At 39.4% G+C, this 288358-nt stretch overlaps 2 protein-coding genes, 3 long non-coding RNA genes, 1 other non-coding gene and 1 pseudogene across 19 annotated transcripts, besides 18 other annotated features; 4 read left to right on the forward strand and 3 right to left on the reverse strand.

Annotated features, from left to right (window-relative positions):
• On the forward strand, positions 1233–3673 carry ZNF969P (zinc finger protein 969, pseudogene; annotated as a pseudogene).
• Positions 3674–18080: 14407 nt separating this feature from the next.
• LOC124900892 (small nucleolar RNA U2-19) lies at positions 18081–18160 on the reverse strand. The gene has a single exon (XR_007058530.1). It is a non-coding gene; the product is annotated as a small nucleolar RNA U2-19 (small nucleolar RNA).
• Positions 57721–58423: an enhancer, noted in NCBI's record as "OCT4-NANOG-H3K27ac hESC enhancer chr4:111393905-111394607 (GRCh37/hg19 assembly coordinates)". NCBI's record gives its function as "activates a minimal SCP1, AML or CMV promoter by ChIP-STARR-seq in naive H9 embryonic stem cells {active_cell/tissue: H9 hESC(naive)}" and the evidence as "EXISTENCE:reporter gene assay evidence [ECO:0000049][PMID:30033119]".
• Positions 61127–150257, forward strand: ENPEP (glutamyl aminopeptidase). Of its 7 annotated transcripts, NR_166842.1 has the most exons (21): positions 61127–62030; positions 73513–73654; positions 76005–76136; positions 85001–85135; positions 91609–91729; positions 94625–94779; positions 95217–95330; positions 98387–98521; positions 100349–100414; positions 104980–105045; positions 105187–105338; positions 116170–116249; positions 127723–127859; positions 127987–128042; positions 133148–133298; positions 134318–134391; positions 134500–134604; positions 134688–134858; positions 138287–138427; positions 144619–144697; positions 146378–150257. NR_166842.1 is itself a non-coding variant. In NM_001977.4 (20 exons), the coding sequence occupies exons 1-20, from the start codon at positions 61387–61389 to the stop codon at positions 146528–146530; spliced, it is 2874 nt and encodes a 957-aa protein (NP_001968.3). In that variant the 5' UTR covers positions 61127–61386; the 3' UTR covers positions 146531–150257. The 7 variants fall into 7 exon arrangements, 5 of the variants coding, with proteins under 5 accessions (NP_001968.3, NP_001366540.1, NP_001366541.1 ...); NR_166844.1 differs by lacking the exons at positions 85001–85135; positions 91609–91729 and adding an exon at positions 130268–130313; NM_001977.4 differs by lacking the exon at positions 85001–85135.
• Positions 69373–69422: an enhancer, noted in NCBI's record as "active region_21817". NCBI's record gives its function as "activates an Ori minimal core promoter by ATAC-STARR-seq in GM12878 lymphoblastoid cells {active_cell/tissue: GM12878}" and the evidence as "EXISTENCE:reporter gene assay evidence [ECO:0000049][PMID:35858748]".
• Positions 92483–92652: an enhancer, noted in NCBI's record as "experimental_72001 CRE fragment used in MPRA reporter constructs". NCBI's record gives its function as "activates a minimal promoter by MPRAs in K562 erythroleukemia cells, with activity observed for both the introgressed and non-introgressed 4:111428752 variant alleles {active_cell/tissue: K562}" and the evidence as "EXISTENCE:reporter gene assay evidence [ECO:0000049][PMID:34662402]".
• Positions 99905–100074: an enhancer, noted in NCBI's record as "experimental_72004 CRE fragment used in MPRA reporter constructs". NCBI's record gives its function as "activates a minimal promoter by MPRAs in K562 erythroleukemia cells, with activity observed for both the introgressed and non-introgressed 4:111436174 variant alleles {active_cell/tissue: K562}" and the evidence as "EXISTENCE:reporter gene assay evidence [ECO:0000049][PMID:34662402]".
• Positions 172885–173179: a silencer, noted in NCBI's record as "tiled region #9284; HepG2 Repressive non-DNase unmatched - State 21:Repr". NCBI's record gives its function as "represses a minimal TATA promoter and a strong SV40 promoter by Sharpr-MPRA in HepG2 cells {active_cell/tissue: HepG2}" and the evidence as "EXISTENCE:reporter gene assay evidence [ECO:0000049][PMID:27701403]".
• Positions 180485–200430, reverse strand: PANCR (PITX2 adjacent non-coding RNA). 2 transcript variants are annotated; one of them, NR_147204.1, is made up of 4 exons: positions 200279–200430; positions 191182–191270; positions 189023–189245; positions 188333–188404 (listed from the first exon to the last, which is right to left on the reverse strand). It is a non-coding gene; the product is annotated as a PITX2 adjacent non-coding RNA (long non-coding RNA). The 2 variants fall into 2 exon arrangements; NR_147203.1 differs by lacking the exons at positions 188333–188404; positions 189023–189245; positions 191182–191270 and adding an exon at positions 180485–180780.
• On the forward strand, positions 196315–198475 carry LOC105377363 (uncharacterized). Its single transcript, XR_939071.3, has 2 exons — positions 196315–196365; positions 197285–198475. It is a non-coding gene; the product is annotated as an uncharacterized LOC105377363 (long non-coding RNA).
• Positions 201033–201691: an enhancer, noted in NCBI's record as "OCT4-NANOG-H3K27ac hESC enhancer chr4:111537217-111537875 (GRCh37/hg19 assembly coordinates)". NCBI's record gives its function as "activates a minimal SCP1, AML or CMV promoter by ChIP-STARR-seq in naive H9 embryonic stem cells {active_cell/tissue: H9 hESC(naive)}" and the evidence as "EXISTENCE:reporter gene assay evidence [ECO:0000049][PMID:30033119]".
• Positions 202395–227095, reverse strand: PITX2 (paired like homeodomain 2). 7 transcript variants are annotated; one of them, NM_001204397.2, is made up of 6 exons: positions 221753–221983; positions 219130–219363; positions 217925–217980; positions 217315–217452; positions 206136–206341; positions 202395–203660 (listed from the first exon to the last, which is right to left on the reverse strand). In NM_001204397.2, the coding sequence occupies exons 3-6, from the start codon at positions 217968–217970 to the stop codon at positions 203097–203099; spliced, it is 954 nt and encodes a 317-aa protein (NP_001191326.1). In that variant the 5' UTR covers positions 217971–217980; positions 219130–219363; positions 221753–221983; the 3' UTR covers positions 202395–203096. The 7 variants fall into 7 exon arrangements, with proteins under 7 accessions (NP_001191326.1, NP_001191327.1, NP_700475.1 ...); NM_001204398.1 differs by lacking the exons at positions 219130–219363; positions 221753–221983 and adding an exon at positions 226891–227095; NM_153426.3 differs by lacking the exon at positions 219130–219363.
• Positions 204045–204698: an enhancer, noted in NCBI's record as "NANOG-H3K27ac-H3K4me1 hESC enhancer chr4:111540229-111540882 (GRCh37/hg19 assembly coordinates)". NCBI's record gives its function as "activates a minimal SCP1, AML or CMV promoter by ChIP-STARR-seq in naive and primed H9 embryonic stem cells {active_cell/tissue: H9 hESC(naive and primed)}" and the evidence as "EXISTENCE:reporter gene assay evidence [ECO:0000049][PMID:30033119]".
• Positions 204699–205350: an enhancer, noted in NCBI's record as "NANOG-H3K27ac-H3K4me1 hESC enhancer chr4:111540883-111541534 (GRCh37/hg19 assembly coordinates)". NCBI's record gives its function as "activates a minimal SCP1, AML or CMV promoter by ChIP-STARR-seq in primed H9 embryonic stem cells {active_cell/tissue: H9 hESC(primed)}" and the evidence as "EXISTENCE:reporter gene assay evidence [ECO:0000049][PMID:30033119]".
• Positions 206005–206657: an enhancer, noted in NCBI's record as "H3K27ac-H3K4me1 hESC enhancer chr4:111542189-111542841 (GRCh37/hg19 assembly coordinates)". NCBI's record gives its function as "activates a minimal SCP1, AML or CMV promoter by ChIP-STARR-seq in naive H9 embryonic stem cells {active_cell/tissue: H9 hESC(naive)}" and the evidence as "EXISTENCE:reporter gene assay evidence [ECO:0000049][PMID:30033119]".
• Positions 208020–208109: a silencer, noted in NCBI's record as "silent region_15630". NCBI's record gives its function as "represses an Ori minimal core promoter by ATAC-STARR-seq in GM12878 lymphoblastoid cells {active_cell/tissue: GM12878}" and the evidence as "EXISTENCE:reporter gene assay evidence [ECO:0000049][PMID:35858748]".
• Positions 211421–211922: an enhancer, noted in NCBI's record as "H3K4me1 hESC enhancer chr4:111547605-111548106 (GRCh37/hg19 assembly coordinates)". NCBI's record gives its function as "activates a minimal SCP1, AML or CMV promoter by ChIP-STARR-seq in naive and primed H9 embryonic stem cells {active_cell/tissue: H9 hESC(naive and primed)}" and the evidence as "EXISTENCE:reporter gene assay evidence [ECO:0000049][PMID:30033119]".
• Positions 211923–212422: an enhancer, noted in NCBI's record as "H3K4me1 hESC enhancer chr4:111548107-111548606 (GRCh37/hg19 assembly coordinates)". NCBI's record gives its function as "activates a minimal SCP1, AML or CMV promoter by ChIP-STARR-seq in naive H9 embryonic stem cells {active_cell/tissue: H9 hESC(naive)}" and the evidence as "EXISTENCE:reporter gene assay evidence [ECO:0000049][PMID:30033119]".
• Positions 213320–214171: an enhancer, noted in NCBI's record as "NANOG-H3K4me1 hESC enhancer chr4:111549504-111550355 (GRCh37/hg19 assembly coordinates)". NCBI's record gives its function as "activates a minimal SCP1, AML or CMV promoter by ChIP-STARR-seq in naive and primed H9 embryonic stem cells {active_cell/tissue: H9 hESC(naive and primed)}" and the evidence as "EXISTENCE:reporter gene assay evidence [ECO:0000049][PMID:30033119]".
• Positions 217289–217801: an enhancer, noted in NCBI's record as "H3K4me1 hESC enhancer chr4:111553473-111553985 (GRCh37/hg19 assembly coordinates)". NCBI's record gives its function as "activates a minimal SCP1, AML or CMV promoter by ChIP-STARR-seq in naive H9 embryonic stem cells {active_cell/tissue: H9 hESC(naive)}" and the evidence as "EXISTENCE:reporter gene assay evidence [ECO:0000049][PMID:30033119]".
• Positions 222833–223333: an enhancer, noted in NCBI's record as "H3K4me1 hESC enhancer chr4:111559017-111559517 (GRCh37/hg19 assembly coordinates)". NCBI's record gives its function as "activates a minimal SCP1, AML or CMV promoter by ChIP-STARR-seq in primed H9 embryonic stem cells {active_cell/tissue: H9 hESC(primed)}" and the evidence as "EXISTENCE:reporter gene assay evidence [ECO:0000049][PMID:30033119]".
• Positions 224069–224664: an enhancer, noted in NCBI's record as "H3K4me1 hESC enhancer chr4:111560253-111560848 (GRCh37/hg19 assembly coordinates)". NCBI's record gives its function as "activates a minimal SCP1, AML or CMV promoter by ChIP-STARR-seq in naive H9 embryonic stem cells {active_cell/tissue: H9 hESC(naive)}" and the evidence as "EXISTENCE:reporter gene assay evidence [ECO:0000049][PMID:30033119]".
• Positions 225959–226462: an enhancer, noted in NCBI's record as "NANOG-H3K4me1 hESC enhancer chr4:111562143-111562646 (GRCh37/hg19 assembly coordinates)". NCBI's record gives its function as "activates a minimal SCP1, AML or CMV promoter by ChIP-STARR-seq in naive H9 embryonic stem cells {active_cell/tissue: H9 hESC(naive)}" and the evidence as "EXISTENCE:reporter gene assay evidence [ECO:0000049][PMID:30033119]".
• On the forward strand, positions 232045–233698 carry LOC124900857 (uncharacterized). The gene is made up of 2 exons (XR_007058474.1): positions 232045–232102; positions 233551–233698. It is a non-coding gene; the product is annotated as an uncharacterized LOC124900857 (long non-coding RNA).
• Positions 277827–278382: an enhancer, noted in NCBI's record as "NANOG-H3K27ac-H3K4me1 hESC enhancer chr4:111614011-111614566 (GRCh37/hg19 assembly coordinates)". NCBI's record gives its function as "activates a minimal SCP1, AML or CMV promoter by ChIP-STARR-seq in naive H9 embryonic stem cells {active_cell/tissue: H9 hESC(naive)}" and the evidence as "EXISTENCE:reporter gene assay evidence [ECO:0000049][PMID:30033119]".

Genomic DNA, 288358 nt, shown 5'->3' on the forward strand with positions numbered 1-288358 from the left:
TAAAAATAAAATCTATCTTTTCTTTGTAAATTTGCTTTTTAGTTTAATGCTTAATGTTTTGGTCAGTTGAATGAACTCTTTCAGCATCCTAAAATTATGTTAATATTGAGGAAAATATTGCTTACTAAATTTTTTGGATTAGAAAATAGTGCATGAATGCAGTAAATTCTCTGGATTCAGAGTCCCGAGTGCTCACCATTACGCCAGAGAGCCCCATGATAAAATGCAGTAAATTCTCTTGCCAGGATTGCAAGCTGACTCAATTGAAAGAATACCGTTTTATTTTTCTTATTTATTTATTTAGACAGAGCCTCTGTAGCCCAGGCTGGAGTGCAGTGGTGTGATCATAACTCACTGTAGCCCTGAATATCAGGGTTCAAGTGATCCTCCCATCTCAGCCTCCCAAGTAGCTGGAACTACAGATGGGCACTACCATGTCTGGCTAATTTTAAATTTTTTGTAGAGATGGTGTCTTGCTATGTTGCCCAGGTTGGTCTCAAACTCCTGAACTCAAGTGATCCCCCTGCCTTCACCTCCCAAAGTGTTGGGATTACAGGCATGAGCCACCACATCTAGCCAGGGAAAAGAATACTAAGTGTGAACATCAAGAACCTTGATGTTACGTAACAACCTTGTCACCAGCCAGTGATATATCCTCCAGTGCCTTAAATATTGGCTTCCTTGTTCATCAGATTTAGTAACTAATGAGGCATAACTGAGTAAGCAATAAAGGACTCATAAAAGAAGGGTCTCAAGTTCTCTGGTGCTGCTATATCAGGGGCGTGGGGTCCCCACAGACCTGGAAATTCCGGCCCTTCTTTCTCAACTCAGAGAAAATTGAGACATCCGGGATTGATTTCCAAAGACTCATGTTATGTAAAGAAGCCACCAAGAAGAGCAAAGAAAAGGAGCCAGGGATAGCAGCTCTTCCTCAGGGACACTTGACTTTCAGGGATGTGGCTATATAATTCTCAGTGGAGTTGGGAGGCCGAGGCGGGCGGATCATGAGGTCAGGAGAGATTGAGCCCACAGTGAAACCCCATCTCTACTAAACATACAAAAAATTAGCCGGGCCTGGTGGCAGGCGCCTGTAGTCCCAGCTACTTGGGAGGCTGAGACAGGAGAATGGCTTGAACCTGGGAGGCGGAGCTTGCAGTGAGCCGAGATCGCGCCACTACACTCCAGCCTGGGTGACACAGCAAGACTCCATCTCAAAAAAAAAAAAAAAAAAAAATTCTCAGTGGAGGAGTGGAAATGCCTGTACCCTGTGCAGAGGCCTTTATACAGGGACGTGATGTTGGAGAACTACAGGAACCTAGAGTCTGTGGATAGCTCTTTAAAATCCATGATGGAGTTCTCATCAACAGGGCAAGGCAATGGGGAAGTGTTCCACATAGGGATTTTGGAAAGACATGAAAATCATCACACTGGAGATTTTTGCTTCCCAGAAACCGAGAAAGATATTCATGACTTTGAGTTTCAGTGGCAAGAAATGGAAAGAAATGGCCATGAAGCACCCATGACAGAAACCAAAGAGTTAACTGGTAGTACAGACTGACATGATCAACGGCATGCTGGAAACAAGCCTATTAAAGGTCAGCTTGGATTAAGCTTTCATTTGCATCTGCCTGAACTGCACATATTTCAGACTGAACAGAAAATTGGTAATCAAGTGGACCAGTCTATCAATGATGCTTCCTCAGCTTCAACATCCCAAATAATTTCTTGTAGGCTCAAAACCCATCTTTCTAATAAGTATGGGAAGAATTTCCTCCATTCTTCATTATTCCCACAAATACAGGAAGTACACAAGAGAGAAAAACCTTTCCAATGTAATGAGTATGGCAAAGCCTTTAATTATAGCTCACACTTAAGGAGACATCACATAACCCATTCAGGAGAGAAATAATGTAAATGTGATGTATGTGGCAAAGTCTTTCATGAGAAGTAATACCTTGCATGCCACCATAGAGTTCATACTGGAGAGAAACCTTACAAGTGTAATGAGTGTAGCAAGACCTTCAATCAGAAGTCATCCCTTCAATGCTGTCATAGACTTCATACTGGACAGAAACCTTACAAATGAGAAGAATGTGACAAAGTTTACAGTTGCAGATCACAACTTGAAACACATAGGAGAATTCATACTGGAGAAAAACCATACAAATGTAAGGTTTGTCACAAGGCTTTCTGGGATAATTCATGCCTTTCACACCTGAAGAGTTCATACTGGAGGGAAACCTTATGAGTGTAAGGTTTGTGACAAGGTTTTCTGGCATGATTCATGCCTTGCACAACATCAGAGAGTTCATACTGGGGAGAAACCTTACAAGTGTAATAAGTGTGGCAAGACCTTTGCTCAAAATTCAGGTCTTGTAATGCATAAGGCATTTCATAATGGAAAGAAACCTTACACATGTAATGAATGTGGCAAGGTTTTTAGTCAAAAAGCAAATCTTGTATGTCATTATAGATGTCATACTGGAGAGAAACCATAGAAGTGTAATGAGTGTGGCAAGACCTTCACTTGAAATTCAGCCCTTGTAATTCATAAAGCAATTCATACTGGAGACAAATCTTACAAGTATAATGACTGTGGCAAGGTTTCTTTTTTTTTTCTTTTTCTTTTTTTTTTTTTTGAGACAGAGTCTCACTCTGTTGCCCAGGCTGGAGTGCAGTGACGCGATCTTGGCTCACTGCAACCTCCACCTCCCAGGTTCATGCCATTTTCCTGCCTCAGCCTCCTGAGTAGCTGGGACTACAGGTGCCCACCAACACGCCTGGCTAATTTTTTGTATTTTTGGTAGAGACGGGGTTTCACCATGTTGTCCAGGATGGTCTCGATCTCCTGACCTCGTGATCCGCCTGCCTCGGCCTCCCAAGGTGCTGGGATTACAGGCGTGAGCCACCACACCCAGCCGAATGTGGCAAGGTGTCTAATCAACAATCAAACCTTGCACAACATCAGAGAGTTCATACTGGAGGGAAACCTTACAAGTGTAATGAGTATGGCAAAGCCTTTAGTGGGCAGTCAACACTTATTCATCATCAAGCAATCCATGGTATAGGGAAACTTTACAAATGTAATGATTCTTACAAAGTCTTCAGTAACGCTACAACCTTTGCAAAACATTAGAGAATCCATAATGAAGAGAGATCTTACAAGTGTAGTAAATGTGGCAAATTTTTCAGATATCGATCATACCTTGCAGTTGATTGGCGAACTCATACTGGAGAGAAACCTTACAAATGTGATGATTGCGGCAAGGTCTTCAGTCAAGCTTCATCTTATGCAAAACATAGGAGAATTCATACAGGAGAGAAACCTCAAGTGTGATGATTGTGGCAGTCTTGACTTCACTTTCACACAGGATTAAACATCAGAGAATCTATACTGGACAGAATCTTAAAAATGTCGTAAGTGTGGCAAGGTCTTCAGTCCGAGGTCAATCCTTGCAGAACATCAGAAAATTCATTTTTGAGATAATTTTTCCAAATACAATGACTATAGAAAATCATAAAGCTTTAATTGACATTAGAGCCAATTCAGCATTGACTTGAGATTGAGTTGACAACATTGAGTTCAAGCATTATTGACATTAAAGTGTTTATGTTAAGAAGATTAGGCCGGGTGGGGTGGCTCACGCCTGTGGTCCCAGCACTTTGGGAGGCCAAGGCTGACAGATCACAGCCACACCTGGCTACGAGGGGGTGGAGGCCGCTGTGGGGCAGGGGCCTGGCTAGAATGGACGGGACCTCGAACAGGATCTGGGCGCGGCAAGAATGGGGAGGCTGCTTGGGGGCCGGGCAAGCAGAGGGAAGGGGCGGGGCCAGAGGGTGATCGTCATCTTGGGGGCGAGGTCTGGAAGGGGTGTCTGAAGGGCAGGGCCTGGAGGGGGCGGGTCCTGGCTTTCTCCTCAGTTGGGCCCCAGATGTCGCCTGCTGTCATCCTCTTGCCCTGCAGGACTGGATCCTCCGGATACTGATTGGTGGACTGTTACTGATGTGCTGTGATATTACCCCTAATATCACAGGGATGCTTCATCCGTTTTAAGTTAATATTTCAAACAATCGAAGGTAAAACAACATATTTATTGGGCAACCTGTAATGAACGCTGAATCGTTTTTCCTCTTAAGTTGAAAATGGTTTTAATGCAAAGTGCCTTTTCTGAGCAGGTAGAGTCACGCATCCTGCAGGCAGTGCAAGCTCCCCTCCGTCTGGGGCAGGGCGGGGCGGAGGGGCAGGGACCTCGGTAAAGGGGTGGAGTGGGGCACTGGTTGCAGCAGGGACTGACAATTAGAACGGCTTATTAAGCAAGGTCCTGGGTTGTTTGAGTGGATAATGGAAACTGAACGGTGACATGCAAAACTGCCTACTACACAAAGGAAGTGAAGGACAATTTTATATTTCATGGAAATAAAGTCAGGGCCCGGAGCAGTGGCTCGCGCCTGTGATCCCAGCACTTTGAGAGGCTGAGGCAGGAGGATGGCTTAAGCCTAGGTGTTTGAGATCAGCTTGGGCAGCGTGGTGAGACCTCATCTATACTAAAAAAATAAAATAAAAAAAAAAATAAGCCAGGTGTGGTGGTGCACACCTGTGGTCCCAGCTGCTCGGGGCACTGAGGTCGGAGGATCGCTTAAGCCAGAAAGTTGGAGGCTGCAGTGAGCTCTGATCTCGCCACCACACTCCAGACTGGATGACAAAGCTAGACCCTGTCTCAAACAAACAAGCAAATAAATGAGAGGTTTATTTAAAATAAACCTTTAAAAATAAAGGAAGAGATTTTCTTTCCTTTTGTCTCTTTTCTTAGCACACTCAGAAAATTTGTAAATGCATTTTCTCTGACTTCTGAGGTGTGTGTGTGTGTATGTGTGTTTTTTTTTTTTTTTTTTTTTTTTTTTTTTTACGGAGTTTTTCTCTTGTTACCCAGGCTGGAGTGCAAGGCACGATCTTGCCTCACCACAACCTCCTACTCCTGGGTTCAGGCGATTCTCCTGCCTTGGCTTCCCAAGTAACTGGGATTACAGGCATGAGCCACTATGCCTGGCAAACTTTGGTTTTTTGAGAAACTAAATCTTTTTTCAGCTTAATGACCCAGGGAAGTATTTCTGAAAGACTTGGGAGCTCTCTTTGGAAGGCAAACAACAAAGGAGACAGTACCTTTATCTAGAAGAAATAGATAAATTCCTGGACACATACACCCTCCCAAGACTAAACCAGGAAGTAGTTGAATCCCTGAATAGACCAATAACAGGCTCTGAAATTGAGGAAATAATTAATAGCCTACCAACCAAAAAAAGTCCAGGACCAGAAGGATTCACAGCCGAATTCTACCAGAGGTACAAGGAAGAGCTGGTACCATTCATTCTGAAACTATTCCAATCAACAGAAAAAGAGGGAATCCTCCCTAACTCATTTTATGAGGCCAGCATCATCCTGATAACAAAGGCTGGCAGAGACACAATAAAAAAAGAGAATTTTAGACCAATATTCCTGATTAACATCGATGAGAAAATGCTAAGTAAAATACTGGCAAACCGAATCCAGCAGCACATCAAAAAGCTTATCTACCAAGATCAAGTTGGCTTCATCCCTGGGATGCAAGGCTGGTTCAACATACGCAAATTAATAAATGCAATCCGTCACATAAACAGAACCAAAGACAAAAACCACATTGATTATCTCAATAGAAGCAGGAAAGGCCATTGACAAAATTCAACAGCACTTCATGCTAAAAACTCAATAAACTAGGTATTCATGGAATGTATCTCAAAATAATAAGAGCTATTTATGACAAACCCACAGCCAATATAATACTGAATGAGCAAAAACCGGAAGCATTCCCTTTGAAAACTGGCACAAGACAGGGATGCCCTCTCTCACCATTCCTATTCAATATAGTGTTGGAAGTTCTGGCCAGGGCAATCAGGCAAGAGAAAGAAATAAAGGGTATTCAATTAGGAAAAGAGGAAGTCAAATTGTCCCTGTTTGCAGATGACATGATTGTATATCTAGAAAACCCCATCATCTCAGCCCCAAATCTCCTTAAGCTGATAAGCAACTACAGCAAAGTCTCAGGATACAAAATCAATGTGCAAAAATCACAAGCATTCCTATACACCAATGATAGACAAACAGAGAGCCAAATAATGAGTGAACTCCCATTCACAATTGCTACAAAGAGAATAAAATACCTAGGAATTCAACTTACAAGGGATGTGAAGGACCTCTTCAAGGAGAACTACATGCTCAATGAAATAAAAGAGGACACAAACAAATGGAAAAACACTCCATGCTTATGGATAGGAAGAATCAATATCATGAAAATGGCCATACTGCCCAAGGTAATTTATAGATTCAGTGCCATCCCCATCAAGCTACCAATGACTTTCTTCACAGAACTGGAAAAAACTACTTTAAAGTTCATATGGAACTGAAAAAGAGCCCACATTGCCAAGACAATCCTAAGCCAAAAGAACAAAGCTGGAGGCATCACACTACCTGACTTCAAACTATACTACAAGGCTACAGTAACCAAACAGCATGGTACAGGTACCAAAACAGAGATATAGACCAGTGGAACAGAACAGAGACCTCAGAAATAACACCACACATCTACAATCATCTGATCTTTGACAAACCTAACAAAAACAAGAAATGGGGAAAGGATTCCCTACTTAATAAATGGTGCTGGGGAAACTAGCCATATGTAGAAAGCTGAAACTAGATCCCTTCCTTACACCTTATACAAAAATTAATTCAAGATGGATTAAAGACTTAAATGTTAGACCTAAAACCATAAAAGCCCTAGAAGAAAACCTAGTAAATACCATTCAGGACATAGGCACGGGCAAATGCTTCATGACTAAAACACCAAAAGTAATGGCAACAAAAGCCAGAATTGACAAATGGGATCTAATTAAACTCAAGAGCTTATGTACAGCAAAAGAAACTACCATCAGAGTGAACAGGCAACCTACAGAAAGGGAGAAAATTTTTGCAATCTACTCATCTGTCAAAGGGTTGATATCCAGAATCTACAAATAACTTAAACAAATTTACAAGAAAAAATCAAACCACCCCATTCAAAAGTGAGCAAAGGATATGAACAGACACTTCTCAAAAGAAGACATTTATGCAGCCAACAGACACATGAAAAAATGCTCATCATTTGATGACCATCAAATAGTCATCAGAGAAATGCAAATCAAAACCACAATGAGATACCATCTCACACCAGTTAGAATGGCGATCATTAAAAAGTCAGGAAACAACACATGCTGGAGAGGATGTGGAGAAATAGGAACACTTTAACACTGTTGGTGAGACTGTAAACTAGTTCAACCATTGTTGAAGACAGTGTGGCTATTCCTCAAGGATCTAGAACTAGAAATACCATTTGACCCAGTGATCCCATTACTGGGTATATACCCAAAGGATTATAAATCATGCTGCTATAAAGACACATGCACACGTATATATTGCGGCACTATTCACAATAACAAAGGCTTGGAACCAGCTCAAATGTCCATCAATGATAGACTGGATTAAGAAAATGTGGCACATATACACCATGGAATACTATGCAGCTAGAAAAAAGGATGAGTTCATGTCCTTTGTAGGGACATGGACGAAGCTGGAAACCATCATTCTGAACAAACTGTCACAAGGGCAAAAAACCAACCACCACATGTTCTCACTCATAGGTGAGAATTGAACAATGAGAACACTTGGACACACCAGGGCCTGGCATGGATCGGGGATGGAGGAGGGATAACATTAGGAGAAATACCTAATGTAAATGATGAGTTAATGAGTGCAGCAAACCAGCATGGCACATGTATACATATGTAACAAATCTTGTGCACATGTACCCTACAACTTAATGTATATATATACACAAAGAATGAGTTTAAGAATAGAAATTTCTAGAAATTAGTTGGCAATCTGCAACTGGGATTTCAGCAGTAAAGACTGAAAATGTCAAAGTTAGGATAATCAATTGGACAGAATATTTGATGTTATTAGAGTGAATGATAAGTTTGATGATAAATTTATAGATATGAAAAGAGCTAGATGGCCATAAATTATCTTTGGGAAGAAGAGTTGGAACTAGAGGAAGAGAGGTCAAGGAAGATTCACAATAGTCTATGCATCATTATAAATGTGCACATGTCCTCATAATCAGGCAGTAATGTTTGAAGATACAGGTGAGTGCCTGAAATGAAGAAATACAACTTTTGCTAAAACATGCTGACCAAAAATAAAAATAAAAAGAAGAAGGCTGGTTGCGGTGGCTCACGTCTGTAATCCCAGCACTTTGGGAGGCTGAGGCAGGTGATCATCTGAGGTCAGGAGTTCAAGACCAGCCTGGCCAACATGGTGAAACCCTGTCTCTACTAAAAATAAAAAAATTAGCTAGGCATAGTGGCACATGCCTGTAATCCCAGCTAGTAGTGGGGCTGAGGCAGAAGGATCGCTTCAACCTGGGAGATGGAGTTTGCAGTGAGCCGAGATCATGCCACTGCCCTCCAGCCTGGCCACAGAGTGAGACTCTGTCTCAAAAAATAAATAACTAAATAAATAATAAAATAAAATAAAAGGAAAAGAAGAAGAAGAAAAAGAAAAGAAAGACAAGAGGAAAAAGTCTTTGGTCCTAACAAAGCACTGAGTAGGCATGAGGTTTGATAGTCGATATCCATTGAATTTAACCCTTAAGAAAATTTTTTGTGGCTTTCAACACTGCTGGTTCATCAGAGGAGTAGATGGGTTACAAACCATCTTGCTGGGAATCAATAGGAAAGTGAATGATGCGAAAGTAGAGAGAAATCCTGTGAGTTTAGGAGTGAAAAGAAGGAAAGACTCCATATGGTAGCCAAAAGGGATGAGAAGGGGAAGGGAAAAGAAATATGCAATCTATGGAGATAGAGAGATGGAAGCATATTATCAGGGAACAGTTGAGGTAAGATCACAGGGCATTCACATAATCAAGTGGAGTTAACCTTTGAAATGTTAGCCTAAAATAGTAATAATCTTTAAATATTTACTTATTTGGCAGAATGATTAGCTTAGAAGAAAACTCTTTGTTAAAAAGCAACTTCTCTGTTTCTGGAATTCATCATTATTTTAAATAAAGGTAGACTGTAACTAGACCAAGTTATAAATGTGTTGGTGTTAAAAGGTGTGATATTACCTTATTAATTTGAATGACTGGCGCTGATTTCCTCCAATTTAAAAATTTTATTTAGCTAGTTCTAACAATCCCCAGGGAGTCTTGTTTTGCTTGACAGCTGCCTCTGATGCTGGCACACAGTGACCTCTTTCCAACCTTCTGCATCCAGCCTTTACGAGAAGGGGAGCTAACAAACTAATTAGACTGGTAGCTTAAAAAAATATCAATCTTGGTACACACCCAGGCCAAAAAGTCTTACATGTACAAAAACAGAACATTTGTGTCTGCCCAACTGTCCAATACTGCTAGCCTCAGGCTTTTATCTTACACTTAAAAACTGGTTTTATTTTGCACTTTGGCATACTGTATAGAAGTTTGACACATTTGTAGGATAAAAACTGCATTTGAAATGATGAGATCTACATTGGGAAAATTATGTGTGAACAAATTTGGAGATATAACCGAATAATTTGTCATTGATGGAAATGTGCAAGCTCTGCCTCCCGAGTTCAAGTGATTCTCCTGCCTCAGCCTCCCGAGTAGCTGGGACTACAGGTGCACACCACCATGCCTGGCTAATTCTTGTATTTTCAGTAGAGATGGGGTTTCACCATGTTGGCCAGGCTGGTCTCCAACTCCTGGCCTCATGCAATCCACCCGCCTTGGCCTCCCAGAGTGTTGGGATTACAGCCATGAGCCACTGCACCCACCCAAAAATGGGTTAATTTCTTGTACCACATAAAGAAAAAAAAAAACATGTATTAATAGTTGGCTTGTGAAAGATGGTATTTTCTGCCCAGCTCCTGGTAGAATTTTTTTTGCTGAACATGACTATCATGTCAGTGGGGTTTTAGTTATCAGTGCCAGAAGGGAAGTCAAAGATAAGGCACAATATTTCTCAATCCACTGGTCACCTGCATCAGAATTACTCAAGATGTTGTTTAAAAAAATACAGCTTCCTGCTGGGCTCATGCTTGTAATCCCAGCACTTTGGGAGGCTGAGGTGGGTGGATCACGAGGTCAGGAGTTCGAGACCAGCCTGGCCAGTATGGTGAAACCCTGTCTCTACTAAAAATACAAAAATTAGCTGGGTTTGTTGGCATGCGCCTGTAGTCCCAGCTGCTTGGGAGGCTGAGGCAGGAGAATCGCTTGAACCCGGGAGGCGGAGGTTGCAGTGAGCAGAGACAGTGCCACTGCACTCCAGGCTGGGCAACAGAGCAAGGCTCTGTCTAAAAAAAAAGCAGATTCCAAGTTTTCATACTGGCTGTACTGAATCTCTGCAGGAGGTTCCTGATAATTTACTATTTTAATAAGCACTTAGGTGTTTCTTATGAAAACCAAAGTTTGAGAACTAGATTTTGAAACATACAACTATACTTAGCCTCAGTACTGTTTAGAGGGAATAAAAATTGGCGTATCCTTTATAATGTGCCCACTTTTCATGCAATCTCTTTACCAGAATTTAAAATGTACGCATCCTTTGACACAGCCATTCCATTTCTAGGAATTTATCTAACAGAATAATTGAGTAAGTGTGCAAGGACATATGTTAAAAAAACTATCCATTACAAAATTGGCTATTGTAGGAGAAAAGTGGTAATAACTTAAATGCCTACCAAGGAATGTTGTGTATCAAATACTGTTCTAAGCACTTCAAAAGCAGTTAAGTCATTTAATCCTCATAACATTATATAGTAATAGAATATAAAACATATATTAAAATATAATCTTAATAATATTATTATCCCTCAATTTACAGATGACAAAGCTGAGGCACGGAACAATTAAGTACTCATCCAAAATCACACTGCTGTACGTGGCACAGCCAGGACACAAAGCCAGGTAGTCTGGCTCTAGAGTCTGTGGGCTTAATCCTGCACTATTTGCCTCTCTCAACATTCTGCTGCCTTCACATAATCATTAAATGTATTTTTAACTTACAAAAATTAAATTTAAAACATGAATGAGCTAGTATAGGTGGCTTTCTTTTTCTTTTTCTTTATTTATTTTATTATACTTTATGTTCTGGGATACATGTGCAGAACATACAGGTTTGTTACACAGGTATACAAATGCCATGGTGGTTTGCTGCACCCATCAAACCATCATCTACATTAGGTATTTATCCTAATGCTATCCCTTCCCTAGCCCTCCACCATGTGAAAGGCCCCGGTGTGTGATGTTCCACTCCCTGTGTCCATGTGTTCTCATTGTTCAACTCCCACTTATGAGTGAGAACATGTGGTGTTTGATTTTCTGTTCCTGTGTTAGTTTGCTGAGAATGATGGTTTCCAGCTTCATCCACGTCCCTGCAAAGGACATGAACTCATACTTTTTATGGCTGTGTAGTATTCCATGGTGTATATGTGCCACATTTTCTTTACCCAGTCTATCATTGATGTGCATTTGGATTGGTTCCAAGTCTTTGCTATTGTGAACAGTGCTTCAGTAAACATACATGTGCATGTGTCTTTATAGTAGAATGATTTGTAATCCTTTGGGTGTATACCCAGAAATGGGATTCGTGGGTCAAATGGTATTTCTGGTTCTAGATCCTTGAGGAATCGCCACACTGTCTTCCACAATGGTTGAACTAGTTTACACTCCCAACAGTGTAAAAGTGTTCCTATTTCTCCACATCCTCTCCAGCATCTGTTATTTCCTGACTTTTAAATGATCACCATTCTAACTGGCATGAGATGGTATCTCATTGTGGTTTTGATTTGTATTTCTCTGATGACCAGTGATGATGAGCTTTTTTTCATATGTTTGTTGGCCACATAAATGTCTTTTTTTGAGAAGTGTCTGTTCATATCCTTCGCCCACTTTTGAATGGGTATTTTTTTCTTGTAAATTTGTTTAAGCTCTTTGTAGATTGTGGATATTAGCCCTTTGTCAGATGGATAGATTGCAAAAACTTTCTCCCATTCTGTAGGTTTCCTGTTCACCCTGATGATAGTTTCTTTTGCTGTGCAGAAGCTCTTGAGTTTAATTAGATCTAATTTGTCAATTTTGGCTTTTGTTGCCATTGCTTTTGGTGTTTTAGTCATGAAGTCTTTGCCTATGCCTATGTCCTGAATGGTATTGCCTAGGTGTTCTTCTAGGGTTTGTATGGTTTTAGGTCTTACGTTTAAGTCTTTAATGCATCTTGAGTTAATTTTTGTATAAGGTGTAAGGAAAGGTTCCAATTTCAATTTTATGCATATGGCTAGCCAATTTTCCCAGCATTATTTATTAAATAGGGAATCCTTTCCCTATTTCTTGTTTTTGTCAGGTTTGTCAAAGATCTGATGGTTGTAGATGTGTGGTGTTATTTCTGAGGTCTCTATTTTGTTCCATTGGTCTATGTATCTGTTTTGGTACCAGCATCATGCCGTTTTGGTTACTATAGCCTTGTAGTATAGTTTGACGTCAGGTAGGGTGATGACTCCAGCTTTGTTTTTTTTGCTTAGGATTGTCTTGGTTATATGGGCTCTTTTTTGGTTCCATATAAAATTTAAAATAGTTTTTTCTAATTCTGTAATGAAAGTCAATGGTAGCTTGATGGGGATAGCATTGAGTCTATAAATTACTTTGGGCAGTATGGCCATTTTCACGATATTGATTCTTCCTATCCATGAGCATGGGATGTTTTTCCATTTGTTTGTGTCCTTTTTTATTTTCTTGAGCAGTGGTTTGTAGTTCTCCTTGAAGAGGTCCTTCACATCCCTTGTAAGTTGGATTCCTAGGTATTTTATTCTCTTTGTAGCAATTGTGAATGGGAGTTCACTTATGATTTGGCTCTCTGTTTGTCTATTATTGGTGTATAGGAATGCTTGTGATTTTCGTACATTGATTTTGAATCTTGAGATTTTGCTGAAGTTGCTTATCAGCTTAAGGAGATTTTGGGCTCAGATGATGGGGTTTTCTAAATATACAATCATGTCATCTGCAAACAGGGACAATTTGACTTCTTTTGTTCCTATTTGAATACCTTTATTTCTTTCTCTTGCCTGATTGCCCTGGTCAGAAATTCCCATACTATGTTGAATAGGAGTGGTGAGAGAGGGCCTCTTTATCTTGTGCCAGTTTTCAAAGGGAATGCTTCCAGCTTTTGCCCATTCAGTATGATACTGACTATGGGTTTGTCATAAATAGCTCTTATTATTTTGAGATACATTCCATCAATACCTAGTTTATTGACAGTTTTTAGCATGAAGGGGTGTTGAATTTTATTGAAGGCTTTTTCTTCATCTATTGAGATAATCATGTGGTTCTAGTCATTGATTCTGTTTATATGATGGATTATGTTTATTGATTTGCATATGTTGAACCAGACTTGCCTCCCAGGGATGAAGCCGACTTGATGGTGATGAATAAGCTTTTTGATGTGCTGCTGGATTCAGTTTGCAAGTATTTTATTGAGGATTTTCACATCGATGTTTATCAGGGATATTGGCCTGAAATTTTCTTTTTTTGTTGTGTCTCTGTCAGGTTTTGGTATCAGGATGATGCTGCCTTATAAAATGAATTAGGGAGGATTCCCTCTTTTTCTATTGATTGGAATAGTTTCAGAAGGAATGGTACCAGCAACTCTTTGTACCTCTGGTAGAATTCAGCTCTGAATCCATCTGGTCCTGGGCTTTTGTTGGTTGGTGGGCTATTAATTACTGCCTCAATTTCAGAACTTGTTATTGGTCTATTCAGGGATTTGACTTCTTCCTGGTTTAGTCTTGGGAGGGTGTATGTGTGCAGAAATTTGTCAATTTCTTCTAGATTTTCTAGTTTATTTGTGTGGAGGTGTTTATAGTATTCTCTGATGGTACTTTGTATTTCTGTGGGATCAGTGGTGATATCCCCTTTATAATTTTTTATTGTGTCTATTTGATTCTTCTCTCTATTCCTTCTTTATTAGTCTGGCTACCAGCCTATCTGTTTTGTTGATCTTTTCAAAAAACCAGCTCCTGGATTCGTTAATTCTTTTGAAGGGGTTTTGTGTCCGTATCTCCTTCAGTTCTGCTCTGATCTTGGTTATTTCTTGTCTTCTGCTAGCTTTTGAATTTGCTTACTTTTCCTTCTCTAATTCTTTTAGTTGATTTTAGATCTTTCTTTCTTTCTCTCATGGGCATTTAGTGCTAAAAATTTCCCTCTAAACGCTGCATTAGCTGTGTCCAAGAGATTCTGGCATGTTGTTTCTTTGTTCTCATTGGTTGCTAAGAGCTTATTTATTTCTGCCTTAATTTCATTATTTACCCAGTAGTCATTCAGGAGCAGGTTATTTACGTTTCCATGTAGTTGTGTGGTTTTGAGTGAGTTTTTTAATCCTGAGTTCTAATTTGATTGCACTGTGGTCTGAGAGACTGTTTGTTAGGATTTCCATTGTTTTGCATTTGCTGAGGAGTGTTTTACTTCCAATTATGTGGTCAATTTTAGAATAACTGTGATGTGGTGCTGAGAAGAATGTATATTCTGTTGATTTGGGGTGGACAGCTCATCTACGAGCTGCTTGGTCCAGAGCTGAGTTCAAGTCTTGAATATCCTTATAAATTTTCTGTCTCATTGATCTGTCTAATATTGACAGTGGTGTGTTAAAGTCTCCCATTATTATTGTGTGGGAGTCTAAGTCTTTTTGTAGTTCTCTAAGAACTTGCTTATGAATCTGGGTGCTTCTGTATTGGTTGCATATATATTTAGGATAGTTAGTTATTCTTGTTGCATTGATCCCTTTACTATTATGTAATGCCCTTCTTTGTCTTTTTTGATCTTTGTTGGTTTAAAGTCTATTTTATCAGAGACTAGGATTGCAACCCCTGCTTTTATTTTTTTGCTTTCCATTTTCTTGGTAAACCTTCCTCCATTACTTTATTTTCAGCCTATGTGTGTCTTCGCACATGAAATGGGTCTCCTGAATACAGCACACTGAGGGGTCTTGACTCTTTATCCAATTTGCCAATCTGTGTCTTTTAATTGGGGCATTTAGCCCATTTACATTTAAGGTTACTATTGTTATGTGTGAATTTGATCCTGTCATTATGATGCTAGTTGGTTGTTTTGCCCATTAATTGATGCAGCTTCTTCATATTGTTGATGGCCTTTACAATTTATGTTTTTGCAGTGGCTGGTATGGGTTTTTCCTTTCCATATTTAGTGCCTCCTTCAGGAGCTCTTGTAAGGCAGGCCTGGTGGTGACAAAGTCTCTCAGCATTTGCTTGCCTGTAAAGGTTTTTATTTCTCCTTCACTTATGAAGCTTAGTTTGGCTGCATATGAAATTCTGTGTTGAAAATTCTTTTCTTTAAGAATGTTGAATATTGGCCTTCACTCTCTTCTGGCTTGTAGGGTTTCTGCAGAGAGATCTGCTCTTAGTCTGATGGGCTTTCCTTTGTGGGTAACCTGATCTTTCTCTCTGGCTGCCCTTAACATTTTTTCCTTCATTTTAACCTTCATGAATCTGATGATTATGTGTCTTTGGGTTGCTCTTCTAGAGGAGTCTCCTTGTGGTGTTTTCTGTATTTTCTGAATTTGAATGTTGGCCTGTCTTGCTAGGTTGGGGAAGTTCTCCTGGATAATATCCTGCAGAGTGTTTTCCAACTTGGTTCCATTCTCCTCATCACTTTCAGGTACACCAATCAAATGTAGGTTTCATCTTTTCACATGGTCCCATATTTCTTGGAGGCTTTGTTCGTTCCTTTTCATTTTTTTTCCCTCTAATTTTGTCCTCACACTTTATTTCATTAAGTTGATCTTCAATCTCTGGTATCCTTTCTGCCACTTGATTGCCTTGGGTATTGATACTTGCGTATGCTTCATGAAGTTCTCGTGCTGTGTTTTTCAGCTCCATCAGGCTATTAATGTTCTTCTCTAAACTGGTTATTCCAGTTAGCAATTCCTCTAACATTTTTTCAAGGTTCTTAGCTTCCTTGCATTGGGTTAGAATATGCTCCTTTAACTCAGAGGAGTTTGTTATTACCCACCTCTGAAGCCTACTTCTGTCAATTCATCAAACTCATTCTCCGTCCAATTTTGTTCCCTTGCTGGTGAGGAGTTGTGATCCTTTGGAGGAGAAGAGGTATTCTGGTTTTTGGAATTGTCCACCTTTTTACACTGGTTTTTCCTCATCTTCATGGATTTATCTACCTTTGCTCTTTGATGTTGGTGACCTTTGGATGGGGTTTCTGTGTGGACGTTCTTTTTGTTGATGTTGATGCTATTACTTTCTGTGTGTTGTTTTCCTTCAGGCCCCTTTGCGGCAGGTCTGCTGGAGTTTGCCGGAGGTCCACTCCAGACCCTGTTTGCCTGGGTATCACCAGCAGAGGCTGCAGAACAGCAAAGATTGCTGCCTTTTCCTTCCTTTGAAAGCTTCATTTCAGAGGGGCACCTGCCAGATGCCAGCCAGAGCTCTCCTGTATGAGGTGTCTGTCAACCCCTGCTGGGAGGTGTCTCCCAGTAAGGAGCCACGGGGGTCAGGGACCCACTTGAGGAGGTAGTCTATCCCTTAGCAGAGCTTGAGCGCTGTGCTGGGAGATCTGCTGCTCTCTTCAGAGCTGGCAGGCAGGAATGTTTAAGTCTGCTGAAGCTGCGCCCATAGCTGCCCCTACCCCCAGCTGCTCTGTCCCAGGGAGATGAGAGTTTTATCTATAAACCCCTGACTGGGGCTGCTGCCTTTCTTTCAGAGATGCCCTGCCCTGAGAGGAGGAATCTAGAGAGGCAGTCTGGCTACAGTGGCTTTGCTGAGCTGCGGTGGGCTCTGCCCAGTTCAAGCTTCCTAGTGGCTTTGTTTACACTGTGAGGGGAAAACCCCCTACTGAAGCCTCAGTAATGGTAAACGCCCCTCCCCCCACCAAGCTTGAGCATCCTAGGTCAACTTCAGACTGCTGTGCTGGCAGTAAGAATTTCAAGCCAGTGGATCTTAGCTTGCTGGGCTCCATGGGGGTGGGATCCTCTGAGCTAGACCATTTGGCTCCCTGGCTTCAGCCCCCTTTCCATGGGAGTGAATGGTTCTGTCTCACTGGCATTCCAGGTGCCACTGGGGTATAAAAAAAAACTCCTGAGCTAGCTCGGTGTCTGCCCAAATGGACACCCAGTTTTGTGCTTGAAACCTAGGGCCCTGGTGGCATAGGCACCTGAGGGAATCTCCTGGTTTGTGGGTTGTGAAGACTGTGGGAAAACCATAGTATCTGGGCTGGAATGCACCGTTCCTCATGGCACAGTCCCTTACTGCTTCCCTTGGCTAGGGGAGGGAGTTCCCTGACCTCTTGTGCTTCCTGGGTGAGGCAATGCCCCACCATGCTTCGGCTCACCCTCCATGTGCTGCATCCACTGTATAACCAGTCCCAGTGAGATGAGCCGGGTACCTCAGTTGGAAATGCAGAAATCACCTGCCTTCTGCTTTGATCTTGCTGGGAGGTGCAGACTGGAGCTGTTCCTATTTGGCCATCTTGCCAGCCACCTAGACATCTTTTTCTTAATTAGAAATGTTATTTTCTATTCAATCTTTCTTTTACTCTACCACAAAGCAATAAGGTTTCTTTTTTGAAATAAATAATATTTGAAAAAAATATGTTTGATATGATCATGTTCATGTAGAAATGTGTATTTAAGTCTGCATTTTAAAATTAAATAATTTTTAAGAAAAGATTAGGCCTTAGAAGCGGGCACACAAAGTTGAAGATAGTGGTCTGTGAGTGAGGTTCTGAGTGTTTTCTATTTTCTGCCTTTTGCTTGTCTATGGTTCCTTTTTATTTTCCCACTAATGAACATATTTTGTTCCTGTAAAATGAAAAACACAACAGCAATATGTGAATGTGCCTACCATGCAAATATGTATAAAGTTTATGCTTTTGTAAGAGTTGCTTTTAAGGATAAATAGAGGAAATCACAAATAGAGGTCAGGGAAAATATATCTTCTTACACTGTTTTATAGTTTTGCTTCTTAAAACTGTAGAGCTCATGCATCAAGTAGACTGGAAGGTCTTCTGATACTCAAATTTGGGTATTTTCATCCTTGATCCACTTCAATAAGAGCAGATCTCAGAGAACAAATAAACTTTTCTATTCCAACATTCTCCTTCCTGCAATACTAGTCCACTGTGTTTCTTGCCTGCCAGTCTTCTCAGCTAGGTTTCTTTTTCATGAGCAAATGAGTATAGGTGGCTTTCCTTTTTCTTAATTAGCAATTTTATTTTGTATTCAATCTTTCTTTTACTCTACCACAAAAGAATAAGATTTCTCTTTTGAAATAAATAATGTTCTTTGCCTCATCTATTAACTGGATGTGATACATTTATTTCATGAAGTTATCTTGGGTCCTTCAGGGAAGCCACCTTTATTCAGAACAATCTGAATTATATGCATTGATAAACCAATCAGTTGTGATTCATCCAAGGCGATAGAATTTACAAGGGCTTCAAGGTGGCTGTCACACTAAACTCTGGGCAATGTTAATGTTGGGCTAACTGAAAATTATAACTAGGACATTTCTTGAACTTATTTTCCATTAGCACAGGCAGGTAAAATTGGTTCTCTTCATTTTATAAACGTCATTCTTCAAAAAGAATCTGGTAGTACAAGATGACTTGCTTGCTTTCTGAATATTTTAATTCTGGATTGTTATATGTTTTGCTGGTAAGTTATTTAAGTTATTTTAATTGATCATATTGTTTTTAAAAATGAGATTTTAAAAATATTTTTATTTTTTCTTAATTTGGGGGGAACATGCACAGGTTTGTTTCAAGGGTATATTGTGTGATGCTGAGGTTTGAGCTTCTATTTATCTGATCACCCAGATAGTGAACCAAGTGCCAAATAGAAAGTTTTTAAAGCCTTGCCCCTCTCCCTCTCTCCTTTTAGAGTTCCCAGTGTCTATTGTTCCCATTTTTATGCATGTGTATAACCAAGATTTAGCACTCACTTATAAGTGAGAACATGTGATATTTGATTTTCTATTTCTGTATTAATTCGCTTAGGATAATGGCTTGTAGGTGCATCTGTGTTGCTGCAAAGGACATAATCTCATTCTTTTTTTTTTTTTTTGAGATGGATTCTGACTCTGTCGCCCAGGCTGGAGTGCAGTGGCGCTATCTCAGCTCACTGCAGGCTCTGCCTCCCGGGTTCACACCATTCTCCTGCCTCAGCCTCCCGAGTAGCTGGGACTACAGGTGCCCACCACCACGCCTGGCTAATTTTTTGTATTTTTAGTAGAGACGGGGTTTCACCATGTTAGCCAGGATGGTCTCGATCTCCTGATCTTGTGATCCACCCACCTTGGCCTCCCAAAGTGCTGGGATTACAGGCGTGAGCCACCATGCCTGGCCGATCTCATTCCTTTTTTATGGCTGCATAGTATTCCATGGTGTATAAATACCACATTTTCTTTATCCAGTCCACTGTTGATGGGCACCTACGTTGATTCTCTGTCTTTGCTGTTGTGAACAGTGCTGTAACGAACATACAGTGCACGTGTCTTTTTGGTGGAATGATTTATATTCTGTTGGGTATGTAACTATAATGGGATTACTGGATTAAATGGTAGTTCTATTTTTAGTTCTTTGAGAAATCTTCAAACTGCCTTCCACAGTGGCTGAACTAATTTACACTCCCACCAGCAGTGTATAGGCATTCCCTTTTCTCCATAGCCTTGCCAACATCTGTTAGTTTTTGACTTTTTAGTAATAGCCATTCTGACTGATGTGAGATGGTATCTCATTGTGGTTTTAATTTGCACCTCTCTGCTAATTAGTGATGTTGAGCATTTTTTCATGTTAGTTGGCTGCTTATATGTCTTCTTTTAAGAAGTGTCTTTTCATGTCCTTTGCCCACTTTTTAAATGAGGTTCTTTGTTTTTTTCTCATTGAGTTTAAGTTCCTTGTAGATTCTGGATATTAGACCTTTGTTGTTTGCATAGTTTGCAAATATTTTCTCCCATTCTGTTGGTAGTCTGTTTACTCTGTTGATAGTTTCTTTTGCTGTGCAGAAGCTCTTTAGTTGAATTAGTTCCCGCTTGTCAAATTTTGTTTTTGTTGTAACTACTTTTGGAGACTTTGTCATGAAATCTTTGCTAAGGCCTATGTCTAGAAAGGTATTTCTTAGATTTTTTTTCCTAGGGTTTTTATAGTTTTAGGTCTTACATTTAAGTCTTTATTCCATTTTTGAGTTGATTTTTGTATATTATGAAAGAAGGGGTTCAGTTTCAATCTTCCGCCATCTTCTGTATATGGCTAGCCACTTATCCCAAAACCATTTATTGAATAGGGACTTCTTTCTCTATTGCATGTTATCTTTGACTTTGTTGAATGTCAGAGGGTTGTAGGTGTGCAGCTTTATTTCTGGGTTCTCTAGGTCTATGTGTCTGTTTTTGTACCAGTACCATGCTGTTTTGGCTACTGTAGCCTTGTAGTATAGTTTGAAATCAGGTAGTGTGATGCCTCTGTTCTTTTTGCTTAGGATTGCTTTGGCTATTTAGGCTCTTTTTTGGTTCCATTTGAATGTTAGAATAGTTTTTTTCTAATTCTGTGCAAAATGACAGTGGTAGTTTGATAGTAATAGCATTGAATCTGTAAATTGGTTTGGGCAGTATGGCCAATATAACAATATTGATTCTTCTTATCCATGAGCATGGAATTTTTTTATTTGTTTGTGTCATTTCTGATTTCTTTCAGCAGTGTTTTGTAATTCTTACTGCAGATAATTTACTTCCCCAGTTAGCTATATTCCTAGGTATTTTAATCTTTTTGTGGGATTACCAATTTTCTAGCAAAATGTTAAATATTAACTCATGAACATTAATCCTTTTGGAATGAGATTTTTTCTAAAATATATTACTAAATATTTTACATTTTCCTACCACTATATTTTTTGATAATTTTGTCTATTTCCTTTTTAAATCAAATATATAAATTAACTTTATTGTTAAATATAGAAAATAATTTATCAAATGACTATAATGTTTATAAGCACACAAGTAATTATGTTCTCTGAAACATTCTGCATACTTTGTAATGAACAATAACTCTTTAAAAAGTATTTCAGGTGATTGTATTTAGAATCAAAGTCTTCAGCATTTACATAAGGTCAAGGAGAAGTAGTTATTGGACATGTTCCAAAGGAGCTAAACAGATTTTAGTGGGTGACTAAACTATAACTGGTAATTTATATTGCTTGGTCTTTTATGATACAATGTCCTTTCCATTTTGAGTTCTTAAATCCACTTCACCCCAAATTTTAGATATTAAAAAAATTATTTCTACCATTGCCATTTCACCTGCCATAAAAAATGCTCATTCTTAGCAATAGTTAAGTATATAATATCTAAATAATTGAAAAAAAAGACTCAAATATTTTAATTGAATTCATTGGCTATAGGTAGTCCATTCAGTGGTATAATTGAGAGGAACTCAGGATTTATTGCTCTTGGTGGGTAGGAAAAACTGAAAAATGTGGCTAATATTGGGTTTCAAATGGCCCTTGAAATTTCTTGTGATTATCCACAAAAGCATACACTAAGTTGACGTACACTAAGGTAACATGGTAGAACGTTAAGGCAATGCTTTGTGAGTTGGTGTATCTGTTTGATTCTCATTTTTCCATATCCTCATGTATAAAATGAGACAATAATAGTGATCTATCAAGATTACTGGAAGGTGGTAAATAATGCATAGGAAACTGCCTGCCACATGACTCACAATTAGTATTAGCCCCTTCCCCTTGAATGATAAATATCAGTGGAATATCTACTGACTTTTTAATATGATGGAATTATTTTTCATTCATTCTCCAAATATTTATTGAACAAGTCAGTCAGGGATTAGGCATGAAAGCAGAAGCCTCTCAATATATTCCAAGTATGAATATTTTCAATGCAGGGAATTAGAGGCTTACCCAATGGTTAGAAGGCTGCAGAAACCAAGGTGAAGAAGGCTGTCAGCAACAATCTCAGCCTTTGCACTATGAGGTTCTCAAGAGTTTGCACAAAAGACACCTGAAATTAACCTCTGGGAGATTCCCTCTGACCTCTCAGTCTGCAGGAGTGATGCAGGTGATTTTCGGGAAGCTCACCTGGAAACTGCTTCAAACCTTCTATCTTGGTCATGTGCCTGCAGCCGCTTCCAGAAAATAATGACCCCTTTCTCTTCCAAATCTTGTGCACGTGCTTCCCATTGCAATGGGTTTCTGGGAAATGTCGTTCTCAGCTTCTCCTGCAGTGGAGACCTTAGAGAGGGGTAGCAGTGATGCCAAGTTGACCCTAGGTAATCCAGCACACCAACTATGCACAGCCCTGTGCTCAGTGTTGTGAGGAATACAATGGTAATGCACATGTGGATCTTGTTTCCGTCCTGCTCCCAGTGGGAAAGGGAGCATAAGACATGTAAATAAAACCAGTAGCCCAAGGCAGAAGACTCAGGTGGAGGCAGATGCAGGAACAATGCTGGGCAAATTGGTGAAAGAAAGATGTTTTTCAGTCAGGGAAGGGAGAATCAGGGAAGGCTTAATGGAATAGGTGGACTTTGGGTTCAACTTGGAAGAACCAGTAGGTTTGGAGTATAAGTAAATATGGAAAAGCAGGGAATTCCAGGAACATGAAAACATTACAAAGAGAAACACAGAAATAGAAAAGAGTGTAGTGGGTACTGAGAATATTATTAAACTGAAGAAAAGTATTACTGAAAAGGAATAAAACAGAGGGGAAATCCCAAAAAGTAGTTTTTATTTAATCATAGGATACTATTGCCAAATATGAGTTTGAAATCTCTTTAATAGGAAATGGGGAGGAATTTAAGGTTTTGAAAGTATCATGATTCAATTGCCCCATGAGGATGACTCTTTACCACAATTCTATTATGCCTGTATTACTCCTGCAATACCTCGGCTAAACGCTACTGCATGCCCTGGATGTGTGCGAATTCAGTACGCACAACTATACATAGGCACCCTCTTATTTTTCCATTTAATAGGTTGATAGAAGAAATTGAGGCTCAGAAAAATAACAGAACTGCCCACGACCACACAGTGATGGAAATGGAATTTGAGTCTTGTAGTTTTTGACTCCAAAGCTAAAATTATTTCCACTAAAATTTTCTATACCAAACCCTCCCCCATCCTACCACCGGCAGCCCCACCAAATTAAAAAAAAAAAAAATCCCCTCAGCTGCTTTTGGCTCCCTTTTTCTAACTGTATAGGTCTTATTCTGAATCCTGAGAAATAATCAGATGGTAGTAAGTTTGATCTCCAGTTGAAGATCAAACTTACAATCTTGGTTTTTCTTCATATACATGTCACAGTACAAATATTGTGCAGTTTTACATAATAAGAGAAGATTCTGAAAGTTATTTTTCATCCAATCTAATTTCAAGGAAACTCAGTCAGCAAATGTTCTGGTAATGCAAATACTCTCAACCCATGTCCTTTAGGCATGAAAATGGTTCTGGATTAAAGGTGACTATTCTGCTTAGTAGATCATTTAACAAATCTTAAAAAATCGCTTCATCTTTACTTATACATGCATTAAAATATAATCACCATGTTTAAGATGAACTAATCTCTTGTCAAAGTATACAGTCTCAAACTGTGACCCCAAACATAACCAGCCCATGTTTCTGACCTTTCTCATCAATATTTCCCTTCTCATTCTTGGCTGTTTCAACTCTGCGCCACGGGTTTCTGTGCCTAAATTGTTCATCTCCATATATCCAAATTCTACTCATTCTTTAAACCCCAATATAAATTCCATTTTCTGATGAAGTCTTTGTTCATCAATTGCCCATCATTACCCCACTAAATTTTCTTTCCTCTGACAATCCCATAACACTTTTTGTCTGAATCACTCCTAGTGATGTCGAGTCACATTTTAATTAGTTGTTTTCATTTTTTTATTTGTATACATTTAAGGAGTACAAGTGCAATTTTTTTACATGGTGTATTAGTCAGGGTTCTCTAGAAGGATAGAACTAATAGGACAGATGTATATATAAAGGGGAATTTATTAAGGAATATTGACTCACACGATCACAAAGTGAGGTCCCACAATAGACTGTCTGCAAGCTGAGGAGCAAGGAAGCCAGTCCAAGTCCCAAAGCTGAAGAACTTGGAGTCTGATGTTTGAGGGCGAGAAGCATCCAGAGTGGGAGAAAGATGTAGGCTGGGAAACTAAGCCAGTCTAGTCTTTTCACATTCTTCTGCCTGCTTGTATTCTGGTCACACTGGCAGCTGATTAGTTGGTGCCCATCCAGATTGAGGGTGGGTCAGCTTTTCCCAGTTCACTGACTCAAATGTTAATTTCCTTTGGCAACACCCTCACAGACACACCCAGGAAGAATACTTTGCACCCTTGAATCCAATCAAGTTGACAATATTAACCACCATGCATGGATATATTGCTCAGTGAAGTCTGGGTTTTTAGTGGGTCCATCACCTGAATAATGCACATTGTATCCAAAAGGTGATTTCTCATCTCCCACCCTCCCCGAACCTCCCATCCTTCGGAGTCGCCAATGCCTATCATTCCACACTCTATGTCCATGTGTATACATTATTTTACATTTCAATTATTAATGTATAGTCATCCACCACACAATGCTTCCATCAACAATGAATCTCATATACCATGGTCCTAATAGTCCTGAGGTACTGCACTGTCCCTTATCGGTCTTTTTACACACAGATCAGGGCTGTGGTGCAGGTATAAATAAGGGACTTAGTATGAAGGTGTTTATGGATAAGAGTTTGAAACAGAATTTGATAGAACAGAAATTGGTCAGAGCCTTTTATTTTTCATAACTAAGGATAAACTCCCTAGGGGAATTACCACATATGTCATAAAGCTTTAAATTTGCTGCCTAATATTAGCAGTATACCATGAGTTCTTGTAAAGAATAAAATTATGCTTGCTTGTTTAATTCCATTCTATAACTCAGACTCTTTCAGTCTACACATGCCTACAATTAGAATGAATAAATAATAAAAATAGTAAACATTCAACATAGCCCCGTATTATGCACCAGGCTCTCATCTTTTAGCATTTTACTAAACAATGCAATTAATACTAACAGCAACACTGAGAGGTAGGTACTATTTTTTCTTTTCTTTTTTTTTCTTTTTCTTTTTTTTTTTTTGAGACAGACTTTTGATCTTGTTGCCCAGGCTGGAGTGCAATGGCAACATCTCACCTCACCACAACCTCCGCTTCCCGGGTTCAAGGATTCTCCTGCCTCAGCTTCCCGAGTAGCTGGGATTACAGGCATGAGCCACCATGCCTGGCTAATTTTGTATTTTTAGTAGAGACGGGGTTTCTCCATGTTGTTCAGGCTGGTCTCCAACTCCCGATCTCAGGTGATCCACCTGCTTCGGCCTCCCAAAATGCTGGGATTACAGGCGTGAGCCACCATGCCCTGCCGAGGTAGGTACTATTATCACCATTTTACAAATGAGAACCTGAGGCCCAGAGAGGTTAAATAACTTGCCTAATATTACACAGTGAATACTTGTCAAAGCTAGAATTTAACGTAAGGTAGTCCTAGTTAATTCCCTAGTCAGCTTTTTCAATCATACTGGATTTGAAGTCCTTCAGAAACAAAGCAACTCAAAACAGGTAATCAAACAATTCCTACTTCGGCTGTAATCTTAAAGCAGAAAACTTTTGGCCAGACGCGGTGGCTCATGCCTGTAATCCCAGCACTTTGAGAGGCTGAGACAGGCGGATCTCTTGAGGTCAGGAGTTCGAGAGCAAACTGGCCACCATGGTGAAACCCCATCTCTACTAAAAATACAAAAATTAGCTAGGCGTGGTGGTGCACGCCTGTAGTCCCAGCTACTTGGGAGGCTGAGATGGGAGAATTGCTTCAACCCAGGAAGCAGAGCTTGCAGCAAGCCGAGATTGCCCCATTGCACACCAGCCTCGGTGACAGAGCGAGACTCCATCTCAAAAAACAAACAAACAAACAAAAAACCAGAAAACTTTCATCATATGAGGTTTTCTATTCATTGAGGCTTTATAAACTGAATCACTGATTTGTGCCAAAGAAACTGCCACTATTTAAAGTGAATTCTAATATAAAGTTGGACAATATGTTTTATTCTCATTTTACAATTTCAGTAATGTGACTTCTTCATCACAAGCATTGCTTTTTAGTTAATGGATATGAAAATGTGTGAAAAAAATCCCCGAACCTCTGAATCTGCAAAATGCAATGTGGAGCATATCATCATAATGAAATATGTCCATACAACTGAAGATAGTCCTCAACTTACGAGTTTTTTACTTTCCAGTGAGTTTATCAGGGTATTAAATGCATTTTCAACTTACGATAGTTTTTTATTTGCAATGGGTTTATTGGGATGTAACCCCACTGTAAGTCAAGGCACATCTGTATAATTATTTTGTTATAAATATATAAATACCAGAATGTGGATGACTATATAGCTAAATAATATTAATCTTTATTGAGTGTGTACCAGGGGCCACATTCTGTACTAAATGTTCTGATTGTGTCATATTGCCTGATTCTCATGATATCGTGATGAGATCAGTCTTGCTATTACCCTGATTTTAGAAATGAGGTAACAGACTTGAAGACATTAACTTGTATATATGAAGTTTCCCAGGAGATAAGCAGTGGGGCCAGGATCTGAGTATGTGTGGGCCACAGGTCAGCAACATAATGATGCAAAACCACGGCAAATAGTCCAATCCAAAATGAGAACATGAAACCATGTCCCTGGTGGTCCTCAATCTCTCCGTGTGTCAGAATTGCTTGTGGAGCAGTACAAACCAAACAAAAACTTCCATGCAGGAGATTCTTATTCTTTAGGACTGAGGTGATATCCAGGCTTCTAGAATTTCACATTTTAACAAAGGTGATTCTTATGCACAATCAGAATGAAGAACCACTACATTCTGTACATTCTGCATAGTGTCTGTAGAGATGTAGAAACATTTCTTTTTAATTACGTGAATGATACATGAAATTTTCATTGAAAGATTCAAACAATATAGAAGTATACAGAGCAAAACAAATATAGATGCATTTCCATTCTATCATATGCTTTGTTATTCTATTTCAGGTATTTCTAGCATGCATTATTACTAATGCACTGATTACCTCAGTTCTTTTGATGTAAGGGTCAGATTAAAATGTAAGATAAGATTTCTGCCAAAACAGATTGCACATTTCTATTGGTGGATTTTGTATTGTTGTGTATCTTGTCCTCCATAAATTGATGTCATTATCTACCATATTCAAAAGTTCCTGCTGATTATGCAGGTGCCCACACAAGGCTGTGGAGTCGGCAGTGTGACTCACAGTAGGTGCCTTCATAATTTGTTCCCTGCTTAGTCATTCTTGGGCAGGAGGTGTCACTGTTTGCAGCTCTGCCTCTTTTTCCCATGGACTACATGGCCATTTGGCTTAAAATAATTCACCTTTTATCTGACTGCTATAAGATATCTTGATCCATCTGCCCAGGCATCTGCCAGCCTTTCCTGCTGAGGAGCTCATTTTGATTTTTCTGGAACTTACGTTCTTTCCTAATCCTAGGACTGGGGATAAAGAGAATGGGGTTCATTGACAAAGACACCCACAAGGGGATCCTGACTGAACTGGAGCCTAATTCAGGCAACTGCCTGCCATACCATCTTCCTGGCAAGATTTCCCCAGCACTGTGGGGAAGGGAGTGAGCCAACTTAGAGAACGCAGCCAGCTTAGAGACTGATCCCGTAAGGGTTCAAGAACAGCCAGTTGATCACTACTGACCTACTGGTTCATCCTAGTTCAGTGGCTTTTGGTCTCTTATAATTATTTCATTCTACTCTGAAGAAGGTTCTTTGGAACAATTTTATAGTGCCTTTATAGAGGCACTATATGTTAATCAGTAAGATCTGGTCAACAAAACAAACCTTGTTAAGTCATTCCAAGAAGTCATGAAGATACTGAAAAGTGCTATTATCTCCAAAATAGGGTAGAAAAACAGAATAAGGGAGAATTTCCATACCTCATCCAGAGTCTCACAGTGTACAGATCTTTCAAGCGCCTCTCCAATCCAGTCTCTACCCTTCTTCACCTGCTCTGTGCCCTGGGAGGCTCATCTGTAGGGGCTATGTCATTGCTTCCAGATGGGCATAGTACAAGGGGACCACTGGCAGGAGATCAGCAGGAAGAAAGACAGTAAAGTTGTAGCACTTATTTCCTTGGGTCCCTCTTTTTGGAGTCACAGGGAAAAGCTGGACCCATAAACTAAAGATACAATGCCAGGTAGGTGGCTCTGTCTACACAGCCCTTTTTCCTTTAAAATTTCTCCAGCTGTTCCCTCTTCTCTCCCTTTCAGCCTTTGATGAATAGCAGAGTCCTGCTGCTACCAGCACTGTGGTGTTGCGCTGATGTGGTTTGTCTCTGTGTCCCCCCCCAACTCTCGTGTGGAATTGTGATCCCCATTATTGAAGGAGAGGTCTGGTGGGAGGTGATTGGATCATGGGGGTGGATTTCCCCCTTGCTATTCTTGTGACAGTGAGTAAGTTTGCATGAGATCTGGTTGTTTAAAAGTGTGTAGCGGGCCAGGCACGGTGGCTCACACCTGTAATCCCAGCACTTTGGGAGGCTGAGGCTGGTGGATCACGAGGTCAAGAGATCGAGACCATCCTGGCCAACATGGTGAAATCCTGTCTCTACTAAAAATACAAGAATTAGCTGAGTGTGGTGGTACATGCCTGTAGTCCCAGCTACTCGGGAGGCTGAGGCAGGAGAATCACTTGAACCCGGGAGGCAGAGGTTGCAGTGAGCCGAGATAGCACTAATGCACTCCAGCCTGGTGATAGAGCAAGACTCCATCTGAAAACAAACAAACAAACAAACAAACAAAAAAGCGTGTAGCATTTCCGCCTTTGCTTTCCCTTCCTCCTGCTCCAGCCATGCAGAACATGCTGGCTTCCCCTTTGCCTTCCACCGTGATTTTAAGTTTCCTGAGGCTTCCCTAGCCATGCTTCCTATACAGCCTGCAGAACTGTGAGCCAATTAAACTTCTTTTCTTTATAAATTACCTAGTCTCAGGTAGTTCTTTATAGCAGTGTGAGAATGGACTAATACATGTGCTCTTCCTAGTAATTTTTCCACATGCTGTCCATGCCTTTGTATATCATCCCTTTATTAACTACTTTTCTTAAATTGCCTTATTTCAATGTGACATCTTGTTTTGCTGGGACCCACATAAAGCAGATAGAGGACATCTCTGTAATTCTCCAAAATAGCACAATGCCTAGAAGCACACTAGCATTTTGGATTATATAAAGTAGGTAGCTCTGAAGGATGAGTGCAGCAATATTCTCTCTATATGATTTCCAGAAAGACATGTTAATGGGGCTTTCACATGCTCTAGATTTCCAACAACACCTGAAGGAACCTACGCCCTCATGGATACCAGCCCCATTCTCTTTATTGCCTCAACCAATCTCCTTGTACTTCTACCTCATTCATTTACACCAACTACCCAATTATCTTAGCTATGTATTCATCCTGAAACTTAGTCCAAAGATTTTAGTAACTATCCATTAGTCAATTGTCAACATAAAAAATAGAGAGATGAATCTTAAGGTAAAAAGGTTTTATTTGGGAATTATATATAAGAAGGATTGGCCGGGCATGGTTTCTCATTCCTGTAATCCCAGCACTTTGGGAGGCCAAGGCGGGCAGATCACCTGAGGTCAGGAGTTCAAGACCAGCCTGGCCAACATGATGTAACCCTGTCTCTACTAAAAATACAAAAATTAGTTGGGTGTGGTGGCGGGCACCTGTAATCCCAGCTACTTGGGAGGTTGAGGCAGGAGAATCTCTTGAACCTGGGAGGTGGAGGTTGCAGTGAGCTGAGATTAAAAAAAAAAGAAGAAGAAGGATTGCCATCTGGTACATACCTACAGACCAGGGTGGCCTTTGGTATGTCTGAAAAACAAGAAAAGATTAGAATTTATTGGGGAAAGAGAAGGTTACACAGTTGTTTTGAAAAAAGCTTATTGGCACTGGGCGTGTCTTACAAGAGTTGGCTGAGCATAACTATGTACCGAGCAATGTGCTATTCTAATATTGGATATTATTTTAACAAGACTATAAGGTAAATTTTCCTTTGCATTAAAAATATACAAAGCAAATTATTTGTATTGGTAGATACTGTATGCCTATATGTGTACTTAGATAAATTTATATTAATAAGCAAAATATAATATTAGGACCATTTTTAAACCATATTTTAAGAAGTGCATTTTTTGTCATTGAAAAATGTCAAAGAACAAAATAAGACATATTTCTATAACCTCACCTGGATTCATTAAGCAGTGACTTTTATGCCATACCTGATATCTCTTCCCCTATTTCCTCCAATCCCCTCGCTCGCTCTCCATATGCGCGCACACACACGCGCGCGCACACACACACACACACACACACACACACGGACATATACACAGAAATTCCCTTTTCTCAACCATCCAAAAATTAGGCTGCAGACATCAGGACACTTCATTCGTAAGTACTTCAGCTCTCAAGAACAGGACATTCTTCTACAGAACTACAATACCAGTACCACACCTTAGAAAATCATCATTATATAGCCGGGCATGGTGGCACATGCCTGTAATCCCAGCTACTCGGGAGGCTGAGGCAGGAGAATCAGTTGAACCCGGGAGGCAGAGGTTATGGTGAGCCGAGATTGCGCCATTGCACTCCAGCCGGGGCAACAAGAGTGAAACTCTGTCTCAAAAAAAAAAAAAAAAAAAAAACCATCATTACTTCAATAGCAACATCCAACACGCAGTCCATACCTAAATATCCTCGATTGTTCCATTATGTCCCTTATTGTTAGATTTATTTTTCAATCAAGGATCCAATCAAGGTTGATATATTGCACTTAGCTGCTGTATATGTTCAGGCTCCTCATATTTTGATTGGTGCAATTGCTTCCCCGGTTTATAATATTAAAGTATTTGAAGAGACCTGCAGAACACCCCATATTCAGAATTTTTTTCCTTGTGGTTAGGCTCAAGTTGAACATTTCTAGCAAGAACACCTTGTAGGTGATGCTATTTCCCTCCCACTGCAGAAGTTCAGGAGGCAGGACATCAGGCTATTCCACTAGCAGCAGCGTCAAGCTCAACCACTTGGATAATATGGCGAACTCTCTATTATAAAGATGTATTTCATCCTTTTGCAAGTAATAAGTTATCTGTGGGTTGATACCTTAAAACTGCAAGAGTATTCTGTTCCCCCAGAACTTTTAACCTAATGATTTAAGCATCTATCTGTCTATCTATCTATACATACATACATATATTTTTTGAGACAGTGTTTCACTCTGTTGCCCAGGCTGGAGTGCAGTGGCACATCATAGCTCTCTGCAGCCTCAAACTCCTGGGCTCAAGTGATCTTCTCTTTTTGGCTTGCCAAAGCATTGGGATTACAGGCGTGAGTCACTGCACGCAGCCCTAAGTATCTACTTTTAATGACTCAAATCAAGTTTTACATTGGAGGTTAAAAAATAATTTTCTCATTCTATCAGTCCTTCTACATTTATGAGTGGATGAAATAAATATGCTTTAATAAACACTGAATAACCAGCCAGGTGTGGTGACTCATGCCTGTAATCCCAGTACTTTGGGAGGCCAAGGCAGGAGGATCACTTGAGGCCAGGAATTTGAGACCAGCCTCTGGTCTCTCTCTCTCTCTCTCTCATCTCTATCTCTATCTCTCTCTCTATATATATAACTAAATTTAAAAATAAACACTGAATGAAATGACAAAATTTCATCAACTAAGCAAAGTGATACAAATTTTATCACCAGGCCTTAGTACGTAATGAAATTCTGATCTCCAGCTGTTCAACTAGTCTCTCCAAGTTCAAAGGTAGATAATGGCATCCAAAAGTGCCTGGGATACCTCAGGATTTCAGTTCATTTCCAACTACAACACACCCTGAGCCAATCACCTAAGCCAAGTACTTTCACACATCAGTTTGAGTGTTACCACCTCTAGGAAGCTGATTCTCATTAGCCCGAGGTAGAGACAATTGCTCTTATATATGCCCAAGCCATCCACAAAGCTCCGTCAGGGCACCTCTGACACTTCATTGCATGTAATTACTGTTGAGTTTACTTCCCTCCTCTGGAGAAGCCAAGGGAGAATAAGAATCTTTGCTTACTGGTTTTCTCACCCATAGCATCTAGGACAATGTTTAATTGACATTGAATTCACAGGCATAATCTATATCATCTAAAAAAAAACCCCTGAGAGTTAAGTGGGACATATATCATTTGTTTGTTTTATGCAGAGAAAAATTCAGAGAGGTTATTATTTCAGAGGTCTGATTTTGTATCTACCCAAGAATAAATTCCAATGATGCTCATTCAGTAGTTTTAGGGATTTCCAGGAATAGGAAAACATCCCAAATGTTCTGTCATAAAATACATTGCTCATTTCTCCAAACCTCCCCATCTTGAATGTTCTTTCCATTTTTCTGATTTTTTTTTTAGATGGAGTTTTGCTCTTGTCCCCGAGACTGGAATGCAATGGCGCGATCTCGGCTCACTGCAACCTCCACCTCCTGGGTTCAAACAATTCTCCTGCCTCAGCCTCCTGAGTAGCTGGGATTACAGGCACCTGTCACCATGCCCAGCTAATTTTTGTATTTTTAGTAGAGATGGGGTTTCACCATGTTGGCCAGGCTGGTCTCGAACTCCTGACCTCAGATGATCCGCCTGCCTTGGCCTCCCAACGTGCTGGGATTACAGGCGTGATCCACTGTGCCCGGCCATTTTTCTGATTATTAAAGCTATTATTTGGTAACAGAAACAGAGGCAAGGAAAGACTACGTAACTTGCCTCCATCATACTCTTAGAACACAAAGGGGTCAGGATTTCCCTGGACAGTCCACAGCATGGGCTTGAACCCTTTCATAATAGAGCCTTCATCTTGTTTTGGTGCAGACTGAGTATCAGGCCTGAGAAAGAGGAACCGCTTAAAGAGGAATTGTTAGTCTTCTCATTTACAGGAGGAAATCCATCTCAAAGGGGGATCAGGTAACTTCCCAAGTAGTGGCTAGTAACTAGTAAAATTAGGGTTCTGAACCCAGATGACCTGACTCCACAGGCGGAGGTCTTCATGGTTGATCCACTGCCTCTTTAAATTCCCCTTTCTGAGTCCAAGAGCACCTTCTTTCTTACAATTAGACTTTACAGAGGACGGGAAATCAGCAGTTGTGCCAAGTCTAACACCAGCCACCATTTGTTGAGCACGGACTGTGTTCCAGGAAGTGTTCTGAGTATTTTAAGCATGTTACCACATTTCATCCCCACTTCCAGCCTGTAAAGTAGATGTTGCTCTAAGCATAAAACATTCTCACTTAATTCTCACAACCAACATCTTTATGAAAATCATGGAGGTTTTAACTCAGAAGTATAACTCAGTTATGAAAATGTTCACAGAATAACCAATGTAGTACAGAACAACTCACAACTGTAACATTCCGGATAAGAAAGAGAATTCTGGATTTTTTTTTTTTTTTGACACAAGTCTTTCTCTGTTGCCCAAACTGGAATGCAGTGGCACGATCATGGTTCAGTGAGCCTTGACCTCCCTGGTCAAGCAATCCTCCCAACTCAGCCTTCCAAGTAGCTGGGACCACAGGTGCCATCCCCACGCCCAGCTAATTGTATTATTAGTAGAGATGGGGTTTCACCATGTTGCCCAGGCTAGTCTTAAACTCCTGGGCTCAAATGATCTCCTCGCCTCAGCCTCTGAAAGTGTTGGAATTACAGGTATGAGCCTCCATGCCTGGCCTGGGCATCTTTTTACTATGAAAACAGCAAAAAGATCAGTGGTTGCCAGGGGTTCGGAGGAGAGAGGAAGGGACGAACAGGTGGAGCACAAGTGATTCATAGGGCAGTGAAATCATTCTGTATAATACTGCCAGAGTGGATGCATGTCATTATACATTTGTCAAAACCCAGAGAAGGTACAATGCAAAGAGTGAACCCTAATGTAAACTGTGGACTTTAGTTAATAATAATATATTAATATTGGCTCATCAATTGTAACAGACATACCACACTGATGCAAGATGTTAATAATAGTGGAAAATGGGGGTGGGGATGTATATGGTAACTCTATGTACTTTCCACTCATTTTTCTGTAAATCTAAAACTGCACCAAAAATTGCCTATTAATTAAAAATATGTATCTAGGCTGGGCATGGTGGCTCACATCTGTAATCTCAGCACTTTGGGAGGCTGAGGCGGGTGGATCACCTGAGGTCAGGAGTCCGAGACCAGCCTGGCCAACATGGTGAAGCCCCTTCTCTAATAAAAATGCAAAAAAATTAGCTGGGTGTGGTGGCAGGCACCTATAATCCCAGCTACATGGGAGGCTGAGGCAGGAGAATCACTTGTACCCAGGAGGTGGAAGTTGCAGTGAGCTGAGATCACGCTACTGCATTCCAGCCTGGGCAACAAGAGTGAAACTCCATCTCAAAAAAAAAAAAAAAAATCTGTGTCTATAGGTATAGATATCTGCACAAGAATAGGGATGTGTGGCAAAGAAAGAACAGTATTTGCAAGGTGCTCAATGTATCATGTTGCAATGTTCTTAAAATTGGTTTGATTGGCTTCTCAGTTAGCTTCTCTTCAACTTGTTCCTAGTGAACCACACTGCTTCAACAGAGTTGACAACAGTAAAGACCACGTCCCATAGCAAAACTAAAGGGAGTTTCCTTTCAGTAAGGAAAAAGAGTTGCATTATTAACAGGCATCCCTATGGTCTGAGGAAAGTGGCTTCTAGTATTTCTGAACTTAAACTAGGCAAAGTTTATGCAATAGGAAAACCCAGGTCATTTTGCCCCCAGAAAGACTGACATGAGAAAATATTACCATTGGCACTGAGAGTGACAACAAACAAACAAACAAACAATCAAACCAAGTGTTCTCATGGTTTTTAAACTAGGTGTATTTACTCTTTAACCAAAGCAAGTTCTAGCGGCAGAGATGGTACAAGGTACACCACAAGGGCAGTCATAAAAATCCATATTGGCCTGGAGCCCAAGGCAGGAGTCATCAGGGACAGAATCATTGCCACAGGTCCTTAGTTCCCTCTGTGCTCCATGGAGTGTGGAGAAGAGTGTCTTCCAGGTCAGCTGGTTGGGGGTCGGGAGGAGGGGGGAAACATGCACACCTGGAAACTAGGGCGTCTTTATGGCGTGAGCTCATTTTACCTCTTTTCTTTTTAAAGTCTAGATGAGACATGAACATTATGAACTGGAAATTAGAAAGAGAGGAGAAGTCAAAGAAGGAGACTTTCAGTGTTAGTTGGGAAAAACTACACTCAACATGCACTCATACACACGCCAGTAAGATCTTGCCTAGGGCGTACTTCGAGAGCCTGGAAATTAGAGGGCACAAGCATGAGAAAGTGAAGGTGAAGGTCAGTGGCCCTAAACGAAGCACTAGAGAGAAATAGAAAGATCTTATTACCAAAGTTTTTAGGTTTCATTTTTTTCTTAGTGGGGTGGGGATGGGGGATTGTGATTTAAAAAAGAAAGTAACACAGGTGCTTTTTTTTTTTTTTTTTTTTTTTTGAGACAAAGTCTCTCTCTATCTGGAGTGCAGTGGCATGATCTCGGCCCACTGCAAGCTCCACTTCCAGGATTCACGCCATTCTCCTGCCTTAGCCTCCCGATTAGCTGGGACTACAGGCGCCCGCCACCATGCCCAGATAATTTTTTTTGTGTTTTCAGTAGAGACGGGGTTTCACTGTGTTAGCCAGGATGGTCTCCATCTACTGACCTCGTGATCTGCCCGCCTCGGCCTCCCAAAGTGCTGGGATTACAGGCGTGAGCCACCACGCCTGGCCTGCTCACCACTATTTCTAATGACAAGTCCATCGATAATATTAATGTGGTTCCCTTCCACATAATGAATTTTTTTTTCTTGCTACTTTTAAGATTTCCTCCTTGTCTTTGGCTTTCAACGATTTGATTCTGACATCTCTAAGTGCAGATCTCTTTCTGTCTATCCCACTTGGAATTCTTTGACCTTCTTGGGTGTATAGATTAATAATTTCCATCATGTCTGGGAAATTTTGGGCTATTACTTCTTCCAATACAGTTGACCTTTGAACAATGCAGAGGTTAGGGGCACCAACCCCACACACAATAAAAAATCTGCATATGCTGACTCCTTAAAAACTACTGTTGACCAGAAGCCTTACCTATAATATAAACTGTCAGTTAATACATATTTTGTATTTTATGTGTATTATATACTGCATTCTTATAATAAGGTAAGCTAGAGAAAAGATAAAATTATAAGGAAGAGAAATATATTTGTTATTCATCAAGTAAAAGTGGATTATCATAAAGGTCTTCATCCACATCATCTTCACATTGAGTAGGCTGAAGAGGAAGAGAAAGAGAAGGGGAAGGGTTGGTCTTGCTGTCTCAGGGGTGGCTGAGGCAGAAGAGGTGAAGGTGGGAGAAGGGGAGGCAGGGGAGGCAGGTGAGGCAGGCACACTTCATGTAAATTTATGGAAATACATTAGTAGTTTTTTGTTTGTTTGTTTTTGTTTTTTTAATAGCTGCTCTTCAAATTGCTGTGTGTCTGGTCAATTTCCAGTGTCTTGAAATGATTGTTTTGGAACATTTTTATCCAGTTTTATCATTGCATTTTGAGGCAAGTATGTGCTAAGTGTCCCTCTCAGCCATTTGGAAGTCCTGCTTCCTGCAAGACATTTTAAGACCCAACTTTTAAAGCCACACGTCACTTCTGCCTCATTCTATTAGTCAAAGCAAGTCACAAGGCCAGCCACATTAAGAGAATGGGAAAATAGATGCTACTTCTTGATGGGAAAAGTGGCAAAAAGTTACAATGTTAAGTGGCAAGTATACAAAGACAGGGGAATTTGTGCAATCAGGTTGCCAGCAATTTATTACAATGTGAACAGATAGAACTAGAGATAGAACTATGGACACGAATATGATTATGGACACAGATGTGGATCTGTGTATAGATGTATAGACAGAGGTATACATTTAGGTAATTATATATATAATTAGGTAATTAAAGCTTCCTTATCTCTATGACTGAGAAGCAAAAGACATGTTAAAGAAGAGACAGAAATAAAAGAAGCTATTGAAAATAAAGCTGCTATTTTAGACCTAGCATACAAAGTCTTTGCAATGCCCAAATTAAAGTAAATTTAAGTAAAACATAATGTAGTATACATTTGAAAATTTGTTAAGAGAGTAGGTCTCATGTTAAGTGTTCTAACACAGTATTTTTTAAAAACTCCAACCTTTTAAATAAAATAGCCTGAGAGAAAAAAATATGTATGCTTATGAAGGGATACTGATCACTACAATTTCCTATTCTAACTCACTAGCACAGCTGGCTATAGCACAGTCCTAATGAGGCCCTTTCAAAGTCCTCTAGTCATAGATAGAGACCTACAGGTGTGGGTCCCATGCACACAGTACTTTGAGCTGCTGTGTGGCTAACATCCCTGCTGTGTTCTGGTTCCTCAAGTTTACGGCCCCTGAGCCAGTCAAGCCTCATGAAGGCAAAGGCTGCTGTGCTGCTGTACTCCACTGCTGGCCCTGTCTTGTAATGGCCCTCCATGCATACTGTGGCTGCTAGCCCAGATGCAGTCCCCAACAACCAGCAGGTGCAGTGTTACCAGGGCTGGCCAGATCTTCTGTTGGTGCTGCCTGATGTCAGGAGCCAGGTCTCTCTGTCTCTCTTACACCGACAGGCACAGGCAAAAGTCAAAATGGGCAAGCTGAGCTAAGAGACAGACACTGCTGTCTTCAGAAGTCTTCTTCCTCCCATGCTGAGTACTGGTCTAGACGATACTTGAGGGCCTACTTTCTTCCCTTAGGATGAATGTTTCTTTAAGAGGCAATTCAGTCTTGATATAAACAGACTCTTGGAGGATCTGTACCACCTCTCCTCAATCTAGACATACTGAGACAAAGTTGAGAGTCTCTATTAAGTTCTATTAACTTTAAGCTGCGATCCCTACAATAATATCTTCAGATGCAGTGTTTGGCACTGCTCAATAGATATGTCTGTGTAGACTGGGCCAAGACATTGGCACTGAATTTCCATGTAACTAACATTATTATTCATATTGTACAAGTAGCAACAGATTGAAAAAGTATTTTTTCTGATGTCTTTTGTTCTGATAAATGTTTTCATACACAGGGGAAAGAATAACTTTCATGAAAAATATTAGACTGACTTTTTACCTTGATATGCTAAAAAATGTTTTTTGATAATAAAACTTGGATAATTCATTTTGGGAAACTACCTATTTAGTGTAATTTGCTGCATCTGTGTGATTTTCAATGTGTTATTTTGCCTGGAGATTAAGGCATAATCTCTTGGAACACTCTGTTTTAACATTAGAAAGGAAAGATGACTAACATGCATAATTTTGTTTCTTGTTTTTGTTTTCTTTTCTTGGTCATAATTATATGAGTGAATAAGCTATTTCTTGGGGCAAAGTTAGCTTTTTATTTTTCCTGATGTTACATTCACTTTTTGGGCAAAGAAAATTTTACTTAGTACATTAAGGTTGAATCTTAATTAGTGGCCTAAAGGAGTAAACATACCTCCTATCTTGATTTATTTCTTGCCCATTAAGTAATTTCTCTAATAGGTCTGGGATCTAGAGAAATTAGAATTTCTCTAATTCATGCAGAATTGAATATTTAGTTTTCCCTTAAATCTGAAATGCTATAATGCCTGATTTTTCAACATATGGAAATGCTAGCAATAAGTAAATGATATAATTACCTAGGAATTTTATTTTTTAGTTAAAATATTTTAAATATTACTCCAAATTCTGCAATGTTTTATGATTATAAAACTCATTTGATTTTTAAAGTATAATAATTCAAGAACACCCACTGAAAAGGTATTTCCTTTAAAAAAAAAACTCACAAAGAACTAGAACCTACTAGTTCCTAAACATGAGTATATTTACACATTCTAATGGTGGCTTTTAAAAGTTACTATGCTTTTAGTTCTCATGCTCTTGGGATTATTCACATAGAAATCTATTATTTGACTACAGTGGAAACACTGAGAATGATATTTCTTCAAAAATAGATAAAAGGAAAGTATGGTTGGCATTTTCACTTTGGAAATACAGGACTATCTATATTTGGTACAGTTGTATGAATCATAATTAGGAAGTATGGAAATTTTTTTAAAAAGTTACAAAGTAGTTGGGAATATTTCTTTTGTAATGAGGGAGAAGAGACTGTAAATCAGGAAAGAGATTTACTTGGATATAACAAACTGTTGGAATTCTTCCTGAGATTTGCATGCATGGACAACTCTGTTTAAATTCATGCCATCTCCTCCTACCACTGCTCCCTCTTAGTCTCGTTTCTTTCAAGTACACTTTAGAGGAAAACATTTTTATAGAAGTAATGTACACAGCTTCACATATGGTTACAACTATCTTTGTGTAACAGGCTGTAAATCACAGCATTTAAGTGTAAGCATGTCTGTGTGTCAGAATGATAAGGTTTTTGCAAAAGACAATCCAAATACAGTTTCATCATGTGAAATCTGGAAGTAAGTAATTTTAATTCCACATCAAGTTAAGTTTTGTACAAACACCATTTATTTCTAACTACGGGCCCCTGGATTGTCACCACAGAAAATGTTTCACATTCTAATGGTGGTTTTTTATGAACAGAGAGGGCTAGATTTGAGACTTCTTAAGTGAGCTGGATTTAATGAGTTACATCAATGTGTGGAATAGCACTTGGCACAAAATAAATTCATATTTGAATTAGCTTTCACCATGTAGAATAGTAGGAGTAGTAGATAAAAATCAATGGATAAGAGTAAGAGTAAGGGTAGAGTAAGAGTTACATATTCATCACAATAACTCCCTCCACAGCACAGCAAAATGCCAAGAGATGAAGTTTAGTAGAATCCAAAGGAGAAGGTTAAATTGGGAAGAATTTCCAAAAATCTTTATCTTGTAACTATTTGATTTATCTTGTTACTTACTTCTAGAAGCAGTTTAGCAGACAAAGAGATAAGAAACACACCTACAACTTCCCCTGTGTAACTGGAGTGTCTAAGCTTCAATTTGGCACACAATAGCTGTCCCCTGGGAACAATCCAAAGTATGACACTCATGCTTATATGAACAGGAAGATCAGATTATCTTCCTTTCTAGGTTTTCTTTGCTTTAGTATGCCCCAGAGTCCCACAGAATGCTTATTTGTTACACAGACCAGCCATGTTTTCTTTTGGCTTGGAAAACTGAGTTTTGGCTGGAACTCAGATTGCCCCCCTTTAAGAATGATGAACTCTACAAATGCTCTGAGAAGTTGGGGTCCAGAACATGTTTCACTGCTTCTACCTGTTATTGCAGTAGAAACCTAGGTACTGTGAGGAAATTCTCCATTCATCACAGCTGGCATACATCATGAATTAAAATTCTACCCACTCTCTCTCAACTCACCCCATGCAAAAGAGAATACCTGGTAGATTTATTTTTTTAAAATGGCATGTTCTTCTGTTCTGGAACTTTGTATAGTTTAGCTGCTTACTTATGGATGTGGGATGGAATACAAAAGGGAACCCAGTCTGGGATAGGACAGGAGAGGGATAAAGTCAACAATTACACCCCAAAGATGCTATGCTGACATTTGCCAGATTTAGTGCACTATCCACATATCAAGTGGATACAAAACACCCCAGCACATGCCTACATGAAACCTGAGTGATTCTCCAGAGTTATGGGGACCATTAGAGGAAGACAGAGAACTTACTCTCCTTTCTATGCATGAGAATGGACGGATCTAAGAAAACTCCTACTCCCTGTCTGAGTTTTTACAGAACATCTCCAAAGCAGAGATCATATTTTTAAAGAACCTACATTAGCTCACATGGAAATAAATTCATCTTTTAATTTTTAAAAATAATTTATTTTTCTTTATTTTAAAAGAAAATAGAGATAGGATCTCACCATGTTGTCCAGGCTGGTCTTGAACTCTTGGGCTCAAGAGATCCTCCCAGCCTCCCAAAGTGCTGGGATTACAGGCATGAGCCACTGTGCCCCACCCATCATTTAATTTTTAAAATAACTTTGCGAAAATGACAGCTTAAGATGCTGCAAGGAATATAGAAGAGTCTAAAATGGAAGTGCCTGTGATCTAACAGGGAAAATAAGTCACACATTTATCAAAAGTATCATAACAGAAGAGGTGAGGTAAATAATGTAAAGTGCCAATTGGAGAAATGTCATAGGGTAATCAAATAAATAGTAGAGAAAATTCATAATATTTTTAAGTTCAGAGGAATCAGAGGAATGTGATTCCTCTGTGAAAGCCACTAGGGTGGGATGGCTTAAAGAAAGACCCCATGGCCTCACGGAACTTGCGAACTTGCGCTGTACTTGATGGGATTTCAATGAGCAATTCTAAATTTTTTCACCCACAAGATTTGTTGTGACTTATTTCCATATAACTTTTGTTTCATAGCATCACCTTTAGAGAAAAAGGAAAGTTTCAAGAAAGGTAAATTGGCAATGAATATAAAATTTAGCATTCCCCACAGTAGAAACTCTAAAATATTACATCTTAGAGACAGTGGACTCCCAACTGCTCCTGGGCTCTCAGCTAGGATAGTGCTACAAAACTGCTTTTAAACTCTTACCTCACAAAGGTGTGGAGGGAGACACATTGTTCATAAGAAGGGCACCATGAGCACCAGTTCATTGAGTCCATAACAGTGTGAGAAATTGCCCATCATTCTGATCGTTACCTGATTCAGTGAACATGACTAATGGACAACAGTCAAGACCTCTGCAATACTGCTGTGTATGTCCATGCAAGATTGGTAGCATCATTTTTCTACTGCCCATAGAAGTATCTTATAGTCAGACGCTAAGAAAACTGCTGAATGTGGAAGTGCTTGCCGATGAAGCAGAGACAGTATGCTGTTGACCTCCCCAAAGGCACAGAAGAGCAATAATGTTCTGCATGTAGCAGAGAAATGTTAAAAAGAGGTAGTGAAAGGGAACACTCAGAATTGGACGAATGAAGATAATTAAACCCATGAGGAGGCTATGTGCCCTCCTTCAGAGCAAAGGTAAATCAAGGCAAGTTAGACAAAGGTGCCATACCCTCGGAGAGATAAGAGTATGGATAAATAGTCACTATAATTAGAACTTAATAGATGAGCCCTCCATTGCATGGCTTATAAGTGAAGGTAAAACATGCCCAAGGATTATGAGATTATTTTCCTAGCTTGACTTGATTGTGTCACTCAAAATATAAAGCATGAATTTCAAAATATCTCACATAAAGTTTGATATTTTATTGTATTAAAAAAAGTACATTTGCCATTATAATTACTTTTCAAAGGGTGAAATTTCAGAAAGTCTTCTTTAGTTTATTGTCCACTTCCTATTGCATCTGACTTGTAATGTTGCATTGAACTTTTCTCTCATGCTGTGAATTTACCATGTAAATTTTCAAGCACTATGATTGCTTGAAGAGAGGATGTCATGCAATTGTTATTGCAGAAAAATATATCTGAAAATTATACTTTTCAGATATAATGTCAAATCTTTGTTTTTATTATTCCAGTACTTATCAGAAATTTTAAAAGTATTTCAACCTGAAGAGTATGTATTGATAATTATATCCAGAAATTGTATCCTAATTTATTTTCCTTTTAAAAATAAGTACCAGCCGGCTGCAGTGGCTCACGCCTGCAATCCCAGCCAAGGCGGGTGGATCATGAGGTCAGGAATTTGAGACCATTCTGGCCAACATGGTGAAACCCCATCTCTATTAAAGATACAAAAATTAGCCAGGCCTGGTGGTGCATGCCTGTAATCCCAGCTACTTGGGAGGCTGAGGCAGGAGAATTGCTTGAACCCGGGAGTGAGCCGAGATCGTGCCATTGCACTCCAGCCTGGGTGATAGAGCAAGACTCCATCTCAAAAAAAAAAAAAAAAGTACCAATACTTAAATAAAATAACACTACTGCACTATTCACATCAGTAGTGGAATTATGTATATTGTGTTGTGAATACCAAGATGGATTCACATCCCAGGGCATGTTCGCCAAGCAGAGGTAACCATGGAATGAAGCATGTGAGAGACAGATAACCATGTAAATTAATACTGTTGAAGCTACTGTGTGTGATACTTATGCTTGAGTTTTACATCTTCAAAAGACAGAGATAAATGAAAAACACCACCTTATAATCACCATTCCAAATTGAAGCCAAATCCCTAAACTCAAAAATGTTTTTCAAAACTTTATGTTAATTGTTGATTTAGTTATTGCCAATTTTATTGTTAGCTTTCTATGTGGCAGGCACTGTGACAAAGAAATATTAATATTATAGAAATAGGTAAGCCCATAACTAATAAACATTCAATCTTATTAGATGTAGTGGAAAGAGCCCTGGACTGGGTGTCTAAAGTTGATTCTGCCTTTGCCTGTCTTAGTGACCTTTGGAAGGTTCCTTAGCCTCACCCTGGGTTTTAGTTGTCGTATCTGTTATCTGCAATTATATCTAAATTACATTGCAGCCTTAAATTTTCATGTTCTTATGAAAGATAAATTTGTCTTTATTTTTAAGTCAATTGCAGGTATAAGCAGTTATGGTTGAATACATTTTTAGGATGAATTAGAAAAATTGATTAGGTCATAATGCTAATGAAGCCATGTTCATAATTCCCATTTTGAACTAAGTTCTAAAACAGACACTCTCCAGCCTTGCAGATGAACATTCTGATTGCAGATTAGGGCACGGGTGTGGTTAGAAGGCATGATAAGAACTTGGCTAGATAAGAGACAATTCCACTAAAAGCACCTGCTTCTAATAGCACTACAGTTTCACCTTTGTAGATCAAAGGACAACATGAAATTTCATTGATTAGGCTGATTTTCCATTACTGGAACGAATGGGAATCTCTCCAGGAACTTGAATGTTGAAGGGTGGGGGTGAAATCAGACCATTGGCATTTTGGTGGTGGCCTGAAAAGGCTCTAACAGTTTGAGAATGGTGATGGAGAAACGGAAGGAACTAGGAGAAAGGACTCTCTCTACTCAGAGAGAGAGTAGGAGAAGAGAGAAGGAGAACGTGCTCCTTGTTTCCTGAACAGCAGACCATGTAGCCTTTTTTAGGAGTAAACAGGGTGCAGTACTGTGCACTACTCAAGTTAATTTTTATTCAATCCCAAAACAAAATATATTTATTATGTACCTGCTATCTATACCTAGAACATTTCTAGGCAATGAGGATACAAGAAAAAGTCCCTGCTTGGTAGAACTTACATTGTAGTTGGGGAGACAGAGAATGCACATTAACAAACAAGTAAAGTAACTTCAGATGGGGAAAAGGCTCTGAATGGAACAGAAAGGGTTGAGGAGGCAGTAGAAGGAGATGGTCCTGTCTGTGGAGATGACATTTGAGATGAGGCATGAATGGCAAGAAGACAGGCTTGTAAAGATGTTGAAGAAATGTGTTTTAAGCAAGCAGAATAGTTCAGAAATGAGGCTCCAGAGTATTCCCAGAACAGAAAGAAGGCTCAAGAGCATGGCACCTAGGGGAAAAGAAGAAAAGAGATCTTGTAGGTACTTGCAGGCCAAGAAAAGTGTTTCATTGTTGTTCCAATTGCACTGGGAAGCCATGGAGAGTTTTAAGCAGGAGGGTATTGCGATTTATGTTTTTAAAAGATTACTATGGCTGCTGTAGATACTGCACTTTTCTATATAAAGTTTACTTTTTTCTTTCTCATGAGAAAAAGTAAACTTTATATAGAAAAAGTTTCTAAAGCTTTTCATTAATAAAAAATAAAATCAGATTTAAAATATGAAACATATGCTTTATCTGCGTGTGTATCTGAATGTCAGATGTCTTCAATAAGGGCTTATTAAGGTATATTTGTTATTTGACCATCCTGTAATCCATGTTGTAAAAACAGTCTCCAAGGGAAGGAGTAATATGTAATAACACCCTAAAAAGAGACCCGGGGTGGGCAGGCTGTGTGGGAAGTGGGACAGATGACCAGAGGGGAGTGTATAACCCATGTAATGTAAATCTCAGCACAATAAGGAAGTCAACAATCAAAAACACAATGTATGGAAAATGCAAAACAGGGGAGCCCAGATAAGGAATTAAACCTACCCTAGTAAACTAGAGGTATGGAATGATGATGGGAATGGATTTACAAAATCCAAATGCAAAGGGATTTTGTGGTTTTGTAAATTCATTCCTATCATCATTCCATACTCTTTTCTTAGTTTAATAAACTGACTGAATCAAGATTTGGAGGAGTATTATTACAGTACAGGGAAGTAGCAGATGTGAATAAACATCTCTAGTTTTCTAGAAGGACTTTGGCCCGTATACTGATAATGTATGCGTATGTCTGTGTATGTTTATTTTTTTCATACTAAAGAAACATATCTTCAGAAAAATACTCCAAAATAAAATAAAAACAACATAAAACTGCAAAAGAGGCCTGGCGTGGTGGCTCATGCCTGTAATCCCATCACTTTGGGAGGCCGAGGTGGGCGGACCACGAGGTCAGGAGTTCAAGACTAGCCTGGCCAACATGGTGAAACCCTGTCTCTACTAAAAATACAAAAATTAGCTGGGCATGGTGGTGCATGCCTGTAATCCCAGCTACCTGGGAGGCTGAGGCTGGAGAATTGCTTGAACTGGGACCCGGGAGGCCGAGGTTGCAGTGAGCCGTGATCACACCACTGCATTCCCTGCACTCCAGCCTGGGCTACAGAGCGAGACTCTATCTCACAAAAAAAAAAAAAAAAAAAAAAAAAAAGCTGCAAAAGAGTTTTCCCATAGCTGTATATACTGCTCAAGAAAACCAATGTTTAATATTGTATTATTTCATTTCCTGTCTTTTTTCTATGTATATATTTTTGCAATAGCAGTTTTATATAGTTCATTTCATTTTGTTGCTTGCTTTTTTCACTTTATGTATATGTATATTAAATTATTTGCATGTTCTTCTTTTTCTACAATAAGGCTGTATTGGTTAGTAATTAAAACAGTTAAATACAGCATCATAATAAAAATCCATTTGTATCTTACAGAGAAAAGCTACCTAAATGCTGTTATATGAACATAGTTAAACTTTTACATTTATAATTAAAACAGGAAATAAACTTTTTTTCAACTTAAGTTTGATCTGGCCATTATTTTATCCACTTATTCCATCCAGATGATGTCTTCTATGAATTTGGTACCATGCAATGTAGTATGAATACAAAGGGATTAGAAAACATAATGAATGACTCTAATCTCAAAATATTGTGTGTGTGGGGGGGAAGGCACATATTATGTCAAGAAAGTACAAAATAACTTAAAATAGCAAATAAGATGGAATACAACATAAGTTCTGCAGTACCTTGGAACAAAGAGAAATCAATTCCATGAAAGCGAGGTTAGTTTCTTTGACCAAACACATTTTTGTGCTACACATTGTACAAAATGTCATGAACACAAGCAAGCATAAGATAGTCTTAAAGCTCTAGAGCCGTGCTGTTCACTAGGGCAGCGACTGGCCACATGTGCGTATTGAACACTTGAAATGGTTAGTCCTAAGTGAGATGTGGTATAAGCATAAAACATGCTAGGTTTTGATGTTATCCAACAAATGTAAAATACATTATTAACTTTTATATTAAGTACATATTTTTATTTTGAGCACACGAAACAATAATATTTCAGACAGATAAATTGGGTTAAATAAACCATAATATTAAAATTATTTTCACCTGGTTCTTTTTGAATTTTTAATGTGGCTACTAAGAAAGTTTATATTTACACATATGGCTATGGCTCACACTATCTCTTTTTTTTTTTTTTTTTTTTTTTTTTTTTGAGACGGAGTCTCACTCTGTCGCCCAGGCTGGAGTGCAGTGGCGGGATCTCGGCTCACTGCAAGCTCCGCCTCCCGGGTTCACGCCATTCTCCTGCCTCAGCCTCCCAAGTAGCTGGGACTACAGGCGCCCGCCACTACGCCCGGCTAATTTTTTTGTATTTTTAGTAGAGACGGGGTTTCACCGTTTTAGCCGGGATGGTCTCGATCTCCTGACCTCGTGATCCGCCCGCCTCGGCCTCCCAAAGTGCTGGGATTACAGGCGTGAGCCACCGCGCCCGGCCGACTCACACTATCTCTTATTAATCGGTGCTGCTCTGGATTTTTAAAATTCAAACAAGAAAATGGCAAATTAAAGCTATACAAAATAACCTATACAAAGTGCCAAGAGATGAGAAAGAGAAGCTACAAATTGACAAGCACCTATAATATATCTAGCCGTCTGTGAGAGAGAGGGAAGGTCTTGGTTGATACTGAGGAAAATGATTGTAATGCTGATGGAGAAATGAAACATGGTAAGGAGTGCAGAGCTACAGTGTTTCTGTGGGGAGTGATACTCTTTAGCTTTAGACCAACTGAATTGTTGGTGGAATATGCAAGTGGACACAGGTAGGCATAGTTTTGACCTTGACTCTCAGGAGAAAATTCATACTCGTGATGAAATCTGTGGGTTCTTTGAGTAGATGTGATGGTTGATGTCATAAGATTGAGTTATCCAAAGGTGTGAGAGGGAGAAGAGAAAATATCTGACTTGTGGAGGAAGTGCATTTAGAGGGAGGAGGCGAAGACTTTGGAGAAGACAGCAAGCATGGGTTGAGAAGAAGCTGAGCAATGTAGTGTCATCGAAGCCAAGGGAGAAGAAGATGAGGGCAGGAATGGTTCATTCATTTTTTTTCTCCATGTTTTTATTTATATTAGTTCAATTTCATGCAGTAACATTTATTACATACCTACTTTATGTCAGGTCTTGTGAGGATTTCTGGAGATTCAGCAATAAATATGTGGTGTAGAAAATAGTGTGGTGAAAGGGGAGACAAGCAAGGATGGCTATGGAAATGGAAAGAAAAATTTAGAGATCATTGAACTTTGCATTAATGACAACTGGTAACCAAAGCTACTGGGATCACACCACCACAACAAGAACCTAAACTAAGCAAACAGAATTGGAGGATTACTAAATAAGGTACATAATAAAGGTAACCAAATATTTATTTATTTATTTATTTTTGAGACAGTGTCTCTTTCTGTCGTCCAGGCTGGAGCGCAGTGATACAATCTCTGCTCACTGCAACCTCTGCCTCCTGGGTTCAGTTGATTCTCATGCCTCAGCCTCCCGAGTATCTGGGATTACAAGTGTGGGCCATCACGCCCGACTAAATTTTGTGTTTTTAGTAAAGATGGGGTTTCACGATGTTGGCAAGGCTGGTCTCAAACTGCTGACCGCAAGTGATCCACCTGCCTTGGCCTCCCAGTGTGTTGGGATTACAGACCTCAGCCACCACGCCTGGCCACTAAATATTTAATTATATGTACTTTTGCCGAATAGATATAGCTAAAGCAGTTTTTCAACCTCAGCCCCACTGACATTTGGATTAAACAATGCATAGGGAGGCTGTCCCATGCATTGTAGGATGTTCAGCAGCATCCAGGACCTCTACCCCAATCCACCTTCTTCCTCAGTTGTGACAATCAAAAATCTCCAGATACTGCCAAATGTCCTCTGGGAGGATAGCAAAATTACTCGTTTTTTTGTTGTTTTGTTTTGTTTGTTTGTTTTGAGATGGAGTTTTGCTCTTGTTGCCCAAGCTGGAGTGCAATGGCGTGATCTCGGCTCACTGAAACCTCTGCCGCCTAGGTTCAAGCAATTCTCCTGCCTCAGCCTCCTGAGTAACTGGGACTACAGGTGCACACCACCATGTCTGGCTAACTTTTGTATTTTTAGTAGATACGGGGTTTTACTCTGTTGGCCAGGCTGGTCTTGAACTCTTGACCTAGGGATCCACTTGCCTCGGCCTCCTAATTTTTTATATTTTTAGTAGAAACAGGTTTCACCATGTTAGCAAGGCTGGTCTCAAACTCCTGACCTCAGGTGATCCGCCCACCTCAGCCTCCCAAAGTGTTGGGATTACAGGCGTGAGCCACTGTGCTTGGCCCAAACTTACTCTTGATTGACAACCACTGACCTAAAATAACAATTGAGAGATGAAATAAAAAGAATACCTATGGTGAAGGGTATTCGTTAAAGTCATGCTTGCAGGTATTTCCTTCAGCTCTTGGCAGCTTAATACAACAGGCTTTTGTTAATTGCTCACATAAAGATCAGTTGGTGGTGTGGCGTTGGAAAGGAGGGTGTGTTCATTTGGAAGCTCAGGGTCCTTCCATCTTGTGATGCTTCCACCTTCCATATACGGCATTTGAGATCTCCCTGGATGGCAACATCATCTGGAGCCAAAGGAAGAGAGAGCACAGGATTACACAGGTGGTTTTTATACACCAAGTCTGGGAGAGAATATACCACTTCTCTCCAGATCCTATTAGCCAAAACAGAGTCACATTTCCACAGTAAAGATGGCTGAGAAATTCTGTTCAACTGTGAGTCCAGGAAGATGGGAAATATATTTCATGAACAATTAGCCAATCACTGCCAATAAGCCAAAAGCTACCTTGAACCTCAAATGTAATTTTGTCTTTGATTATCAAAGGTGAATGTCTACATGGGTCAAATTAATCAAATTGTTAGACAAATGTCCATGTATTTTACTGCCATGTATGGACATAGTTGTTTTAGAGTCAGCAGTATCGAGTTTCAGATGCTAAAGAAAAGCAACAAAGCAAATAATTCTATACTAAATGACACATAGTCATTATGCAAATTATTTTATAGGCAATTGGGGAAAATGAGCAATGCCATCCTTCAGAAAGACGCAGAATAGAAGGATCGAGTATTATGATGGAAATCACAGGAATGGTTCAGAACTTGAATCATAGCCAGAATCACCACAGGAAAATGATGTGGCCAACTTCCTGGATGTGGATGTGGGTAAAGTTACTTTATATCTATAATGCTATATTTGAAACACATAAAAAAAAATCATTGAGAAAGCAAAATAGACAATTAAAATAATCACATAATTAAAATCATCTAAAATTTGAGAAGACTTGATGACTTCTTAAATCTACGATTTGTTTAAAAAATAGAATTACAATCAGTTTGTATTAAACAACATTAGTGCATCACACTTGGCCACCTTATTTTTGTTGTTCTTTCCGTATTCTAACATTTGTCATCATTTAACATATAAGCTAGGCAGTATTTATACTACCTAAATTACAAGGCTACTTTCTGAACACGCCAAGCAGTTAGGGACACCCCCAGGACACTAGAGGACAAAAAGTAATGCAATGTCCACCTCAATTGGCACATGTTGGGGTGGGGATTCTCTCAGTGTATTGATAGGCTTGACACCCAGATAAATATATATGTTGGATCTTGTAGTACAGTTTTCTTTAGAAACTGTATTATAAATGTGATTTGTTGTCAATGCTACCTGCAAAGGTCTGGATAGCCCATAATGTAGCTAAAATACAAAATTATTCATGGGGAGGTCTGGACTAGGCCATAAACAGTACCAAATTCTTTCTATTAGATTTGGAGTCAGCCTATGGTAAGTGGCAGCTGGGACTCATAATAACAAACTCATAACTTTGCTGGATGCACTAAAAAGACAGCAAATAAAAGACATCTGGGACCAAGTATGTGCCATGAAGGTTGGTTCTATTTCATTCGGTTTCCTTCCTCTTTTCTTCCACCTAAATATAATTACCTTAACTCCCATCTGTTTCTATGATATTCTGAAGTACAAATAAAATTATCTTTTGGAAAATAAAATAAGGAGTTACAGTACCTGAGCCATCTCTAGAAGCAGTGTGGGGTCTAGGGCAAATCACTTAGCATGGGACCCCTCACAGTAAACCAAGTCTGCTCAGGAAAAAAACAGTTAAAATAAATACTCAGAACAGCCTTGACAAGAAATAAACATAAACTGTGAGCATGTAGCTGAATAGTTTTTCTACAAGTGTGAAGAGAGAAGAGATTTTGCTTCTGTACAAATTTTAGCAGCAACAGTGAAACATTTTTCTTCTTATGTCCTGTCCATCTGAGTCATTGCACTGTACCAACAAAGTAAGTCCTAAAATGAGGGGAGGCCAGTATGGGACAGAGCAGCTAGGTGATCACCAAAGACACCTGCTTCTCTCTCTAAGGGTAGCGTTGTTGATACCTATGTATACCAGCCCCCTCGATATTAAGAGTAGCCATATGGACAGGGTGCAGTGGCTCCTGCCTGTAATCCCAGCACTTTGAGAGGCCAAGGTGGGTGCATCACTTGAGGTCAGGAGTTCGAGACCAGCCTGGCCACCACGACGAAAACTCGTCTCTACTAAAAATATAAAAATTATCTGGGTGTGGTGGTGCACGCCTGTAATCCCAGCTCCTCAGGAGGCTGAGGTGGGAGGATCTCTTGAACCTGGGAAATGGAGGTTGCAGTCAACTGAGATCTTGCCACTACACTCCAGCCTGGGTGACACAGCGAGACTCCTTCTCAGAAAAAAAAAAATAAATAAAAAATAAGAGAAGTCATATGATTCCTTATATTAGATTAGAATAGATTAGAATGGCCAATGAGTATAAGTGAAAGTAATGTGCATGACTTCTCGGCTGAGGTGACTAGTCATCCAGTGGAAGCTCCTCACGTTATTTTCTGTGGCATCCTTGGAGGCGATATGAAGAGGGAGGCACCGCAAGATGAAAAGAGGCTAAATCCCTGAGTCACTGCTTGGAAAAATGTTTCCCAATAGAGTTCTCCAACAAAGAATATGCACCTTGGATGTGGCCAGAGTGAGAAATCAATTTTTACTGTGTTCTACCACAGATATATTGGTACTCTTTATCTTGACATTAGACTCATCTTATTAATACACAGCATAATTGGCCAGATTGGGGTTGGTCTGAAGATAGCTGGCAAGTGAATGATATCAAGTGTAAAATTTACAGGAGATTAGAGAAGGATTGATCATTGAGGTCTGTCCGGATCAATGAAGGTTTGCTTGGGAAGAGAGGTAAGTTGGGTCCTGAGAATGTATTAGAAAAGAGGGAGAGGAAAAGAAACCCAGGCAGGAGCACGGTGATGACAATGTGTAGTTTATAACTTTAAGACATAAATAGATCAGTTTGGCTTGGAGGTAAATTTGAAAAGGGATTTTGAGAGGCTAGGAACCCTTTGGAGAGAAAGGAAGTGGGGTTTTGAGTCCCATACCAAGAACCTATCTTATCAGTGAGTGGGACTCACTGAAGATGTTTGCATAGTGCAATGGCAATGTGAAAGATGATTCTAGGAAAAAGTGAAGAGATAGGAGAGAAAAAAGAAAAGAAAAACCCAGCCAGTTAAGGTGCAGGAGAGGAGACGGGTGGCAGGTAGTGAAGGACAGGAAGTGAGAACTTCCTGTTCTCCTCAGCCCTGTCTTTCACTCTGCCATGAGTATCTTGCACTCAGGCCATGTTTGTGCTCCTCGAATTGTGGCAGCAGTATTATCGTCCACCCAAAAGCCATTTTCCCCTTCTTATTTGCCAACAAATATTCCGACTTTGTGGCAGCAATGTGTCCTGTTCTGGAGATGAACTGGTGTTATTCAAGTCAGTCGCTTCTATTACATTCCTCTCAACAGAATATGGTTGAAATTACAGAAGGAACTCGTGATTCAGGCCTGGACAAGGCGATATCAGGGGAAGCCTGCTGAGGGCTTCTGGGAAAGATCTTCTTCACTGATAAAAGGAAAGAACTACCTAAGAGAAAATCTTTTACTCTTCCTCCCTCTCTCCACTTCTTGCTTTCAAATGATATTGTGATAGTTGAAGCTGTGGCAGTCAGCTTGAGTCCACACAGTAGAGATGGTGGAATGAAAAGATAGGCAGAGCTTAGTTTCTTGATAGCATCATTGAGTGCCAAGGCATGTTGATAGTCTCTACCTCCAGACTCTTTTTTTGAGATAAGATCTTACTCCGTTGCCCAGGCTGGAGTGCAGTGGTGTAATCACAGCTCACTGCAACCTCGACCTCCCAGGCTCAAGTGACTCTCCTGCCTCAGCCTCCCGAGTACCTGGGACTACAGGCATGCACCATCACACCCAGCTAATTTTTGTATTTTCTGTAGAGATAGAATCTAATTTTGTTGCCCAGGCTGATCTCAAACTCCAGGGCTCAAGTGATCTACTTGCCTCAGCCTCCGAAAGAGCTGGGATTACAGGCGTGAGCCACCACATCCGGCCCCAGACTTCTTATGATGAGAGATAATTAGATGTCTTTATAGATTAAGCCACAATTAGCTAAGTTTTCTGTTATTTGGAACTGGAAGAATTCCTGACTACTCCAAAATAAATTCCTTCTCAAAAGGTATTACTATCTAAAGTTTTTGTATGCTCCAACCCATGGTGGGCTGTAGCTGATGATTTCACACATGGAGACATATCTGAATCCAGAGTAAAGAGATTTAAACAGTGAAGCTAAGACCCTTACAATACATGCACATAAATATCTTAAGCCCAGGTACAAATGATAAACCAAGAATGAAAGAGTCACATGAAAACCCTTTAAAAGCTGAATGGAAAGCGAGATATCAAAGGAAATTATCTAAAATACAGAAGTCAAACAGTCCACCAGACTAGCCATCATTGAGGACAATAGAAATAAATGAGGCAAAGCATTCAGAAGATGGAAGGAAATTACTGTACCCCCAAGAAATAGTGTTATTTTGCCCTGGATTTGTATATCATTGACCTTAAAAAAGCATCTGTAATGAAAGCTTCAAAATCAGAGGTGGGTATAAGATTTCCCCAGATATAAATTTAATGAAAGATTCAAATAAAATCAGTGGGAGTCATATTGCTTATACAAAATGACATACAGCCTGTTAACTGAACAAATAATTTATTAACACTGTAAACAAATATTATGCCATGAAGACAACTGGAAAATAAACACACAAAAATCTTTGAAACCTTGAGCAAAATACCTCCCAAAGAACAAAAACCAAGTTGTCAAGTATATCTTTAGAAAATCGGAAGTGAATGAAAAAAGAGAGTGTGTTCTTATTCAAAAAGCTAATATTCTATCTCATTGTGATCCTCTTTCTACTTGAAAAACAACTATTCTGTCCTGAGGCTATGTTTTCATTTGTGTTTTTATTTAGTGCTTTTCCAACATTTGAAGTGCCTGGGACATTATGGTTTTCAATAAATGTTTGTTGAGTGAATATGTAAAATCTGCTGTACTCTTTTTCTGTGGCTGCTGTAACAAATTACTACAGACTTGGCTTAAAATAACAGAAATGTATTCTTTCACATTTTTGGAGGCCAGAAGTCCAAAATGAATATCACTAGGCCAAAATCAAGGACAGCAGGGTCATCTTGATCCAGAAGCTGTAGGGGAGAATCTGTTGCTTCCCTCTTCTGGTGACTGCCAGCATTCCTTGGCTTGTGGCTGCATCACTCCAATCTTAAAGACCAGCACCTTCAATAGCACCTTCAAATCTCTCTCTGCTCTGTCTTTACATCACCTCTGTCTGTGTGTAAAATCTCTCTGCCTCCCTTTTATAAGGACACATGAGATCATATATTAGGACCTATCCTAATAGTACAGGATAATCTTCCAACTCAAGATCTTAAACTTAATCATATCTGCAAAGACACTTTAAAAAAAACTATATTTTGTAACATGCACAGGTTCCAGGGATTATCAAGTGGATATCTTTTGGAGGGGGGCATGTTTTTTTTTTAGCTTAAGGCAAAAGCATTCTAAAAAAGTCATAAACTGAAAACAGAAGAGATGCTAAATAAAGAGAACAGCAACAGGAGAAATAATGTTTCTATTATCCATATGGATGACTTTGATCATCTTAATGCAGTTTAAGTCTTTACTTCCAAGGAAAACAAAAATTGAAGACAACTTTATTTGGTTAAAGTTAATGTGGCAATAAAGAAATTTTCAAACCAAACAGCTAGCACTAATAAATAAAAATTGTAAAATTATAGGCCTTTTCTTTGAAATAAATAATTAATATTACCTAAGGTAAAGAAAGGGTGTATTAGAATTTTTGTGGAGAACATAATCCAAAATAATCATTGCTAGTATAATTCACTTGGACTCTTTATGGAGTAAAAGAATATTGGATGAAATAGTTTCCCTATACCAACGTTATTTTTGCAGACTTCTGCAGATAGAAGAGAAGAAAATATTGCCAAGAATTCTGATACCATAAAGGCTGAAAGGAAATGTTGAGTAAATTAAACATTTCAGGAAGTTTTAAAACTCTTCAGAATACAGAACTATTATTTAGTGCACTGAAAAAATATATATAATTTCAAAATTCTTAGAACAACAGAAATCTAGACTATATTATCACTATTATTTTTCTCCTGCTGTTTTTATATCCAACCACTTTCTCCCAATGCATTATTGCACATTAGGGAACTCAATACAAATGCAGTTAAAAATTATAGGAATCATAAATTTTTTAGTTTTATTTTGTTTGCTTTTCCAAATATTTTCAAAATCTCTACCTGCTGAGAACAAGGCAGGGCTTTACATATATGCCTTTAAGAATATTAAGAATATTCACTATTATTTCTTTTAAGGCTTACATTTTGAAGTTTATCTTAGCATTCCTTACCTAATAAATATTTGTTGGAAAGTAAATATTTATTTAGTCAACAAATATTTGTTGAGTTATTGAATGAATGAATAAATGAATAAATAAATAGTGGCTAAGAAACACTTTTCTGGCAGCAGGGGGTTGGGGGGCAGGGGAAGAAAGTGAAGTGAACAGATTCTCTCTAGAGTGATCCAAATGGCTAACAGGAGCATAATTCTTGCTTGTGAAATGACATCTCCTGGCATTCAGGGATTAGTGGTGAGAGACATTATGAGCATCAGTCTGGGTATCCCAGAAAACTGCAGAGAATTCTCAAATCAGCCTGGAAACAACAAGGAATAGAGAAGATAGAAACTTATTGTTTCACTGATTTTTATTTTTATTTTTTATTTTTTTGAGACAGAGTCTTGCTCTGTTGCCCAGGCTGGAGTGCAGTGACGTGATCTCAGCTCACTGCAACCTCACCCTCTGGGTTCAAGCGATTCTCCTGCCTCAGCCTCCTAAGTAGCTGGAATTACAGGTGCCCACCACCACGCCCAGCTAATGTTTGTACTTTTAATTGAGACAGGGTTTGACCATGTTGGCCAGGCTGGTCTTGAACTCCTGGCCTCAAATGATCCACCTGCCATGGCCTCCCAAAGTGCTGGGATTACAGGCGTGAGCCACCTCACCTGGCCTGATTTTTATTTTTTATTAAATTATGTTTGGTGTGTTTTGGAGGTTTATTTTCCTTCTCATCTATTTTGAAAGTCCTCCTTTTTCCTCTCCCTTTCCTTTGCCTCTTGTCTCTTTCTTCTTCTCCTTTTCCTCATCTTTCCTCCCTCTCCCTTTATTGTGCCAGTCATTGGACAAATTCATCATTTTCCCACCAATAAAAATTAGATGTGGCATGCTGAACATTTTATGTCTTAAAACTACTCCTGACATCTGCATCAGTTTTCAGCTCTTGGAAAAAGTTAATCTAGTTCACTTAGTCTTAAAACCAACTGAACCTTTTAAAACAGTTGTTGACGCCAAATAAAAGATGACAAATAGGGCACAGGCATTGGAAATACAGGTGAATTTACCAGCATCAGAAAGAACATGGCCAATATGGCTTTAGACCTCACGGTTAGCCAAGTCAGTTGCAATGACTCTCTCCTTTTTCAACTCTCACAGCTCACTAAACCTTTAAAGTTTGGAAATGGCTGAATTGACCAAGGGTGTTTATAGAATTTATGAGTTTAATAATAGTGGCCCTGTGGCAAGATGGAAAGAAACTGGTTCGGGCCCTCCTTGTTCCCTATGTATACAGCCTAATTTGCAGATTCTATTTCCTCCATTGTGAATCTAACTTGCCACTTTTTTTTTTTTTGAGACTGAGTCTCGCTCTGTCGCCCAGGCTGGAGTGCAATGGCATGATCTCGGCTCACTGCAACCTCCGACTCCTGGGTTCAAGCAGGATTCTCCCACCTCAGCCTCCCGAGTAGCTGGGATTACAGGCACCCGCCATCATGCCCTGCTAAGTTTTGTATTTTTGTAGAGTCGGGGTTTCACTGTGTTGGCCAGGCTAGTCTTGAACTCCTGACCTCAGGTGATCAGCCTTGAACCATAGCATTCAGCTCAGATCACTGATTAAAGGGCCAGCCAAATAATCACACAGTAGTGTTAATTGCTGACTACATTTCCTGAGATGCTCCTAGTGCCCAGGTGAGCCAGCAGCACATGTTATGGTATGGCTATGGCTTGTTTGTTCCAACGGAAACGCATGTTGAAATCGGATCCCCAGTGGCAGTGTTGTGAGGTGGGGTCTAATGGGAGGTGTTTAGGTCATGACAACTCTACCCTCATGGGTGGCTTGGTGCCCTTCTGTATTCTACAACAGTAAATGAATTCTTGCTCTGGCAAGACTGAATTAGTTCTTGTGGGAATGAATTAGCTCCCGTGAGACTGCGCTGTCATAGAGCCAGGATGCACCTTGGGTTTTGCAACTTTACACGTGTCTGCTTCCCTTTTGACCTTCCCTAACGTTGTAATGGTGTGAAAGCCCTCGCCAGAAGCCAAGCAGGTGCTGGTGCCATGCTTCTTGTGCTTCCTAGCCTACAGAAATGTGAGCTAAGTAATCCTCTTTTCTCTATAAATTACCCAGCCTCAGGTATATGTTATAGCAACAAAAAACAGACTAAGACAGCACCGTGTATACACAGAAGGCCCAATAGCTCTGTAGGATGTGTAATTCCTGGTACCTAATAGAAAAGCTTTAAATGGAAGCTGTAAGTGAAAAAGAGAGGTGCATACTTGGCCTTTGATGTTACAGTGAGTCTCTTGCATCAGTCTACCGCCTATGGGAAGGAATTTGCCAAGAATTTCCTCACCTACTCAAGATCAGATGTGATTTCCAGGTCTTCACCCCAGGGAATGTCTTTCTAGTCTTTTCTGGAATTCGAACAGAGTTTCTCTCAACATTCCTGGCACAGTATGTCTGTTAACCCCTCCCATTCTGGATTATTGTTTTTCCTTCCTCTCCTTGTTCATTTATTTGTTCATTTGTTATTCACTAAGCAATCAATAAACATTTATTGAGTATTGAATAGGGAACAGATATCTATTGAATGTTAAATAAGGAACAGGAGCAGATACTGGAATTTTAGTACTCAAAGTAGATCACGATAATGTATGTATCAAAAGGGATGGAGATTGTCATATAGAACCTACAGTAAACTGTTGTTCTTTCACTCCACTGGCTTGGACCTGATAAGTGGAAATTGACCAGCAGTAGTCGTTTGAAATTATTTATATCCAATGTAGATTCATTCAACGTAAGATTACCCAATATGGTCTATTTAATCTAGGAGGGTGCCTGTGATGGTGCACATGCTGGCCCTTCTACCTCTGCTCATCTGGCTGTATTAGGTCACCCTAATATGCTGATCCTCACAAGATGTGGTGCCCTTCATTGGATGCAGTCAGCTCACACAGGTTGGTACTAATAAGATACTGTGGCTAGAACTGGGCTGTGGACTCAAAACCTACACACACACACACCCCATATGTGGACTTAGGGTATTTTATTTCTTCTGGCAAAAAAAAATGCATTTAAATAGTATATTCATTATGGTAGAATTTCAGGCAGAGTAGTAGAGCTTTTTCATAGCAGGTGGCCATTCTTAATCTTCCTTAAGTGTACCCAACCCAAAGGTCTATTATCTTCTCTGTACATAAGACCTGGTGATAAGATTGTTGTCTTTGTAAATAAGGGCAAGTTTAAGAGATTTCATATATGTTTGCCACAAGGTCAAGTTTAAGAGATTTCAAATGTTTGCCACATCTGAGATTTTAAAAAATACTTCCAGTTTAACATAATTTTATGTACATTCTTCCAAATACTTTTTGCTTTTCCTTTCACTATGTTTAGGTAAATTTGAGCCACATTTTTGCCTTTCATTCCTAAGAAACATATCAAAATATTTGACCCATCAAACATTTATTGAAATGTCAGATGATCTTTTCAATAAAAAGAGGGTTTCAAGGGCTAAAATTCAGGAAGTTAATGTGCCAAACTTAAACATACTGTGATCTCAAGAAGTTTAGGGTTGCTTCAGAATGTAAAATTAATCAATACAAGATGGGCCTACAATTTAGAAAAACATATCCCTTTTTCCTTTAATTCTTTTTCTGTTACTACTATTTTGTGAGAAAAACAGCAGAAATGTTACAGAGTAAAATGGACCCGTTTGCTTTTAAAGTTTTGTTTTTTGTTTGTTTGTTTAGTTTGTAATTTAGAACCGTTTGAAACAACGTTTCTCAGAGTGTGCTCTGTGGAACAGAGGGCCCTCAAAAGGTACCTCACCAGAAAAAGCTGTCTTGTCAACTAAATGGGGAAAGTACTCCGTCGTGTTTCCTCTCTGAGAGGCTCACAATGTGTGTCACCATCTGGAGGCTCTGCAAGAATGGAGAGTAGTAAAAGAAGATTTTTCACTTTAACCCAGCATTGTTTGCTTGGCAAGTAGATCTGTTAATATCCATGGATTGTATCTGGGGAAATACCAAGTTTTTCATAGTTACTTAACCCTTGAATATTTATCCTCCTCAGAGCATGGAAGCAAGCAGTAGAATGCGATCGTTGATATATGGACTTTAATTTTTTTAATTTTATTTATTTATTTATTTATTTTGAGATGGAGTCTTGCTCTGTCACACAGGCTGGAGTACAATGGCACGGTCTCTGCTCACTGCAACCTCCGCCTCCCAGCTTCAAGCAATTCTCCTGCCTCAGCCTCCTGAGTAGCTGGGATTACAGATGTGTTCCACCACGCCTGGCTAATTTTTGTATCTTTAGGAGAGACAGGGTTTCACCACGTTGGCCAGGCTGGTCTCAAACTCCCGACCGCAGGTGATCCACCTGCCTCAGCCTCCCAAAGTGTTGAGATTACAGGCGTGAGCCACCACACCTGGCCAGATATATGGACTTTAGACTCAGACAACGTGGGTTCAAACCCCAGTTCTGCTATTTGCCAGGTGTGTGACCTTGAGCAATAGCTTAACCTCTCTAAATGTCAGTCCATAGCTAAGCTGCCAGTAAATATGAAGTTCATTGAGATTTTTCTTCCTGAGCTTGTCATTCAGAAACAAAATGATAGATTTGCATGGATGATGGATTTCCCAACAGGTCAATTTTCACATCTGGAATCTACTTTAAACGTGCTCTACCACATCAAAGTCTAAGGAAGTCAATCTCACTTGGAGGCACACTGCAGAGACAAGTAGGCCTTCTTCCTTGTCCCTCTGTCCTTTCAGACTTCTCCCCCTCTTGTTCCCTCTCTCTTCTTAAGCTTTCCAGCTCCACTACTGCTTTGGCTAATTTCTTTGGGTTCCCCCTCTCTCATTCACCCAGCACCAGCTGAACTGATTTAGGTTTACCTGGCTATGCTTTCCAAATCTAATTCGACAAATATTTACTGAGTACCTAGGTGGTCCTTGAATCACCCTGAGCACCCAATTCCAGGATATGACTTCTTCAAAGGACAGAATTGGAATGTTTACATAATATGAGGGAAAAAAAATAAAAGAAAACACTTAGCTTCTTTAGCAAGCTATCTGATAAAATAGCTGAAATTCAAGAAGCCCTTTAGTTAGGAGGGAGAGATTGCGAACACAACAGGAAGAAGCCCCAGGCTGAGTGGCAAAGGTTGAGATTTTCTATCGTAAGCACACCTCACCCAAACGCTTGCTCCCTGAAAGCTGCTGACGGAGCTTTGGCGAGGGCTCATCCTCCCGTTGGCTGATAAGCGAAGCCCTGTTTTATATTTAACTCGCTGCAGTGCAGGAGGGGTAGGGGTGGAGATGCGTCGTTTATAAGGGGAGCTGTGACAATCTTCTTGCCAGCCCTCTTCCTCCCACTCGGCTCCTCTTACGGAGTCCTCATTCCACCCCCCTTGTTTCCGCATTCATCCTGAGTGGCTGGTGGGAACGTGAAAAGGGAGAGGAAAAGGCGCAAGAAGCCAGAGAGAGGGGTGTGGGAAAAGCGAAAACAGGCTGCCAAATCAGGGGATTCCTTCCAATTTAAAAAGGAAGTCTGCTGACGTTAGTTAGTTAAATTTAACATCTTTTTATGTGTAACACTTGACTTTGGAAGCAAAAATGAACTTTGCGGAGAGAGAGGGCTCTAAGAGATACTGCATTCAAACGAAACATGTGGCCATTCTCTGTGCGGTGGTGGTGGGTGTAGGATTAATAGTGGGACTTGCCGTGGGCTTGACCAGATCGTGTGACTCCAGCGGGGACGGCGGGCCGGGCACTGCGCCAGCTCCTTCCCACCTGCCTTCTTCCACGGCCAGCCCCTCAGGTCCTCCTGCCCAGGACCAGGACATCTGCCCGGCCAGTGAGGATGAGAGCGGACAGTGGAAAAACTTTCGACTGCCGGACTTCGTCAACCCAGTCCACTACGACCTGCACGTGAAGCCCCTGTTGGAGGAGGACACCTACACGGGCACCGTGAGCATCTCCATCAACCTGAGCGCTCCCACCCGGTACCTGTGGCTGCACCTCCGGGAGACCAGGATCACCCGGCTCCCGGAGCTGAAGAGGCCCTCTGGGGACCAGGTGCAAGTCCGGAGGTGTTTCGAGTACAAAAAGCAGGAGTACGTGGTGGTCGAGGCGGAGGAAGAGCTTACCCCCAGCAGTGGAGATGGCCTGTATCTCCTGACCATGGAGTTCGCCGGCTGGCTGAACGGCTCCCTCGTGGGATTTTATAGAACCACCTACACGGAGAACGGACAAGTCAAGTAAATATTAATTTTTGCTTTACCTCCCTTAAGCTCACATATCTGCTTTCCATTTCTTTTCCTTTCCTTTTCACTTTCCGCTTTTAATTATTTTGTTGGTCTGATATTGATCGGCTCTTGGTTTCAATTCTGGCTGTCCATCTGGGAAGCCAAAATTGTTGCCCTATTGTATTTCCAAACCCTGTCATAAAACTTGAAAGTAGTGAATGAGCTTCGTAGAGTCAAAAGTCAGTGTAAGTCTTTTATTCCATCAGGAGAAATCATAATATACTGCACCCTATCTTGAAGATTTCCATAAATTATCTCAGGTTTGAGAACTGCCTTTGGTAAATTTCACTAGTGATATTCCCAGGCTATGTAGCAATATATATACAGCAATATATATGAACTTTTAAAGTGGTATTACACTAAATTTACGTGAAACATCAGTAAATTTCAGTTATTATTTTGTCCATTTTTTTTTTGTCCAATGTCTCTTTTTTGGAGAAGAGAGACATTGAAAAATCACATGTGATCCACAGAATTGTCTTTGTGTCTTCATCTGGAAAGGAAGACAGGACTGTGTTTTTTTCTGTCTCCGATGGCCAGGACCATGCTTTACACATAGGCTTTCAGGAAATATTCATTGAGTCCACACATCAGTGGCATAGGTAAATTTGGAGGCTTGTTGCTCATGATACAATGTGCAAACATAATGCTAAGCCTTTTACAACATAAAAGATATATTAAGTAGTTAAATACATACAAATATTTGTATACAAATATCTATCTAGATAGATAGGTATTTATTCCACTTTCCCACCTATTTGTCTAGCCTTTGTATTGATCAGTGGCTACTACCAGAGCTATGTTAAAGGCATAAACTCTCTCATTGAACTCCAAAAACTTCCTTCACACTGTGGATGTAGCCCTTGCATCAGGGAGGAAGGCTACACTACACCTTGTGTTGTGTCTGGACTGCTTTGACCTTTGCTGGCTTAGATTCTGAAGAGGTAAATGATTAAGAAAGCTTCTTGTCACAGTTTAGAGATGTGAGTCTTGGGCCAGTCCACCCACAAATATCCCTTTTTTTCTGTTGTTTTAAGCATCTTACAGAGCAAGCAAATTTTTTGGTCAAAATTCTTTCTATTGTTTGTCAGACAGACCCACGGACTAAAACAAAACATTTAAATATTCCTATATTCCTGTGTGGTAAACTGATAAATTGAGTAGAAGTGATAGTTTGAAGAAAATATCTGTAGGGGTCATGCTTATATAGATCTTATATCTTAATACTGCTAGCAAAAAAACACTCTTACCATTTACGTATTTTTTCTGTTCATAAGAATTACATCATTGAAAGCATAAAAATTATCAAAAAGGATAATCAAAATAATCTGTAAAATAATTTCACTGCCCAGTGGTAATCCCTGCTAGCATATTAATGTATATTCTAATGTTTTTCTAGGCAATCAAACCTTTAATTGCATTATATCTGTCTATCTATATGCCTTTTTTACTTAATGTCTTGAGAAGTTCCCCTTATTCTTACATGTTTTCAAGAATCTGTTTTTTGTTCTTTATTGAGACAGGGTCTTGCTATGTTGCCCAGGCTGGTCTTGAACTCCTGGACTCAAGCAATCCTCCTGCCACCACTTCCCAAAGTGCTGGGATTATAGGCATGAGCCACTGCACACAGCCAAGAATCTGATTTTAAAGATGTGAAATATTCCATTGTTTGAATACATTGTAATTTTTTAAAACAAATTATATTGTTGAGCATTTGAGTTGTTTCTAGTATTTTATTATTATAAACAAATCATCAAATAACATACTTCTAAATACCTCTTTGTATGTGCATCTGTTTATTTCCTTAGGTTAGGATATAGTCCTAAAAATAGAATTGCTGGGTCAAAGTGTACAAATATACCAAGATATTGTAATAGTTACTTTGTTTATTGATAACATAAATAATACACGTTTATTGAAGGAAACTCAGAAAACAGAGAAAATTATAGGAAAACATAAATTCATCCATAAATTCTTTACCCAAGTATAGCCATTGTTAACATTTAGGCAGAGACTCTTTTAGTACTTTTCTGGACATAGATAGCTGTGGCATAATTATATTATACATAGTAATGTGTAACATGCTTTTCCAATATAGCATCAATGCTTTAAGATGTCATTTGATGTTCTTCCACAAATGATTCGATGGATACATGGTAGGCCATTGTATGACTACAATGTAGTTGATTCACTTTTCCATTAAATATGAGTATTTAAGTTGCTCCTATTTTTTCACCTATAAGGATCTAGAAGAAGGCGCATCCTTATATTGACTATCCTTGTAAATAACTATTTATGGACATTTTCTAATATTTAAGAAAATTCCTAGAAGATGGGCCAAAACTACCTGTGTATAAATGCATGTATGTCTGTGTATATATGTGTACATGCATATACATATATATGCATGAACATGTGTATGCATGTGTGTGTGTCTCCAAACTGACTTCCAAAAAATATGTCCCAAACTCCATTTCCACCAACAATGTATGAAAGCGACTATTCCTCTGAGCCTTACTAACAATACAATGATTTTTTAAAAGTGTTTGCCAATGGTCGAGGGAAGGGCAATATTCTGAAGAATATCCACCTTAAAGAGATTCTAAAAATTCATTGAAGTGAAAGCGAGTCAAGACTTTTTAAATATTATTGCTAAAACTTTAAAACTGCTTCTTAGATCATAAAGACAAGAGAAATTTTATCTGAATAAAACCATCAAAATATTTATAAAATAATAAAATAAAATTTTACACATATTAGGAAGGCCAAAAATTGGAACTATGTAGTCTCCATTAATAAGTTTCTATTATGTACTTTATAAGTCTAAAAAAAGCATTATATACACAAATACTCTCACTCTTTGAGTTATTTTAGTGTACCAGTTAATTTTGCCATAAAATATATACCAGAGAGCTGCCCTTCTGAAGCTCAGTTGACTTAACTTTTGATTGGAGATTACGAAATGATGGCAACATCGGTGAGGAAGGCTGATGCTCAGTTCAGTTCTCACTGAGGATTGGTGTTCCCAAGTTTGTATGTTTCATTGGGAGCAGTTGAAGCTCTCACATTACAAAAGATGCTGCCAGTTCTGTACTGCACACACATGGTTTTGGAACAGATCTGGCGTCAGCTCAATAACCTCATTTAGGCTAAATGGAATACTTTTTGTTATCCTTGTCTGAAATATTTCAAGCATATGAGAAAAGTGCATCATGCTTTTTTTTCTAGCCTGTGAGTAATATTTTGGCAATGCAGCCTCTAGGAGTTCTCATCCACAGGCTCCATATAAGGGCCACCAGAGGGAGTTCACTGGGGGCAGTGCCTTTCTTTCATACTATAGAGTGAGCTTCGTCATATGTGACGTTTGTATCATTTTAAACGTCATCATAGTAATACATTTGAAGTACGGAGTCAAAATTATATTTTCTGACCTTAACGTAAAATGTAACTCCAGGATTGAGTATTAGTAGTTAGGGATATTAATGTGACAACCACAATGCAAACTAAACAGGATTGCACTCAGTAGTAACCAAAATTACTTAATTTCTGCAAATACAATCAGGACTTTGAGCTTCACAAACTTCACAGCTACCCAAGTTGCTTTCTCTCAAGATTGAGACATGGGGAAGAAAGGGGACAAAATTTAGAATTCCACATTGTCTTTCTGGGGACAGAGTTGTAGTGGGGCGTGGAAGGAGAAAGTTTGAGAAACATCCAGTCGCTTTTCCTTTATCGATCTACCTCTTCCTACTCGCTAGTCTATTCTTCAGGGTCTGAGGAAAACCACTTGGAAGGATTGGAACCTTTGGAATGTTTCTCTGACCACACCCTCCTTCTTCCCATTTTCTCACCGTGTTACGTAGGATTTCCAGCTGTTCCCTTCCCTAAAAGAGTTTCCCTCTACTCAAACTCCAAAGTATATATTTTCTTCTCTCCAAGATTTGGCTTTTCCTTGTCAGCATTTGGATTATGCTTACTTAGCACTTCCCAAAGTATGTACTGCAGAATTCTAGTTGCATGGGGATCTTAGTAGATATTACCAGAAAAATAGCAGGGGAGAGATTCTGTGGCTAAATCAGTTTGTGCAATAATACTAAATACAAAATGATCTGTTTTGGATTTTGTTTTTAATTATGGAACTTTTCAGAGACTTTTTTTTTTTTAAAGAGATGAGATCCAGGCTGGGGTAGAACTCCTGGCTTGAACTCATGAGTTCATGAGTTCAAGTGATCCTCCCACCTCAGCTTTCCGAGTAGCTGGGATTACAGGGTTTTCAGAGGCTTTTATATGATAATGTCCTCTATGTAGTTTCCCAACTCTCTGTGACTATGGATTCTTCTGTGGGGTTCCTAAGAGTAGGGATATATGTCTTTCCTTTACTGTTTGGCACACAGTGAGCACTCAAATATTCTCAAATGGAATAAATGAAAATATTATCATATAAGCTCTCACATGACTAGTATCCTCTGGCAAATGCTGGGACACATTGCATTACCACAGCTTCTCTCCCATAAACGAGCCTAACTTCCACCAATAACATCTCTACATTCCCACTTAGGGTGAAAATTTTCCCTTGGTTCCTTTTCTGCCTACCCTGTGGAAGGGAAGAGTTTATATGTGTATGTATATATATTTGTACTTAGGAATGCAATCTCCGTAGTTTAAAGGCAGAGAAACAGTGGAATTGACAGGAAGTACAACCGGAATTTTAGAGATCATTTCTAGTTTGGGCTGCCAAGGTGTTCTTCGTAGCGCTAGTAGGATTTAAGCTGAATTTTGATGTTCTGGTGGGAGTTCAGCAGCAGAGACAAGTGAGAAACTAAAAGCAGGCAAAAAGGAAAGGCACCAAGTCAGAAAAGCAGAGTGGGGACAAGAAAATTAGTTTGTAGGGGAAGTTTATATGAACAGGCTAGCTAGATATCACTGAGGAAAACCCTTACGGAGGAAAAGGAAAAATAGCCATGATAGGCATTATGAAGGAGAAATTACCCCATGACTTTTTGGATACAGATGGCAAAAGAAAGAGTTAACTCAACCATCCACTTGGATATATGAAAGATATTGCAGCAATCCAGGAAAGAGAAGATAAGGATCAGATAGGAAACGTGATTTCAGGATAGAGAAGAGAGGGCACAGTAGAGAAAATAGTTTGGAGGTAAAGTAGTCAAGATTTGACGATTGCTTGACTATGAGGAAGGGTGAGTTAAAGTTATGGGTCTAGGATACCCCAGCTAGCCTTCACCTCAATTGATATTGGAAATAGGTGGGAAGTAGCCAGGTTAGAAGGGAAGGTCGTAAGTTCAGTGTCAGATGTGTTGATGGCTTGTCAGACATCTAGGAAGAGATGACTAGTAGGCACTTGCATAAGTATGTCTGAAGCACAAGGTTAGAGCTTGTAATAAAGATTTAGGAGTTGAGTGGAAACATCGGTGAGATAATCATCATTAAGTGTGTGTGTGTAATGTATTCTTACCTGCATGGATGTGTATGTATACTCAAGCACATGTAGTTTTGATCTTGAAATTTTTGTCGTATGTCAGTTTGTTCATTATATTCTTAGATTAGTATGCTGAGCTATTATCCCATTGTCAATAAAAATGTCAATAAAGAATAGATTTTAGGTTGGGCGAGGTGGCTCATGCCTGTAATCCCAGCATTTTGGAAGGCTGAGGTGGGCGGATCACCTGAGGTCAGGAGTTCGAGAGCAGCCTGGCTAACATGGTGAAACCCCGCCTCTACTAAAAATACAAAAATTAGCCGGGGGTAGTGGCACATGCCTGTAATCCCAGCTACTCTGGAGGCTGAGGCAGGAGAATTGCTTGAACCCAGGAGGCGGAGGTTGTAGTGAGTCAAGATCGCGCCACTGCACTCTAGCCTGGGTGACAGAGTGAGACTCCATCTCAAACAAACAAAAAAAGAATACATTTTCTTTTTGGTCTTGTTTACTTGTTGCAGGAGGCTAAGTAAATTTCTTTTATTTTGGAAGCAAGAAAACAAAAAGAAATTTTACTTGACCTTGAATATCTTCTACATAGAAAAAAAAAATTGGAAAATAAAGTTAAATAACTAACTGGTTCATTCAAACCACCATAAAAATACATAGAGGTCTGAACAATCTAGAGGGGTTGTTTTTCACCAAGCTGCTCCTCTATGTAATTCTGGAACCCTTTATTTAGTCTATATAGACCCCTAGCAATTGTGACTACCTGTCCCGAATCAGAAGCTCTGTGTTTAAGGATTTCACCCAAAACTTGCTGTTTATTTTGCTGGTTCAACTTATAAAATTGCTCAGCACAGCCAGAGAGTCTTCACTGGAAACAGCATGCCAGATGATTTATGAGATAATTAGGTACCTTTTTTGGTTTTTTTTTTAGAGTCAATTCAGAGTGATCCAAGCCATAACTTGTGCCATCGCCCCTTCTCCCTCAGTTTTCTTAAAGTCACCTTGATCTGATCCACTCAGAGATGCCAGAGAAATGCTCTTCCCTTTTGGAAACGACTAAATTGCATAGACTATCATTTTATTGTGCTAGGTCTAGTAAGTGACTTATTAATGTGGCATAGGGAGGCCCTTGTGGGAAGGTGGTTTACTCCAACACATTTGCCTGGCGCGATAATTATTCAGGACGTACCCACAAGTCACTCCTGAACATATTGTGCTATTAGTCAGCCTTTTTCTCTTAATTTGCAAGACAAGTCATCTGATTTTAATCACTGAATAAAATCTTCCCAAAGAAGTTGTGATCTAGAATTGTTTTGTATTGTTATCTCTTATTCCTTGTTTTCAACTTTGCACACACTTAGAAAAGTTTAGGGCCAACTGATGGAATTTAGGATATATAAAAAGGAGCTTTTGAGTTATTCTGAAGTTCATGAGAAAAAGAACAGGTTACCATTTTAAAAATGCTTACATTGCCTATAGTGTATATACACCAAGTAATTTTGTTCCAGTATATATTGCAGTCAAATGAAAGGATTTGAAATATTTCAGATTGTGAAAGTGCTATGTCAGAAAGCACTAGCATTCTAGATTTATAAGATGTAGAATGAGGTATATCCTAACCACATTATGTAAATTTTAAGGGAGTTTCAAATGTATTACTACATGTAATCTACGCCTTCTCACTTCCCCATAACGCTGTGAGGAGGCTATACATGCTCTGGTGACCAGGTTTTACAGATGAGGACACTAAAAGTCTGGGGTTTTGTGACTTGGTCAAGATCACACTTTAGTAGCTGAAGTGGATTAGAATGTAAGAATGTTTGCTCTTAGAAAAGGGTTTTCCCCATAAAATCATATTGGCTCTGAACTTTAAAAAAGAAAAAGAAAATAAACATTATATAGCTCTTCGGGTTGATGAATGTCACTGTATCTATATCTGGGTCACTGTGATTGAGTTAGACTTGCTGTGACTGACATTTGCTGAGAGGACCACTGAGCTGGGCCAAACACACCGCACAGAGAAATCTCCCACACTGTTCTGTTCCATGTCCGTTGGCAAGCTCAGGAATACGCTAGTTTAGGAAGGTAGTTTTTGCCTACAATCAAGCAGAATGTCTTTTAAAGAGAGAAGGTGAGAAAAGGATTGAAAATTATTTTCTTTCCTGGGATCTTAGGAATATATATTATATATATTATATTATATTTTATATATATATTATATTATATATATATATATTCATATTCTGGCATCCAGCCAAGAGTAAAATAGAGTATTTGAAAACATACCCCATGGCTATAGCTTAGGAAAGTGTAATTCCACTTCCTCCTTCCTCTCACCTCCCACACACGAAGATGTGTGTGGTGCGCGCATGCACGCACGCACACTCACACACACTCATCTTCTCAAATTAGTTAGCTGGCCTATTTCTGAGGTGTGACTCAGAGGAGACATTCTTGCAAGGAGTGACTTTTCCTTTTCCCCTGCCTCTGGAAGACATCAGAAGTCAGAAGAATTCAGAAGGAAAAGGCAGCTGACTAAACATGGGGTTGGAGCTTGGTGGATCTTATAAAACTTTCAAACTCTGGGAAAGTGTACAGGCTTTTTTAGAGTCTGATATACTTGCAATTAACTACAATCTGCAAGATGTTTAGAAACTTCAATTGACTAAACTGTTAATGTCACAAAACTAATCAATGATTGTTCTATTGCAGAATGAATTCTTAACTGAGGCTTTTCTTGGGTAACTTTATTGTGACATAATTTCAGACTCATAGGAAAGTTATAAGAACGGTACTAGGAATTCCTAGAAATACTTAACCTAGATTCACCAATTGTTTACGTTTTAGCCTGTACCCCTTCCCCTTCCTTTCCAGAGCACATGGAAACATCCTCTCCCTTTACCCCTTAACATCAGAGCATATTTCTTAAGCACGGGGGCATTCTCTAAAATAAACATAGTACAGTCATCAAAATCAAGAAATTTAACATTAATACAACTATCTAATTCACAGTCTGTAATAGAATTTTATCAACTAACCTAATGATGTCTTTTTGAATGTTTTTTCCCCCAGTGCAGTACCCAGTCTGGAATGCTGCATTGCACTTAGTGTCATGCCCTTTTAGACTCCTTTAAACTGAAACCAGTCCCTTAGTCCTTCTTTGTCTTTCTAAAGTTAATATTTTTGAAGAATACAGGCTGGCTATTTTGAGAATGTCCCTCAGTTGTAGTTTGTCTGATTTTCCTCATGATTTAAAAATGCAAGTTAAGTTTTTTGTTTTTTTTTTTCTGTCAGGACTATCACAGAAGTGATGTGTCTCTCTCAGGAAATCACATTAGAGACACATTGTGCTGGTTTGAACTATTATTACTGATGCTTCCTTTGATAGCTTGCTTAAGGTAGTGTCCACCAAGCGTCTCCATTGTAAAGTTACAAGGTTTCTCTTTAGGTAACTTTCAGGGAGTTTTTGAAACCTTGCAAATATCCCTTCCTCACCAAACTTTCACCCCCTGGATTTGGCATCCACTGATGATTTTTTAAAATAATTTTTTCCTTCAAATATTATTAGTAGGCAATCTACTGGAAGGAATAACTTTCCCTTCTCACCCATTTATTTATTCATTTTAAAAAATCAGAGTAAGGACTCAGAGATTGTTAATTTGTTCAATGAGTTATTATCCCGTTGTTTATTGTGATGTTCCAATACTCCCATAATTTGCCAAAGGCAGTCAAATCCTTGGCTGTAGTAAGTCCTTGAATCAAAATAAAATGCACGCTCTTCTCATGATCTCTGATATTTTCCTGATCTGGCCTCTGCTGACCTCATGTCAAACTTATCTCTGGCTCCAGTCCGTCTGGTTCAGTGTTCTTTAGCCACACTGGACACCTTTCAATTCTTCAACCACAGCAGGTTCTTTTTCATCTTAGGGACTTTGCACTTACGGTTCCTTCTACTTGAACATGTTTCCCTGAACCTCCACTTGCCTGGCTTTTTCTCATTATTCAGATCTCGGCAAACCAAGAGATTGTGACCACTCTACCTAATGTTGTTTACCACTTTTCCTAGTCATTCTCTGTCTCTTCCAGTGTTTTATTTTCTATGTAGCTGTCATCACTCTCCTAAGTTATTTATTTATTTGTGTGTCTCTTGTCTAACACTCTGTAAGCAGTCTGGAATCTTATCTATACATGTAACTGCCCAGTGGGTTCACCTTGCCCGCTGCCTAGACAGAGCCGATTTATCAAGATGGGGGGAATTGAAATGGAGAAAGAGTAATTCACACAGATCCGGCTGTGCAGGAGACTGGAATTTTATTATTACTCAACTTTGTCTCCCCGAACATTTGGGGATCAGAGTTTTTAAGATAATTTGGCGGGTAGGGGCTTGGGAAGTGGGGAGTGCTGATTGGTCAAGTTGGAGATGGAGTCATAGAGGGTCGAAGTGAGTTTTTCTTGCTGTTTTCTGTTCCTGGGTGGGATGGCAGAACTGGTTGAGCCAGATACTGGTCTGGGTGGTGTCAGCTGATCCATCAAGTACGGAGTCTGCAAAATATCTCAAGCATTAATCTTAGGTTTTACAGTAGTAATGTTATCCCCCATGAGGAATTTGTGGAGGTTGAGACTCTTGCAGCCAGAGGCTGCATGACCCCTAAACTGTAATTTCTAATCTTGTAGCTAATTTGTTAGTCCTGCAAAGGCAGACTGGTCCCCAGGGAAGAAGGAGGTCTTTTCAGGAAAGTGCTATTATCAATTTTGTTTCAGAGTCAAACCATAAACTGAATTCCTTCCCAAAATTAGTTCGGCCTATGCTCAGGAATGAACAAGTGCAGCTTAAAGGTTAAAAGCAAGATGGAGTCAGTTAGGTCTGACTTTTTTCACTGTCATAATTTCCTCTGTTATAATTTTGCAAAGGCGGTTTCATACAGCAGCTAGAAAAATGTCTGCAAATGTGTGCATGCATGCATAGGTGCTTGTGTGCGCACGTGTGTGTGTGTGGAAGGGACTCAATTAATGTTTCTTGGATGAATGGATGATATAATAATTTAGCCTGATATTCTTTATGATATGTCTTTCTTAGTTTCCAGAATCCTGAAGGACAAAATTTTTGTTTGTACAAATTATTAATGAATGGAAATTACCATTTCTTTACTTTTATACTTTTTACTTTGCTTCATTTTCTAATAAGCCAATATACAATATTCTTTTACTGTAATATGTTTACATGTAAAAAGTGTATGCTATTGATTTTTTTGAGCAATTACTCAGAAAATAATATTTTCACCTTGAAATTATGAAAATACTAAACATTAACATTTTAGTTTACACCAGCATATGCCTAGTTAGAGCCATAAAAAAAAATGCTGCTCTCTCTTTTTAAGAGTGAGCTTTAAACTAGGACAAAGGTTACTTCACCTAGGAGATTACTCAGCACTGCCTTTACATGAAAATGAAACTGGGGGTTTTGTCCCTGTTGTAACATAAATAACAAAGAATGTGCCATTAGGGACAGGGACTGGGGACTCTGGAATAACCTCCACTCTGTGACAGAAGACAGCTGTTCACTTCCCATAAGGGCAGTTAGACACAAGCTTTTAAGTTTGGCTTTGTGTTTATCTACTTGTTGCTCAATGGGCTTGGGGTGGAGAGAGTACTAGCTCATAATTGGATTTATTTTTGCTCCTCCACAGAGTTTTAGTTATGGCACCAAAATAGCTGTTAGGTTGATGCAAAAGTAACTGTGGTTTTTGACAAATAAATATGTGAATGAAATATCTGAAGCAATCTGACTCAGAATTTTTTAAAAATTTGTTAAGCTAAAAATTCCAGGAAAACCTTTGACAAATATTTGATAGTCTTCTAGATGGAACCTCATTTTTAGAAATGTAATAGTTATAATTGCATAGCTGATTTTTTTTTCCCCTAGGAATAGAGACATAGGGGTTGTCAGAAGAGGCAGCATGCATTTCGTTTGTTTGTTTGTTTGTTTCTAAGGAGCATAGTGGCCACCGATCATGAACCAACAGATGCCAGGAAATCTTTTCCTTGTTTTGATGAGCCCAACAAAAAGGCAACTTATACAATATCTATCACCCATCCCAAAGAATACGGAGCACTTTCAAATATGCCAGTGGCGGTAAGTATTTTTTAAATGTTTTGTTTATGCAGAGAGTCTGTTGACAACATTAGGCCAGTTACCTGATTTTCTGTGAAAGAGAACCCATTGAATTCTAAAACTAAATGTGCACTAATAGTTTATTTAGCTGAGTGAAATACATTTTGGCAATCTTTTTCTTTGAGTCCTAGAAGTCTGTAAGGTATCACAGTCCAGTAAGAAAGCCAGATTGGTGTTTCTGTGCAAGAGACAATGCCATAGACACACACATCAGCTTGGGCTCTGCTTAGCTGCCAGGATCCCTGAGTCGTGACAGATTACAGTAATGGCAAACTAATGGAATTACAGACTTGAAAATATTTGAGGGCTACTCACTATTTAGTTTTCAGGTGAATATAAATCCAGTTTTTGTTTTGTTTTTTTGAAAAAGATAAAGCTACTATTTAAAAAAATCATCACTTAAATAGTGGGTTGTGGAAGCAAACTCCAGGGAACACTTTGCCCATAGACTCCTTTGGTGAGTGGGAAGTGCTTGTTAAATGTCTGGAGAAAAAAAAAAAACAGGCTATAAAAAAGGATGAGTTCATGTCCTTTGCATGAACGTGGATGAAGCTGGAAACCATCATTCTCAGCAAACTAACACAGGAACAGAAAACCAAACACCGCATGTTCTCACTCGTAAGTGGAAATTGAACAACAAGAACACATGGACACAAGGAGGGGAACATCAACACCAAGGCCTGTCAAGGGGTGGGGGGCTAGGGGAGCGACAGCATTTGGAGAAATACCTAACGTAGATGACAGGTTGATGGGTGCAGCAAACCACAGTGGCACGTGTATACCTATGTAACAAACCTGCACATTCTGCACATGTATCCCAGAACTTAAAGTGTAATAAACAAATAAATAAATAAATAAAATTAAAAAAAGAAAAAAGAGAAAAAATTTTAAAAGGCTGATAATTTCTGCTGTATAAATTATTTGTTAACATAAAACACTTCTCTCTGTTATTTTGTCTCATCCCTATAATGGATAATGTTGTTACCTAGAGTTTCATTGCCTCAAAGTTGAGGTTTACATACTTTACACATTCGACATGTAAAAGGGTCAGCCTCATCTTTAGGTATAATAATCAGAAGGACACCAGCCCCAAATTATGTCTCCCATCTTTCTGATCCACTATTTGAAATATTGTCATTAAAATTCATCTTTTTAAATGATAAAATATTCCTTGAAAAAGCAACAACAAAATAAAGCAAATAAACACTTAAGAGGATTAAAATATACTCTTAGCAGCCATCCATGCCTCAGTGAGAATTAATTATCAATTTGTTTTCTTCTAAGGTTTGATTGGAGAAGAAAGAGGAAAGGATAAACTTAAAGTATGACACACCAATCTAGATGAAGGTGGGGGGAAAAAATGGCAAAGTCACCAACTTCTGCTTAAGAACTTCCCTTATGGCCTTTTCACTGTGCAGAGTTACACTTTACCTTCTACTAGATCCAGATAGTAGTCCTGGAAGAAGGAGAATATTCTGGGTTCTTAGGCCATCAAAACTAACACTACTAGGTTTTTATGGTAGAGTAATGTAGCCTGGAGCCCCACCACGATTATACAAGGGCATGCACACCCGTGCTTGAAGTGTCAGCCGCACCCATTCTAATCCAGCCTCCCTCGCTTAATCTCTTTTTAAACCATCCCAAATAGAGTGGCTGCAGGAGATGTGGAAATGTTTAATAATGGAAGCAGGAGTTGGGCAAGTATTCGTGGTTGAAGTGTTAGGATTGGTGATCGACAGTGAGGACAGCAGAGCTGGCATGGACAGAACAAGCCAGATAGGTCAGTAGTTGTGTCAAGCAATAGAATCCTCCTCTCTGTCCATGGAGACCGAGCCACTGACTTTGGTGACCATACCTTTGGTGTTTGATGTAGACAACCAAAGACGGAAAAGAGAAGCCAATGTTCCGCTACACCAGGTACAGCAATTGCCCTACTGCCAGTCGAATCAGCAAATATCTGAGCACGAGTCTGTTTTTCATTAGGAGATTGCAGTACTCTGAAATATTATGGTCAGCATGATGTGTTTAGTGTAGACAGATAAACTCCTATTTAACTGATAGTCCACTCAAAATTTTATTTCTCCCTGAAAAACCTGATACAGTGTGTAATTCAGTCAGTCTTTAACAGTTCTAAAAACAAAGTAAATTTTCCTGTAGTCTTTTCAACATCACCACAAACAATTTGACCTCTAAGCTTTGACAAAGGACTTCTGGCTAGAAAGCAAGGTTTGGGGCAACCGTTTATTTGTTTGTCTTGCATATATATGATTGATATTTTGATCGATAAAAGTTTATCTTTTCTTTTCAATAGAAAGAAGAGTCAGTGGATGATAAATGGACTCGAACAACTTTTGAGAAGTCTGTCCCCATGAGCACGTACCTGGTGTGCTTTGCTGTACATCAATTTGACTCTGTAAAGAGAATATCAAATAGTGGAAAACCTGTGAGTCTCATTATATTTTAAAAATTTACCACCTATGCATTTGTAATTAATTATCTACCTTTTTTGGGTAGTTTTTTTTTTTTTTTTTCAAACAACATGCCTGAAAAGCCCTTTAGTCCCCAGGGTCTGTGGACTTGATAATACATAGAAAAATGTAGGCTGAAAGGATACAGGTAAAAAATAAACCAACACAACAGACATAGATATTTATGGCCTTAAATTATTTCAAGGGAAACATGTGCTGTAAGTCAAAAGCTAGCTCCTAAGTATACCAGCACAAATATATTAAAATGTTTGGGTATGCCCAATGTAATAAAATGTTTGGGTATATGTGTACCTCTCCCAGATATAGACTAGAGAGAGAGGAGGAAACCTGAGGTAAAGGAACATCCTTCGAATGACAAGGCACTGAAAAGTTTATGGCTCCATTCCTATATGTAATCAAAATAGGTAGCAACAAAGTATCCAAAAGCATTTTTTAAAAGTATGATAAAATATAAATAAGCTTTTTTTAAAAATATCAAGACGACTAGTTCAATAGTTTTCTTTCTTTCTTTTTTTTTTTTTTTTTTTTGAGACGGAGTCTGGCTCTGTCACCCAGGCTAGGGTGCAGTGACACGATCTCAGCTCACTGCAACCTCCACCTCCCGGGTTCAAGTGATTCTCTTGCCTCAGCCTCCTGAGTAGCTGGGACTACAGGCACCCGCCACCACGCCTGGCTAATTTTTGTATTTTTAGTAGAGACGGGGTTTCACCATATTGGCCAGCCTTGTCTCTAACTCCTGACCTCAGGTGACCCACTGGCCTTGGCCCCCTGAAGTGCTGGGATTACAGGCATGAGCCACCGAGCCTGGCCCAATCGTTTTCTTTTGAAGAACCACATACTTTTACCTAATTAATTTTTTCATTTTGGAGGCCCCCATTTTGCTTATATCCTGAACATATGTTTAGGTTGTCTAGTAAGCCAGTTAATTCACCTCTGTGCCATATATGTCATATATATAAAGCCTCATCATCTTTGCAATATAATTTTATAAGGAGGAAATCATCACCCCCATTTTAGAGATGAGAAAAATTGAAGTTTAATAAATTTAGGCTATTTATTCAAGATTACCCAGCTGGCAAGTGGTAGAAACTTAAATTCCAAACTCCTTCCAGATACTGTATCTTGCTTAGCCTTCTGATGTGTGATATTCTGAAAATATCTTTACCTCTTCATCAGTCACTGGAGGAGAGGGGATGGGTTCCTCTATTTCTGTGAAATGAACAAAGGGAAAATTTGCCTTTGCTTTGGTGTGGTAGGAGTTGATATTCAGATGTCCTCAACCTGGGTTGCCAGCATGCTGCCTATACCGTATACAAATTATAGCGAGTGGGGGATGTCCACAGACCTTTTCAAAGGGGCTGCATATCATGAGGACTCATCCGTATTCTAACTTTTCCTTGACACATAGGTTGCTTTGATGCAACCTTCAGTCGTGGTAAAGGGAACTACTAGTGGCTGATAGATAATACTGGTATGAAAAGGAAATGGCATCAGAAATAGGAAGTTGTTTTTTCTAGATTGTGCTGAGTGCAGTCGATGGCATTCCTCTTGCTTAATATAGAGGTGAGAACATTAGTCAAGCTTGGTTTTTTCTTTCCGTCTCATAACAAACATGCAATTTTCATCTGAAGCTGCTTTCTTCATCATTGACAATTCAATTGCATGACTGTCTTTCATCATGTGCAGGTGTTTCCCATACCAAGTTTTAAAAATTATTATTACATTCTGAGCAAATTTTTCTATTTGAGGTAGAAATACCAAGAGGAAACAGAAAGGCTAAGCAATTGTACTAAAGATGACAAAGTCTCATAGGTAAGAACAATGCATTTAACCAATCAGCAGAGGACATAGTACTTGGAGTTATTTTCTAATAGTGACAGTGAGCTTGAATTTCCAATATGACTCTATCACCAGGTCCTCTGACCAAGGACATTTACTTGTAATATTATACTAACTAGGTAAATCACTAGAGCCTGTACCAGTTAGTTAGCTGGGTTCTTAGGATGGATTTTATATAAAGGATTTGAAGTGATATAATGAAAAAATACAGTTTTGCAAAAGATCCCAAAATGTCCTGTAGGTGGTAATTATTTCTTAAATGGTTCTTCTATGAAAACTAAGAGCATAACATTTTGTTTTAAATAAGTGATGCATTCCATCATTTGGGAGGGAAACAAACATAATATTGTTTTAATACATTACTGTCCAATCATCTATTTTATAAGAGATCAACAGAAGCCAAATTCCCTTTTGAAACTTCTCAGAGGCTCTGAGCCAGAAAAATTACAAGAAAATGAGATATGCCACTTTCCCCTTCCTCCAACCCTTCCATAGAAGACAGGCAGCCAGAGTTTCCCCTCCTGAAAAAACAGTGGGGCCGTTTCCTTTAAAAGTTGAACAGAACCTAATGGGAGAAATTTAAGGCATCTAGTGTGAATGCAAATGCTCCACAGTGAGTTCCTCCTCTTTGGCATTTGGGAGGTTCCCCTCCTGGCTCCCTACCCACTTACTGTAAGTTGAAATCTAATAGTTGACACCCACCCAAGTACAAACTGCTCCTGGTATGATTTCCCACTCCAGAGAGTTACAGAAAAACCAACCTACTTAAATCTATTGAAATGTAACATCAGAGGAAACTCACACCAGCCTCAGAGTCCTACATTCTTAGAACTTAACAGACAAGCTAAGAATAACCAGGTATATGAGGAAAACAAGTAACATAAAAGAAAAACATCCAAGACAAATAGAAACACCGTGGGAGTAAATAGTGATAACTGGAGAAACAAAAGAGAATCCCGAAAAAGTCATAACAAAATTAAACATGCACACACACAACCTTTAATTAATGTATTCAAAAATTCAAGAATATGATAGTCATAAAAGAAAAACCAAAAAGTGACGAGAAAACGATCAGAAATAGTAGTCAGAGTTTTAGAACGTGATTTCCAAAGCATGGCTTGGGTCTGATCCCCAGGAACCTGTTTCCGACCCATTCCTTCCAAAACTGGAGCTCAATATGCTTATAGCTTCCGATCCTTATGTCTTGTTCCCATTTTTATATTTTATCACTAATTTCTGAGTATTAGGATTAGTGGGGTGCATCAAAGCATCCCTTTACTGTACCACCTGTACCCAAAGTCCTTTATTACTTTTTTAGTAAAAAACAAAAATAAAAAATGAAGCCATGTATTTGTTATGTACACCATTAATAGGTGACTATTCTTATCCATTCTTCTTCTGACAGTATTATTCTGGTACATTAACCACCTGCTATTCATAATCAGATTATACTATGCAATCTAAGAATCTATAATGCCCTGATTCAACTTGCTTGGGTATATTCACCTCTCTGACAATAGTTCCTTTATATCAATAAACACAGAATCAATGCCTGCATTCTTAATAGTTTAGTTGGAGAGAGTACAGCAGACTTTAGAGTTGAGCCATTCATTATGTTTAAAATATCCTTGTCGCTCATGAGAAAAATTAAATTGGTTTTGGAGGTAGCTCAGAAGTCTTTTCACTCTTCATATTTTCTTTTTAAATTAATTGCATTGCATTTTGATTCAATGCTAAACAGAGTAACATGAAGAGTTACTTAGAATAGTTTAGCAACAATTGAAGCCAGCCACTGATGGAAGGAATTTTTTACAATTCTGCAAGAAATCTACTCCTGAGGTCTTCTTCAGGTTTAGTTGATTGATTAGGGTTTTAAAGTAAATGAAATCACTGAATTTCACCCCAGAAAAACAAACAAGTGGACACACCCTGAACTGTGCATAGTATAGAGAGATTATATGACTTTTTAGTTATGTGAACAAACTGTTGAGTTATTGTTTAAAAAAAATGTAATCCTATTGTTCCTGCAGGAGTCATCAGAGAGGAAACAATATCCCCAATAAGCATGTCATGAACATGAGAGTTCAGCACAAAGTTCCCCATTGGAATTTATTGCAATTCATTTTCAAACCAAGAACAATGTACATTATAAATATATTTTTGAGTTTTTAAAATTATAGGTTTAATTCATGTACATTATTGAAAATTTGGAAAACGCAAAGTAGGAAAAAGGAAAATCCCCCGTATTAGTATATATAAAATCATTTGAAGTTGTTAGGTTTGTGTTGCTTTCTGAGGTACAGTTGACCTACAGTAACTTTCCCAGAATGCTTTCGCTCTGCATGATTCTTTAAGGAATCAAATTCAGGACGAGTTAAATGGCAATGGTGGCCGGGCGCGGTGGCTCATGCCTATAATCCCAGCACTTTGGGAGGCTGAGGTGTGCAGATTACTTGAGGTCAGGAGTTTGAGAACAGCCTGGCCAAAATGGTGAAACCCTGTCTCTACTAAAAATACAAAAATCAGCCGGGCGTGATGGTGTGTGCCTGTAATCCCAGCTACTCGGGAGGCTCAGGCAGGAGAATCGCTTGAACCCAGGAGGCAGAGGTTGCGGTGAGCCGAGATGGTGCCACTGCACTCCAGCCTGGGTGACAGAGCAAGACTCGGTCTCAAAAGTATACATAAATAAATAAGTAAATAAATAATAAATGGCACGAGTGATTTCGTTCCTGAGAAACAAAAATCTCAGGAGCCCTTGAATTTCTTTGGGGGCATTTGGCATCTGTATTTTATAAAGAAGTATGTGCAAAAACAAGAAATTACCTTGTTGGAGATTATTTCAACTCTAGTCAAGTTTTCCTTGGCTTTCCTGAACAGAGGGGGAAGCTGGGAGGAATTATTCACTAAGGGAATGCTGGTGGAAGATATTATCCATTTAATTAGGTTTGTACTATGACCATATTAATTCTAATATATCAGTAGAAGGGATTATGTTGTACTTTCTTCCAAAAATCTTACAGGATGATCGCTGAATAATTGCATCTAGGATTCTCTCTGTGAATGGGTTCTTCCTACTGTCTGTGTCTTCTTACTTGCTTCCATCTTAGTCCGTTGTTTGCCTGGATTAGAAAGATAGGCTGAAGGCAGAGTATGTATGTATATATGCCATGGATTTTTAAAAACAGCCTATCTTTATAACAGTTTTAGGTTTTGTGCCATAGACTTTGATTTATGTATTTCTCTTCATAGAAATAATCTTATTTTTTAAGTTTCATTGCTTTAATGCTCAGAGATATATTTTTAAACTTCTTATTTTGAAATAATTTTAGATTTACAGAGAGTTGCAAAGACACAAGAGTCTCCATGTAACCTTCCCTTAATGTTAATATCTTATATAACCATTTATCAAACATTCGTCAAATCTAAGAAATCAATGTAATACAATACTATTAACTAAACAACAGTCTTTACTTGGATTTCACCAGTTTTTTCACTAATGTGCCTTTTCTATTCCAAAATCCAATAGATGATACATCTACATTATACTTAGCAATGCTGTCTCCTTAATTCATTCTGATATATGACATTTCTCAGTTTTTTTCTTTTTTATGATCCTGACACTTTTTAAGAGTACTGTTCAGGTATTTCGTAGAAAGTTTCTCAGTTTGGGTTTGTGTGATGTTTCCTCAAGATTAGACTGAGGCTTTGGATTTTGGAGAATACCACAGAGGTGAAGGGTCCTTTTCATCACATCCTATCAGGGGGTACATGACATCCTCATGACTTATTCCTGGTGATGCTAACTTTGATCACTTGGTTGAGATGGTGTCTGCTAGGTTTCTCTGCTTCAGTTTACTAGTTTTTTATTCCAATCTTCTGTTTTTTAGAAGCAATCGCTAAATGCAGTCCACACCCAAGGGGAAGAGAGTTAAGCTCTACTTCCTGGAGGGAGGAGTCACAAAGAATTTATGGATATACATTATGACCACCACAGTGATTAATAAATATTTAGGGAGTGATAATTAAAGGCTATGTGAATATCCTGTTAGTTCTTCAGGTTTTGACCACTTATTGTAGCATTCCCCAGTGGATGTCCACAACAACTGTTATTGTGGTGTTCTAAAGGTGATTTTTCTGTTTTCCTCAGAATTATTTTTGACATATGGTCATTTCATTATTTTAAAAACTTATTTTGGCTGTGGCTTTGCTAAGTTTTCAGAATGAATTTGATTTCTAGAACATTTTAATTAGTTTTTTTTAATTAATTTCTTTACTGGAAGGGTTATCTTTAAATGGAAGGTTATTAATCTCCCTTGAAGGAAACTGTTTAATTTAGTAAGCCACGGAGGATTGCTAATGATTCTTATTTTTTATTTAAATTTACAAAAATATAAACAAAATAATAAAAATAATGTAAGATTTTATGGGGTAATTTAGATTTTTTAATGTTCATTTTTTAATTTCTTAAAAATTATACTGCAGTAATAATCACTAAGCATCAGACAACTTAAATTTTAACTTAAATGGAAAGTAAGTGGCCAATAAATGCTTTGTGTAACCTAATGGCCGTGCTGAGTTTCTTCTTAAACAGCAATTCATAGCAGGTGAGTTCCGACTCAGAGTCCGAACATGTTTTGAACCAGCATAGCTACAGCGGAAAAAAAGGTGTTTTTTCACCTAAACTTCAAACCAAGGTTTTGCATATTCATACTAATTTATCTATGAGGAAGGAGCAAACTAAAATTTAGAAAGAATATATCACATTGATAAGGCAGAACTTAAAAAGAAAAAAACTGATGTATCACTATTCCTTTCAACTAAGTACCCTCCTCTGCTAACTTTCCACCTACTACTGGAAGAATATTTAAAAGAACATAAACTTTATAAAATTTAACACATTAATGGCATGTTCAGTAATACCAGCTATGTACCTTAAATATGCATTTATATATTTAAAAACAATATAGATTTATTTTCTCTTTCTCATCCTGGCTACCTCAGTATTGATAATGAAACAGTTTCTTCAAACTGATTATTGTGTACATTTTTATTGAGCATCTACTATGTGCACTGGAGGATGCTAAACCCTGAAGAGAGTGAAATATGCTGATATCTGTACTTCAATTAAGATGTGCACCAGATACAGTCACCACTGCCCTGTGCCACCCAAGTGTGTTTTCAGGTCTTTCTTGGTGTTACTAGCCCTGAGTGCCAAGGATCTCAGCTTGTTTTTGGGGGATCCTTTAAGCATGCTCGTCATTTAAAATGATGTGGCTCTTTGGAACAGCTCAGATGAGACCTTGCAAAAAAAACCTCAAGAGGTAAATGGTGCTACTTCTGCGGGATGATCAGCAGTGAAAAGTCAGGCTGCTGTCAATAAGTAGAGTGACCATATAATTTATCATCTATAAATATATATATAATAAATAATAGAGGAGGTGTTATTAATTAAGCTGGAACAAGACGTATAAACAGGTAAGCAACAGATTTACATTCCAGGGACATTCCTGGGCAAACCTGAATGTATGGTCACCTCTATCAATAGAAAACACTCAATAGACAAGGACAATAAGGATGTGGATCCAGGGCACAGCGGGGCTGCGGCACTTTCCAGGTGGAATCATGCAGGGCCCTGCCTGGCTTCTGACCCAGGTGACGGTGGCAGTGGTAACGGGCAGTCTGTTTAAGCTGATTCTTTTCTGTTCCATGGTCTTTCCAAGTTCAAGGTTCTCATCTCAGTCCCCTCACACTCTTTCAGGGTCTGTTTCAGGTCTTGTCCCTTCAACCTTCCCTCACCTTCCCTGGCCCAGGTAAATTTTGTCTAGTTTTTTGAGACAGAGTAGCCTGGACATCTCTTTATTCTCTTTTCAATTATTATTAGAGTTAAAAACCCTGTGGTTTGCTTTTTTCCTGGCCTTCTGTTTTTATTGCTAAAAGTCTTTTGAAACCAGGCCCTTACAATCCAAAAAGTTTGGGCTTTTAAATGTGTTGTGTGGGCATCAAGAGCCTATTTTGAAAGTCAAAACCATAACATTTATTTTTTTCCCCTGCATTTTTCAATGTTCTTACTGGCAATGTGGACACCATAGTGTAAGTATCAATCACATATAAGGAAGTACGCACACAGAAAATTACAGAGGTTAATAATTCAGTGTATTATCTCTAATGATACTAACACTTTTGATGGGACACATAGAACTATTACATGTCAAACATTGCTTATGTGTTATTTAATACTCGAAATAACCCTATGACATAAGTGCTGTTGTTATATCTATTTTACAGCTGGGGAGGTCAAGATTCAGTCTTATAAGTAGAGAAAATAGGCAGCATGATATGTGAAAACAAACTTTGTCCTGAACTCTAGCGTCGGTCCTGTCTTAGACTTCATTTTTCTCATGTATACAATGAGGAAGTTTATTTTCAAATCACCTTCAAACTCTAAAATTATAAATAGAGGTCTACAATCCTTGTCCCAAACCCTCATGGCCAGTTGTATGTTGGAATTCAGAAATTTTCAGATTTGTGAAAGGTAATGTAGTTTGAATACTATATGTTAATGATTAACTACAGTGGGATTTGGGGCAATGTCTTATAATCAGTGATACTTCTGCAGCAATTTTTTATAGTGAGAAAAATAAAGATTTTTGAAAAACTCTTAACAGTTCAGGTCATATGATATTGCCAAATTAGTTTGCTTAAACATATAAAAAGTTTTAGAACTCATTGGATTTATTAGTGTGGATTAGGGGTTGTGGGAACTGGACCAGTGAACGGATTGGGGTAATTATCAGTGATGCAAAATATTTTTTCTATTATTATTAATAATTCTGGATTCATAGAATTGACGTGTGGAGTAAAAGAAATGTTGCATGGAAAATGCTTATCACATTCCTTGAAAAAATTTAAGTTCTCAATAATAAGACTAATAAGTAATCATAATACTATCGCTGAGCTTTGTGCTTGGTTTTGGTTGCAGGGACATAAATAATCATTGAAGATAAAGATGGTGCACAGCCTCATTAAATTGTTCAAGGAAGATTGATCTAATGCATCTAGTCATGATTGTCAAGTGAAGTCAAGTGTGGCAAAGGGACACGTAAAGGAAGTAATGGTAATCAACCAGGAATCGATTCTCATGGACTTAAGTTCTATCTCTCAAATGGTTTGAGACACTTGAATGAAAGGGATAACATTAAGAACTCTAAGAGCCTACATTACAGCAGGCTCCAATATGATAAGGGAAAAGCAAAAGCTATGTTAAAGCAGATATGTCTTACCTCCCAAAAGAATATCAGCTGAATAAGGCTGTATAAAGCCCAAAGTTTTTCCACTGATACTAGCTCCATAGATTCAGTGCTTTGAAAGACGACTAATGGTATCCAACAGTAGTATACCAGGTAATTTAATTTGCCTAGGGAAGTTACTGTCTTCAAAAAGTAAATATATGCATGAAAGTTAGGTTCTTGAAGACTTATAAACTTCATATTTATGTTTATATATAATGTTTACATATAAAGTGATAAAGTAGACATACGAACTTTATATTTAAACGTTAATAGGGTTCTTACATTTAAAAAGTCATATATGACTCTTTTAAAAGATAAAGAAGAAAGAAAATACATGTATGCATCCCTCCTCACTCCATGTTATTTCAGTATGGGTTGTCACACGCTTAAAAAATCATCTCAGTAAAGCAAGCACATAAACTAGAAAAATGTCAATTATTAAATAATGATGACGAGTCAGGGGTAATTGCCTGAACTTTATCATGTACAGAAGTGCTGAGGCTTAGCAGATGATAGGGGAGAGTCAGTCACCTCTGCCAAAGCCCAGAGAGAGGAGAAGGAGATGCAGATGGAGCATACATTAAAGGTGGGGTCAGAGAGCGGGAAAAGTGTGGTGAGGATGAGTGAAGGCATCAGCACAAGGGAGGATGCTTTCAAAATCACCAAATCCAAGCATCACAGATGTTCTGTTGTTACACGGATTACAGAAACCATGTTGGAGCTTTAAACGACAGAAAATGTTGGCATGTTGGTAGAGTCTTTAATATAAAAATGTTTGTGATATATGGTAGTTAAGACACAGTTATGCTTTGGCTTAATATGTTACAAAATTAATGGGCTGTAGCTATATATTCTCTGATTGTTTGGCTCTGTTGATCAAAGTAGCAGTTATAGAATAAAATCTATGACCTGATTTTTTTATGGTAACTTCTGTAAAATATTTCTTTTTTAAGCTTTTATTTTAGGTTCAGGGGTATATGTACGGGTTTGCTATATAGTAAATTGCATGTCATAGGGGTTTGGTGTACAGATTGTTTCACTTCTCAGGTAATAAGCATAGTGCCCGATAGGTGGTTTTCTCATTCTCACCCTCCTCCCTCTCTACTTTCAAGTAGGCCTTGATGTCTATTGCTTCCTTCTTGGGGTCCATGAGTACTCAATGTTTAGGTCCCACTTATAAGTGAGAAGATGTGGTATTTGGTTCTCTGCTGCTATGCTAGTTCTCTTAGGATAAAAGACTCCAGCTTTATCCATGATGCTGCAAAGGACATGATCTCATTCTTTTTTATGGCTGTGAAGTAGTCCATGCTGTATATATACCACATTTTATTTATCCAGTCTACTGTTGATGAAAATAAGTTGATTCCATCCACGTCTTTGCTACTGTGAATAGTGCTGTGATGAACGTATGGAGGCCTGTGTCTTTACGGCAGAACAGTTTATATTTCCTTGGGTATATATATCCTGTAATAAGATGGCTGGATCATTTGGTAATTCTGCTTTAGTTCTTTGAGAAATTGCCAAACTGCTTTCCACAATGGATAAACTAATTTGCATTCCCACCAACAGTGTATAAGTGTTCCTTTTTCTCTACAAGTTTGCCAGCATGTTATTTTTTGACCTTTTAATAATAGCCATTCTGACTGGGTGAGATAGTATCTCATTGTGGTTTTGATTTGCAGTTCTCTAATGATTAGTCATGTTGAGCATTTTTTCATATGCTTGTGGGCCATATGTGAAAAGTGTCTTTTGAAAAGTGTCTGTTCACATCCTTTGCCCATTGTTTAATAGGGTTGTTTGTTTTTGCTTGCTGATTTAAGTTCTTTACAGATTCTGGATATTTTACCTTAGTTGGATGCATAGTTTGCAAATATTTTCTCTCATTCTGTATGTTGTCTGTTTACTCTATTGATAGTTCCTTTTGCTGTGCAGAAGCTCTTTAGTTTAAGTCCATTTGCCTACTTATGGTTTTGTTGCAGTTTCTTTTGGCATCTTTGTCATGAAATCTTTGCCAGGTCCTATGTCTGGAATGGTATTTCCTAGGTTATCTTCCAGGGTTTTTATAGTTTTAGGTTTTACACTTTTTAACCTGTCTTGAGTTGACTTTTGTATATGGTGTAAGGAAGGGGTCCAGTTTCAATCTTCTGCATACGGCTAGTCAGTTATCCCAGCATCATTTATTGAATAGAGAGTCTTATCCCTATTGCTTCTTTCTGTCAACTTTGTTGAAGATCAGATGGTTGCAGGTGTATGGCATTATTTCTGGGCTCTCTATTCTGTGTCATTGGTCTGTGTGTCTATTTTTGTCTTAGTACCATGCTGTTTTGGTTACTATAGGCTTGTAGTATAGTTTAAAGTCAGGTAATGTGATTCCTCCAGCTTTTTCTTTTTGCTTAAAATTACCTTGGCAATTATATTTTTGGTGCCATATAAATTTTAAAATAGTTTTTTTCTAATTCTGTCAAAACTATCACTGGTTGTTTGATAGGAACACCACTGAATCTGTGAATTGCTTTGGGCAGTATGGCCATTTTAACAATATTGATTCTTCTTATTCGATGTTTTCTTTTTTTTTAATTATTATACTTTAAGTTCTAGGGTGCATGTACACAACGTGCAGGTTTGTTACATATGTATACATGTGCCATGTTGGTGTGCTGCACCCATTAACTCGTCATTTACATTAGGTATATCTCCTAATGCTATCCCTCCCCGCTCCCCCCACCCCACGACAGGCCCTGGTGTGTGATGTTCTCCTTCCTGTGTCCAAGTGTTCTCATTGTTCAATTCCCACCTATGAGTGAGAATATGCAGTGTTTGGTTTTTTGTCCTTGTGACAGTTTGCTGAGAATGATGGTTTCCAGCTTCATCCATGTCCCTACAAAGGACATGAACTGGATGTTTTCTTTATTTTTGTCGGACTGAGTTAGTTTGGGGAGCCAGTTTTTGAGCTCTGAGATTCTTTCTTCAGCTTGGCCTATTCTGCTGTTAATAATTGTGATTTCATTATGAAATTCCTGTAGTGTGTTTTTTTTAGCTCTGTCAGGTCATTTTGGTTCTTTCTTATAACGGTTATTTTGTCTTTCAGTTCCTGTACTGTTATATTGTAATCCTTAGTTTCCTTGGATTGGTTTCAACTTTCTCAATGGTTCTCAATGGAATCTCAATGATCTTCCTTCCTATCCATATTCTGAATTCTATTGCTATCATTTCAGTCGTTTCAGTCTGGTTAAGAACCCTTGCTGTGGAACTAGTGTGGTTCTTTGGAGGAACCAAGGCAGTCTGGCTTTTTGAGCTGCCAGAGATCCTGCACTAGTTCTTTCTCATCTGTGTGGGCTGACTTTCCCTCAACTGTGGTGGCTGATGTTCCCTCAACTGTGCTGTAATTTGAGTACAGTCAGTTGATTTCTTTCCTGGATGTTTTCAGAGGACGAAGTGTTTGTGCTGGGTCATTATTTGCGCTGAATTCATGTCCTTTGTTTCTCAGGGGCGTTATGTTAGCAAAGTATTTTTGGTGCTGAAGTTTGGGCTATGATCCAGTAGATGGTGCTTAAGCATAATGGCCAGTAGTTAGGCTCTTGCTCAGCCACAAGGCTCCTCTGTGTTTCCTCCTAATTGCAGCTGTGCTCTCTCTCAGTGCTCTGAAACTGCCTGCTCCTCTCCAACTCAAGTACTGGCTGCAGATCTCAGCTTGGCACTCCTGGGCTGCTCACCACAGCCTTGGAGCAAGCTCAGGCTTTATGCTCCTTCTGCAGCCTGGAGGCAGCAGGGGAAGGGACCTTGGCAGTTGCTGTAGCAGAGGGCTTTTCACCGGTCTTTTGGAACTCCACCCCAGAGAAATGCAGAGCCACTACCAATTGGTGCAATCAGCCCGGGGTCAGGTGGTTGTATTGTGGGCCCAAGCCAAGGGCCTGCCTGGTGATGAGCAGGGGTAACAGGGGGTTGTGGCTGGGACAAACTGGCTTCTTTTCCTTAGGGTGGCTGCAGCTTACTGGAGATATGATTAAAGCACTCAGGGTCTTTGATCCATACCTAGTCCAAGGGCAGCAAGGGCAGTACCATTGCAGCAGCCATGGCAGAGGGGCTTTCAGTTGCCTCTGGGAGATCCACCTTAGAGAAATGCAGAGCTGCTGCTACTGGGAATGTTCAGCCAGGGGATGGGGCCACTGCACTGCTGGCCTGAGCTGAGGTCCCTGCTTGGTGAAGAGCTGACCCTGATTATGAAGGGTCATAGATCACAGATGATCTGCAGACTGACCAGGCTGCAAAGACAGAGCATATTTCTATGGACTTGAGTTTCTCAGAAACAAAAGAGGAAGGGACTGCTTTTATTTTGATTGAATTTACATTAACATCAATCTTCTTTAAACACTGCCTTCCACTGTCACCAACAGAAATACAAAAAAAGAAAAATGAATTACATTGTCTCAGAAGCATACTGCTTAAAGGGAGTTCATTTACTGACATGGGAAATGAGAAAATATTAGTGGAAAGAACACATTGAGTCTGTCTCCTTCCCATTGCTCCACCTACGGTGGGAGACCTCACCATGATCTTTCAACTTCTTTTACAATTCTCTTTCGCTCACCAAATGTTGTGTGCAGCACCAAAGCACTGAATATGTAGACAACAGTGGAGCGGGTCAAGAGGACTGCCCTTCCTGAAGTTTTTAATGCAGAGAACAGATGTGATAGAAAATCTGAGAGTTTTGACACACCAATTAGTTCACAGAAGAAAAATTCTGAGACTCTTGGTTTATGACATGGCAATCCTGTACGAACGTGATGACTTTTATTTTAGACGGTTAATTCCCTTTACTCTGTTCAATGGCCAAAAACTGGAGCCTTAGTTTCACTCAACTTCTTGGAAAAATACCTGTCATTGTTCACAAAGAGGACAGGAGGGTAATCCAAACAGTTTCACTTTTTGATTGCTTAACAACTATTAGAGAAAATGTATCATCACTTCTGTAAGAAAAAAAAAAAACTTCTAAGAGTATTGAGATGATTGAGTGAGTTGTGCCGTCTTCGGAGGTGAAGACGAACACATCTTTATTTATGCAAATAAAGCAAGAATGCCAGTTACCTAGTGGATGTGAGAATAGTGAGCCAGCACTGGTAATTTAAGGGATGCTCTTTCAGAATGTGTTCTTTATATTCGTGAATCATTCCAGTGTTCTTTGCTTCTAGGAAAAGGTGGTTCAAGATGTGTGCCTAAGTGAATACCAAAACTAGCAACGCATTGGGAATAATAAAGAGAGTGGGCAATATTTTCTTTTTTTCTTGTTTAAATCCTGAGTCAGCTGTTCTAATTAGGTAAATGGTCTTGAACTTACTAAATGATTACATCTTTTGCTTTCCTTGAGGGTTTTGAATCAGGTTGTAGGCTTAGCAGGTATATTTTATTTGAATTTCTCACAAACTTTTAGCAGACACTAGTTGTCTGAGGTACTGCTTCCTCTTTCAGATATTGAGAAATGCCTAAACACCTGTAATATTCTTTTCCAGAGACCACATCTACTTTCACGACACTATGTTGAAGAGGATTCTTGAAAATTTTTTATAAAGTCAGACATGCTTAGAATTGGGGACAAAAATCTGTACTTGGTTTGATTTATAAATTATGTCATAAGGACACAAAGTAGTGACTTAGAGAATTGATGTAGCTTACCAAGATGACTTTCTCTCAGGGAAAGTTTGGATCATTATATTTTAGGTTCTGGAGCTGAATAGTTGGAATATCAAAAGGGTTATTTCGAAATAACTAGATAGAAAAGCACAAGTAGATAACACGTATTCAGGGGCTCTTTGCATGAGAAAAATCCCATTAATTCAATTCCTCTAGGACAAATGACACAGAGAGAAAGAGACAGAGACAGAGAAAGAGAAAGAGAAAGAGCGCGCAAGAGAGAAATTGATAGGTGGGTATATGGATGGATGAATAGATAAATTCATAGATTTTAAGAAGATAATATATGTTCTAAGTAGAAAAAATTAATAACATTTTTCAAATGTCTGGGACATCATGCCAACCATTGTGTCTTACATTATTTCTAGTCATTAAAATCACTTAGTGAGTTGTGAAGTTTTATTAACATTTTACATAAAATTCCTCCAGAGTCTCAGAGATGTGAAGTGATTTATGAGACAACACGCTAGTATGAGGCAGAATTGGAATTCAAATTAGACATATCTGGCTCCAAAGCCCACTTTCTTTCAAGTATGTTATGCATCACAGTTTTTGTATTTTGTTGAATGAAGAATAATTTTCACTGAATTTTTTGTGTTTTGTTTAATAGCTTACAATTTATGTCCAGCCAGAGCAAAAGCACACAGCCGAATATGCTGCAAACATAACTAAAAGTGTGTTTGATTATTTTGAAGAATACTTTGCTATGAATTATTCTCTTCCTAAATTAGGTGAGGATCATTTTTTAATTTTCTTATTTTTAATATTGCCTTTGTTTTTATCTAAGTTAACTCATTTCTTCTAATTATGTCACCATCAGTTAACAGTTATCCTTAAGTCCTTTTATTCTATGCCGACAATATCTTGGGCTCAAGTAAGCCTCCTGCCTCGGCCTCCCAAAATGCTAGGATTACAGGCCTAATCAACCATGCCCAGCCTGTACTGTGTTCTTATCTGATGAATATATAATCTTGTGTTTCCAAATAAAGATGAAAGTATGTGCACAAAATGGCAGAGCTTGGTAGTGATGGAGCCACAAATAGCAACGTAGATCAGTTGATTTCAAAATCGGCATTCATCCCAATACTTGCTCTGCCTCCCTGTCATCAGCGAGTTAAAAAATAATAGGGATAAATGATGTTGTAAGAGCCCCATGTGCTTCCAGTCTTTCCATTGTTGTACAAGGCAAATTCTAGATTCCCCAGCAGTTTAATGAAATACTGGTGCTCCTTCCAGCAATAATTTTTTCTAATACAGAGGGAGACATGCATTCTTCATAAAGCAAAAGTGGGGCTACAACCAAAATGGTGTGCATATGACATTTCTATCAATAGTGGAAATGCTTTATTAATAAGCTCGAGAGCTATTAACAAAGACTTTAAATATAACACCCATATAGATGTTTGTAGGGATGAAATGAAGGCAGTAAGAAAACAAATTAGCCAACAGTTGGCCTCCCTGTATCTGTTTCTGCCTTTACTTTAATAACTTATCAATGCACACAAGGGGAATGCAAAATTCTCTGCATGGGAATGGCTGTGGCTCAGAGCAAGCTTGTAGATGCTGCATGTCTCTTCAATGGATACAATTCTATTTTTTGATTGCTTAACAAATGTTAGAGAAGGAGCTGGAAAAAGAAACAAGTTTTCATCAAAATCAGAATATTGGGCCAGGTGCAGTGGCTCACGCCTGTAATCCCAACATTTTGGGAGGCCCAGGCGGGCGGATCGCTTGAGCCCAGAGGTTCAAGACCAGCCTGGCAACATGGTGAAACCCCATCGCTACAAGAAATACAAAAATTAGCCAGGTGTTGTGGCACACACCTGTAGTCTCAGCTACTCAGGAGGCTGAGGTGGGAGGATCACTTGAGCCCAGGAGGTTGAGGCTGCAGTGAGCCATGATTGTGTCACTGCAGTCTAGGTGACAGAAGACCTCATCTCAATTTAAAAATATCAGAATAATATTTAATAAAATATTGTACACATGAATTTAAAGATCCTTTGCCTTTTATCTCAGTTGTAGCACCCAGGATAACCTGAGAAGTGGAAATCTCACAAATTTATTACTCTCTTCTCCTCTCTTTCTTTCTCCCTCTCCCCAACTCCTTTATTCTGTTTTATGTGCATTTTCAACCCTCTCAGAATTAATTATATCTTAGACTCCTTAGAGGTGACTTCTGCATTTATTAGACTCCAAAGAGTTAAATATACAAGAATTAGTTAGTTACAATGCCAGTACTGACCAAAAAAAAAAAAAAAAAAATGAGATTGCAAAAAATTCCTTTTGTTCAAGGATTAAGTGCAAACTGCACTCCACAACATTATGAAAAATATTGGCCCTTGGGGGAGATACTTCTCTACTTTTGAAATGACTGTCTTGTGATAAAATAACCAAACCTAAAAATGAGATAACATGAAAAGGAAACTACTATTGTAATCTTGACCTCTACTTAAGATACATCCCTCTTCATTCTTTTATAAAAAGCTCTAAGAATATTTATTTTGGCTGGGTGCGGTGGCTCACGCCTGTAATCCCAGCACTTTGGGAGGCCGAGGCGGGTGGATCACGAGGTCAGGAGATGGAGACCATCCTGGCTAACACGGTGAATCCCCGTCTCTACTAAAAATTCAAAAAATTAGCCAGGCGCGGTGGCGGGCGCCTGTAGTCCCAGCTACTCAGGAGGCCGAGGCTGGAGAATGGCGTGAACCCAGGAGGCAGAGCTTGCAGTGAGCCGAGATCGCACCACTGCCCTCCAGTTTGGGCAACAGAGCGAGACTCTGTCTCAAAAAAAAAGAAAGAATATTTATTTTAACCAGAAAGAAAGGGCCTTCTCTTATATGTTAAGTGAAAAATCAATTTGTTTTCATTTCTGTGCCTCATTTAAATTATACATAATAATAAAGAAATTACATTCTGTTTACAGTTCATTAACTGGGGAAGCTGTATTTTGGCCACTAATCATCTGAGCATTTTCTGTCTTGGGATTTAACATAGAACTGATCAACACTGCCTCCTCCTGTCAGATATTATGTGTAAGACTATAGAAACTCCTGTCCAACATTTTAGAACTGTAAGGGAATCTAGAGAGAATATAGTCAACTCCATGTTTCTCCAACCAATTTAATACATAAAAGCGGATGATAAGCTATTAGATTGGTATTTCTATCAATATTTTATAGAATTAGAGAAAAATGGAGTTTTATATTCTTGAATAATCTGTGTCTTTGGATGGAAAACTGTATCTATACACTTGGAAGCTCAGAACTTCTAAATACTAATTTGAAAACTTCTCTTTTTCCTCACGGCTTATCCCCTAAAACACATGTAGCTAATAAAAATGAAATACAGAGAGAAACAAAAGACATAAAATTATAGAGGCATTGCCATTAGTGTCCTTCTTTAAAACAAAAACAAAGCATTGATATCTGGAGCCAGCAGGGAATGCTCTATGGAAACTTTGAGTGCATTAGGACTGAAATGTTCGCACACATGATTACAGTTCTTTACTCTAAGAAATTATTTTTAGGCTTTTAAAAAACATTCATCCAAATAACTTAATTTGGTAAGAAAAGCTATGAACAAATGGAAAGAATGTATTTCTCACTGGACTCTTTCTTCTTCTATAGATAAAATCGCTATTCCAGATTTTGGCACTGGTGCCATGGAGAACTGGGGACTCATCACGTACAGAGAAACGAACCTGCTTTATGACCCTAAGGAATCAGCCTCATCAAACCAACAGAGGGTGGCCACTGTGGTTGCCCATGAACTTGTGCATCAGGTACAGAATCTTAGCACTGAATCAGCTTGTTTTTTTAAAGTGGCTTAAGACCACAGGAATAATTCAAATTATTTATGACTTAGCAAATAAAAAATAGCCAACTCAGAAAAACTTGCATGAAAATCTTTCTTGGTACTAATAAACATTTAGCCATAAAGAGACTTTGAACCACATTGTTTTGCCTTTAGGAAATATGCACGAGGCCTTCATATAAATTTATGTACCCCAGTAATAACTAAATAAAGGCAATAAACTAAAGACAATTTAATATCATTTAAATAATCAGAATAAAGCAGGAAATAAATGTTAAGTACAATGCCTGCCACTTCTGTCACAGTGACAACATTGGCACGGACAAATAAATGTTTTGACATTTTCTAGGCCTCTCTACCATACCCATAAGAATGTAATTATCTCTTTATTGCTTATAATTTCAGTGGTTTGGAAATATTGTGACCATGGACTGGTGGGAAGACTTGTGGCTAAATGAAGGATTTGCTTCTTTCTTTGAGTTTCTGGGAGTAAACCATGCAGAAACAGACTGGCAAATGGTGAGTCCTAAACACATAAACTTGAAATCTCTCTTTTCCTCATGCAAAGCAGATGGAAGCCTTTGGACTATGATAATGGTCCCGAGTCAGATGGCAAGTACAGTGGTGAGCGGGGAATTCCACTGTGAGGATAGGGTGGAGCCAGCTGACTTCCACTGACTACACCTTGCCCCAGTACCTAGAAGGGCAGCTGATCATCACAATCTGGGGATATCCTTGACAGAGTCACTCAAAACACATTATCAAGGCAGGAAAAAAAAAAAAAAAACAGGTGGCATAGAAAATGTTAACTCTGTGTTCCAGAAAGTATCTATAGCACTAACCCTTTGAAAAAATGTCGGAGTCTCATTTGTGAACGACTTACTTTATTTCAGACAGATTGCAGAAACAGTGTGATGAAGAGATAACATAAATTTAGTAGTTAGATTAGTTAGATTGAAGTTCAAATCCTGAACACATCATTTCTTAGATGCATGACAGGGAATATGACCTTGAGCAAGTTACATAATATCTGAGTCCATTTTCTCCTTTATGAAATAGAACATTATTTTCTATCTTGTAAGCTTAAAAGCTCCCAAATGTGCATGTAATGACTATTAACAGGTAGTGTGTCCCTCAGAGGCCTGGAATAGAAACTTTTATGAACCCTAAAATTTTTTTTCAGAAAAGCTAGGTATAGTTGTTATTTATATTTATATCATGGGAGTATTCTTGATTGCATATATGAATGTGCAAATAGGTGGATGTGTCTAATTACAAGAGGTTTTGTACTGTGTAAAATACTGCCCTCTACTGGACAGAACAAAAAAGTTAAATGCTTGAAGCCCTTACAGTTTCTGTAGCCTGCTTTACAAAGCGAAAAGCCTAATTTACAACAATTACTTCTTTAAAAATCTTATCTACATCTGGATTTTTTTCAACTATGGAACTATTGACATTTTGGAGTAGATAATTCTTTTTTTGTGCGGGACTTTCCTGTGCGTTATAGGATACTTAGCATCCCAGACTTCTATTAACTAAATGCCAGTAACCTGCCAGCCCCTGTTGTGACAACTAAAAATGTCTCCACATATTTCCAGCTGTCTCGTGGGGGACAAAAATCTCCTCCAGTTGAAAACTACTCATCTACATGGAAAATTGCTGATTTTATAATTTATTGAAAATAAACTGTATAAATGGAAAATTGTGTTGTCCTTTATTTTCTCCCATACAGTATACTGAGGCCCTTATAGCAAACTGTTATAAGAAATTATAACATTTTAATATTGTCTAATATTCCAAGTACTGTGTTTCAAAAGCAATGGCTAAATTCCAGAAGAATTTGCTGTGCACTTCTTAAGTGAAATTTAATCACATCGTTCAACACAACAATTAATTCATTCCTTCATCTATTCATTCATTCCTTTTTTTTTTTTTCCTTTTTGAGATGGAGTCTCACTCTGTCACCCAGACTGGAGTGCAGTGGAGCAATCTCGGGTCACTGCATCCTCCACCTCCTGGGTTCAAGCAATTCTCCTGCCTCAGCCTCCTGAGTAGCTGGGACTATAGGCCCTCGCCACCACTCCTGGCTAATTTTTATATTTTTAGTAGAGATGGGGTTTTGCCATGATGGCCAGGCTGATCTTGAACTCCTTACCTCAGGTGATCTGCCTGCCTTGGCCTCCCAAAATGCTGGGATTACAGGCGTGAGCCACCGAGCCCAGCCCATTCATTCATTCTTCATTCAGCAAATGGAGGACTCCAAAATGAATAATGAATAAAATACACTTCTTGCCCTTAAGGAGTTCTCAATTTAAGGTCTTGTGGATGGAAGGGTCAGATAGATAAAGATATTTTATAAGCGAGCTCAATAAATACCACAATCATGGAATACCTCGTTTCACTGGTGAAAAATCGGAAGGCCAGGAAAATGATAGAATTTTCCAACATCACAGAGATAGGTGGTAGCAAAATCCAAAATCACACACACAGCTGGTAGCAAAATCCAAAATCACACACACAGCTGGTATAGTCAATCTTCCTCACACTGAGAACAGGATCTTTCTACTCACCATACTTAAACTTCCTAGGTATACAAAAATCAAAATGCAAGTCAAAATTATCTTGATTGGCAGTCATCACTTGACAGCAGTACCTTTCCTGTTATAAATGAAACCCGCATAATTGGAAAATGTAAGCCAATACAACATACTCCTGTTTTGGAAATATTTTTAATTAAGTAGAGCCAATGAAATTTTTAAAGTTAGTAGTGATTTAGCAGAGTTAGATTTCAGAATCTTACTGCTTAAGAGTCAAAATAACTATAGCAGCTAATGGGTTAGGTTCTCATTCTGTGCCAGGTACTATGCCAAGTACTAACCATGAATTTTATCACTGAGTCCTGTGCACAGTTCCAAAAAGTACAGGCCATAATTACTTCTATTTAATGGGTGAGGAAACTTGCTTAAACTTATATATCTAGAAAGTAAAAAGACTGAGCTTTGAACCAAGGAAATCTGACAGTACTGCTAGGCCTGTCAACCAGTCTGTATTGCTGACAAGACCTAGGAGGGAAACGAGAGGTGATTAGAACTAAAGGATAAACTGCCAATATTTTCTTTCATTAATTATGAAGTATCCAAATTCCAATAACAAGTTAATATTAGAAAAACCTGAACATCAATATTTGGCAAATTGATATGCAACCTCTCTTAATTCTTAGACCAAATCTGTGGAGTGATGTCATCATTCTCATTGCACAGATATAGAAATAGGGCTTGAAAAGTTTGGCACATATCCAAAAGTCACACAGAAGTCGCAGAAGCAGAATTCACAGAAGTTGATGTCTTCTCGGCCTGTCATCTGGGGGAAAATTAAAAGGAATTAGAAGTAGAAGAAGGGCATGAAATCAATATAGCTCAATCAGTGCAAAGTATGATTAATTTGAAGACCTAATGTTTAAGTAACTTAAGTCATTTATATTTATTTTCCTCCAATTTTTCTTATATATGGTATTTTAGTTTATAAACTAGTATAAAGGAAATACTATATTCCTTTGGCTCATTCTTTCATTTCAGCGTGACCAAATGTTACTTGAAGATGTATTACCTGTTCAAGAGGATGATTCTTTGATGTCTTCGCATCCAATTATTGTGACTGTGACAACCCCTGATGAAATAACATCTGTTTTTGATGGAATATCCTATAGCAAGGTGGGAGAAATAGAACATTGTTTTGAACATCTTCCTGTTTAGTGACTTTTCTTTTAGTGGATACCTAAAAATGGTAAGAATGGTCACACTGTGCCAGTGAGCTTTGGAAAACAGTGTAGAAGTTATTCTGAGTGCTGAATATTCAATAGTTTGTACTTTTCAGTATAATTTAGTGCTGGTCATTGTCACAGAATTTTAAAAGAGATTTTTAAGAATTTCTCTTTACACATTTGTATATAATTATTTTCATTCTGATAATTTAATATTTAGACTTGAAGCATCACATTTCAAATTGTTTTATTTGATTTTTTAAAAGACAATAAATCTTTTTCTTCTATGTGGTCAACAAGAAATGCTGTATATGTGCACAGCTTTCCTAGTAGAACATTTTAATGCCTGCAATAAACATTTAAATCCAACTCAGAAGGAAATACTTTTATTCCTTTTTAGAAGATGTAAAGATGAATTTGTTAGCATATTGTAGGTGAGGATTTTTTCTTCACTAATATTTTATGAAAAGTTGCTGGAAATCTGTAACTCCAAGATTTATGTGACACATTCTGTCCCACAATATTTCATATAGTCTCTCCTTCAAACATATTCCACATCTGTATGTAACATAATTTAAATTTTATTTTAGTCATTTTCTACTTCAGCTTCTCATGGGTTTCCCACTACACTGAGATGCTTAGAAGCTACTGCATGCTAATACATTTTGTTATCCTGAGTAATACCTAAAGTCTTATTTGAGTCAAAAATATTATAATTATTAAAATGAATACTTGAGTGAAAAAGCTTCTATGTATTAGCATTTGAAATTCTTAGCATCATATTTTTGACTTTCCCTCTCATATGATTCCCATGGTGTATGTTCAGCCTTCTTGTATTCATTTTTCTTTGATATTATGAATGATTCCTTTTATCTTTATGTCGAAATGAAAATTTCGAATCCACTTATAGCCTATTCTAATTATTCACATGGGAGAAGTTTAAATTTATTCAATCATTTTTCCCCTTAGTCCTAGATACTCCTCAGGTTTAAGATATTATGTCCAAGATAAATAAATGTTTCTAGGCCTTTAGCTTTCTAAATAGGTATAAAATTAATTTAGAATGCTTAATAACTTACAATAAAAATTACTAATTTAAGTGGGGGCAGTGTTCTTTTTTCATTCAGTTACTTGAAAATTGATTTAAAATATTACAAATTGTGCATTTCAGTACTAACCTTATAACACATAAAAAGAAAGTACAGAGCCAAGATGTTCATCAGATTCTTCAGATGAAAGGAAAGCAAATGAGATAGACTACTGAGAAGAGAAAGATTATATGCCTAAATTATGTATCCATGTATATTAAGCTATTTGACCAGATAATTCCTTGACTATCTACTTCCCTCTGCTAAATATAATTCTTATTTTCAAATATGAAAATATATTTAATAAGTTGGCAGAATTTTACCCTGAAACTACTTTCCTCATTCATCAAAGAATGTGATTTTTTAGACTATTTCTCTTTCATTAAGAAAGCCCCATCTGCTGGTTTATTTGGGGAAGTGCAATAATTATTTGAATCTGAAGTCCCTGAAATGATGGCCATTTTAGCAATTTCTCTTTACCTTTTAGTTATTTTAGATGCATAGATACAGGGACTGTGCCAAGTGGTATTTTCATCCTAAAATCATAGAGCCATATAATTTAGCAGAATCATCTTGAGGAACTAATCTCACAAATATGATCATGAAATACTAGTTGCAAGAGTAATAACTGATCATTGTTCCTTACATAGCCTTTATTAGTTTCATTTGTCTTTTTATCCCCATTGTAGGGATCTTCTATTTTGAGAATGCTTGAAGACTGGATAAAACCAGAGAATTTTCAAAAAGGATGTCAGGTATGATTTATTACTTTTAGTGATATCAAAATTAAACTACATTGATATGTGGCTGGTGAATGTTAAGATATGTGATTAATCAAGGATAATTTCCTTTTTAATCTCTTTACTGAGGCATAGATAATATAGCAAAAGATAAAAACATGATTTTACATCCAATTGAGTACCTACATTGTATCTGTAATGATCATTTAGCAGAAGTCTCATGGAGAAGTTGAAACAGATTACTTAGTTATTTTTGAAACTCCTTACATGTGTCTTAGTCAGCTTGGGCTGCCATAAGGAAATACCATAGACTGGGTGGCTTAAACAATAGAAATGCATTTTTCTTGCAGTTATGGAGGCTGGAAAGTCCAAGATCAAAGTGCTGGCTGATTCCGTTTCTGGTGAAGCCTCTCTTCCGGGCTTGCAGATGGTAGACTTCCCACTGTGTCCTCATAGCAGAGAGAGAGAGAGGGAGAGAGAGAGAGCACTCTGGTGTCTCTTATAAGGATACTGGTTCCACCATAAGAGTCCCAGCCTCACGATATCATCTAAATGTGACAGCTCCCAAAGGCTTCGTTTCTAAATACTATCACACTGGGGGTTAGGGCTTATATGAATTTCAGGGAATACGATTCTTTCCATAGCAACATGATATAAACATCTAAATTTATCTATAAAGGTCATTCCTTATACTGAGTACAAGACTTTTCCCTTATTATTAGATTAGAAAAGATCAATATTAGTATGCTTATTACAATGGAGTCAGTGAATAAAGAGGCTTGCTTCCTTTTGGTAACAGAAATGACAATAAACTTTCTGAAACATTTCACACATCCCACTTAAGCGTATTATTCCAGGAGATGTTTCTGTTTCATTTTCGTTTTTCTAACAGACCCTAAGCCAATCGTCCCAGGTTTGTTTTTATTTTTAATTTTATCAAAGTAGCTACAATGTGTCCCTATAACTGCCGTCTCTGCAGGTTGGCCCCATTCCAGCCTAGAAATGAAGTTCTCTTCCTACTCTTTCCCTTCCACCTACATCCTGCCTGCTGCGATAACCCAGGTAGTCAGGAGTAGCAGTGCTGACGGTATTCATCCCAGAGAGCAGAAAACAGGTTGGAGAAATGCCCCCTGCTGGCTGCCACAGAAAGTACTTCTTCTGTATGTGATTCCCCAGGAGAAGGTCACCATTCACATAGATCTCACTCCCATCAAGCCTTCTTATGTGGCATTTAGCCCTCTCTACACTACTCTAAAAGAAAACGGCCCCCTTCTACCCAATAGTGAAACATCTAGGTGATTATTAAAGTAAGAAATAAAGTCAAGATTTCGGAAATATTTGGAAGTATATCAGTATATTTTAACCCTTTGTCTATTAGTAAAATATTTTGTAGAGACATTAGGTGCAAAGAGAGAAGCTATGTGCTTGTGCTTCTGCATCATGAGAACATCTTGTAACTTTTCCATAAGTTTCAAACTCAAATGTTATCATATATTCCCTCACTGTAAGCATTATTATTATTATTATTGTTATTGAGACAGAGTCTCGCTCTGTCGCCAAGGCTGGAGTGCAGTGGCGTGATCTTGGCTCATTGCAACCTCTGCCTCCCGGGTTCAAGCGATTCTCATGTCTCAGTCTCCCGAGTAGCTGGAATTACAGGCACCACCACACCCGGCTAATTTTTATATTTTTAGTAGAGACGGGGTGTCGCCACGTTGCCCAGGCTGGTCTTGAACTTGTGAGCTCAAGAGATCCGCCCGCCTCGGCCTCCCAAAGTGCTGGGATTACAGCCATGAACCACTGTGCCCTGCCCATTGTAAGCATCTTTAATCAGGGACTCTGTCTTCTATATCTTTACCCATACTGCAGGGCCTAGTTTAATTACACATGTTACGTCATCCTGAAAATGTTTGTTAAATGAATGAATGAGTGAATAGCCTATAATAAATTATACAGGACATAGAAATAAAGAAGATTCATTTTCAAAAATTAAGTTAAAATTCAGTTTGTATAGTTTTGATTCTAAATTAAATTGTAATTAATAAATAACAATTTTGGCATCTTCAGAGCTGGCTTCAAATTAAATAATCTTTCATATTGACTTTGATAGAGAAGTACTAAGATTCCTTGAAAATGAATAGCTATCCTAATAATTCCATAAAACTCTCATATTTCCTTTAACCTAGTATCTATGTTATAATTAATTTAAAAAACCGGTTTTGTCTAAAATTAATAATTCTTAAGTTAAAAGTCTTCCTTTAACTGTGATCACAGATGGTGCTAAAAACTGAACTATGAAGAATAGATATTAATATTTCATGCCATTATAGTGCTATGGAATGAATTTACACAAAACACCCAAACACCCTTTTCCTTCAATCTTCAAACACTAGCTAATATCTGAAAATAGTATATGATCGATATGGACCACATCCAATAAACCCTCAGACCAACTGGAACATAGTTCCATAGTTCACATAGTTTGAGCATCCCAACAATATCCTCCTTGAGTTGTCATCATCACTCTATGATTGTTGCCCTGAAATCCCACAGGCTATGAATGGGAGTTCAAGGTATTTCTGTTGCAAATACTAACTTTCTGCCCAAAGTGACTCTTTATTAGCTAACCTGGTGTGGAACTAAATCTGGGGCTGGCCATTTGTCTATTCTCTTTCATGCTCATCACCTTGCCCCAAACTCAACCTCAAACAGCAAAATAGGTGCAGGATGGGGGAAATAAGAGCAAAATTATCAACTGGAAAATCTTTAAGGCTATACATGTACATAAAAGATGTAATAGAGAAGGGGACATTCATAACAATATGTGGTCATGAAATAGAAACCGAGAATATATTCTTCCTTTCTTTTTCTTCTAGTATCAGTAGTACTGTCAATAAGACAGGAATGGGTCAGCTGGAAAATGTCTTTTCCCTTCTTGGGATACTAGTAACAGAAACATTGTTCGTTTCCTTTTGTGCTCACTGATTCCAACTAATAATGAACTGTGACCTAGGTCATCGTGTAATTTTGACTTGAATGATTACATGATTATTCAAGGTGAAGAGGGAAGTGTCTTAATATAGAATATTCAAAAGCACTAATCTAGACAATATAAAATTAGTACCTTTTAATATGCTGATTACATAAATTTCCATTCAGCCTGTGGTTCATGAGAAGCAAGAAACTGCAATTTTAAAAGCAGTAACAACAATAACAGTGATGAAAACCACACACACTGATCCAGGGTTCAGAATTCTCCTCATCATAATCTCAGGCAAATCTCTTCACCTCTGAAGGCACCCAGGTAGTTAGGGAGAGCAGTTTCCTTCACCTCAAAATGTGGGAGCTTTATTAAATAATATTTAAAGTCCCTTCCAGTTCCACGATTGCATGGTTCTAAGCTCAAGACCTTGTAGTAGTCAAACTCCTCTAAATTAATTTTAAAAGATATTCAATAGAAATTGTCATCAAAACACAGCTATGGTTATAACTATTACTATGCCAAGTATTCAATTATTATTATTTAAAAATATTAGACATTTGATTTACCAAATATTCAATTATTTTATTAAGATATGATGAATGATTTGTGCAACTTTCTGTAATGAATACCTAAAAGTGATTGCTGCTTCTCCCTTCCTTTGCCTGCCCTCTGGTGGTAGTGCCAAGAAGTGAATTAACCAAAAGAACAAATATGGAGGCAGCATTCCAAAGTGGCTTCATCCCTCTTCCAGGCTTCTTGGAGTCCTTCTAATACTGTTTTATCTCTATGTCTGAAAAGAAGAGGAATTTAGGAGGTAACGTGATTTAGGTACAGCACCTACTGAAAATTATAGCAACTTAGAGTGAAAATGATATGTGCAAAGTTAACATTAAGAACACTGAAGATGGTTCCATTTTCTATCAAAGACCTCCACTTTCAGTCAGGACAATTCTAGAAAGCAACAGAGGAGTGATACAGCAGGAACTTAGGAAAGTTTACTGGCAAACTCCAAGTGGCTCCCAGTTACGGGATTAGAAGACTGGGAATTTTTTCTGGGGATAAATCACACTATATTTGAAAACTCACATATAGAAAGAGGTTTTGTAAAGAAAATTGCCAAAAGAAGCTTAAATCTAAAAGACTTGTACTTTAAAATATTTGAAGAGTGAAGACTTATGCTTTACAGTGAATAATGTCCCCAATTCATCCACCACCACCACCACCACCACCATCATCATCATTATTATTCAAAAGGTTGTATATTTATTTCCTTAGAGCAGAGATCAGCAAGCTACTGTCTGCTGGCCAAATCTGGCCCACCATCCATGTATTTTTTTTAAGGCTCATAAACTAAATATGGTTTCCACATTATTAAATAGTTGAAAAAAATCAAAAGAAGAAGAATATTTTATGATACATGAACATTGTATGGAATTCAAATATCAATGCAACAGCCGTGCTCATTCATGTACATGTTATCTATGGCTGGTTTTGCGCAATGGAGGTAGAATTGAGTAGCAGGGGTTCAGTTCATCTTGTGAAAGTATGAGAAAAGCAAACATTGACTTCTAACATGCTGATTATTTTTTACACACAGATGTACTTGGAAAAATACCAATTCAAGAATGCAAAAACTTCTGATTTTTGGGCAGCACTGGAAGAGGTAAGGAAGAGTATATGTCCCCAAATATTTCTTTGTCTGATTTACAAATGGCTTACCAATCATTTTCTAATCTAACTATTCTATCCTTTTATTTTCTCATATTTGTTAATTAATTAATCTCCATTTTGTTTTCAATCTTAGGCAAGTAGGCTACCAGTGAAAGAAGTAATGGACACCTGGACCAGACAGATGGGTTATCCTGTGCTTAACGTGAACGGTGTCAAGAACATCACACAGAAACGCTTTTTGTTGGACCCAAGAGCTAACCCTTCTCAGCCCCCTTCAGATCTTGGGTAAGGCTCTATAATGCATTGAAAAAAACACAGAAATTTGGCAGAAATATTGGTAATTTGTTTATATCCTATTGTTGAGTACATGATGGATGAGTGATATACAAGTATAAAGCCACAGTGCCTTTAGGGGAACAAGGAATTCAAAAATAGCCAAGTGATTTCCAGGTTTGAAATGGTGGGCAGAGCACATCCATCCGCATCCTGTTCTTTACAGATATTGAAGAGAGGAATGGAATTACCTAAAGAAATAAACCTACAAGAATAAAGAAAATAAAGGGAGGGGCTGTAAGTGTCACAGAGTTCTGAAGAAGTAAAGCAGAAGGAGAAATACAGACTGAGGAAAATACAACCAGATAATAATAAGGGAACTTCCCTATCCCTAGACAGGTTCTAGGTACAGTGTTAGCATGAAGACTGAAGGGTAAGAGTGAGAAGTGAGGCTGGAAATAGGACAATGAATTGAAAGTCTAGTCTCAGGACAATTTGTGCCAGCTGGACCCACCCCTCACCCCTACTTTCTCTCCGCCACCTACCATTTCTTTCTCTGCACACAGCTCTCAGAAATCTGGCAATGGCTCCAGGAAAAAATACAGTGGGCTTGTTTCCTAAAGAAATTGACTAAAACAGTAGAGGAGAGCTAAGGATTTCCATTTGGTTGAGACTCTCAGAGTAAAGCCTCCCTCATTATGTTATTTGCAGGATGGGTGGGCTGGAGCTGACAGCACCCCTCATACACACAGGCAGAGCTCCCAGTCAGACCTTCTGCTCAGCAGAGAAACTTACTTCAAAAATACAACTCCCTTCAGCCTGGGCAACATAACAAGAGCCTGTCTCTACAAAAAATTTTTAAAAAGGCACTGGAGTATGGTAGTTCATGCTTGTAGTCCTAGCTAGTCAGGAGGCTGAGGCATGAAGACGACTTGAGTCATCTCAAGTCAGGAGTTTGAGGCTTCAGTGAGCCATGATCACAACACTGCACTCCAGCCTAGGTGACAGAGCAAGAGCTCATCCCTAAAAATAATAAAATAAAATAAAATAAATAATTATATATATACACATATATGTATGTATAAAATCCCTTCTCGATAATAGAGAGAGTACACGCCAGCTACTAGAATCAATTTAACTCTTTCTTAAATATGAATGACAAAGATCACAAGATACATGAAAAAATTTGGAAGGATAAAAGGTTAAAATTTCATGTGAACAAACAACTCCTGACTTTATAAGATGCATAATTAAGGAAACAAAATAAATGTATGAGATGCATTCAGAGATGAAGAACTATTACACCAATGAACCAGGAGCAGAATGTCTTAGAAAGGACAAATTGAGAACACAAAAGAACCTGAAAGATTAGATTTCTGATTCTCAAAAGAATTAATAGACCAACTAAAAATAAATTTGGCAAATCCTCCAAAAATACAGGGCAAACACACATAGAGCTAGCAAATATAAAAGAGAAGACAAATATGAACAGTCTAGCACCCAACAGATAGGTGTTTTTATTTTTTGGCTTTTTTTTTTTTCGAGACAGAGTCTCACTCTGTCACCCAGGTTGGAGTGCAGTGGCGCAATGTCAGCCCACTGCAACCTGTGCCTCCTGGGTTCAAGCAATTCTCCTGCCTCAACCTCCCAAGTAGCTGGGATTACAGGTGCATGCCACCACACCCGGCTAATTTTTGTATTTTTAGTGAAGGCGGAGTTTCACCGAGTTGACCAGGCTGGTCTTAAACTCTTGACCTCGGGTGATCCACCCACTCAGCCTCCCAAAGTGCTGGGATTACAGGCGTGAGCCACTGTGCCTGGACTAGATAGGATTCTTTTTTTTTTTGAGACAAACTCTCACTCTGTCGCCAGGCTGGAGTGCAATGGCAGGATGTTCGCTCACTGCAACCTCTGCTTCTCGGGTTCAAGCCGTTCTCCTCCCTCAGCCTCCTGAGTAACTGAAACTGTAGGTACACGCCACTACACCCAGCTAAGTTTTGTATTTTTTAGTAGAGATGGGGTTTCACCATGTTGGCCAGGATGGTCTTGATCTTCTGATCTCATGATCCATGCACATTGGCCTTCCAAACTCCTGGGATTACAGGTGTGAGCCACCGTGCTCAGCCAATAGGCGTTCTTTAAAAGGAAAACAGAGAAACTTGGAGGCAAATAATATCAAATACATAATAGAGGACACAAGGATTCTGATTAACAGACCCCACTTAGTAAACAGTACAAACAGGAAAAACCAAAACCCCAAAACATACGTAGATACACCCTCACAAAATTTCAGAAAACAGAGACATAAGTTAGTGTGGCATTAGACTTCTCCACATCAACCCTGAATGCAAGAAGCGAATGAGGCAATGCTTCCAAAACACTGAAGCAAAAAATATTTTCAGCCTCTAGTTCTATACCCAGTAAAATTAAACCAAGTGTGAAAGTACATTAAAGACGCTTTCAGAAATGCAGCCCCAGAAAATGATTTCCACATAACACTTTTTTGAAAGTTACTTAAGGCTGCACTTTAGAAAGGGTTTTGGGGGTTGGAGGAGAAAGAGAAAGAAAAGAAGGGAGGATATGAATAAATAAAAAAAAAGTGAAATACATGGGACACAGGATCCAGGAAACGGTACATCCAACCTAGGAAAACCACGAAAGGAAATGCTCAGGGTGCTGTGAGTGCCTGTAAGGGCAGGATGACTGGAGCTGAGGTAGGCGATCTCCAGGAAAAAGAGAAATTCTCTCCAGTGGGTAGTGCGGTTGGGAAGATGAAAAAAACTTGAGGATTTGGTGAAAGCCCATCCGTTTGGTCAACTATAAAAAAGAAAATTAGAAAAAACCCAAATCAAAGACTATATATAAAAATTATGATCCAAAAATATGAAGCGGAGTTCTCACAAGATCTGATGGTTTTATAAGGCCATTTTCCCTGCTCTTGCTTGCTCTCTCTCACCTGCCGCCATGTAAAATGTCCCTCTCCCCCTTCTGCCATGATTGTAAGTTTCCTGAGGCTGCCCCAGTCGTACAAAACTGTGAGTAAATTAAACCTCTCTTCTTTATTAAAAAATAACAAAAATATGAAGCAGATAGAATGATTTTATGCCATTGATACAGTATAAGAAAAGGCTCTGATATTAGAGAAATTTTACTTAAGTGGCTCAGGGGCCATGAAATTGGACCATGGTGTAAGAAATAGATCTCCCCACACTCCTTGACCAACACTATATACAATATACATGCTATAATTTCATAAATATTAGGTATTGACTTTTAACTTTATAATCAGCCAATGGAAAATGTAAACATTTTTGTTATGGTGGCAGAATAAATTGCAAATATAAAGTCTTGACATTGTAACAAGAAAAATCAACTGACAAAAAAAGGACATGGAAGAGGGAGAAAAGGTGGGAGAAAGTGTTGGGATACTACTTCAGTGGTGTGCAGGAACGGCTGTCTTCCCAACTTAGTAACATTTTCTTGTCAGTGACATGTTGGTAGCTTGAAAATGCTCCTGATGGGAGTATTACGTGGAAATGAGCAAATACTACGTTTTGCCCATATGAAAACTGGGTGTTAAACATTTACCAGTACTCCAGTGGATATCCTCATTTAAGTCAGGAGAGTAGTTAAGACTAAAATTTATGAAGCAAGAAATGGCAGTATGAGTATATTATTTAGAGGCACAATTACAAACTACAGAAAATCTAAAAATAATTTTATTTTATTAAATTTTATATTAAAAGAGAAATGGAAGAGAAAGTAATATATATATAAGCTCAATCACCCTCTTTTAATGGGTAAGTTAATAAATATTGTCTAAATAAAACAACAGAGGCATTTAAAGTCCAATTAGACTACAAAAGCACTAAAACCAGATCACTTAATAGGGGATGCTTCCGAGCAGGGCTGGCCTGTGGGAAGGGTGAGTAAGGAGATGGTGGTTTTTCAACACTAACTTTTTAAGTTTTTGAGTAGTGATGAATTTATCTACAAATTGCACACATTAAATTCTCCTGAGCATTTAAACAGCACTTACAAACTTAATCAAGTCCTCTTAAGGATATATCACTTACAAGAAACTTATAAATGTAACCAAATTCTTCTAAACAACACTAGCTAAAATTTTACCGAATTCATTTACAATTTCAAAATACAAACACCACCAAAGAAGCAGATTTATAAGTCTAATTAAAATTTTTTCTATATATTTTATGAATCCAACAAATTAAAACTCAAATATAGTGTATCAAATTTCTTGCACATTTTCATTATGTTAAAAATCAAACCCTTAACAGGATTTTTCTAGACATTTAAATATGGCTACTGAGTTAAGATTTTCTAAGTATTTCAATTAAAACAATTCCAGTATGTCATTTTCTCTACTTTGCCAAATGTATTTATTTATTTAATTTATTTTCTGAGACAGGGTCTTGCTGTATCACATAGGCTGGAGTGCATTGGTGAAATCATAGCTTACTGCAGCCTCAATCTCCTGAGCTCAAGTGATTTTCTCACCTCAGCCTCCCAAGTAACTGGGACTACAGGTGCTCACCAACATGCCCAGCTAATGTGTAAAAAAGTTTTTGTAGAGAAAAGGTTGTTCAGGCTGGTCTCAAACTCCTGAGCTCAAGCGATCCTCCTGCCTTGGCCTCTCAAAGTGTTAGGATTACAAGTGTGAGCCATCGCAGATGACCTCAAATTTTAAAAAATGTTTTATATATTGTAAAGGCTGATAAAGCATGCAAAGCACAGCTGAGGATTTCAAAACTTATCACACCTGCATGAATACAACTTGCACAAAAATCTTAATACTATAAACATTTCTGCATAACTAAATCGTTATTTTTGTATGTATTTCTTGGGTGCCAGCTGCTCCCATCTGAAGGAAACAAATTCAAAATCTCAGGAACTCCAGTCCCGGGCCTGGCCCCAGGAGCTGGGATGTACCACTCTGGGGACATCTTCCTAGCCCGGGTTACCCAGCTGAGCCCCTCCTAGAGTGGATACTGGCAGCGTAGCACATCACTAGTCCTCTGGACGTTGTTCCCATTTCACCCATGCCCAGTTTTTATTGCCCCCTCTTTCAACATTTGAATGCTTTGCTTGAGCAGAGAGAATCTTCACCCGTTCCCACCCACGTGTCCTCTAATCTCCACTGCCTGATTGTCACTGAAGAGACACTTTGTCTTCTTTTTCTCCTTAATGACTTCATTGACATTATTTTATAGTCACATATATAAATTATTGTAAGATCAATTATCTTGTAGCAATTAGAATAACACAAAAAGATGTTTTAGAAAGTCTTTAACTCTAAACTGGTTCCTTTATAGTTACTGGTCTATGTTCTAGCAAATTAGGTTGGCCAACTCTAATAACCACTGGAATATTTGGATATTAAATCTAAAAATATGTCTCTTGTCAAACAAGCTTCCATTTGGAAAGTTTCACAGTAATTATTCTCTCTTACTATATGAGTCCACTGATTTGCTGAGCCTCAATTAATTGGGAGAGGGAAGCAGGAGGTGGAGTAGGGCAGGGAGGGTCACAGAAGGCTTTCTTTTCCAGGGATGTGATATTTAAGGTGAGCAAATTGGTGTGGGGAAGTGACTTCTCTGGATGTTCAAAATAGAAACTATGGCCGGGCGTGGTGGTTCATGCCTGTAAGCCCAGCACTTTGGGAGGCCTAGGTGGGTGGATCACTTGAGGTCAGGAGTTTGAGACCAGCCTGGCCAACATGATGAAACCCCATCTCTACTGAAAATACAAAAATTAGCCGGGCATGGTAGCACACACCTGTAATCCCAGCTACTCGGGAGGCTGAGGCAGGAGACTCGCTTGAACCTGGGAGGCAGAGGCTGCAGTGAGCCAAGATCATGCTACTGCACTCCAGCCTGGGTGATAGAGTGAGACTCTGTCTGAAAAAAACAGAACAAACCCCCCGCCCCAAAACAGAAATTACAGCGTATATGAAAGCCCAAAGTCTTATACACATGATTTACAACACTTATTGAACATTGACCAAGTGGTTGGCACTATTTTAAGCACTTCAGATGCATTTTATTTTATAGTAAATGAGGAATTTGTGGTAAAAGTGATTAAGTAATTTCAAGGTCACACAGTGTAAATAATGGAGGCTTGATGTAAACCCAGGCAGTCTGGTTCCAAGAAACGGGATAGCAGAGAGTGACTGGGAAAAGTGGTGTGAGGTGAAGACGAAGAGGAAGGCAGGAACCAGGTATGCAGACCATGTTAAAGATTTTGAAAATAGTATGCAAATTTAAGGATTTTAAGGAGAGAATTGGCAGGGTCACATTTACATTTTTCAAAGCTCTCCTCTTGCTGCACTGTGGAGAACTGATCACAGATCCTGGGCAGTTGGGGAGGAGTGGAGGCAGGGAGACCAGTTAGGACAATATTGCAATGAGCAGCCCACGTGATAGTTGATGGAAACAATAAGCCTGGGCTAGGTAGGAGTGGCTGTGGGCTGGAGGGCATGGCAGATGTTCCAAAGATTTTATTGAGCTAAAATTCCTAATTAAAGAACAATGTGGAAGGAATTCAATCAGGTGAATTGGCGGAGAACAATCTCCTTTTAGAATATTGTTCTCATCTTGCACCACAGTGATCGTAGCCATATTTATTCAGAAGAGAAAGATCTTTATAGTCTCATTTCATGATGGGTACTCTATAAGGGGGGTAACAGAGCCTGTTTCCTGGATTACAATTCAGGGCTTGGGGAAATAAGTCACACTACAGCACACTCAGGTGTTTCCAAAAATTAAAATTGCCGAAGCACTTGACTTTCCAAGGCATCAGAGAATGATGAACTCTCAGAATTATTAAATTAGCTGCTTCCAAGATGCCAGTTGACACCTGAACTGGAGAAGCATTGAGAAAGCCGTTGTACTCAACTCGTTGAGGCTCATTTCCGGCCTCTCTTCCTGGAAACCTCAGACACCCAGCCTCCCACACTAAGTGACATTCAGAGAAACTGGGTATCCTGCTATAATGCGAGTTCTGAAAATCAATAGGTCACACCACAACAAAGGAAAATTTGACTACTTAGACCAATATGAGGTCCCTTCAGGGAGTGTCTGTATACTCCCTGAACTCTGCAGGTAAGTGTACTCCTTACCTTTATTTTAGAAAGGAAAGATTAGATGATGATGGAGAAAACATTTGTTTTTCACTTTTTCCTCTTCATGATACATGAATTGAAACATAGATCTGACTTGTTTTCAGGTGATAATTCAACTACGAAAATCATAGAATAATCTCTGTGGTAGTTCTGCTAACAACTATAAAGTGTTTCTTTTATAGTTACTGTTTTGTGTTCTAGCAAATTAGATTAACTATTTAATACTGCTGGAGCCTCTGGATATTAAAATTTAAAAAGTATTTCTCTCTTGAGAAATAAACTTACACTGGGAAAATTTCCCAGTAACTGTTACTTCCTCTCATATGTATCCATTAATTTGTTAAGCCAAAGACAGTCAACAATTTAAGCCAAAGACAGTCAACAATTTAAACTAAGGAGTTTTTTTAATTAATGGGGTTGGATTTTTACAAGCTGCTTGTTGGTTATGAATTTCTCTTCACACAAACCAAACAATTTTACTGCCAAGTGAACTAAATATATCATCACGGTATAAAATCAATTTTTGTAACAGTAAATTTTAAAATTTTATTCACCAAGACTTAGAACATAGAACTGTATTCACATTTATACTGTCTTTAATATTTGTCTTCAGTTTCCACCTTCAGATACTATTTTCATTTTATTTATATTCTTAGTTGCATGAATTTTTTTGTGATGGCTTATCATAAAGTTAATATGTTCATTCTATTTTTATTTTTTAAGAAGTCATATATGCATAGGAAAAGAGACTTAGAAAAGAGGTTCTTCTCTGTTGAGAAAGTTTGTTAAAAATCCGTAGTAGCTCCTGAACAAATAAGAAAGAACCATTATAGCAAAAGGATTCTTCTTTGTTTAAAAGAAGAATTTGATCATAATAAATGCCTTCATGCACCCATAAAGGAATTAGCTTTTTTTCCAATCCTAACTTCCATCTACTTTCTGTTCAGATGTGTTCCTGTTTGGTAGACAGTGTGGCCAGTTAAGTTGTACTGTGAGTTCAATGATCTTCTATAAATATTTTCTCACTGTTTAAATAATCCAAGATTAGGGAATTCTTACTGACTAGAACCTTTTTATAATTCAAATGGCTCACCCATGTATAAGTTATTGCTTTAACACCATGTCCTCAACCATCTCTTAGAAATGAGCCAGTTTCACATCTCCATCCCGGGATGTCTCTCTCAGGAAAGCATATGTGCCTTTGATAGTCCACTCCATGTAAACAGGCAGAGGGAATGGGAGTAAGTGTGTCAGCTTGGTGCAATCAAAGTCAGTTTCCTTAGAGAAAATTAGAGTGGCCATATTTCATACTGCTAGAACCTCTTACATGGTTAGATAGTGAAGAACTATGTCTATAAAAATGAATCCTGATACTCCTGAATGTTAGCCAATATGTAGAAAACTCAATCGTTTCATTTATGTAATTTCCATTTCTTCACATTTTATACTCTCAAGTCTGTGATTTTACTCAGCTTAGATTACATTAGATCATGTGATTCTAAAACTATAAAATTGTATAGCCTCAACTTTCTATCATTTTTATCTTATGATACTCTTAAAGACCTCAGAGCAGTATTTTTGTACATGAGATTAGGAGAACAGCTTCTGCCCTTTTGAGGCCTGGTGTAGTCCCAGAGGCCATGTTTTAGAGAGGATAGTCAAAATAGGAAACCTTAACTGTGGGCCTAGGTCATCCAGACGCTGCCTGCTCTGTTGTTTCAGTCAGATTGGCATTGGGGAAAGAAGAGGAAGCATAAAATGTGAGTTTACATGGCAGCACCAATTCAGCAGACCAGTGCAAGTGAGGTATATAGGTAAGATGTGGCATCTTAGGAATGTTCTTTGTCGGTCTTCTGAGAAGCTGCAAGGGCTCTTAGTTTGGTGTCCCTAGAAGCAGACCCCGAAATGATCATGTGTGTGAAAGTGACTTGTTAGAAAGTGTTTCCAGGAAAGATCAGTGGGGGAGCAGGCAGTGGGATAGAGAAGGAAAGGAAGCCCAGCAAAGGTGCTGTATGAAGCAGGTCCTGAAGAGAGTAACTTTGACTTAGTCCTGCAGGAAAGTCCTGGAGCCAGTGCAGATCATACTTCAGAGTGCTCCTGATGGATGGGGCAGGAAGCATTCTCACACCTGTCACTCACTGTTAAGGGCCACATCCAGAAGGACGTAAATTCCCAGGAACTTCTGGCTTTCCTTGCTCAGGTAGCTGGAAGGCAGTCCTCTGTCAGAGAGACCCAGGTATTGATTGTAGGCAGGGAAAGCACACTGGTATCCAAGGTGTACAAAAATGACAAAGGGGGCCGGGCACAGTGGCTTATGCCTGTAATCCCAGCACTTTGGGAGGCCGAGGCAGGTGGATCACCTGAGGTCAGGAGTTCGAGACCAACCTGGCCAACATAGTGAAACCCCGTCTCTACTAAAAATACAAAAAAATTGGTTGGGTGTGGTGGCAGGTGCCTGTAATCCCAGCTACTTGGGAGGCTTAGGCAGGAGAATCACTTGAACCTGGTAGGCGGAGGTTGCAGTGAGCCGAGTCCGTGCCATTGCACTCCAGCCTGGGCAACAAGAATGAAACTCCGTCTAAAAAGAAAAAAAAAGAGAGAAAGGGGTCTAAGGAGATAAGGAGGAAGCACTGACAGTGTCCACTATAAGGCCCAAGAAGCAATTTATGTGTTGGTTTTATGAAACGTATAGCCAAAAACATTCCACTGCAGTAAAATGCTCCAAAGGAGCTGATTTTAAAAAAACTCAATCCTGTAAAACACTTCAATAGTTATAAAACAAGGGATTACTTCTTTCAGGTATATAGCAAAAATATATTCTCCTTGAATGACATACATTTTGTTATATCTTGAAAAGGTGAAATGTTAACCCTAATTCTCTGTTAGGGAATTGAATGTTGACAGATAAACCAACTTTGAGTTGAAACCTAAACCAGCCAATGGTACGTAGATTCACCTTCTCTCCAGATCTGCATTTTCTGATATGAGATGATATAAGAACAAACCAAAAAAAATGAGATTTCAAGACAAAACTGTTAAGTGTATATATCAAAATACAAAGTTAACTCCCACCTACCCACTCTGCAGGAAAATACTAAGTAGCTAAAGAGAAGCACTGAAAACTCCTGAAACATGCTTACCTGATGATTCTTCCCTTGAGCACTTCAGTTCTAGTTCTAAATAGGGGATATTTAGGGGAGGGTATGAGAGGCTTTAGGGGATGATGGTGGTGGTAGACTTTCAGCATAATTTCTAAAATGTGTTATTTCCTTCACAGAGTTTACTATTTGTCTTCTAATTTCTAAAAATGTTTTGTGTTCCTTGATGGAAATGGTAGCATATTAGACTGTGTGCAAGTATGTGTGTGAATGTTCAATATTATAATAAGATGTATTATATTTGTGTAATTTATGCAATATCTTTATTCTAAAATGCCAAAGCATGTTATTGAAATAATCTTTTTCATGCTTAGCTAATTTTTGATGCAATTTCTAAATTTTATAGATTTATAGAAATTGAGAACAGTTACACAGCTTATCTTCATCACTAAAATGTTGTATTAACTACATTAATTGTGTAGTATGGACTAGATAATCATTTAAAAGAAAAATATACTTGTCTATTGCTTTTTAGTGATTTTTACTCTTGAAATTTTATCTTTTAGTAATAAAAGTTAAATTTTTCTTTTTAAAAAAATTTTAGTTATACATGGAATATCCCAGTTAAATGGACTGAAGATAATATAACAAGCAGTGTGTTATTTAATAGGTCAGAAAAAGAAGGTAAATATTATTAATTGATTTATTTCTTCTTTGAATTGATGTACCACATTAAACTAATATAAGTATAAAGATGCAACAGTAAAGCTGGAACTTATGTAAACTTCAGCTAAGTGATCTCTTAAATAATTTATTGATGATTCCAAATCTTCATCTACAATCAGAACTGTTATACCTTGAGATATTCTTTTCAATGATTTATCTTGACTGACTGATTTATCATAAATACCCATATCCAAAGGAGAAGGGTCGCATGCCCAACAATTGGAAGATCAATGTGTAAGTTTCCTTCCTTCCTTCCTTCCTTTTTGTTTTTTCTTTTATCAGATAAGCCATTGAATTTCTTTAACTGTTATATGACAAGCCTGAGGATTTTTTTAATGCTCCCATTAAATTAGACCATTTTTTGGAAATATATTTGTGTTCTATCTGCACTGATTTATTTTTTCCTTACTTGAAAAATGTTAGAGTTGTATAAAAACAAGTAAACCTTCTCACGAAATTCCAGATTGATGAAAAAAATAATAGATAAGGCAAGCTTTAGCTGCAATCTTGGAAAGAATCCTTCTTTTTATATTTTTTCCATTGTATTTGTTTTGGTGTTTCAAAACTATTTCTTTTCTAAGACAAACCAGACTCATCTTTGCCCCATTTCATGAGGACTTGATTTAGAATAGTATTTGGTATGGACTTTCACTTGTGTCTTCTTGAAGATAAAAGTAGATCACTCATTCTTTATTTACATATGCCTAGTTGCTCATGTAAAATATTTTAAAATATTAATGAGGTATGATTTCTCCTGGCCAATAAATTTTTACTCTGTTTCCAGTAGATTGCCTTTTAAGAACAGCTTTACTGAGATATAATTCACATACCATAAAATTCACCTATTTAAAGTGTACAATCCAGTGTTTTTTAGTGTATTCACAGATGTGTAATCATCACCACAGTCAGTTTTAGAAACCCCATACCCTTTAGCTGTCATGCCTGCAGCCTCCCATATGCCCAGCCCTAAGCAACCACTAATGTATTCCCTACCTCTATAGATTTGTCTCTTCTGGTCATTTCACATAAATAAAAGTGTATATGCAGTATTTTGTGACTTTTCAATTAGCATAACGATTTCAAGGCTCATCCATGATATAGCATGTAACTCTACTTCATTCCTTTTTATTGCCAAATCATATCCCATTATATGGATATACCACCATTTGTTTATCCATTTATCAGTTGATAGATATTTGGATCATTTCCACCTTTTGTCTGTTATGAATAATGCTGCTATAAACATTTGTGTATAAGTTTTTCTGTGGATCCAGCATGTTTTTTCCACCTTTGGGCCTTTTAAAAAAAAACGTTTATTGTTAACAGTTTTTGTGATTTTTTTTTACTATTACTACAAACTACCAGCTTTGTCATTATAGAGGTGAAATCCTTCTGAAGCCCTTCTGCACAGGGATTGCTATTACAACAAAACTCTCTCTTGCTTATTTATGTTAATAATTATTGTAATATCGTGATCAAAAAAAATTCTAAATTTTTGCAGAATTCCCAGATCAATGCCACTTTGTTTTAGTATTTTATGCTGTGTTTCAATGCGAGGCTCTATCTTTTGTGGTCTTCTGACCATTTTCTTATTCATAAGTACACTTGCCAGAGGAAAAGGGAGAAGACAGAAAAAAAAAAGACATTTTCAACAATGTGTAACAGCACTGGTAAAAGACATAATAAGAACGTTAGAATTCCACTGGAAGGTTTTCAGTGGATTTGGTTTAACTATTACTAAATATTTTCCCCATTGGTCACCATAGTTAATTGAGGATTGGAAGAATATCTCGGCAGCTGTTTGATTTACTGTTTACAAGTTTGAAAGCGTGAATAATTCATCTACCCTAGTACAATTCACCCAGCACTTTCATGGAATGAAGTTTCCATACAAGTGAATTTTCCAGATAACTAAAGCTTACTCAAGTGCTTTGTAAAATGCATTTCAAGAGTTCACAATAGACATTGTTCTAATATGTGTTATGTACTCCTTAGAATATTTGGAATAATAAATTTAATCCTTAATTACTAGATTAATTCTTTCAAGCACGTATTGCTTATGTGCAAAACACAGAGATAAGAATGGGGGCAGTGCTGGAGCAAAAAAAAAAAAAAAAAGCAATCCTAACCCTTGTGTAGATGGTTGTCTAGGGATGGGTTTGCAGGCAGACATAATGCTGTGTCCTAAGTGCCTCTGTGGCAATGCAGATCACCAAAAGCACTCATAGAAGCATCAGCCCAGGTTTGGGGGTTCAGGAAGCATTCCTAAAAAATATCTAGGCTGAGAGTTCAGAGGCTAAGGATAGAGTATAAATGGGTGATAAAAATTGAATGTAGAGGAGACGTGTGCTCTGGACAGAAGCATGACTGTGAAAGTGAAAGAGCAGGGAGTTCTCACACTCCTTCGTATCCCTTTGTCAATACATTTCACACATTTTTTTGTTCTAACTATTGACCTATCTATGTCTCCCCTCCCCACAGAATATTCTTAGAGGAAATGGAGCTTATTTGTTATTGTTGTTCTGGATCTACAGCAGGCATCTAATAATTGTTTATTGAATAAATGAATGAATAAACAAATAAATGAAGAGGCTGATAGTTACAGAGCTTTGATGACAAATCTGCCTTTATCTGAAACTTCAGAATCATGTCTGGTCACTGAGCCAGAAGCAAACTAGAGGTCTTTTTCTACTTCAAAGTGTCTGCTCCATTTTTAGGCTGTACAATAAGTTCCTGTTTCCTGTTTAAGGACATCTTCAGCTCTCAGCTTAGAGCACGGATGACGAACATGTCCTGAGTGTACTAAATGGGCAACCAGCTCATGTTACCAGTCCTACCTCCCTCCTCTTGGTTTCTTTGATGATTCATTAGTTAGAAATTCTTCAGGCAATAGTGGGACTCTCCCCAAGGTCTTTTATTTACATTTCTATTGTATGTGCTATTTTAGGCGTTAAAACAACAACTAAACTCATAATTTCTAATGAAAGAAGAGAACCTCTATTATAAAACATTTTCTGGCTACTCCAGTTACCCTGAATAATCTCTCCTGTCATCATCTCCTGTCATAAAATATAGTATATTTTATCCTGTCACTTTCATCAGCCCTTATTCCTAGTATTATTACTTTATATTTTAAACAAAATCATTGTTATTAAGCTTCATATGTTCTCTCTTTTCGTTGTTTCTTTTTTTTTTTTTTTTTTTTGGGACAGAGTTTTGTTCTTGTTGCCCAGGCCGGAGTGCAGTGGAGCGATCTCAGCTCATTGCAACGTCCGCCCCCTGGGTTCAAGTGATTCTCCTGCCTCAGCCTCCCATGTAGCTGGGATTACAGGTGCCTGCCACCTCAGCTGGATATTTTTTTGTATTTTTAGTAAGGATGGGGTTTCACAATGTTGGCCAGGCTGGTCTTGAACTCCAGACCTCAGGTGATCTACCTGCCTCAGCCTCCCAAAGTGCTGGGATTATAGGCATGAGCCACCGCGCCTGGCCTCTCTTTTTTTTTTCTCAACTAAATTATAAGCTTCTTGATGACACAAACTACACATATTTCTTGTCTCCTGTCCACCCTATTATCAACAAGGTGCTACGTACATTCTGAGTTCAGAAAGTCCTAGTTTAATGAAGGGTTGTTTGCCCCAGAATGCTGTACTTTTAGAGGTTAACTGCATATATTTTAGTTATGTCTCCATCTTTTAGTATCAGCTGCTATTTTGGCTATTGTTAATGCATCCACATTTAGTAGCATACCACCTGTTTGCATTTAATTTACTGCTTTCTAACATTTAGAAGGATTGAAGGTTGTTATATGGTGTCAGGTAACCAATCTTGCTAAAACATAATATTTTAAAAGAGACATTTCTAAGTGCATAGGATCTGGGCTGGGTCTAAGTTCTAGGAGGTGGTGCGGACTCTACAATAGCTGTTTTTGCAACTCTTACTTCCAGATTTGAGGGTGTCCTCTGGATGGTTTGGACTATCCAGACTGTCCAGTCAGTTTCTATAGAAATAGATTTACTAAACATCTGTGATAATTATACATAAATATTTAATACCAAAATAATGATGGGCATGTATTTTTGTATTTGATGACAAAGAGGGAAGCACTTTCTTCATTTTTTCAAGCTAAGCCTCATGGAATGTGCAAGCTTTGATTGGATGATTATGGGTTCAGTTTTGCTGGTTTAGAAACTCAATTTGTCAGTTCAGCCCTAGTCAACCAAGTCTTGGAAGATCTACTTATCTAAACCAAACATACAAGAGATTAACTAAGAATGCTAACTTGTTAATTTACACAGTTAAAATATACTAGTTAGTGAATCTGAATACTCATGTCACCTAATTAGGTATCTCTTTCCAGGAAGCAAGTTACTTAGTAAGAATTAAAGGGCTGGGCGCGGTGGCTCACGCCTGTAATCCCAACACTTTGGGAGGCCAAGGCAGGTGGATCGCCTGAGGTCGGGAGTTCGAGACCAGCCTGACCAACATAGAGAAACACCGTCTCTACTGAAAAAATACAAAGTTAGCCAGGCATAGCCATCAACACTGAGGCAAGACCCTCTATCAGTAAAAAAGATTACAACTGGCTGAAGGCTCAGATGATTGTTAGCATTTTTAGTAATAAATTATTTTAGTTAACATATATACTTTTTTATACATAGCTGCCTGTAATGCCAGCTACTCGGGAGGCTGAAGCAGGAGAATTGCTTGAACCCGGGAGGCGGAGGTTGTAGTGAGCCGAGATTGCACCATTGCACTCCAACTTGGGCAACAAGAGTGAAACTCTGTCTCAAAAAAAAAAAAAAAAAAAAAAAAAAGAATTAAGGAAGAGTTAAGGTAGATTAATTATTTTACAGATGTCTTTAAATTGTGATAGTGTGATATATTGCATTAGCCAGGTGAGTCTAATTATTGCACTTTAGAAACAATCAATAGTGGTTTGGTGCAATAAAAGTTTCTTGTTCATGCAACAGTCTAAAGGAGATATTCCTGACTGTCATCTTTCCTAGGTGGCTCTCCACCAAATAATGACTTGGAAATCCTGTCTTCTTCCTTCTTATGGCTTTACCATCCCCTGCATCTTGGAATCCCTCACTGGTTCTTTTGCATCTAGCTCAAAGACAGGGGAAGATAATGAAGGAATCAGGCCTAGAAGTGCATCTATTACTTCTGCCCACATTTTATAGCCAGTTCTCAAATCATGTCCTGCAAGGAAGGCTAACATAGTCCAATTCTGTACCCAGGAAGAAAAGGGAACTGTGTGGTAAACAACTAGTAGGTCTCTGTCACATACACTGTTTTCTGTAGGACCAGACCTGTCAAATAGCCTGAAACACATGTTCCAGCTCAATTTGGCACCTACTTCCATGGGCACACTGGAGACACATTGACAGATCTTCACTACCCAACTCTCCTTTGCAGTTATTTTTTTTCAACTACCAAAATTATTGCTAATTGTAATCTTTCCTCATGATAATTGGGTTGCATTTTTCCAGTTTCCTATTCATTGCATGTTACATATTAAAGCCACAGGCATACCTGAGAGATACTGCAGTTTTGGTGCCAAGCCACGCAATAAAGCAAATATCACAATTAAGTGAGTCCATGAGTTTTTTGGTTTCCCAGTGCATATACAAGTGATGTTTACACTATACTGCAGTCTACTAAGTGTGCAATTGCCTTATGTGTAAAAAAGTATATATGTTAACTAAAATAATTTATTGCTAAAAATGCTAACAATCATCTAAGTCTTCAGCGAGTTGTAATCTTTTTTACTGATAAAGGGTCTTGCCTCAGTGTTGATGGCTGCTAGCTAATTAGGGTGGTGGTTGCTAAAGACTTGGGTGGCTGTGGCAATTTCTTAAAATAAGACAACACTGAAGTTTGGTGCATTAATTGACCCTTCCTTTCACAAAAGGTTTCTTTGAAGCATGCGATGCTGTTTAATAGAATTTTACCCACAGTAGAACTTCTCCAAAACCCTGGTGCTGCTTTCTCAATTAAGTTTATGGAATATTTTTAATCCTTTTTTGTCATTTCAAGATGCTCACAGCATCTTCACCAGGAGTAGATTCCATCTCAAGAAACCGCTTTCTTTGCTCACCCATAAGAAGCAACTCCTCACCTATTCAAGTTTTATCATGAGATAGCAACAATTCAGATACATCTTCAGGGTTCACTTCTAATTCTAGCTCTCTTGCTATTTTCACCACTCTGCAGTTACATCCTCCATATAGGTCTTGAACACCTCAAAGTCATTCCTGACGGTTGCAATCAATTTCTTCCAAACTCCTGTTAATGTTGATATTTTGACCTCCTCTTATGAATCATGAATGTTCTTAATGGCTTCTAGAATGGTGAATGCTTTCCAGAAGGTTTCTAATGTACCTTGTCCAGATCCATCAAAGGAATCATTATCTATGACAGCTATCACCTTACAAAATGTATTTCTTAAATAACAAGACTTGAAAGTCATTCCTTGATCCATGGGCTTCAGAATAGATACTGTGTTAGCAGCTGTGAAAACATTAATCTGCTTGTACATTTCCATAAGAGCTCATGGATGACCAGGCACACTGTCAATAAGCAGTACTATTTTGAAAGGAATCTTTTTTGGTGAGCAGCAGGTCTCAACAATGGGCATAAAATATTCAGTAAACCATTCTATTAACAGACGTGCCGTCACCCAGGCTTTGTTGTTCCATTTATAGAGCACATGCAGAGTAGATTTAGCATAATTCTTAAGGGCCTTAGGATTTTTGGAATGGTAAATGAGTATTGGCTTTAATTTAAAGTTACCAGCTGCATCCACCCCTAATGAGAGAGTCAACCTGTCCTTTGAAGATTTAAAGCCAGGCATTGACTTCTCTCTAGCTGTGAAAGTCCTTGATGGCATCTTCTTCTAATATAAAGCTGTTTCATCTACACTGAAAATGTTTTTTAGTGTAGCTGCCTTCAAAAATGATCTTAGTTAGATCTTCTTATTAACTTGCTTTAACTTCTATATCAACACTTGCTGCTTCACCTTGAACTTTTATGTTTGGAGATGGCTTCTTTCCTTAAACCTCAAGAACCAACCTTTGCTAGCTTCCAGCTTTTCTTCTGTAGCTTCCTCACCTCTCTCAGGCTTCACAGAATTGAAGAGAGTTAGGGTCCTTCTCTGGATTAGGCTTTGGATTAAGGGAATGTTGTGGTTAGTTTGGCCATCTATCCGGAGAGCTAGAACTTTCTCCATATCAGCAATACAGATGTTTCTCTTTCTTATCATTCATGTGTTCACTGGAGTAGGACTTTTAATTTCCTTCAAGGACTTTTTCTTTATGTTTAGAACTTGGCTAACTGTGTGGTACAAGAGGCCTGGCTTTCAGCCTGTCTCAGCTTTTGACATACTTACCTTACTAAGCTTAATCATTTCTATATTTTAATTTAAAGTGAGAGATGTTTAACTCTTACTTTCATCTGAACACTTGAGGCCATTGAAGAATGATTGATTGGGCTAATATCGATATGGCTGTGTCTAAAAGAATAGGGAGTCCCAAGGGGAAGGAGAGAGAAAGAGAGAGAGAGAGAGAGAAAGAGAAAGATAAAAAGAGAGACAGGGGAATGGCCAGCTGGTGGAGCAGTCATAACACACACAACACTTACCGATTAAGTTCTCACCTATATGGGTGTGGTTCGTGGCTCCCCAAAACAATTGCAATAGTAAAATCAAAAATCTCTGATCACAGATCACCCTAACAGATATAATAATAATGAAAAAGTTTGAAATATTGCAAGAATGATCAAAATGTAACCTAGAGACATGAAGTGAGCACATGTTGTTCGAAAAATGGTGCTGATAGACTGGCTTTGCTACAAACCTTCAATTTGTAAAAAATGCAGTATCTGCAAAGTGCAATAAAGTGACTTCTCTCTAGCGCAATAAAGTAAGGTATGCTTGTACACCTTTCTTTACAGGCAGATTCTCTAGGCCACTTGCTGAGATTTAGAATGGACCCTGTAATTATTACTAAAACAATGACTAATACTTTCTTGAATGGGTAATTTGTTGAAAGCATTACCATAAATGGATAACCAATCCATTTTATTATGGATCATGTTAGCTTTAGTTTCAGAAATTAAAATTTTCTTCTATGACCCCAAAGTCTAATAATGCATTCTACTTGAAACTTTTAGCTCTTCAAATATATTTTGCATGTCATTAGTTAAAAAGCATTACTCGTGTCTTTCAGTTGTTTTTTTTGCTTTCTTAAATAAATTGAGATGGGGGTCTTGCTATGTTGACCAGGCTGGTCTCAAACTGGTCTCAAGCAGTCCTCCTATCTTGGCCTCCCAAAGTGCTGGGATTACAAGTGTGAGTCACCGTGCCCGGCCTCAGCTCTTTTACTATCAAATGATACACAAAATTTAATAAGAGGTAAACTCTGTAATTTTACATTGAAAAATAATTCACTTAAAGGATTAGTGCAACACAGCATTCATATCATCACCTAAGAAAAATGTTTTTTTCTCTAGGAATCTCAGGCTATCATAAGCTGTCTACTTGTCTAAAATTTTTTATAATTATTTATAATAGATAGTAACATTAAAGAACTGTTACCTGTGCTCTGTTACTGAAATCTATCAGGGTTGAAATTAAAGAGGCTCTCGATGAAATTTTGAAAAGGTAATTATCGCTTTTCTCTATCATCTAGGCAAATAATAAAAGAAAAAAGTAAGAATTTTCTAGAAAGAGCTCCTACTCAGAAATAACTCATTCAATACTTTTTGGCATAGATAGAACTAATAAGAAACAGAATAAAACAATTTTTAAGTTGATACAGCATGATATGTCCATTAAACTTAGATTTCCAAATATATAAAATGAAATTGCAAGGTGTTTAAAATATAATTTCAAATGAAAAAGGATTGCTAATCATAAAAACAGTAGGGTCCCATTATATTTGTTGTGTGTTTGTGCATGTGTGCATATAGAAGATACACACACACACACAACAGGTAAAAAACATGTTAACTGTGGTGGGTAATTTTTATATTCTTCTTTATACTTTTTTGCATTTTCCAAGTGCTCCATAAAGAATACATACTATTGTTATAATCAGAAAAAAAATAGTAAATGGAGTAACAGAAGGAAACATACAGTATATTAGTCCTGTATTTTAATCTTACTAGAGTATTTTAGTTCTACTCATTATGTAACTAAACAACTGAACAGTATTTTGCTATTGACAACTGTTCCAAAAGTAGCATGAACTTGGAAAGTCCTTAACTACTGACTTCCTGGATCTCAGCTTCCTCATCTATAAAGTGAGAAAAATCACAGTAACTCTAGACAGGCTTAACTAGGTACATATAAAGCACACTAAAATATGGCAGTATTTAGATGGATTGCCAGGAACTTCTCAACGTTATTTATATTTGCTTCGCTATTTATAGAACTGGCAGCATATCCCCTTTCATTATAATGGGGATAGCTACCATCTGTTGGATACGTAGCACATAACTATGTGACCAACACTTTACCTATGTTATCTTATTTAATCTTCACAACAGCCCTGTGAGGGATTTTTGTCCCTGTCTTCCTTGGGGTGAACTGGGACACAGAGGGGTCAAGTGATCTGGCCAAGGTCACACAGCTAGTAAGTCACAGAGCAAGGTTTTTATCCTAGGTCTGTGAGACTCAAAAGTTCATGCTCTTTCTCCTGTAACATATGGCTTTATGCTTAGCAAGAAACTCTCCTTCTGATACAAACATTCAAAATGTACAGATGCCAAAAGATTAGCTTCCTTTCAACAACTTGTCCATGGGAGGATGACAAAGAAAGAGAAATTCTACATGAGTGAGGTAAGGGTTTATAATTTATCAATTACCTACTCCGAAAGTTCCTAAAGAAACTTATTGTCTTGTTGGAGAGGTTACTCATATATTATGAAAAACTACTGTGTCCTGGATATCTTCCAGACCTTGCAAACACTTCCAAAATTTAAATCATATTTCCTCCCAAACTGACTCACCTTCCTCTATTCTCTACTGGCAGCACCATTATTCATCCAGTTGTGCAATCCATTTTCCCCTCCTCTGACTGTCCACATCAAGTCAGAAAAAGGATTTTATTGATTTTACCTGTGATAAGTCTCTTGAATGCATCAACTTCTTTCTAGTTTCATCATCTCCACATTAGTGTAAGCCCTCATCCTCTATTGCCCTACATGACTACAGTGGACTCTAAATTAGTCTTCTTGTCGCTAGAATCGCCTCCAAAATATCTCCCATACCACTATTGAAATCTTTCCAGAAAATAGACTTGAGCATGCTATTTTTCTGCTTAAAACTCTTTTCCCCTCTCATAAGATGGATTCTTAACATGGCATGTGGCTCTTCATACTGGAGGCCAGGCTTTTATTTCCAGCATCATCTCCTATTTTTCAATATCACAACCTACATTGTTGGTACCTTAAAATATTTGAAACTTCTCAACTATACTATGTTCCTATACCATTATTTAAATTGTATATTGTTCATGTAAACAAAAGAGTGTATGATGTATGAACTGAAAAATATAGGAGTAACGCTAACGAACATGGTTATATCAAAGCATAGCTATTATTTTAAGTACATATCTTTTACCTAAAACATAAGTCTCTGCTCCTTCAGCCTTGGGCTTCTAAAATCTATACAATAGAGCCTCACATATATATGGATGTTGTTTTAGAAAGAATGCTAATTTGATAAATCCATTGATGGAAAAGTATTGTTGTAACCAACTGAAATAGGAAGTAGACGGCTTTACAAAGATAAATAAATTGGAAGAACAAGTGTGAAGTCGATTACAAAATCAAGAACGTTTCATTCAGATCTCAATTCTATTGCAGGTCTTCTTGATACAGTAACATTTTAAAAGTGTTGCTGATTATCAATGTATTATCCTGCTTAGTGATAGCCATTTCCATCAACTTCAATGTTGATTTTAATAAACAAAGTATTATTTTGAGTATTTACATTTGTATCCCCTCCCCAGGCTGCCCTGGTGAATATTGTTTGTGTAATCAATCCATTATGATTAGGGATCTATGGACTACCCCTGAAGGCATGGACTTCTCTGTCTCGAGGCACTGTTTTCTTTTATTGATGGATTGACCAGCACGAAATTATTTCGCCCATTTGACAAGCTTCTGCCAGTAAAAACTATCCATCATAAATTACAGTATAATTATTTATATTACTTATTTCTTTTTTAGCTCACTCATTATAGTGGTATTCTAAAGTTAGACAACTAAGTAAAAATTAGGCTTTGGGTTTTGGATCCAAATCAAACCTGCCTCCTTGAGCTAATATTTCTTTTCTTTTATTTTCTTTTTGCCCTCTGGGTCTAATTTCTCTGTGTTGACAGTGCATGCAAACATGTTGCTCATTAGTGTTTATTTACTACTACAGGAATCACTTTGAACTCCTCTAATCCTAGTGGAAATGCTTTTCTCAAAATAAACCCAGATCATATTGGGTTTTATCGTGTAAATTATGAAGTAGCAACTTGGGACTCGATAGCTACAGCGCTCTCCTTGAACCACAAGGTAAGAGATAGCAATGGTTGGAAACTTTTATTTTTGTTCTAAGAACAGCATCTTAATGATATTAATTTTTTTCAACATGCTTTGCCTTAAGAATTGTGTTTTTATCTCTCTTTCTCCCTCTTCCCAGACATTTTCTTCAGCAGATCGTGCAAGTCTTATTGATGATGCTTTTGCCTTGGCAAGGTGCGTTTTAGAATGAGACTAAATTACTTAAAATACTGTGGGTTTTCTCATAAATCTTTTAAAAATGAATTAAACATTGCAGTATTAATCAATTTTAGCTTAAAATATCCAAAGCCACTATTTAAAACATTATTGTTTTCCTTAACTCTCTTTTCAAAAGTTCACATGAGCCTAATAGTCAAAATACTGACATTAGCCCTTAAGGTATACACAAAAACAAACCTAACTTATTGACTTTGAGTATGGTTTGTCTATATCAGGATCCTTGAGCTAATTAGAAGTGACATTTGCAAATGATCAAAAATGTACCTTCATAATTTGATTTAATATAAAGACAAACAATGTATTTTATTAATTCAGTTCTGTGAGCCCGAGCCCAGTGTAAGATTTTATGGCTAGAATTGTCAAATCTTGTTCAGGTCACTGGGGTAAGAAGAATGAGCTATGGTGCTTTAGAACTGATCAGAATTAGGGGACCATTTGGAAAATTTGACTCTTTTTCTCATAGTCTGAAGGTAACCTGCTCTTTAGAAAAAGTGTAGATTGGAAGAACTAAGTAGTATCCATGGTACCTCTATTTTTTTTTTAATTCACATAGTCTAACACCAGTAATTTAACAAGCATTTATTGAGTTCCTGGCACTTTGCAGAAGCTGAGGACACAGCCAATTTTATTTCTCTGGCTTTGTAGTCGCCTCATTCTAGATATGAGCAATGTGCTAAGAATGAGGAGCCACTTCCCTCAGTAGCCTCCCATGGCCTCTTTCTCTGGGTTGGGTATCCTTCTTATGGGACCCTATATTTCCTCATAATATTTTATTGTTATTGTTTATTAATTGTGCATTTCACCCATCAAACTGAAGGTTCATGAGGGTAGGCACCCAAACCCAGCTCCTGACTGTACGTTGCCAATAACAGTTGATAATAAATACTGACTAAATAGAGAGGTGGAAGAATAGTATAGTAGTACTAAAGGCATGGGGAAACTATTTTACACAGAGTTCCTAGATAGTATATTAAAAGTCAGAAAACCTTGACATATTTCAAGGAAGGAATTATGGGGTTCGAAAACAGGCTCTTGAACCCCATTAAAATCCTGGTTCCATATAGTCTTAAGTAAGTCTCTTAACTTCTCTCTGGCTCAATTTTCTTATCACCAAGGTAGAGATGACCTTATAAGACTTCTGTGAGGAATAAATGAGATAATGGACATAAAACACTTAAAAGATTATCTGGCATGTAGAAACTCAATACATTGTATTACATGACCAAAATGCATCCACCGTTAATTAGTAGTGAAGATGCGTTTAGAAGAGCTCTTCTGAATTTGTAATCTACACTCGTTTTGTAGCTAATAGAAAATATGATGTTCTAGTGAATCTCCAAGTTTAACCTCCTGGATATGTAATAGATTATTTTCACTATATTACAGTATACCACTCACTCATTTAATAAATAAACATTGGCGACTTACTATGTGCCAGGCACTGTGTAGAATAGAATCTGGGAAATTAAATGATGAAATAAGATGATCAATAAGTATTTTTAAACAGAATCATTTAGTTTTTATTTTTAAATTGTCCTGTTCCAAAGCTCAGCTTCTTCACTGTTAGAAATTACAAAGAACTGTACTATCTCTACAGTTTAATTTGCACCACAATGTAGGAGGTCCTTTCTATTCCAAGATGAAGTGAAAGAAAGCCTCTTGAACAGCTCTCTCTGAGGAACTGAGTATAAAGCAAATAACTTACACTACTGAAAGACTTGCTCACATTTGCTCAGCTCCTTGGCCACAGCCCCATAAAATTGTGAAGAGCTGTGGAGAGGAAGAAAATGAAACAAATTTGAAATTCAAAACATATGTAGGATCACACAAGAGAGCTAGAAAATACCTGTGCTATCACCTGGCTCAATGAGGTTCTGCAGCACATGAGGAAAATGGGACTCGGAGAGAAACAGATTCAACGAGCATTGGTTAGAGCCAAGAGGGCAGCTTCAAAGACCACATAAGCTAAGACCATTATGAAACTTTGGTGGAGGGGGTGGAAGAGAGAAGAAATGCGTAGTTAAATAGGTGAGCAACTGTGGCAGGATTAGAATTTAAACAAGTCTACTGAGGTATTCAAAGGAATGTAGTAACCATTATATTTAATAATCAGAACTAAATGATACATCTGAAAATAAATGAATTTTTTATTCCCCTGTCTCTTCCAACTTGATGTGAAGAGGTAGTACTCCTACTGCCCTGGCTGGGCATATGACTCTTTTCAAGGTAAGAAATTTACCCATCACCACTAGTTCATCCAAACCCTCTCAATTCCATAATTTTCTCAGTCAAGTAAAATCATCAAAGCTTTCTACTTCATTTAAAGCTTCTCCCTGCCCCCAGCTTAGGCCAGGTTCAGGCCAGTCACCTGCAATGGGAATGGGGTGATTGATTTCCTCTTCGTTTCTCTGCTTGGAACTTCTATGTCTCCCGAGTCACCGTGCTGCCTCTGGTTTCTCCAAAGTTAAGGCAAAGAGAACAGGGTGGGAGAGTAGGTGAGAGGGAGAAAAATCCTGATGTGCTGCCTACTTTTGGTCCTCTCTGAACTTTGTTGATGTTTAATGCTGATTTTTTTCCTTGTGTTGTGTTTTTATGGGATTTTTGTTACCCATATCCATTCCATTGAGAAGGATCTTTCTCCTGCAGTTTCCTTGAGGTGGGCAGGTGGACACTTCTGACCCACTTCTGGTCCATAGGAGGTTGTCATGTATGCTTTGTCCTGACAATATTTGGAAGAACAGGCCACCCCATGCAGTCCCATCTCTTCACTCTGAGGCCAGAGCAGCAGCCAAATAGCCTCTCATCTTTTAGATTTCTCAGGGTGTCAGACACCAAGCCACGGTGCCTCCAAGTTCCAGGAGACACAGGTAAACCTCTTCAAGTGGTCCCACTGAAACCTCTCTCCTGAGTCTTAATTAGACAGAAAAACATCTGGTGCCCTAGCCCTTGGAGGGGAGAGCATTTACAGTGTACTCAGTATACTGACAGCACTCTTTGAAAGGCCTCCACTAAAATGTCTCACCTTAGTTTCTCCAACCTCTTTTATAGGCTGGTGGTGGGCTATCAGCAAAGAGCCACACAGTCTTGTTCTTGACCATGTTAGTCCTGCTTTGGGGTCCTGCGTCTTTCTTTGGAGCATTGGAGCATAGGACTTAGTCTTGGGGCCTTGCCAAAACAGACACAGAAATAATTCTTCCCCCCACCCCGCCCCCTGCTTGCTACAATAGTTTTTGTTGTTTTTTGTTTTCTGTTTGCAATTACTTTATATTGTCCTCTTCAGCCCACTTCTTGCTACAGCCAGGAGAGGGTGGGTAATAACATAAGGGAAAGCAGAGTATGCTGGCTGACAAGGCTGCGTGGGGGCAGGAGTCACTAGGTAAGGGACGAATGGCAAAGAGAACAGCTGAAAGGACCACCTAAGCTAATGATCTAAGCAGAATTTCAGCCAGGTTTCAAGGACCACTGGCTCCAAGGATATGCAAGGTAATGGCCACGTTAGCAAATAAGAACCAGCAGGTGAACATCAGTCAAGCCAAAATCATGGACCTTAGATACAAACATTTTTGTAAGTGTTTGCAGAGATGACCAGAGAACAACACAGAACTCTATAAGCAACTTTTCCCATCCTCTCATGGACTTCCCTTAAAGGAAGTGAGAAGATGGGGAATGGGAAAAGAATCCAAAGGTGATTTAGTTAATTGCAAAATGACTGTTTTAAGCCAGAAACCTGAATTTAATTGGCAAGTTCAGTTGAGTGACTAGACAGCTGGGAACTTTATGCCCTTCACACCACCTGAAAAACTAGCCAAAGAACCCAAGCACATGGGGTCAGTTTTACTCCCCCAGGTACCTCTCAACAATTTTTATTGTCCCTTTAGGGAGCCATGTTTGACAAGACACTATACTTAACTACTTAACTCAGGCTTCTCTAAGCAGGACTGTGCAGTCTTTCCAAATTACACTCAGGAAAACAAAAAACAAACCTTCTGCTGTAAGAGTCCCCCAACCTTCCTAGGTGCCTTAGCTCAATATAGAAGAGCAAGAATGCTCTCATATGACCTTTGTCCTCTTCTTCATTTTATTTGGTGGAAATTTTAAGCTATAGCTTCCAACCTCTCTACACTATAGAATATAGTAAACTTCTATAATTTAAGTCCCCCAGGCTGGGCTCTCACTATATAAACAGAATATTTTTGAACAAAGAAAATTCTCAATCAAGTCTGGCCTTCAGAATTGCTGTTTGTCTATGGACTTAAATGGAGTTTGAGACCCAAAGTTGAGTAAGAATGCTAGCAGTCTTGAGTTGAGTTCCCTAGACGTAGAGTCAGAAATAGAGGTTCTTGTACTAGTGGTTTCTTGAGAGAGTAATTTCATGAGACAGGGAATACAAAAAACAGGACAGGGAAGTGGGGAAAGCTGAGCTGATTTCAAAAGGTTCTAAAATTCTTTTGAAAGGGGAAGAAAGTGGATTCTTTAACCTTTAAAATATCAACAGTGTCTTCAAATTTTCTAGAAGAGAAAAATTTACTTTTTTAATGAATATTACTGGGAAATGTATAAGAAGATGTTATAAAGGACAATAAAAGTTCAATTTGAATGTTTTAAGCATTCAGGATTAATAAGAACTGTTACTTATATTTCTTCTTCATAAGCAAATGTAAATAATTTCAACAAAATACATTTATAGTAGTGCCTTTATGTGTTAAAATCCACTTGGGAACCTAAAATTTAAAAGTTTCTATTTGTCAATATTAACTGTACAGCTAAATGGCTTTTGTTTTATTTGAAATTTTGCTGTTGTGCTTTTTCAAATGTACATCTTAATGCCTTTCTTCCTCCTTACTATTGAATGTATGAAAGCCCTACTGTATAATTTCGGACAAAACTTTTTGATTGGGCTTCAACCAATAAATGCAATTTCTTGATTGTTGAATGGAAGAATCCTCATTAACATGGAATGCTTTGATCGCCAAAACTTTCAGTTAAATGGAAACTAAAGTCTGTGGTTTTTAATTAACTGTGAGTTTTTTTTTTTTTTTTTTTTTTTTTGTCTTTCTCAGAGCTCAACTTCTAGATTATAAGGTGGCTTTGAACTTGACCAAGTATCTCAAAAGGGAAGAGAATTTTTTACCATGGCAGAGAGTAATTTCAGCTGTAACCTACATCATTAGCATGTTTGAAGATGATAAAGAGCTATATCCTATGATTGAGGTGACGTTAATGCTATGGTATCTTATGAAAGTAAATGTTTAGCCATTAGTAGAATAGGATGCTTTCTGAGAGAAGGAGCTCTTGGGGACCTAAACCATGTTTGCTTGCCAGGTGGAATCAAAAGAAAGTGCAATGACTTGACTAATCAAAGCAAAGCTATGCCGTCTATTCTTTTTCAATTTGAAGTACATCAGAATTTGTTGTTCTGCATACATACCACTTAGGTGCATTTTAGTGTTAGAAGAAATACAACAATTAATATTTTACTTAAAATATACAACATTTTAAACAATAAATACTAATTAGATCTTTTTTAAAATGGACTTTATCTATGTTAAAGTGAATTATTCTTCTAAAATATAATATTATATCTTCTTATTCTTACTGCTGGTATTTCCACATTGAGATTTTATCATATGTAGTCATTCTAAATACCGTTTCTTTGCTTTGTGATTTCTGTAGCACGTAAGTAGGACACTTGTAATTTTAGACAAATTCTGGATTCAAATCTCTAGCTCTTCTATTTACAAAATGAAAGATCTTGAACAAATGATTTAACATTTGTGAGTCTTAATTTCCTTTGTACATTAGGAATGCCAGCACTTGCCTGCTTACGGTAATGGGATTGTGAGGATCAAATAATATGAAAGTGCTTTGTAAAACCTAAAGCAATATCAGTTATTTTTATTATTTCATATATGCTTAAACAATCTTAGTGCAGAAAGTAGGTTGAGTGTTTTCCTATTTATTACATATGTTAACTAAGAAATAGGGGTTAAAAGGGCCTTACCCAAAGTTTTATAAAACATTACAGGAAGGTCCGGGATGGTTTATATTTTCAGGATTGAAAAAAATTGCAATGTGATAAAAATTAAATACATTGTTTTTCTAAGGACAAGCGCAAAGTTCTCTGAATTAGTAGGAAAACAGATTATAACAGGGGCTGCTGAGTATAATAATTGGGATACTACTGATATGTAGTAAATTGTTACTTATTGTACATAATACTTTTATTTCAGGAATACTTCCAAGGTCAAGTGAAGCCTATTGCAGATTCTCTGGGATGGAATGATGCTGGAGACCATGTCACAAAGTTATTCTCACTTTTTAACAACTAAAATTCATTTAACATTTGTTTTTTGTTTTAAGACTTGTTGAAAAGTGCTTAAGGCCCTGGATTTGTGTTTGTTTGTTTTTTAAGGTTACTCCGTTCCTCCGTGTTAGGGTTTGCGTGCAAGATGGGAGACAGAGAAGCCTTGAACAATGCTTCCTCGTTATTTGAGCAGTGGCTAAATGGGACTGTAAGGTGATTACTCACATTGTTATGCTTAGAAGACACATTTGAGAAAAGAGTAGTTGAAATCTCTGAAACACTGTTTCTTCTTCTAGCCTTCCCGTAAATCTCAGGCTTCTGGTGTATCGGTATGGGATGCAGAACTCTGGCAATGAGATTTCATGGAACTACACTCTTGAGCAATACCAGAAAACTTCATTAGCTCAAGAAAAAGAAAAACTGCTGTATGGATTAGCATCAGTGAAGAACGTTACTCTTTTGTCAAGGTAAGTTGGGCTTTTATTTCACATATATAAATAGTATTTAATAGTTTATGTGTCACAGTCTCTTTAAGAGTCTGATTAAAGTATGATGTTTTGTTTCCAAAAAAATCCATTAAAAGTTATTTTCCCTGCAAGAAACAAAATATCCATGTAAGACTGGCCTAAACAATAAGGAAATGTAATCTCATATGAACACATTCTGGAGGTAGGTAGCTTCCAGTTGTGTGCAGCGGCTCAACATTTTCACCCAGGACCCAGGCTCTTCTCTTTCTGATTTTCAATGATCGACATGTTGGATGTCTCATGACTTCCAGAGCTTGAAACATTTTGTTTTTACACAAACATGTGTAATGGAGGTAGGACAGGAGCAAAAGAGTTTCCTGACAAGGCTCTGTCTCTTATGCCAACAGGACAATTGTCTCCAATTCTCCTCATAATCCAGAACTGGGTCACCCTTCATCATTGTGAGTCACACTCTGGGTCTGCTACTTGATCCTTTGCTCACTAGGGTGAACTTGAATTCCTTTGGCTGATTTGAGCCAATTAGAATTATCTGGGACTGGGGTAGAAGTCTGTTTTACCTAAGATCAAGGATATCTAATGGTATCAGAGCAAAACTGGGCTCTGTGAGTAGAGAAAGAGGAGTGTCTGCCGCAAATGCATTTACACTTTACTCAGAAGGCACAAAGCTCATCTATGACTCATTTCCCACTCTGCATTTATACTTGAAATCAACAGGCTTCTTCCTTAATTCATTTTTTGCTTAGTTATAGTGTCTGAGTTATTTACTTCATTTATTTAACCAACACTTATGGTGTCCTTTCTATGTATAGATATATAGATTGTGGAAATAAAAATGAATAAAACATGAATAAAAATGACATCTATCCTTGAGATACTTACAGCTTCATGGGAGAGGCAGAATGTAAACAGTAAATTACAATGCAATACCAATTTAAAAGGACGACCAGAAGCAGTTTGCTTTTACCAGGTAGAGCCAATAATATACCTTCAGCCTCTTTCCTCAGGGCTATATATTAATTCTCCTGCTCTCTGCCATGACAGTTCATCAAGAACTCGATCATCTTGGCTGGGCACAGTGGCTCATGCCTATAATCCCAGCACTTTGGGAGGCCGAGGCAGGAGGTTTTCTTGAGCCCAGGAGTTCAAGACCAACCTGGGCAACATAGTGAGACCTCGTATCTATTTAAAAAAAAAAAAAAAAAAAGAACTTGATCATTTTCACATTTCACAAAACATCACTAATTCATTACTTTGATGGCATTGTGCTGATTGTATCTGGTAAGAAAATTAGCAAGAACTTTAGATGCCTTAGTAAGAACCTTGTGAACTAGGGGATGAAATAAATTCAGGATCCCACGACTTTAGTGCAATTTCTGGAAGTTCAATAGTTTAAAGCATATCACAACATTCCCTCCAAAGGAAAAGAAATTTGTTGCACCTTGACTGACATGCCACAGAAAAAGATTATTTTAGTGGACTTAGTAAACTTTTTTTAAATTTTGGAAGCAACATATCTCACATTTGAGTGTGTTACTTTAACCATTTACAGAGTCTTCCAGTTTCAAATAATGACTGGAGTAAAAGAAGATTCTGCAGCAAGTCCAGGCTGCAGTACGAGCTTCCTTGGAATCCCTTTCTTATTTGAAACATGTGATTGATATGTTGTATTTTCATAAAAGTAGATTTACCCACACAACTGCAAGTGCAAAGAAAATGTAGGACCTTGATTTTCTATCTGATTATTCCCAAGAGTTCTCACACTGCTGAGTGATGAGCCAGTGAGAGGGAGAACAACTGATGTTGACTATCTTTGTCTGCCAGTCTAGTTTTTAAATGAGTTGTTAAACTAGAATTCTCATTGAAATAGTCTCTTGGAGTAAATGTTCAGTCTTCTAGAGTTCCTTCCCTTCCTCATGGTCCTTCTGCACAGGGAGACATGCCACCCTTGTGGTGATGGAGAAAGAGACCTCTGATTTTTGCTGCTTTGGCCTTAAGGTGTTTACCTATTTTGGTCTGGGACAGAGTCTGCTGAGTTTTCATTGATCATATTTTACCTTCTGGTGCACTATCTGTCATCCAGAGATGAAAGCAGTGGTCCCAGTCACTTGCTTCTGTTCATGAAGTACCTGTGCTGTATGTATGGTATTTTTGTTTTCCCATCAGGTCTTCCAGTGTCCCTGCCTCTTATTGCTAGGCTGAAGAAACTGATAGCTTCCCATAAACAGGACCCACAAGTCGAAGGAACCAGGATCATTACCTTAAACTCAGTCATATATTCACCTCACCTTGCCTACGATGTACTGTCACTCTCCCATGCCATTTTGGCATAGCACAAAAGTACATGCTGAACTATAGACCTGTTCTTAAGGGGTTGTGTTTTCCAGTTTCACATGTGGCATGGACTTTATTTAAGCTTGAGTTTTCTCCAGTCTCATTTAGGGTAAATTTCTACTTCAAGTATGCTAAGGGTCTTGATATATTAATAAAAGCATACATAATTTAGAAATACCTTTTCTGTTTGACAAAGGCTGACTCTCAAAGGCTCACAACTCAAGTTGAACAGTGATCCCTTTGTTGTAGTTATTATCTCAATATCTTCCTAAAGATATAAATGAATTAAGCCAATGGGTAGGATGCCATGGGGCAGCAAGACTTGAGTAACATGAAAATACATCTAATCTATCAGTAGTAGACATCTATTTTTGAGGTTCCCTTGTCACAGTGAACAAAATGTGTGCTGACCTTTTTTGGAAACACTTTTTCAATACAATATACACTTGTAAGATCTTGGGCTAGAAACGCTACTCTAGGTATAGCCATGGCATACAATTAAACCTATCCATTTAGTCATTTAATTTATCTTGTACTTATTTGTATTCTTAATTATTGCCAACTAATATAACCATATAGGTTACATTATAGGATTATTTCTTACAATCTAGGGAAGAGCAAACAACTGCTTTCCTATAGAATATAAGAGCATAGATACATTCTCTTAATTTACTGGCTTCTTTTAAAAATCCAGTGGGATAATGGGAAAGTGTGTGAAGTACTCTATTCAATAAATGCTGTTTTAAAATATTAATGGTTAAAATTAACATTTTAATTTTTAAATTAAAAACAATGTGTTTTAAAATTGTTTTTGGTGCTTCTAAAATAATTTAATTTTAAATGTTTTATAGTTTACATTCCACTAGTCTTTAAAATCATAGGTTGGTCTTTTAAAACAGTTAAACATATCAGAAAATTTTAAGTTGTCTTTCATCATTTGTCATATTTAATTAACTTTGTCAGTTGATACCTCAAGAATTGAATTGCTGGCATGAAAACTATTTTGTATTGGAATTTAGCTAAGGGTGAACATTAAAAGTTCACTTTGAATTGTTTTTCTGTTTGGCTTCTCTTAGGTATTTGGATTTGCTCAAGGACACGAACCTTATTAAAACTCAGGATGTGTTTACAGTCATTCGATATATCTCATATAACAGCTATGGGAAGAACATGGCCTGGAATTGGATACAACTCAACTGGGACTATCTAGTCAACAGGTGGGATGATCTGATGATGGTCTGCTGTTTTCTTTGTTTCATACTATCTACTGGTTCCTTCATTTTTCTTTGGGCCACTGTCTCTGACATCTATACAATATCTAAAATGGCATTATTAGAGGTAAAGGATCATGGTATTATCCTTCCAGGGAAGCAATGTACTAGTTAATTTTAAGAACAATTTTTTTCTGGAAATTATTGTTTCAACTGACCTATAGGATTCTGAGATCTGGAAGACTAAATTGCATTATTTTTAGTTTGGTTAAAACAAGTTAATACAATTCTGCCTGTTGTGCTAGTACCTAGCATAATGCCAGGCACATATTTAGTTCTCAATTAATGTTTGATTAAAGCTAGGTAAAAATTATTGGACCTGGGTTCAAATTAGAGTTCTATATCATACTGAGCTTATGTGGGTGATAACTATTACCTATCCTGACCAGATAATGAAATTTCAAGTATTTTGAATGTTTCTTAAAAGGGAATTATATTTCCTAGGCAATAGAACTTTTAAAATGGGAAATAGCAAGGACAAGAGCAAAATCAGTTAAAGAGATGCCTTTCCAAACTTCGTATTTCCTCAGGCCCGTGCAGAAGAAAGATTGCTGCTCTTGGTTCTGATACTCTAAATATAATGCACAATTTCCATCCAAAAGGCAGTTCTTTGATAGAGTACAAAATAGAATATAGAATAAACGTATGTCCCAAATAAACATATAAACATTGATGAAAAGACCTTTACCATCTGTAATCCCTACATTAGGAAATAGCCTGTGTTATCTCCTCTTAATCTCTCCTGTCAATCCAGCGGCACTGTCTCATTGATAATGACTGCCTTGTGAGAAATACCAACTCTAATTATAACTTTTAATTATTTTCTCTTTTCTACCCCACAGCTCACCAGAGTGCTATTATGTCCATTTACATTTCTTTTCCTGCTGAGATTCAGATTCTACCTCTAGCTCCCAACCAAAATACACTACATTGCTTCTGCCTGCTTGTGATAAATTTTTACCTTTTCTATTCTTGTAACTATTGAGTGTCACTGTTCACCCATCTCTATGAAGATTGGTTGGTGTGCATGTGAGTGTGTGTGTGTGTGTGCACGCACATATGTGCATTGTTCATCTTTTATGATTGTTTAAATGAAATGCTTAATTTAGAATGAATGAATATACCTATTAAGAATATGTTATTATCTAGATGTAACAGTTTATATCATGCAAGGTAATACCCTCCATTTTGAAAAATATATGGCTAGTGATAAATACTGCATATTTTGTTTTAGTTGAAAAGACCATACAACTATCTCTTTTTCTGTGGTGTATGGTGCAGGAAACCTATGTAGATGAAGCATAAAAGTTACTTTTGAGTTACTATGAAAAGACAAGTAAATAATGGTTTATTTTGCATAAAATGGCCATTAACTTATTGTTTATTGAATAAATATTTCTCAAGGCCTATTTGAGTAGCTATGCTGTGATTTATTTCAAATAATGCATTTTTCATTTTTAAAAATTAGTTGTTTCACTTCAGGAAAATTAAGAAGTAGAAAAAAATAGGTTTTGCCTTGTCATAAAATTCATAAGTGTCTGGCCTTAAAATAAATGTATTAGGCCTGGTAAATTGATTATTTTTCAAGATAAAAAAAGAAGATAAACTATTTCCAGAAGTACTCCAAAACTCTTGCCCAAGGCTTTAGCATTTCTTCATAATCTAATGATCTAATTCTCATGAGACATTATTTCAAATGGCCCCAAATGTAAAATTGCTAATAACCACATGTCTAATACACACAAACACCCAATATTAATTGTACTTGGCTTGAATAAACAGAACTTCCCTATGAAAATTGGATAATAAAAATTAAACAAAAATGAGCCAAACTTTATCCAAATAATCCCAAACACTTGAACATTTTCCAAATTTCAGGATGAATAGTTTTACTATCTCCATTTCTGAACAATTTATGGTCATCCTGAAATAAATAATCTTCTATTTAAATAAAGCTTTTGTCATGTGATTTTTATGACAACTGATGGCCACACTGCTAATGTCCTTGCCAGTTTGAGACTTAGCCACAAAGTCCCAAAGATACTTCAGAAATTATTCTTTGCTTTTGTTTCTTCCAATAAACTCTTAGATGAAACTGTGAAGTTGAGTTGACCCAATAATAAGGTGGTGTGATTTTAGTTTATGACAGTAGATGAAAAACTAAGTCATTAGGACATGATTGAAACCCTTCAAATACTACCTCATAAACCAAACAATTTAATAAGCACTTAAAAGTTTTGTGTGTATTAAAATTATTTCTTTGGATAACATAATAATACTTGTATAAATATTGAATCCAAGAAGACAATATTTGTAAATTTTTTTCAAATTATTTAAAATATAATTAAATCCTTATTTTAGTTTTTAAAAATAACCAATATGATAAGCATGCAGTATATTTTCCCTTATTTTCTATACTTTATATGATATTAGTTTCCTGGGGTGTACATATTTTGTTCTGGCATTTCTGGTATTTAAACAAGTAGTTGCAGTTTTCACTCAGCATATTCATTGCTAGTTTCTAAATATGTCCTTTAGACAAAACAGAAATAAATATTACAGAAATTATAGAAGGTCACTGAAAACATTGTTTTATTAGCTGCAATTAGCAGACTTTCTTTGAATCTATAGAATCTCATCAAAGCAACTCAGTGTGATTTGCTTTTTTAAATTCCTGTTTTCTTATTGTGAAACTGGTATGTGTTTTTTGCACAAAATGCATACAAACAAAAATAAGAGTACAAAAATTACCTGTAATGCAACCACCAAGAAATAACTCCTATTGTCATATTACTGTTTCTCCTTGAGTTTTTCCATGGCTGTTTACTTAATTTACAGAAATGGAAACATATTATAAATATGGTTTATAACTTGCTTTTTTTCCTCATCATCCTATATTGTGGGTGTCTTTTCATGTCTTTAAGTGTGCATCTTCAATATTATTTTGAATGGCTTAATAATGTTTCAATGTGTACATACATCTTAGTTTATTTAGCCAATCCCTATATGTTGGACAATAGAATTGTTTCCCTACAACTATACGTAGTGTATTGATGAACAGTCTTGTACACTGAATCCTTTGTTGTTTTTTTTAATGTCCTTGACAATTTCTTTAGAATACAAGTAGTGGTAGAAGTAATGCTACTGGGTGAAAAGATGTGTTTATTTTTAGGGTTTCTGATAAATGTTGCAGAATTGCCATTCTAAAAACTGTTGCTAGTAACTGCCTATGTTCCCAACCTTTTTCAATGCTCAGTGTTGTTATTTTTATGTATCTTTGTTAATTGAATATATGAAAACTGATATCTCATTTTAAATTACATTTCTTCCATCCAGTAAATATTGTGGAGCACCTACTCTGTGCTAGGCATTATGACTGGCATTGGGGATGCAGTAGTAAGGAGAAGCAGACCTGGTTCTCTGTCGTCATGAAGCTTTGAGTAGAGACAAATTTTAAGTAAAGAGTCACACAAATACATGTATACTTTATTATACGTAAATTATTAAAGTATAAAAAAGTTCAGGTCTTAGGCAAAAATGTTATTCAAAATGGTAGACCATGGAATCTAAACTACATAAAGAAATAAATGCAAGAATAGGAAGATCTGATGGTTTAAGTGATAGAGGGGTGGGAATAGTCAAAGGGCCAGAAGTCCAGGTAAAGTGAAAGAACAGTCACAGTGGAAACTGAAAGACATAACATGTCATAGAGGGTGAATAAATTAGCAATTTTAGAGGCAGATGACTTACGGATGATCACAAAGTATCTTAGGAATTTGGTGGCTGAAGTCGAGTGAAGAAAATATCATCGGAAATAAGGTTAAGGAACTAAGAGAAGAGATGTTATATCATTCATCTGTATGGATCTGGAAATTACCTAGAATGATGGCATGGCTTGGAGGAGTCAGGTACCAGAATGTATCATTAAATGCGAGGGACTAACATAAGGGAACAGAGGTTTTTAAAGAGGCTGGAGGAATGCTGGTCTGGAAGCAGCAATGGGGAGCATGAGCACACTGACTATTTCCTGACCTGATGCTACAAAGGATGTGGGAATATAAACATTCTCTTAAGTGAGAATGAGAAGTAGTGTTCCCTGTAAAGGGACAGTTCCAGAGGGCTAGGTGAAAGGGTTCAAGAGCCTGGGGAGATCTAGGAAATGTGTCAGAGGCCAGAAAGTACACACTTTTAGGGGCAGCATTACTAATGCCTCAGAATCACATTTTAGATAATGACTGATGACATTAGGGATGAAAAAACATATTGGCTTTAAATTCAGTGGCGTCTGTGATAAGAGTGGGCACTGGATCTGGTACACTGAAATCATGCTTGATTACTAGAACATTTTATTCTTTTCCCATTGGTACATTTTCATTCCTTTGCTAAATTCATGCTGGCATATTTCTCCCTGTTACCAATTTGTAAGGGTTCTTTATATGGCAAAAATATTTGCTCTTTATCATATATATTACAACGATTTGTTCTCGATTAGTATTTGGCTTCTAATTTTGTATATGGTAGGATTTTTTTTTTTTTTTGTATAAAACTCTTTTGTTACCCAGACTAGCCTTGAACTCCTGGGCTCAGTGGATCCTCTCATCTCAGCTTCCCAAGTCACAGGGATTACAAGGGCAAACCATCACCTCCCAGCTCAGTATAAAAGTTTTTAATTTGCATAAAACAAACTATCAGCTTTTATCTTCATGATTTCTGCTTTTGCATATATATATAGGAATGGAAACATTTAATATTTATAAAAATTATATATATATATATATATATATAAATTTTTTTTTGAGACAAGGTCTCACTCTGTCACCCAGGCTGGAGTGCAGTGGCACAATCTTGGTTCACTGCAGCCTCGACCTCCCCAGTTCAAGCGATCCTCCCGCCTCAGCCCCTAAAGTAGCTGGGACTACTTGTGGGGCGCACACCACCACGTGCCCAGCTACTTTTTGTATTTTTGTTAGATATGGGGTTTCACCATGTTGCCCAGGGTGGTCTTGAGCTCCTGACCTCAAGCCATCTGTCCACCTTGAGATCGCAAAGTGCTGGGATTACAGGCGTGAGCCACCGCAGCCAGCCTGTAATAATTTTTAAATGTAAAATTTATCCTATTGCTGTGTACATATTTTCTTGTATCCCTCCTCAACATTCCAGGGGTTTAAGGTTTATATATAATTTTGTGGGTTTCTTGCACTGTGATTAGTTGTGATGAGATTTTTTTTACCTCTATCACAACCATTTGTGGTCTATGAGGAAACTTCTGGTTCTTGCTTTTTATGAAAGAAAATGCAAAGAGAACAGGGGTAGAATATCATCTTTAAAATTCTGTCTTGGAATTTAGCTTTAGGTTTCTCTGCTTAGGCAGACTGATATAGATCATAACCCCCACATGCCAGCAACTAATAAAGCTTTTTGAAAGCAGAATAAATAGCCTATATTTAAATTTCTGTACCAGTAGGAAGATGCATAGAGTATTAGGATAACGATGCTGGAGGTGTTCTGCCGTAACGGAAACACAGAAAGGCAGCCGCTGAAAGGGCATGTGTGGGTAATTAGTTCTCACTATGGTTAGACTCCTGAAGTGAGTGGTCCAAGTTGTTAGCGTGCTTCTGCTCTGTGAGGCCAGGCCAGTATCCTGTCTGCATGGCTGAAGACGAATCACTGGTATGTACATGTTCTAGCTTGGGGGAAGAGGAGAGAAAAACCAGGAAGTCTAGGCAAGCAATTTCCCTTTATTTAAGCAAGGAAGCTGCAGCTGAACATTGTGCTAATGTTCTGTTGGTAAGAATTGGGTTACCTGTGGACATCTAGCTATGAGAGAGCCTGAGAAACAGTCTCTAGCAGGGCGCTCATGTGTGCAGAAAAAAAAAAAACAGATTTGGGGACTACAACAAGCAGTCTTCCATATCTCAGAGGGTCGTGTCAATTTGTCTACCAAAAGAAGTGCAGAGTGTACTAAGAATTTATCTTGAATAGAATGATTTTAAGTAAAATGGGTTTTCTTACTGTGTTTTGCTTACTTTGAAAGTTACTTTTAAAAACTATGAAATAAAAAGGAAACATCTGCATTTAGAGAAAATATGTAACATTCTGAGCACTTACACTTCCTTTTACTCTAAATTTCTCTCCAGATATACACTCAATAACAGAAACCTTGGCCGAATTGTCACAATAGCAGAGCCATTCAACACTGAACTGCAACTGTGGCAGGTATGAAGATAAATTCCTCTGCATTTGTCCAAGAAGGAGCAGAATGAAACTTTTTTAAAAAAAATTTTACTTTAAGTTCTGGAATACATGTGCAGAATGTGCAGGTTTGTTACGTAGGTATACACGTGCCATGGTGGTTTGCTGCACCTATCAACCCGCCATCTAGGTTTTAAGCCCCGCATGTGTTAGGTATTTGTCCTAATGCTCTCCCTCCCCTTTCTCCCCACCCCCTGACAGGCCCTGGTGTGTGATGTTCCCCTCCCTGTGTCCATGTGTTCTCATTGTTCAGCTCCCACTTATGAGAGAGAACATGCGGTGTTTGGTTTTCTGTTCCTGTATTAGTTTGCTGAGAATGATGGTTTCCAGCTTCATCCATGTCCCTGCAAAGGACATGAACTTATTCTTTTTATGGCTGCCTAGTATTCCATGGTGTATATGTGCCACATTTTCTTTATCCAGTCCATCATTGATGGGCATTTAGGTTGGTTCCAAGTCTTTGATATTGTAAACAGTGCTGCAATAAACCTACATGTGCATGTGTCTTTATAGTAGAATGATTTATAATCCTTTGGGTATATACCCAGTAACGGGATAGAATGAAACTATTTTTTCAAATAGAAATGATATTTTCTCAATTCAAATCACAGAAGACAATGAGAAAGAAAATTCTTTTTGGTTTTGTATTTTTAAATTGTATATATTTAAGGTGTAAAACATGTCTTTATTTATCTTGATAAGTATACACAGTGAATTGAGAAATAATTCTTGTATCTAATAAAATGTACACCTATTTTTTTTCTAAACATAAAACAATTCAAAGAGCCTCTAAGAAAGTTTAAAAGCTGCAAAAGTTGAGGTGGCGGGGGGCTGAGAAGGCCACACCAGACAGTTCAGCTCATGAAATCATGGGCAGAAAGTCTCGCCTCTCCTGTAAATGTAACTCTGGAACAAGTTGGTCAAGATTTGATTCCATTCAGAATTCATAGTTTTGCAATTTCAAAACTAATCTCAAATCTTTCCGGTTTCAAATATCTCAAGTCCAAAGGAGGAGAAATGTCTATTAATGTTGAACAGGTAGAGATTGTATGAAGTTTCAATATCTGTGTGTTAGATATTGAATGCTAAGAGTTTTCTGTATGTTAAAAAGCCAAATTATTCTTATTTTTATAGCAAATAATCCTAGTATGGTTGAGTTTGGGGTAGGGCTTTGGAGGTCAGAGGGAGTACAGCACTAATTTTAAGAAAGATTTGTTTTATGAGTCCTTAATAAGTGAACTGAAAGTACATTAAAATACTCCAGACTCCTGGAGTGAAAGGCTAAGGAAAACCATCACTCCATAGGTGAGATTTTCCAGGGAACACCTTGGGGAATTCAGAGAAAATAGAGAAAGCAGCAGAAACAGAAATGGGCATGCTAGCGACTGACATGCTGCCATCCTTCTCCAAAATGTCAGAGCCTATTTTGGCTTGACATGCTGTGGGGATCCAAAAGCCATGGGTAACTATTGCTAATCTGAGAGATGGGTTCAGTCTGAATGATGCGCCAGAGGTGTAGCTCAACGTTGTGCAGTGATACTGAATTTCTAGGTAAGAAGAAAGCAAATCCAGTTTGTGAATGAAATTCTTGAAGACTAATTTGGCTATAAATGACAATCCTAATTACTCCCCTCTCTTTTCTAGATGGAGAGCTTTTTTGCAAAATATCCACAAGCTGGAGCAGGAGAAAAACCTAGGGAACAAGTGCTGGAAACAGTGAAAAACAATATAGAGTGGCTAAAACAACATAGAAACACCATCAGAGAATGGTTTTTTAATTTACTTGAGAGTGGTTAATGTATTCAAATGTTAGAGTTTAATTTTGTGAATCTATTGTTTCTCCTCTGAAGCATTTGGTGGCCTAATTTACAAGCACGATGGAGAGAGCCTTATAAACAGATAATGCTTTTACTAAGCACTGTGTTTATATGTCTTGCAAAGCCTTTAAATTGTTCCTCTTTGTTTATGAAGAAAGATACTAATAGAGTACTTAATATACTCAGGGATTCCTTCTAAGTGTACTTCATAAGATATTCTTTACAAACTGAAGATAATGAAATAGTTATTTTAATACCTTTAAATATCATTCTTTGTATCTTAAATCTGTGAAGTAGAACAATTTGGTCTTAGCTTTACATTTTCAGTACCAAAGAAACACCACTTAATCTTCTCTCTTGATTGATTTTTAAAGTTTAAATACCAGTACTTGAGGGACCAATATTACCATCTTAATCTTTATTTTATTATTCAGAATTATACAGACCTAATATCATTTTATTCACATATGTCTTACTACTTTAAATCCTACCAAAGTAACCTGGGCTTAAGTTTTACTTGAGGATCATATGAATTAGCCAAAAGAATGGCTGACTGTTGCCTTTGCTCTTATAAAATCAATAAGAGAACTCTCCTCTTTTTTTAAAAATAAATCTAAATGATTATCTTGAAAAAGTATTGTTTTCCAGTGTCACTTGACTCTTGAATAAAAATAACTGCAGTGTTCCCCAAATAATTTAACACATTGCAAATATGATTCAAGAATCTGGCCTTTTTCATGCTTGGTACTCTCTTCTCTTGCTCCATTCCTTACAAAGCTCCTTCAAATATGCTATGAAATTAGAGGGAACATAGTGCTTAACTCTGCTCCATGGATTTTAGAGGAAAAAAGCTAAATAATTGGAAACTGTTCAGGAAAGAGAGAAGGCAGATTATTTCTTAAAACTAAATGGAATTAGAATTTAGCTTTGACCTCACCTAGCAATCTAAGTGTGAAAATGGGGAGACCTGTGGGCATCCCCAGCATGACTCTGCATATCTGAGCATATATCTCCTTATAGATCAATTTTATGTATAAACCCTTAGATCCTAATCCATACAGAATAGCACTGATCAAATTTAAATGCATGACTTGATTAAAGACATCAATTTCATAGAAGCTGGTGGCAAGAATATGTTTAATATGGCACTTGATACCTCCTAGATCCATAATGTAAGTCCAATAGGCAGAAAAGATGGTAAGTTACTATGTTTCAATCTGCTATATCTAGAAAATCTAAATTTATTTGGAACTTTCAAAAATGTAAGGTAATTTAGAATCGGCTTGATGAGAATTGAAGCATATGGAAACAAAACCTTAGCTTTAACTTTATTTATACAATAATGTGCCCTAATCATGTACTCTGAAACTTTATAAACTTTCCTGTTGCTGTTTCTTAATTATCACTTCTCAATCCGTACAGCCAAACTAGTAAATTCAAATGTAGACTGGGTTGTGGGTGGCAGATATAGAAGAAGAAATTTCCAGACCAAAAAATATTAAATATTATTTTAAATTATTTCAGAAGCAAAAACATATTAACATCATAACTTACCAGAAAAACCCCACTATCCTCATAAGATTAACTTAAAATTCTGACCACAATCAGAACCAGCACTTGAAGTCTATGTATTGTTTCAAGTAGGACATATTATGAGGTGAGATGGTTTATCCTTCTGTTTTATGAAATTAATACATTTTAAAAGAAAAATGTTAGTTTAAGGGGGTGGTAAATAAAACAGATTTCAACTTGCCTACAAGACATTCTATTTCATGCCTTTTCCTTTTGTTGTTCTATTTCATTCTATTTTAAGCATTAAAACTGAGAACAAATTGTTTACTTCTTTTCACTCCACACGCGAAAGAGTTGTATGTACTTTGTCAGAATAAGTCTTCTAGACCATCAGGTCCTTCTCAAACAACACCTGTTTTTTAAAAGGCTGATGCCTAATAGATAGATCTATGCCAAGCACAGTTTATTACTTTGCTTGCTTGGTTTTGCACAGTATTCACAGGGGACAAAAAATTTAATATGATGTTTCCAAAATTAAGCCACAGTAAATTTAAATAATTAATTTTAATTGAAAAAAAGTAACCATTTAATTTCAAGAATTAACTGGAAAATATGGGAAGCAAGGTCATGTAGCAAAAAGCAAGGCCAGTATTACTGCCTCCCCTCTAGGCAGCCCACTCCTGTATTCCAGATCATTGCTATGTACCCACATAATTATAAATTAGGAGTTTAAATAATAAAACATAGACGTAAAACTGACAGGCAAGGGAGGTTTGGGAAACAGGGGTGAGATGTATACCTGGGTTGAAGGTAATGATACTCCTACAGCTTACCCTCCAAGTTGGTGAAGTGTTAGTCCAAAAGTAGAAACAACAGAGTAGGGGCAAAAATCTAGAACAATAATTCTCAAAGGGAATTGGGGGATGAGAAGGAAGTAGAAAAGAGGGGATTCAAATTACCAGTGGTGCTTTCTAAAACACGGTTAGGTAATCATCATCATCAGACTTTCCTTTTTTTTTCAAGCATTTTTATAAACACTAGCACTCCACATAACATTAATTTTTACAAAACCCCCTTAAAGTAGATACTGTTATTGTTCTTATTTTAGAGTGGATAAATTGAGATGGAGAAGTTATAGAACTTGCACAAGGCTACAAAAGTTGTATTTGGCACCAGCCAGTATTTGAACCCAGGCAGTTTATCACTCTAATCTACATTTTAATCTGTATTAGAGTAAAAATATGCTTTTGAAATCAGAGTGACCTGGGTTGGAATATCAACTACTTGGTAGTTGAGTGCTTTTAACCTCTCCATTGTTGTTTCATCTATAAAGTAAGGATCAAAATAGTAGCTACCTCAATGGTAGTTGTGAGGATTAAATACAAAAATGCATGTAAAGGACATACGTATAGGAAATAACAATCACTCAATAAGTGTTAGCTCTTATTATTGTTACTATTATATCTCCCCATCCCTACTTAAGACACTAGTTTGAAGAATAAAATAAACTTTGGTTCAGGAATAACCAAACCTAAGCAACTGAAGGCACTAAGGGTAGGCTATGTGTTAGCCTGTGTTATTGTTCATAAATAGTAATTGCCCTGGTCTGGAAGAGGATTCTATATCCTACCCCATTGTAGTCTAGCATGGTATGTGACTTGCTTTGGCCAGTGAAACAGAGTGAAAATGATGTATGTCAATTTTAGGCAGAAACGTCCAGAGCCAGCACTTGGTTTGCCATGTTCTCCGTGTTTCTTCTGCTCCTAGATGCAGCAGTATTCCAGATAGAGGCCGCACTATGAGCCTGAATTCCAGGATAAAAACAACATGGAATAGAACTTAGCCAGCACAGAGTACACATGTGCTGTAAATGAGAAATACCCCTTTGTTATTGTAAATCACTGAGATTTTGAGGTTGTCTGTTACTGCAGCATAATCTAGCCTAATATAAACACCAAACTAATATACTCCTCTACCATAGTAATTTATTTCTTGTTCTTTCTCCTCCTCCTTCCTCTACTTCAGGGTTTAGCGACCTTTTGCCTGCCTGTTTTTGTAAGGCCTGAAAGCTAAACATAGTTTTACATTTTTAGATGGTTGAAAAAATCAAAAGGAGAATAATAGTTCATGATGTAAAAATTATATAAAATTTAAATAAATGTCGGCATCCTTAAATAAAGTTTTATTGGAACACAGCACATACATTCATTTATGTATGGATTATGGCTGCTTTTCCTGCTACAACAGCAGTGCTGAGTAATTGCAATAGATTTTATGGCCCACAAAGACTAAAATATTCACCATCTGGCCCATTACAGAAAGTTTGGTGACCCCTGCTAGATATCATCTTTACTCCTTCCCTCCTTTTGCATTCAATTCTTTTTTTTTTTTTGATAGAATCTTGCTCTGTCGCCCAGGCTGGAGTGCAGTGGAAAGATCATGGCTCACCACAGTCTTGATCTCCTGGGCCTAAGTGACCCTCCTGCCTCAACCTCCCAAGTAGCTGAGACCACAGGCATGTGCCACCACCCCAGGCTAATTTTTTGTAGAGACAGCATCTCACTATGTTGCCCACGCTGGTTTCAAACTCCTGACCTCAAGCAGTCCTCCTGCTTCAGCCTCCTAAAGTTCTTTTTTCTTCTTCTTCTGCACTCTAACCCAGAGTTTCTCAACCTCATCACAATTCACTTTTGGGGCCTGACAATTTTTTTTTTTTTTTAGACGGAGTCTCGCTCTGTAGCCCAGGCTGGAGTGCAGTGGCACGATCTCCGCTCACTGCAAGCTCCGCCTCCCGGGTTCACGCCATTCTCCTGCCTCAGCCTCCTGAGTAGCTGGGACTACAGGCGCCCGCCACCAAGCCCGGCTAATTTTTTTTGTACTTTTAGCAGAGACGGAGTTTTACCGTGTTAGCCAGGATGGTCTTGATCTCCTGACCTCGTGATCCACCCGCCTTGGCCTCCCAAAGTACTGGGATTACAGGCGTGAGCCACCGTGCCCGGCCGGGCCTGACAATTTTTTAGGGCTATTCTGCACACGGTAAAATGTTTAGCACCATCCTTGATCTTTATTCTCTAGTTGCCAGTAACACTTCCTCCAACCAAAAATGTCTTTACACATCATTGCCAAATGTCCTCTGGGTGGCCAAATAGCTTCAATTAAGAATCACCGCCTGACCCTAAACTTGTGAATAGAAGCTGCAGGCATTATTTAAGCACCCAAAATGGTAAGAGAATGCTGCTGACTTAACGTAGTCCTACCTAAGGTTACAGAAATCAAGAGACCAAAAATGCCTGGGGAAAGGAGCAATACTAGAGAGAATGCTAGCCTAAGTCAGGGTTTTCCAGAGAAATAGAACCAATAGGAGCTATATCTATATATAATTTATATGTGTAAATGGAAATTTATTTTATTTACATATGAAAGAAGATATATAAGACTTAAAAAAGAATTTTATTACGAGGAATTGGTTCATGTGATCATGGAGACTGAGAAGTCCCACAGTCTGCCATCTGCAAGCTGGAGATCCCAGAAAGCCAGTGGTGAAATTCAGCCTAAGTCTGAAGGCCTCAGAACCAGAGAAGCCGATGGTGTAAATCCCATTTACAAAGGCAGGAAAAGATGAGATGAGCTCTCCGAAGTCAAGCAGTTAGACAGAAAAAAAGAGGGGCAGGGATGGGCAAATTCCTCCTTCCTCCATCTTCTGTTCTATTTTGGCCCCCAAAAGATTGGATGTTGGATGGTGCCCACCTATATTGGTGAGTACAATCTACTTTCATGAGTCCCCTGACTCAAATGCTGATCTCATCGGGAAACTTCCTTACAGATACACCCAGATATAATGTTTAATATGGGCACTCTGTGGCCCAGTCAAGTTGACATATGAAACTAGTCATTACAACTGAATAAAGTACTCATTCATTCAAATAACTAATATTTATAAATTTTCTGTTATATAATAAACCCTATTTTAGGTACTGGTTGTCCTACATTAGTGAGTGGATTTAGAAAACAATTGGAAAGAGAAACTAAGTTAAGAGAGTAATGGGATAGGATGAGACAAATGGAGAAAGAAGAATGACTAACTTCAGCAGTTGACAATATGTTGGCCTGATATTCCACTAGAGAGCCCTTAAATATTAACCTTTGCCATGTACATAAATAAAATGTCGATGACTTGTTAATGGCAATTTAGATTGTAAATGGCAATTTAGATGTAAAGATCTGCTAGATATTGTCTGCTGGCACTGGGCCACCAATTCTCCCACCTTCTATATCCTGTCTTCCTTAACTGCAGGGCTGGGATGCTAAAGACTGCACTCCCCAGGCTTCCACATGATTTCAGTTCCGCTGATGATGCGCAGTCGTATGAGATTCGGAAGGAAATGAGAGAAGAGGCTATTCTTCTTCCCATGACAGTGCAGGGGGAAACAATGTTGAGGGTAGACATGAATTGGCAGCCTCTGAACTCTATGTCCCTGTCTATTTACTAAAACTCTGCGGTGCAGGGAGGCTCAGATATATTCTCATAATGTCCTCATTTCTGGGTGATCTTAGCAGTTTTTAACGTCTGGATCAGAAAGGTGGAGATATGCCACCTTTAAACCAAAAGGCTGGCATGTACCCTCTAATTTCTATCCCTCAAGGCCTTTTAATGGCATGAAATTGCCTAATCTCCCGAAATAATCCATTTCTGCTTGGAATACCTTGAGAAGTTCCTGAACTGGCACCTGAATTATAAAAAATGGAACTGCAGATTTTATTTTGGTTTATATTTTCATTTAACTCTGTGTTTCTTTCCTGCCCATTGTCTTTAGCATATAAAAAACTGCAAGCAGGGTCTTTTGCTTGGCACAGACTGATGGAATGGACTGACTCTCAGAGAGTCTACTTCAGCCTTGATAATTTTGGGAGTATTAGATAAATGATTACATGTAGCATTTGGAACAGATTATTTCCTGTGGTAAAGGGAAAAGAGCTGGAGCAATGTGTTTTTCTTTTCTGTTAGGACACACAGACCTATTCGAATGCACCATTGATAAAACCATCAAGACTGATTTCCCTAGTTCCTCAAATGTTAAATGTAGAGTTACCAAATGATATAGCAATTCCACTCCTCAGAATGTATCCAGGAAAAGCAAAGCCTATGTCCACACAAAAACAAATACATAAATGTTTACAAAAGGATTATTCAAATAACCAAAAAGCAGAAATGAAAATAATTGAAATGTCCATCAATGGGTGAATGGATAAACCAAAGAGGGTACAGCCACAAAATGGAATATTATTCAGCCATAAAGAAGAACATAGTGACACATACTTTAACAGGGGTGAACCTTGAAAATATGCTAAATGAAAGAAGCTATTCACAAAAGGCCACATATTATATGATTCTATTCATATGAAATGTCCTGAATAGCCAAATCTATAGTGACAGAAAGTAGACTGGTGGGTGTCAGGGGTTTGGAATATGGGGAGAGACTGCTAAAGCTTTTTTTTGAGGTGATAAAAATGTTCTAAAATTAGATAATGGCGATGGTTGCACAATTCTGTAAATATACCAAAACCCACTGAACTGTATACTTAAACAGGGTAAATTTTACAGTATATGAATATACTATATTTATCTCTCAATAAAACTACTGCTTAAAGACTTATTTTTCCTCCTGAGCACTTCACTAAAATAAATCACAGAGTGGCACTGGCTGAGGAAGAAGTCTTATAGTCCCTGCAACAGATAGTGATAATTTTCCTTTTGTCAAGGTGCTAATGAAGTTTGTCTCCTTCAAATTACTTCTTTCAGATTTAAGAATTTGCATCATTAATTCTGAAAAATCTTTATATTTTTATTCAAAGATAAAACCCATTCTTATATTGGATTCTTCATCATCAGGACTCCATGTGATCTTGGTAGAACTGAAAATCACAGAGCTTCATTTTCCCCTACCTCTCACCATAATATCCCATCCTCCAATTGCAGTAGTAAATTCAGGAGTATTCACTTGATCTGAGCAGAGTAAATTAATGTATTTATTCAGGGTTATGGTACATAACTATTAGGGCAGCAAAGTTTCTCTTTCTGCTTGGATTACTAATCTAGGAGATTCCTGGAGCTGTTGCTGGTCATTTTACTGCTACATGGAGAGAAACTAAGCAGAAAAAAGCTGAGTTAAGAGAGGAAGGATACAGAGAACCTGACATTATTTGGGACCCTAAATGTATTTAATAGCTACCCGTATATAGACATCCCTTAGATCTTTGAAATAAATGAGCCTATAAATATCAATGTGTAAGCTGGTTTAAATGGAGCCTCTCAGTTTCATACAAATAAAAACTGTCCCCTTTCACCCATAAACTGAGACTAGCACTGGGGAAAGCAGCTAAACTACATAAGGAAAAAATAAAAACAAAATGAAGCAGGATAAAACAAATGGCTTAAAAGATATTAGTTTGTTAACTTAATCATGTGTCATATTAAATTATGTATTTTTAAATGCCTAGGGAAAATTTTAATTTTTATGACGAGCACAAATTTTTAAAAAGTTTATATTGTGTTACTTTTCTACAAGAAGGAAAAAGGCTGTCAACTGCAAAGGCTTATTCTATATTCTTGAATCCTCAGCCTTTTCTGGAATGCACATACTTGTCTAATTAAAAGAACATAATCTGGCTGGACGCGGTGGCTCACGCCTGTAATCCCAGCACTTTGGGAGGCCGAGGTAGGCGGATCACGAAGTCAGGAGTTCGACACCAGCCTGACCAACATGGTGAAACCTCGTCTCTACTAAAAATACAAAAATTAGCCGGGCCTGGTGGCATGTGCCTGTAATCCCAGTTACTCAGGAGGCTGAGGCAGGAGAATCGCTTGAACCCGGGAGGCGGAGATTGCAGTGAGCCGAGATTGCGCCACTGCGCTCCAGCCTGGTCAACAGAGCAAGGCTCTCTCTCAAAAAATTTAGTCTCAATAGTTGTTTCTGATCATCTAAAATTTCGCTCTTGTGCCCATTCTACTCACACTTTCATCTCCACTCTTCCACTAACACTGTGCTTGCTGAAGTCACCTTTCTAAATTCAGTAGTCAGTTCTCAAGGCAATTCTACAGAAAGCCAAAATAATAATGTCTAAGTACAGACTTAACTGATAACTGGCTAAGTCTAAAGTTATATTTTAGAATATCTGACAAATTAAATGATCTGTATTCTTCAGAAAATCTCTCTAAAATACTCAGTTGAATTTTGGTAAGTTTCATGAAAACAAGTGAGTTTGAGTATACATGTTCTCTATTGCTACTTTCACAGTCAGATGAACTGAGGAAATGTTGACATATTCTTATGAAAGTTGAGAGGTAGCTATCTCAATAAAATCCACTCCAAAAATAGAACCATTGTGCAAAGATAAGGTTTTCTTACATCAATAATTTTGCATGCATATACTCTAACACAGAGGCAAAATTATTAAGTTCCCCAAAATTACAGGATGCAGAACATGGCTCCAGTTGTTTTAGTCTATAAAATGTTTTAAGAAAATATTGCCGAGCTTCCTCCTCAGCCATCTCCCCTTGGAGAAAAATAATAATAAAACAACTCTTGATAAAGTAACATAAAATCTATAACTTTAATCAATACATGTTTGCAATTAACACTTCAAGATAAATTGAACATGTATTATAATTGAAAATATCTATGTCAAAATTATAACAATGATTATGCCTGAGTGATAGAACTGGTTCTTATCCAAAGAGTTAAAGGCCTAAGTCTAAGGATCTATAAAAGCTCAAATGAATGTATGCTTTTAGCGAGAGATTTATGCACAACATGATTGTGAAGAGACTACATGCTCTCTAATTTTTCAGAAAAGTTCAAACTTGAAGTTTATTAGGAATAAAGTTATAAAAATTTAGACACAATGCCTGGTAAACTGAGGAGGGGCTTCCTTAATGGAGAAGAATCAAAATGAGTAGAGAGTCACACTTCCAATAGATCATCTAAGAGAGAACACTGGAATTCAACAGAGAAGTGATGGGAAGCACCTAAAGCAAGTAAGGAGGGGGAAACAAGGCAGGCTGTTCATTTGGGATCAGCTGGGAGGCTGAAGAGGATCCTTAATGTGGGGAAAGGGAAAATGAAAGACCCACAGCACTACAATTCCCTATAATTCTAGGCACAGGAGAGTCCCTTGACTCTTGAGGGCTTTGAGAATAACACAGGGAGCTGCCTGCAGACTGTAAAAGGGCATTGCTCCAGACAGAGAGCTCATGCTGGGTCCCACAAACCACTGAGTCTTAAGCAGCTGCAGCACGGTACCATTTTGAGAGCCCAGCCCCCAGTAGAATGCATCCTGTCCTGGTGCTCAATAGCCTGTGAATCTCCACATCTCTGGAGCCCCATTGACACTGCCAGCTCACAGTGGCTACCACCTGGGCTGAGGCAGTAGCCACAATCAGCAACCCTGGCCACCCCAGCAAAAGAGTGGTTATGCATGTTCATGTGTTCTGAGGACAAATTCCACTGTCTGCAGCTGCCATCACTGTGATATCCCCCAACCCCATCCCAAGCCACCTGCCTATTGCTGCTCCCTCTTATTGCCACTCTGCCCTCCCCATTAACAGGGCCACAGTACAGCCACTGTTGCCTCCACGTGAGCATTCAGCCAGAGGCCTGAAGATTACCCTCCCCCTGCCTACAAGAGCCATCACCTGCACATACTACAGGGGCCTGAAGGCAGTACTTCCCAGCCTGGATCAATCCCCTACCTTCGTACCTGAGCACACCATCCAAGGGCCTGGGGATTGCTCAGCCTAGTCCACTGCTTTTGACACCTGAGCACTGCTCCCAGGGTCTGAGTTTGGGCTTTCTCAACCTGCTGCTATCAACACATCTGGCACCCACCCACATGTGCCACTTGTGGGCCTGGGGACTGATATGCCCAGCCTGTCACAGCCACCACCAACAACAGAGCAGACCTCTTCGGCCCAAGAGGGTTGCCTCACCACTGCTACTGATATCACCCACACCATGCCCACTGCCCAGGGGCTCAAGAGCCTACCCACCTGCCTGGCCCACTGCTGCCATTCCTGGTGTCTGAGCAAGCCATTTGGAGGCCCAATAATTGGCCTGCCAGGGCCCACTGACACCAGTGCCAGTATACACCACCCTGAAACCCAAAGACAGACATGTTCAGCCCATTGCTGCCACCACTGGGACCTAAAGATTGGCCTACCTGACATACCACTCCCCAACAGAACTTGCCTCCACTAATAACTGCACCCTAAGCCACTGAGAAAATCACAGACACTATTGAAACTGTTTATAGCCAAAGAAATCATATAGAGACTACATTACTGCATGTACTCAGAACCAAAGCCAAAGTACCCTACCCGACCAACGCCATAGATCCATCTTCAAAAAAAAGTCCTTCCCTGGGAAAGCAAATTCAAATAATTGGAATAAGTGACTGTTACATCAAATGCACAAATATTAAAGTATGGACACAGTGAACATGAAAAAGCAAAAAAATAAGACACACCCCAAAAATAATTAGCTAGGAACAGATCTCAGCAAAAAATCTCAGTGAGATACGCGGGAATATTGAAAAACAATTCAGGATATGAATGAGAGATTTACCAAAGAGAGATATATCATAAAAATGAACCTAACAGAAATTATGAAACTGAAGAATTCATGGAATGAAATACAAAATACATTCCAGAGCTTTGACAATAGACTAGATCAAGAGGAAGAAAGAATCTCACAAACTGGGGGCAGGTCTTTTGAAATAATCTAATCAGACAAAAAGAAAGAAAGAAGAAGAGGAAGAAAATGAGCAAAGCCTAAGTGACATATGGGACACCATAAAGTGACCAAATACTTGAGTTTTCAGAGCCCCAGAAGGCAAAAAGAAAACAAAAGCGTTAAAAACCCCATTTAACAAAATAATAGATGGAAACTCTTCAGGTTTAGCAGGAGATTTAGACATCCAGATACATGAGGCTCAAAGATCCTCAAATAGACACAATTCAAAAAGATTTTCTCTGTGGGACATTATAGTGCAACTGCCAAAAGTTATAGGCAAAGGGAAAATTCTAAAAACAGCAAAAGAAAAGCATCCAGTCACTTATAAAAGAACCCCCATCAGACTAATGGAGGATTTCTCAGCAGAAACCTTACAGGCCAGGAGAGAATGACATATTCAAAATGCTGAAAAAAAAAAACTTCCAGCTAAGTATACAATACTCAGCAAAGTTATCCTTCATAAATGAACAACAAGGTAAAGAGACAACCTGTGAATGGAAGAAAATCTTTGCAAACTATTCATCCAACAGGGGATGAATATCCAGAATATACAAGCAACTCCAATAGTAAAAAGCTAAATAATCCCATTAAAAAGTGGGCAAAGGGCATGAAGAGACATTTCTCAAAAGAAAACATACAAATGGTCAATAAGTATATGAAAAAATGCTCAACATCATGAGTCATCAGGGAAATGAAAATCAAAAACCAAAGTGAGATATCATCTTATCTCAGAGTGTCTATAATTAAAAAGCCAAAAGATAACAGATGCTGGTGAGGATGTGGAGAAAAGGGAACTCTTATACACTGTTGATAGGAATGTAAATTAGTACAGCCACTATGGAAAACAGTATGGAGATTTCTCAAAAAACTAAAAATAGAACTACCATATGATCCAGCAATCCCACCACTGGGCAGTTATTCAAAGGAAAAGAAATCAGTATATCAAAGGGATACCTGCACTTGTATATTTATTGCAGCACTATTCACAATAGCAAAGATATGGAATCAACCTAAGTGTCCATCAGTAGATGAATGGATAGAAAAATGTGGTATATATACACAATGGAGTACTATTTAACCATAAAAAAGAATGGATCCTTTTATTGGAAACAACATGGATGGAACTGGAGGTCATTATGTTAAGCAGAGAAATAAGCCAGGTACAGAAATATAAATTTCACCTGTGCTCACTCATTGAGGTAGAGAGTAGAATGACAGATACCAGAGACTGGGAAGGGTATGTGGGTGAGAGCAGAGTAGGGGAGGGATGAAAAGAGGTTGGTCAATGGGTACAAACATACAGATATATAGAAGGTATAAGTTCTAATGTTCAGTAGCAGAGTGGGGTGACTATAGTTAGCAACAATGTAGTGCGTATTTCAAAATAGCTAAAAGAGAGAACTTGAAATGTTCCAACACATGATAAATGATAAATATTCAAGATGATGGACACCCCAAATCCTCTGACTTGATCATTACACATTCTATGCATGTAACAAAGTATCACATGTACCCCGTAAATATGTAACATATTATGTCTCAATAAAAAACTTGAATGCCTGGTAAACTAAGAGATCCATAATTTGGGGCAAGCAAAGGGCTGTGCTTTTTTTTCTTCCTTTTAAATATAAAGTGATCAACTATGCTGTAGATCCAGCTAAGGTTAATCAATGACTATATATAAAGTTTCAAAATTTAGCTTAAACCCTTAAGTCAAACGTGCAGTCACAAAATGAGAGTAGAACAGAGCAACATGAGATCTATAACATTTAGAGCAGGTGGGCTTGATTTATGAAGCGAAGAGTCCCGGGTTTCAATTGAGATCTGATCTTTGTCATTCACCAAATTCATACTTCAAGTAATTGTGCCCAGGAATCCACTTTAAATCCTGGTTCTGACTGTCATGTTTAAATTTTCTCACATGGATTATTTTATTTTTTTATGTTGGCATTGAGAGGAAAAGGTTCTTTATTTTGAGGCAATAAGGAGTAAGATTTAAGTGTGACAAGATCTGATGCGGATGCTTTGATTTCAAGTGGTACCTCACACATAGGGACATAATTTTAGTTGTGCCTTGTTTTGTTAACTGCCAGTCTTTTTCAAACCAAAAACTAGAAATTATAACTATTAATTCAAACGTATAGGTATCCACAAAGTAAACTAAAGAGTTAGGTTAATCTTTGGGCTATTTTAGAGAGAGTGGAGGGGAAGGATTCTTTCTTGAAGTTTTTCAGAATACTGATCCAAGTGCTATGAGTCCCTAGGAAACTTCTCAGGAAGAAATCTTTCCTGACTGTTAGGTGTGAACTTATTGCTAACTCCTAATGTGTCCTTTAAAGGGGAGGCACCTTTAAACAGAGCAAAAGTACTGGCCTTTCTCTGCTCCTCTCTCACTTACTCCCTCCTGTTTAGCAGCAGGAATCAGGCACAAATGGGTCAACCTACCCTTTATTTTTTCTTTCAGGGATCTTCTACCTGTTCAAAGAAACATGTGTTCTAATATGCTTTCAGCAATGAAGCAAACTTAGCAATAAAGGCTCCCTATAGGATAGGGGAAGTGAGGATGCAGTTTCCCAGAGTGGCTGTGACAGAGTGGTGAGTCTACCTAATTCTTTGGGTTCATTGTTATTACCATACACCTAAGGTATGTCTTCCAATCTAGTTTTAGTCTGTAATAACTCCTTATTTATCTCTTGGTGGGCTGAAAATTCAGCTGGAGGAAAAGGAGGCATATAATTTATGGATGCACTGAAACCCAATATCAATATGGAGTTCCTTCTAGAGTGGCACAAAGCTTTACTTGCTTAGCGATTTCAGTTAACTAATGGCCTATGTAGGATTTTTAGATAAAGGCAGGATTGCTTGACTACTATTATTCAGAAATAGTCCCAATTTTCCACTATTTGCCTCTGTAGGTACATCTTTAAATGTATATTTGTAAATAAAACTAAATTGTTAGCTTTTAACTGACATTTTAATAACAGAAGATGGTCTTAATTACTAGTTAGAAGAGACAAAGTCCTAACGGAGATAGAGCTTAAACTTTACCTTGAAGGATAGTAACATAGAGCTAGAGGGGAACACAAAAAAAGAAAAGGAGGCTGGAGTTTTTCATAACTTTGATATATGTAAGAGAGAGTGAGGGACTAGGATCCCAATGCAGAAAGGAAAATCTGAATTGGCATAGTAGGGCCCAGAATATGTGAAGTCTTGAAAACTAACCCAAGGCCTTTATCCTACAGGCAATCAAAGAACCACTAAAAATTTTGGAACAGAGAAATAAAATGCTGAAAATAAAAAATTAGAAGGAATAAGCAAGTCACAGTGGCTCACACCTGTAATTCCAGCACTTTGGGAGGCTGACGCAGGAGGATCACTTGAGGCCAAGAGTTTGAGACAAGCCTGGGCAGCATAGCAATACCCTGTCTCTACAAAAAAAATTTTTTAAAGTTGGCCAGACATGGTGATGCATGCCTGTAGTCCCAGGTACTCGTGAGGCCGAGGCAGGAGGATCACTTGAGCCCAGGAAGTAGATGTTGCAGTGAGCCATGATCATACCACTGTACTCCTCCAGCCTGGGCGACAGAGTAAGAACCTACATTAAAAAAAATAAAAGGAGAAAGACTAATTTAATTTAAAAAAAAAAAACAAGATGGACAGAAGTAGCCAGAGAATCAATACAATTAAGTAGGAAGTCTGAAGTGATGAGAGCCTCAACAAACCACCTTCCCTTCCATGTGTCAAGTTTATTTAAAGTAAAACGTATGAATGGTTTGTATTTGGTGTGCTACTATGCACTCCTTGATCCACCAAAATAGGATTTCTCCATCTGAAATTGTTCTTGCTAAACTATCACTGACCTATTAATCACTAACTCAATAGGTTTTTTTTTTTTTCATTTCTTATCTAACAAGAACAATCATTAGTAAGATGGGCCAGACATAGTGGCTCATGTCTGTAATCCTAGCACTTTGGGAGGCCAAGGTGGGAGGACTGCCTGAGCCCAGGAATTTGAGAACAGCCTGGGCAACATAGCAAGATGTTATCTCTGCAAAAATTTTAAAAAATAGCCAGGTATGGTGGTGCGTGCCTGTGGTTCCAGCTACTTGGGAGGCTGAGACGAGAGGATTGCTTGAGTCCAGGAGGTCAAGGCTGCAGTGAGCCAAGATCACACCACTGCACTCCAGCCTGGTTGACAGAGCAAGACCTTCTCTCAAAAAAAGTAAAATAAAATAAGCACGATGACTGACCACTCCCTCTTATTAGTTTGTTAGGGCTGCCATAATAAAGTATCACAACCAAGTGGCTTAAACAAGAGAAATGTATTGTCTCACAGTTCTGGAGACTTGAAGTCCAAAATCAAAGTGTGGGGAGGGTTGGTTCCTTCTGAGGACTGTGAGGGAAAGATCTGTTCCAGGCCTGTCTTCTTGCTTGTAGATGGCCATCTTCATGTTCACATGGCATTCTCTCTGTATGTGCATCTCTGTAGCCACATTTTCCCTTTGTCTAAGGATATCAGTCATACTGAATTAGAGACCACCCTAATGATCTCACTTTAACTTGACTGCACCTATAAAGACCACACCTCCAACTAAGGTCACATCCTGAGATATTGAGGGTTACAACTTCAGTACTTGAATTCTGGGGTACACAATTCAACTCTTAACACCCTCCTTGAAATTTTACTCCCCTAGAATCCTTAGGACTTCTTTTTGTACATCTTGGACCACTCTTTCTCATTCTCTTTTTCTAGATTACTTTCCTCCACCTGCTGCTTAAAAATTAATGCTTTCTATGATTCTGCACTTTTTTTTTTTAGTTTCTCCTTTAAAAAATTTATTTTAGGTTTTGGGGGTACACGCGAAGGTTTGTTACATAAACACGTTTCATGAGGGTTTGTTGTACATATTAATACATCACCAGGTATTAAGCTTAGTACCCAATAGTTACCTTTTCTGCTCCTCTCCCTTGTCCCTCCCATCAAATAGACCTCAGTATCTGTTGTTTCCATCTTTGTGCTCATAAGTTCTTATTTAGCTCACACTTATAAGTGATAACATGTGGTATTTGGTTTTCTGTTCCTGTGTTAGTTGGCTAAGGATGATAGCCTCCAGCTCCATCTGTGTTACTGCAAAAGACATGATCTCGTTCTTTTTTATGGGTGCATAATATTCCATGATGTATATGAACCACATTTTCTTTATCCAGTCTGTCACTGATGAGCATTTAGGTTGATTCCATGTCTTTGCTATTGTGAACAGTGCTGCAATGAACTTATGAGTGCATGTGTCTTTATGGTAGAATGATTTATATTCCTTTGGGTATATACCCAGTAATGGGATTGCTGGGCCAAATGTTAGTTCTGCTTTTAACTCTTTGAGGAATCAGCATACCGCTTTCCATGATGGTTGAACTAATTTACACTCCCAGCAACAGTTTATAAGTGTTCCCTTTTATCCAAAACCTCACCATCATCTGTTATTTTTTGACTTTTTAATAATAGCCATTCTGACTGGTGTGAGAGAGTATCTCATTGTGGTTTTGGTTTGCGTTTCTCTAATGATCAGTGATATTAAGCTTTTTTTCATACGCCTGTTGGCCTCATCTATGTCTTCTCTTGAGAAATGTGTGTTCATGTCCTTTGCCCACTTTTTAATGGGGTTGTTTGTTTTTCTCTTGTAAATTTGTTTAAGTTCCTTATAGATGCTGGACATTTGACCTTCGTCAGATGCATAGTTTGCCAAAAGTTTCTCCCATTCTGTAAGTTGTCTGTCTACTCTGTTGATAGTTTCTTTTGCTGTGCAGAAGCTCTTAAGTTTAATTAGATCCCATTTGTCAATTTTTGCTTTTGTTGTGATTGCTTTTGATGTCTTTGTCATGAAATCTTTGCCCGTTCCTATGTCCAGGATGATATTGCCTAGGTTGTCTTCCAGGGATTTTATAGTTTTGGGTTTTACCTGTAAGTCTTTAATCCATCTTGAGTTGATTTTTGTATACATTGTAAGGAAGGGGTGCAGCTTCAATCTTCTGCATATGGCTACTGTGCTCCCTCTGTTTTTATACCACATGCTATTCCCTAGGGCTCCATGGCTGCATGTTTTTTAACTGGCATCTGTATAGGGATGCCTCTAAAACTTGTATTTGAAGGCCAATATCTTGCCTATACCTTACCTAGACATATATATTCATTTATTAACCTGATACATATTTATTGAGTGTTTATATGAGTTACACATTATTCCACACAGTAGGTAAAATAGACAATGTTCACATGGACATAATGGGGGAGAGGTAAAAATCTAATAAATATATAATGTCAGATCGCGATGAGCTATATTATACCGAAAATAAAAGGCAAAATTCAGGGGATAGAGGGATGAATGCTATTTTAGATAGGGTTGTCAGGAAGGCCTCTCTGAGGAGGTAGCCCTAAAGAGACCTGTACTTCCAAAAGCTAAATGAAAACCTTTCACTGGACAACCCCCAAGCACCCCAAACTTTGTCAAGTTTTAGTCCAAAATGAAACTTGTTGTCCACAACCCCCACTAATCTAATCTTCCTGTATTTCTGATTCTGGCCAGTGGCATAACCACTTTTCCAGAAACTTCTGAATCACACTTATCCTATATCCAATTAATTAGTCACTAAATCCTATCCCTCTATCAATTTAACTTCTGAAATATCTCTCAAATATAAGTCTTTTTTTCTATCCCCACATTCACTACCTTGGTTCTTACCAATTCTCATGTAACCTATTACAATAACCTTTCTCTACCCTGCTATACTACTAGCAAAGTAGTCTTTCTTAATGAAAATCTTGGCATGCCATTCGCCAGCTCGCACAGTCCCTTCCTTTCACCCTATCTTAAGAATAGACTTCAAAGCACTCAACTTGACACTCTCAATCTACTGGGATCTGCACCCCTTCAGCCTCAGTCCTCACTGCCAAGCCATTGAACCCTAAGTTCCAAAAGTGAATCTACCAAATACTGTTCCTGCCCAGAGGGCCTCCTACAAATGTTATCATTTAGCAAATACTTATGTCATTTCTATGATGGTGCCTTCTTTCTCTTCCTATAGAACTATCTACTCCAACCTTTTCTTCCCACAAACCTGTAACACTTATCATATGTCATTACCACTATCCATCTCCACTTATTAAATTGTCAGCTTCTTGAGGGCAGCACTCTTCTCAGTTACACCTTTGTAATCCTTGTATCTACATCATACCTGGCACACAATAAAAATTCTATAACTGAAACTGCAAAACTCTTGTGAAAGAAATTTTAAAAAATCTAAATAAATGAAGAGAGATTCCACGTTCATGGATTGGAAGATTCAACATGCTTAAGATGTCAGTTCTTCCTAAACTGATCTATAGATTTAACATAATCCCAATCAAAATCCCAGCAAGGCTTGTAGTAGCTATTGATAAACTAATGCAAATATTACATGTAAGGTAAAATACCTAGAATAGCCAACACAATAGTGAAGTAGAAGAAAAACGTTGGAAGTCTCAAATGTTCTGACTTTAAAAATTACTATAAAAATACAGTCATCAAAACAGCATGGTATTGGTGAAAGAAGAAGCATAGATTAAAACACACACAACACACACACACACACACAGTAGAGAGCCCAGAAACAAGCTACAAAGATAATCAACTGATATTTGACAAAGGAGCAAAGGCAATTCAAATGGAGAGAATGTCATCTTTGTAGCAAATGGTGTGGGAACAATTGGACATCACATGCAAAAAAACTGAATGCAGACACTGATGTAAGCCTTCACAAAAATTAACTCAAAATAGATCATAGGCCAAAATGTAAAATGCAAAGCTATAAAACTTCTAGAAGAAAATATAGAAAGTCTTAGGTTTGGTGATAATTTTTATATACAACACCAAAAGCACAATCCATAAAAAAACTGGTAAGTTGAACTTACTAAAATTAAAAACTTCTGCTCTGTGAAAGATACTGTTCAGAAAATATTTGTAAGACACATATCTGATAAAGGTCTTGTATAAAAAACACACAAAGCATTCCTTTTTTGTTTGTCTGTTTGTTTTTTGAGATGGAGTCTCGCTCTGTCGCCCAGGCTGAAGTGCAGTGGCACGATCTCGGCTCAATGCAAGCTCTGCGTCCCGAGTTCACGCCATTCTCCTGCCTCAGCCTCCTGAGTAGCTGGGACTACAGGCTCCTGACACCATGCCCAGCTAATTTTTTTTTTTTTGTATTTTTAGTAGAGACGGGATTTCACCATGTTAGCCAGGATGGTCTCAATCTCCTGACCTCGTGATCCACCTGCCTCTGCCTCCCAAAGTGCTGGGATTACAGGTGAGCCACCTCACCTGGCCACAAAGCATTCTTAAGATCCAGAAAGGAGAAAAAATATGTCCAATTTTTTTTTTTTTTTTTAGATGGAGTCTAGCTCTGTCGCCCAGGCTGGAGTGCAGTGGCACAATCTCGGCTCACTGCAACCTCCACCTCCAGTTTCAAGCGATTCTCCTGTGTCAGCCTCCCTAGTAGCTGGGATTACAGGCACCTGCCACCATGCCCGGCTAATTTTTGTCTTTTTTAGCAGAGATGGGGTTTCACTGTTTTGGCCACGCTGCTCTCGAATTCCTGACCTCGTGATCTGCCCGCCTCGGCCTCCCAAAGTGCAGGAAGTCCAATTTTTAAATAGGCAAAAGATGTGTATATTTTATCACAATGAAAAAATATGAATACATTTTCATCTACCGCTATATCTATATCTGTGTTCTGTATCTAGTATTCACTAGGATTGTTCATGAATTTTTGATTGTTTACAAGTTTTCTCTTTTTTGGGGCCCATGGTAGAATTGCATTTCCCCAAAGCAATAATCAGACATGGTCACTGTACTTGGTTTGATCACTGAAATGTAGGGGTAAGTATCATGTGCCTTTCTTAAGCAAAAGCTTCCAGAGCAAACAGAACTTCAATATATTCTGTTTTCCTTTTGGCACAGCAACTGTCGAAGTTCTAAATAGTGGCTGCATCAGCCTAGTTTGAGAAGAACAGTTATGTGTGAAAAAGAGCCCTCAACCATACCTCAATGGACATTTAACATGAGTAAGAAGTAAACATTTTCCCAGCAGTTTGGGAGGCTGAGCGGGAGAATCACTTGAGCCCAGGAGTTCCATACTAGCCTGGGCAACACAGAGATACCCCATCTCTACAAAAAAAATCGTTTTTTTAAATTAGCTGGGCGTGGTGGTGTATACCTGTAGTCCCGGCTACTGGGGGTGGGGAGACAAGGGCAGCCTGAGGTGGGAGTATCACTTGAGCCCAGGAGGTCGAGGCTGCAGTAAGCCCTAATTGCACAACTGTACTCCAGCCTGAGCAACAGAGTGAGACCCTGTCTCAAAATAAATAAATAAAAATAAGAAGTAAACTTTTGATGTATTAAAGTAAAAAAAAGCCTGAACAAACTGTTTACCAATGAAGATCTGAAAGACAGTTTACTGATTAAAATATGTAGATGGTAAATTAACATATGAAAATATACTCACCATCATTTGTCATTAGGAAATTGAAAAGTGACATATCACTACAAACCTATTAAATGGCTAAAATTTAAAAACTAGCAATACCAATTGATGTGGAGCAGTAGGAAGAAACTTTTTTTTTTTTTTTGAGACAGAGTCTTGCTCTGTCACCCAGGCCAAAGTGCAATGACGCAATCTCGGCTCACTGCAACCTCCGCCTCCCAGGTTCAAGCAATTCTCCTGTCTCAGCCTCCCGAGTAGCTGGGACTTCGAGTGTGTGCCACCACGCCCGGCTAATTTTTGTATTTTTAGTAGAGATGAGGTTTCGCCATATTGGCCAGGCTGGTCTCAAACTCCTGACCTCGTGATCTGCCCTCCTTGGCCTCCCAAAGTGCTGGGATTACAGGCATGAACCACCACGCCTGGCCAGGAACTTACTCATTGGTGCTGGGAACACAAAATGGTACTTTTTGGATGACAATGTTTCTAACAAAGCTAAACATAATCTTACCATATGATCCAGCAATTGCACTCCTAGCCATTTACCTAGCTTATTTGAAAGTTTATGTCCACAAAAAAACCTGCATATGAATGTCTATAGCAGATTTATGCATAATAGCCAAAAGCTGAAAGCAACAAAAATGCCCTTCAATAAGTGAATGGAAAAACAAACTATGATAAATCTACAAAATGGAATATTATTCATCAATAAAAGGAGCTATCAACTTATAAAAAGGCATGAATGAATCTTCAGAGACTATTACTAAGTGAAAGAAGCCAGTTTGAAAGGGTATGTGCTGTATGATTCCAACTATATACAATTCTGGAAAGCAAAACCATAGAGATGGTAAAAAGATCAGTGGCTGCCAGGGGCTTGAGGCTGGGGGAGAGGTAAATAGGTGAAGCACAGGGGATATTTCAGGGCAATGAAACTACTGGATGATATTGTGATGGTGGATACATGGCATTAAGCATTTGTCAAAACCTAGAGAATATACAGCACAGGAATAAACCTTAATATGTGCAAATAAAAAAAGTCATTTAGGGGCTTTAGGGGGGGGGTCCCAGATCAAATACAAAAAGTAACCAAAACTAACTGTATTACAAGTACATTTACAACCTCATTTAAAGGGGTCGGGGGAAAAGTGCTGACCTCTGTAACTATGAAAATGAATGAAATTTGCAAGATTGAGTGCAAAAGAAACTATACATAAGCACTGTACTTTAGTTGACTGTTATTGTCCATGGGAATATTGATTAACAATTCTGATCTGCCCTACATATATGGTGGAATTGAACAATTACACAAATAGAAGATGGCAGGACCCAGGTTTCACACTACCGGAGTGAGAGGTTACAGACAAGCAAGGGAAGGAGGCTAGAATGAGCCATGTGGTAATGGATTAGAGTTTAAGGCATCAGTATTAACTCATGCTTAGCTTAATGTAGAGACAAATGGTCACATATAGAGATATTTATAGCTATGTGTATATATAGGGGTCAGTATATACACATGTTTTTCCTTGCTCTGTCAGTTGACGAACACTAGAAGCAATGACACAGTAGTATGGAGCACATTTAGCACCATTCTCCCATAAAAGAAACCAGGGCTCCTTGGAGAAATGGCTCATTCTAGGACTGGGGCAGGAAATATACAAGATGAGCCAGTAGCATCTTATAGCATCAGAAAGCAAGGAAGTGCTCAAAAACCAAACAAAGCAAAATAAAAGAACTTCATGATTGGAGTATGTCAGAGGGACACAGAAGCCAACTGAAAGAGCTCCCAGTGGCCAAAGCTGGACCAACTGGGGCAAGAAAATAAATAACATAGTATTGAATTGTAACCCAAATTATAAAATAAATATCCATGAGTCCATAGTGATATAAATAAATGTATAAATCAATAAATGGGAGACACAATCTCCTATGCAGAAGTCCAAATAAGTGATGTAGTTGCTTCTGCCTCAAGGAAGTAAGGCATAGCTATCCCTTCCTTAAAAGCAGACTGTGGGCCGGCGCGGTGGCTCACGCCTGTAATCCCAGCACTTTGGGAGGCCGAGGCGGGCGGATCACGAGGTCAGGAGATCGCGACCATCCTGACTAACACGGTGAAACCCCGTCTCTACTAAAAATACAAAAAATTAGCCGGGCGTGGTGGCAGGCACCTGTAGTCCCAGCTACTCGGGAGGCTGAGGCAGGAGAATGGCGTGAACCCGGGAGGCGGAGCTTGCAGTGAGCCGAGATTGTGCCACTGCACTCCAGCCTGGGCGACAGAGCAAGACTCCGTCTCAAAAAAATAAAAATAAAATAAAATAAATAAATAAATAAATAAATAAATAAAAGCAGACTGCGCAGAGTGACTTCCTCCCAAAAAATACAATAAAAAAAGGGAGTGGCGGGGGGAAGATATCTGGGCCAGGTGCAGTGGTTCGTGCCTATAATCCCAGCACTCTGGGAGGCCAATGAGGGAGGATCACCTGAGCTCAGGAGTTCGAGACCAGCCTGGACAAAAAAGGGACATGTAATCTCTACACAAAATGACAGTAAAGTGGAGAACTTGAGAAACAATACCACAGCCAGGTGTTCCAGATCAACATTAACAGTGACAAATCATATTGACGTGTACCCTTGATATGATATAATGAAGATGGCACTTTACTTCTGTGGCCATCCTCCACAAACCCATAACCCTAGACTAATCATGAGAAAAATATCAGACAAATCACAATTGAGAAACATTCTACAAAATGTCTGACCACTACTCAAAACTGTCAAGATTAAAAAAAAAAAAGTGAAAGTGTGAGAAACTGTTTCAACCAAGAGGAACCCAGGGAGCCCTAAAACAACTAAATGTAATGTGGTGTCGTAGTTGGGATCCTCGAACAGAAAAAGGATATTAGATAAAACCCAAGGTAATCTGAATGAAGTATAGACTTTAGCTAATAAAAATAAAATTCAATAACTATCAAATGTATGGATGATTCCTTAATAATACTTTTGTCCTTGCTAAACTTCTTTTTTTTTTTTTTTTTTTTTTTTGAGACAGAGTCTCACTCTGTCGCCCGGGCTGGAGTGCAGTGGCACCATCTTGGCTCACTGCAACATCCGCCTCCCTGGTTCAAGCGATCCTCCTGCCTCAGCCTCCTGAGTAGCTGGGACTACAGGCATGTGCCAACATGCCCAGCTAATTTTTTGTATTTTTAGTAGAGATGGGGTTTCACCGTGTTAGCCAGGATGGTCTCGATATCCTGACCCCATGATCTGCCCCCCTTGGCCTCTCAAAATGCTGGGATTACAGGCATGAGCCACCACACCTGGCCCGTCCTTGCTAAACTTATAGTGTGATGAATTAAAAAGAAGGTGAGCTTTGGCATCACGCAAATCAGATCTGCTCTCAGCTTCACTCCTTGGTTGCTGTTGAATTCTGAATGAGTTCCTTTTTTTTTTTTTTTTTTTTTGAGATGGAGTTTTGCTGTTGTTGCCCAGGCTGGAGTTCAATGGTGTGATCTCAGCTCACTGCAACCTCCGCCTCCTGGGTTCAAGCAATTCTCCTGCCTCAGCCTCCCGAATAGCTGGGATTACAGGCGACCGCCCCCACACCTGTATAATTTTTTTTTTTTTGTATTTTTAGTAGAGACAGGGTTTCACTATGTTGATCAGGCTGTCTTTCAAATTGCAAAAAGGAAAATTTGGTAACGGCAACCAAAAACACCGTAAGCCTATGTACTGTGCTGAAATACAAAAGCGTAAGCCCAAACTAAGAGTGTCTTTATTTTCTATTTGGATGCAAGCCAAAATCAAACAGAACTGACGTAGTGCCATTCTGCCTCTCCCAAGAAAGAAAGAAAGAAGGAAGGAAGGAGGGAAGGAAGGAAGGGAGGGAAGAGAGAGAGGGAGGGAAAAAGAACGGTTCGCGGGAAAAAGACATCAAATAACAGCAAAGAAATGCAGCTTCTAAAGTAATCTCCAGTTCCTTACTGGCTGTGAGGAAAAAAAACTTCTCACTGGATTAGTCCTGACATATTAAGAATTAAGAGCAGCCTCTAGTGGCAGATCAAAGATTTTACAAAGTAGCCTTGCAGAAACCAAAATGCCTTCTATTTTTTACTGCTTGCTCTAAGCAAGCTCAGAGCCAAATTAGCTCATCAACTTTTGCAAGTATGAATAATTTCACCCGGCTTTGAGTGTTCTTAATACTTATATTTTATTTATATTCTTTTTTATACGTAGTTTAGCTGGACTATTATAATATCATGGTGGGGTAGGATGTGGTGGGGGAGGATTTTTTTTCAAAGAACAAAGGATTGACTGAAGCCTAAATGAAGACAGATTTGATGAACTGAAGTTCAGTTCTCACTTAGCTTTTTCTGTCTCCTTAAATGAGGGTGATCAAAACTAGAAATATCCTAAGGAAAACAGAAATACCTGAGAAACAATGAATTTCCCTGAACTTCATCTTTCCAAAAGGAGCACCTTTCTCCAACACTGAATATGCCAAATGTCTCGTTTTACACACCTGCGTTTCTCCTTCCTCGGAACTCTATCATCCAAACCCTTGGTTTCTCATCACTTATGAAATTAAAAATAAATGAATAAATAAAATGTTCTTCCTCATCAGTTATTGCTACAAAGACGCTGTTATCTTGGGATAAACTCAACACGCCGTGATACGGTGTGAGGATTGCCTATCATGGCAGCTGTCCACTATCCAGAGAAACAATCAGAAAGTTTTAGGAACACCCAAGGGCAGATTTTTTTTCGTTTCAAATTTTCACAACGGACAGTACCAGGGAGCTGGGGGGAAACTGCTGAAAGCTGGGACACAAACGGGTGACTCAGGGTGGATAGAAGTCACCCCATCAGAGAGACCAAGGAACTTTACCTACCACCAACCACTTCCCTGGACTTTTTTGTTTGTTTGTTTTGACGAGTGTCTCTCTGTCGCCAGGCTGGAGTGCAGTGACGCCATCTCGGCTCACTGCAACCTCCGCCTCCCGGGTTCACGCCATTCTCCTGCCTCAGACTCCCGAGTAGCTGGGACTACAGGCGCCCGCCACCACGCCCTGCTAATTTTTTGTATTTTTAGTAGAGATGGGGTCTCACCTTGTTAGCCAGGATAGTCTCGATCTCCTGACCTCGTGATCCGCCCACCTTGGCCTCCCAAAGTGCTGGGATTACAGGCGTGACCTACCGCACCCGGCCCTTCCCTTGACTTTTAACCAGGCTTTTGGAGAAAGCGTGGAATAGTAAAAGGCCAAAACAATAGCCTCCCTTTCCCGGGTGTGGACACCCTTCCCGGTCCTCAGGAGCCTCAGAGGATCACCCTCTCCGCCCCTTCCTCTAGGGCCTCGCTTGGGAACGCAGCGAAGGCGAGGCCCGACCCTGCCTGGGACGCCGCAGCCCTGGCCCACCAGTGCTCCCAGCCCGCCTGTTCTCAGGATTCCGTGCGTCCAGCGTCGGGCTAGTGCCTCCTCCAGGTCAGAGCGCCGTTCCCTCTAGGATGCAGGAGCAAGAGATGTGCGCGGAAAGGTCCCCAGGACGAGGACGAAGCCTCAGGCTTCTCAAAATAAATGGCGCACTTGGCCTTGGAGGGAAAGGAGGAGGCCTCCGGGAAGGTGTGGAGGAGACTGGCAGCCTTGACAGCATCGAACTGGGTTCCGCCCACCGAGATTTCTGCCTCGAGGACCTTGCGGAGCAGCCACAGGCAGCCTCATGCGGGTGCCCAGCGTGCGGGACACGAGGCTTCTGCTCTTGGCGGGGTCCAGTGAACCCCAGGAAGGGCCTGGGCTGGGTGCCTGGGGCGAGGGTTGTTCTTGGCCTGGGACTTGGTCACGTCTCCATGGAAATATTGCTAATTGTTCCTTCACTTGAAAGACGAGACTGTAGACAAAATCTTTTTAAACCTTGACGGGCCTGTTACTCCCAAGAGCTTCTCTTCAAATTACTTGGAGAGAGAATGAACCATAAAATAATATTGCCTTCTTTCATATCCTTATATAATCATTTAATTTTTTAGAGCTTCTCTGCTTCTCTTACATGTGTGCTTTCAAGTAAATTAATCTAGATTATATTTTTTTATTAAAAATTCTTACCTCCTCATAGGAATGCTACATTGATGAATTAATATTTGCTAAGCACTTGGAAGGCGAAAACTACATAAAATTTGGTGGAATTACTCTATTATTATTGATACAGAAAAACAGTAACTTGATGGGACTGGTAACCGGGCTATTATTGTAAAAATGCTTTGCCTTTTCAGACAAAGTGGTGGAGTACAGAAATAATTATCCAGGTAATTCAAATTCCCCAGAAAATGCGGTCCTACTTGGAAGGAAAAGTGAATCTCCTCACTGATTTTGTTTTGTTCTTCTTTATTATTATTGTCACATTTAAGTTAATCACTTGTATAAATGTAATCACCTGGATAACTTTTCCATTTTGATTTCTCTTTCCTGTGATTTAAAATGAAGTAAGGCCAGATCTGCATTAACAAATTGAGAATTAAATAATACTTGTCCTTTTACAGCAGCCCCACTATTTTGATTTATATTCAGGTGTTGTAACAGCAATTTAAATACAAGTCCAATAATTTCAAATATCTTACATCTGTATGATTAGTTGCACAATATTTCTGACTAGTAGAGAGGAATAAGATTGATAATGTCTAATTTTTCTTAGGTATATGGTAACCAGAGCAAAGATAGGCATTATGGCTAAAATTAGATTTCCAGTTAAACTTACTTTCCCCAGAACACTTTTAATTATTAGGACAATTGCATTAATTCCCCTCTTTACTCTGCTAATGTCAACTTTGTCATAGGCCTCAACATCACATAGTACCAATAGTGTTTCAGAAATAATCTCAAGAGTTTTAGAAATAAATTACTTTTTCAACACAGAGTTTTTAAATGTAATGTTCTAAAATATCCAGTAAACAGCTGTAATCAACCATTATTAACTTTCCTGTTTTCAAGCACAGAAAACATTAAAATTTAATATCACAAAAGTAGGCCAGACCACTATCATCAACATAATAGTCATCATCACTTATAACATTTATTAAATTACTCAGTACAGGAGTGCCAGGAAATGAAATAATATTGTGACTTCACTAGAGGGAGCAATTCTTTTTAGTAAATTGTATTACTTAGTTCTATATATTTAGTCATCCTAGAGTGGATCTAGACATTTAACATAATTTGAGAATTAAAATGTGCAGAATTCATGAGAGATCTTATTGAAGATGTACTGTCATTTCAAGAGTTGTTTAGAGGTTTTCTTAAACTATCTGAGGAGAAAAACAGGGCTTGAAAACACAATATGGAATAAGTCCAAGGTAGTGATACTTTAGCTGAACATCTGTCAGCATTTCCATTTTGTTGTAATTTTCACACATTTGTACTTTTAGAGAAGAAATTACGGTCCGCTAAAATTGGTGCAGCATGTAATTCATTAAAAGTTCAACAACAATCACAGCAATAATAGTTAGTTTCCAAGCATCTGGTCATAAATGCAAATAAACTCCAGACTCAATTGAATAAAGATACTTATTGTAGTTAACCAATTAAGTGATAGATGTTCAGGCCTAGTCACATTTCTGCTATACATTTCTATTACTAGCTATTTATGACAACCTCAACAGTTCACTTAGATTTCCATCCTATTTGATATGTTTCATACTCTTGTTTTTGCCAGGAAAATGTTTTTAAGTAAAAATTAATATGGAATTAATACAATTAATAATATTGTTACAAGTATGACTAATTATATTGTTTTGATTAGATGTTAAATGTTAATGTTTAATGATATAGATTTGGCCTTTGAAAATAAAGTAAAATTTGAGTTATTATCATTGAATTAATGCCAAATCTAAAAATACAAAAGAAGCTAAATTTTCAAAAATTATGGTATTATTTTATTTTAAAAGTAATTCATTCAATACATATTTAGTGAATTTCTACCTAATGATGGATACTGTTAGGGTCTGAGGATACAAAGATAAGTAAAGATCCATCTAGGCTCACAATTTAATGATCCTTATAAAATATAATTGTTTTCTAATTAATTAATTCCATTTATGTTTTTAAAAACCTATGTTTTTAAAAGCTTCCTCAAGTCCTTTACTGAAAGGAGTAGCTTTTCTCCTTTTTTAATCACTGAGAAACCATGACAAGGGCTCAGAGGTTAAAGAAAGTTTTAGTCTTCCAGCATATGAGACACATTCAGAATATAAATTGTCAATTCCGTTTGTTCCAACTATTTACTACTATTCGTTTGTATGTCTATGGGTTAGATGTTCTTCAGACTGCATTTCCCAAACTTTTCCCTAAAACCCTTCTCAAAAACAAAAAAAATGCAATCTGAATACTTGTGCTACTGTATTGATGGTTTTGATCTTGATTTTACCTAGGAAGGCAGAAAGAGAGCAGGTAACTGATGAATCCCTGGTAATAGTGTATTCCACTTAAATCTATCTTCTTTCCTCATTATATCATCTAAAATATTTTATAGTCCCACAGTGTTATAACAGACTGAGTTAACCATAGGCTTTTGTGAAATATAATAATGTATCAAGGTTTCTGTGAAGTTATATTCCAAAATATTGAAATGCATATCGTTTGTTGCACTGATAGTGTCATTTCACATATTTTTGTACTGTGAATTAAAGTGTAAATATCAGAGCCACAAAGGGAAAACCATGACTGAAATATATTAGGGCTAAGGATTACACAGCAGAGATGGATTAATTTTCTTTTAAGTGAAGTACTGTGAAAACTAACTTTAAACTATGACAAAGAAAAGGAACATTGGATTTCATAAATGTTCTACATACTTATAATAATGAGAGATTTTCATATTGGCATGTAATTTATGGAGACAGTTGAGAAAACAGAAATCCATTCATTTTATACTTTAAAATTTATCTTCTTTTAAAATTATGTGAGGTTAGTTCCCATTATAGAAAATAAGTACATATCAATAAAAATTTTACTCCATATTGAAAAACATTCTGGCAACATTTTACTTAGTTTATGCTATAATATTCTTAAAACTAAATCTACAAACATAATGTTAAAGTGGCTTTAGAAGTTAGAAGCCCTAGCCCTTTCAAAAAAGGGAACTAAATACATTAAATTTTTTAGTATTTTAATATTTAACATTGAGTCATACATAGCCATCCAATATGAAAAGCAGGATCCTCCTATCATTATCAGAAATCTACTTTCTTATGCATTTTAGATTCTAAACTCAGACCAATTGAGTTTTTAGAGGAACTTAATTTAATTGCAGTATATATTGAAAATGAGAGTTCTCCATTCTCCTTAATGATGATTTGTATTACCTCATTTTACCATTGCAAGGAAAACGTATTTATACCTATTTGGAAATCCTTGGCCCTTGGCTTTTTGTGTATTTGCAGTTTATAAATGTTAATCCCAGTGGATCCCAGGGACTGGTAAAGGCTCATAGGCTAGGAAGGTACTTTATAAGAAGTGAAAAAAACAGACTTTCCCTTTCAGTTATAAAGCAAATAATTTAAAAACTTTGAGCTAGAATCTAAACACCTTAGCATAGTAACTAAGGTTTTGAAAGGCAATTATACATAATACATGAATGTTTTTATGCATATTTTGCTTTATTTTTTTTCTACTTAATCTATATTGTTAAGATAAAACAAAAAGAAAGCTGATGGACAAATAAGGCTTAGCCTGAAGGAGCAATGATAAGAAAAAGTCCTGAACATAAGATTTTTTTCAAGACAGCAATGGAAGAATGGGCTTTTATATGGGCCAGGCTCTTGGGGGAAGAGCTCAGAACACTGGGGCTCTATAATGTCAAAAAAAGTTTACTTCGGACTTAAAGTCAGCATTTTCATATAAGTTATTCTACTGAAAATAGGATTAATGTCTTAATTACTTTGAAAAATGAAACTATTAACAAAATATTTTACAATTACCAGGCTCTTCATCTTCAGTGCACAATAGATAACACATAAATGTTTGTATAACGTTTATATATATTCTACATAAATGTTAAACCCAGTTTCTATGTGGTAAAACTAAGAAGATTCTTAATTTCAAAGACAACTGGTAAAAGACTATGGCTTTATTTTCCACATTTCTATTTAAGGAAATATTATTACATTAGGCAAAATTATTGATATGCTTTGGTTCTGTGTCCCCACCCAAATTTCATGTCTAATTGTAATTCCCACATGTTGAAGGAAGGGCCGGGTGGGAGGTGATAGAATCATAGGGGTGGACTTCCCCCTTGCTGTTCTTGTGATGAAGTTCTCAGGAAATCTGGTTCTTTGAAAGTGTGTAGCACCTCCCTGATCACTCTCTTCCTCCTGCTCTGCCATGGTAAGATGTGCTTGCCTCCCCTTCATTTTCTGCCATGATTGTAGGTTTCCTGAGGTCTCCTAGTCATACTTCCTGTTAAGCCTGTAGAACTGTGAGTCAATTAAACCTCTTTTTTTCATAAATTACCCAGTCTCAGGTAGTTCTTTATAGCAGTATGAGAATGGACTAATTCAATTATCTAATAAAGAGTATTGCAGATATATTGCTGTTCTTATATTATCCCTACAATAATTTCTAAGTTGTTTTTAAGAATTAGGGCATGAACTCATCTTCTCTCATTCTTTTTATTATTCAAGAAAAAATAAAAAACAACTATGTCTTTTAAGGGACCCAAAATTGTGAGTATTACATAGAAAATTAAGAATTTAACATCCTGCCAGGGGCTGAGTGCGGTGGCTCACATCTGTAATCCCAGTATTTTGGGAGGCTGAGGCCGGCAAATTCCTTGTGCTCAGGAGTTCGAGACCAGCCTGGGCAAAGTGGTAAAACCCTGTCTCAAAAAATAAATAAATAAATAAAATTTAAAAAAATTCGCCAGGTGCCGTGGCTCATGCCTGTAATCCCAGCACTTTGGGAAGTCGAGGTGGGCAGATCACGAGGTCAGGAGATCGAGATCATCCTGGCTAACACAGTGAAACCCTGTCTCTACTAAAAATACAAAAAATTAGCCGGGCGTGGTGGCCGGCGCCTGTAGTCCCAGCTACTCGGGAGGCTGAGGCAGGAGAATGGCGTGAACCCAGGAGGTGGAGGTTGCAGTGAGCCGAGATGGCGCCACTGCACTCCAGCCTGGGAGACAGAGCAAGACTCTGTCTCAAAAAAAAAAATTAACTGGGCATGGTGGCGCATACCTGATGCCTGTAGTCCCAGCTATAGGCTGAGGCAGGAGGTTGGCTTGAATCTAGGAGGTGGAGGTTGCAGTGAACCGAGATTGTGCCACTGCACTCCAGCATGGGTGACAGAGAGAAACCCTGTCTCAAAAAAAAAAAAAAAAATCCTGTCAGGAATGGTGGTTTATGCCTGTAATCCCAACACTTTGGAAGGCCGAGGCAGGAGGATATCTTCAGCTTAGAAATTCAAGACAAGCCTGAGCAATGTAGTGACCTCATCTCTGCAAAAAATTAAAAATTAGCTGGTGTGGTGGCATGTGCTTGTAGCCCAGCCACTCAGGAGGCTAAGGTGGGAGGATCGCTTGTGCCCAAGAGTTCAAGGCTGCAGTGAGCCATGATTGTGCCACTGCACTCCAGCCTGGGTGACAGAGCAAGACAAGAAGGGGAAGAGGAAGAGGAAGAGGAAGAAGAAGAAGAAGAGGAAGAAGAAGAAGAAGAAGAAGAAGAAGAAGAAGAAGAAGAAGGAGAAGAAGAAGAAGAAGAAGAAGAAGAAGAAGAAGAAGAAGAAGAAGAAGAAGAAGAAGGAGAAGGAGAAGAAGAAGAAAAAGAAGAAGAAGAAGAAGAATTGTGTAATTATGGTTTACTGACTGAAAGTTTAACACATGTATGGCATATAATGGACCCTCCTGATAAGCCTCAAACAGTATTAAATAAATGATTCTCAGTAAATGATTTGTGCTTATCTTCTTTGTACTATGTGATATGCAAGTTAGCTTTAGATTTTAGAAATCATTCTAACCCAGAGTGTTTTTACTTTAAAATGAAGCCAAAGCTGAATCTGAATCTTAGCTTCAAGAAATACATTTATCCTGGAGAAGCCTTGAAAAAAAGTCTTTAGACCAAATACTAATGAGAGGTATCTTCCTCTGTAGTGGTCTTTCGGTCTTTCTACTTCATATCTAGATCCTGGTGTTAACTGGGAAAACACTTAAATAACATTCCATGGATCTGCAGAAAGTTCACTGTGTCACCTAAGATGGTATTCTAAGTACTTTGGAGCTTTGGGTAAGGGAATGCCTCTAAATTTGCTGGTTTATTGCAGAAAACTAAGTGTATCTTAGATCAAATGGGAAAGCAGCCTCATGGCCATTTTGTATAGTTTATTCAACATTCCAGTCTAGGATTTTTCTGAACTACCTTTTTCATAGGTGGTAATCCTGCCTATGTTTCAATGTTTCCAATGTGGAAGTCATTATTTTGTTAAAGAATTTGAAGCATCAAAAAATGCTTCCATATATTTTGTTGAGATCTACCATTCTACAACATTTAGCCTTTTGTTATTTTTCTCCCCTTTGAAGAAACACAGGATATGCAGAATATATGTATTATTTCTTCCCTGCACTACTGCTTTACATACATGTATAGATACCATGTAATTCCTTAGTCTACTCAAGGTTAAACATCACCAGTTGACTGAAGCACTCCTTATGTTATATTTTGTTGTTTTCACTATCTTGATAGTACTTTAGTACTCTCAATATCTTTACCAATGTCTGTCATACTATACGACTCAAGCTATAAACAATATCCTACATTAGTGTAAGTCTAGAAGTGGATTATTAATAGATGATATGAAACCTTTATTCAATTGATGTAGCCAAAAAACACATAACATTTTTAAACAGTCTTACCATTGCCTCATGTTGAGATTGCTGCATAACAAATTATCCCATAACTTAGCCTGGTGTCATGGTGCATGTCTGTAGTCACAGCTATTTGGGAGGCTGATGTGGGAGGATCACTTGAGCCCAGGAGTTCAAGGCTGTAGTTTGCTACAATCGTGCCTGTGAATAGCCACTGCACCCCAGCTTGGGCAACATAGTGAGACCTTATGTCTAAAAATAAATAAAAAATAATTTAGAAATGTAGTGGCTGAGAACAACAATAAACATTTATTATCTCACACAGTTTCTATGGCTCAGGAATTTGGGAACAGCTTGGCTGGGTGATTCTGGTTCAGTGTCTCTCATGAGATTGTGGTTGATGTTTCAGCTGGGGCTACAATCCTCTGAAAGCTGTCTGAGGCTGAAGGTCTGCTTCTAAGATGGCTCTCTCACAAGGCTGTCAAGTTCATTCTAGCTCAGTTTCTTACCAATGAAATTCTCCATAGGACTGCATGAGTATCTTCATGACATGATATGACGGTTGTCTTCTCCCAGAATGAGTGATCTGAGACAGAGAGAAAGTGAGAGTTCCAAGCCACAATATCTATGTGCTAGCCTTTGAAATCACACATTGTCATTAACAAAATACACCATTGGTGCACAGGTCAGCTCTATTCAGTATGGGAGGCAGCTACACAGTAGCTTGAGTATCAGAAAGCAGGGATTATTTGGAGGTCATCTTGGAGGCTGGCACTAGAGTCTAACCTCTATCCCTCAATGACTAACCTCCATCCCACATGCAAAGAATACTTACATATTCTCAAGGCCATCAAAAATCTCGTTCCACAGTGAGAACACATGGACACAGGAAGGGGAACATCACACTCTGGGGACCGTTGTGGGGTTGGGGGAGGGGGGAGGGATAGCTTTAGGAGATATACCTAATGCTAAATGACGAGTTAATGGGTGCAACACACCAGCATGGCACATGTATACATATGTAACTAACCTGCACATTGTGCACATGTACCCTAAAACTTAAAGTATAATAATAATCAAATAAAATAAAATAAAAATAAAAATAAAATAAAATGTAAGATGCATGATGAAAAAAAAAATCTTGTTCCATTACAGCATCATCTCAAATCCTACAATCTTGCTGTCCCAAACAGACTTAGATGTGAATAAGGCTTTTTGAGTGTGGTTCCTCGAGTATAGTTCCTTGAGTAAAATTCCTTGATCTGAAGATCTGTGAACTAAAGAGCTAAAAAGTATGCTCTTCTTTACCCACATACACACCCAACATACAATGATGGGACATAAATAAGATAACCACTATAGACACTCCCGTTCAAAGTGTGGAAAACAAAAGGCATATAAGAGTCACTGATCCATAGCAATTTTGAAATCTATCTAGGCAAATATTGAATGCTCTTCACTAGTACTCATTCCTACTGCTTCTTGGGAATGATTTTCTATGACTTTGGCTTAGACCTTTGAAGTTTTGGTTTTACCTTCAGAGCCAAATTATTTTTCCATGAAAAGTAGCCTAGATTTGCAGCTGTATATTTTTCCTAGTCTGGTTCCTGCCTGTAGGAATTTGGAGGTACAAAAGCCTCTTTTCTTTTGTTCTCTTCAGTCCAAACTGTTGATGTTTCTAACAGTTAAATACTCTGAAAAACTTTGTGAGTCTCCTGTGAATCTTACTGGAGTTAATTCCATTATACAAAAGCCACACCTGCAAATCTGTTTGAGATAAGCTCTGCTCTACTTAAAGCCTGTGGTGAGATTATTCTTAAGCTTCTCTGAAGCTCTAATGTGACTTGATGGTTCTCTGAAGTACAACCTTAGATATTTCTAAGGTCTTAGCAAAGTATTTTATAACCACATCCTCAGCTTCATTTTTACACCATGGTTGTCTGACATCTGGCAATGTCTAAGTTTGGTCTTTGTCCAGAAGCCATTTCTTTATTTTAGCATTGTTTCCCATCTTGAGAGGCTAGCAATTTTCAAGGCCAACAAGTCTCAGCTTCTTGTGGTTTGATAATCTGTCCTTTAGCTTATTTTCTTCTTTGTCACATTTTACTATAAACAACAAGAAGAAACCAAGCAGCACCTTCCAAACTCTGACTGGAAGTTTTTTACCTAGATCATCCATTTTATTAGATACAATTTCCAGTTCCACAGTATTGCAGGTAATTGTATTGCTTAACTTTCTGCCACTATATTAAAACTATCCCCTTTTCCTCCAGTTTCTGATAATGTTTTCCTCAGCAGAAGCCTCCTCAGAGATGTCAGGCTTATTAATAATAGTCTATTGAAGACATTTTCAGCTTCCACTAACACTCTCTTCAACATCTTTCAGTTTCTGCCATTGCCTAATTCCAGTGCCTCTCCTATATACTTAAAATGTGTTAAAATGGCAGCAACTCACTTCCAAATATATTAGTTATCTATTCATGTGTAGCAAATAACCACAAAACTTGATGACTCAAAACAACAATAATGACTTATTATCTCATTCCTGAATTTGACAGCTGCTTAGCTAAATGGTTCAGGGTGTCTCATGAGGTTGAATTCAAGATATTGGCTGAAATTGCAGCATCAAAAAATTTGACCATGGCTGTAAATTCTGCTTCCAAGATGCTCCCTCACATGGCTGTTAAGTTCATGCTGGCTGTTGACAGACAGCCTCAGTTCCTTACCACATGGACATCTCCTTAGGGCTGTCTGTGTGTCCTCATAACATGGCAGCTACCTCCAGAGACAGTGATCAAAAAGAAAGCAAGGCAAAAGTTGCTGTATATTTTATGTGCTATCCTTGAATGGCACACATCGTTATTTCCACAATATTCTATTAGCTACATAGGGAAACTTCATTCATTGAAGGGGGGGTGGGGCATGACATTGCAGGAGAACGTTAATTATAGGAGCCTGGAATCATTGAGGCCATTGTGGAGGCTGGCTACCATATTCACTGAAGTCTCTAATAATTTAATTTTGAGATACTTCATCCCTTTAGGTATTAATTGATTTTTTGAAACCTAAACTGTACCCCTATGTATCATTAAGTTTTTATTGTAGTTTTAGTTCTGTATTTCAACCTCTTCAGATTTTTTTGAATTTTACTTCTGTCATATCAACAACACTCTTGAGCTTTGAATTATTAAGCATGCTAAGTTATAAAATTTTTGAAATCCAACTTATTAATAAAAATGTTGCTAAACACTTGTGTCTCCAGGCCTACATACACTTACAAAGTTCATAAAATAAGTACATATATCTTTACCTGCACTATTATAGAAATGACACACACACTAAATTCACTTTTTTTTGTTAGATATAAATAGGAGTCCAGTTCCCCCATGCACTATGATAATATAGTATACTAAGCAGTGGGCAACTCCAGGTTCACCAGGAACTCTAATATATTTTTTTAAAGGCTGGATTAATTATACTGACAAAAACCTTAAGAAGTGAGTACTAAAGATTATAAGTTCTAAATTTTCTAATTTGGAAAACTGAAACTTATAATCGAATTGCTAGAGTTGTACACAAAATACTAGCCTCTGGCAAAATTATGAGGTAGGATAAAGTCATCAAGAATACAGACAATGTTGTTGTTTTCTCCCCTTAGATTTAGCAAGGTGCCTTATTTCCAGTAGATCATTAACAAATATTTCTTAATTGATGAACTTGTTAATCAGTTATTGACAGATTATGCCCTGAAGTCTCTTGGTATCTGTATTAGTCAGTTTTCACACTGCTGATACAGACATACCCAACACTGGGTAATTTACAAAAGAAGGAGGTTTAATGGACTTACAGTTCCACGTTGCTGGGGAGGTCTCACAATCAAGGCAGAAGGTAAGGAGGAACAAGTCACGTCTTACATGGATGGCAGCAGGCAAAGAGAGAAAGAGCTTGTGCAGGGAAACTCCTCTTTTTAAAACCATCAGATCTCATGAGACTTATTCACTATCATGAGAACAGCATTGGAAAGAATTGCCCCCATGATTCAGTTACCTCCTACCAAGTCCTTCCCACAATACGTTGGAATTCAAGATGAGATCTGGGTGGGGACACAGCCAAACCATGTCAGTATCCAATTCCTCCTTCCCCAGGGAACCTTCCCTTGGCACCCTAAAAATGCCCCCCAGTGTTCCAAACTGAGAGTATTTTTAAATCTCCAACTATACAATCAAACTTTGACTAATTCTGATAAGGAAGAAGTTGGACATTCTAATAAAATTTAGGGAACATTTGTTGTCAATGCCTTAATCTATAATAGACTATCTAATGGTGTAGATTTCCTGATAAAGTTGACAAATAAATGAAAAGTTTGAGGCAAGCTTCTGGCTGCCTTGCAAACCATAACAATTGTCATTTCTTGATCTCTCAGTAAGGTCAATCTTAGATGAACATGTTGATTGTTTCATTCTTTACCAAACGTCTGGGCTTCCTGATGCTGGAATTCCAAAACTTTATTTCTTTTATAGCTGCCTTGCCATGAGTGATTCCCTTTCTTGTTCATCCAACTTAAGAAACTCCTCTTCAAATAAATAGCATTTCTGAGTTTTGTTAATAACATTCAGTCAGTCACATAAATTCAAAAACTTGAAGTTACTTGTTCTTTCTCTAAACCCTCTCATCCATTATTTGGTGGTCTTCCTCAGCTTTGTCTTCTTTTTTTCTCTACCATAATCCCAGTTTAAACCCTTTAGTTTACTTCTTGTTGCAGTTCATCTGGCCACATATTCTTGCCCCATTAACTCACTAAAGCACAGCCTCTTTCCATTTATTCACTGCTCAGAAACCCCAATGGAAATCCCATCTCCTCACTGCCTACACAATAAACTCTAAACTTCTTAGCCTAGTTTTCTATGTCTGCCACATTCTAGTCACAGTTTAGCGTTCCAGACTTATCTTCCACTATTACTTCACACTGGATTATTCTTGGTTCACCAAACTCATCCCACATCTACCATCAAGTCTTCATTTTTTTTCTTTTCTTCTTTTTTTGTTTGAGACAGGGTCTCACTCTGTTGCCCAGGCTGGAGTGCACTGTTGTGATCTCGGTTCACTGCAATCTCCGCCTCCCAGGCTCAAGTGATCCTCTCACCTCAGTCTCCAGAGTAGCTGGGATTGGAGGCACACCAACACACCCAGCTAATTTTTGTATTTTTTGTAGAGACGGAGTTTCACCACGTTGCCCAGGCTGGTCTCAAACTCCTGGGCTCAAGTGATCTTTCCACCTCAGCCTCCCAAAGTGCTAGGATTATAGGAGTGAACCACTGTGCCAGGCCTATTATCAAGACTTTACTATGCTTTTTACTCTGCCTGAAATGATTTTCTGATGCTTTTATTAAAACCCTGCCTGGCCGGGCATGGTGGCTCATGCCTGTAATCCCAGCACTTTGGGAGACCGAGGCAGGCAGAGCAAGAGGTCAGGAGATCGTGACCATCCTGGCTAACATGGTGAAACTCCGTCTCTACTAAAAATACAAAAATTAGCTGGGCATGGTGGCGGGTGCCTGTAGTCCCAGCTACTCGGGAGGCTGAGGCAGGAGAATGGCGTGAACCCAGGAGGCGGAGGTTGCAGTGAGCCTAGATGGTGCCACTGCACTCCAGCCTGGGAGACAGAGCGAGACTCTATCTCAAAAAAAATAAAAATAAAAAATAAAACCCTGCCCATCTTTCAAAGCCAAAATCAAAAGAAATCTCAAACATGATGCCTTGATCCTCCCAGCTAGAAGTATTCTCAATCCTTTCTGAAAGTCTATCATACTTTGTACCACTCCTAAGGTATTCACTGAATTCTAACATAAATTTCAGTTATTTGCCTACACGATTTATCTCTTCTTGTGTATTTTAAGCATCCTGAGAGCACAGGTTATCATTCTATGCATAGTAGTTAACACATCTGCCTTACTTAAAAGTGGTTCTTCCTGAGTTGGAATCATCATGAAATGAGTTGGCTAAGTATTATACATTGGTTTGGGGGTGCTGGGTAGGAGCACAGTATAGTGTGGTTAAGAGAAAAACCTTTAGAGGTCAAATGATCCCAGATTTAAATTCAATTTTACCAGTTACTAACTGAATGATCTTGGACAAATTAATTAATCTCTTGGTACCTTAAGTTCCTCATTGGTAAAATGGGAATAACAATGCCTATTTCATAGATTTGTTGTCAGAATTAAATGAGATATAAATTAGGTACAAAACACTTTTTTTTTTTTTGAGACAGTGTTTTGCTCTGTCGCCCAGGCTGGAGTGCAATGGCGTGATCACAGTTCACTGAAGACTTGACATCCCAGGCTCATGTGATCCTCCCACCTCAGCCTCCAGAGTAAGGAATGCACCACCATGCCTTGCTAATTTTTGTAGAGATTCAGTTTTGCCATGTTGTCCAGGTTGGTCTTGACCTCCTGGGCTCAAGCGATCCGCCTGCCTCAGCCTCCCCAAGTGCTGGATTTACAGGTGTGAGCCACCACACTTTGCCAAAACACTTACCTTAATAAATAATTATTTTCTTATCCTCTATTGTGCCTAGCACAGAGCCTTGTAATAGTGCTCAACAACTTTTTATTAAACAATTTAGAAAACAAAAACATATTATTAATTTTGATACATCTTAAATATGCACTTGTATTTAACAATTAAGAAAAATCTTAGATATAACAGAGAGGATAGAAATGGCAGAGTAGAGTAAGGAAATAAGATGTTGCTTTTTTTTAAGTGAGTGGGAAGAAATTTAATTTTTGACACAGACTGTGTCATCGTCTTAACAACAGAATATGCTGGGAATTCCTTAATATTTTCTAATGGGAAAACTGGAAAAAGCCAATTACCTACTGTTAGTTCTAATAGTTCACATCTTAAATTACATATAAAAATGTTTAAATACTGAAGTTTATGGGAGGCCTGGGCAGGCTTCAGATTCTCAGCCATTGGGGAATTTTTGTGCCGGACCACCCACTGCGAAAGTGAAAAGTTGGTACCTTTGCCAGTGTGGATATCTCTTCAGAGGAGTGCTCTAGGCTACTGTAACCATTTCCCCCAGGAAGACTAAGAGGGGAAAAAGTACATGAGAAATTACTGGACAAACACTGTTTGTCCAAGTTTCAAAGTAATAACCAAAGCTGGAATTAATGCCCTTAACATCACCACTCTCCCTAACCTAAATCTGTTTACATAGATTTAGGCTGACTTGTTTTGAGTCTGCTTCTTGTGGGGACACAAACTTATATGAATAAAGCTAGAATTTCAAGGCAAGTCACGCTATTTAGTTATAGTTTGTTTCAATTTTTTTGTTTATTTTTAATCATCTTTCTCAAAATTGTCTTTAGAAACAAGTCATTCAAGCAATTTATATTTGAAATTCCATTACATTTTTGGGGGATAAACTTATAAAAGCAAAAGAGACATCCAAATAGTGGTAGGTTAAACCTGGAGAAGGTATGGAAAGGTGCACCTAATCTTTACTCATAACGTTTACATTTTGTAAAGACTAATATTTAACATCTTTTATTTTAAAGATATCATCTCATCTATAATTAGGAACAGTGTGAAAATCTAGTGTCTTGGACTAATGTAGAGCAGCTGTTTATGAAAGTGCCTGAAACATAATAGATCTCCAATAAATATTATTGTGTTGGCGAAAAAGCTTAACAGGTGTGGGTGTGTATACACAACTCTCCTTCCTCACCCCCTCAATAATTCCCAGGCAGTGTTTGTAGAGGGCCACTAGAAGATGAAATTTTTCTACTTACACATGAACATCTGAGGATTCCAAAAGACTATCCCAAATCCTGACTTCAAAGGCACTTTATTTGCTCTCTGGGGGAGAGATTATTTATGGGGGAGGGAGGGAACACTAGTCTACTGAATCAGGAAGTCTTTTCCAAGTGACAGAAACCCAATTTGAACCACTTTAGGCAAAACAGGAAATATGCTGACCAGAGTAGCAAAATCTCAGGAAGGGCATTTAACTGGACCTCCAGGATCATAGTAACAGACAGGAGAGACAGCAGGACTCTCTCTCCCTCCAACTCTCATCCGTGCTTCTCTCTGAGTCTGTGTTACCAGAGACTGAAATCTTCTGCCCTGGAGAACCTGGGCTTTTGACAACTCATCTCTTCATCATGAAAAGGACTGCTTCTCTTTTCAAAATTATCATTTGAAGATTCCTGTGGAAGGACACAAAAGGCAGCCAAGCTCACGTGCCTACTCTTGTGGACACAAGAGATCAGTTCTAGAATTGGCAGCATCCATTAGAACAATATAGCACAAATAAAGAGAAGAACGGGTTCCCCCCAAAGAGGACAGTTCTGTTTCCAGAAAGGGGGGAGGAGCTGGGCAGACAAAATAAGTGTTTCTAAGATTATATTTTTAAAAACCATAACTATATTTACTAAATGTGAAATAAAGATGTCTTTTTCAGTTGCTTTCGATTTTCCATAAAATGTTTTTCTTTGCCTTCTAGTGTTTATCTCATCTTTCTTCTGGCGCAAATGCTTTTCTTACACAGCATCACCAAGTCCTATCCCTTCCTTCCTCCAAATCTGCACTTAATATTTACTTCCTTGGACTTCAGGTAAAATTTGGTGAATTGACTACATTTGTTTCTCTCTGTTTTCCCCAGAGTGCTATGAAAGTGGCAACAGAAAAGAAAAAATAAATAAATCCCCAAGTGCAGAGGAGGAGAGAGACCATAATAGATGAAAAGTGATGAAAAATTTGGGAATATAGAATGTAGGTGGTGTATTAACTATTACAAAGCAACAGATTACCCCAAAATTTAGCACCTTAAAACAATAAATATTTGTTATCTCATCCCAGTTTTGAGGTTGAAGAATCTCACAGCAGTTTAGCTAGGTAGTTCTAGCTCAGAGACTCTCAGGAGGTTGCATTTAAGTTGTTTTCTGGGGCTGCCATTATTTGAAGAGCTGGAGAATCTGCTTCCAAGCTCACTCACATGGCTGTTGGCAGGAGGTTTCAATTTCTCACCATAAAGCTGCTCATGAAATGCTAATTACAATGGAAAAAGCATAATGTTAATAGAGAAGCAAATAAATAACTTTTAAACATTAAAGTAATGAAGCAGATACCACCTTAAGTAATGAATTAACATAATCAAGTATTGAAAAATCACTATGTGTGCCTCCTGATATGACGCAGTAAGAACATTGCAGCACTATGATATCCTGAATATCATAAAAAATATATAATCTGAATCTAATCATGCAAAAATAGCTCAAAGGGCAAGCTGTGAGATGCTATAAAATTACTGATCTCTAATCTTCAAACGTGTTAAGTTCATAAAAGTGTGTTAGGTGCTTTGATATGGTCATGGAAACACACAGGAGGGGCACGTTGACCTAACCTAATGCCAGAGTGTCAGGGAGGCCTTTCTCAAAGTAGGGACATCTAAGCTGAGATCTGAAGTTAGCCTCAAAAAGGGTCAATGGGGGTGGAGAGAAGCAAGAAAGGAGTGAACAGGTCATAATGTACAAGACCAAGGAAAAAAATCACTTGATCTTATGCCAACTGATATGTGTGTATGTATATATATGTATATATACACAAACATACATACGTATATATGTGTATATTTTTGTATTTATATGTGTATATATATAAAGGAGGTATGTGTATACATATGTGTGTGTGTATATATCCTTTCCTTAATATCAGCAAGTTGGCTGCTTTTCCTATCATGTCTAAAATGTCACATGTCAAACTGCCTTGACAAGTTGTCCATTGCTTTAGTGTAGGAAATGTGCACTGAAACACACGTGAAAGAGTAAAACATCTTTACCTTTGATTGGCTCAGTTACTATAATCTCTATCTTTTTCAATCACTACTCATAAGATAACTAGGAAATACTATTTTCATAACACTTTTAATTTATAAGTAATATTTTCTAATCACATCAGCAGAAAGTGATACAGAAGACTAGCAGTTCTTTGGTCCTGTCATATTGTGCCTAACTTGAGTCCTATTCTAGTTTTGACTCTGACACTCATTACTCAGGCAGCCTGAGGCAAGTTACTTCTGAGAATCAGTTTTCTTATCTGTCAAATAAGGAAATAATATTATCTACTTTATAGGATTGCTGTGAGAACTGATTGAGATAATATTAACATATCAAAGGCACTGGCGCAGTTCCTGGCTCATAGAAAGTACTCAACAAACTATCTTCTGCATCACTGTATATTGTTATATTTAGAGATGGTTATGAATAAAATAAAGGTAAAAAATGTTAAGAGTACTGTGAAAGCCTGGGTGCGGTGGCTCACGCCTGTAATCCTAGCACTTTGGGAAGCCGAGGCAGGCGGATCCCCTGAGGTCAGGAGTTCAAGACCAGACTCAACATGGAGAAATCCTGTTTCTACTAAAAATACAAAATTAGCCGGGAGTGGTGGTACATGCCTGTAATCCCAGCTATTTGGGAGGCTGAGGCATGAGAATTGCTTGAACCTGGGAGGCGGAGGTTGCGGTGAGCAGAGATCATGCCATTGCACTCCAGCCTGGGCAACAAGAGCGAAGCTCTGTCTCAAAAAAAAAAAAAAAAAAAGAGTACTGTGAAAATAATATTGACCCATTGCTTTATGAGAGTGTAGATAATTTTTAAAATTATAGTGACTGAGACAACCAAAGATAATGTGTCAAATCTGTTACCTTTTTGTGAGTTCCCAGTCATCTTCCCCCTTGGTTTCTGGAATCTCCAGCCATCTACCCTTCCCTGCAGTGCTGACCAGGACTAGTGGTTTTCCACTAGAGACTGGGGTCTTTGAAAGTTCTGCAGGCATTGCAAAACCCACTGCATCAAAATTCATTAAAATTTCTCTACCATTCCAGTCCCTATCATTTTATTTATTTGTTTGTTTATATATGTATTATTTATTTATTTAGCACAATGAGGTGAAACTTTTTTTTTTTTTGGTATATATTAAGAGTTACCAAATGTTCCATGGATGTTTCATCAAAGGTAACACCATTCTTCCCACTGTTTGCAGTGAAGTGTGTCTAGTTTGTTGTTTAGGTAACAGCTGGAAAGTAGAAGTGGATATGGTCAGTGTTCTAAGGAATATTCTACCACCCAGAAATTCATCAAAAATATGTGAGGCCTACTGGACAAAAATGAGCAGAAATAAAAATAACTGTAACTTATTTGGTCTGTGACCCTAATCAAAGTCTGATTGGGTTAAGTATTTTTTTTTTTTTTTTTTTTTTGACAGAGTCTTTCTCTGTTTCCCAGGCTGGAGTGCAATGGCAATATCTTGGCTCACTGCAAACTCCACCTCCCAGGTTCAAGCAATTCTCCTGCCTCAGCTTCCCAAGTAGCTGGGATTACAGGTGCCCACAACCACTCCTGGCTAATTTTTGTATTTTTATTTATATATATATATATATATATATATATATATTTATTTATTTATTATACTTTAAGTTCTAGGGTACATGTGCACAACGTGCAGGTTTGTTACATATGTATACATGTGCCATGTTGGTGTGCTGCACCCATTAACTCATCATTTACATTAGGTATATCTCCTAATGCTATCCCTTCCCCCTACCCCCACCCCACAACAGGCCCCAGTGTGTGATGTTCCCCTTCCTGTGTCCAGGTGTTCTCATTGTTCAATTCCCACCTATGAGTGAGAACATGTGGTGTTTGGTTTTTTGTCCTTGCGATAGTTTGCTGAGAATGATAGTTTCCAGCTCCATCCATGTCCCTACAAACAACATTAACTCATCATTTTTTATGGCTGCATAGTATTCCATGGTGTATATGTGCCACATTTTCTTAATCCAGTCTATCATTGTTGGACATTTGGGTTGGTTCTAAGTCTTTACTATCGTGAATAGTGCCACAATAAACATACCTGTGCATATGTCTTTATAGCAGCATGATTTATATTCCTTTGGGTATATACCCAGTAATGGGATGGCTGGGTCAAACGGTATTTCTAGCTCTAGATCCCTGAGGAATCACCACACTGTCTTCCACTAAATTTTTGTATTTTTAATAGAGATGGGGTTTTGCCATGTTGGCCAGGCTGGTCTCAAACCACTGACATCAGGTGATCCACCCACCTCAGCCTCCCAAAGTGCTGGGATTACAGGCATGAGTCACCACACCCAGCCTGGGTTAAATCTTTTTTTGTTGTTTTTGGATCAATATTTTTAATTTCTTAGGTTTTTATGTCTCTAAGAATTAAAAAAAACTTTGTCCATAATATATTTTGATACAATATATTTTACTACAAATTGTGAGCAGTGAAATTTTAAAAAGCATAAAGTAAGGGAGAATTGGACATCATAATCCCTTAACTAGTAAAATGACTCTAGACAATCGTGAGCTGGAAACTTCTGTCATCTACGTGTCTCCCACCCTTTTATACTCCCCTTACCACACATATTCCCCAAACTAGATTTTTTAAAACTTCTTTATTTTAATAATATATTAGGAAATACTAAAATGTGTTCAGTATCTTATGAACCCTGATCATGATTCACCATCCTAAAACTGCTCTGATGTAGGGAAGATGCTGGCAGTGTTGAAAAACATTATGACAGAATTTCTGCTAAAGAATTCTTTTACATGTCTAGTTTGTTTGGAAAAGGATTAGAAATTAATTAGAATTAATCTGAGATTCAATTTATGCCAATTCAATAGACTTTAATGTTTTTGAACTTTTATTTTTGTGAACAAAGATTTTAATTGTAACATTTGATCAATAGGCATTTATTGAACATCTACTCCGTTACAAGGTATTGTGCCAGGCCACCACAAGAAGCTAAAAAAAAAAAAAGACCCGCAAAATCTTAACTCATAATAAAACACCCCATATGGTAATTGCCAAAGGAGTAATATGGATGAAAGTTAGTTTGGGAGTATGGGAACAATAATTGCTCAGAAATAAAATGAAAAAGTAAAAAGGGAGAGAGTTATGAGATTTAGAATTAACCTTTAAGTGAGATTTTGGAAGAAGTTAGAAAGGAAAAGAAGGAACCAAAGGAGGGTGAAATGGGGCAGCCCTTCTGTGGAATAAAAGATGTTTCAACCAAGTTCTAATCTAATGAGTTGCAGGATGACAATGAAGGTGTTTCTCAACTGTACAAGGAAGAGAAATCACATTAAAATACTGCCGAGCCAATAAAAAGAGGATATAACACAAGAAAAACAAATGCATTTGTGTGAAAGATATGTAAAGTTTAGTACATCAACTTTATAAACTGTTTCAGTGTTTTCTTGGAACACACAAATTTGACAATGTGTGTGAGTCCACAGATGGTAGTTTCAGGAGAGGAGGAGCTTTCAAGGTGAGAATGGCAAACTGGAGATTTCCCACTTTGGTGGCCATAATGCCAATGGTCATATTGCCTGGGCGAAAGAAGCCTGCTCACTCACTCTCCCAGCCTCTCCAGCATGCAGTGGGGCTTTATTAAAGAGTGTGCACAGTCCTTTTTGTGCTCTGAAAAGACAAGCTATACAATATTGCATGCTTTACTTATTCTACCAGAAACTTGTATTGTTCATAGAAGTACTCCATATTCATACGTACAAATGGTTTACAGGTAGACTCTTGACTGAATAAAATAATGTATCATACCTGGAAAAGTGAACACTACAAACAATCTGAAGCCTTAATTCAAAAGAAAGGATAAGCAGGGCATAATCCAGGAGCAGCCAAAATTCTGGGGAGAGTCACCTGATGTAGAAGAAGGGCAATAATAAAAGGAGGAAATGAAGAAGGTAGAAAATAAAGGGAAGGTAAAGAAAAGGAATGGAGAGAGACTTCAATTTCTCTCATCCATGAAGCTGTGTTGACAGCTATTCCTAATCCAGCATTCTCTGACAAGGCATTTTGTATAAATGTGGTGTCCAGCAGAGACTTTGTGTTGCCAGGCTGCTCCAGCCACTGTGGCCTCATCCTCTCTCCACCTCCATGGTGGCACCCCACCCAGATTCCTTTCTTGTCAAACTTGTTTCCAGTCACCCAAGCCCTCTAGTCTGTGACCTCTTGGTCAAACTGTCTGTTACCCAGGACACAAATAGATCGAGGGTGTCAGATAACATGGTAATTTGGTGGGGGAGAAGAGGGTTTGAGTGAACACTGCAATACCCTTTAGAATACTCCTTTCCCCAACTACTCAAACCCTTAAAAGTAAATGCCCTTTCTCCACCTATGTTTCTCTGTCTCTAAGTCACTGAAAAGCAACTGAGCGTGTGATTCATACTTCTTTGTATTTATTTGCTTCGATGCATTCATTGTCTCTCTAGAGCTAACTTAGTGGAACATTTGAGTCAATTCTATTTTTCTTGGGAGAGTGGAATAACATAAAGTTGGGTGCTGACGAAGTTGATCTGTATTGCTCTGTAGGAATGACATAGAGCATTGTGTGCACTGCAGTTAGAGCAGCGACACTACATGAAGTGATGAACACTCTGTAACCACATCTTAAACAGAAAGCCATTTTCTCTGAGAACGAACTGATTGGTGATGTCCAATTAATACACATACACAGCACTTGTCACATTGTTGATGCCTGCTGAGACTCTGGAAAGCCTTGTTTACTGCATGTCTCCGCTGCCACCCTCCATCCCCTGCCAGAAATTCTCAGGATCACTATACAGGCTGTGAACACACTGAAGCAGGAGCAGTGGCCTTTGAAGAAGCTAGGATGTGACCTTGAGAGTAATGCAACGATGCAGCGTTCTCAGCAGACATGCACACCAGCACAGCCACTTTCTCACACCCCTAAGTATAGAGATTTGAGTGAATGCTCTCAGCAAAACTTCTGTTCCAATAAACAAGTCAGAGGTAGGGTCCAGGTTGAGGCGGAGTGTGCCATCTGTTCAAAATATATATATATATATATATATATATAGTGTGTGTATATATATATACAGATACACACACACTAAGAGGTTATAATGAGTCAGGCATGCATTTAAATAAAACTATTTTGTATAAGAAAAAAAGAATCTTCTTAAGAGGTACAGGAATTGCTCTGCAGGTTGGCTGGCAATTCCTGAAAGCCCTAATAATATCACATCTCCCTTTTGCTTGCACCCACCTTATCTCAGATTTTTCTTCAATGGGGGCGGGGGACGGGGGGAACAGAGGTTAGGCAGAGGGAGAGAGACAGAGATACAGAAACAGAATCATCTTCCTATTCAGGAATTTGCTCAGTGCCTGAGTCAGTAATGTTTCCAGGTGAGGGCACAGGAACTTAGGATGTGCACTGTCTTGAATTCTTCCTTCAGCTCTGTTATCTTTTGGTAAATTCTGTATATTTTGACTGGGCACGTGGGCCTAGCACATAAGTCAGTGCAGACGTATCATTTTACTTTCCATTACTTATGTGTAAAGAAAAAACAAATAGGTCAGAGTCGGAAGGAGGCAGGGTCCAGACCAGTTGTGGGTGGGATCGGATAGGAGCCTAGGACTTCAGCGCGACCTCAAGCCAGGACTTCTGCGAGGTCTCAGGTCCGAGGGCCAGGTCGGGCGCCGGTTGCACCGCCCACCGCGCGCCTCCCCTTCGTCCCCAGGCCCTGGTCCGGGGCTCTTGCTGCCACTCCCAACCCACTGAGCCCTGCCTCCTGGGATCCCACCCCGGGCGCCAGGGATGGCAGCAGAGCGACCTTTCTCGGCCCTGTGGACAGCCGCTCCTCCTAGACTCCAGCTTTCCCCCACTAACTTTTATAAGAGATGAAAAGCTGTTCACACGTTCTCAAGTGTGAAAGAAAAGGAAATTCTCTTGTGTTAGAAGCCCTGAACCTCAAACTCCGCAAGGAGAACGGTTGACTCAGTCACCCCCCTTCCTCCAGTCCCTCATTTGTCCTCCGCTTCCTGCGGCTGAACGGTCCTTGATAAGTGGCCTCCAGAAGATTCGGTACTTTGGGCCAGGGGCAAGGCTGGGGCTGCTCTAGGTGCAGAACTCTCTATAGGTCCTCTCTCCCAGGACCGGATAGATGATTCATTTTTATACGTAACGTTTTACCCCAGTCTATTCCCGCAGCTGGTTAATGTTCAACCCCCGGGCCTCGAGAGGCAGCTCCAAGGAGGCAGGCAGGCATGACCCATTCAAGGTATATGGCTGCTCGGGAGTGAAGGCGCGGAGGCCCGAGAAAGGGTGAGAAGGGATGTGGCGGGGGGCTCCTCCGGCCCTGGACTCCCTGGGTGGACTAGAAAAGGGCAAAGAAGTGGTCACATCTGTGGGCCAGACTGGTGCGCGATCTTTGGAGGCGCAGCAGCAAGGCCGCGCCAGGGCTGAGCCCAGACCGCCCACGAGGAGGCCCGCCAGGCCCGGAGCAGCGGCGCGTGCGGGGGCGTGCCGAGCGCAGGCTCTAGGGCCCCTGCTTCGCCCCAGCTGGACCCCGCGGGCGGTCGGTGCAGCTCGAGCGTGTGGGCTGCGATGCCCTGCCTGAGACTTCGGGCTAGGGATGCGGGCGGGAAGTGGGGGTGCGGCGGCAGCTGCAGATTAGATTCCTTTTTTTTTTGGCCGGAGGGACGTGCAAACTTCTAGTGCCCGGGCCAAGAGGGCGACCCCGGAGGTGCGTAGGTGGCCCTCCGGGTTCCCGCTTCTCCTAGTGCCTCTGAAAATACCGTCAGGGTAAAGGGAGACAGGCAGTAAGTCTTACCACCACCGCCCTTTCCCCATGTCATTGGCCAAAAACTGAACATTAAGATAAAGCAGCTGTTTCAGTCAATGGAAAGCGGTAGGGCGAGGTTGTACCCAAAACCCGGTTTAGACGGCCAATGAAGTCCTAGGAAAAGCCGCCCCGGGGGCACGTTCAGGTGGAGCGGCTGCACCTCGGGTCGTTCTAAGGGATGGGCTGCGTGGTACCCACGGAATTCATGGGTCCAAAAGGTCCTGGTCACCTGTCCAAACATCCATCCCCTGGCGCATGGCGGTTGACAAGATGGCCCGGCCACCCAGAGGAAGGAGGATCCGGGACGGGGAACTTCGCGCCGGGAAGCTGTAGCCCAGAGCTGCAGCTCAGCATTCGCAAGAGATTCATCTTTTTTTTCTCTCGTGTTCGGAGAAACAGATAAACAAGACACCGCCTCATCAGATAAGAACGTCTCCTTCGATGTCACGGATTTCAAGAGGTAGCTGGAGAAACTGACGTCAGGAGTGTCCTGTGAATGAACATCGCCCGAGGCCTAGCACCCACAGAAGAAGGGTTCTATTTTACTCTACTTTGCTTGATATTATTTATTTTCTAACAAAGTGATCCGTAGTCTGCAACCTTAGGCTCTGACAGGCAAAGCCCATTTCTTAGCTCTGGGGATGGCTTGCAGGGTCTCCACCTCTGTCCACTTTGGTGTCCTCTTTCTCCCTTCGGCTCCCCACCTCCATCCCCCGAGCCCACACACAGCGGGGTGAAGCTGTCGGGGAGACTCGTGGGCAACCAAATGCAGGCACCCTCTGAAGAGACGCCGAGAAGGCCCTGCATTCGATCCGGGAGGACATAGAAAGATGCCATGAAGTTCTATTGGGTGCAGCAAGCCGTTCCCCACGCACACTCCCCGTGATACCTGCCCAGAGAAGCAGAAGCAGTTTCGAGGGCTGTTGACACAGGCAGAGCGGGGAAACGCGCCCAAGAATTGGGCTGCCACTGGTATGGGTCCCAAGTCACATTCAATAAGCTGCCCACCGCTTTCTGGGGGACAGCAGTGGTGGTTCTAGGTCTCATCTTTCCAGAGCGACGAGGATAAAAGTTCCTGCCCAGGACTGTGTGCGAGGGGGTCCCGCACTGCTGCAAACTCTCAGCGGAGGCAGAGAGGCTTTGCTGTTTCTGGAGAGAGGAAGCATTGGCAGAGGCAGTCTCCGGGCTGTGAGGAATCCACCCTCATGCCTTAGTGTGGGTACGTCAGGTCCCAGCATCAGCGGGCCATTTCCTCAGTTGCATGAATGGAGGAAAAACCAAACCAAACCAAACCAAACCAAACCAAACCAAACCAAACCAAACCTTGGCTGTGGACAAAGAAAACAGGAGAGGGAGAGGATGGAGGAGAAAAAGAGCACGAGGGAGGGCAAACACCTTAAACATTTTTTGCCGTAAGACTAGAAGAACTAGGTCTGGAAAGATCCATCAAAGTCCCAGGGTGCAGACACACACCCTGCCCAGGGAGAGCCCAGTGAGTCTGAACTTCTCTTAGTCCTTCTGAAGGAAGGAAATTTAAAAAGCACCTCTCACTACCACCAAAAAGTAAACACTTTTACCATGTAGTCATTACATGTTTTTGAATTTTTTTAATTGTAAGGAATTTAGATGGCTCTTATAGCCATTCTTCTGCAGAGTAACTTAAGCTTCAAATAGCTCCTGTTTTCCACAACTACCACTGAACTGTAGAAATGTATTGTTACAAAAGGAGTAGAAATGACTTTTAAAGGTAATTAAGTATAATTAAATATATCTTCAGGGGGTATTTCATTTCTTGCAGGATTCTCTACTCTTCAAAAAAATCTAAAATCAACATTTACATTTTAAAAATGCATAAAATACTCAGCACAGAAGTGAATGAAGTTATGCATCCCAAACACAGTAAATTCTGCTTTCTATCTTTTCAGATAGACAGTCAACAATGGGAAGTCCTCCCTTTGGGGAGGGGGCAGGGAAGGGTGGGAGGGGCCAAGTGTGATAAATTTTTAAGATTAGAGTAAAATTTCCCTGGGTTCATCTGCTAGAACCTGAAAAGGTAAATCAGTTACGTGTTTACAATGGTGTTTCTACTTAACCCCCTTAAAAAAAAAAACTCGAATTACCATTTTCTCAAGTTCAGTTAATGAAATGTTTGGGAACCTGGGGAAGAAAAGCTATTTTTAAAAAAATTCCTTCTGAAAATCTGCTACCAGAAATTCCTCTCGTTTACTTCCAGACTTCTTCAGTCAACCACGTTTCTTGCTTCCCGGTGTGCTTAGATTAACTGCAGTTCCTCAGGGGGTTTATAAATCAATCAATAGGGAGTCTATATTCATAAAGGCCTCTGATCTAATTACACCCCCTCCTTTTTTCCCCCTCTCTAAAAAAGTTAAGTCGCGGAGCCAGGGACTCCCAGGGTAGCTCCGTCCACTAAGGGCGGCTGGAGGCTGGGGAGTCCCGGCGACGGCGGCGGGGGCATCCGTGGATTAGGATGTGGATTGCAGGACAGACCTTTGTTTGGTCACATTCGCGACAGGGATTGGGGGAAGGGTCGTCCTCCTTCGAGATCACGCTGGATTTTTATAGACTCGCCTTAAAAGGGCTCACTCTTCACAGGGTTAATTTATACGGCTTTCGAGGAATATTAGGACTTTTAAGACGCTGTTTATATTGTCCCATTAATTTTTTTGTTACACTCCTAACCCCCACCCCTACACCCCCCGGCTTCAGCATCTAATAGAAAGGGGGTGGGGGTGAGGGAAAAAGCAGGGCAAGGAGGCGAAGAGAATTTGCCTTCTAATCAAACTACTTACTCGGCCCAGGCTCTCCAACATGTTTTTAAAAATTAAATTTCTAACCAAGTCGTAAACACTAAAACTCAGATTTAGGAATTGGGAGGAAGGAGAGACAATCATGGGCTGTATACACCTTTTCCCAGGTCTCCACTAATCTGAAATCGGTATTAGCGGAATGAAGACTTTGGGGCCTTGGAAATTTTTAAAGAGGTTTACTTTTTTTTTTTTTTTTTAATAAAACAAAACCCGAGGATAGGCCAAAGATACCGAGAGAAGAAAAGGTGCCTGCTAGTAACAGGTGAGGGATGGAAGGGGGTGGCGGGGAGAAAGCCCCCAGACGGCGGATCGTCTGCGCGGGGTTCCTGCCCCAGGCCTGGCGAACCTCTGAGCGCTCAAGGAGCACGGCGGCAGTGCGCTGAGGCCAGTGAGGCCTGGGCGCCTCCGGGCCCAACCTCGAGCTCGCCATTTTTGAACCCAAGCGGGGAAGGTTGGTGCTCATGCTATAGATTATGTTAAAGGTTCCTTTAAGCACTTTAATACACAACTAGCTCAGAAATCATTAAGAGACCTAGAGAAGGAGAAAAAATACCCTCACACTCACCGGTAATAAGTGTTGACATGCAGCAAAAATCGGTTGAGTGGAACCGAGGTGGTGGTTGCAGCGACGGCTAGAGGGGGACCCGTGCAGGGGCGGGAGGGGCGAGGGGACTGACTGCACCGGCTCTGGGAGCTAGGTTTCTCTCGCTGGATGGGAAAAGGAGGTGCGGAAAGGGGCAGGCGGCCTGCGGGCTAGCGGGGATGAGAGTTGTGGGGAGAACGGAGGAGAGAGTAAAATTATTCCTTTTGGAAGTCCAAGGGAAGGGAGCTGAGGTGAGAGAAATGGCCTCTCTTAGGTCCCAAGTCTCCGCCCCCAGCCTGCACCACTCAAGTCGGGGAAGTGACAACTCTTCCTAAACCTCGACTTCCATTTTTTGTTTCCTGCAGATTGATTGATGTCCTCGCGTTGTTCTAGTTCAGCAACCAAACTAGGCCGAGGTACACCTCTTTTACCCAGAGCTCCCAAATCACTCACCAACCTGCAGGAGACCTAAATCCTCCGGGCAGGTCTCGTTAGCGCTTCCAGCCCCCATCCCCAAATCCCCTCTTCTAGCTCCTTCCTTCCCCTCCGCCCTTTGGCCCTCCCCGCCCCCTACCAGGCTGAGAGGCGGAGAGGCCGGGACCGCTGGGCCCTGCGGCTCCAGAAGCCAAAGTCCGCCCGTGGGGACCGTTTTCCTCTCCACTGCTCTCAAGTGAACAACATGGTGGGAGGTGACCCTCGTCCAAAGGGCTTTTATCTGCCCCCCACTGCTGCGTGATCCCTCCGCAAGTCGGAGGCAGAGCTTTAAAAAGAAAGAAAGTGTGCGTTGAGCACTGATCTTAAATCGGGGACATTATCTGCGATCTCTTTAAGTGGCAGCAGCAGTTTCTTGCAGAACAAAGACTCAGTGTTCGAGCTCCAAAAGCTTCTAGGTAAAGTTTCATTCAGATGAAAGCAACTAAGGCGAAAAAACAATGATATTGTCGGCTCCAGAAAATCGGCGGTTACTTTTTGCTCTAAGTTCCCCAGCGTGGTGTTTGTTCTCGCCCACTTTGGTTGTGCGGGGGGTTGACAAGCATAACAAAAGATCTCAGCACATCCCTCCCCCCACCTCCACAACGACCCTCCTAGCGCCATGAGGATGAATTCTCTGGGACTAAGTGGTATTTGTTTCTATTTGTTATGAAATCAAATTTCACATTTTTTTAAAGCTGAAAATCGCGGATAAAGAAGGATCGGGTGCTTAAAGTTCATTTAAACACTCACACCGAACTCATTCCCTGTTTAGATGTCAGAGGATGGCAGGGAGGGCCAGGGCTGTAATTCATCTTGATTTGCTTCATTGTCCTGCAGTTTGCAAACTATAATCCTGTATAATTTCAGGAACAAGCAGGTTTAGAATTAATGGGTCAATATTATTTAAAACAAAACACCGGGAGCATGACCTTTGCCTCAACTACATATTGCTCGACAAGACTCAGGAAACTCCACTCTAACCTCTCAACCCCTGAGTTCTTTGAGAAACTGAAGGGCTGTAGTTATTAGAAATCATCTTTGTTTCTTTTAATGTCTCCAAAGGATTTGGAAATAGTAATGCAATATAACATGAAGGATCTCTCTACTTAAGCCTGAAGATAAACGTGGAAGCCTAAATATTTTGAACTGGAGATGTTTCCCTGTAAATTTATTATAGATGTATTCCTCCTGAGAGAAATGCATATAAACTATACATGTATACATGCACAAATATTTCTCCAGAACAATTTGCTAGAGGTGTAGGTTTCCCCGTAAAGGAGTAAACTTGAGAGTCATTTTAAGCTGATGGACTTGCTAAATTTCTTTCTTCTTTTTTCTTTTTCATATTATTTGCTAGCCATAATGGAATCCTCTAGGTTTAAGCCAAAGAAAAATTGGAGAGACAAAATTAGATTTTGTAGCCCTTTTCCCCCCCGGGAATGCCTTTTTTTTTCTTTTTAGTTTCTGATGAATGGCTATCATTTATTTCTACCAAATTTAAATAAGGACTGCTGCCTTGTATGTTTAACTAGGCAGGCAGAGGGAACTGGTTTGTTTAGGAAGCAGTGACTGAGATGTCCTGGCCAAGTTAGTGACAGAGGAGGGGAGAAAGAATCCAGACCAATTTGTATGCAGTATATTTTACTCCCATGAAATAAAACACATTTGTTTCATATTTGCTGAAAAGTAAAACAATAATATTGTACGAAATGTTATACACAGGGTAGGTTGTACATAGCAGTTTCAGAAACATCATTGCATCCACCAGAGAAACTATTCTAAAACTGATATTCACACATTTTTTATAATAATAATAATATGTTAGAAACATACAGTGTGGCATTTAGTATATACACTCCCTTGCTCGCAAGCGAAAAATCCTAATCGCTTCTGTATAACATGCTTTATTTTAAAGCCTAACCTTTAAAAACACTGTTGTGATATTACTAACAACTGCTTTTATAAAATTAATTTGACATTTCGATATATATACATCCTTTCAGTCATTTAAATGTTAACAATGCTAAACTTAAAAAATAACAAGCTTATAGTAATGTTAAAATGTCATATCCAGTCAAACATTTGTTTGTGTATGTGTCCTTGCAACTGTTAGAAATACTTGTAGTGAAAGATGTCAGACACTGAGGACATCCCTTTGAAATCAAAGGAGCTCTCTCTTTGATTCAGTGGTTTCCTTTTCTCTATATAGCTTCTCTTTCTCTCCCTTTCTTTAGTGCCCACGACCTTCTAGCATAATTCCCAGTCTTTCAAGGGCGGAGTTGCCCCATCCGGCAAGGTCCTAGGATCCCGGCGCTGTGGGTGCGGCTCACACGGGCCGGTCCACTGCATACTGGCAAGCACTCAGGTTGGAGGCCGGGTTCTGCACGCTGGCGTAGCCGAAGCTGGAGTGCTGCTTTGCTTTCAGTCTCAGGCTGGCCAGGCTCGAGTTACACGTGTCCCTATAAACATACGGAGGAGTCGGCGGCGCGTAAGGACAGGCAGGCGTCGGCACCGCGGAATTCAGCGACGGGCTACTCAGGTTGTTCAAGTTATTCAGGCTGTTGAGACTGGAGCCCGGGACGCCTGTCACTGCTGAGGGCACCATGCTGGACGACATGCTCATGGACGAGATAGAGTTGGGTGGGGAAAACATGCTCTGTGATGACAGGGGGTTGACGTTCATAGAGTTGAAGAAGGGGAAGCTCTTGGTGGATAGGGAGGCGGATGTAAGGCCCTTGGCGGCCCAGTTGTTGTAGGAATAGCCTGGGTACATGTCGTCGTAGGGCTGCATGAGCCCATTGAACTGCGGCCCGAAGCCATTCTTGCATAGCTCGGCCTGCTGGTTGCGCTCCCTCTTTCTCCATTTGGCCCGACGATTCTTGAACCAAACCTGGGGGCGGTTGGGGCAAGGGAGCAAACAGATGCCACAGTGCAGATTACTAAAACTTCCATCGGAGGCCAACCCCCGCCTTCCCCCGACACACACGCTAGCGCACTCACACACCCTGGCCTCGCTTCACTGCACCGCCCTGCACACCAAGATACCAGGGCCAGCTTTCAGTTACTGGCCCGGGTCTCCACCAAGCGCAGGAGACCTGGTCTGCTCTGGCCTGCGAGCTGGGACTCGGAGCTACGCCACAAACCTCAGCCGAACGCATGGAGACCTGCGGACGGTTTGATCACTCAGCCAGGCGTTTCTCCAGGTCCAAAAACACTTAATGTAAAACAAACGCGGGGCAGCAGGCTTTTCCAACCCTTCCCGGGGCACCTTGCAAACTTGCTTCCATTCCAAAGCCACAGACCCACGGATGAGGAGAAGGGGCTGGAAGGGCACTAGAGGATCGCTCTTTCTCCCACGCAATTCCTCCCTTCCTTCCCTGACCTCCACTGTCGTCCCCCACCCCCTGGTACGTGCTCCCTTAACAGGGACTAGGCCGCCAACACTCTTTCTCGCCTAGCAAAACAACCAAATAAAGAGCAAAAGACCACCTCTTCGTCAGCTCGTTAACTCCAGGAGCTTGGCATATTAAACTCCGGGAACCCGGAAAGGGTAGTTTTGGAGATTCCCCCTTCTTTCGCTCTGCCTCTTCTTTACCCTAAGCCCACCACAGGCCTGTCCGCGCGCCAGGCCCAGCCGGGTCGTTTGGCTTTGCAGGCGGCCACCCAGGCCGGCCGGCTTCCACCCGTGTCCGGTGGCCCAGCCGCAACCCCGATCCCAATCCACATCGGGCCTCCCTGTCGCCCCAGACGGCGGCTTTTGTGTATTGGAGAGAGGCCTGGCCTGAGATATCCGAGCTGACACCAGTGATGTTTCACATTACACATCTCCGCCGGGCCCAGCCGTGTAATCCGCTTTTTCTCTTTTTCCTTTCATTCTTGATTTCCTTTTTATCCCCCTTCCTCTTTGCACCCGACTGCTATAAAAAGCACGCCTCACTCCCACTTGGCTCGACAAGCAGCCGCCCTGGAAGGAGAGGCAGCTGCAAGGAGAGCCCAGCGCCGCGGCTACAAAGCACTAGGGTGGAGCTGCGGAATAGCGGGCGGGGTGGGAGGGCGTTTTCGAAGGATCCCAGAAAACCCATAGACTCTGTCTTTAATTACTTGCCATTTCTACCCTAGGCCATCTAAACTTTGCTCAGGCGAGAAGAGTACGTGAGAGGCCCGTTCCCTTGATGTGCAAGAGAGCTAATGAAAGACTGACCTTGCTCAAAACCACGCCGCCCAGGACCCAGCTCTGGCTCTGGACAGTTAAACTAAAACCATTTTCAACTTCTTCCCGGCCTTTTATCCACCAGCATAGCCTCATGCCTTGCACAAATGCCACCCAGAGAGTGTCTTCATTCCCTCTGATTTGGGAGAGCATTTTGGTCTTTATTCTTTTTATCGTTGTTTTCTTCTTTTTGTTTGCTCTGCTCTAACCGGGGGCTTTATTTTTTCTACCCAGAGCACTTAATTTTTTTTTTTTAACAGCAAAGCCTCTGGATGCCGCTTGATTTGCTTGATTCTGTTTTCTGCTTCCAGAATCCTAACAAATTTGGAATCTTCCACCGACCAGCATAAACCAGGACGTTGCTATTGGGTTATTTATTTGAGCTCATTTTTGCCAATCCATAAAGTACAGATTTGCTACAAAGTTAAGGTAAGCCCTTTTTACAAAACTATGATTATAATTTAGAAGAGGGGGTGTGAGTTTCAATTTCCAGAGTTCAACTCCTGAGAGAAGATAAATAAACCAAGCAGAAAAGTCTTTCTTCTTTTTTTCTTTCTCCTTCTAAGAGGACTAGTAGTTGTGTATTAAAACTTTGCTCCCGGAGATCACAAAACTAGGAAATAGGGTGTGTGGGAGAGACCTGAATGGCCGAAACAACCGTAAAGAAGGTGTAAGAAGCGCGAGCCCAGGAGGGAAAAAGCTGGGCCAGGGCCGGGACAAAGGTTTCCCAGGGAGGGCCAACTCTTCCGTGTCTCTGGCGGGTTTTCCTTGTTAAAGGCTCACAGGTTGGAGCCTGTTCGCGGCTCTTGGCCTGGTAGGGATTTTATTAGCTCTGCTCTGGCAACTGCAAGCCAGGAACACAATGTCCTGTGCAGGGGATTGCCCATGCAGCCCAGCTCGTGAGATCGCGGGATGGCGGGGCAGTGAGCCGGTGCCGCTCTGGGAGCCTGAGCCAGGGCGGCAGTCCTGTCGGCCTCGGAGAGGGAACTGTAATCTCGCAACCAGGCCGCCGCGAGGCCTTCTGCCTTTGCAAAGCTGCGCCCCACCGGCGCCCTCCCAGGCGGCGCTGCCTTCCACATTCTCTCCTGGTCTACTTGGCCTGTACCTCCACAACATCCTCCCCCCATCCCTCCCAGACTCCGTGCTGGCTCCTACCCGGACTCGGGCTTCCGTAAGGTTGGTCCACACAGCGATTTCTTCGCGTGTGGACATGTCCGGGTAGCGGTTCCTCTGGAAAGTGGCCTCCAGCTCCTGGAGCTGCTGGCTGGTAAAGTGAGTCCGCTGCCGCCTTTGCCGCTTCTTCTTAGACGGGTCCTCGGCGCCCACGTCCTCATTCTTCCCCTGCTGGCTTTTATCTTTCTCTGAAAACGAAACACACACACTTTCCCGTCAGCATGCCCACCTGCAACGCGGACGCCAACTGGACCGGCGGCAGAAGCCGTGGAAGAGCTGGGCTGCCTGGCGCCGGAGGAGGGTGCGCGCGGCGGCTCCGGGCCGCGAGGAGCGCTGCGCCTGTGGGGTGTGCAGGCGCAAGTGTGGGTGTCCGCGCCCCATTTCCTCCCCTCCCCCAGCGCCGCACGTTTTATTTACATGTTTATCTCACTGCAGCGGCACATTCACTTTTATAGCCTGTGCTTTCAAGTATATTTATACACCTCTGCGCAGACACACCAAATCTCCTGGGACGCGCACACGCGCGTGGTTTACAGACCCCCCTCCCCCTCGCAGAAAGCTCAGATTTCCATGCGGTTTGGGAAGGCTAGGAAAAGATGTGGGGATTCGGTTGGGCACCGAAGTTCGCCGGCCCTTTCCCAAAAAAAAAAAAAAAATGCCTCTTCGCGAAGGGCATTTCTGAGTGGTTTCAGGCAATTTCCTAACGAGTGGAGCTCCTCGGGAGCTGAAAGCCGAGAGGAAAACAGGGACAGAGGTCGGCGGCCTCTGAAGGTCCTCGAATCAAGATGCTGGGATTTTTGTGACCCAGGAAACAGAAGGGAGGCCAGGGTACGAATAGAGAGGGCGGCAGAATTGCTCGCGCCCTTAGCGCCCCAGGAGCCGGGCCGGTCGAGGGAGAACTAAAGGGATGCGGGGTAGTCAAAATTCCGGCTCCCGGAAGTTCTGCGGGGAGCCAGGCGAACGACCACTCCCACCACGCCTCCCCCCGGAGGGGCTGACTTCCTTGGGGCGAGAGGGAGCGGGTGGCGCAGAGCAGCTGAGCGGGAATGTCTGCAGGGCGGCGCGGCGCCTTACCTGCGGCCTCCGGGCTGGAGGTGTCGGAGATGGTGTGCACCTCCAGCCTGTGCTTGGAGGAGTCCAGCGACCGGGGCTGACCGGGAGCCAGAACCGAAGCCATGGCTAACGGCTGGGGATGGTGACAGGAAGATGAGGAGACGGCCGACAGCTTGGTCCCCGCTGCTCGGTGCTCCAAGTGAAGCGGGCCTTTCATGCAGTTCATGGACGAGGGAGCGCGACGCTCTACTAGTCCTTGGCTACTGCCCCGCCGAGCCCCCGTAGCCGCCGCTGCCCGCTCCGGGTCGCGCTCTAGGCGCGGAGTTTCCCCGCTGCGGGGAGAGCCAGGGGACGCAACCCCCGCCGAGTTCTCAAGCCAAGCTGCCCCCGTCTCCTCCGGAAGGCTCAAGCGAAAAAGTCCGGAGACGGAAAGTCAGCGGGCAAACGAAGACATGGGATGTGGGCAGAAGGGCACCACTCAGAGCGTCTTTAGGGAGCAGGCTTCCAAGCTCCAAAGCGAAACAAGAGTGGGCAAAGACCCCCTTCTTCTCTCCCTCCCTCCCCCAAGAACCCCTCCAATAAGGAAAGCTAACGCCGACCGCGCTCTGCCCGCCCCCCCCCCACGCGGCAGCCCTGACAGAGAAGTGTCAAGAGTGACAGGGACAGGTAGGTGATATTAGATCCCCTGCGGCGGCAGCAGCCGCTGCAGCCACGACGCGGCCCTCTGAGCGCACCCTCCGCAACGCGCACACGCACACCCCTCGGGCGGTCGAACAGGAGCCGGGCCTTGCCGCAGCTCAGCTCCAGGCACCCAGGCGAGCGACGGACCAGATCTGCGGCTCCGCGCTTCCCTGTTGGCCTAACATCTTAAAACCAGAGGCGGGCTTCCTGGTGCCGAGACGTCACTCCGCCGCGGCCCTCCCCAGCCCTCTCCGCCTCCGCCTCCTCCCAGACCCTTCTCCGGGTGCGACTGACGTGGCTCCGCACCAATCAGGACGCCCCGAGCCGCGGTGGAGGGACTGTCCTGCCTGCACCTATCAGCAGTGCGGGGCCGGGCTACTGCCTCGCCGTGCGCACTGGGTCTACACAGGCAAGCTCCCGGGAATTCAGCTCCTGCCCAGCCCAAGGCGATCCGGCTTTTAGTACGAACCCAAAGGTGAAGAGATGAGGCTAGGAGTCGAAGGCTTGGGAGAAGAGAGTGGAATGGTCAAGAAGAGAAAGGTACAAGGATCAACAAGACACCCACTCTTTGTGTCTCACTACATCCATTTCCAATCCCCCACCCCATATAAAAAGGAGACACGTTACTTAAAACTAGAAAATTTGAAAAACAGCAACAAATCACCTCTCCGATCTTAAATTTTCCAAACAGCCTGTCAAGTGAATGCTGCGCTAATCTGAAGAAGCTTTAATTGCAAAGAAGACAGAGCCCTGAAAAGGCAGGCTAATAAATTAGAAATCGAGAAGCAAATGGACCCGTCAAAAGAAAATTACCTTGACTTTAAACGAACAACTGTTTGGTGGTTCACTCTGGATTTATACAAGAATAAAAAGTCGCCTCAGATCACGTTCTCTGTGATGCTTATTAGTCCCCAGACAGAAAACACACAATAGAAGAGAAACCCTAACCCAGCGTTTTCAAAATGCTGAAAGCTTATCCATTCTACTTAACGTTGATTAAGACACATATCCTAGATCTTTCAAATTCCTTGTACACTGTATTAAGCTCGTCCTAACCCGAGAGAGCCACGCTTTAAATTCGACTCTCTTGTTTACTTTATTATCAATCAGATTTAAATCCATAAAGCCTGTAGAATCAACAACCTTGAGCTAATTATATATGAAATATGCCTTAATGAATTTCCATACAATTAAGAATGTTGCCAAATAACCAATTTCAAGGATAATTTTTAACAGTCATTTTCTTTTCCCAGTGAGCTCAAGGCTGTCTTGAGCCATTAAAGTCCAAGCAGGCAGAAGGGGTGTGTGTGAGCTAAGGGCGAAAAGCCTAGAACTGCGCTCAACTAGCAAAAGCAAAACCTTATTTATATAAAACAAAAAAAATCACCTTTGGAGACATCAACTCTTTATAGCACTGTTTCCAAGCAAATTTAATTTCCAAAGAAATTAAAGAAAGAAATCCAAACATATTCAAAATAATTTTTGAAAGTCCTTTTGTCCCCCAGCATAGGTCAGCTGGAGAGGACAAACTAATCTCCTCTGGGTTTCTGCATGGGCGATTGTTTTACTATGGAGTTAGTGTTATCATCTCTGAATGTGTATTTGTTTGACATTACAGTCAATGATTTGCAATGCCAGCATGAAGTATCTTTAAAACACTCCCTCCTTGTCCTTGTTCACAAGATTGGGAAACTTATTCGATGTGGAACAAAGTGGATGAAGCAGACTACAAATATATTTGCAACTTATGTGTCTCTCCTTTGCCCTGACCACCCCCAAACCCTATCTGCAACTCCTCCCCATTTTAAACTTGCAGTCCAAAGACGCACATGAGAATTGTTTTTCAGTCTTTCTTCACCAGTATCATCCCACTTTAAGAATAATTTAGCTGCAAGGGAGGAATTTCTTCATAGTAAGCTTTAAATCAGCATTTCTGCTTTTAACCTTTTATTCCACTTTACCCCATTCCACACATACAGACACCTGCTCAGAGTAAAACACATCCTCATGTGACAGGTCTGCATTAGCTGAGGCTCATACATCCAGCTATATTAGGTCCTGCAATCTTATCACTAAATTATACACATTACACTAGCAGCCTGTTGGTAAAGAAGGTTAAATTAATTTACATTCTGCTCATTATCTGGTGCTTAAATGACGCATTTTATCCCGGAGATTTGGCGGAGAATCTCCTTCTCAGACCCCACAGCGTTTCACTGAAGACAATGCTCTTACATTTGTAGTGGTTTTTAATCTGATAAGACTCTAATTTGCTTAAGTCTTTTAAATAAGGGTTTTAAATGTTTCTAGCCGTTTTCTTATTGAATTTCCTCTAATTCCCCCAAGATCATAAAGTATATGTGTAAAGTAAATATTTCCTCCCATTGCACTGCCAGCCGATGACCTATAACTAAGTCAATAAGAATCCAGCTCTTTTCTGCTGAATGTGTTTACTAATCATATTCCAGTTTCTTCTTTTAAACCTCAGAATAGCTGTGGTCCCCACAATACCATGCCCCTTAAAGCTTCATTTCATGAAGGGACTCCATCACATTAAAGAATGAAAAAAATCTCCACTGTAGTTAGTATACACAGCCCCTCACTCCTTGTTTTTCAAGATTCAAACCCCAGAGCTGCAAATATTTTTGGAAGCTTGGGTGTTAATGCCTTATTTTAGAAAGCCGAGAAGCCCCACAGAGCCATATAGATTTCTAAACCCATCTCTCATAAACCCACAGAATTTTGATAAAAGCTCTGGTGGCTCCACTCTACCGATGGAACTTTCATCACGACAAATATACATGTATGAAGGACCTCAATCAGCCTCCAAAGTGGTTGAAAAACCCAAGGGCACGTGACTGCTCCTCATAGTGCCAACGTGTGCGAGATGTTGGAAGCACTGGGGATCAGCAGCAGCCTAGATGCCTAAAAAGATAAGGTGTCCTAATTTGTGTGGACCCATTGAAGTCAAGTGGTGAATAAAGACAATTATCTAGATAATTCAGATTAAAGTAAAAGCAAAACCATATCTATTTGTATATATATATTCACATCCATTTTATATTACAGACACACACACGCACACACACACTGGCTCTGTAAACAACTGACTCAAAGTGAGGATTTTCTTTGCATTTTTCCAGCAGGAGTTTCAACATTCTCCTAATCTCCTAATCACTTTACACACTCACAGCAGCGGCGATTGGGTGACATTCTTCTCAGGCCCCCTGTGTGGCAGGACACCAACATGATAAGTCTGCATGGGGAAAAGGAGGTATGTGGTGGGAACTAAGAAACACTGTCCAGTGAAAACTCTGTGGCATGGTGGTGGTTGATTTTGGAGATTTAATGTACATAAGACTTGTGGGTGCACAGGCATAGGCAGCATGGATGAGAAAGGGGCCAGAAGAAAATAAATCTTATGCATTTTGTGATTCCAGCATTACTGTGACCTCTGGCTAAGTTCTTCTTAATTGGTTTTAGAAATTACTATGAGTTCAGCCTCTAACACAGAAATTTCCAATACGGAGAACATTGGTGGGATCCTGGTAGGGAAACTAGAGGTGCTGCATGGCTCACGTGGGGCAAAGAAGGAAAGCCCAGTGCCGGCGTGAGGTTTTGAGTCTGGGAGACATCAGGGGTTGTCTCGATTGGGGTTTCTTGCTTATTCTTTCAAAGAAAGACCCTAGAGGAGGGAAATGTGTGACATGGGGTCAGCCGTGTTTTGTGCTGGTATTTGCCACCGATTACCAGTCTTAAAGTCTTATTTAATTTCACACTCTTCAGTGTTAGTTGTGCAAAGTCCCTCTGGCCATGGCAGTGAGCGGTTGGGCTGTGCCGCCAAACTCTCCGTATCAATCTGGCCTGGGACTCAACCAAGTGATCTCTGACTTTTGGAAAGAGTCTGTCTTCAGAGTTCACCCAGAAGATGGCTTAATTAGACATCTCCCTGAGCTGTTAGGCCTTAGACGGGTGGGAGTCCTGCCCTGCCCAAGCTAGCTCAAGGACGAGGCCCGCCTGGACTCAGCTTGGAGCCACGTGATGGGCGTGAGTGTGTGAGCTCCTGGTAAGGCGCAGAGGTCAGATGGAGACCTTGCATCCTGCCCGAGAAGTGCCCCACCCCCTCCAATATCTGGCTTTTCTCTGCATACAAACCAAGCTGAAAACAGTCCACTACCCACCACCCCTCATAGCTATGGAACCAAATAACCCAGAAATTAAAAGCTTCACTGTAGCTGTCCTTTTCCCCATTTCCTAAATGGAATTTAAAAAGCTCTGGCTTGTCAAAAGGGGAAGATTATTTTCTGAATTGGAAGTCTGTAGATATATTGAGCAACAGCCACCCTCTCTGGGTCCCTGCAAATGGTACCCATTTTTCCAACCCACAGCTCTAGCTGCTCAACCATTTGAGATTTGGGGTAACTACCTGGGGGAACAGTGTTCAGATGGCAGTGGGAGTTACCACCTCACAGTGGCCTGGGGAAGAGAAGAGAAAGAGATTAGAGGAGGGGGCATTTGCTAAAATCACTCAACGAACATGCTGTTAATGCTTCCTCACATTTGCATGTTACTGCCACAGTTTTCCTAGGTGTCACTGAGTCTCCAGAAAGCAACTACTTGCCGAACTAAGTAAAATAAGGAGAATGGTATAGCACATGTGTTTGGAGAAGGGGAAGGAAGGGTGGAATATGAAATTGAGCATAGATATCCAGGTCAGGAAAGAAGGAAGTGGCAAGGGGCTAAATGAAGTCCCACCCCCCCGCCACTTTTTTAAACAACAGTTGGATTAAACACTCATCTGTCTTCCTCTTTTTCTCTTTTCTTCCCTCTCCAGCTTATGTCCATCTCCCTTTTCTATTTCTTTTGCTCTCCCTTCTTTCTGTTTTCTCTCTCCCAGACATGCTGGTAGCTAACATTCAGCATTAGTTGTCATGGTGACCATAAATCACCTAAATCCAAAAATACCCACCTATAATCTGAGATGAAGCTTTTATTTCCCTAGCGAAATAATATTTTAAAAGCTGTCAGCTGACAAAAAAAAAGGAACCCACCTCATTGTAGTAACCCAAGTAATATATTACTTCTAAAGGTTTAAATTAAAATGTCAGCCTGTTAAAAACATGCTGGTAGAGTCTTGGACACTCTTCCCGTCAGATCCTCACAAAGAAGTTGACTCTGTCATTCCTGGTCGCTCTTTAACATACACACACAATTCTGTATGCTCTCTCCCTTTCTATTAATTTCTTCCTCCCCTACCAACTACTTTAGTTCTCAAAGACTCTACGCATTGGGTTCTAAAAGAAAAGAATCTCCTCCTGGATCAGAAAACAGCCTCATTGGTTGCTGAAGTGAAAGATGTGGGGTTTAGGGGGAAAGGTTATTAGGACCATAATGGCGGTGGTGGTAGGAGGTCATCCTAGAGGAGTTAAGAAGAAAAAAAAATGCAGGGAGAAGGACTGGAGGTGGAAAGACAGAGTAACAGAAAACTGAGCTGGGTGGTCAGGTGCTGCGGTGAAGTCTAGCCCCGAAATGATAGGTATATATTCTCCCACTCCTGCCTTTTTCTCCTCTGAGAGAAAACTTTCCTAGTCAGAGACCCTGGGGGGTAGGAGGCGGGCAAACGCCGCTGCAGTTGGGCCTTTTGTCTTCTACCTTGGGCTTGTTGTCTTTTGCCTATCTTGGATTACAGGGTATTCGCCTAGATGAAGAGCCATTAATTACCCATTCAGTCAATATTAGGAAGACGACAAAGCTTTTTACATAGGATTAAGAAGACATCAGATTGTTCCATTAGTATATTCCTGCTCACGAATAAGCTTTCGTTATACATTTCCTTTTCCCCCGAGCCGCTCTAACAACTGCTGCATATATTAGCAGCGGGCGGTGAGGAATAACAGCCGAACCAGCCTTAAGAAACTTTGTGTACCGAGTCAGCAGCGAGGAACGCGACCTGTGAAGACCACTTTTGCGGGCAGGGATCCGCAGGGACTGACTACTTTCGGACAACTGGTACAATTTCCCCTGGGGGTGAAAAACCACAACGCGGCGGGGCACCTTTCAAGTGAGCTGCAGATTTGATTGGCGCGGGGGGTGGGGGAGGGGAGGGGAGAATGGGATGGCGGAGGTCGGGCGGAGGAAAGAAAATGGAAAACTCTCCTTACCCCTATTTCGTTGCTTTTTCCTCAAGCCTCATGCCCCCTTCGGCAAGCACCTGTCCCTTCCGCGCTAGCCACAGCTAGAGTTCTCCACCTTTCTCTACACATCCCCTTCTTTCTGACAAGGCTCAGGACCTTGGTCACCACCCCACGCACCACCATTTTGCGTTTTGCTAGAGACGGTCTGGGCTGATCTCGCTGGTGTCCATGTTAGGATTAAAATCCCTTCATGACGGCGAGGAAAACTGTATTATTTGCTTTCAGGGGGTACATTAGGAGTCCACGTAGTATATGCTCCGCAAACATTCGCTGATTGAATGAGAGGCGCGGGGGCGGGGCGGCGGAGAGGGGTCTGCGGCCGCCAAGGCCGCCAGGGTTAACCCAGGTCCTTCGAAGAAGGTTGGGACCGAGCTGCTGCCGCGTGTGAAGGTGTGTGTCGCGGCTGGGGGTGCCACAACGGGCCATGGAGCCCACCTCCCAGAGGGAGGAAGTCTGTGCACACCAGCGACTTGGGTCGAACACTTTCAGCCCATCCACTGGGCCAAAGCTATTTAACAATTAATGCGTTCCTGGGGGAGGCCGGGGGAAGTACCCGCCCCTTGTCGGGACGCAAAGCCAGGCGTCAGGTCCAAAGGGGCTGCAGTGCAGTCCGATTTCAGCACGGAACCCAGAGCCGCCGCCCTGAAACTTTTTAAGCCAGTGACAGAGGAGGGTCAGTCCGTCCTCCTCCTGAGGGTGAAGACCATTTTATGAGTTCCTTTCAGGACCCCCAAAGCAAGAAAAGCCAAAGAAAGGTCTCTTTGCTCTAGGGGGTCGTTCTCAGCTGGCTTCTACACCATCTTCTGCTAGCTGCGTCCACCCTCTCTCAAACCTCTGGCTTTTAGGGGTCTCCAGTCGCTCTCGTGCTACCCCCGTTTCGGGGTTCTATCCAGGCTGGGCATCCGCCCAATGGATACCAAGGAGAATGGGACTCACTAGGGAAGGAAGGCAGAGCCTGGACTGCTTAGAGGTGGACTCTGCCTATACAGAACGTTTAGTCTTTAACGAGGACATGGTATTTTTGGGCGGCGTTGGGGGCAGAGGCGGAGAGGGTAGCGTAATAGACTATCACGGCCTTTTGAAGAAGTCATATGTCATTGTGAACTTTTTTTCTCTTTAAAAGCAAAGAAAAACTTTAAAAAAACACAAGAAATAAATCCTTTTGTTTTACAAGCAGGCTGTGGCCAGGACTTTGGATATTCCATAAGTTAACTTAAAATCAGGGAAGGATAGGTGCTCTATCCTTCAGCAGTGCTATAGCTTTGCCCACTCGTGTGATTTTTTTTTGTCGTCTACTAGTTCCTTAAAAGCCAATTAAATCAAGATTTTCAGCATTTCTTCCCATTACATGCCTTTTCTTAATTAATGGCATTAAACGTGTTTAGGCAGCAATTTTTCTTTTCGGTCAAAAAGTAGAAAAAGACATATTGAGTGTAGGGGAAGAGCCTTTCACGTGCACTAAAACAATGCGGGCCTGAAAGTAATGGTTAAGAAAGCAATCATTCATTATTTCTAGTTCTTTATGTGCTAGTTATCAAAAGCGAACGACCAGGGGCGCCTGCGCGGCTTGTGACTGGCGCAAGCAGAACTCCTCTGCTCTTAGCCGTTTCCTGCTCACCTACGAGGACCCCATCCTACCGTAGGCTTCTCCACCTGTCCTCAGAATGCATTCCCCATGTCTAGGAAACCTGGGGTAGGGACTGGGGGAAGGAGACATTTTGCGTCTCTCTGGCTCCCAGCACAATAAGAAATGTCAGCCTCGGCTTGGCGACTGCGAGCCCGCCCCGCGCGAAGCGAGATTGGGGAGCTCCTCTAGTCTGGCCGGAGCCAGGGCTGAGCCCGCGCAAAGCATTCTCCCCAGAAGTCATCGCTGCTCTTGATTTTTAACCATATCCCAAACATACTACGGTCTAATAATTTATTTTTACTACCGATTATCAAACAGAAGAAGAATTTAACACAATCTAAATGACAGAAATCACGCGACGTTATCTCTGCATTGCCCCCATTTAACCCCATGGGGTTAATCCCGGACAAGTGAGCGTTTAACTGGCCCAGCAGGGCGACTGGCGGTGTAGTGCAGTGTCCGGGCGTGAAGCACTGGATCGCTTTAGACGCTTCATTTCAACAAATGATCATTTTCTCTCAGATTCACGGGGAAACTCCAATGCAAGACCTTTGTTTTCTTCTTAGTAATACGGTTTGTTTTTTTGACCGGGGTCCCAAATCGCCCCCCTCCATCCCATATTACATTTGTATTCTTACACTTTAATCCGGAAAGAGGGGGTTAGGGGCCGAGGGCTGTGGGGGGGGGGGGGCTTTATCTGCTCACATTATCAAAGGTCAATAGCCTCCTAAGGCTAGGCACTTATTTACTACGGAGCCAGGAAAATAGAGGAACAGTAAATTTGAGGGGTTTTTTTCCATGTATTTGAAAAGAAAGGCATCTTCCCTCCTCCATCCCTTACACCCCCCCCTCCGCCCCATAGAACAAGTTTCAATTCAGGAAAGGCCTGTGGCGTAGGTTGGAGACTTTTTAACTTTTTACATAAGCCTGTAGACCTCCTCTGGCAATGTCCCTCGATTCCTCCAGAGTGAAACCAGCCAATCAAGCAACGACATCGCCAAAACCCAAGGCCTGGCAACCAGTACTTCAGGCAGGTTCGCGTCGACAGGGGCAAACCTCCATTCTACCCTGGGCTGCTAAGCACAGTGGCTGCCCTCCAGCTCTTCAGGGATGTTGTCGGCCCCCCGCCCCTCCCCCAACCAGCCAAAGCAAACCTTCGCCAACTCAAGTTTCCCTTGCTTGCCTCCCGCGATGAACCGCGCACCCACAAGTCTGGGTGGGGCGTGGCTGAGAGCCTGAGTGACTGAGTGGGCCCTGGTGGTGCTGCGCGCAGCGGGATATAACGAGCGACAGAGGTCGCTGTTGGACCACTTTTCCACGCCAGCCTAGACGCCGAGGTTTGCTGGAGCGTGCGCAGGGGATCAGACCACAGGGAGCGAGCGAGAGGGAGAGAGAGGTGTTGGGTCTCAGGAGTGCAGTATAATTTGGGGAAAGGAATTAACGTCCCTGGGACGGCTGCTTCCCGTCCCACCCAGAGGCGGAGTGTCTAAGTTCAAGCAGCAGGCGCGTCAGGTCTGGCGGCCTCGCCTTCTTGCGCTTCGCCCGAGGCCCAGAGTCCCGGAGGCGGGTGCCCAGCGCGCGGCCTGCGCTTCCCTCCCGGCCTTACCATTGGCGCCAGGATGCTGCCGCGGGAAGAACTTGCTGCTGGCTGCCTCTTTTCGGCTCTCAGGAGAGTCCGTGAACTCGACCTTTTTGATTTCGGAGTCTTTGGAGAAGAGACATTCAACGGCCGCCGGCTGCACGCCTGGGCCACGCGCGCGCCCGCCCCACGTGCGGAGAGAGGCGTCCCGGACCGCGGCCGAAAGGAGCCGGGGACGGGAGGAGGGGGAGGGGCGAGGCAGGCCGGAGGAGAAAGAGGGACAAAGAGCAAAGACCCAGTTAGAGGAAAGAGCTGACGGCATCCCCGTCCCCCGGACCCTCTGGCAACCCGGGGCAGGATGGCGTACTCTTTCTGCGCCTCCCCGGTTGCCGGCGGTTCCAGCCGGGAGGAGTAGGCTGGGGGGCTTCGGTACACAGCGCGCCGCTGCTTCCTAGTCCACCGCCCCGCCACAGGGAGAGGCCACTGGCGATTTGGTTCTGATTTCCTTCCTGCCCAGGCTGGCCCCTCGGGGAAGCGCCCCTCGCTGGGGCCTCGCCGCAGGGCCAGTGCCCTCTTGCCGCCCTCACGTGGCGCGGCCTCCCGTCCGATGACCCGGGCAGGAGAAGGGGGTTCTTACCTAATTGCACACACGCCGACACCAGTTTGCGGCAGTTGGTCTCCATTCCCCGTTATCTGCAAAACAGAAGAGAAGGAAGGCTGTAAGAAGCGGCGGCCGTCGAGTGAGCAGGGCTCAGATGAGACTACGTTACACTAGCTGTTAGGCGCCTACTGTGTGCTAGGCTTCAGGCGTGTTTTTCCGACCTGACAGCCTCTGGCTGTGCAGCAGCATCTCCAGCCTAGCCTCGGGCCCAGGACATTTATTTATCAAGAGGGGATCTCCCTCCAGAGTTGCCGCAAAAGTGCCCAGAGGTTAGAGGACTATAAAGCCACAGTGTGCTGGGGAGGCTGTGGACCTACTTTCAAGAATCTCGGTGCCGGGGTTAAGAACTCATCTGAACGCAATGGCAGCGGGAGTGGGTGGGTGGAGAGGACTTTTCTCTTTGGGAAGCTGTATGCAAAGACCACCCTTCAGTGCTTGTCCATTAGTTGGAGCTCGGTAAACATTTGTAGAACATCAGCGCCAACGTGCCCCTGTCCTAGACAGCAGTTTCCCTCGGTTTTCTGTAATTCTGAAACGAACGGGCTCTTGGCCTAGGGTGTTTCAGGAGCGAGCTGAGTTCGGGCCTCTCATCCATCAGGAGCCACTTTTCCATATTTAGCCACACTTTCTCCTAGAGATACTAACCCGGCCATTTATTTACTTACTACAAATAATTACCCTAAAGTATGATTTAAGATCGCAGAGGAGAGACACTGGGTGGACTGAGCGAGACTGAGGAGAGCAGGGCAAACGTTCTTGGAGGGTTTACTGCCCGCCAAGGACGGAGAAATAGCTCTGGTATAACTGCTACCCAGTTCTCCCCCTTTCTCTCCCGGGCGAGCCAAATCTTTTTCACGTTTTCAACCACAACGCAGCGAGCCAAGCATTTAACGCGCTCCCCCTTCTCTGCCACAGGCAAGCCGGGAGAGGTGGGTCTCGAGGGGCTCCACCGGGTGGGTAGAAGAGCCGCGGTTGCTTTAAAGACAAGAAAAGAAGGTCCAGGGCTCCCTAGGCCCCTTCGATCTCAGCGCCTGCCTCTCTCCACGCTAACCAGGGTACGCCGACGACCGGAGGGCCCACTTCGCGCGGGTGCGGGGATCGGGGTGGGAGCAAGCGTTGTCGGGTTGGCGGAGGCACAGAGGCGGGGCAGGGAGCTGCGGGCCTGCCTCTGGCCTGAGTACCGTTTCCCTGCGTCTCGGCCTCTCCTGAAGGGAGCTGGGCCCTGGGGAGCCTCTGGCCAAGGTCGCTGCCTACAGGAGGGGCTGCCCGGCGCTGTGGCGTGGGGATCCAGGGTGGGGACGGCCAGGCGGTTCCCCCACCCGCTAGCGAGAACGCGGGCGGGGACTCTGCCGATTCGATCCTTGTGGGCCCGTGGGCCCAGAAGTAGCAGTTTGGCGGCTCCAGATTTAGTGATTCTGCAGTAAAATCACAGGATTAGTCCCTGATTGAGATGTCTGTTCGTGAGATATTACAAAATTCATTATCACAGCTTTCTACTAACTCGATATGAAGTAACACAGATGGGATTTTATTAGTCCAGACTTCAAATGTTTACTTATGATAATTTCGGAGGAAATTTGCATGTCATCATCATTTCGATAATCTTTTTTTTTTATATGTCTGAACTGGCTGCATTATTAGCTGGTAGCCGGAGCACTGCAGATGGTAACTGCAAATAGTTTTTATTTATTTATTTTTTTTAAAGAATGAAATATACAAAAGAAAAAGATTGCGTTGCTTGGTGTAAAGTCAGTCAATTATTACACATTCTTCCCCCCACTTCCCCGTGCTTCAGTGCTGAAGACCAAACAAAGCAATACAAAACAAATCTTCAAGAACTCATAGAGCTCCACTCTAAGGACTGAAAAGAAGGTCAAGGCGTGTTCCTTAGCTCACTCCTACATGTCCTTGTGACTTGGAGATTTATTTTGCAGTCAAAATGAGCCTTGAGACTTGCATTTTTATGCTTCATTTAATGACCAGGCCTACTAGAAGAACTGAGTCTAAATAACTGGGGAAGATAATTTTTTAAAAAGAGACCTCCAATTCCCGCCTGCTGATCCTTAAACTTGCCCTATCAAGACAAGTCTTCTGTGAGAAATTTGGCTGCCAGACTTCGGAACTGGCTTCAATGGCTAATCTCACAAATTGAGATGGGAGACTTTTCCTGATGGGAGGTAGTTCTCACCCCCAAAGTTCATGTTCTAGTTGGAATGTATATGCCAAGGACTCTTGTTTTGGCCAACTTGGGTTTTATATTGTGAGCACACAAAAAGCACTACACGGCTAACGGAGGACGAGGAACCATGGCAAAGCAGGCAGGCAAGCCCTAAGAAATAAAACAATTTGCTAAAAAATAATTTCTGATGACTACCGCAAGACTGAAAGTGCAGGAAAAATACAGTTCGAATAATCCCAGATCCTTTCACATTTCCCCCCTTTTCATACACTTTGTTACCCCATAACAAAATCTTTAATGGAAAGTTTAAAAATAAACAGCACAGGAACATGTGTTTTAAATGAACTAAATTGTGAAATTAGCCAGTAAATTAATTTGTAGTAAGTAATTATTTAAGGAAATTAAAATACTGCTCAGTTCAGTTCTGTATTTTACCATGTGTATGCGTTCTTTACAACCAATTAATATAAGTGCTTTAGGAACATTTGAAGACAAACACGCTTAACTTAAGGAACAAAGCACCTAAATAATTTAAGTGTAATTTTGCTGAGTTAAAGTAAAACATTCCACAAATGAAGTGGCTATTTAATTTTTTAGGGAAAGTTTGGTTATTGAAATGTTGTATGCTCATGTTACATCAACAAAAATCTTCAATTTATTTTGCTTATGTGCTTTGTTTTCTTGATATTATTGGTATTTGAATTTTAGATGGATTTCTGCCAAAATGATATTTTGTGTGATAAAAGCATCTTTAGTTTTGATTGATAGACTAAAACAAATGCAAGGAAATTTCTTTAAATCAGATTAATTTTTCATAAAAATATTTTAGAATGTATGAATTCTGATATTTACATTTATAATGGTAAAAGTTTTTTCCGTTTAGTTTAGTAAGACAATACTCACACAAAAGAGTAAAAAAAAATCACACCACCTTATGATAGTTTGATTTCTAAATTGCTTAAGAAAGTAAAGTGGTTAAACTGGAAAAGAGGAACATATTTCGGAGGTTTAGAATCGAAAATTTTTTTCTTAATCTCCAGCTGGAAAATAATTCTCTGCATCCATTTAAAGTGTATCTCCTGAAGTGCCAGATTGGAGTTGACTGGTGATCAATTTAAAGGAGTTACAATCCAAAGAAATGGTGAGAGCTTGGCATCCAGGCCTGGCTCCCAGGTAATTCGCTTGGGCCTGAGAGGTCACTAACTGCCAGTTAAGATGGAATCTTTTTCTTTTCTTTTTTTTCCCAATGGATAACAATGGGAAGGGGGCTAATCTTCCAGTAGCTGAAACTTTGTACCCAGCCCTTTATCTTGAGAATGCTAATCCTTGGCCCGAGGATTTGTTCCTGCAGTGTTGGCACCGAGATTTAAGGGAAGATACCTCGTTTTAAATGCCAGCCACGGTCTGGCTTCCCTCTCGACTTCAGCACCCTGTAGATTGTTAGTGTCTGTGGCGGGGGACGAAAGGAACAGGGCTTTGCAAGGTCTGTTTGCCGACTGCGTTACCTTGGGCGAAACTTAGCCCCAAAAGCCACAAATCACCTACGGTGAAGATTCTCCGAAGTGGAACAAATTTCCAGACTCGCATTATCTCACATCCCTGCGGGATAGATGGCCTCCACTTACCGGCTACCGGGAGAGAGCTGCTGTCTCCGCGTCCCACTGCTTCCCGGGGCGATTTCCAGCGAGCCGAGCCTCCGGCTGCACGGCAAGCGCCCGAAAGCCGGGCCTGAGAGGACTGCAGGGCTCCTGAGGGTGCCAAGTTCCGAAGGAGTCCACGGGTGCACTGGGGCCTCCGAAATCTAGCCGCCACTGGCAGTTTCTTTCTGCTCCTCTCCAGCTTTCTCGCTCGGTCTCGCACTCTCTCTCCTCTCCCTCCCTCTCATCCCTCTCTCTTCCCTCTGCTCCTACTCCGTGTGGGGAGTGACGTGACGTCAGCAGAGATTCCACCAAACTCCACTGCACAGTGGCGCGCGGGCGGCCGGCCGAGCCCGGCTGCGCGGCTGGCGATCCAGGAGCGAGCACAGCGCCCGGGCGAGCGCCGGGGGGAGCGAGCAGGGGCGACGAGAAACGAGGCAGGGGAGGGAAGCAGATGCCAGCGGGCCGAAGAGTCGGGAGCCGGAGCCGGGAGAGCGAAAGGAGAGGGGACCTGGCGGGGCACTTAGGAGCCAACCGAGGAGCAGGAGCACGGACTCCCACTGTGGAAAGGAGGACCAGAAGGGAGGATGGGATGGAAGAGAAGAAAAAGCAATCTGCGCCAACCCGGCAGCCCTAATAAATCAAAGGGGGAGCGCCAGGGCAGCGGGGAGACAGAAACGTACTTTTGGGGAGCAAATCAGGACGGGCTGGGAGGAAGCGACAGGGAAAGTGGCCCAAGAGACGGAACAAAGGACAATGTTCATGGGGTTGTTTGGGACGAGGCGTGTGGAGTGTGGGTGTGAGCGTGCGTGTGTGACCTTCTTTCAGGCCTGCAGAGTTGAGGAAAGAGGTCACAGCAAAGAGGGACTGCGGAGGGAGGAAAGTGAGAGACCGGTAGAGGGCGGGAGTGGAGGTGGGCGCGGTGGGGATGGGAGAGGATGAGTGAAGAGAAATCTAGAAGAATGGAGTGAGCTAGTGGGAGAGGGTGGGAGGGCCACAGCCGGGAGCGAACGAGCTAGGCTTGTCAGCTGGGGAAGGCCGGGACGCTGGGCCCAGCTTAGCTGGGACACCGCGCCCGAGGTCAAGGCGGGTGGACCAGGCATGCTGAGAGTGTCGGCGCACAGGTGGGCACGGCCACGCACTGACCCAGTGTTCACGAAGGGTTTGCACTGGACAAGGCTCAGACGCTCATAGAGTCTAGAATTTCCTCTGCTGTACCTACATTCAACAAGTTCACCCTGGGTCACGGATATCTCATTTTTTAAAATGACGAGGTTAAGGTTCCTGGCGAGGATGGTATTAAATTGCACGGGATAGAAGTGGGGGTGGGGGAGAGAGTTTCCCTCAAGTCCACATTTGCTCCTGCAAAGCAAAGAGTATGTGAAATTACAGGGCATATTCTCACTCGAAAAGTGTGCCTTACTTCTGAACCCTGATTTTCTGATTTCTTGACTTGAGCAAAGATGTGTATTTTGGTAGTGAGCAGAATATTTTGGCTCTGTCCTGCCTCTGAGTGGAAGGACTATAAATATAATTCGCCTGGAGGACCAGGTGTGAAGGCTTCTGCCAGGCATATGGGACAATGTTTTTTCAATCTCAAGGGCATCCTGTTAATGTATGTTTTTGGAAAGTGCCGGAACACAGCCATTGCTCCTGGATTCGGATTTTCCCACCAATATTAATTCCTGCTTGAGAGCAAAACTCAGGCCCGCTATTAAAAAGACATCTCTTTGGTCCCTAATTGAGAATAAAGTTCCCTCTAAAAGTTGTATTGCTCTTCCTAAATCAATATACCAATACTCGCAATTTTAGAAATATATAGTGACTCGGGAGAATGTGCATAAAATAGATACGTTTAAAAAAGCTTGGCGCTTAAAACTAACCCTAGTCACTATATAGGTGCTGGGCTTTCCCTACTTTTGGGGGCTGTCTGGAACATGTTATGTGTTTTCTTGAATTACTCCGTGTTTTGAATTCATTTGAGTTAGCAGTAAAAACAGGCAAACAAACTTGCTCAATTTGTTTTGAGTGCTAAATCCCTTCACTTTGAAATAGCTAACAGTCGACAGATGGACTCATTTTATGGAAAGGGTTAGCCTCTTCAGCCACGAAGAAAACTGATTAGAGATCTACATTTTAAGCCATTTCTAACCTCCACGTAACATCCGTGAAAACTCAAACTTTCTCTCTTTACCCAGTGGAAACTCAAAGCAGTGTTATTTAAGGGGAGAGAAATGAGGGGGAAAATGCCCACGTGCTGTTTAATTGTATTTCCTCTCTGACTCTGAGAATTTCTATTTCTGGTTTTTGAAATCTCGCCGAGGCAAGAAAATCAAATTTCTTCAACAAGTCCCACAACTGAACTCTAGTTACAGGACACCGGAAAGTGCAGTCCGAGAAAGACATCTTCACCTCTGCCCATCGACGATTTTTGCAGCCTCCCCATTCCTCTGAGTAATGGGCTAATAATCCTCCCTTTTTTTCTTTTCATTTTGTAGAGATTAAGAGGCGCTCGTAGCAGAACGGCCTTGCCTTCAGCTGGTGGCGAGGATAGGCAATCTCATGGAAAAGTTGGAAGAGAATGAGAAAACCAAAGACAGAAAGATTCAGAGATCCGCGGAGAGACACAGGGAGAGGGAAGGGAGTTGCGCTGAAAAGACGCAAAGATACGCGCGTGCAACTCCCTCCCCTTTCAGGTTTCAGAGGTTTGCAAACCAGGGCTGAGAGGAAGGGGCTCGGGAAGCTCACGTTCCTCTCGCCCCCCTTCTGTCTGGAGTCTCGCCCGCCAGAGGCTGGTTAACCCCAGTCCCGGCCGCCGCAGACACTGCGCTGAGCTTTTGGGTCCTCGCCTTGCCCAGCGCCAGTGCAGCTGAAGTGAGCAGCTGGTGGGAAATGCAAATGGCTCCTGGAGAAATAGAAGATACAGAATGATTCTCATTCCCTCCTCGAGTGTGTGGAAGGAGCTGGACATACGTTTCACGCTCCTAATCCTTCTTTTACATTTTTAGTCATACTCCTATTAAACAACTAATTAATGCCCAGAATCACCAGGGAATACATTAGGCATGCAATCGTAGAAGCAGGGTGCTGGGGGGCTACAAACCACCGAGCTGATTTAAGACGTGGATTTCAGGTTTTTCCCTTGTCAAAGCAGTAAAGGAAGAGCGGGCCTTGGCGACTGTATTTAGATTCCGATTACTTCAAATTAGAAGGGGGTGGAGGGAGCGTCCAAGCAAAGCAAGCAATTCTCTGCCCTGCAGATGTAAACAAGATTGTAGCATCAAAGGTACTAGCTCCTTTAGGGCTAGATCGCCTGGACTGGGAGCCTGGGGAAGGGGAGACACTAACCTTACGTATCTGTGAATTTCAAGGATGTTACATTTTTACATAAACAACTCCAGTGCGGATTCTCTGGAATGGGGGGAGTAATACCCCCATTCTAGAATATTAAAACATTTTCCCCCCAAAGCGTATATCCTTTTTATTTCCTCAAAATTTTGAACTATGTCTAAAGATAATAGTCTTCCAGTAAACTGGAGCATTGGACCATTTCCTTCACCCTTTCCTACCGACATTTTGATGATCTGATTTTAATGTGTGGGGGGCACAGGGAATTAAATACAGCCCATAAAACTAAGCTTAGATGAAACAGTGCTGGCTAAGTGGGTTCAGATAATTTTTAATGAGAATCTCAATTACACTCCTCCCCCCAATATGTTGAGACAAGTGACAGAACCGTTAGAATGGTAATCAAATTGGAAAGCTCAGGGAGAACAACAATTTCGTGATCAAATTGGGGCAAAACCGTGGACAAATGTGGGGTGACCTCCGCCAACTCCCTGTCACCCAAGAGTCAGGATTTGGGAAAGGTACAGTATTATTTCAGAGCCCGCTGTGACGGGCTGTGTGCTACCATTTACTTTCTTCACTCTGGATTATGATCTCAACCCTGGCAAGCAATTTCCCCAGCTCCTTATCTGACAACAAGCGAGTATGTAAATACCAATGGCTAGCGATGTTTAACTGCCTCAAACATTATTGATTTGTTGGCTGTTCTAAATTGTCTTCCTAGTCCAGGTCTTGTTTCCGAATTGTCTATTCTAGAGGTTTGATCCATGCCTCCGATGCTACAATACAATAATTGTTTTTTTAAAAAAGGCATTTAAGATGAACCAATTGATTTGCATATAAATTAAAATTACTATGCGTTGCCGATTCCGGTGTTTTATAATCATTTCGAAATTAGTACTTAACCACTTGAGCTAAAAGAATATATAAATGCCTGTATTGACTCACTAATGAATTACCCAATTAAAACGTCCGGGCAATGCTGGGCGCTGGAAAGATTGTTAAATCAAGACATATTACAGGAGGGATATGAAGATTAGAAAGGTAACAGACCAATATCTCGCACTCAAAACGGAGTTTCCGGTGATTCCCAGCTTTAATTTTGGAGCAGGGGTCTTTCTCCTCTGCTGTTAAAAAGATTTTGTGCTTGTTTGTGAGTGAGTGCATTCAAGTGGAAGGAACGCTCCCACGGCTACGGTGGCTCAGGCCCTTTGCTCGGACCGGGACCTTACAGTTCTAACCCAGGAGCGTTAAACTCTGGAAGACTCCGGGCCAGCCCTGGAGGTGCGTGGCCCCGCAAGTCGCCAGGCCAAGCTTGCTTTTTCTGTCTGCCCCTCCGGCAGGCTGGGCGCGCTATGGCAGTGAGCTTTCCGCGCAAACGGAGAGCTGGAACCAAAGCTGACATTTAATAGATATGCTAACTGAGCACTTACCTTCGTCCTGAGAATAGGAATAAAAGGTAGCTCTTCTTAAGAGAGGCGGTGCAAAGGCACGCTATAGGAGTTCAGAAAAGGCTGGCGGCGGGAAATCTGTAGCCTGGGGGCTAGTCAACATCCCCTTTCATTTCAAGCACTTATTGATTTGCTGTTGTCATCTTTGGCGACGCAGAAGGACACTTGAAAGAATTTCTGATGGGGCTCTGATCTGAGAAAGGAGGTGACCTGCCCAGGCTCCCACCAAATTCTTAATTACCACATCAACTGCTTTTTTTTATCCCCCACCCGACCTCCTTCCTTTTGCTTATTCTTAACTTTTTAATTATTCAGAAACTCCCTTACCTCTCAGTGGCTTCCCTTCTGCAGCAGTTTTCTATTCGAACCTTTTCCCCGCCTTTCCGTGGTAGGGCCTGTATATTGATCCCTCTGACCTTTGGCACATCTGGGCCCTCTGAAATCTCTCAATCTTTTCAGATTTGAGGATGGCAGGCTCCACCCTCTCCACTGTGTGCACACACTCAGAGATATGAAAACTTACACAGACTGCCTTCAAACCCAGGGTATCTAACAGATGTTCCCTTTCCAGTTCGTCTCTTGATCTGAAATGCCTGCCTGATTCCAACTTGGATACCACTCTTTCTTGCCCTTCCTTTTTCAAAGCAGTTTGGACATGTGTGCAAGTGAGCCCAGAACAGCTCCACCCATATTCTTTACCAAACTGTAAATAAAAGAAGAACTAATGAAGTAGATTGGCATATAGATTGCATCAAGAGCCCGAATCCCCAGTTTCTGGATTCCCCATTCAACTCTGGCTGTCATCTACATTGACAGAGTCATTCTAAGCAGAGGCCCAGAGAAACCTGCATTGTGGGACAACAGGTAAAGCCACAGTAAAAAGTGGAATAATTTTAAAGTCATTTTATTAGAATGTAAATTGTATTTCTGGGTTTTGTTCGTAACCACCTAGTTTTAATATATACAGAGTTAGACAGGAAAAAATAGGTCAACACAGTTATTGGTACTAGAGAAGACAAATTCCATGGGCTCCTCAGTGAAAAGAAGATCCCCAAAGTCTATAATTTTTGATCATTTAATTTCATTTATAATTGTGGGAATGAATAAGACACCAACTGCTTTATGTATTTCATTTACATCAACCAATTTGTGTTTCCATCAAAAGCAGTTATACAGAATTTCTTTTAACTTCTGGTAGCAAGTTCAGAAAATGAAGCTTACAGCCACCCTGAACTGGATACATCTCTTGAGCTGACCATTTCTGTAAGTGCAGGAATATAATATTGTTCTTCTATGGTCTTTTTGCACTCTTTTAGGGTTTGCAAGTCCTTATCAGGTCTGACATCACTGTTTGGGTCTACATTCATTACAAGCAAATTTGATTACTATGCTGATTTTAAAACAGCCTATTTGGCCAGCATAATCTTAGTTTTCAAATTATAAAAACCTTTTAATATACGAAGTTCCCAGTTTTTACCTCCTCTAGCTCCTTGCTCATTCAAAACTTCTATTTTAATTGGTGTAAGTAATAATAATTTGTATTACTATTTGTACTCCTTTTACTTTTTTGGAGATTGGGCTGGATTCCAGAGAGAACACCAGCATCACCACCACCACAAACAACAAAATCTAAAAGTAAAGCCCTTATTTGCATGATAATTGGTACTTGGAATGCTTCTGACTTACTCAATGCCACCTTATAAAGGTACCTTGTAAACTTTCTTGGAATTTCTAGCAAGAGCTTGTAGTAACTGGAACAACTCTCTGGGAAGATATCCTCTTTGATGGGCTTTCAGTTTCTGGAGGAATAGATTGAGAGCAATTAGGGAGGGAGGGGACATTGGAAATTGGCAGCTACGTCAGCTGAAACAAGCCTGGGTTCAGTAAGGTGACTGATGTTGTGGTTGATTCCCTACCCCGAGTTTCTCTTTAATTGGGGCACTGACTCTTCCCACTTTGGGATCCCAAGGCACTCGGTGTGTATGCAGATTCCTCCCTTGTGGTCTTCACCATGTGGTTTCGTAGCAGGTCTCTGGTTCAATGATATTTTATAGTCATAGCCCTCATATTCATTATCATGATCTCAATGTTTAGGCTTTTAGTGTATTTATATTAAACCTGCTTTATTAGTAAGCTGGAGCACACAGGAGAGATGGGGGCAAGTAAGGACTCAGCAGAGCTCAAATTCAGACATGTTTAAATGGCTTTGACTGTGTAAAGTGTGGCAATGCTTCCTGCTGCCCTAGCTTTCCACTCTAAGCTTCACATGTCCTCTGGCTAATGAAGTGTGATATAGGCCACATGCTAGGAATAATAGTATTTGTTGAGAACAAAGTGAACTCAGGAAACCTGGTATACACAAAATGCATCTAGTCATTTGAATTAGTAATAATGGTAAAAACTAATATTTACAGAGTGCTTAGTTAATTTAGCTATTGTACTAAACACTTTTGTATTGACAATCACACTTATTCCTTATGCCAACACTACAAGGTAGGTACTGTCATTTTACAAATGAAGACAGTGAGGTTTGCCATGATTGTGTCACTGGCCCAAGGTCACCCAGCTGGTTAGAGCACAAGCTTATAACTGCTGGAGGCCACAGTGGATAGGATATTGCTTCAGGTCACGTAGGCAGTAAGTGGCATAGTGGGAATTTGAATCTAGGTTTGTGTAACTCCAAAGTCCAAAATGTTAACTAGTACACTGAACCAATGGCAACTGGAACCAGAAGACCAGGGGCCTCTGGGGGAAGGAAATATAGAACTTACCTATGGAATATTTCATAAACAAAAGAATAATGCAGAGACAGGAAAGCAAATATATTTCTTGAGGGATGGAGAAAGTCAGAAATGTTTTAAATGCTAAAGAGGAGGAAACGAGAAATGATTGGATGAGAAAGCAGAAAAGCCAAACTCCGGTATTTGTCCTGGGCAGTTTAGGAAGAGAAAGGTAAGCTCAGGGATATTCCTGAGCCACAGGAAAATTAATGCTTAGATGGTCAGTTTGGACTAAGCCTAATATAGGATCTCAGGAATATGGTTTACTAGAACTGTTTCCCAGTAATTCCAAGGGAGAATAAAATCTCTGAATTGGGTTTAAGTAGTTTTATTCCAGAAGCAAAGAGAGATGGAAGTAAGGACCGAGTAATAAGAACATCTATATTGCAAGAACATGCAAGTTGAGTAGGAGTGAAATCTAGAAAAACCTGTTAGGACTCTGGTTGTTGTGTTAAACCATGCTACACTCTAAGTAGAAATCAGATTTTTATTATCATTACTTGCCTAGGTCTAGTTAGCAACTCTATTATTGTAGTAAAGTCATTTGAAATTTTAAGAGAAATGACTTCTTGTGCTGAAGAAGACATCTTGGGTGGAAGGATGTCAGCAGACAAATGGAGTGCAAAGATAGTGATTCCAAGGACATAGCCTGTGGGGAGCAATACTGGATTACATACCCGTTGTTTGTGGTAGAATGTTAGCTAGGGGAGAACACCAGGTAGCTTTCTACAAGTCCATTTTATCACAAAAAGACAGGACTGATTCTAAAGGTTATTCTCAATTCAGGTTTGTCCCATTATTGAAAATGATCCAAAATTGGATTCATTTTGGCCTTTTCCAGGAGGGATAGATAAATATAATTTGTATATATGGCTTTTCAGTTTTAGGAAGCATAGGAGGAGAATGAAAGAATCAATCCAGTCTCCTGTTTTCTGGTAAAAACTCTCATACCTGTGCTGTTGCAAGAATTCAAGACTATCTCGTCCAGAATGCTGTGGTATTTTTGAAAGTAAGGTTTGAGGGCACACAGAGCCTTATTTTCTATCTCTACGCTGTGGATCTCATTGTTTTTTCTAAATGGGAAAGAGAAATTAGAATTCATAGAAAGTAAGGTCTGGAAAGGATCTAGAGGGTACTCCTCTCCCTCAGCCTATGTTTAAATTACTTCCAGAAATATAGCCAGCTACACTTTTCAGTAAAGAGCCTCCTACGGTCCCTTGGTAATGCATTCTCATGCTTCATAATTTCACAGCTACACTGTATATCTATTGACTAAACTCCAAGTACTGAAGAAAATGATGTCACATCAAAAAGCTCTAATTAGTAGGGGGCATGTTTTCCAGAGTTCTCCAAATATTTCACATCTTTACCCTAAAAAAAGATGAAAATATTATTAGCCTAATTTAACAGATGGAAAATTCTGTCATAGAGACTTTTAGAGAGTTACACCTGGTTATGCAGCGTGATGCCTGAAAGAACTAAATTAAAAACAAAGTCAGGAAATTCTATGTTCAGGGCTTTTCTAGCAGACACATCACTTCTTGGGGGCTGGTTATTATCTTTCTGCCTGAGTAAAGTACATGTTTGATTGTAACTCTATCTGTCCTTCTGTTTGTCTGCCTGTGAGTAGTTTATCTTTTAATCCATCAATTTATCTCCTTGCTAGTTTTTTAAAACACCATAAGTTAACCAATGTTGATAAAATTTCACCCTCACCATGAGTGCTACTTGAGCAGATTGAGATGGTTGTCATATTTTTCAAATATCACGTGTAACAAACAGTGCTGCTACTGTCTTAGCGTCATGACTTTGTTCTTATCTGGAAATTGTACAAATACCACACCTTTTGTCATGACAGGACCACTTCCACTTATTAGGACTTTTGATATTTGTGCTGTCACTTGGGAGAATGTTGATCATTTTGTTCATGCCACTCTTGAGGTTATAACAACCGCTTTTTTGTTTAGCTGTGTCTTTTTTTCCACAGGTGAATTTAGTTTTTTTTCTCATGCTTGATTTCAAGAAACTGGTGCTTCACTGAAAGATGTTTAAATTTCCTGAGAGAAAATGTTGGAGCAAGAATAATTTGTCATGTACTGTCCTTATCTGAGTATTAATGTTCTTTCAACTTCATATGTTCCCAAACTTTTTGAGAATTTCTTTTTCTTGAATGTAATTTATGAATCAAAAGTGATCGTAATCCTCAAAATATCATGTTGTCCACAGTAAATATATACAATTTTTATTTGTCAACTAAAAAAAGCAATAGGGTTCTTACTCCTATTTTTGATATTTGCTCTTTTTATCCTCTCCTTAAGTATTTCCTTTCTTCTCTCAGAGATGTATTCACTGAGAGCATTTTGTTATTTTTCTCTCCCCGCAGCCATGCATGATTAAAGCTGTGTTCTTGAAATTCTTTATTCTTTTTGTTACAACTGATAACTCATTCTGCTTTTCATTAATTCATTAATGTCATTCTACTGGTTTCTGATTTACACAAATCAAATAGACTCTAGAAAACTCAATAAAAATAAAAATAATGTTTTCCATCCTGAAATATTTATTTATTGTTTTCCTCTAGGGTACATATATCATATTCCTTTTCCTCATACTCCACCCTTTCTGAATCCACAAGAATGTGTTATTGAATACAGAGAAAACAATTTAAGAAAGGAAAAGGAATGACCTGCCTAAAATGAGGAAAAAGCAGAGTCGAGGTCTAGGATTGTGGCTCAACAAGATGATTCAGTTACTTTCTGGTAGCTTTATTTTTTGGTAATTTCTTAAGCTGAGTTCTGGATGATGTAAATAATATTTTTAGATCTTTAATGGGCATATGCTGAATTAAAAAGAAAAATTCATGGCATCTTTTAACTATGTGCAAATGAGCAAAGAAAAAGGAAAGAAAAGGAGTGGTTAAACTGACATGGTAGGGTTCAGGATTGGGGGAAGAAGAAAGAGTAATAGAGAGAGTGGAATAGTTAAAAAAAGAATGAGATCATGCCTTTTGCAGAAATATGGATGGAGCTGGAGGCCATTATCCTTAGCAAACTAAATCAGGACCAGAAAACCAAATAACGCATGTTCTCACTTATAAGTGGGAGCTAAATGAGGAGAACTCATAGATACAAAGAGAGGAACAACAGACACTGGGGCCTATTGGAAGGTGGCGGATGGGAGAGGGGAGAGGATCAGAAAAAATAACTATTGGGTACGAGGCTTAGTACCTGGGTGACAAAATAATCTGTACAACAAATCCCTGTGACAGGTTTACCTACATAACAAACCTGCACATGTGCTCTGAACCTGAGATACAACTTAAAGAAAAAGAGAGCGCACTTGTTTGCAAATTGGCTTTAGCAGACTGTTTTTTGAGTCCTTTTTGTTTCCCAAATTGAATTTAAGTGGTATTACATTTTTAAATGAAAACTTTACTTCTAATTATAGGTGAAGTTAATTTCTCACCTTCCCAACAATTTTTTTATCATCTTTTGTATTGTAAGCAAGGCAAAGATTTAGTTTAAATGTTGCTAGCTTAGTTTATTTTTTAAAAAATATATCTTCTGAGAGGTTTGAGAAAACTAAGAAAGTATATTTTGTTTAGCCTTTCCAAATACTATTTCCCTGGAAATAGTATTTTGTTTAGCCTTTCCAAATACTATTTCCTAATCAGTGAGTTAGTCCAGACCTCAGAGGGCTCCTGGAATTAGAAAGAAGGCAAGGATGAACATCAGGTTCAAGATTATTCTTATGTTGCTTTACTACCAAACCAGAAAATCTGGATGTCCTGCAGGCAGGCATGTTTATGAGAGTTACTCAAAAAAGATATGCCCCCTGAAGTGCCAAGTTTAGTGATCACGCAGTCCATGTGGAATGAGGAGTCTGCCAGGACAGAGGAGCTTGAGTTGGGAGGCTGGGGTAGAAGCATGATAACCCTCCAGGTTCCCCTCTGTTACCATGTACCAGACTACTTGCTGCCCCATGGGAACCAACATCTGTGTTCTATTTATTACTAGCTCATTGGCCTATGCCTGTCTGGCTATGGCCTATGGATAGTGAAAGATAAAGAGTAGAGTTGAGTGGGGAGTAAATAAAAATCAACATTTTTATGTGAAATAAAAAATTAATTCTAAAATAGAATGAAATACTGATCTGGATCATATTCACTGATTTTAATTGATTTATCATTTCTGATTTCCTACCTTAGGTTATAAGCAGATACCTGAAAATTGTGAAATTGATATAAACCCAGATCTTCAAAGCAACTGATGACCAAGGGGACTGTGATATAATAGCCACATATTCTTTACCAGTGTTAGGTTTTAGTTAATAAACATTACTATGGAGCTGAAAAATACCTCACTGTTTTTGAAGTCATTGACTGTGGTTTTCGCTGTTATTTTGAACAATGGATTTTTTTTCTGAGGTTGTTATTCTTACCAGGATTTTTCCTTTATATTTGAGTTCACAGCTATAAAAAAATACAAATAAGCTGTCATGAAACATTTAAGAAAGCTAAATCTGATCTCTCTATCCTACTTAGAAGTAAAATGATTAAACTATATGTGGCGTTTTGTTTTATTAAAGTTTTCATTTTAAAAGACAGTTTAAAATAGTAACATAATTGGGAATATATTCTCTGTGCCTAACCCTGTATTCTCTATGTAGAGAAATGAAAAAATGCTTAAAAAATTCAAAATAGGAGGTTCATTTGAAGCATTGCGATTTTAAATAAACCACCCTGTATAAATGTGTGCATAAATATTTATGCACATATATACATACATTATATATCAACATTTCCTCTAAGTTCTATCTGCTTATAATTTTGATAACAAAAACAAATAAAGAATAGGATAAATAATAATCAAGATGGGAAACCCTCTGACTCATTTAGACAACTCATATGAATTCTTTAAATGTCCCCAATTTATTTATCAAAGATGTTGTCTCATTCCCTAGTGAGTTCATGTAGCCCTTATTTAAGATTTAGCCCAAAATTTAACTGCACACTTCACTCAGTATAGGATAATGCTTAAAATGTGAAAACAATATTTTATATTTTTAGAAAGCGTTCTCTGAAAAGTGTTGGTGAATTATAAAAAACCAAGCAATCCAGTTCAGACATTCCCTGCCTCTCCTATCCCTAATCTCTTCATTCATAGAGGTGATTTTCCTATAATAGTAATAGCTAGTTAGAATATATTTAATAAAGGATTGACTCTTAATTTAAATAAGAGTAAAGTCCCTATGGTAAGATTCTTAGTAAGGGTTATGAGGGAGCTTTTTATTTTTCCTCCCCAAGAACATCTTGGCGTAGTTATACATAATTAAAAAAGTGTATGGCTTTATCGGAAGCTGACTCTTCTCTGGAATAATGTTGAGAGTTAATGAAAACCTCCTTGTCTCAGGCCAATTAAAAAAAATAAGTGACATGGTCTTCCAAGTATAAAATGATAGGCTGGAATATTTTTAGATGACATATAATGTGTCAATTCTAACCACTGGATTGTTTTGGCCTGAGGAAGTTAAAAAATCCCCCAACTCTTTTCATTCATTCTTATATTCTGTGTCAAAAGGGCTGGCTAATTATTCTGTATTAAAAATACAGCAAATTTATGCCAGGTGCAGTGGCTCATACCTGTAATCCCAGCACTTTGGGAGGCAGAGGCAGGCAGACCAGCTTGAGGCCGGCAGTTCGAGATCAGCTTGGCCAATATGGCAAAACCCTGTCTCTACTAAAAATACAAAAAAATTAGCCGGGCCTAGTGGCACATGCCTGTAGTTCCAGCTATTCAGGGAGGCTGAGACACAAGAATCGCCATTGCACCCCAGCCTGGGCGACAGAGTGAGACCCTGTCTCAAAAAACAAAACAACAACAACAACAACAAACCAAAAAACAAATTTAAAATTTGTGAAAAATGTTATTTCTCCTTATGAACATAAAGCTCCCTATGAACCTTAACTGTTCTAGGTTATAGACAGTATTCTTTGCTACTTGCTTTCGTAGTTTATTTATATTAAAAGAAACTAAAACTATTAACAGTTGTACTCTCATAATGAAGACAGCACCCTTGAGTGATAGGCCTACAGCTTGTTAAGTCGTTTATCTTGTAAAAACCAAAACCAAAACCAAAACACCATGCAGAGTAATAAAATGGAGCATTAGTGAAGGTCAAAATTAAATAATATTTTAAAAGACAATTTTATGTTCTCCCAAGTACTGTATACACATAGCAACTTGGGTCAGGCTCCTAAGTGTTGTCAACTTTTTTTTTTTTTTTGAGACGGAGTCTCTCTCTGTAGCCCAGGCTGGAGTGCAGTGGCGCCATCTTGGCTCACTGCAAGCTCCGCCTCCCGGGTTCACGCCATTCTCCTGCCTCAGCCTCCCAAGTAGCTGGGACTACAGGCGCCCGCCACCACGGCTGGAAAATTTTCTATATTTTTAGCAGAGACGGGGTTTCACCGTGTTAGCCAGGATGGTCTCAATCTCCTGACCTCGTGATCCGCCCGCCTCAGCCTCCCAAAGTGTTAGGATTACAGGCGTGAGCCACCGCGCCCAGCCAGTGTTGTCTACTTTAACTACCTGTGCTGCTCCAGTTAATAGGAAAGTGACAAATATGTAGATAAGCAGCTAGAGAGAAATAAATACATCTGACTGAGAACTCTGGGAGCTCACTTGAATTAGTTGAAATTTCTAGTCAGTTGCCTATGTTTTTAATTTTTTTAAAATAGTATCAGTGCAACCAAAATAAAAGTATCTAAGTTATCCACATACTTTCATATGCAGTTAGTGAAACTTTTAAATACTTTACTCAAATTCTTTAATATTACCAATATTCCTTTTTTCTTTACATTTGCTTTATTTTATGTGAGCAAAGATATTTATGCCATTGGACGTAAAACAAGGAAATTCGTTTCTCTATTAAAATAGTACTACAAACTTATGCTTACATCAAAATAAACTGCTATCAAGACACAGGAACTAGGAATACAGAGATGGAAGGATACTTGCCCCTCTTGAATTTTAGCAGCAGGAGCAGGACTGGTCCTGCAGTGCTCCTGACAGTAACGTAGGCTGTCATAAGCAATAGTATGTGGGAAAGCGTGGGACGTGATACATGGGACCTCAAGAACTCATCAAATCAGTTTCATCTTCTGACCTCAGGCACGACGGTCTCGGTGCCACAATGCCAAGCTGAGGTGCATGTTCTCCCTCGATTCTGTAGATACCACCATCCCAAGATGGTGATTTCTGCGTTCCCAAAGCCGAGTGGGTCCACAGCCCGCAAGGCCTGGCTCAACAACTCCACTTGCAAAAATTATGACTGGACCTGGTTAAAGATCATGTTCACCCACCGTGCCTCCACCAAAGAGTCACACCGGAAACCAGGGCTGGATGTGAACTGGTGGTGGTGGGAATGATAACCTAAACTCCTTCTCTAGGGACCAGGCCAGCAGCATTGGTTTTTCCCGCTGGGCTTCAGCAGCACCAGCGTCTTCTGTCTACCATGCTGGGTCTAGCAGCTCTCGTGGGACCTCCACCAGCCAATAATCTTGAGAATTAAGGAATGAATGTAATTATTTTTCTTATAAATATGGAGAACACAAAACTAGCAAAATTTCTACATGATTATCTGACTACTTACGTATACGCAAGCTTTAGGTATTCTTGTGTGTGCACAGAACATATATGTAGCTTTATAGGCCATGGGCTAAGTATTAATTATCTTTGTGTTCCTATCACAGTCCCTTGATATTAATAATTGCTATTTGTTTTTTGGGGTTTTTTTTTGTTTGTTTGTTTTAAGAAGGAGTTTCGCTCTTGTCGCCTAGGTTGGAATGCAATGGCACAATCTAGGCTCACTGCAAACTCTGCTTCCCGTGTTCAAGCTATTCTCCTGCCCCAGCCTCCCAAGTAGCTGGGATTCCAAGTGTGCACCACCACGCCTGGCAAATTTTTGTATTTTTAGTAGAGACGGAGTTTCACCACATTGGCCAGGCTGATCTCGAACTCTTGACCTCAGGTGATTGGCCCACCTCAGCTTCCCAAAGTGCTGGGATTACAGGCATGAGCCACCGCGCCTGGCCGCTATTTGTTGAATGGAAAAATAAATGGATCAAATTGACCAATTGACCTTGTGATGAAAATAATCAGAACCTAAAATTGGCCTATCTGGCAGTTGTGATATAATAACAATTGGACTGACCTGTGGGCAGCTTGGTTCAGTTCTTTCTTTCTTTTTTTTAAATGCTTCCCTGAAGTCAAATTGCCCATCATTGATCCCTTACATGGGCTCACAAATATGTCTTATCTATTGGTTTATCACACAAGCAGGCTCTTCACCAGGCAATAGTGAACGTGGCACTCTTTTATGTTCTTTTCTTGAAAATTATTTTGCAGTTAAGTATTTTATTTATTCAGACTAATGCTTCTCCCATTCCCAAGACTGAAGCAATAAAGTTTTATTTATATGTATATGTTTTGGATGATAATCATAGTGCACTCATAATGATTATATTATACTGATATGCATATATGAGTATGCAAATTGCATAGCAACTTACTATTATTGTTCCCATTTTGTAGATGAGAAAACTATGGCTTAAAGAGGGACAGTAACTTTCCCAAGATATCACAAAAGCAGAGAGTGAGCAAATCGTCACCATCTGGAATGCAGATCTAGGCCTGTCAGACTTTAGAGCCCAAACCTTCACACTCACTTTTAACTGCCTCTGTTAATGAAGAGTGTAATTCTAGCACATGCTCTTGCTGGAAATTTCATAATTATAGTTAGGAAGCATAGAGTGTGTTTTCTTGTATAACAGCTACAGGAAAGGGCTAGGCAAGAAAAAAAATCACCAAATACTAATAAAACACGGTTTTATTTCAGAAAACATTTATTATGCATCTTGATATCTTGGAGCAATAGAAGTGGTCACAATATGTAAACTTGAGTGAATGTGACAATGGATCGGCTTCTTCATTTTAAGACTATGCATCTTCCCATCATTACTTTAAATCACCTCTAGCAGCAAATTTGAGTGAGATCCTAGATTTTGGTCTGGCTTAGGTAAGAAACCAGAGTCTATCTCCTCTTGGATTCAGTCCTTGGCTGTATTTCTAAAATGTTTGAACCAGATTCCCTGTCTGAGTCAGCTGATGGGGCCTAGTTTCATTTCAAGAGACTTCAGAATCAGCATCTCTAATCTCACCTCCTAATCTCCCTTCATCTCTTTGGCCATATTCAAACATACTTTGACCTACATTCTACAATTAGAGACAAAATAATTGGAAGGGGGCTTAGTCAATGAACAAGTATAAATGACAAGTTCTTTGCCTGGAAGAGTTGCCATCAAGAGTGAAAAGAAAAGTACAGGAAAGCAGGTGAAAAGTGAACTTCAAACACTTTACAACTTTGTTTAAGGTCAGATGTGCTTACTTTCACCTGGGCAGGGCAAAGAGAAGGAAACAACCTATGCCAGGCAGCTGCTACTAAATGCTTTCCATACCTTTTCAAGTTGGTTCCTCACCATTTCTCCCTGGAATTTACATTGTTACAGTTTTCCCCTTTCCACGTGAGCACACAGGTTCTGGAAAGTTAAGGGACTTGTTCAAGATCTCATAGAGTTAGAACTGATTTCAGGTGGAATTAAATCCAGAAGCCATACTTTTCACCACAACGTCCCCCTAGCACAGTACAAAATCGGGTGTGTGTCAAGCAGTTATGAACCGCCACCAGGCAGCTCTGCTTTAGATTAGTTATGCTGGGTTTTTTTCTTCTTTCCCTCCTCCTTTTTTTTCTTTTTTGCTAGAATAGACTTTGCAAAAATCAGTTTAATTTTTTGAGGGGTTCGTTGATTTTAGCATCACTGAAAGATTCTGGAGATCATTGCTTTAGTTAATGCAATGGCTTATTTATTGATGTAATGAGGACTTCTTTTATGGGGAAAAAGAAGGCATTCAACAGTGTTTGCCAAATGAAAGACTAGCTGTGATAACATTACTTTTGTCTGTTTTCTGTGTGCATGCTGGGCTTTAAAATATGCTTGGAATTTTCTGTAGAATCATAAGATGCTGAAGTTGGAAGGGTACTCAGAGAGCATCTGAGCAATCCCTCATTTACAGATAAGAGAACTGAAGCCCTGAAAGGATAAATGAATCATCCATGGTCACATGCTTGGTTGGCAACATGGTTGGGACTGGGACCCAGTGCTTTTTTCTGACCTTCTCCTCAGGGTATCTCTACAATGTCTCATGTTAGTATTTTGCTTGATGAGGGAGGGACGTGGGATTCTAATATACTGTGCTAATGCAGTATAGTTTTCCATTTTTCTCACTTTTTTTTTGGTGGGGTATAGTGGGTTGAATGTTGGTACCAAAAAAAAAATATGTCCACATCCTACTCTCTGGAACCTGTGAATATTAATTTATTTGGAAAAAGGATCTTTGTAGACATAATTAAATTCATAGTTTGAAATGAGAAGACAATTTTTTCCATGGACAGATTGGGGAGGGGGATGGTTTCTGGATGAAACTGTTCTACTTCAGATCATCAGGCATTAGATTCTCATAAGGAGTGCGCAACCTAGACCCCTCGCATGCACAGTTCACAGTAGGGTTCCTGCTCTGATGAGAATGTAATGCCGCCGATGCCGCCGCCACTGATCTGACAGGAGGCAGAGGTCAGGTGATAATGCTCACTGGCCCGTTGCTCACCTCCTGCTGTGTGATCTGGTTCCTAACAGGCCACAGACTGGTACAGGTCCATGGCCGGGGGTTTGAGGATCCCTGAGAGATCCAGATTGCATCCAGAGAGAGTGCAGCCCTGCCAACACTTTCATTTCTGACATCTGTCCTCTAAAATTGTGAGAGAATCAAATTCTATTGTTTTAAGCCACCCATTCTGTAGTAATTTGTTACAACAGACACAGGAAAGTAATGCATGGGGGAACAGAGAGCTAGGACTGATGTTGTTTTAACCACTTCTGACTTCACAGAGTCTAAGGAGGAGTAAGTGTCTGCTGGGGTGGGGGTGGACAGTTGAAGAGCTTCAGGAACAGATGAACGTTTTTATTGCGATGGAGACTGAGAATAGTGACCTTTCTGCAAATAACAGAAAAAGTCCCCCAAAGAAAGACCTGGGGACATCTCATCAAATAAAGTGAAGGAGGGAAGGACAGACCATTCCCTGTTTGATGCTCACACTCCTTCAGTCCTTGGCGCCCTCTCACTACTGCTTCCTGGATGTCTGTGAGCCCTTCTCGCCAAGCCACACGCCCTGAGAACTCTCCTCCTTCTCTTCTAACCTTCTGTAGCCTCTGTCTCATTTCCCCAAGGCTCTATTCCTAGTGCAAACCCTCACCTCCAAATTAATATGTTGCAAGGAGATAAAGGCTGATTGTAATTCACTGTTACCGTGTGTTACTTCCATTTATCTTCTACAGCCCACTTTGTGTGAATTAACTAAAGGAGGAGAGAAGTCAGTGGGGATCTTGTGCAGGTTCCACACCAGCCTAAGGGAGAGACATTTTGGAGAGAGAGGAATATTCCTCCTGTCCTTCCTGCCATACCCCATAAAGATCAGCCCAGATTATGAAAAGCACTGGTTGTAGGTATTTTCTTATAGCCCTAGATGTATTGGGAGCAGAAACCTGAATGTAGAAGAAAAGAAATTCTTCCATTTAGGCTGGAGTTCCTCAGAAAGTTCTACGAGTGATATGATATTGCTTGCTCCTCAGTGAGCTTTTTACTTAGTTATGATTTTCTTTTCTTTCAATGACTTACCCTTTATGTGCCTCAAGTTTCCTCATCTGTAAAATGAAATAGTGCTAATGAGAACACATGAACATAGGGAGGGAACAACACACACTAAGGCATGTCGAGGTTTGGGGTCGAGGAGGGAGAGCGTTAGGAAAAATAGCTAATGCATGCTGGTCTTAATACCTAGGTGATGGGTTGATAGGTGCAGCAGACCACTATGGCACATGTTTATGTAACAAACCTGCACATCCTTTACATGTACCCTGGAACTTAAAATAAAAATTAAAAATTTTAAAAATGAAATAGTACTCACCACATACGCTGGTTGTATTATATGAGTTAATCCAGATAATGCTTTATAGCAGTGCCTGGCACATAGTGAGAACTCAATAAATGTTAGCTATTATTCTTTATCAAGGAGAAACACCTGATTCCCTATTTCTGTGAGAAGGGATGATCCCTATGTACACTCAGTTTTTTGACTCATTCCTTACTCTTCCTCCTGGTGACCTGCTTGGCTAGTGACAGCCATTATTCCAATTTCTTTGCTTGTAGAGGTCTATTCATTAAAATTACTGAGTGTGGGGAGATTTGGTATCTCCTTTTTTTTTTCTTTCACTCTCCACTCAGAGCAGCAGGAGACAGTGACTTGAGTAAGTGTGTCTGCTTTGTGGTCTCAAAGTTTCCCTCAGGTGGGCTGTTCTGAGTCTAGTAGACTGAGACTGAGAATGAGCAAGCACATGTTTCTTACAGTAAGCAAAGTTCTTCTATCTAGTCTGGATTAGTAACATAATATTTTTGTTTATTCACTGACTCTTTTGTCTTACTTCTTATTGGCTTAGTGCTCACATTGGGGTCCCTCAAAAACACCAACATAATTATTATTGTCAGGGAGAACTTCAGCCAGGGTGGAAAGAATCTTGTTTGAGGGAAAAGTCTGTGTCTAAGCAGGTGCATCAAATGATTCCCTGTGTTTAAGGCGGAGTGCAATGCTGAAGATCTGTGTTCCCTTCTACCTCCAAGACACCAAGTTAGTGAGAACTATCTTACTTTCCCGTCACACTTCTTAAGTCAATCAGCACCAAAAGAACATCTGCAGTCATTCTTTCTTCAAGCCCACGTGCTCTCCTGAAAGAAGCCTTTAAGGATACACCAACAATTCCATGCTGTGGAATGAGTAAAATTGTGCAGTGAAGGGATCACAAACAGAAGATTTTTATTCCTGAGCAAGCAAAATGAAAATTCAGCAAACAAATCAAAGAATCAAGATAAAAACCTGAAAGATGAAATGAGAACATGAACTATATAACAATGAACATAAAACAAAATCCTTCCACCACCCTGGCAATTACTTTGGTCCTGTGGTGAGTGAGAATGAGAAAAATACTCCTAGAGGAAAGAAGTGCTCAAAGTTGTAGGAATACTAATGTCTTGCATTGATGTATTACTTTATACTGTACAACGTGCCTTTACATTTGTCTCCTTTGTTGGTTTTTATACTAATTCTATGGTGTTTTTTGGGGAATTTGATCTCCTTATTATAGATGTAAAAAGAAAAGATGCTCTGAGAGAGATAATATAATCTCTGACAGCTATAACTGGTCAGATGACTAGTGTGTGATCCAATAACAGATGAAAGTACTCTATCTATTTTTTTCTTTTATATAGAGTCTTGCTATATTGCCCAGGCTGGCCTCAAACTATCCTCTCACCTCAGTGTCCTGAGTAGCTGGGGATACAGGCATGTGCCACTGCGCTTGGCTGAAAATTCTCTATCTCTTATCACACAATTGTTTCTACACTTTTGGTAGTGGTGGGACTAATACTTCAGCTAGTTTTTTTTAGTATTCTGGGTTCTATGAATCTGAACTCTAATTGTAACATTGAAAAAATCATTCTCTACCATTTTGGAAACACAGACATTCTTCCATCTGCCTGAACTCAGAAGATTTCCCTTCATAAGTTTATTAATGAGAGATTTGGATTTGTTCATTTTAACAGTGATTCAGAATAAGAGGATTGTCTCTTTAAATAAACTCAAGGGTTTAATAAAGAACAGTTTCATTGATAAGAGTAGAAGTATAACCAGGAACAGAACAATTGAAGGCCTAAAATGGTTTAGCTGTGGGTTCTACCATAAAAACAATCTTGTTTTTAGGATTTATACAAGAGCCCTCAGATGTGGATCAATAAAGAAATTAACATGGTACTTTAAGTACAAATATACATGTATTTTAGAAAGCAGTGGTCAGTTCTTACCTCACTGAAACTTGGTTTTGCTCTTTGTGGATGGCTGTCACCAGTGGGTTGTGCTGGAACTTCACCTATCAAGGTATTAAGATGTATTTTCCCCACTTACTCTTTGGCAATTGTCATCAGCTCCCTTGCTTTTTAGGTGCAATCCTGAAGGGTACTGGATTCTGTGGTTGTGGTCAGCAGTCTGTGACAAGGGTTTTCTGAATCCACTCTTGTTAAAGCCATCTGACAATCTACCTGTATGCAGTCTTTTTTGTTTCTGAATTTCTTTGTCTTAGCTTTCTATCTCCAGTGAGGAATTGGGAGACAGCCTGCTACTCTAGCTGGCATATTGGGGCTTGTTTCCTGGTCTTATCTGTATAAGATCTATTTCCTAGAGCTGGGTTTTCTCCCCGACCCCCTTTATATTACATTAAGCTACCTCTGTAGTCAATATTGTGGTCTGTGATGGACTTTGACTGTTACCACTACAGGAACTCCAGAAGCATTCCTTGCTTTCGTCTTCACTTAGGGAGCATTCCTTCCTTTCTCTCAGCTTAGTTTGGATGACCATTGATCACTGCCTACATGGGACTTAAGTTGTTGTCATTCAACAGTGTTTTTTTTGTTTTTGTTTTTGTTTTTTTTTTTTTGCCGCAGTTTGAGGTAAAATGTTTGAGGAAAAAGTCTGTCTGAGCAGGATGGGCCAAATAATGGGTACTTATAAGAGAAAGGAGAAGGAGACTTGAGACACAGAGACACAGGGGAGGAGGCCATGTGAAGACAGAAGCAGAGATTGGAATGATGCTGCCACAAGCCAAGGGATGCCAGGAGCCACCAGAAGCTGGAAGGGGCAAGGAAGAATCCTCCATGTCTTGCCTCATGATACCCCTTCCTCACCAACACACATTGCCTGAGCCTCAGGTGCCTTTTCTCAGTTCCCTGAAGAAGCTAGACTCTTTGTCTTAGCACATTCACACATGCTATTCTAGAGCCTATGGATATGGTGACTTTGGACTTCTGAACACTGAGATAATAAATTTCTGTGGTTTTAAGCCACCAAGTTAGTGGTATTTGTTATGACAGCCTGAGGAAATTAACACAAAGGATAACACTTTAAAAAATAAATAGGAGATTTATCTAAGTTATAAAATGATAATTTAAACACAGACCCAATAATTTCTTCTTGGGCACTATGTTTATGCCAGGCTTGGAAGAAGTCATTAAAACCATTAATATGTCATCTAGAAAAAGAGGCATTTTCTCCCAGAGTTTATGTATCTTGCTGAGAGTCTTCATGGGAGCAATCTTATTAACATATCAGAAATCCAACTGTGCTCATATATAGGTATAAGTTTCCCTTTGAAGATTTATCAACTGGCTAAAGTTCATCAATGAAAATCAAATTAATGGTTTTTGCTTAAAATAATACCATCTTTCCTGGGCAAATAGATGAGTATTTCATTCTTTTCAGAAGGAACTTAGCTTACATAGTAACAAAAAACAGCACTTAGCTTTGGCAATAAATAAGCTATTACAAACACCATTTATCAATTTTGCAGAATGGCACTGTATTAAAATCAGTTATTAAAATAACACACTGGGTATTGACTTACTTTTATAAGTGTATCAAACTGATTTACCACTAGTATGAATGGGCCTTAGTCAGGTGACAGTGCATTTTGTGTGCGTGATTTACAAATATATGCTTCATTTTCATACAAATTTTATTAAATTATTCCACCAGTGGGAGATTCACTAGTTGGTGAGCATTTTACTCTCAATATATCTCTTGCGGGGTTTAGGAGGAGCATTCATTCCCATGTTGATTGGGATAAATTGGTTCTTGTCACTCTTTCTCACCTCCTCTCTAGACTTCTAAATACTAAATGGCTTCCTCTTGTTCTTAGAATGTGATACACTGTTTTGATTTGCATGTCTCTAATGATCAGTGATGATGAGCTTTTTTTCATATGTTTGTTGGCTGCATAAATGTCTTCTTTTGAGAAGTGTCTGTTCATATCCTTTGCTCACTTTTTGATGGGTTTTTTTTTTCTTGTTGTAAATTTGTTTAAGTTCCTTGTAGATTCTGGAAATTAGACCTTTTTCAGATGGGTAGATTGCAAAATTTTCTCCCATTTTGTAGGTTGCCTGTTCACTCTGATGCTAGTTTCTTTTGCTCTGCATGCAGAAGCTGTTTAGTTTAATTAGATCCCATTTGTCAATTTTGGCTTTTGTTGCAATTGCTTTCGGTGTTTTAGTCATGAAGTCTTTGCCCTGCCTATGCCCTGAATGGAATTGCCTAGGTATTTTTCTAGAGTTTTTATGGTTTTGCGTTTTACATTTAAGTCTTTAATCCATCTTGAGTTAATTTTTGTATAAGGCATAAGGAAGGGGTCCAGTTTCAGTTTTCTGCGTATGTCTAGCCAGTTTTCCCAGTAAGAAAGAGTGTCAGGAAGGTCTACTTTATCTTTTGTTACTTATACAAGAAACTGATCTCAATTGGAGAAGGAATGTCCACATTTCTATCTTTTCCATAAATAAAGCCCAAGGCATTCCTACACAGTCAGGCATGCAGGAATTTCTTAGCTCTATTTATACTAATGCTCTTGAAGAACAAATATCCTGGTTAGGTAGGAAACAGGCTGTGCTGGAAACAAGCAGCTTGCTGTGGTGGAAAATGTGAAAAGTGAGGGCTCTTCTAACTGTCCCTAGAGTTCGGTCTTGCCTGCCCATCTTCCACACACTCAACCAAGCTTGCCCATACTACCATTATAGCAATTATTGTACTACATTTGTCTGCCTGTATTTCTTGCCTCTAGCCAGTATACTCTTTGAGGACAGAATGATACTTTTAATAGGCCTTGGTATCCTTAATACACTGCATGCTTCCTGGATCACTGTGGGCATCCAGTTGCAATCTGTCAATAAACAAGGCTTTTGAGTCTGATAGACTTGACTTGTGTTAGCATTCTGGCTCCGTCATAAGTGGGATTTTGGGAAAGTTGCTTTATCTCTTGGGACAGTTATTTTTTTCATTTGTAAACTAGAGATGACTGTTTAAGTATGTTGCAAGATTGCTTACTTATCTTAACCAGGTATGGTAGATTGAATTATTAGTTTAATTTCTACATCCCTCCCTATACCCACGCCTTTTGCTATATGACTTTGCATTTTCTCACTAGATGCACTCTCCTCCTCTTTACCTGGACTCAGGCATGTGGCTTGCTTTTGTCTATGGGATGTTAGCTGATGTGACACAAGCAGGGGCTTGAATGGTGCTTTGCCATTGTGCTGACATCTTGTACCAATGCCACTTCTACAAGAACTTCCCTTGGAAGGTATTGCTCCTTCAGTCTGAGCTCCATAATTAATACATCAATGCATACATGTGGAGTTGACTATAGCACAACATGCAGCAAGGAGCTAAGCCCAGTCAGACCCACAGCTAGGAGCAGAGCCATTTTAACAACTGCAGAGTGAAGCAAAGTTGCCCCAGCTGACTGGCAAATTTGGAAGTGAGAATTAAATCCTTCTGGTCATATGCCACTGAGATTTTGTAGTTTGCCATGCAGGAATAGTTAATTAATGTAACAAGGTCTCCCAGAAAATGGACTGAGGCAAAAGCTTATGTAACACCTGTTTTAAATAAAAGGACATGATAAAGGAATGCAATCCCAGGGAAACAGGAGTAAGGGAAAAAGGGTGACGAAGGAAGAAGCCAGTATAAGTAGGTGTTACCAAGCCTGCATCTACTTGGTGTACAGACAGTCTCATGGCACTGTCTCCTGAAAGGGCATGTGAATTGCTGCATCCTAGGGAAGTTTATGGAGATGGCAAGGAAAACAATTTATCTACTGTTTCCTAGTCTCCATGTTTGTTGCATGGGTATTAACTCTCTTTCACTTTGGAGTTGCTCATGTGTGTTGAGGAGGAAGTCTTGAACATTTTGTACTCCAGGCAGCAGGGACTCTGCATGATGAGAGGTAAGAGGTGTGCAGAGCATGAGGGGTGAGGAGCTCTGGGTGGTGTTGAGGTACAGTGAGCCTAGGTGGCTGGGAGGAGCTCCTGTGGAGATGGTCATAGAGGCAGCAGCTGGAGCAAAATAAAGCGCCAAGAGTCCCGGAGGCAGCTGATGCTTAGAGGCTCAAAGGCAACAGAGAAGAGGTGGCTGATCATGCTTTATTTACTGGTAGCTATTATTATTATTAATATGCTTTAGGGGGAACCTATTGAAATCTAGTTCAATTTTAAACACAGTTAATTAAGAAGCATATCTTTATTTGTTTTGCTATTTTCCAAAGTGAAAACTCTGATTTGGAACATTAGAAATCAAGGGAGCACTGGTTAATTTTCATCCCTCTTCTTTCATTTTTACATATTCCAATGCTTTGCCTTGCAACATCATTAATACTTTATATTATTTTGTAAACACATGTCTAGGTAAGGTCACTGAAGAAGGTTCTGGAAGCATTTAATAAGTGGTGTAAAATCCTGATATTGATATTGCAAAATGAAATAACTGATAAGGAAAGTAAGACTTTTGGGTGATGTTGGAAATCTAATTCTCTTTATTAACCTTGTAATTCCAGTAGAGGTGAGATTTGGGATAATGGTCTAAGGTGAAGAATTTTATAGTGAGTTTGTCAAGAGCTCTAGTTTTAATGAATTTATAGCCAGATCTGTTAATGGAGTCATAATAACAACAGGGAATGTGATAATAAAATTAGGAAGAATCAAAAAATATTTGTGATAAAGAACAAATTGATAAGCAGAGATTCCTAGATTGAAGTTTCCTGCTGCCGTGGTAAATCTAATTTCTTGTTTCTTTCTCACTGGCAGGGATTGATATAGAAGTGCTTGATAAGCAATACAGGTCTGAGCAGTATTGCTATGGGGCTGATTCACTAAAAACCAGAACTTACATAAGCCTAGATTAAGTGGGAAAAAATAAAGGAATTTAATAGCCAAATGGACCTTTAACCTATATTGCTGGTCACACACCAGTTTCTTAAAAACTCCACCCTGAACCAAGCTTGCAAACTGTTATTGAAAAAGCAAGGGGGGCGGGGGCACAAGAGTGTTACATCTTGTATACCAAATGATAAAGATAATACTTATTTACTGACATTTATGGATAATATAATCCTTATAGTGTTTAAATTAAATGTTAAAGTTAATCCTCTTTACACAGTAAACTTCATCAGAATTTGGATGAGAGGACTAAAGCAAAGTCTTGGGTTCTAAACTAATGTCATTGTCTAGAATTAAAAAAAATGAATAACCTAGAAAAGGAAGCTGAACTTTTCACAGGACACATGCTTCGGGGGCTTATATTGAATAGAAATTCTTTATTAGCAGCTACATAAGAAAGAGGCATATAAAGGGAACTTTTTTTTCCATGCTGAAAATGATAGATATTTACATTTACTTGAATCTTTTTTTTTTTTTTTTTTTTTTTGGCAGAGGTCTTAAAATGCCTTTTTCTTTTGTGTTTATTCTGACTCATCAGTAATTCCGCTAATAATTTAAGTTCTGGTAAGGCATGGATTCCAAAGCTCTTAGAAGTCAACTTGTAAAGAGCTGGTGCTTAAAAGTAGCTGATTAAATGGCAGTACAAGGTGGAGAGGAGTGAATGATCCTGAGGTCAGCAACTCCCCTTGTGAAAATGTCATAGTGATGTGGAAAAAAACCTGGACACCCTCCCTTTTCTCCCTTCGAGTAAGCAGTAGTTTGGGGGCTGGGGCTGTGTGTTGGGGGTGCTGCTCATGTGGGCTTCCAGGAGCTGAGGCTGGATATGTGGGAGCCATTGTTCTGAGGCTGTAGGGTATGAAGCCATGGGACACAGGGGTCAAGGGTGGAACAGGAAGTAAAGGAACTGGTAAAGCCTCTAGCCTAGAGAGCTGGCAGAGAATGAAAACAGAACTGGAGAGAATTGGTGGGTGTAGATTAGACAACAGGCAAAGCTGATTGAACAGGTTTGGGAGGTGAGGGCTTGAAAGCAATTTTTCAGAGGCTATATGACTGTGGCTGAACCTGCTTCAGACAGTCAGGCCCTACTGTCAAGAAGGAGTTGACACTCTGCTTGACTGCGTAGTACCATGTGCTTCCTCACTGCTTCCCCTTTCTCTGGATTATCCAGATAGGCTTGAAAGAGAAGGGTGAGGATGGTTAATCAGAAAAAGACTCCTGGCTTACAAATCTGCAACGTAGCTCATCGACAGCTGATCAGGACATGTGCATTGGGAAAACTGTGCTTTCAGTATAGCAGAGATAAATGCTTTGAAATAAAGGCAGAAAAAAAAAAAAAAGAGATCATGCAAGTTTTCACATTCAAACTATAAAGCTTGCAATTTTTAGGCATTTTTTCCCAAGCCCCTTCGTGCTCTTTTCAATACTTGCTCTGAGAGAAGAAACCCTCTTCAGTTTGGTGATCCATGGTACTCTGGTTAGGAGATATGTGCTGTGAGAGAAGCAAGGAGGGCGGAATGTCAATACAAGTGTGACCATGACTGTGACCATGATAGCCACTGTGAACACTGCCAATGCCCATGCTACTATTAGGAACGGGGCCTTGTTGGAGGGAAACTACCTCCGCTTTTAAGAATGTATATGTTTAAGGGCATTTCATTGTAGAACAAAAATAGATTGGTGTGAAGCTGAGACATTAAATACCTTAAAAATTTCTTACATCACTTGAAATTTATTTTCTTCCTTTTTGGGTCATTTTTGAGGCTTATGGACATAGGGGTGCTACTCAAACACGTAAAAAGCTATATGGCTTGGGCACTGGTCATCAGAACAGATGCCAGCTGCACTGTTTCAGCAGGGCCCAGGAACACCCTGCCCTGCCTGGCATCACTTCTGCAGCTACACAATAGGAGTGGGGACATAAGGAGACCCCGGGGAAGCATCAAGGTGGCTAGCTCAATGAGGTCACATTGTGGGAGCTCAGAGATTCAGCTATTTACTGGTCAATATAGAAGTATTTACATTTTGTAGCAAAAGGTTGGCCCCACAAGCTGAGTAGCAGTTCTGCCTTATGAAAATGACTTGCTTGTCCTCAGCCTTTGTCACTCTAATGACATCCATCATCTCTTCAGAATTGCACATATCCAGACTGTTGATGTCCCCAATTCCGCAAGAGGGGCTCTTTCTGTTGGCTTCTAAATAATAGATTTCCTGTACATCTTTCCCACAAGTGTTTATACTAAGATGTCTACTCAAAGTGTGGCTCAGAGAGCTCTAAACATCTTACTTGACAGCTTTGGATCAGTCACGTTAACTCCTCATATTCCATGGACACTTGAAAATCTAACATCCAAATGTATTGAGTTCTTCATTTGTTAGATATGAAAGACACTTTTATGTCTAGCCAGGCTCAGCGGCTCATGCCTGTAATCCCAGCACTTTGGGAGGCTGAGGCGGGCAGATCGCATGAGGTCAGGAGTTTGAGACCAACCTGGCCAACATGGTGAAACCCCATCTCTACTAAAAATATAAAAATTAAACGGGTGTGGTGGCGGGTGCCTGTAATCCCAGCTACTTGGGAGGCTGAGGTAGGAGAATGGCTTGAACCCAGGAAGCAGAGGTTGCAGTGAACCAAGAATGCAGCACTGCACTGCAACCTGGGTGACAAAGTAAGACTCTGTCTCAAAAAATAAATACATAAATTAAATAAAATAAATAAATATTAAATAAATAAATTTTAAAAAGACACTTTTCAAATTCAAACTCTTCTAACGAAGTCTCACTCTCTACAGAATGGCTTATATGAGGAGCTGAGAGAGTGCTAACTGCCAACATGTGTTTTAGTTGAAACATATTTGCTAATGTAAACAACTTATGCCTGCCTGTGGCACCCAAGAAGGTCACATGAGGCTTGCATGATACTTGGAGAATGCTGCTCTCACAAAGATTAATACGTGTAAATCTGTAACTCATATTTCTGTGCTCACACGTGTCTCACACAATTAAAGAGAAAGGGGACTTACTTACATCAGGCCAGCACTCTGAAAACTCCAGCATTTGATCAATAGAAAAGAAGGGAAAAAAATCAATGAAAAATGAAGGGAAACTGAAGAAAAAATGAATTAAGTGAATTTCCCCCACTCCTTCTTTTAGTTTGGATTTATTTGCTGTAGCTTTTATTTTTTCAAATGCAAAGTATGTTTCTCAAGTAGCTTTTTTAATTTCAGAGAATAAAATGGCTTTGAAGCTGTTTTCAGTGTTTAGGTAGAGGATAGCTCTTTGACAAAATATTGTAAGGCAGTGGTTCTCAAACTTGAACAAACACCAGAATCACCTGGCAGCTTCTTAAAATAAAGCTTGCTAGGCCCCACCCCCAGAGATTTTGATTCAGTAGATCTGGGATGGGGCCTGAAGATCTGCATCTCTACCAAGTTCCCAGATAATGCTGATGCTACTGGTCTCCAGGTTTACCCTTTGAGAACAACTGTAAGGCAGGGGTTATTAACCTCTGATGCACAGGAGAATCACCCAGGGAGCTTTTAAACACTCTCCAAGCTAGGGTTCCATCCTCAGAGTTTCTGATTTAATTAGCCTGTAGAGGTTCTAGGGAATTGGTAATGCTTAAAAACTCTCCAGGTGATTCTAATGTTCAGCTGGTGTTAAGAAACATGGCCTAAAGATTAATGACCAGTATGGGATTTGTTATTGGTTGATATTTGGCTGAATAGTAAATGATTTTGAATCTAGGAGTAACTTCAGAATTTGACGGATGCCAAACCTATTTAAAAAATAAGTGTTAACACATTAATATCAGAATTAACAGCTACTTTAAAATAATGACAAACTTTAATTTCCCCTTATTCAGGTATGGGGGAGGAGAGAAGGGTTGAGGCAGGGGAGTCTTACCTCACTTTCTTTACAGCATCCCCTTCTACCCAATCCTTGTCTTCGGTTTCTGAACCTTCTTCCTTTTGCCCAACCTTTTGTTCAAAGGTCAGTTGGCTGATTGCTGGAGCTGTTCTCCAGAAAAATAGGTGGTTTAAACAGAAAAAGCTCTGAGAATGGCCACAAAGGGTTTGAGGGCACCTCCCGGAAGTGGAGAGATGTATTTTACAGAGTGCTGGCCTGGGAGTCAAATAATCAGCTTTCAGATTCTTATTACTTTCTCAGTAATAAGAATAGCTCATAATCTTTTATTTCCCAGTAATAAGATAGCTCTGCAATCTTGGGAAAATCACTGAATCATGCTAAACTTCACTTTTCTTTAACTATGACATGGGGACAACATCTACCTCCCGTAAGTTTGTTTCAAGGATTAAATAAGATGTTAGGGATGAGACTTTGATTATCTTGTTCACCGCTGACACCAGAGCTCCTGGGATAACACCAACACAAAGAAGGCATTTGGATATTGGTCAAATTAAAACAAAATTTGTAAACTGTAAAGTACCAAAGAAAGATGGCCGTTACCCTGAGTGAATGTGCTTTCTAGCCTAAAGCTCTCTCTGCACTTCCCACGCACTTTGGCCTATATCCTTCCTTGGACTCTCTGCAGCTCTGCAGACATAGTGTTTACAACCAGACAAGGAAAGCAAAAGTTGATATGACTCCATTCTTCTTTGTAGGAGTAAACATCTGATCATTATCACATTTCATTTCTAAAATATTCTTTCAATAAAGAATGCAAAATATAGTCTTGCTGATGATATTCTTCTCAGTATTGCTTTTTTAGAACTTCAGAAGGAATTATGTCAGTTGAGAAAGAACTGTTAGCTGAAGTCAGGCACTGAAGTCCTGGGTTCTATTTATTCCTAACAGTACTGTGGTACCTCATGCTTTATAAATAACCTTTATTGACTTAACTTTGGCACGCCTCAGGTCACTGATTAAAATTATGCCAAAATAATATCTTTCTCTCTTCTAGGAATACATTTCTCTGTTTGGTTGTACACTTATACTGATACAGTAGAACCAGCCCAGCTGAATAAATTAGGACGGGTTAGGGGTATGTCATTCGTCAAATTATATGATTGTAAAAGTGGAAGGCTGCCAGATTTGGCTGGAACAGCAATAGCTTTCCTATGCTTGGCAAAGGATCTGAATATTTGGTTGAACCAATTTTACCATGGCACATGAAGTTCCTTGGTTAGTAAATGCTTGTATTATATCAGAGCCAAGAGGGTGGACACATACACTGAATTGAAACATAGGGAAAATCTTGGTTATCATCTTACTGATAAACTCAGTTATATGAGTTATGTTTATGCGTTGATTCCTTTGTGCAAAGGTGACATGTCGATCTAACCCCTTTGTTTTTGCCGACTAGTCAATAATTATATCATAGCTACTTAACTTTTTCAGAGTGTTTATTTTTGAATAGACAGCACATTTTTATTATTATATAGATATTGCTATGACATGGTATTTTGATATAAACATGCTCTAAAAACATAACTTTGAAGGAAAATCCAAGATTTTCGAAATTATTAGAGAGTTCTAGCTCTCCCAAATCAGGGAATCTCAAAGAAAGCGCCTTTCTTTTACCCTCACCCCCTGGCCTGGATTTCACAGGCAACAGCTTTTTTGCAGTTGTAAAGTTAGTCTTCAAATATAAACCGAGATCCTGGGCTTCATTACTGTTGTTGGCCAGAAAACTAGAGTCAGTGTTATCTCTAAGTTTGTGAAATTCAGAAAAAACAGCTCTGTGGTGGCAGGGCTAGAATTTTATAGCCTGGGTAAAGAATGCCATTGAAGTTGTCAGACTCATAAACTTAAAATGTTTAGATCTTTTGGAGGGAGGGAGCATGGTGTGATGGTGGAAGCAAAGAACTCCAAGTCTTCAGGACAATGTTTTCTTCCCAAGACTCATACATTCTCATACATTTTTACAACTTCAGACCAGTGTCTTCCTGCCTCAGTTTCTCCACCTACACAATGGAATAATTGTAAGAATTAACATAGCTTTGCTTGAGATCACAGTTTAGAGGCCACTTTCTCTTGGGAAATGTTTTTTGAACCTATGATTTTTTTTTGTTGTTTGGTGCCTGATTTTTTGAAAACTCACCCTCTCTTTTCCTCTTCCCCCTCCCACTTTCCCACCCTCCCCTAAAATCCTATGCTTACTTACCACTTGGCTTTATGTTTGCCTATTTACTTCTCTTTCCGCTATACCTCCCCTGTCTCCATTCCCCCAGATTATAAATTCTGGTCTAAAACTAGATTTCCACTGTTATAACTGCAATGTCTAGCCCTGGGTCTAGATATAGAACACTCAATAAATGTTTACTGTCAGAATAAGGGAATAAAAGAACAGATATTCTTCTTAGTGCTCAAGGACAAGTCTATATAATTGTTGCAAGATAAATTTTTTTCACTTGTGTATTTATGAGTGGGTGGCAAGTCATATAGCCTTATTAGCATGGCTCAAGAAGAAAAGAGGTCATGTTGGTGAATGATTCTTAACAGCCAAAATGATTCATGGAGGTATGTATGCTTGGCACACATTTGCTGCTGGAGTGATGGGCAGGGCACAGCTGCCATGGGAACTGTTGGACTGATAGCCTATACCCACAAAAGGAAGGGAAGCTCTTTTCTGCTCAACATTCAGACAGGGACACACCATATGACTATAAAGTGATTGGATAACTGAGACCACTTTCAGTCAATTGAGCTAGCCAGTCAACAATGCTAACATTTACTGAGCACTTCTTATAGCCAGACACTTTTTTAAGCACTTATATGATTAAGTTAATTAATTATCAGACTAGAGATGATTGTGATTCCCATTTTAGAGATTTTTAAGACACAAAGAAGTGAGGTCAATTGCCTAGGGTCACATAATCAGAAAATGGAGGAGGCAGTCTTCAAACCCAGGCGGTCAGGCTCTGGCACCTGTAAACACGCAACCATTATACATCTGCCTTTTGGGAGCGGGCTGGCTGTACTCTCAACTAAGCAGATCATAGGGCTAGTTGTTACATCAATCAGTCAACCAAGCAATCAGTCAATACTTTAGACTGCAGCTTGGTTCTGCAGGGGTCATCAAAGCTGTAGATATCAAGGCCCTGCCCTGAGAGCCCTGCAGTCATTCAAGGCAGGCACAGTCTTAGAAAACATTTTAAGACAGTGCATAATTATGTGTTTATTTGCATGGTGCAGTGAGTGCCATCATACCCAGATACTGAGAATCATTCCTGCCCTCCTAGAGGTGAGTTCTGAGAAAAATGGCATTCTCTGACTTGCATGTATGGCTCAGCTGAAATTATCAGAATTGCTGACCACCTTAGGCATCCCTTCTGTTTCTTTGAGGAAAAAGGATTCAGGCAGGGCCAGCTGGATCACTCCTGAGGTAGAGGAGGATTTTTGTATAACTAAGAAAAGGATCAAAATGATAATGATATAATAATAATGACAGTGAAAGTTAACGTTTATTGGACACATGTGCACTTATGTTCTAATACATACCTACTCATTTCCTCTCTCTATAATTATTCATTTCCTTCTCACAATAACGATACAAGGTATGTACTACTATTTTTTTTTGTATTTTACAAATGACAAAATGAAGACACAGAAAGATAAAGCCACTTTGCTAGTAAAAGGCAAAGTCTAGGCTTCTTTTTTTTTTTTTTCTTAACAATTGTTAAGGTTCTTACTGTATGCCAGAGACTGTTTTGAACACTTTCTATATATTAACACATAAGATCCTCATAGCAGGTCCATTTCACAGATTGGGAAACTGAGGTAGAGTAAGGTTAAGTAAATCATCAAGAGAACACACTAACAGTTGTAACAAGCAGTCTGTTTGATCTTAAAGCCTGATGTTGTATTTATTTGGCTCTATGGCCTCTGCTTGACTTTCTCTCAATGCTTACCCGAGACTTTCAGGGTTCTGTTATCTAAAAAATGACATCAATAACATTAATACCTATCTTATAGGATTGTTTTGAGGATTACATGTGACAGTTTATGTGAAGCACTTTGCATAGGGCTCAACACATTGTAAAGGTTTAATACCTGTTAATTTAGAATGCTCCTAGCGTTCACAAAGTTTTACTTCTTTTGGAATTAGAATTAAGTTCAAACATTTATTTTGCACTTATTAGCTGGGTAGCTTGGGCAATGTACTTAACTTTTCTGTTACTCAGTGTAAAATGGAGGAGATAATAGTATCTTTCTCAGAGGATTGTTGTGAAGATGAAATGAGACAACACATTTAAAGAGCTGAGCTCTGTGTGTCGATTAATGCTTGCATCTGTTATTAGGAGAAGCAAGGGAATGGAGTCGGGAGGGACACAAAGAGCCTTTATTATGAACTTCATGGTGTCATTAAATATGGGTGACTCAGTGGGCATATTCAAGAGTGGGGACAAGAGAGCAGTTTGCCAGGATGACCTGACTTCCTGCAGGCATCTCGCACAGTTCTGGAGAGTCTGGTTTAGAGCCAGGCAGCCCTGCGTTCTAGGCGACACTCCCCGTGGCCTGGGCAAATTATTTAATTGCTCTAAGCCTCAGATTCCTCATCTGTGCAATGGGGATAATGTTACTGCCCTCTAGGGTTGTCATGAGGATTAACTGAGATATTGTATGTAATTCACTTGGCACAGTGCCTGGCAAATAATCAACTCCCAGTAAAAGGTAACTATCAGTGTTACTGAAAGTTGTCATGGAGGGCGCAAAACACAGCCTCATGACTTGCACAATCATGTAGCCATTTCTGACTAGTAGAAGGACTACTCCCATATTCCTAAGGATTTTTACTGTGAGGTTATGCCATTCGCTATTCCTGCTACAATCTTCGCCTTGTAGTCACAGGATGAGGGGAACTTGAGAACTGGGGGTATACTTGGTAGAGTAGAACAAGATTTTTGAGATAGTTAAATTTGAATGTTTCCTTTAATAAATGAGAATAATGAGGTCAAAAGCTCATTAAAGGACTTGCTCAAGGTCAGACAGCTGAGTTGTAGTCAGTAGGACCAGAACCCATGTCTCTTGGTTCCCACACTTAAAAATTTCCATGGGGTTAAGAAGTAGATTTCCTAAGTCATGTCAATTGTATATTGCTGTGGTGAGTGGTGCTATATATGCAGCCCTAATCACTTAAAAGGGTTAATATGCTGACTGAGGCATTGAGGAGAATCTGATTTAAGGAGTTTTTATTGATGAAGGATTCATAATTGCTGGAATAAAACTTTTATGTGTATGCATGCTCCTTTAAAAATTTGGTCAGAACAGGAGTAAATACCTCATTCAAGGTATGTAAGAGACATGAAATATATCACTTGAAATTACTTAACAAAATGTTTCTACATGGGAAGCCTGCATCTTGCTTTCTATTATTTTTAATTCATAGGTTTTATTAATTAGGTAAATAATTCTTCCTATTTTAAAATCATAATTTAAAAAAAGAAGAATTGAGTGGATGATGTATTAGTTATCTGGATTAAAGAGGTATCATCTACCAGACAATTGCCAAATCTAGAATTTGTTTCTTGTTTGAAATAAGTCTCAGTTTTTACATCAATATTACAATCATATGCCTCTTAATGTTTTGATCAATGGCAGACCGCATGTACGATGGTGGAACCATAAGGTTATAATGGAACTGAAAAATTCCTATGGCCTAGTGATGTTGTAGCCATAGTAATGCCATAGCAGAAGGCATTACTCATTTCGTTTGTGGTGATACTGGTGTACACAAGCCTGCTGCACTGCCAGTCATATAAAAGTATGGCACATACAATTATATACAGTTCATAATACTTGATCATGATAATAAATGACTATGTTACTGGTTTATATATTTACTATACTATACTTTTTATCATTACTTTTGAGTTTACTCCTTCTACTTATTAAAAAAAGAGTTAATTGTAAAACAGCCTTAGGCAGGTCTTTCAGGAAGTATTCCAGAAGAAGGCATTGTTATCCTAGGAGATGACAGCTCCATGCATGTTACTGCACCCAAAGAACTTCCAGCGGCACAAGATGTGGAGATGTAAGATGGTGATATTGATGATCCTGACCCTGTGCAGGCCCAGACTAATATGTGTGTTTTTGTCTCAGTTTTTAATAAAAACGCTTAAAAAGTAAAAAATCCAAAATTTTAGCAATAGTAAAAGGTATATAGAATAAGGCTATAAAAATATTTTGTACAGCTGTACACGTCTTTGTGTTTTAAGCTGTGTTATTACAAGAGTCAAAAAGTTAAAAAATTAAAAAGCTTATCAAATAAAAAAGTTACAGTAAGCTAAGGATAATATATTATGGAAGAAAGAAATTTAAAAAATAGATTTAGTGTAACCTAAGAGTACATTGTTTATAAAGTCTACCTTACAGAAATGTCCTAGGCCTTACCATTCCCCCACCACTCACTCACTCACTCACCCAGAGCAACTTCTAGTCCCACAAACTACATTCATGGTAAGTGCCCTCTACAGCTGTACCATTTTTATCTGTATTTTTAGTGTATCTTTTCTATGTTTAGATACATTTAGCTGCACAGATACTACCACTGTGTTATAATTTTGCCTACGGTATTCAGGACAGTAACATGCTGTACAGATTTGTAGCCTAGAAACAATAGGCTATACCATATAGCCTAGGTGTGTAGTAAGCTATACCACCTAGGTTTGTGTAAGTACACTCTACAACATTCTCACAATGACAAAATTGCCTAACGATGTATTTCTCAGAATGTTTCCCCACAGTTAAACAACAGATGACTGTATTAACAGTCAGGCCACAAAGTAATACTGTATTTTACACAGTAAAAGAACTAGTAACATAGGGGAAGATAAGAAAAAGTATTTTAAAGCCTAACTCAAAATTGCAGCCATGACCGCCAATGTCTTATTAGAGTAATCCTTCATAGTTTAAATATCATAATTGTTTAATTGGTCAATATGTATTTTACACTCATAACCCAAAATAGTCCTGTATTTAAAGGTAAAATCTGATAATTTGTACCATTGAGGAGTATGCAAAGAAGGAAAATCATCCTCCAAAATTAAAGTGGCTTAACAACATACAAATTTATTTTTCATTCAAATAAAAGAAAGATAGACATAAGCAGTAGAGAGAGTAGCTCCAAGGTACCATCGGAGGCCCTGTCTCCTGTCATCAGTCTTACCACCTGCTTGGAGACTGGGAGCTGTTTGTTAGAACCTGTTTCTCCTCTTCTTCAGTGAGTAATAAATAGAACTGTAGCTGAGATGTGGCTGTCCAATTAGGAATTCATTTCCCACGGTCTCCCTTGCAGCTGGATGTTGCTGTGCCATGGAACTTTTACCGATGGGATGTGAACAGAAATAATGTGGGCAGCCTCCTCCTCACCTTCCTAAGAGGAGATTTCTGGTCCTGGCCTTCCGCATTTTTCCATGTTAGATTTCACTGGATGATGACAGCTGATAGCTTAGAAGCTACACAACAAAGATGCAGAGTTATCAAGAGCCTCAGTCCTTGAATAGCTGGAGCAAAACTGCCCATTGCCCAGAACCCTTTCTGTGACCTGTAACGCAAGAGAGAAGTAATCTGTTTTCCAACTCATGAAGTCTAGACTGGCTTTGCTGCAGCACCTTAGCCTATCTTCACTAAGAGCATCCTATGTATGACTTATATCCTCAAAGTTGCTCTGTGGTCCAAGATGGCTGCTTGAGCCACCTGTGTGTGACAGCACCAGTTATCAGACCCATGCTGCAGGTCAGGAGGAAGGAGGAAGAAGGAATCTGAGCTCTCTCATCTGAGTCTTGTCCTTCAAACAGCCTTGCTGGAAATCATCCACTTAACCTCTCATTGGGTAGAACTTTGTCACTTGGTCACATCTAGCCAAAAGAAGACTGAGAAATGCAATCTTTTAGTTTGGGGGGTAACATGCCCAGTTAAAAGTCAGAGTTCTGCTCTGAAGAAGAATATCAAGGGAAAGCAGTTTCCAGTCTGCTGCAGATGGCTTTTTCATTTTCCAGTGAAAAGGCAAAAGATAGAGGTTCTAATCACTTCCAGCAATAGTCTTAATTATTTTACTCCAAAAAATATAAATGAGAAATAGAATTATCCTTCTTATTAGAAACTATGCTGTTTATGGTGATGCCATGCATGTGTTTGTGTGTATAAGATAGTATATGTATTTGGAGGAAGGCAGATGGTGGGGTTTGGCACTGGTGATAAAGCTGACAGGGCTTGTGCTCTAGGATGGTGCTTTCTACCCTAAGGGGAAAATACAGTTCCTCTAGGATTCAGAGAATGTCATCTTTCTCCCAGAGCTGGAGATGTTGCAGATGTTGCAGCTTACCCTTGGGACATGGCCTGACAAGGGTTCTTACCCAATTGATGAAATATGTTTCTGGATGACTTGTTTGTAATGTCACATCATAGAGGAGTTTCTCAAGGAGATTCTCTCTTCTTCTGCAGTTTATATTGTTAAACCCTCAAATAAATTCAGTTTAGGGATTTTCTAACCAGTTTCCAGATCCATATTTAAAGTTGCCTTATGCAAGATGTTTGGCAGCACCCTTTCCATGTAACATAACTACTGGATGGTATGTATACATGCTCTGGGCAGTGGTGAGAACTTCACATTTCCTGTTGCATGAAATGCTCTTTCTGATATCTTTGCTGAGAGTAGTATTCATCCAAATGAACTGCATGCAAACATTCAACCTAACTTTGATTAGTACTGGGTACGATTTATTTTAACCTCAGGTTTAGTGCTCCTTTCTTTTATTAATGTAGTGACTGCTTAGGATAGGTAACTATCCTAAGTAGGAGAGAGAACTGAGAAATGTGCCCATAATAATCACTTTCAAACTATCATTAAAACAGACAATAACTCTTTCATCATTTTTTGTATCTAAAGGATTAAATTGATACAATATTCTTACCATGCCAAAAAGTACACAATTATTTAGAGAGCAGAGATCATATGTTTCCATGAACCAGTATTTCCCTATTGAATGGTAATGTTTCTTTTAGTAACAAATGAGTTCTTATACTTAATATTAGGGCAAGTGCTTGCTACAAAATGTCAGTAATATATTCATGAGGTGAATCACTTTGGAACAGTCTTTTAAGCAATTTCTGAGCTTGTGGCTTGCCCTCTTTAGAGTGGCCAGTGACTTAGTCCCTCAAAAATGAGGATGCAGTTCAGGTAGAACAGGAGCCCTGAAATTATACAAAGTGCTAGAAAGTATTAATAGTTGGAGTTGAATTGAGGAGACAAGAGGAAGGCTTGTCACAAATGACTTTTTAGAGTTGGGTCTGTGGCAGAAACAGCCAGTTGTTCCCTGGTATCTCCTCTCTCCTGTTTCTATGGAAGCAGAATTTTTAGCTGGGCCTCTTGTGCAATTGGTGTATACATATGATGGAATTCTAGCCAATAAGATATTAGCAAGGTTGCTGTGTGCAACTTCTAGATTGTGTTCTCAAAGGGAGAGGATGTGCCTTTCTGTTCTCTTCTTGTCCCTGCTGACTGGAATGTGTTAGGAGAACTGGAGCTGAGGCAGCTGTGATTGAGCAAAAAGCTAGAAGGAGTCCAGGATCCTGGCACTACAGAACTGCTGTACTTGCATGACTTCTGGGACTGCACTTGAGAGAGAAATACACTTCTATTTTGTTCAAGACACCACTATTTCAGGTCTGTCTATTACAAAAGCCAAACTGATATACCACAAATACAGGGGACAGAGTCCTTCCATTGGGTCAGTCTCCAAGCCTTTTGGTTCAGCACCACATGTGATTAACTTCTGGGATAATGGGACTCACTTTATCATCATCATCATCACCACCAGATACTTCCAGCTGGGGAGGCATCCCTTCTCATTCAGTTGTAGGTCCAAACTGAATCCTAGCCTCCACCCATATTTTTCTACTGCTAACCTGGTAAAAACCTTCCCAGGTATTTGGAGGCTGTTATTGACTGACAAAATTCATATTAAAAGCCAATCTCCATTGTGGTGGTATTAGGAGGTGGTTAATTTAGGGGGTGATTAGGTCATGAGGAATCCACAATCATGGATGGGATTAATGCCCTTATAAAAGAGGTTAAAGAAAGCTGCCTTGTTTTTTCTGCCATCTGAAGACACAAAAGGCACCATCTATGAGGGATGGGTCCTCACCAGACCTGGCATCTGCTGGCACCTTGATCTTGCACTTCCCAGTCTCTTGAACTGTAAGAAATACATTTCTGTTGTTTATAAATTACTCAGTCAAAGGTATTTTGCTTTAGCAGCCAAAATAGATTAAAACAGAGGGGATAAGTAGATTTACAAGATAAATACTTTAAGTATTGAGTAGATTTCACAAGACTGATTTTTCCTGTCCACAATCCCTTGAGCCTCCTTCAGACTTCAGTAGAAAGTACTGACCTCCAAAATCTGAAACCTTCAAAGAAGATGCTCTGCTCCCACTGTCATTTTTTAAAGTTTATTCTTTCTGAACCTGAGATCTTGCATAGCAAAGAACCTATTCTAGATATTTAGTGGGGTATTGGAAGCATTAGAAATCGAACTTATTTGCATCATATTTATGTGATTCAACTACATTTATCTGATTTATCTAACTGGAAGCCCTTGTTTTTTGTATTTAGATTTTAATCTCTCTGCTTTGTTTCTTCATACAGTGAAGTGTCAGAGGCAACATGTTGGTAGAAGAGCTCTGGTCAGGAATTAGGAAACTGGAGAACTCATCCTGGGTGTGCTGTTTACCAGCATGGCTCTCTGACCCTCAATTTTCCCAGTCAAGTTGGGATTTTAATATTTTCTCTCAGTGCCTCAATTTACTATTCTGTGATTAACCCTTTGGTGCATGGAAATAATGAGAAAAAAAGTGCCTTGAACATCATGAAGTCTTATATCACCGTAGGTTAGAAGGAGTCTCCGTGAATTTGCGCTGGCAGTCTTCGTGGTGAAGTTGGATTGTTAATTCTCAGTCACAAATGTGAACTTGCGTTCCTGCCAACAGATGCTCTCAGCAAGTTTCTCAATAATTTATATACTTGTACCCTTTTCTCTGGACAATTGCCTCCTCACTTTCCCCCCCAAATAGCTATCTAGATATCTAGATAATTTCTTTTAAGTTACCTTTAGTTTTGTCTATAAAAGATGATTTTACAGATTCAGGTCTTAAGACATATCAGTGTTTACCCAATGGCACATAAGAAATGTTTTGGTCATTTCTGGATTTAAGTATAGTTACTCTCCTTTGAAGGCAAACACATGTTCCCCTTGGATAAAGGAGTTAGTGTTGGTTGCTCCTTCCTTTCTGCTTCCTCACTTTCTATTTTCCTTTTTCATATCATTTGCTACCCAGTATTGTCATAATGGGGTCACAGTGAAGAGCAGCAGGGACTTAGTCTCACTAACTGTTGCACCTCGGGCTTGGCACCATGCCAGGCATCTAGCAGTTTCTCATTCCATACATGTTGAATGAATGAATGAGCAAATGTGAAGGATAAATTTTCTATCTGGGACAGGCAGTGTGGCAGTAATACAGTACAGATTAGTGTTCAGATTGGCTGGTGATTGAATGGCACTGAGTCAGTCTTGCCTGTGTCACTGAAACTGAGACCTCAGAAGTTTAGCTTGATAGAATAGACATGGGTTAGAGGAAAAAGTTACTGATGTTGGAGCAGGAAATACAGCATGGAAAACAGAAGTAAATGTCTGTGGAAAGGAGCTGGGGAGCTTGAAACAGGTCTGGTGCTGTGTCAAGCTTACTGCTGCAGCTCTGGGAAATATCTTGTTCAGAACCATACACTTCAGGCTCTGTAAGTAAATCACTGAGAATTATTTATTTCTGCTGTGTCTTTAGGCTTTTTTTTTGTTTTTGGCCATCATATAGGAAGAGTGGATTCCTTTAGAATATGACATTCATATCTTCCTCTTCTCAGACATTTGAACAAGTAATCATCTATCTCAGAAGCATTACTGGTTTTTTTTTTAGCCAGACAAAACTTAAAATATCTTATCTATTACAAATTGCTTTCAGGATAATAATGTTGTTCTGTAACTTTATTTGATGACTCTTCACAGTAAGTAGACAAATAATTTTTACGTGCCAGGTCATTTAAAAAACCCCTCCCGAGTAGGGATCTCTGTAGGTACATAAAAGTAAACAATTAAGGGAAATTCTCATTAAGAAAAATGTCTAATAGAATTAGAGAGAACCTACTTTTTGCTACTTTAATTCCATGCTCCCCTCCCCCAGCTTCAACAATGTCACCAGGTTGAGAAACAGAAGGAGAAAAAGATTAATCATTAGTAAAAACACACCCTTCTGCCCCTCCCCCTGGCATCCTGAAATTTGAGTGAGTCAAAAATATGTAACATTTAATCAGAGGAGTTGATTTTTTCCCATTCGTGTACTATCCCCCCTTCCTCTCTCCATTCCCTTTTGAAAGGGGAAGGTGATTTTTTTGGCTTCACTCATGTCTAGTCAACCTTTATCCTCTCCCTTCTCCCTTTTCAATCTCTAGGGTGTATTTTGGAGAAAACCTTCCCCGACCCCCCCTTTCTGGCATTCATTATTTTCTTTACTTTTAGACACTAATGGTTTCAAAACCAATCTCAACACATGACTCAGTTATTTTAGAAAGGACTGTACTATATCTTTTTAGATCCTTTTCAGGCCTCACATACAAACTTCCAAATGTAGGCTAAGGACGTGTTCCTTTCTTTGTATGTTTTCCTGTACCAATTTTTCAGTAGTTGGTTAGCTGGCCAAAAACGTTTATTCTAATAAGTGTATCAAAGTGGCTTTCTCCCCATCTCTTACTCCCTCCTTTTCTTTGTTCCTTCCTTTCCTTTTTTCTTCCCTCCCTTTCTCTCTTTATTCTTTCTTCTCTGGTTTTACTCTCTTCCCCACTTAGATGCTCAGAACTTGGATTAGGTGCTAAGAATAAAAAAAAATGATATGATAAAATCCCAGCCCTCAGGGAACTCACAATTATCGATTAACTGTGAATTCCCTTGCAATGGAACAAGTGTCCTAAAAGGGGGGTGGAATGGTGCCCGGGAAGGAAGACCAGAGAAAGCCCTACTGCCAGAGGTGGAAATGGGAGGGGCCCTAAAGGAGGAAAGAGCATGCAGATTTTGCAGGGGTGGGATGGGACAGACAGGCACATAGAGGAAACAGCAGATTCAGAGATAAAAAGAAATGAGAAGTTTAGGGCAATGCAGACTGGAATAGATATGGAGATGAGTCAGAGATGAGACCAGAAAGGTCTTGAAAGGCCTGCTTAGGGTTTAGACTTTCGACTGTAGGCACTGGAGCCGTTGATGATTTTGTGGAATAGAGGGATCTGCCTGGATGGAGTTAGAACAGAGGGGAGCAGGGAAGAGAAGAAACATAGGGCGACAAAATAAAAATATTGTGATAGTCTAGGTAAACAATTATAAAGGACTGAACTAAGGCAATGGGCAGAGGCTGAAACTGAGGAGACGAACCTGAGGCCTATTTGGAGGTGCACTGGACAGGACATAATGGATGATTAGATGTGGAGTCGAGGGAGGGGGACGAGTCTCCAAGTCTAGCCAGCTTTCTGTTTCCTGACCTGGTGCCGTTCATTGAGATAGGTAACACTGAAGTGGGAGAGGTTTTGAGGGAGGAAAGATGATGAATTCTTGGCACTAATTCAGACTGTATCATTAAGCTAACGAACCATCTTGCCAGTAGAAGCTGTTGCTAGAAAGAAGAACCAGGAAAGGCAGTTACATCAACACAGCTCTTCTGATATATTGGTAGGGAGAAACTTCAGAACTCTAATGGAAAATACATGGATTAGAAATCAAATAAGTGATTTTTTTGAAAAAAATTGCAAAATACATATATAGCTAGTACTTTGCATGAAGGTGAAAATACTGATTAGGCATTAGGGTTAAAATAACATTAAGGATGAATTTTATTAGTATATTTCCAAAACATTTCTGGGAGACTAGGGAACTCTATGCCATACCTCCTCTAAATTAAACTGTACATTATATGCCTCATTTTTCTCTTATAGCTTCTATCACTGGAAAGCAGCTCAGCCATGTTATCTTTAAACTTCATTTCTATGGTAAAGAGAGCTCTTCATTTACAAAATATTTTGTGATCATTAAACTACAGAAACATGACTAGCATTGTTAAATGGTCAATAGCTGAGGACCTACAAAATATCTTTAAAAAGCCTCAAAGCATTTGTGCACTGCGCCTCTAGGGCTACATGCTGCCTAGAGAAATTATCTAACTAGTTTGGCATCTCTCCAGAAGACTGGTTACCAAACTGCATTGGGTTCATGCTGAACTAGCAGTTATTTCACAAGGATTTTCACTAGTGCTAATCTGCATGTGTGGAATTCCTGTTCAGAGGTTGTTTTTCTGAGCTGTTTAGTTGAGCCAGATTACAAATTGACTCTGTTTGGTGTGAACAGAAACCTATTTACAATGCAGATCTCTCAAGCCAATTTTCTGGTTAAATTTCATCCATTAAATTTTTTCTATTCTTATATAAAAAACGTGTCTACAGGGCATTTACCTTTTTACATTTCAAATTGTAAAGTGGTGATGTGGACTGCCTTGAAATCTTGGAAAAGTTTAAATTTCCTTCTAGAAATTAATCATAAGATCACATAGTATCTTTAATTTTTAAATTGTTATTAATTAATTTATTTATTTTAGAGATGGGGTCTTGCTATATTGCCCAGGCTGAACTCAAGCTCCCGGACTCAAGCATCCTTCCTTACCACTGTTTTTAATTAATTCATAATTATAAAAAGAAGTACTAAAAATTCATTTATATGCCTAAGACAAACAGATTTGTCGGAATTATGATTTTAAGTATTGGTAAATTAGGACAGATTTCTAAAATTTATGTTCATAGAGTTTTGTTGTTGTTGTTAAGGGACCCACTTTTATGTTGGTCATTAATATGAATTAAATATTACTTCCTCATAGAAACCCTAATGATTTTTCTTTTGGTCAAACATAGACCTAGGTTTGTTTCTTAGACTATGCTATTAATTTTGTGTCATCACAGAAAGTAGCCCAGTCTTATTTTGAGATTGGTTTATTTTCCCTGGACATTTGGGATGAATAGCTCAGCATAACAGATTATTCTATATACTTTAGTTTCAAGCATTTAAAGTGGAGTCCAAGTTTTAGCATCAGGAACCAATTAAATGATAGTTAAATCTGACTGAAAAATTAATGGTCCAGAACAGAAACTGTGTAGCTTTTTTTTTTTCAGCACTTCTGTTTTAAATAAAAATCTGGATGCTTCCCAGTAAAACACAAAGCGTCATTAAAAAAAAAGCAGTTGAATATAAATAAAACCACACCCAGTCTTAAAAATCATTTAATGATGATTGTATTCTTAGTCTGCTATTAAACACAAGGTGTTTATCAGCCTTCATGGGCTGCTAAGAGTTTGGCTACAAAACACATAGCACTGTGGGGCAATGTAGGATTGCAGTGCTACTGTGCCTCTTTAGGGTGAGTATGGTTTGCTCTTCAATGTGATTATTCTATAGTCAAATCATCTAGCATGATTGTGATAGCATCTGATTTGTGCCATAGGCGTCAATCAGATTTATGCTAATATTTTGTACTAATGATCAATATAACAGCAGAGAAAAGTGTTGATGTTCAGCCCACTGACTTAAACCTTACTAACGGGCCTTGACAGAACATAGTGGCCTTAGATTTTATGTGAGTAGAAGAGTTCAGGCTTGAACATTTGGCTGCCGCTTCAAGCACCCTACACAGAAAGTCAGTATAGTACCTTTAATCTGGCTCTAATTCAAACCTATCAGTAATCACTGAGCCTGCTGTACTTATTCTGTCAGTCTTTTTGCCAAAAAGATTTCATGGGTAGCAATATCAGAAGCATTTTTGTAATTAAATTATTGTCGCTTTACTGGAAAATCTCCTTACATTTGCAAAGGGTGAATGTGTTCTTATTTCCCCCACTCCCTACTTGACTTGTAGTTTACGCAGGCACTTTTGGCTGCGTGCGTTTCCAGCCTAATGGCCTCCTTACCGCAATATTCATTTTGGTTGGGTTACTCCAGCCATCATTTTCCAGAGACAGTCATAATCCCTCAATGATGACAGAAGTCATTTGATCTTGGGGAACAAGAAATAAAACGAGCAACAATAATTTCTTTAGGACCATTTTACGGGTTTTTAAGAGAATAAATTCTGTGATAAGTTAGACTCTGTGCTTCTAACTTGGGTCACAGCATCTTAACATTTTTCCTGCGGGAACTAAAGAGCATACTGTACAATATGAAAAGTAGCCTTTCGTAGACCGCCACTCCCTTCTCTGAGTTCTGGTGTATCTTATCACTTCTCACGAATAGGACTGCCATTCGGCGCTTATATATCTGCCTCTTTCATGGCATCTTAACTTCTTTGAGGCCCGTGACATTAGTTACGTGGTTACGCAGTTGTTAGCGATGACTGCCTGGCCCATAGCAGGTGCTCATTGTATGCTTGATGCATGAGTGGATAAAAATACTCATTCTGGTCCTGGGCCAGATCTATTTCTTGCTTTCCTCAGTTTTGGCCTATGCCTCAGGGAAGCTGACCCCAGTAGCGTGCATTTCTCAGGCTCCCACACATCGGGCATTAGGAAGCAGTGGCAGGAGACAGAAGGGAAGGAAGAAGGGAAAATCCAGGGTCTTTCTCTGCTCGATCTGCATTGGGGTGGGGGGGCGGGGTGCACAACCTTTGAGACTTAAGCTCACGCTGGATAGGCTGCAGTGATTCCAACTTCTTTTGGGTGACACCATTCACTGGGCTCTGATAATAGTGCTTCCGCCCTTACTCCCGCAGCACTGGGAGTGGCTCCCTCGTCTTACTGATTTTTGGCTTTCTTCACTTTCCCCAGTTTGGTTTCTCAGCAATTTTATCACCTGTGTAACCCATTCCTTGCACGAAATTCCTTCTGTTTTAAATACTTATCGTCTGTTCAGTGTTGTATTGTCATACAAAGTTGAAATTACACCTCCCAACCTTAAACCTTTTTAATAAAGAGGGACTTGCCTTATACTTTAGGGGCACATAGTTGCCTGGGATCTTTGCTCACACTGCAGAGTCTCCAAAGTGTACCTACACTGAGGGGAGAGTTAAGAGGTTCCTTTGGGGATCTTATGCCTGCACTTTCTGGAAATACCTAATCCTTACATATTGTGATAATATTCTTGCTTTTGTCCTTTATTTGGAATTATTGCCGCATATTTTAAGCGTGTTCTTATGATATTAGGGGATATCCTTCCTTCCTAATGTGAAGGGGCATCCCCAATCTGCCTTAGTAATTTGACATAGTAGGGCTATAGAGTCACAGAACAACTGAGAGTGGCTCTTACAGACAGAGAAAAGACAGGATTCTGTCATTGGCAGTTTGTCCAGGTTCTGAAGGTGAGAAAGGCCTAGATCGGTTTTAAATGTATGTAATTTCTTTAAAAATTTCTGTCATACACTACGTAGTTGTATAGCTCTTGGAATAAGCACATGGAGTGGTGAAATTCCCCTAGATAGCACCCCCAAATTCTGGCACTTTAAAATTCTTTGTAAACTTTCACAATGAGCTGAAAGTTAATTCAAACCTACATAGATTCTATGCCTCCCTTTTCTCATCTTTGTAGCTCTCCTTTATTCTTCACAGGGGGATGGGAAGAGAAAGGAATCCGGCTGACATCAAATTATGAATATTGGTTTAAGTTCTTAACAAGCTTGCATTTCACATGCACAGCTAACCCACAAAAGACACTGGATTTTCCAAGGGGTTAGTTTCAAATCTACAAGAATGAGGGATTTCAGCACAGCCCTCTGTCTTACTTTCTTGCATGGATTTGGCCATGCAGCCAGGCAATGGTGGTGTGGTTAGCTGTCTGTTGTCGGGAAAGGAGTCATCTAATGGAGGACTCCTTAATAAAACTCCTTAATAAAACGTGAAATTTTAGTACTGAGTCTGATTTTTATCATTCATAATCCTGTGTTTATTCAGGACATTCAAATGCTTTTGGGGGAGAAAACTGTTATCTGTGTGGGTTGAATTGGGCTAAATGATAAAAAGAAATTACCTTACTGAACTACTTATTTCCACAAGAATTTCAGAACTTTAGATCTAAAAGGGATTTAAAAAATCTTCTGATTCAATCTTTTTATTTCTTTCAGGTAAGAAAATTCAGACTCAGACACATTAAGAACAGCTGGCTTGTAGCAGAATAGAGATTAAAATCTAGAATGATTTTCATCTTGCTACCTTTAATTAAAAACTTGTTACTTTCAGTTTACGCACCTTAGCTCTCAAGCCTGATTTTCTTTCCTGTATCTTGACCTTAAACGTATCAGGTCTGGCCCAGATTCTTTATGGGAGACAATCAAAAATGAAAAGTGCACACAGAGCACATAGGGCTTGAAGACCTGTTATGGGGCATGGATGTGCTTGACAGGGAAGCAGGGAAGAAGTAGCAAGGCAACCGGGAGCACTTTTGAGTTTCCTCTCTTTGCCAGGCATGAGAAGACCACTTGGTGTGCATTTTAGATGGTGCTGAGATGGGATCAACAAAGGTGGAGTGTGCAAAAGATGAGAGACATTGGGCAATGTGGAAATGAAGAATAGGATTATTGCTCGGAAGGATTATGGTTGTGTTTAATAGGAATAACCAAAGCAAACAATGATCACATTTGTTGTCCTTCACCTTGTCAAATAGTGATTTAGGGGCTAGGGAAGTATATCACCTCTGAGGTTGCTACAACATCCTTTTCTGCCCACCTTCTCCAGAACTTAGTATTATAACAATAGACACATGAAAGCTCCAGTTTGCTTAAACAATAGCATCTCTATTTAAATATCTATTCACTAAAGTGATAAATCTCCTCATTTGGGAAAGGTAATTTCTTGTAAGTACAAGGAAACAAACAAGTATTTGGAATATGAGCTACTGCTATTATTTCAGAGTAAATAATTCTTTTTTGTTTTCATTTTTTTTTTTTTACATTTTTAACCTAGAATATTACTCCACTGTATAGTGAACATTTATGGTTAAATTTTCCCATGACTTTCTATGCTATAGGCCTCGATTAGGTATTCTGTTCTCATTCAATAAAAGCTTTTCACTGAAAATAAATGTCATTATGTTGTAATGAGTTTCAATATCTACTGACCTTACCTGGATTTTGGAGGGTGAGTTGGCTGTGAGCGATTCAGCACCTCTTTATCCTTCCCTTGAGACACTAATTACTCATTAAATTTTCTTTTTATCCTTTTTGCTATATTTCAAAAATGCCAAATATAAAGATTTTTGAAAAATGAGAAACTAGTGGAAATGTCTGCAAGTGTTTCTTTTAACTTAAAAATATAGATAGCCAAGTGAGAAAGATATAATGCAAACTTTGGGGTCTTTATTTTAGCTGGTTATATCTAGATCTGACTGAAATTGGGTATTCCGAGTTTCATCCTGAAGCAAATTTCTATAGCTGAGTTATAAGTCCCTGAAAAATGAGGTTTATGATGAAAATGTTGAAAGACCCTCAACTTTAGGACAAGGCACAACTATAATTTTACAGGCATTAGGCACCTAAAATAACTTTGTATGAAGATTACTCTGGGATTTGTCCCCCATTGTGTAGAAAATGCTTAATGTTGAACTATATTTTATGCACACAAAAAGACTTACTTCATAAGACAAGGAGCACAGGGATTTTCATTCCAATATTCAACAATACTATTACTAAAGGGCTCTCTCCTTCTACTCTCATAATTGAGTGATCTTAAGTGATATTTAAAAGAAAATATCATTCCGCTAAACTTACATGTAAAGATGATATGTGGCAGAGCAATTTAAAATTTTCAAGCAGAATGTATTCCAGCAATGTATTTGGTATGTCATGAAACTGAATGGATGGATCATAATAATGTCTTAATATTCTATTCTATAGCAACAAAGAAAATGAGTGTTTAGTTTTGCTTGTGTAGAGCAATAGCTGAAGTGCTTATATCTGAGTCTGCAGTGCAATAAAAAATATATATATATATTTTTTTCTTAGAGACCTTGCTTTTATTGATTTTGGATACATACCCAAAAGTGGGATTGTGCCTGTTAGATTGCATTTCTTTTTTTTTAATTAATTAATTTATTTTTTAAATTATTATACTTTAAGTTTTAGGGTACATGTGCACATTGTGCAGGTTAGTTACATATGTATACATGTGCCATGCTGGTGTGCTGCACCCACTAACTCGTCATCTAGCATTAGGTATATCTCCCAATGCTATCCCTTCCCCTCCCCCCACCCCACAACAGTCCCCAGAGTATGATGTTCCCCTTCCTGTGTCCATGTGATCTCATTGTTCAATTCCCACCTATGAGTGAGAATATGCTGTGTTTGGTTTTTTGTTCTTGTGATAGTTTACTGAGAATGATGATTTCCAATTTCATCCATGTCCCTACAAAGGACATGAACTCATCATTTTTTATGGCTGCATAGTATTCCATGGTGTATATGTGCCACATTTTCTTAATCCAGACTATCATTGTTGGACATTTGGGTTGGTTCCAAGTCTTTGCTATTGTGAATAATGCCGCAATAAACATATGTGTGTATGTGTCTTTATAGCAGCATGATTTATAGTCCTTTGGGTATATACCCAGTAATGGGATGGCTGGGTCAAATGGTATTTCTAGTTCTAGACCCCTGAGGAATCGCCACACTGACTTCCACAATGGTTGAACTAGTTTACAGTCCCACCAACAGTGTAAAAGTGTTCCTATTTCTCCACATCCTCTCCAGCACCTGTTGTTTCCTGACTTTTTAATGATTGCCATTCTAACTGGTGTGAGATGGTATCTCATTGTGGTTTTGATTTGCATTTCTCTGATGGCCAGTGATGGTGAGCATTTTTTCATGTGTTTTTTGGCTGCATAAATGTCTTCTTTTGAGAAGTGTCTGTTCATGTCCTTCACCCACTTTTTGATGGGGTTGTTTTTTTTCTTGTAAATTTGTTTGAGTTCATTGTAGATTCTGGATATTAGCCCTTTGTCAGATGAGTAGGTTGCGAAAATTTTCTCCCATTCTGTAGGTTGCCTGTTCACTCTGATGGTAGTTTCTTTTGCTGTGCAGAAGCTCTTTAGTTTAATTAGATCCCATTTGTCAATTTTGGCTTTTGTTGCCATTGCTTTTGGTGTTTTACACATGAAGTCCTTGCCCATGCCTATGTCCTGAATGGTAATGCCTAGGTTTTCTTCTAGGGTTTTTATGGTTTTAGGTCTAATATTTAAGTCTTTAATCCATCTTGAATTAATTTTTGTATAAGGTATAAGGAAGGGATCCAGTTTCAGCTTTCTCCATAAGGCTAGCCAGTTTTCCCAGCACCATTTATTAAATAGGGAATCCTTTCCCCATTGCTTGTTTTTCTCAGGTTTGTCAAAGATCAGATAGTTGTAGATATGTGGCGTTATTTCTGAGGGCTCTGTTCTGTTCCATTGATCTATATCTCTGTTTTGGTACCAGTACCATGCTGTTTTGGTTACTGTAGCCTTGTAGTATAGTTTGAAGTCAGGTAGTGTGATGCCTCCAGCTTTGTTCTTTTGGCTTAGGATTGACTTGGCGATGCGGGGTCTTTTTTGGTTCCATATGAACTTTAAAGTAGTTTTTTCCAATTCTGTGAAGAAAGGCATTGGTAGCTTGATGGGGATGTCACTGAATCTGTAAATTACCTTGGGCAGTATGGCCATTTTCACAATATTGATTCTTCCTACCCATGAGCATGGAATGTTCTTCCATTTGTTTGTATCCTCTTTTATTTCCTTGAGCAGCGGTTTGTAGTTCTCCTTGAAGAGGTCCTTCACATCCCTTGTAAGTTGGATTCCTAGGTACTTTATTCTCTTTGAAGCAATTGTGAATGGGAGTTCACTCATGATTTGGCTCTCTGTTTGTCTGTTGTTGGTGTATAGGAATGCTTGTGATTTTTGTACATTGATTTTGTATCCTGAGACTTTGCTGAAGTTGCTTATCAGCTTAAGGAGATTTTGGGCTGAGACAATGGGGTTTTCTAGATATACAATCATGTCATCTGCAGACAGGGACAATTTGACTTCCTCTTTTCCTAATTGAATACCCTTTATTTCCTTCTCCTGCCTAATTGCCCTGGCCAGAACTTCCAACACTATGTTGAATAGGAGTGGTGAGAGAGGGCATCCCTGTCTTGTGCCACTTTTCAAAGGGAATGCTTCCAGTTTTTGCCCATTCAGTATGATATTGGCCATGGGTTTGTCATAGATAGCTCTTATTATTTTGAAATATGTCCCATCAATACCTAATTTATTGAGAGTTTTTAGCATGAACGGTTGTTGAATTTTGTCAAAGGCCTTTTCTGCATCTATTGAGATAATCATGTGGTTTTTGTCTTTGGCTCAGTTTATATGCTGGATTACATTTATTGATTTGCGTATATTGAACCAGCCTTGCATCCCAGGGATGAAGCCCACTTGATCATGGTGGGTAAGCTTTTTGATGTGCTGCTGGATTCGTTTTGCCAGTATTTTATTGAGGATTTTTGCATCAATGTTCATCAAGGATATTGGTCTAAAATTCTCTTTTTTGGTTGTGTCTCTGCCCGGCTTTGGTATCACAATGACGCTGGCCTCATAAAATGAGTTAGGGAGGATTCCTTCTTTTTCTATTGATTGGAATAGTTTCAGAAGGAATGGTACCAGTTTCTCCTTGTACATCTGGTAGAATTCGGCTGTGAATCCATCTGGTCCTGGACTCTTTTTGGTTGGTAAAATTCTCTAAAATTCTCTTTTTTGGTTGTGTCTCTGCCCGGCTTTGGTATCAGAACGACGCTGGCCTCATAAAATGAGTTAAGGAGGATTCCCTCTTTTTCTATTGATTGGAATAGTTTCAGAAGGAATGGTACCAGTTCCTCCTTGTACCTCTGGTAGAATTCGGCTGTGAATCCATCTGGTCCTGGACTCTTTTTGGTTGGTAAGCTATTGATTATTGCCACAATTTCAGAGCCTGTTAATGGTCTATTCAGAGATTCAACTTCTTCCTGGTTTAGTCTTGGGAGAATGTATGTGTCAAGGAATTTATCCATTTCTTCTAGATTTTCTAGTTTATTTGCGTAGAGGTGTTTGTAGTATTCTCTGATGGTAGTTTGTATTTCTGTGGGATTGGTGGTGATATCCCCTTTATCATTTTTTATTGCATCTATTTGATTCTTCTCTCTTTTTTTCTTTATTATTCTTGTTAGCGGTCTATCAATTTTGTTGATCCTTTCAAAAAACCAGCTCCTGGATTCATTAATTTTTTGAAGGGTTTGTTGTGTCTCTATTTCCTTCAGTTCTGCTCTGATTTTAGTTATTTCTTGCCTTCTGCTAGCTTTTGAATGTGTTTGCTCTTGCTTTTCTAGTTCTTTTAATTGTGATGTTAGGGTGTCAATTTTGGATCTTTCCTGCTTTCTCTTGTGGGCATTTAGTGCTATAAATTTCCCTCTACACACTGCTTTGAATGCATCCCAGAGATTCTGGTATGTTGTGTCTTTGTTCTCATTGGTTTCAAAGAACATCTTTATTTCTGCCTTCATTTCATTATGTACCCAGTAGTCATTCAGGAGCAGGTTGTTCAGTTTCCATGTAGTTGAGCGGTTTTGAGTGAGATTCTTAATCCTGAGTTCTAGTTTGATTGCACTGTAGTCTGAGAGATAGTTTGTTATAATTTCTGTTCTTTTACATTTGCTGAGGAGAGCTTTACTTCCAACTATGTGGTCAATTTTGGAATAGGTGTGGTGTGGTGCTGAAAAAAATGTATATTCTGTTGATTTGGGGTGGAGAGTTCTGTAGATGTCTATTAGTTCTGCTTGGTGCAGAGCTGAGTTCAATTCCTGGGTATCCTTGTTGACTTTCTGTCTCATTGATCTGTCTAATGTTGACAGTGGGGTGTTAAAGTCTCCCATTATTAATGTGTGGGAGTCTAAGTCTCTTTGTAGGTCACTGAGGACTTGCTTTATGAATCTGGGTGCTCCTGTATTGGGTGCATATATATTTAGGATAGTTAGTTCTTCTTGTTGAATTGATCCCTTTACCATTATGTAATGGTCTTCTTTGTCTCTTTTGATCTTTGTTGGTTTAAAGTCTGTTTTATCAGAGACTAGGATTGCAACCCCTGCCTTTTTTTGTTTTCCATTTGCTTGGTAGATCTTCCTCCATCCTTTCATTTTGAGCCTATGTGTATCTCTGCACGTGAGATGGGTTTCCTGAATACAGCACACTGATGGGTCTTGACTCTTTATCCAATTTTCCAGTCTGTCTTTGAATTGGAGCATTTAGTCCATTTTCATCTAAAGTTAATATTGTTATGTGTGAATTTGATCCCGTCATTATGATGTTAGCTGGTTATTTTGCTCGTTAGTTGATGTAGTTTCTTCCTAGTCTGGATGGTCTTCACATTTTGGCATGATTTTGCAGCGGCTGGTACTGGTTGTTCCTTTCCATGTTTAGCGCTTCCTCCAGGAGCTCTTTTAGGGCAGGCCTGGTGATGACAAAATCTCTCAGCATTTGCTTGTCTGTAAAGTATTTTATGTCTCCTTCACTTATGAAGCTTAGTTTGGCTGGATATGAAATTGTGGGTTGAAAATTCTTTTCTTTAAGAATGTTGAATATTGGCCCCCACTCTCTTCTGGCTTGTAGGGTTTCTGCCGAGAGATCTGCTGTTAGTCTGATGGGCTTCCCTTTGAGGGTAACCCGACCTTTCTCTCTGGCTGCCCTTAACATTTTTTCCTTCATTTCAACTTTGGTGAATCTGACAATTATGTGTCTTGGAGTTGCTCTTCTCGAGGAGTATCTTTGTGGCATTCTCTGTATTTCCTGAATCTGAACGTTGGCCTGCGTTGCTAGATTGGGGAAATTCTCCTGGATAATATCCTGCAGAGTGTTTTTCAACTTGGTTCCATTCTCCCCATCACTTTCAGGTACACCAATCAGACGTAGATTTGGTCTTTTCACATAGTCCCGTATTTCTTGGAGGCTTTGCTTGTTTCTTTTTATTCTTTTTTCTCTAAACTTTCCTTCTCGCTTCATTTCATTCATTTCATCTTCCATTGCTGATACCCTTTCTTCCAGTTGATCGTATTGGCTCCTGAGGCTTCTGCATTCTTCACGTAGTTCTTGAGCCTTGGTTTTCAGCTGCATCAGCTCCTTTAAGCACTTCTCTGTATTGGTTATTCTAGTTATACATTCTTCTAAATTTTTTTCAAAGTTTTCAACTCCTTTGCCTTTGGTTTGAATGTCCTCCCGTAGCTCAGAGTAATTTGATTGTCTGAAGCCTTCTTCTCTCAGCTTGTCAAAGTCATTCTCTGTCCAGCTTTGTTCCATTGCTGGTGAGGAGCTGCGTTCCTGTGGAGGAGGAGAGGCGCTCTGATTTTTAGAGTTTCCAGTTTTTCTGTTCTGTTTTTTCCCCATCTTTGTGGTTTTATCTACTTTTGATCTTTGATGATGGTGATATACAGATGGGTTTTTGGTGTGGATGTCCTTTCTGTTTGTTAGTTTTCCTTCTAACAGACAGGACCCTCAGCTGCAGGTCTGTTGGAGTACCCTGCCGTGTGAGGTGTCAGTGTGCCCCTGCTGGAGGGTGCTTCCCAGTTAGGCTGCTCGGGGGTCAGGGGTCAGGGACCCACTTGAGGAGGCAGTCTGCCCGTTCTCAGATCTCCAGCTGCGTACTGGGAGAACCACTGCTCTCTTCAAAGCTGTCAGACAGGGCCATTTAAGTCTGCAGAGGTTACTGCTGTCTTTTTGTTTGTCTGTGCCCTGCCCCCATAGGTGGAGCCTACAGAGGCAAGCAGGCCTCCTTGAGCTGTGGTGGGCTCCACCCAGTTTGAGCTTCCCGGCTGCTTTGTTTACCTAAGCAAGCCTGGGTAATGGTGGGCGCCCCTCCCCCAGCCTCGCTGCCGCCTTGCAGTTTGATCTCAGACTGCTGTGCTAGCAATCAGCGAGACTCCGTGGGGTAGGACCCTCCGAGCCAGGTGCGGGATATAATCTCGTGGTGCGCCATTTTTTAAGCCCATTGGAAAAGCGCAGTATTCGGGTGGGAGTGACCCGATTCTCCAGGTGCCGTCAGTCACCCCTTTCTTTGATTGGGTAAGGGAACTCCCTGACCCTTTGCTTCCCGAGTGAGGCAATGCCTCGCCCTGCTTCAGCTCGTGCACGGTGCGCGCACCCACTGTCCTGTGCCCACTGTCTGGCACTTCCTAGTGAGATGAACCCGGTACCTCAGATGGAAATGCAGAAATCACCTGTCTTCTGCGTCGCTCAGGCTGGGAGCTGTAGACTGGAGCTGTTCCTATTCGGCCATCTTAGCTCCTCCAATATTTTTGTCTAATGAAAAATCCCTAACACTGGAAAATCCTTGCCTATCTTTTGTTTCTTTGTTTATTTTTGGCTTTGTTTGTTTTCAGAGAAAAAGGAATGCTTAAAACAATAACAAATAGGAATGTTTAGATTTGACACAACTTTCTTGGTGATTTAGGCCAATTTTTTTTTTAAGAAGGAAAAATATTGATTAACTTCTAAACTTAAGATACCTGGTTTGGGTATAATTCAGATGAAAACATAAAAGCAAGTTTGCTTTAAAAAACCTTTTAAAAAAGTTATTTTTTATTGACAAAATTTATATATTTATTGCATACAACATGGTGTTTTGAAATATGTATACATTATGAAATGGCTAAAACAAGTTACTTAACATACCATTACCTCATATACTCTTTTTTTTTTTTTTTTGTGGTGGAAACACTTAAAATCTACTCTCTTGGCAATTCTCAAGAATATAGTGTATTGTTATTAACTATATATACAATAAATCTCTTAAACTTCTTCCTTCTGCTTTTGTATCCTTTGACCAACATCAGCCCAACCCCATCCTCCCACCCCCCTCCTCTGGTAAACATCATTCTACTCTCTACTCTATGAGTTCAACTTTTAAAAATTTATTAAAAAATAAAAGTTAGATAATGTCTTTCTTTTCTTTTTCTTGATCAGATTGGCTAGAGGTTATCCATTTTATTATCATTTAAAAGCATTAGCTTTGAGCTGGGTTGATTTTTTGCTATTTTTTTTCTGTTTTCTATTTATTGCTTTCTACTTATTTCTTTATTATCTCTTCCTCCTGCTTACTTTGGTGTAATTTCTTCTCTTTCTGTTTTCTTAAGGAGGAAGCTTAGATCCTATATGTGTCTCTTATTTTCTAATACAGTTACTTAATGCCATAGAAATCCCCCGAAGCCCTGCTTTAGCTGTGTACTACAATTTTTGTTTAGGTTTAGTTTTTAGTTTCATTTGGTTCAAAATACTGGTCTTCTTTGTGACTTTTTGACTTATATTTAATTTAGAAATTTGTTAATTTCCAAGTATTGGAGGTTTTCAAGGAATTTTTCGGATATTCATTTCTGTTTAATTTCCTTGTGTCAGAGGCCATATTTTGTGTGATTTCAACTCCCTTACATTGTTAAGATTTGTTTTATGGCCCAGAGTCTAATAAATTGTAGTTTAAAAATGTGTGTTCTACTGTTGTTGGGTGGGGTTGGCTGGCAGTGTTGGTCACATCTTTTATATTCTTACGCATTTTCATTTACTTATTCTCTTACTTACTGACAGGTTTTTTTGAACTCTCTAACCACACTTGTGGATTTTTCTATTTCTTCTTTCATGCCTACCAGTTTTCGCCTGTGTGTTTTAAAGTTCCATTATTAGGTACCTACATATTTAGTATTGTTATGTCTTCTTGATTAATTTTATTCCTTTAGCATTATTGAATGGTCCTCTTTATCTTGGTAATATTTCTTGTACTGAAATCTACATTGTCTTTATTATAAAATCACTCTGGTATTCTCTTGATTAGTATTTGCATAGCTTTTCCCATCCTTTTACTTTTAATAAGTGTGGTTCTTTCAGGCTGCTTTTATTTTGGTCTTGCTTCTTAAAATCCAAATTTTAGTATGATAATCTCTGATTTTTGTGTGTAGACCACTTGAATTTAATACAATTATTGACATGATTGTACACAGATACAACAGTTTGCTCTTTTTCTGTTTCTTTTCTGCTTCTATTTGTTCTGTTTCTTTTTTTCTCTTTTCATTTGTATTGCATATGTTTATGATTTCATTTTAACACAACTATTAGCTATATACATATCTTTCCAATCAGAGTGCACCTTTAAATAGTATTGTTCTACTTCATATGCAGTCTAAGAACCTTAAAATAGTACACTTTTATTTCCTCCCTCCAATTCTTTGTGCTATTGTCATAAATTTTACTTCTACTCAGGTTATACATCCTACAATACATTGCTACTGCTTTTGCTTTCGTTATTTTTAAATAATTTAAATAACTATAAAAAATTAAATAATTAAAAATTTTAAATATTTACCCTAATTCTCCTGTTTTGATTCTCTCAATTTCTTTGTGTAGATCCAAATTCCCATCTGGTTTGACCATATCCTTTCTGCTTGAAGAACTTCATTTAATATTTCTTGTGGTACAGGCATTTTGGCAATAAATTCTCTCTGCTTTTGTTTGTCTGGAAAAAATTCTTTATTTCAAAGAAATAGTTTCATTGGATATATAGATTCTTAATTTACAGTTTTTCACTTTTCTGTACTTTAAAGATGGTACTCCATTGTCTTCTGGTTTGCTTATAGTTTCTAATAAGAAATCTGTGATAATTCTTTATTTGTTTTTCTGTATGTAGTTTTTTTTTCCAGCTACTTTCAAGATTTTTCTCTCTGTTTTTAGTTTTTAGCAAGTTAACTCTGATGCTTCTTCTTCATTTGTTTTTTAAATTTTGTTAATCCTGTTTGGGTTCCCCAAGTATCTTGCATTATGCATTATGTTTTTTGTTATCTTTTGTCAGTTTAGAAATGTGTGTGTATATATATACATTTATAAATACATAAATATATATATGAAAATGTGTGTGTATATATATTTACATATACATTTTAAATGTATGTGTGTATTTACATATACATTTTAAATATATGTGTGTATATATACATTCAAAATATTTTATATATACATTTAAAATACTATATATATATATATAAAAACTATATATATATAGTTTTTCTTTTTTTTTTGAGAAGGAGTCTTGCTCTGTTGCCCAGGCTGGGGTTTAGTGGGGCAATCTCGGCTCACTGCAAACTCCACCTCCTGGGCCCAAGTGATTTTCCTGCCTCAGCCTCCCCAGTAGCTGAGATTCAGGTGCCGACCACCACGCCCGGCTAATTTTTGTATGTTAGTACAGATGGTGTTTCACCATTTTGGCCAGGCTGGTCTTGAACTCCTGACCTCAAGAGATTGGCCCACCTCAGCCTCCCAAAGTGCTGGGATTACAGGTGTGAGCCAATGTGCCCGGTCTGAAATGTATATTTTTAAAATACTTTTTTTCCTGTCATGTTTTTTCTTCTCTTTTTAGGAATCTACTTATACAATTAAACTCTCTGAGATTGACCCAAGCCTTCTGAGTTAAAAAAAACAAAAACTGTATTTTCTATTCATGTTTCACTTTGGATAGTTACTATTTACCTATCTTTAATTCTTTACTCTGTTGTGTTTGCTGATAAAACTGACAAATGAATTTCCATCTTCGATATTGTGTTTTTAATTTCTATAATTTGCATTTGGCTCTTCTTTATAGTTTCAATCTCTGTGCTGAAAATCCTAATTTATTGAGGCATGTTTCCCATTTTTTCCTCTTGATCCTTTAACATATTAATTATGATCTCAAAAATGTCCTTGTCTGATCGTTCTAATAGCTGAATCATCTCTGGATCTGGTTCTGTTGTCTAATCTCGACAAAGGTTTTTTTTTTGGTTGTTTTTCTTTTCATTTTGTGCAAAGTAGATTGTATTATTTTTTAAATTGTATATTGACAAATTATAGTTGTATATATTTATATAAATGGTCTTATGACTTTTGAATACAATGTGGAATGATTAAACTAAGCTAATTAACATATCTATTACTTCAAATATTTAACTTCTTTTGTCATGAGAACATTAGGAATTTATTCTCTTAGTGATACGGAAAGGTACAATATTTAATTATTAGCTATATTCAGCATGCGGTACTATTGATCTAAAAAAAATTAAACTCATTCCTCTTATCTAACTGAGACTTTGTATCCTTTGACTATCATCTCCGGATTTGTGTCTTTGACTATCATCTCCTGATTCCCCCCAACCCCCTGCCTCTGGTAACCACCATTCTACCCTCTGCTTCTATGAGTTCAGTTGTTTTAGATTTCACATATAAGTGAGAACATGCAGTATTTATCTTTCAATGTTTGGCTTATTTCACTTAGCATAATATTCTCTAATTCTACCCATGTTGTTCCAAACAACAGAATTTCTTTCTTTTTAAAGGTTGAATAGTATTTCATTTTGTATATATACCACACTTTCTTTATCCATTTATTCCTTTATGGACACTTAGGTTGATTCCATAATTTGGCTATTGTGAATAGTGCTGCAATGAACATGGGGATACAGGCAGGCATCTCTTCAACACACTGATTTTTAAATCTTTCGGGTATCAGAAATTGTATTACTAAATGATGTGGTAATTCTATTTTTAGTTTTTTGAGGAACCTCCATACCATGTTCCATGTTTGTACTAATTTGCATTCCCACCAACAGTGTACAAGGATTCCCTTTCCTCCAAATCCTTGCTAACACCTGTCTTTTGTTGCTTTCATAGTAGCCATTCTAACAGTTGTGAGGTGCTATCTCATTGTGGTTTTAATTTGCATCTCTTTAATGATTAGTGATGTTGAGCATTTTTTCATATATCTGAAGTCATTTGTATGTCTTCTTTTGAGAAATGTCTATTTAGATCCTTTGCCCATTTCTTAATTGGGTAATTTGTTTTCTTTTTAGAGGGTTGTTTGAGTTTCTTATATATTTTATATATTGATCCATTATTAGATGTATGGCTTGCAGATATTTTCTCCCAATCCATAGGTTGTCTCTTCACTCTGTTAATTGTTTCCTTTGATGTGCTTTTTATTTTAATGTAATCGCATTTGTCTATCTTTGCTTTTGTTGCCTAACCTTTGGGGTCAAACCTAAAAAATAATCGCCTAGACCAATGTTGTGTAGTTTCTCCCCTGTGTTTTTTTTTCTAGTAGTTTTACAGTTTTAGATCTTACATTTATGTCTTTAATCTATTTTGAGTTAGTTTTTCTATGTGGTGTAAAATAAGGGTCCAATTTCATTCTTTTCCCTATAGACACCCAGTTTTCCCAACACCATTTGTTGTTCCAATTGGATATTCTTGGCACCTTTGTTGAAAATCAAGAGACCACAGATGAATGTGTTCTTTTCTGGATTCTGTATAGTGTCCCATTGGCTGCTATGTCTATTTTTATGCCAGTACCATGCTGTTTTAGTTACTATTGATTTGTAGTATAGTTTGAAATCTAATAGTGTAATGCCTCCAACTATTTTCTTTTTGCAAATAATTGACTTAGTTATTTGTAATTTTTTTGAGAGGTTTCATAAGAATTTTAAAAACTTTTTCTACATCTGTGAGAAGTGACATTAAAATTTTGATAGAGTTTGCTTTGAACCTGTAGGTCACTTTGGGCAGTATGGACATTTTAACAATATTAATCCTTCCAATTCATGAACATGAGAGATATTTTTATTTATTTATGTTTTCTTGAATTTCTTTCATTAATGTTTTATAGTTTTTAGTGACAGGTCTTTCACTTCTTAGGTTAAATTTATTCCTAAGTACATTTTTTTTTGTAGCGATTGTAAATAAGACGGTTCTCCTGATTTCTTTTTCAGAAACTTCATTGTTAGTGTAGAGAAACACTACTGATTTTTGTGTCTTGATTTTGTATCCTGCAACTTTACTGAATTTATCAGTTCTAAGTATTTTTTCTTTTTTATAGAATCTTTAGGTTTTTTTTTAATATATAAGATAACATGGTCTGAAAATAGGGACAATTTATCTCTTCCGTTTTTATTTCCCTGCCTTATTGCCCTGGCTGGGAACTCCAGTACTATATTGAGTAGAAGTGGTAGAAATGGGCATCTTTGTCTTGTTCCAGGTCTTAGAGAAACAGTTTTCAACTTTTCTCCATTGAATATGATGTTAGCTATGAACTTGTCATATATGACCTTTATTGTATTGAGGTACATTTCTTCCATATCTAATTTTTTGAGAGTTTTTTTAATCATAAAAAGATATTAAATTTTGTCAAATGCTTTTCCTGTATCTAGTGAGATAATCATATGATTTTTATCCTTCATCCTATTAATGTGACATATTACATTTATAAATTTGTGTGTGTTAAGCCATCTTTGCATCCTAGGAATTAGTCCCAATTGATTGTAGTGAATAATTCTTTTAATGTGTTGTTGAATTCAGTTTGCTAGTGTTTTGGTGACAGCTTTTGCATCTAGATTTATCAAGGATCTTGGCCTGTAGTTTTCTTTTCTTGTGATGTCCTTTTCTGGCTTTGGTGTCAGGATAATGTTGGTCTTGTAAAAGGAGTTTGGAAGTATTTCCTCTGCTCTGATTTTTTGGAACAATTTGTGGAGAATTGGTATTAGGTCTTTAAATGTTTGATAGAATTCAGCAGTGAAGCCATCAGGTCCTGAGCTGTTTTTTTTGATGGAAGACTTTATATTACAGCTTCAATCTTCTCTTGTTATTGGTCTGTTTGGATTTTTATATTTCTTTGTGATTCGGCCTTGATAAGTTGCATGTGTCTAGAAATGTATTCATTTCTTCTAGATAATCTAATTTTTTGGCACATAATTGTTCATAATAGTTTCTTATGATCCCTTCATTTCCATGATGTCAGTTGTAATGTCTCTTCTTTCATTTCTGATTTTGTTTATTTGAGTCTTTTCTCTTTTTTTCTTGGTTAGTCTAGCTAAAGATTTGTTGATTTTGTTTATCTTTTCAAAAAAACCCAACTCAGTTTCATTGATCTTTTTTATTGCTTTTCTAGTCTCTATTACATTTATTTCTGCTCCAGTCTTCATTATTCCATTCCTTCTGCTAACATCTAACAATTACTTTTTTGTCTGGTAATTTTTTTGTTGACTGTGAAGCTTTTTTTTTTTTTTTTTTTTAGACCAGTAGAGTCTGAAGTAAGTAGAATTAACTCCTAGAAATGGTCTCCTCTTTTTTCAGGCTGTTAATGTAGGGAAGTTGAGCCAATCTGGTTAGTAGCTGAGCTGGGCTTTTTGTTGCTAACATTACCTTTGTGCACTACAGGCTGCAGATTCTTCTAGCTCTGGGTGGCTGCTACCTTGTGCTTACTTTGGGACCTAAAGTGCAGGAAGGTTTTTCTGTGTTCTTGCTTCACTCTCAGCTTTCAGCAGACCCTAAATATCTATGCATAAACGGGGGTTCTTTATGCTCTTGCCCCTCTCTCAGTTGCATATTGCTAGGTACAAAGCTTATGGTAGGGAAAGTGGAGATTTTCTTTGTTCCCTGGTCTCAGCCTCAGTCTTAGTTAGGCCCTATATTCTTGGTCCTCTGTGATGAGGGCTTTATCACCACTCCTGCCTTTCCCTGACATAGTAGCCATATCTTACCTTGCATCTGTCAAAGGTCTTGAATAGGAGAGACAGTCTTTGTTCTTCCTCAGTAGTAGAAGGTCTCTGCCTTCTATTAGTACAGTTGAATAGATTTCCTGTTGTCTGCCTACCCCAATGGGCCAATGGATTTTGCTACTAGTTCTCTCTCAGTAGCTGATGGCTTTGCCTGGGAGTGGAGGTGTACAGTTTTCTATACTCTCCTAACAGCCTCTCACTCAGACAGCTTTTGTGTCTACCATCTCCCAGAAGCAGTGGATCTTTGCCTGGGTAGGAGACTTTTCTGCTTCTCTCTCAGAGGCAAAGGCTTTTGCTTTATTTGAGAGCAGGATCAGAAATGCAGATACAGTTTCAACCCTATGGTTCACCAAGGGGGAAGAGAGGGCTGCCTCAGATCTCTTGTCATGTTCCAGTCTTTCTTGTGAGCAACGAGTAGAGAATCATGGAAAACAACTGAAGAATGCATGTGGATTCCCCACGGGTTTGATCTGCCAAGCAGTCTGAATTGTCCTAGCACACACTTGGCTTTTGTAAAAAAGTGTTGCAGTTTTCTTCTTATCCACTTTTACGTTGGCAGATTCTTCCTTACTCTTCCAAAGATGGAACAGTTCATTATCCCATTTATTTTCAGAAGGGTTTATTGCTCTTTGGAATTTAGTTTTAGTTTGCCTGATTTATTTTGTAACTCTGTGATTTTAGCTCTGATGGGCTTAAGAAGAGTGATATTTTTGTAGATTATCTGCCTTTTTCCTTGCTGTAAGGGTAGGAGTGATGTTCTCTTGTGATGTTTTCAATCCTAAGAGGAGCAGAACTCCATGTCATATGATTTTTAGTATGTGAGTGTGGCCTAGGAGCCAGCTTTCTCAACAAACATAAAATACTAATATAAAAAAATGGAGATTCCTAAGTCTAGTTTTTAGTTTGAGTTTGTATTGACAGTTTGGAATTGATATCCAATTCTACGACCACTAAAATGAAAAGCACATCCTTTTGGTAATAAAATAATTTTGTTGTAGTAATGTTTTTCTTTAAATTAAAAAGATCTGAAACCTAGAGTGGCTTCTTTTCATGTTAATTAGGGTGAAAATCAGGAAGGATGTGATATACTGTCATTTACTTTTACTTAACACTTCCAATTCATTTTAATAGGATAGGAAATACTTGGAATTCAGATCAACACTTCGCTGTCTGTTTGCTGATGAACTGAAATGCTTATATGAGAACAGGGATTTTTCCCAAATGCTTGAATTTAGTTCCCCATTTCCCATTATGTAAGAAAACATTGTTCCTTGTGGTAGGCTGAAAAATGGCTTTCCAAAAGACATTTATGTCCCAGTCCCTGGAACCTGTAAATGTTACCTTTTTGGAAAAGGGTTTTTGCAGGTGTGATTGATTACTTAAGGATTTTGAGATGGAGAGATTATCCTAGATTATCTGGATGAGCCCTGAATGCGATCACAAATACCTTCGTGAGAAGAGCAGAGGGAAATTAGACACACAGAGCGGAAGGTGGATATGAAGATAAGGTAGGTACTGGAATGATGCAGTACTCCACAGGAATGCCGGCAGCCACCTGGAGCAGGAAGACAGGCAAGGAGCAGATTCTCCACTGGAGGCTCCAGAGAATGTACGGCCCTGCTGACACGCTGATTTTGGCCCAGTGAAGCAGATTCAGACTTCTGGCTTCCAGAACTGTGAGATAATAAATTTCCACTGTGTTAAGCCACCATGTCTGTAGAAATTTCTTACAGTGACCATAGGACACTAATACATGTATCTTAGTCTTTAAAAAAAATCTATTTGTGACTGGGCGAGGTGGCTCATGCCTGTAATCCCAGCATTTTGGGAGGCCGAGGCGGGTGGATCACCTGAGGTCAGGAGTTCGAGAACAGCCTGACCAATAAGGTGAAACCCTATCTCTACCAAAAATACAAAAATTAGCCAGGTGTGGTGGCATGTGCCTGTAGTTCCAGATACCCGGGAGGCTGAGACAGGAGAATTGCTTGAACCTGGGAGGGAGAGGTTGCAGTGAGCCGAGATCACACTACTGCACTCCAGCCCGGGCGACAGAGTGAGACTCTGTCTCAAAAAAAAAAAAAAAAAAAAAGATTTGTTTTTATTTTATTATTAAAAAAATTTTGAGTACATAATAGCTGTATATATTGTCTTGACAGAAGAATTTTAATTTGTTTCAATTATCTTATTTGAAATGTCATTGAATAAAAGTCAGTTGTACAAAGTATTTATTTTTAAATTTATTTATTTATTTTTGAGATGGAGTCTTGCTCTGTCGCCCAGGCTGGAGTACAGTGGTACGATCTTGGCTCACTGCAACCTCTGCCTCCCGGGTTCAAGCAAGTCTCCTGCCTCAGCCTCCTGAATAGCTGAGACAATGGGCATGTGCCACTACACCCAGATAATTTGTATTTTTAGTAGAGATGGGGTTTCGC

This window comes from Homo sapiens, chromosome 4 (assembly GCF_000001405.40).
Source record: "Homo sapiens chromosome 4, GRCh38.p14 Primary Assembly".
Lineage (NCBI taxonomy): Eukaryota > Metazoa > Chordata > Mammalia > Primates > Hominidae > Homo > Homo sapiens.

What these genes read in the sequence shown, in the direction of transcription:
- ENPEP (NM_001977.4), top strand. Translation starts at nt 61,387, where the DNA reads ATGAACTTTGCGGAGAGAGAGGGCTCTAAGAGATACTGCATTCAAACG. An exon ending in ATGGAATATCCTATAGCAAG is followed by an intron (nt 98,522 to 100,348) that starts GTGGGAGAAATA and finishes TCCCCATTGTAG; the next exon opens with GGATCTTCTATTTTGAGAAT. An exon ending in ATTTTCAAAAAGGATGTCAG is followed by an intron (nt 100,415 to 104,979) that starts GTATGATTTATT and finishes TTTTACACACAG; the next exon opens with ATGTACTTGGAAAAATACCA.
- PITX2 (NM_000325.6), bottom strand. Translation starts at nt 207,432, where the DNA reads ATGAACTGCATGAAAGGCCCGCTTCACTTGGAGCACCGAGCAGCGGGG. An exon ending in CTCCAGCCCGGAGGCCGCAG is followed by an intron (nt 206,342 to 207,227) that starts GTAAGGCGCCGC and finishes TTTCGTTTTCAG; the next exon opens with AGAAAGATAAAAGCCAGCAG. An exon ending in TTACGGAAGCCCGAGTCCGG is followed by an intron (nt 203,661 to 206,135) that starts GTAGGAGCCAGC and finishes AACCGCCCCCAG; the next exon opens with GTTTGGTTCAAGAATCGTCG.